General features: G+C 44.8%; 1 long non-coding RNA gene across 1 annotated transcript; it reads left to right on the forward strand.

The window, feature by feature from the left end:
• The first annotated feature begins 109,840 nt into the window (after window positions 1-109,840).
• Window positions 109,841-239,361, forward strand: LOC141120778 (uncharacterized). The gene is made up of 3 exons (XR_012239941.1): window positions 109,841-110,056; window positions 115,030-115,738; window positions 237,223-239,361. It is a non-coding gene; the product is annotated as an uncharacterized lncRNA (long non-coding RNA).
• The last annotated feature ends 32,686 nt before the right edge of the window (window positions 239,362-272,047 follow it).

The raw sequence follows: 272,047 nt of genomic DNA on the forward strand, positions 1-272,047 counted from the left end.
GGCAAGCACCAGCGGCCTAGTACACCCCGGTCGTAGTCAAACCAGCACTGCAGTAACACTTGGTGACGTGGCGAGTCCCATAAGTGCAGTTCAAGCTGGTGAGGTGGCAAGCACAAGTAGTGTCCCTCTGCCACCAAAAAGAAGACAAACACAGGCCCGTCGTGCCCATAGTGCCCTTCCTGCTGCATTCGTCAATCCTAATTGGGAACCCACCACTTCTGCAGCACCCGTACTTCCCCCATTCACATCCCCAACCAAATGCAGTCGGCTGCATGAGAGGCATTTTTATGTCCTCCCGAGTACCCCTACCCAACGAACCCCCCCAAAAAAGATGTTGTGTCTGCAGCAAGCGCGGATATAGGCGTGACACCCGCTATTATTGTCCCTCCTGTCCTGATAATCCTGGTCTTTGCATTGGTGAATGTTTTGAACGCTACCATACACTAGTTGAGTATTAGCGTAGGGTACAGCATTGCACAGACTAGGCACACTTTCACAGGGTCTCCCAAGATGCCATCGCATTTTGAGAGACCCGAACCTGGAACCGGTTACAGTTATAAAAGTTACAGTTACAAAAAAAAGTGTAAAAAAAAAAAACACAAAAAAATATATAAAATAAAAAAAAATAGTTGTCGTTTCATTGTTCTCTCTCTCTCTCTATTCTCTCCCTATCGTTCTGCTCTTTTTTACTGTATTCATTCTATTCTGCAATGTTTTATTGTTATTATGTTTTATCATGTTTGCTTTTCAGGTATGCAATTTTTTATACTGTACCGTTTACTGTGTTTTATTGTTAACCATTTTTTTGTCTTCAGGTACGCAATTCAGGACTTTGAGTGGTTATACCAGAATGATGCCTGCAGGTTTAGGTATCATCTTGGTATCATTCTTTTCAGCCAGCGGTCGGCTTTCATGTAAAAGCAATCCTAGCGGCTAATTAACCTCTAGACTGCTTTTACAAGCAGTGGGAGGGAATGACCCCCACCGTCTTCTGTGTTTTTCTCTGGCTCTCAGGTCTCAACGGGGAACCTGAGAATGCAGCCGGTGATTCAGCCAGCTGACCATAGAGCTGATCAGAGACCAGAGTGGCTCCAAACATCTCTATGGCCTAAGAAACCGGAAGCTACAAGCATTTCATGACTTAGATTTCACCGGATGTAAACAGCGCCATTGGGAAATTGGGAAAGCATTTTATCACACTGATCTTGGTGTGGTCAGATGCTTTGAGGGCAGAGGAGAGATCTAGGGTCTAATAGACCCCAATTTTTTTCAAAAAAGAGTACCTGTCACTACCTATTGCTATCATAGGGGATATTTGCTGAGAGGTGCTGAGAGGTATAGTGAGTATTTTGCAAACCTCACTTTTTGTCACAAAGTTTTGAAAATTGAAAAAAGAAAAAAAAAATGTTTTTTTCTTGTCTTTCTTCATTTTCAAAAACAAATGAGGGCTGCAAAATACTCACCATGCCTCTCAGCAAATAGCTTGGGGTGTCTACTTTCCAAAATGGGGTCATTTGGGGGGGGGGGGGGGGTTGTGCCACCTGGGCATTCCATGGCCTCCTAAACTGTGATAGGCAGTGCAGAGTGAAATCAAAAATTTACACCCTGAGAAATCCTGAAGGCGGTGCTTGGTTTTTGGGGCCCCGTACGCGGCTAGGCTCCCAAAAAGTCCCACACATGTGGTATCCACATACTCAGGAGAAGCAGTTAAATGTATTTTGAGGTGCAATTCCACATATGCCCATGGCCTGTGTGAACAATATATCATTTAGTGACAACTTTTTGTAATTTTTTTTTTTTTTTTGTCATTATTCAATCACTTGGGACAAAAAAAAATAATATTCAATGGGCTCAACATGCCTCTTAGCAATTTCCTTGGGGTGTCTACTTTCCAAAATGGGGTCATTTGGGGGGGGGGGTTGTACTGCCCTGCCATTTTAGCACCTCAAGAAATGACAGGCAGTCATAAACTAAAAGCTGTGTAAATTACAGAAAATGTACCCTAGTTTGTAGACGCTATAACTTTTGCGCAAACCAATAAATATACGCTTATTGACATTTTTTTTTACCAAAAACATGTGGCCGAATACATTTTGGCCTAAATGTATGACTAAAATTGAGGTTTTTTTTTGAAAAATATTTATTGATTTTTTCAAGATATATTCATAGAAGACATTGTACAGAACAATTGTAAGGCATGAATATACACAATAATTCTTTATATAGACTGCATGTTCTATTTAAACATAAACATATTTATAAGGAGCGCTGGGGAAAGGGAGGGGAGAGGGGAGGGGGAGGGGGGGTAAGCAATTCACATTTGCCAGCTTGTCACTAACATTGGGCAAGAAGTTGCCAAAAAGGTTCATCCTACATTTTCGTACCTTTAGGGAATGGAGGCGACTTATGAGCCTATCTAGCTAGATAACCTACAATATGGTCTAGGTAATACATTTTATTTGAGTGAATATAGTCCCAGAGTGTAATAGCTGAAGTTGATGGATGCCAAGGAGCTTACGGTGGTTTAAATGAAGAAGGATCAGAGGCCGGAGGAATTTTAAGTTTGCCGAGTGAGTTAGTGATGTCTCTCGTCAGGTACCATTCTGTATATCTAAATGGGTGCATTATGTCTTGGATGGTCTGTTGGGGAAATGTGGCTTCCAGAAATCTTCTCCAACGTTTAAAAAATCGTGAGGTAAAGCGGAGATTCGACTTGATGAGGTCCAATCTTTCTAGGTAGAATAATGAAGTCAAGGATTTTATAACCGCAGGCAGACTGGGCGGCGATGTCGTTATCCAGTGGGACATAATAGTCCTTCGGGCTACAAGAAGGCAGATATGGGCCCAGTGCGGTATGTTTGAAAAATCCAATGCGGACGAGGAGGATACTGGAGGGGTAATGCTAAACAGGCATAGTAGGCAGTCTCTATGTAATTTGATATTGCAGATTTTATTAATGTAGGCTATCACATCGTTCCAGTAACTGTTAACAGCAGAGCACTCCCAAAGCCTATGGAGCAGCGTAGGACGTGGCAGTAAGCACCATGGGCATAGAGCTTGAGACGGGTCCTTTTTGTTGAAACGGAATGGGAAGTATGCTCTGTGGATAATCTTGAATTGAGTTTCACGCCATGTTTCAGAGATCGTGAGCTTCCGGGTGAGTCTATATCCCTCAAGGATTTTGTCGGGTAGGTCCTCATCTCCTAGTATATGAGACCATTTTTGGAAAGGCGTGAGGCGGTACTTCCGTGCCTGGTGTTGAATGAGGTGAGAATAGATGTTGGAGATAGAGTAATCTTTGCTTTGCAGTAGGTTGTCAATAAAGGATGGTTTAAAAGGATCAGTCTCGGGACCATAGCAGGTTTTCAGATAATTCGTGAGTTGGTAATGGAAGAAGCTGTGAGTTGGTGGCAGGGAGAATTCCCGCATCAGATTTTGGTATGATTTGAGCTTGCTTGTATTGTTTTGGTATAGCGAGGTTATCTTCATGAGTCCTTTGGATTGCCATTGGGTATAAGCTTTATGTAGAGTAGAAGGTGAGAACATAGGGTTGCCTTGTATTTTGAGATGTTTCGAGATGTTAGAAGGCAGACCAATTAGTTTTCTGACCTCCCTCCAGGCGATGACAGTGTCCCTGAACAATATGCTGGTTTTGAGGTGGTGCGGCAGGTTATTAGGATTGGAGTGGAGGATGCCTGCAAGGTCGTATGGAGAAGCCATAGAGACCTCAAGGGCAAAGTTGGAGTATTTGGACCCTCCTGTTAACCAGTCTAGACCCTGTCTAAGTAAGCAAGCCAAATTATAAAAACGAATGTTGGGGAGCCCCGCCCCGCCCTCGCTCTTCGGGAGACATAGTTTTTGAAGCGCGATGCGTGGTTTTTTGCTAGACCATAGGAAAGCTGTCACGGCCTTCTGAAGTTTCTGCACGTCTGAATGCCTCAGTAGTAGAGGTATGGTTTGCATGGGATACAGCAAGCGTGCAAATGATACCATTTTGAAAAGATGAGCTCTCCCAAAAAGCGAGAGGGGAAGGGCAGCCCAAGCCTCCAATTCCCGAACAATTTTGGTCACCAGGGGAGGATAGTTGAGTATATATAGGGAAGATGGGTCTCGGCCTATATGTATTCCTAAGTATGTTATATGATGAGGTGCAATGGTCAGCGGGGACAAATGTATCCATTTAGTGGATAGTCGAGGGTGTAGTGTTAGGATTTCACTTTTATCAAAGTTTATACGAAAGCCTGAGCAAAGTCGGAAGGTCGTAAATATTTGTTTAAGTCTGTCAAAGTCTGAGACGGGGTCAGTAGAAAACAATAAAATATCGTCCGCGAATAGTGCAGAGCGAAGTATTTGGTTTCCCAAGGTGATGCCACTAACCCCTTCGGTTGAATTGAGGATTCTAGATAAGGGTTCAATCGCAATGTTGAATAGCAACGGGGATAGGGGACATCCCTGTCTCGTTCCTTGCGCTAAGGGGATGGTGTCTGAAATAAAGTTCGGGGTAACCAGGCGTGCCGTTGGTGAGGCGTACATTTGTGCGAGGAATCTTGTGATTTGACCTGAAAAACCAAATTTTTCCATTACCGTAAAAAGCCATGAAAGACCAATATTGTCAACGGCTTTTTCGGCGTCTAGGGACATGATTGCTACATCTTGATCGGGGTGTGTTTTAGCGTATTCTAGCGCCATTAAGACCTTATGTATATTTAGTGTGGCTGATCGTCCTGAGACAAAACCTGATTGGGCTGGGTGTAGGAGGGACGGAAGTAAGAGAGCTAAACGTGATGCTATAATTTTAGACAGGATTTTTACGTCTACATTTATTAATGAGATTGGACGATAGGAGCCTGGAAGTAAGGGATCCTTTCCTTTCTTGGAGATTAGTTTAATATGAGCTTGTGTCCCTGTGGGGAGGTAAGGACCTCCGTCCCACATGGCTGCATATACATGCTTCAGTGTGTTGGGGATGAAGTCAGCCGTTAATTTGAAGAATTCCGCAGTGTACCCGTCGGGACCCGGAGCCTTAGCAGAGGCCATAGATTTGATCGTGTGTTGTATGTCTTCTAATGTAATAGGTGCATTAAGTGCCTCCAAGTGTGACGTTTGAAGCCTGGGCAGGCGTATCTTGTCAAGCAGAGCTTCCACGGCAGGTTGATCCGTTGGGTCTGCACGGTACAGATCAGTATAATAATCTGTAAGTAGTTTGCTGACTTCGGTAGGTGAGGTAACTAACGAGCCGGAAGCATTTCTCAGGGTTGGGATATGTGTAGGACGTCTTGGTCCTGAACATAGTTTGGCTAGCATTCTGCCTGCCTTGTTGCCAAATTTGTGAAAGTGGAGGGTAGAGTACCAGGTTTTAGCAGCTTCGTGTTGTTCTGCCCAGAGATCAAAGGCACACTTGGCCCGCTTCCATTCCTGTATATTAGCTAAGGTGCGGTCTAATGTTAGCTTGTCATGAGCTAGGCGTAGGGATTCGCTTGCTTGCATATATTGTTGTCGAGTGTGTTTTTTAAATTGTACGGTGTACGAGATGATTTTGCCCCGTAGGAAAGCTTTACCTGCTTCCCAGAAGAGGTTTGGGTCAGATATATGTGCTCCATTTGTGGAAATATATTCTTCCCATGTTTGGTGCAAGACTTGTCGGAAGTCTTCATTATCCGCCAAATATGAAGGGAAACGCCAGATAGGGGAAGGAGTTGAGGGTGTGAGTTGTGTCATATGGACTGCGATGGGACTGTGGTCTGAGATTCTGGCGTCGTAAATGTCCGGGGTGTTTATTATAGATACTAGGGCCGGGGAGACAAAGAAGTAGTCTATACGAGAGAAGGTATTATGTGGGGGCGAGAAGAAAGTATATTCTCTGTCAGTTGGATGTGTCAGGCGCCAGATGTCTACAAACTGCATAGATTCAATAGAGTGTGCTAAGGGAGTCGCGTCTGGTGTATGGGAAGGACCGGGCCTTGTCTTTTGCTTAGGGAGATAAGTACGGTCTGCCAGTGTGGACATGGCAGAGTTAAAGTCCCCGCCCACTAAGTGCAATACCTCAGGGGCCGTGAGAATCCATTGAACCATGTCCTGAAAGAATGCAGTGTCTGGAGAGTTGGGAGCATAGATATTAGTGATAGCTACGGCTTTGTCACCTATGGTCATATGTAAGGTCAGTTTGCGACCTAAGGCGTCAGCCCTCACTTCTCTGACAGAGTGTCGTAGGTTTTTATGAATTAGAATAGCTACACCGGCCTTGCGACCCATTGCAGGGGACCCGTATACAGAACCTACCCACATTTTTTGAAGGCGTGTTAAATCGTCTGCGGAGAGATGTGTCTCCTGTAATAGGGCCACATCTGCCCGAAGACGTCGTAGATGTCTGATAATGGACATACGTTTATTTGGGGATCGGAGCCCCTTAACATTCCATGATATAAATTTCAGGTGACTCCCGTCGGCAGAAAAAGACATGGTTGGATATGATAGTTGCGATAAATGGGAGGCTGAACAGGGAGCCTCCTGACATGTACAGTGTCGACCATACGGGAATCACCCAAAAACTGTAGGTCACATAGGAGAAAAGGCACTAGTAAGGCAAACATGAATTGCAAATGTATTAAGCAATAGGTATTAAGCTGTAACAAAGCAGAATTACAGTTATGGCGTAACAAACTATAAACAGTGTACTTCACTTTTTTCCACATGGGATACAACTACCCATAATGCCTCTCAGCGACCCGCCAGATCCTCACATATGAGCATGATTTTAGCTAGGAGGAGTGGGATAAGGGAGGAAAAGATGAGGGAAAAAAAGGGGGGAGAGAGGGGGAAGGGAGGGAGGGGTATGATCAGGGTATGGGGTTAGGGGAAGTGCTGATTGTATCTGTGTCAAATAAAGGGCTCAGCTAGAATAATGAAATGCAAAAATATGGGAGTGGCTTAATCAAATGGTCTGCCCCATTAGGGGTCTATAGCCATGGAGATCACCTGAGTTATTATGTTAAACTTTTGGGTAAACAGAGTATGTGGGCAGTGGGTAGTGGTAAACCAGGCTTGGAGGCATAATAACAAGACCTTTAACTAACAAACACTAGCAACCGTGTAAGACATTACACCCAAAACAGGCTAACATAATAAGAAAAAAAAAAAAAAAAATAATAGGAAGAAAACAGGTTAGAGACAGTGGGGGGTAAAATTACCCATCCGAGGAAGTGTAGTTGGTTAGATAAAGTTCCTGGAGTCCTTCATCGATTTGCAGAGCGGTCGTCTTGGTTAGTAAAGCGGCTGCGCTTGTATGGAGGTTTTGTGGGGCTGCGTTGCTGTTTAGGTGGTACCTTCGCTGTCGATGGTGATGATAATGGTGAATTCTCTTCGATGTTGCTATGCTCCATTTCTGTGCCTCGGGTGGCGAGAAAGTGTTCCGCCTCCTCAGGGGTATTAAACGTGAGGTGTTCTCCTTCATGTGTTTGGATGCGGAGGACAGCCGGATAGGCTAAAGAGAACCGGATTTGGTTATGATGAAGGGTGGAGCAGATCGGTGAAAACGCTTTACGCTGCTTCATTACCTCTATGGAGTAATCTGCAAAGAGTAGGAGTTTTGCGCCATCAACCATTAAAGACCGTGATCGGCGAAACTTTTGCATTATGGCACTCTTGTCCGCGTAGTTGAGGTACTTTACAATAACGTGGCGGGGTTTGGTACGTGATTCTGAGAATTGACCTATGCGGTGCGCGCGTTCAATAGTGCAGGGAATGCGAAGGCCCAGTTGTTCTGGGATAATTTTTGCGCATAAATTGGTTAACTGTGGTGTGGAAACTGATTCAGGCAGACCAATGATGCGTAAATTGTTTCTTCTCGAACGATTTTCCAAATCATCGAGTTTGTCCCATATGTCCCTATTAGTAGCTGTGAGACGTGCTACTGCTGCAGATGAGGCTGTGAGTTCATCTTCCAGGGAGGAAATCCTATCCTCTACCTGATTGATTCTCTGTGCCTGTGCTTGTAGGTCAATATGTAATTGCTCTAACCCTCTATGGACTGCTGCATCCACTGTAGCTGTGAGAGTGGGGCCCAGCAGCGTGACTACAGCCTGTGCAATTCCAGCAGGGGAGGTAGGGTCTGTACCTTGTATGTCAGGAGCTGAGGGGAGCGGTGGTTGTGGCTGAGGCTGCGTGTGTGCCTGCTCCGTCATGCCAGGGGCGGCCGCCATCTTGGCTGTGTCCACCGCTGTATCTCCTCCGGTGGGGATCGTGGATGCGACCGCCCGAGCGTACGATCGCTCCACAAAGCGATCCATGGGAGCCCGCTGTGTGTCCGCACTGTGATGGGGGGTCTCCTCGGAGCAATAGCCGGCTTGAGAGGCAGATTAGTGAGGAGCGCTGCGGGAGCTGGAGCTCGCTACCTCCTCCTCATGTGGCGCCGGAACCGGAAGTTTAAAATTGAGTTTATTGGATTTTTTTTTATAACAAAAATTAGAAAATGTCATTTTTTTTTCAAAATTTTCTGTCCTTTTCCGTTTATAGCGCAAAAAATAAAAACCGCAGAGGTGATCAAATAACATCAAAAGAAAGCTCTATTTGTGGGAAGAAAAGGACGCAAATTTCGTTTGGGTACAGCATTGCATGACCGTGCAATTAGCAGTTAAAGCGATGCAGTGCAAAAATTTAAAAAGTGATCTGGTCAGGAAGGGGGTAAATCCTTCCGGGGCTGAAGTGGTTAACTGCAGACTTTCAGCTTTACTTTGAGGGTATTTACATCAAAATCAGGTGAATGGTGTAGGAATTACAACAGTTTGTATATGTGCCTCCCACTTTTTAAGGGACCAAAAGTAATGGGACAATTGGCTGCTCAGCTGTTCCATGGCCAGGTGTGTGTTATTCCCTCATTACCCCATTTACAAGGGGCAGATAAAAGGTCCAGAGTTAATTTCAAGTGTGCTGTTTGCATTTGGAATCTGTTGCTGTCAACTCTCAATATGAGATCCAAAGAGATGTCACTATCAGTGAAGCAAGCCATCATTAGGCTGAAAAAACAAAACAAACCCATCAGAGAGATAGCAAAAACATTAGGTGTGGCCAAATCAACTGTTTGGAACTTTCTTAAAAAGAAAGAACGCACCGGTGAGCTCAGCAACACCAAAAGACCCGGAAGACCACGGAAAACAACTGTGGTGGATGACCGAAGAATTCTTTCCCTGGTGAAGAAAACACCCTTCACAACAGTTGGCCAGATCAAGAACGCTCTCCAGGAGGTATGTGTATGTGTGTCAAAGTCAACAATCAAGAGAAGACTTCACCAGAGTAAATATAGAGGGCTCACCACAAGATGTAAACCATTGGTGAGCCTCAAAAACAGGAAGGCCAGATTAGAGTTTGCCAAACAACATCTAAAAAAGCCTTCACAGTTCTGGAACAACATCCTATGGACAGATGAGATCAAGATCAACTTGTACCAGAGTGATGGGAAGAGAAGAGTATAGGGAAGGAAAGGAACTGCTCATGATCCAAAGCATACCACCTCATCAGTGAAGCATGGTGGTGGTAGTGTCATGGCGTGGGCATGTATGTCTGCCAATGGAACTGGTTCTCTTGTATTTATTGATGATGTGATTTCTGACAAAAGCAGCAAGATGAATTCTGAAGTGTTTCAGGCAATATTATCTGCTCATTATCTGCGGCAAAATGGTTCAGAACTCATTGCACGGCGCTTCACAGTGCAGATGGACCCGAAGCATACTTCGAAAGCAACCAAAGAGTTTTTTAAGGAAAAAAAGGTGGAATGTTATGCAATTGCCAAGTCAATCACCTGACCTGAATCCGATTAAGCATGCATTTCACTTGCTGAAGACAAAACTGAAGGGAAAATGTCCCAAGAACAAGTAGGAACTGAAAACAGTTGCAGTAGAGGCCTGGCAGAGCATCACCAGGGATGAAACCCAGCGTCTGGTGATGTCTATGCGTTCCAGACTTCAGGCTGTAATTGACTGCAAAGGATTTGCAACCAAGTATTAAAAAGTGAAAGTTTGATGGATGATTGTTAATCTGTCCCATTACTTTTGGTCCCTTAAAAAGTGGGAGGCACATATACAAACTGTTGTAATTGCTACACCATTCACCTGATTTGGATGTAAATACCCTCAAATTAAAACTGAAAGTCTGCAGTTAAAGCACATCTTGTTCGTCTCATTTCAAATCCATTGTGGTGGTGTATAGAGCCAAAAAGATTAGAATTGTGTTGATGTCCCAATGTTTATGGACCTGACTGTATATACAGTATGGACCGTTCTCTTCAGGAGTCCTTGATGGGAGGGGTCCCTCCCCGAGCAAACAGGCTCCTGGAAAGAGTTAGAGGCTGGAACAAACCACACCCAATGTCCTTGTGATAGGAAAGTTCTTCTATCGGGCACAGGGTGGCAGGCTGGTCCATTCCTGCAAATCAGGGAGAAAAGAAAAAACACAGTCTGCAACTTCCCCGCAGTCTGTGTGGCTCGCTCCATGCATACTGTGGCTCCTCACAGTCCTCCTATGCATAAAACCGAGGATCACGCAACCTTCTCCAGCTCCCTCCTTCCTCCTCCCTGGAGACGAAGTAACTTTGCTTGGGCCGACCCACCCTGAACACAAGTACCCGTCGGTCTCGATAGATAGATCGCCCAAGCTTCCATACTTCCTGAATGTCTTTAAACCAGGCCCAGGCCTCAATGTCTCGCACCTGTAATGGCTTGGGGACGTGTAAGTATTCCCAGACTAGCTCGTCCTCCCACTTTTCCTAGGAGTTCTCCACAACGTCCATAATCTGGGGAGAGACATATGGGAAGTCCAAGCCCCACTCCAGAGCCACCATCCTTTGCACTTCTTGTTGGAACAGAGAGAATCATGGTAGTTCTTTAGGATTCCCTGTTTCCTGGAGAATGCAGGCATCTGGGTCCTCACGACCCACTGGCGGTAGGTGGGTGCTCTGGTCTGGGTAGTGGAAGGTCTGTGCAGATAAAGCTGCCTGCTGCTTGTCAGGGTTCCTACAGCTTGCTCGGGTCCCACTGCTGGCTTTGGTCCATTTCCTCCCTCAAGGACTTGGGACTCCACAGTCTCCCATTCCTCTTTGGAATTCTCACAAGTGGATCACCACTCCGCCAACCTTTCCAAGGACCCAAACTCGGCCTGCACTCTGGGGGAACCCCAATCGATAACCCGGTCCTCGCTTACCACATCCAGCTCACCTGGAGGTGCACCTTCCTTTGGTAATGGCTCCTTCCGGATAGGTAAAAGATATTAAGGATGGGGGCGCAAACTTTGCCTTGCGTCCCAATTAAAGTCCTAAGTTCACTTTTCCCCCCATTGCTTGCCTTCTGGATAGGTATAGCAAGGGACTTAGAGCTGGCCGGCTCCTCAGGAATGTCCTCTGGCTCCTGCATAACAGTATTTACAGTCGTCAGGCCCCTGGCCAGGCCACAGGTAAAGACAGTCTCTCTTCCACTGATGTCCTCGGTATTCACGGAGGAGTCGCCAGGCCGCAACTCAGCTCTGCCTTTTAGGGGTGATTCTGGGCTCTCCCTCCAGTTCCTCCGCGGCTGCAGACTACAAATTCTTGAAAGCAGGTCTATAGTGTAGTATTGTAGCTCTTGCTGGATGGGCCCAAGTCTGGTAAGTGGCTCCCCACCGGACCCAAGCAACGACCACCGCAGTCGGAACCTGGCATTCTGGGCAGAGCAGGCACAGTCACTCCGCTCCATCAATCACCCCGAGGGCAAGTCCTCCACAAGGCGGCAAACGGACACCGGTGTCTACCAGTGTCTTTTCCTGCACATCAGGCAACAACTGTAGGGTGGGTAGCAGCCGACTAACTTACACCTTTTTACTTCTCTGCCTCGTGTCTGTTGCTAGCTGGGAATGTGAGGACTCCTCAAGGGCGTGGCACCGCCCCCTCTCTTCCTGTCGGGCTGGTGCCAGTGGAACCAATAGACAGACTCACAGTCTCCTCCCTGGTTCACAAACAAAGCCAAGGATAAATCCAAGGAAATAACCAAGCTTACTTACCAGCCCACAGACAACCGAATCAACCTGTCTAACAGTATGCGTTAAAAACAGGGGTTTAGTCTGCACGCATTTGCAAATGCATACGTAGGCTACAGAGCCTCGCCAAGGCACCCTGGTACCTGTATTCCCTATCACTAATTAATGAGTGACCCCACAGTGGAGGCACGTGTATTCTGATGGATAGGTGGAGGGCAGAGGGTCTGAAGGGAAGCCCCACTCCTTCTTATAGGTGCAGAAGCACACTGAGCACCCAGAATATAGCTCAATGGCTGCGAAGGTGCCAGTGCGTTGCCTGACCAATACACAGTCATACAAAAAAGGGGACCACTCCCCCCCACCTTTAGCTGGCCATTACAGTAAGCAGTATTGGAGGGCATATAAGATAAAACAAAGCCAAGGATAAATCCAAAGAAAAAAACAAGCTTACTTACCGACCAGCCCACAAACGTCCAAATCAACCTGTATCTCATGTGCCCTCCAATGCTACTTAATGTAATGGCCAGCTATAGGTGGGGGCAGTGGTCCCCTTTTTTTGTAACACTGTATTGGTCAGACTCCTCCCTGGGCACGCTGCTGTAACCCCTTGTTGAACACACTGAAGTTTGCAGGCATGCTAGCTCTAGTAAGACTTGTCCCGGCATGCCGCTCGGCACCGACAGTGCCCAAGCGACTGAAAGCAGATGACAGCTGACATTCCCGATGGTTGCCAGTAGCAACAATAAAGTTCACAGCCAATGTCCTACTGAAGGGAACAAGCAAGTTTTGTGCAGTCCCACCCGCAGGCTTTCCCCCATTCCCCCGGGTGATAGTAGACATGTTCCGGCTTGCTTTACTGTCTGTAGTAGGAACTTGGAGTAACAGTTAAAGATGTCCAGCATTGGTAGAATGCTGGACATATTTGTAATCCACAGTGAGACATTGTCATGGTTATGCAGTAATGTGTGTCTGTCAGCTCACCTTTCCTTCTGTGTTCACCTTTAGAGGCCAGCCACCCTCACCTGACTGTTTAATGAATCTTCCCTCAGCATAGCTCCACCCCGGTCTCTAATTAGGAACACTATATTAGCTGTCCCTACCGTGCCATGCAGACGGCCATTTGTGGTCACACCCCAAGTGGCTCAAAGAGGTATTGAACCTATGACTGCCTGTTTAATGCTCCCGTTACTTTGCCTCTGAACCACACCTCAATTTCTTTCAGTCTGCTTTCCAGTTTTGCATAGTTCTGTAGGAAGTACTGAGGGCTTTTCTCTGGATCTTTCCTTGCAATCAGTACCTGTCACTCACTGGATCAGATGAGGCAGGTTACCTAATCAGCTGGGTATAAAACACTGCCTCACTCTGAGGGCTTTGTCAGTTCATTGTCTCTTGTCTCTATCATTGCCAAAGGTTCCTGTGTCTCTTGTTTTGCCTAAGTATTTCTGTGTTCAAGTTACAGTGTTCCAAGACTGACCCCGGCTTCTGACCCGGGCTTGTTTATCGTTTATTCTGAATTATGGAATCCCTGACCACGGCTTTACCTGGACAATCCTTTGGCAAATTCCTGTCAAGCCCCTGTGCCCAGATTCACAGCCCAGGTAGCTTATCTCTTTGTTACCGTGGGCTGCGTGTATTTGCAAGGGTGAGCGTACATCTCTGCGCCATGGACTCCAACCTAGGTAAGCCCTTACATAATGAACTGACCAACATGGAGTCCGCAGATATGTACAGGATGCTCACCTCCCCTGCTCTGCAAGTCACCAGCCTGGGCCAGACCATTGCTGAGTTGCATCAAGAAGTCCGCTTGTTTAAAGGAACAGTACGCCCAACCCTGGAACCTGCATGTCCGGAACCGTTTGTTGTGATGCCCGAGAAGTTTGATGGGAATCGTGCATCATTCTTGAACTTTAGGATGGATTGTGAGCTGTTTGCGCTTAAGCCTAGGACCTATGCCTCTGACTTTATAAAGGTTCACGCATCTATCAACCTGCTCACTGGGCTAATCAAGGTATGGGCTTTTCAGCTATTACAGGAGAGGAGTCCAGTCTTGGACAGCTGGGAAGCTTTCATGTTTGCTCTGGGCTCTTATATTACAGTTTCTAAGAAAACCAGTGTTCCCAAGTCTGCTCCTAGTTCACGTGGCCTACGGGTACCCAGGGACAGATATGACTCCAAGCCATCCCAGTCTGTGCCAAGTTATGAAGCCCTAACCCCTCAAAGCCTAGATGTTTCTGAGGTTTTACCCACTCCTACCCTGGATGATGTGAAACGGTCCAAGCTGTCTAAGGGAGAGAGAGAGCGGTGGATAGGCTGTGGACTCTGTTTCTATTGTGGAGTAAGAGGGCACTTTATCTCTCTCTGCCCAACTCGTCCACCTCGGCCAAAGTTTCAGCAAGCGGGTACTACTAGGATCCTTCCTGCCACCCCTGAATCTTTGCCTGCTATCCAGCTTAAAGTTCCTGTGCCCCAGTCTGATGTTCTGGTACCTGCTGCCCGGTCTGATGTCCCTGTGCCCATGTTCCAGCTAGAAGTTCCTGTGGCTGTGTCCCCGCTTGAAGTTCCGGTGCCAGTGTCCCTGCTACCTCCTGACTGTACGTAAGCCTCGAATGGCACCATAGTCCGTAAGCAGGACCTGGAGATTTTCGAAAGAGCCTTGCGAGCGCCGAAAGTCTCCCCAGCTAGAACTTCTAAAACAAAGAAAGCCCAAAGGAAATAGGCTGTTCCATGCTCTGAGGGCATTCCTAAGGGGAGGGAACTGTCACGGTTCCTACCGTGCCATGCAGATGGCCAGGCGTGGTCACTCCCTAAGTGGCTCAAAGAGGTATTGAACCTATAACTGCCTATTTAGTGCTCCTGTTACTTTGCCTCTGAGCCACACCTCACTTCCTTTCAGCCTGCTTTCCAGCTTTGCATAGTTCTGTAGGAAGTACTGATGGCTTTTCTCCGGATCTTTCCTTGCAATCAGTACCTGTCACTCACAGGATCAGCTGAGGCAGGTTACCTAATCAGCTGGGTATAAAACACTGCCTCACTCTGAGGGCTTTGTCAGTTCATTGTCTCTTGTCTCTATCATTGCCAAAGGTTCCTGTGTTACTGTGTCTCTTGTTTTTGCCTAAGTATTCCTGTGTTCAAGTTACAGTGTTCCAAGACCTACCCCGGCTTCTGACCCTGGCTTGTTTATCATTTATTCTGACTTCTGGAATCCCTGACTACGGCTTTACCTGGACAATCCTTTGGCAAATCCCTGTCAAGTCCTCCGTGCACAGATTCACAGCCCAGGTAGCTTATCTCTTTGTTACCGTGGGCTGTGTGTATTTGCAAGGGTGAGCATACATCTCTGTGCCATAGACTCCAACCTAGGTAAGCCCTTACACCAGCACCGGTTGGGGCAACTGGGTAAGCAGGAAAAATAAGTAGCGACAGTCCTTGCTGGTTGCTATGCACTTGTAAAAGCATTGAAGCAATAGGCAGAGCACACAAGTCCTTTCCCAAAGTTCACTCTTCAATGGTGGCAGAACAACGCAAAGTTCCCTGACTAGGGGCAACGGCTGGCAGGTTACCCATGAACAGGTAGTCCCTGAATGAGCCCCCAAATGTAGCGGTACCCCCGTAGGGGTTACTAAGTCATGTGGCCCACCTGTCACCCTGCCCAGCCTGGCATTCACTTCCAGACATTCCAAGGCAATGAATCAGTCCATCAGCTTTGTTTTTGTAATTTATTGAGGGATTAGAACTTACATGGGGTTAAGAAATTCATGGGATGCCCAGAGAAATGACTCTTGCATGGTTTGGGACAATTCAGATATTCTTCTCCTGCACAACACTTGCTGCAGACTATCTCTCCTTCTCTCTCCAGCACAACTCTTCAGGCGCAGCTAGCACATGGCTAGTAGGGTTGCCACCTGTCCGGGATTCACCCAGACAGTACGGGTTTTGAAACTTGTGTCCAGGGATCAGTTCGTCTGAGCCCCAGACACATTATTCAGACCGCGCTGAGGAGTGCTGTATTATGGGGGACTCTGCGATGGGGTTTTCCGTGCAGGTGTCTCCCTCCCCTGCCTGCGCTGTTCTTCGCTCTGCTCGACTCCCGGGCATTCTGTGAGTTTTGCGGTGCGGTGCTGTGTGACTCGTTGCAGGGAGGCTGTGTGCTGTGAGGGGGGAGAAGCATGCCAGTGCCTGCTTAGTGCAGAGTCTGCAGACACACAGCCCGGGCTCTTCCCCTCCAGAAGTATGTGACCCTCTGGAAGTATGTGCGGGCGGCACAGATACAGAGCCGGTGTACACTGTACAGACAGAGCCTTCCTGCAGCACGAGCTAAGGGGATACCGACCGCTGGGTGAGTGCAAAGCTGAGGGCCCTTCCTTTCCTCCTCATTACTTTACTTTCCAGCATTTCACAGTCCACAAGCTCTCCAGTGCGGGACTTGTCATGCTGGTCTTTTCTGGGACATGGCTGCTGATTGAAGATCAGTTCCCCCTGCAGTCCCAACCTGGCATAATCACTACATTGTCCTCTAGTCAGTAGTCTTTATCTGTTATTTTCTTCTCTATTTGTGGGATGCCTGTGGATTGCTTTGAATTTTTTTGGCCTTTTTTTGTAATTAAAAGGTCCTTGAAAGGGTTGTAAAGTGCCAATTTGAACAGTTTGCATGGGATGGGGTTCAGTAGAGCTGATTCAGGTTTTGGGTGGAGGTACACTGCCCTACTGACCCCATCCACTGCTCTACTGACCCCATCCACTGCTCTACTGACACCATTCACTGCCCTACTGATGCCATTCACTGCCCTACTGATGCCATCCACTGCTCTACTGACTCCGTCCACTGCTCTACTGACTCCGTCCACTGCTCTACTGACACCATCCACTGCTCTACTGACACCATCCCCTGCTCTACTGACACCACCCGCTGCTCTACTAACACTGTCCACTGCTCTACTGACACCGTCCACTACCTCACTAACACCGTCCACTGCCCTACTGACACCGTCCACTGCCCTACTGACCCCATCCACTGCTCTACTGACCCCATCCACTGCTCTACTGACACCATTCACTGCCCTACTGATGCCATTCACTGCCCTACTGATGCCATCCACTGCCCCACTGACACCGTCCACTGCTCTACTGACACCGTCCACTGCTCTACTGACACCACCCGCTGCTCTACTAACACCGTCCACTGCTCTACTGACACCGTCCACTACCTCACTAACACCATCCACTGCCCTACTGACACCGTCCACTGCCCTACTGACACCGTCCACTGCCCTACTGACACCGTCCACTGCCCTACTGACACCGTCCACTGCCCTACTGACACCGTCCACTGCTCTACTGACACCATCCACTGCCCTACTGACACCATCCACTGCTCTACTGACACCGTCCACTACTATACTGACACCCTTGAAAGGGTTGTAAAGTGTCAATTTGAACAGTTTGCATGGGATGGGGTTCAGTAGAGCTGATTCAGGTTTTGGGTGGAGATACACTGCCCTACTGACCCCATCCACTGCTCTACTGACACCATCCACTGCTCTACTGACACCATCCACTGCCCTACTGATGCCATCCACTGCCCTACTGACACCGTCCACTGCTCTACTGACACCGTCCACTGCTCTACTGACACTGTCCACTGCTCTACTGACACCGTCCACTGCTCTACTGACACCATCCCCTGCTCTACTGACACCACCCGCTGCTCTACTAACACCGTCCACTGCTTTACTGACACCGTCCACTACCTCACTAACACCGTCCACTGCCCTACTGACACCGTCCACTGCCCTACTGACACCATCCACTGCCCTACTGACACCGTCCACTGCTCTACTGACACCGTCCACTGCTCTACTGACACCGTCCACTGCTCTACTGACACCATCCATTGTTCTACTGACACCATCCACTGCCCTACTGACACCATCCACTGCCCTACTGACACCATCCACTGCCCTACTGACACCGTCCACTGCCCTACTGACACCGTCCACTGCTCTACTGACACCGTCCACTGCTCTACTGACACCATCCACTGCTCTACAGACACCGTCCACTGCTCTACAGACACCGTCCACTGCTCTACAGACACCGTCCACTGCTCTACTGACACCGTCCACTGCTCTACAAACACCGTCCACTGCCCTATTGACACCGTCCACTGCCCTATTGACACCGTCCACTGCCCTACTAACACCATCCACTACTATACTGACACCACCTGCTGCTCTACTGACACCATCCACTGCCTCACTGACACCATCCACTGCCTCACTGACACCATCCACTGCCTCACTGACACCATCCACTGCCTCACTGACACCGTCCACTGCCTTACTGACACCGTCCACTGCTCTACTGACACCGTCCACTGCTCTACTGACACCGTCCACTGCCCTACTGACACCCTCCACTGCCCTACTGACACCCTCCACTGCCCTACTGACACCGTCCACTGCCCTACTGACACCGTCCACTGATCTTCTGACACCGTCCACTGCCCTACTGGCTGACAGTGTCCACTTTTAAGGTAGGCTAGTTTCATATTTTAACTGACATTTCTTTTATTAATTGAATCATATTTTATGGGTACACAAATGCTTTTGTTTTATTTAACCATGCCCCCTTAAGTGTCCCCCACCGCCACACTGTTAATGCAATTTGGCCACAGCCACTGTTCACCATAGCATGCCTCATTACTACTTTCCTTGGGTAACCTAAAAGGTGTCCCAGGTATTTTACAATCCTATAGCGTGTACTACAAAAAAATTGCTGTGCGCCGTGAAAGTGTTCGGGTTTGGCTTGAAGAAAAGGTGGCAAGCCTAATGGAGTACCTTATTACAGGCAGGTACCGTGGGCCCCTATGGTGTAGCAAAAAAAGTTCCAGTGCTAGCTGCCCTCTTTGGTGGACTACTGATCCCAGTCAGCCCTTTGCAGACCCTGCCAGCCCTCCTGGCTGCAGCAGCCCAACTTCAATGCCAGTAACATCACAGTCTCTCTAGCTGGTTTTACATCCATCTCTGACTGCAAACTTCCAGTCCTCTCCTGCATTTCACTCCCAGCTCTACCAACTGTGCCTGACACTCACCAACACCTGGTGAATCCCTCCTGGAGACTTGCCCAGCAGTATTCCCTGCTGTCCTCTCCTGCTCCTGTTCAGGACACCCCTTGGGTTGTGTGGAGTTCCTGCACAGCTCCTAACTCCTGGCCCAAGGTCACCCCCCCCCCAGAGTAGGGGGCTTCCTCCCAGGCTCCAACAGCCTAATACTCCATCTCCAGTTCTTCCACCCGAACAACTCCTCCCCAGCTGGGCTGACCCCAGGTATTTGAGGAGGCCTGCCAATCCAGATTGGGGATTGGTCAGGGCTACTTAAAACACCCCAGACAGCTCCACCTTTCTTCCACTCCTTCCATTCCTTCCTTCTTGAAGCCTCTAGAAAGAGAAGGGAGTCACCAGCCTGCTCTAAGCCGGCCCCACAGATCAAAACAAACTGGCCTAGCTTTCAGCTAGGCCTGCCTAAATTTACCCGTACTGACAAAAAATCTCAACTCTAGCACAAGTAGAGGGTGCTACAAATATATTTAATTTGTTTTAACAAAAATGGTTTACATTATCATTTAATTTATTTCCATAAAAAGGCCCACCACAATCTTCAGCTCAAGGCCCATGATGCTTTTAATTGGGCCCTTACACTACCTCTCCCAGCCACCTGCTGCCATGTGGCCTCAGGTGGGATGACCTGAGGACCTGAAGTCAGAGAGTATGTGACCCTGGTTCTACAGAGAGCTGGCTGAAGGGGCTTGTCTATTGAAGATCTGGTCTGGTATCACTGGTGTAGAGTGTCGCTTGGAAGTTGGAAGGAGACAACCAGCTGTCCCTGGACATTTTGTGACTACAGAAAACCTAAAGGATCTATAGACTTAGTGCTCTTAACTCCTTCTGGTGTGATCTATAGTCAGCTAAGGGTTCAGTCAAGGGAACACTGGCTAGTGTTCTGAAGAGCTTTGTTCAGTTACTACTGCTACTAAGTAACTGAACAGTTCTGAAATTACTTTGTTGCTACTTCCAAGACTTGTCTTCCATCTGCTTTCAGCAAGGACTTGACCACTGGTTGGGTGCCCATGTGTCCCGGATTGCCCGGGACATTCCCGCAATTAGCAGGTCTGTTCCAGGCACCTTCATTCCGGGACAATACAGTGTCCCGGAATGAAATTGACAGAGCAAGCAAACCCTGCTATAGCGCTGGCGCTCACTCCAGCTCCGTCTGCCATCTGCCTCCAGCCGAGGGGAGCTGAGACCGCCCCTCCGCCCGAGCACAGCTGAGCCGAGGGGAACTGAGACTGCCCCTCTGCCTGAGCACAGCCAAGCCGAGGGGAGCTAAGACCACCCCCCCACCCGAGCACAGCCAAGCCCACCCGAGCCAAGGGGAACTGAAACCACCCCCAGTCCGAGCACAGCCGAACCCGCCCGAGCCCAGGGGAGCTGAGACCGCCCCCCACCCGAGCACAGCCGAGTCCGCCCGAGCCAAGGGGAGCTGAGACTGCCCCCCGCCCAAGCACAGCCGAGCGGAGCTGAAACCGCCCCCCCGCCTGAGCAAAGGGGACCTGAGATCGCCCACTAGCACAGCTGAGCCAAGACTATTTTTACTGCTGACAATTACCTTCTGTGCTACTTCTCAATCTGTTAGCTCTGTCTAGTACAAGTGGAGAGGGGGGTCTGTACTGAGGGAGGGGGATCTATACTGAGAGTAAGGGGGGTCTGTACTTAGCGAGGGGTGTCTATACTGAGGGGGGGTCTGTAATTATTGGGTGCATGCCCGTCGCGACAGGACAGGCAAAACAAGCAATTTCTTGGGGCCCCGAGCTGACCAGGGGCCCCAGCCGCGCCGCCGGCCGCTGCTTCCTATAAGCTGCAGCCTGTAGCGTGGCCGAGCTCCTCTTCCTTCCTCCTGCAGTCCACGCGGTACAGGACTCAGGAGATTCAGTTTCCTGTTCCCGGCCGGACTGACAGGAAGTGCACACACTGAGTGCTCACTTCCTTTCTATCCGGCCGGCCGGGAACAGAAAACTGAATCTCCTGCCGCGCGGTACGCGCTAGCCAGGGAGGGGAGTTAAAAAGAACACGAGGGGGAGTAGTAAGGAGGGGAGGCAGTCATCAAGACCCATTTAGTAATAAATATATGGTAGCTTGCTGACCATAATAAAAACAATTACCATAGCTTTCTTTCCATTTTCTTCTTTCTTTACCATCCCATTTCCATCTTATTGCTTCTTTATTTACATAGTCACATAGTTACAAAGTTAGTCAGGTTGAAAAAAAGACACAAGTCCATCCAGTTCAACCTTAAAAACAATAAATAAATAAAATAAAAAATATCGTACAATCCAATATACCCAATTTTATACCCTCAGTTGATCCAGAGGAAGGCAAAAAACCCCAGCAGAGCATGCTCCAATTTGCTGCAGCAGGGGAAAAAATTCCTTCCTGATCCCCCAAGATGCAATCGGATTTTCCCTGGATCAACTTTACCTATAAATGTTAGTACCCAGTTATATTATGTACATTTAGGAAAGTATCCAGGCCTTTCTTGAAGTAATCTACTGAGTTGGCCAGAACCACCTCTGGAGGGAGTCTATTCCACATTTTCACAGCTCTTACTGTGAAGAAACCTTTGCGTATTTGGAGATGAAATCTCTTTTCCTCTAGACGTAAAGTGTGCCCCCGTGTCCTCTGGGTTGACCGTAAAGAGAATAACTCAACACCAAGTTCACTATATGGACACCTTATATATTTGAACATGTTGATCATATCCCCCCTTATTCTCCTCTTTTCAAGAGTGAATAAATTCAGTTCCTCTAATCTTTCCTCATAGCTGAGCTCCTCCATGCCTCTTATCAGTTTGGTTGCCCTTCTCTGCACTTTCTCCAGTTCCCCGATATCCTTTTTGAGAACTGGTGCCCAAAACTGAACTGCATATTCCAGATGACGTCTTACTAATGATTTGAACAGGGGCAAAATTATATCTCTCTCTCTGGAGTCCATACCTCTCTTAATACAAGAAAGGACTTTGCTTGCTTTGGAAACCGCAGCTTGGCATTGCTTGCTATTATTGAGCTTATGATCTACCAAAACCCCCAGATCCTTCTCCACCACGGATTCCCCCAGTTGTACTCCCCCTAGCATGTATGATGCATACATATTCTTAGCCCCCAAGTGCATAACTTTACATTTCTCAACATTAAACCTCATCTGCCACATAGTCGCCCAATTAGACAGTGCATTGAGGTCGGCTTGTAAATTGGAGACATCCTGTAAGGACGTTATTCCACTGCATAGCTTGGTGTCATCTGCAAAGACAAAAATGTTACTTTTGATCCCAGACCCAATATCATTTATAAAGATATTAAAGATTAAAGGTTCCAACACTGAACCTTGGGGTACACCACTGATAATCCTAGACCATTCAGAGTAAGAATCATTGACCACTACACTCTGAATTCTGTCTTTTAGCCAGTTTTCTATCCATTACAAACTGATATTTCCAAGCCTGTAGACTTTACCTTACACATGAGCCGTGTGTGGGGAACTGTATTGAACGCTTTTGCAAAATCCAAGTATACCACGTCCACAGCCACCCCTCTGTCCAAGGTTTTACTTACCTTTTCATAAAAAGAAATCAGGTTTGTCTGAAAACTTCTGTCTTTCATGAATCCATGCTGTCTGTTGCTTAAAATGTTTTTTTCCAGCAAGAACTACAGTGGGGATCGAAAGTTTGGGCACCCCAGGTAAAAATGTGTATTAATGTGCATAACGAAGCCAAGGAGAGATGGAAAAATCTCCAAATGGCATCAAATTACAGATTAGACATTCTTATAATATGTCAAAAAAAAGTTAGATTTTATTTCCATCATTTACACTTTAAAAATTACAGAAAACAAAAAAATGTCGTCTGCAAAAGTTTGGGCACCCTGCAGAATTTATAGCATGCACTGCCCCCTTTGCAAAGCTGAGACCTGCCAGTGTCAGGGATTGTTCTCAATCATCGTCTGGGAAGACCAGGTGATGTCAATCTTAAAGGTTTTAAATGGCCAGACTCATCTGACCTTGCCCCAACAACCAGCACCATGGGTTCTTCTAAGCAGTTGTCTAGAAAACTGAAACTGAAAATAGTTGACGCTCACAAAGCTGGAGAAGGCTATAAGAAGATAGCAAAGCGTTTTCAGATGTCAATATCCTCTGTTCGGAATGTAATTAAGAAATGGCAGTCATTAGGAACAGTGGAAGTTAAAGCAAGATCTGGAAGACCAAGAAAAATTCTGACTTCTGGAATCCCTGACTACGGCTTTACCTGGACAATCCTTTGGCAAATCCCTGTCAAGCCCTCCGTGCACAGATTCACAGCCCAGGTAGCTTATCTCTTTGTTACCGTGGACTGTGTGTATTTGCAAGGGTGAGCATACATCTCTGTGCCATGGATTCCAACCTAGGTAAGCCCTTACACCAGCACCGGTTGGGGCAACTGGGTAAGCAGGAAAAATAAGTAGCGACAGTCCTTGCTGGTTGCTATGCACTTGTAAAAGCACTTGTAAAAGCATTGAAGCAATAGGCAGAGCACACAAGTCCTTTCCCAAAGTTCACTCTTCAATGGTGGCAGAACAACGCAAAGTTCCCTGACTCGGTCAACCTCGGTTACTAGGGGCAACGGCTGGCAGGTTACCCATGAACAGGTAGTCCCTGAATGAGCCCCCAAATGTAGCGGTACCCCCGTAGGGGTTACTAAGTCATGTGGCCCACCTGTCACCCTGCCCAGCCTGGCATTCACTTCCAGACATTCCAAGGCAATGAATCAGTCCATCAGCTTTGTTTTTGTAATTTATTGAGGGATTAGAACTTACATGGGGTTAAGAAATTAATGGGATGCCCAGAGAAATGACTCTTGCATGGTTTGGGACAATTCAGATATTCTTCTCCTGCACAACACTTGCTGCAGACTATCTCTCCTTCTCCCTCCAGCACAACTCTTCAGGCGCAGCTAGCACATGGCTAGTAGGGTTGCCACCTGTCCGGGATTCACCCGGACAGTACGGGTTTTGAAACTTGTGTCCAGGGATCAGTTCGTCTGAGCCCCGGACACATTATTCAGACCGCGCTGAGGAGTGCTGTATTATGGGGGACTCTGCGATGGGGTTTTCCGTGCAGGTGTCTCCCTCCCCTGCCTGCGCTGTTCATCGCTCTGCTCGACTCCCGGGCGTTCTGTGAGTTTTGCGGTGCGGTGCTGTGTGACTCATTGCAGGGAGGCTGTGTGCTGTGAGGGGGGAGAAGCATGCCAGTGCCTGCTTAGTGCAGAGTCTGCAGACACACAGCCCGGGCTCTTCCCCTCCAGAAGTATGTGACCCTCTGGAAGTATGTGCGGGCGGCACAGATACAGAGCCGGTGTACACTGTACAGACAGAGCCTTCCTGCAGCACGAGCTAAGGGGATACCGACCGCTGGGTGAGTGCAAAGCTGAGGGCCCTTCCTTTCCTCCTCATTACTTTACTTTCCAGCATTTCACAGTCCACAAGCTCTCCAGTGCGGGACTTGTCATGCTAGTCTTTTCTGGGACATGGCTGCTGATTGAAGATCAGTTCCCCCTGCAGTCCCAACCTGGCATAATCACTACATTGTCCTCTAGTCAGTAGTCTTTATCTGTTATTTTCTTCTCTATTTGTGGGATGCCTGTGGATTGCTTTGAATTTTTTTGGCTTTTTTTTGTAATTAAAAGGTCCCTGAAAGGGTTGTAATGTGCCAATTTGAACAGTTTGCATGGGATGGGGTTCAGTAGAGCTGATTCAGGTTTTGGGTGGAGGTACACTGCCCTACTGACCCCATCCACTGCTCTACTGACCCCATCCACTGCTCTACTGACACCATTCACTGCCCTACTGATGCCATTCACTGCCCTATTGATGCCATCCACTGCCCCACTGACACCGTCCACTGCTCTACTGACTCCGTCCACTGCTCTACTGACACCATCCACTGCTCTACTGACACCATCCCCTGCTCTACTGACACCACCCGCTGCTCTACTAACACCGTCCACTGCTCTACTGACACCGTCCACTACCTCACTAACACCGTCCACTGCCCTACTGACACCGTCCACTGCCCTACTGACCCCATCCACTGCTCTACTGACCCCATCCACTGCTCTACTGACCCCATCCACTGCTCTACTGACACCATTCACTGCCCTACTGATGCCATTCACTGCCCTACTGATGCCATCCACTGCCCCACTGACACCGTCCACTGCTCTACTGACACCGTCCACTGCTCTACTGACACCGTCCACTGCTCTACTGACACCATCCCCTGCTCTACTGACACCACCCGCTGCTCTACTAACACCGTCCACTGCTCTACTGACACCGTCCACTACCTCACTAACACCGTCCACTGCCCTACTGACACCGTCCACTGCCCTACTGACACCGTCCACTGCCCTACTGACACCGTCCACTGCTCTACTGACACCATCCACTGCCCTACTGACACCATCCACTGCCCTACTGACACCATCCACTGCCCTACTGACACCATCCACTGCTCTACTGACACCGTCCACTACTATACTGACACCCTTGAAAGGGTTGTAAAGTGCCAATTTGAACAGTTTGCATGGGATGGGGTTCAGTAGAGCTGATTCAGGTTTTGGGTGGAGGTACACTGCCCTACTGACCCCATCCACTGCTCTACTGACCCCATCCACTGCTCTACTGACACCATCCACTGCTCTACTGACACCATCCACTGCCCTACTGATGCCATCCACTGCCCTACTGACACCGTTCACTGCTCTACTGACACCGTCCACTGCTCTACTGACACCGTCCACTGCTTTACTGACACCGTCCACTGCTCTACTGACACCATCCACTGCTCTACTGACACCATCCCCTGCTCTACTGACACCACCCGCTGCTCTACTAACACCGTCCACTGCTTTACTGACACCGTCCACTACCTCACTAACACCGTCCACTGCCCTACTGACACCGTCCACTGCCCTACTGACACCGTCCACTGCTCTACTGACACCGTCCACTGCTCTACTGACACCGTCCACTGCTCTACTGACACCGTCCATTGTTCTACTGACACCATCCACTGCCCTACTGACACCATCCACTGCCCTACTGACACCATCCACTGCTCTACTGACACCGTCCACTGCTCTACTGACACCATCCACTGCTCTACTGACACCATCCACTGCTTTACAGACACTGTCCACTGCTCTACAGACACCGTCCACTGCTCTACTGACACCGTCCACTGCTCTACAGACACTGTCCACTGCCCTATTGACACCGTCCACTGCCCTATTGACACCGTCCACTGCCCTACTAACACCACCCACTACTATACTGACACCACCTGCTGCTCTACTGACACCGTCCACTGCCTCACTGACACCATCCACTGCCTCACTGACACCATCCACTGCCTCACTGACACCATCCACTGCCTCACTGACACCGTCCACTGCCTCACTGACACCATCCACTGCTCTACTGACACCGTCCACTGCTCTACTGACACCCTCCACTGCCCTACTGACACCCTCCACTGCCCTACTGACACCGTCCACTGCCCTACTGACACCGTCCACTGATCTTCTGACACCGTCCACTGCCCTACTGGCTGACAGTGTCCACTTTTAAGGTAGGCTAGTTTCATATTTTAACTGACATTTCTTTTATTAATTGAATCATATTTTATGGGTACACAAATGCTTTTGTTTTATTTAACCATGCCCCCTTAAGTGTCCCCCACCGCCACACTGTTAATGCAATTTGGCCACAGCCACTGTTCACCATAGCATGCCTCATTACTACTTTCCTTGGGTAACCTAAAAGGTGTCCCAGGTATTTTACAATCCTATAGCGTGTACTACAAAAAAATTGCTGTGCGCCGTGAAAGTGTTCGGGTTTGGCTTAAAGAAAAGGTGGCAAGCCTAATGGAGTACCTTATTACAGGCAGGTACCGTGGGCCCCTATGGTGTAGCAAAAAAAGTTCCAGTGCTAGCTGCCCTCTTTGGTGGACTACTGATCCTAGTCAGCCCTTTGCAGACCCTGCCAGCACTCCTGGCTGCAGCAGCCCAACTTCAATGCCAGTAACATCACAGTCTCTCTAGCTGGTTTTACATCCATCTCTGACTGCAAACTTCCAGTCCTCTCCTGCATTTCACTCCCAGCTCTACCAACTGTGCCTGACACTCACCAACACCTGGTGAATCCCTCCTGGAGACTTGCCCAGCAGTATTCCCTGCTGTCCTCTCCTGCTCCTGTTCAGGACACCCCTTGGGTTGTGTGGAGTTCCTGCACAGCTCCGAGCTCCTGGCCCAAGGTCACCCCCCCCCCCAGAGTAGGGGGCTTCCTCCCAGGCTCCAACAGCCTAATACTCCATCTCCAGTTCTTCCACCCGAACAACTCCTCCCCAGCTGGGCTGACCCCAGGTATTTGAGGAGGCCTGCCAATCCAGATTGGGGATTGGTCAGGGCTACTTAAAACACCCCAGACAGCTCCACCTTTCTTCCACTCCTTCCATTCCTTCCTTCTTGAAGCCTCTAGAAAGAGAAGGGAGTCACCAGCCTGCTCTAAGCCGGCCCCACAGATCAAAACAAACTGGCCTAGCTTTCAGCTAGGCCTGCCTAAATTTACCCGTACTGACAAAAAATCTCAACTCTAACACAAGTAGAGGGTGCTACAAATATATTTAATTTGTTTTAACAAAAATGGTTTACATTATCATTTAATTTATTTCCATAAAAAGGCCCACCACAATCCTCAGCTCAAGGCCCATGATGCTTTTAATTGGGCCCTTACACTACCTCTCCCAGCCACCTGCTGCCATGTGGCCTCAGGTGGGATGACCTGAGGACCTGAAGTCAGAGAGTATGTGACCCTGGTTCTACAGAGAGCTGGCTGAAGGGGCTTGTCTATTGAAGATCTGGTCTGGTATCACTGGTGTAGAGTGTCGCTTGGAAGTTGGAAGGAGACAACCAGCTGTCCCTGGACATTTTGTGACTACAGAAAACCTAAAGGATCTATAGACTTAGTGCTCTTAACTCCTTCTGGTGTGATCTATAGTCAGCTAAGGGTTCAGTCAAGGGAACACTGGCTAGTGTTCTGAAGAGCTTTGTTCAGTTACTACTGCTACTAAGTAACTGAACAGTTCTGAAATTACTTTGTTGCTACTTCCAAGACTTGTCTTCCATCTGCTTTCAGCAAGGACTTGACCACTGGTTGGGTGCCCATGTGTCCCGGATTGCCCGGGACATTCCCGCAATTAGCAGGTCTGTTCCAGGCACCTTCATTCCGGGACAATACAGTGTCCCGGAATGAAATTGACAGAGCGAGCAAACCCTGCTATAGCGCTGGCGCTCACTCCAGCTCCGTCTGCCATCTGCCTCCAGCCGAGGGGAGCTGAGACCGCCCCTCCGCCCGAGCACAGCTGAGCCGAGGGGAGCTGAGACTGCCCCTCTGCCTGAGCACAGCCAAGCCGAGGGGAGCTAAGACCACCCCCCCACCCGAGCACAGCCAAGCCCGCCCGAGCCAAGGGGAGCTGAAACCACCCCCAGTCCGAGCACAGCCGAACCCGCCTGAGCCCAGGGGAGCTGAGACCGCCCCCCACCCGAGCACAGCCGAGCCCGCCCGAGCCAAGGGGAGCTGAGACTGCCCCCCGCCCAAGCACAGCCGAGCGGAGCTGAGACCGCTCCCCCCAGCCTGAGCAAAGGGGACCTGAGATCGCCCACTAGCACAGCTGAGCCAAGACTATTTTTACTGCTGACAATTACCTTCTGTGCTACTTCTCAATCTGTTAGCTCTGTCTAGTACAAGTGGAGAGGGGGGTCTGTACTGAGGGAGGGGGATCTATACTGAGAGTAAGGGGGGTCTGTACTTAGCGAGGGGTGTCTATACTGAGGGGGGGTCTGTAATTATTGGGTGCATGCCCGTCGCGACAGGACAGGCAAAACAAGCAATTTCTTGGGGCCCCGAGCTGGCCAGGGGCCCCAGCCACGCCGCCGGCCGCTGCTTCCTATAAGCTGCAGCCTGTAGCGTGGCCGAGCTCCTCTTCCTTCCTCCTGCAGTCCACGCGGTACAGGACTCAGGAGATTCAGTTTCCTGTTCCCGGCCGGACTGACAGGAAGTGCACACACTGAGTGCTCACTTCCTTTCTATCCGGCCGGCCGGGAACAGAAAACTGAATCTCCTGCCGCGCGGTACGCGCTAGCCAGGGAGGGGAGTTAAAAAGAACACGAGGGGGAGTAGTAAGGGGGGGAGGCAGTCATCAAGACCCATTTAGTAATAAATATATGGTAGCTTGCTGACCATAATAAAAACAATTACCATAGCTTTCTTTCCATTTTCTTCTTTCTTTACCATCCTATTTCCATCTTATTGCTTCTTTATTTACATAGTCACATAGTTACAAAGTTAGTCAGGTTGAAAAAAAGACACAAGTCCATCCAGTTCAACCTTAAAAACAATAAATAAATAAAATAAAAAATATCGTACAATCCAATATACCCAATTTTATACCCTCAATTGATCCAGAGGAAGGCAAAAAACCCCAGCAGAGCATGCTCCAATTTGCTGCAGCAGGGGAAAAAATTCCTTCCTGATCCCCCAAGATGCAATCAGATTTTCCCTGGATCAACTTTACCTATAAATGTTAGTACCCAGTTATATTATGTACATTTAGGAAAGTATCCAGGCCTTTCTTGAAGTAATCTACTGAGTTGGCCAGAACCACCTCTGGAGGGAGTCTATTCCACATTTTCACAGCTCTTACTGTGAAGAAACCTTTGCGTATTTGGAGATGAAATCTCTTTTCCTCTAGACGTAAAGTGTGCCCCCGTGTCCTCTGGGTTGACCGTAAAGAGAATAACTCAACACCAAGTTCACTATATGGACACCTTATATATTTGAACATGTTGATCATATCCCCCCTTATTCTCCTCTTTTCAAGAGTGAATAAATTCAGTTCCTCTAATCTTTCCTCATAGCTGAGCTCCTCCATGCCTCTTATCAGTTTGGTTGCCCTTCTCTGCACTTTCTCCAGTTCCCCGATATCCTTTTTGAGAACTGGTGCCCAAAACTGAACTGCATATTCCAGATGACGTCTTACTAATGATTTGAACAGGGGCAAAATTATATCTCTCTCTCTGGAGTCCATACCTCTCTTAATACAAGAAAGGACTTTGCTTGCTTTGGAAACCGCAGCTTGGCATTGCTTGCTATTATTGAGCTTATGATCTACCAAAACCCCCAGATCCTTCTCCACCACGGATTCCCCCAGTTGTACTCCCCCTAGCATGTATGATGCATACATATTCTTAGCCCCCAAGTGCATAACTTTACATTTCTCAACATTAAACCTCATCTGCCACATAGTCGCCCAATTAGACAGTGCATTGAGGTCGGCTTGTAAATTGGAGACATCCTGTAAGGACGTTATTCCACTGCATAGCTTGGTGTCATCTGCAAAGACAAAAATGTTACTTTTGATCCCAGACCCAATATCATTTATAAAGATATTAAAGATTAAAGGTTCCAACACTGAACCTTGGGGTACACCACTGATAATCCTAGACCATTCAGAGTAAGAATCATTGACCACTACACTCTGAATTCTGTCTTTTAGCCAGTTTTCTATCCATTACAAACTGATATTTCCAAGCCTGTAGACTTTACCTTACACATGAGCCGTGTGTGGGGAACTGTATTGAACGCTTTTGCAAAATCCAAGTATACCACGTCCACAGCCACCCCTCTGTCCAAGGTTTTACTTACCTTTTCATAAAAAGAAATCAGGTTTGTCTGAAAACTTCTGTCTTTCATGAATCCATGCTGTCTGTTGCTTAAAATGTTTTTTTCCAGCAAGAACTACAGTGGGGATCGAAAGTTTGGGCACCCCAGGTAAAAATGTGTATTAATGTGCATAACGAAGCCAAGGAGAGATGGAAAAATCTCCAAATGGCATCAAATTACAGATTAGACATTCTTATAATATGTCAAAAAAAAGTTAGATTTTATTTCCATCATTTACACTTTCAAAATTACAGAAAACAAAAAAATGTCGTCTGCAAAAGTTTGGGCACCCTGCAGAATTTATAGCATGCACTGCCCCCTTTGCAAAGCTGAGACCTGCCAGTGTCATGGATTGTTCTCAATCATCGTCTGGGAAGACCAGGTGATGTCAATCTCCAAGGTTTTAAATGGCCAGACTCATCTGACCTTGCCCCAACAACCAGCACCATGGGTTCTTCTAAGCAGTTGTCTAGAAAACTGAAACTGAAAATAGTTGACGCTCACAAAGCTGGAGAAGGCTATAAGAAGATAGCAAAGCGTTTTCAGATGTCAATATCCTCTGTTCGGAATGTAATTAAGAAATGGCAGTCATTAGGAACAGTGGAAGTTAAAGCAAGATCTGGAAGACCAAGAAAAATATCAGACAGAACAGCTCGCAAGATTGTGAGAAAAGCAATTCAAAACCCACGTTTGACTGCACGATCCCTCCAGAAAGATCTGGCAGACACTGGAGTTGTGGTACACTATTCCACTATAAAGAGATACTTGTACAAATATGGTCTTCATGGAAGAGTCATCAGAAGAAAACCTCTTCTACGTCCTCACCACAAAAATCAGCGTTTAAACTTTGCAAATTATAGACAAGCCTGAGGCATTTTGGAAACAAGTTCTGTGGACCGATGAGGTTAAAATAGAACTTTTTGGCCAGAATTTAATGAAAAGAACCTCTGTCCAACTGTTAAGCATGGGGGTGGATCAATCATGCTTTGGGGTTGTATTGCAGCCAGTGGCACAGGGAACATTTGACGAGTAGAAGGAAAAATGGATTCAATAAAATTTCAGCAAATTTTGGATGGTAACTTGATGCCATCTGTGAAAAAGCTGAAGTTAAAGAGAGGATGGCTTCTACAAATGGATAATGATCCTAAACACACCTCAAAATCTACGGGGGATTACATCAAGAGGCGTAAACTGAAGGTTTTGCCATGGCCTTCACAATCTCCTGACCTCAACATTATTGAAAATCTATGGATAGACCTTAAAAGAGCAGTGCGTGACAGACAGCCCAGAGATCTCAAAGAACTGGAAGACTTTTGTAAGGAAGAATGGGCAAAGATACCTCAAGCAAGAATTGAAAGACTCTTGGCTGGCTACAAAAAGCGTTTACAAGCTGTGATACTTGCCAAAGGGGGCAGTACATGATATTAACTCTGCAGGGTGCCCAAACTTTTGCAGATGCCATTTTTTTGTTTTCTGTAATTTTGAAAGTGTAAATGATGGAAATAAAATCTAACTTTTTTGACATATTATAAGAATGTCTAATCTGTAATTTGATGCCATTTGGAGATTTTTCCATCTTTCCTTGGCTTCGTTATGCACATTAATACACATTTTTACCTGGGGTGCCCAAACTTTCGATCCACACTGTATATATATAATATTGGGGGTAAGTACTATTCTAGCAAAAAAAATTATGATTTTTTACATGTATGAGAGAAATGTCAGAATTGGTCATAACTGGGACTCAGAATCTGGGGCAGCTGTGCATGGTAGCCAGTCAGCTTCTAACTTCAGCTTGTTCCATTAAGCTTTGGCAATAAAACCTGGAAGCTGATTGGTTTCTATGCAGAGCTGCACCAGACTTTGCACTCTCCAGTTTTAGCAAATTTCCCCAATTGTCTTTTTACACTTCAATAGACTGGAAAAACATACTCTGTACTGCCATTAGTTAAAGTAAAATTGTGTTGGAATCCACCTGTAGCACCCTCCTAGATGCCCGAGGGCTTTCACACTGGAGCATTGCGCTAGCTAGCAGGACGGTAAAAAAGTTCTGCTAGCCGCATCTTTGGAGCGGAGAAGGAGTGGTGTGTTTACTGCTCCTTCACTGCTGCTGCCCATTGAAATCAATGGGACAGCGTGGCTATACCACCAGCAATGCACTGGGGGAGCCTCCATGTCCATTTTGCTTGGGGCCCCCAAATTCCTTCAAATGGCCCTGTTTGGGGGGGTCTATACATATTGGGGGAGTCTGTACTGATTGAGGGGGATCTGTACTGAGGGGGGCTGTACTGGGGGGGTCTATACATATTGGGGGGAGTCTTTACTGAGGGAGGAAGATCTATACTGAGGGAGGGGGGTCTGTACTGAGGGAGGGGGGTCTGTACTGAGGGAAGGGAGTCTATACTTATTGAAGGGGGGTCTTTACTTGGCAGGGGTGACACCATGTTTTTCCGCACCAGTGGAGTGACACCAACCCTAGCGAAGTCACTGCCACCCACCTCCTCTATCTTCTCTGGGCCCACTCCAGCATGCTCTAAAACAGATCCCCGGGCCGCACTGCCACGGTGGCAAGTGACACGCTGCATCTAGTGGCAGGTGACGTGGCAAGTGACACACTGCATCTGGTGGCAGGCGACGGTGGCATGCTGCATCTGGTGGCAAGTGACAAGCTCAGGGTTCCCAATGATTCTGCATTACAGTGAGTTGAACTACTTCATTATATATAACAATGTAGTAATAGAAATAACATGATTTGATCATCCTGACACCATATCAAGCATGGTGTTGGGATGATATAAGTGCTAAAACCAGCCATTCACCTGACAAATCACTCGCCCCTGAAATCTCCGTCAACTCCGAGACTACATTCAATATCCCCCCACCCCGGTCCTCGGCAAAATTGTCCCTGAATGGCAGTTTGGAAATGTGGTCATCCTATTGACCAGAGCTTAACAGGGAGATCAGTTAGATGTCCTTAGTTGTGAATAGCTTTATTTCTGGAGTATCCCACTAAATCCCCTCCCCTATCCAAGTTCTCCAAAGATAAAACAACAAAAACAACAACCCCTAGACTGATCATTAAAGACAACGAGTGAAAGTGTGTGCATCTGGCTGCGTGTATATACCCTGTGCTTGGCTGTGGGGCAAAAGTGGGAAATACCTGGGCAACATAACAGTGACTTCTACAGGGGTAGCGTTACATCAGTCATTTTCTAGCAAATATGCTGACTTTAATGCCTCGTACACACGGTCGGACTTTCCGGCGTAAAATGTGCGATCGGAGCTTGTTGTTGGAAATTCCGACCGTAGGCTGTAGGCTCCATCGGACAGTTTCCATCGGAATTTCCGTCGCACAAAATTTGAGATCTGGTTCTCAAATTTTCCGACAACAAAATCCGTTTGCGTAAATTTCGATCGTGTGTACACAATTCCGAGACACAAAGTGCCACGCATGCTCAGAATAAATTACGAGACGGAAGAGCTCGGTCTGGTAAAACTAGCATTCGTAATGGACATAGCACATTCGTCACGCTGCAAATTTTAAAATCTTTTAATGCAACGCATTCTCTTCTTCTTTAGAATGCTAGAAGAATGAAGTTGTTTTGCTGCTCATATTCACACAGAGTTCTCACAAACTTCTTTCTTTATAATTTCTCGTGATCTCATAAATAATATTAATTTTTTTTTTCGTCAGATCTCCATAATACTTTTTTTATTCTATTTTTATTTGTTTTTTTTTATCAAGATCTGCATTTTTTTATTTTTCTAGTGATCTCCATAATATTATTTCTCATTTTGTGTGTGTTACCACAACACCATTATTATCTTGTACTTTTTTACCTCAAGGAGGTTGGTTGGTGTCCCTTGTTAATTTGACATTGTATTTTTGAAATGTACCTGCCTACTCGCAAACAAACTGTCCTTTTTGAAGTAAAACACATAGACAAGTATTTTTGAAAAAAAATATCCATTTATTCTGGGTCATAACAAAATAAAGAGGAAGGCAACGCTGGAGAAACTGCTGAAATTTGCGAAGCCTTTGTACCCCAGGGCAGACATCAATAATTTTACAGTCAAAATTGGTGGCCTGAGGAGTCCATATAATAGTGAGCACAATCTGGTCCAGGACTACAAGAGATCAGGAACAGCAGCAGAAAACATATCTGTCCCCAGGCTGTGGTCTTACCACAGCCTGCATCTTTTGTCAGACCAGACTGAACCCAGGCCGTCACTCTCTGGTCTTCCTTACACACTTCCTTCCAGGTTGTGGCTCTGGTGTTGGAGGTGTGGCAGGAGGTGGAGGAGGAGGAGGAGGATCTGGAGGAGGAGGACCTGGAGGAGGAGGACCATGGTTCAACTCACAAATGTTGCTTTGGCTTGTGAGTTTGCCCCTCAACCCCTTACTTAGGGCTTGCAAGATCACTTCCTCACATAAGAGGCATTGGCCCTCCTTCATTTCCAGCATTTTGCAGGCATAGTCCTCTTGATTACTGGGGGGGGGGGGTTCTGAGGACCGCAGTAGCCTTCAGAAATAGGCCAATTGCTGCCTCCTTCAGGTTACTCCTCTTCCTGGCACTTTTTTGTGGAAGGCCAAGGGGAGGGACCTGGGATTCTCACATATAATTTTCAGCTCATGACTGTTGCAAATTGAATGTTAATAAATAGGAAAGACTATCATTCTGACCCCAGCATTTTTCATTCTTGTCCCAATCATTTGTGGCCACTACTGTCTATTAATATGTAAAACACTTTGGGAAATCAGAAATTAGTTATCAAAACTAACATATATTTAACATCATTAATTTGACAACCAGAAATATTTTGAAGAATGTTTTACCTGACTCAAGCTGGGCTCCTCCACATGTGGCTGCCCGGAAGGCCCAGGTTGGTCGTCGGAAGCCTCAACTGGGGGGAAGGAAGCCTTCAAGGAAGACTGGAGAGTGCTGGCCTGGGTTTAGTCTGGCCTGCCAGAAAATGCAGTCTGTCATAGTACCACAGCCTGGGTACATAAATGTCATCTGCTGCAGCTCCTGATCTCAGGGAATCCTGGACCTTCTTGCGCTCCCTATTATAAGTGCTCCTCATACCACCAATTAGGGCCTTCAAATAGGGGATGTCTGCCGTGGGGATCACCAGCTTCACAAATTCCAGCAATTGATCCAGCGCTGCCTTCCTCTTTAGTTTATTGTTATAAAAGGGGTGGTTTACCTGCCACAGACATGGCAGCTCCCTGTACATATCAATGAATATGGGGATAAAGTCCTCATTGTTGAATAGATCCATTTTCTCTGCAAGACACAACACAAAACAAACCCTAATGTCAGGCGAAAATCTCCTAATCTTGACTCAATATAGGCCTCAATCTAGAAGCAGTATAGGCCGCTGATGCACCAACTTAAAATTGTACCTTCATTATAAAGATCGTCGCTTCCATTACTTCGTCCCCCGCTCACAGATCGTATGTACGACGCACGCGTGTTCCGCTTTATATACACTGCACATGCGTGAAACTCCGCCCGCCCCTGACGTTCTTTCTAGTGTATTCTCCGCCCCTTGTCTTTTGACGCAGTGGGAGAGAACATGTGCATGCAGAGGAAAGCAGCAAAGACAAAAGGCCGGAGCCCCAAACCTCACGATCCCGGAACAGATTGAAGGCCTCAATTATGTTCTTTGCAGAGATGGTGGACATCTTGAAGAGGGCCGGCTATGATGGGAAGCATAGACCTTACCCAAACCCAAATGTGAGAAAGGCCAAGATCATGCCTAAAGTTGTGAAGAGTCTGCACAGGAATTTTGGGGTACAGCGATCCGAGGAGAAATTGAGGAAACGCTGGTCAGACCTCAAATTGTGGGAGCAGGATCAGTACAGAAGAATCAAGAGAGTGCTGCAAAAAAGTAAGTATTTTGTCTTGTGTTCCTATTCTTCTTCTTAATGTTCGTGCTGCTCCATGTGCTTTTCTCCACTGTTGTACATTTTAAAAGGGCAACTTTCATGTTCATGGGCACAGTAATCGTTCGTAGGAAACTTCGTTTGTTCGTCCACTTATAAGATGTTTTATGCAGATACAGGTTAACTACATTTGTTCATGCCTATTTGTCTTAAAATAAGTTTGTTGTCTAGATGGGTTTGTAACTAGAATGAAATGGAAACTTGATTCAGTGTAAGGAGAGGACACTCAGCAGCTGTTTACACATCTTGACGCAGGAGCACTAGTGTGGGTCACCAGAATCAAACTTTTTAGGATGTCCCACACAGGTGCTCCAGTGGGTAATATAGGGGTGTCCCCATGTGTGAAAATTGAACAAAAAAGGTAAGTATTGCAGCTTTGAAAATGAAATAAAAATGTCTTCAGCTTGGAACTCTGCCAAAACAGACAATTGTACGACACTTCCAAGCAATGTTTCATATTCCTATTTCTGCCCTCCAATATCTGTGTGCTAAGTATACCTTTTATTCACATAGGGGAGAAAAGACTTGGGACATCTGAGGACACCCCCAAAAGAAGGGAAAGTCACCAAAACACAAGCAGAGGATGAGGAGGAAGAGGTTTTGGTAGTGGGTGAAATTGTCACCACAACAGATGAGTGTCTTAGACCACAGCTTCAGGTAAGAGATCTGTTCCTGCATATTTATAATAGATGGTGTGTTTTTTTTTTTTTTTAAGGTGAAGTGGAGGTTGTGGAAGAAGAATCTAATTTTACCAGTGAAAGTGCCCAGATCCTGAGCAGGGAGAGAATGGGGTGCAATCACGATTTTGAAAATCTAAAGCAAAACATCAATGATGTTCAAAAAAAAAATTAAGAACATCATTGATGTTTTAGGCAGAATATAAAACATACAAAAATTTTACCCTTTTTTTTGTGTATTTTGGGTTTAAAAAAAAACGGTTTAAAGTATTTTAAAAGCCAAATTTTGAAGATGCACACAGTGTGTCAACACGTGCTATCTGCCATCAGGGGATATCAATGTAAGCGTTTTGTGGGTGCAACCCCTTCCTCGCTACTAAAGTAGCTAAGAGGAAGGGGTTGCACCCCCAAAACACGTCCATTGATCCCCCATGATGGGAGCTAGCACATGTTTACATTAGGCATGGGATCAGGAGGGAAATCCCCATTTTGAATCCCAATTTGTGTGCATCTTCAAAATTTGTCTTTTAAAGGGGTGACATCACCCCATCTGATGAAGGCAATATCAACACATTTTGGACATACTAATGTCTGATATTGCCTTCACTTTGTAAAAGTTGAACTTTGAAAGTTCATGAGTTCTGTATGTTATGTTTTGAAACATGCCTGTTTAACCAAAAAAGGCTATTTCTAGTGACAAAAAATAATGTTATACACCAAAGATGTTTGTTTGTTCAAAATCACTTTTCTAAACGCACATGTGAATGTGCTTTGAGTAAAAAGTTTTCTACTCAACAATGTGTGGCAGTGACAATGGGGGTTATTTACTAAAGGCAAATCCACTTTGCACTACAAGTACAGTTTCAGTGCAGTTTTAAGTATTTTAAGTATTTTTAAGTTTTAAGTATTTTTGTCAGTAATGCGTTACATACATTAACAACAAAAACAAGGTGTGTGTTGCAGACCCACAACATTATAAGAGTTTGCTGAAGAAGAGATTGTCACCTCATGTATCAAATAAACTACACTTGCACTATTGAAGAAAATGTCCAAACAGAAAAGCCCACTGGAGAACCTAGGCGACAGCTAAAAGATACCCAGGCAGTAAATCAAAGGAAATCTTATTTCAGTTTAAGTTAAAAAATTGTTGATAAAATGTTTCTTAAACAGTTTCTGGCATATCAATGGACCCCTACCTGCAAAGTACTCGGCATACTTCTGTCTTACTTTGCGGGTGCTTTGGGGGGGCAAGCCAGGACGGTCAGCTTCAAGTGCCGTCAGGATTTCTTGTTGAAGTCTGGCCTCAGGTCCAACTGGGGCCACATAGTTCATTTAATTTCTCCTTAAATATTTGTGTACAATGCAGCATGCAAGGATTATATGGTTAAGTTTATATTCCGCCATGTTGATTGGCGCAAGGAATAGACAGAACCGGCTGGCCATTATCCCGAAAACGTTCTCCACCACTCTTCTGGCTCTGGCCAGACGGTAGTTATAAACTCTCTGCCTCGGGGTGAGGGTCCTCATGGCTTCAAAACGGTCGGCTGGTCAGAACAAACTAATGCCGTGTACACACGACCGGACTTTCCGGCAGAATAAACTCTGACAGTTTTTTCAATGGAGTTCCACTGCAATGGACTTGCTTACACACGATCACACCAAAATCCGATCGTTTAGAACACGATGACGTACGACGGGACTAGAAAAAGGAAGTTCAATAGCCAGTAGCCAATAGCTGCCCTTGCGTTGTTTTTGGTCCGTCGGAGCAGCATACAGACGAGCGGTTTTCCCGATAGGAACTGATTCCGTCGGAAAGATTTGAAACATGTTCTATTTCTAGGTCCGTCAGAATTTTCAAAAGAACAAGTCTGATGAAGCCCACACACGATCGGAATGTCCGATTGAATGATTCCGTCGGACCTTTTCTGCCGGAAAGTCCGATCGTGTGTACGCGGCACAACAGAAAGCACTGAAAAACAGAAAGGCTGGTTGAAAATCAGGTACGAGCAGACAAGAACGCACTGAAAGTCAAATACGTAATATAAATACGAACCCACAAGCACAAACTGAAGAGCAGTAACGATCGTAAAAGCAGGAGGCTGAAAAGCGCGAATTGTCTGTCACCAAACTTCTGCTAACATGAGATTAGCAGAAGGAGCCCAAAGGGTGGCGCCCTTGGTATTGAACTTCTTCTTTCTAGTGCCATCGTACGTGTTGTACGTCACCGCGTTCTTGACGTTCGGAAATTCTGACAACTTTGTGTGACCGCGTGTATGCAAGACAAGTTTGAGCCAACATTCGTCAGAAAAAATCCATGGATTTTGTTGTCGGAATGTCCGTTCAATGTCTGATCACGTGTACGGGGCATTACATGTCTGTGAAAAATATACAAATTGTCAGCAAGTTGTTTAAACAGGGAGACTTTTTGGCAGCATTAAAGCTGAATTCCAGGAATTCAACTACTTTGCAAAAAGTGCAGGCACACTAGGTGTGTCCAATTAGGTGCATGTCACCTCTGGAATTTATCTCTATTGCTTATATGTGACCGGTTTATTGTACTCCAGGACACAATCCGGCTGTGAGAGGAGAGACGCACACACCGCAGCTATGCCTGCCCCTCCCCTCTGCTTCTCCAAGATCAGTCCTCTCAAAGATCTATCCTATAACTTCAACTCTATTTTTAATTTTAATTTCAATTAATTTCATGTGTTCACACAACCTTTTTAATAGGTTTGTGTAATTTTTCTTATACAATATTTTTATATATTAATATTTTTTATATATTAAAATTTTTACAATTTTTTTTTTTTTTTTTTTACAATTTTTCAATTTTTTACATTTTTACAATTTTTTACAATTTTTTCCCCCTTGCTTCATTATTATATATGTAATAAAGTATGATGTATTTTGATTTTTTTATGGTACAGATTTTAAACTTTGTGGTGGTAACATGGCAACCCTGTGACACTTAGTTTAGTTTTTTTATCCAAATAACACTCTCACTAGGTTACGTCCACCCAACAGTATATAAAAACAAGGTTTGCAAAACTACTCATGCCCAGGTTGTCATGACATTGCGCACGCACGCACGCACACACACACACAGTACGGCTCACGTGGGAACACACCAATCAATACAGGGCCGTGAGTCAACGGCACACAAACATATAGATCACGGTTACCCAGGTTGCCATAACACCATATATATACAAAGTAATGCTCACAAGGCAAAACGTCAATTTAAACATGGCTGAGAGTCATGTGTCCCTGGGTTGCCAGGATACAGTATACCATAAATAACCAGAGGGTGCAGCAAGATGGCGCCGCTCCTGATGACGTTGATGTGACAAAACCCGTAGAGCGGAGCTACAGCATCATTGTATCACTTACGGTTTTTGCACCTCAGACTTCTAGCTGCTTATCTGCTTATGTGAATCTATCTAAATGTAAGTGCAATACCTCTACTTTTATAATAAACTATGCCAGACGGAGTTATGCTATGAAGCTTGTCTTTGATGTTCCCACATACATGTGAGATTGTAAGGAGAGGCAGTGTCTTTGTGGACCTGGATACATAGAGGCAGGTCTATCTGTGGACCTCAATATCTAGATATAGCCAGGAAGGGCTGTGAATGCTGGTTACCCCTATAAGGGGAGAGATCTCTGGTGAGTGGAGCAAAGAGAGGGGGGAGCACGTGTGGAGACACCAGGCACACCTCATGACCTTTTGGCCACATCAGATCAAGTCTTTTTTTGTTCAACACTATTATACCAAGGACTGGTTTATGTTCGCACATATGTTTTGTAGCACTATTTACAGCACTTGTCACTTTTTGACTTACTATATGCTGCATTGATCACTTTGTTTTGATATTTTAAATGCTATTTGCACAAACTTATAAGTTAATTAGAATCTTTCATTCTAAATGCTATTTGCACAAACTTATGAATGAATTAAGTATTTTGTTTAAGACACTGTTTATTCACTATATTTTTTCCAGCTATTGTCAATATTAGTGTATCAAGTCTTTCACCTTCTTGCACATTATTCTTCATGACGTACATATTGACACGAACAGCGCCACATCCCCTTCTAAACACCATACCCATTCCTGACCCTACCTTGGTAGCAGTCAAAGTGGAGGCAGCAGCTACCCTGTTTCCCTGAAAATAAGACCTAGCGTGATTGTCAGTGATAGCTGCAATATTAGCTCCACCCCCCAAATAAGCCCTAGTTAAAGTCCTTGTAGGTCTTATTTTCAGGGTAGGCCTTTTTTTCGGGGAAACAGGGAAGGCCTTTTTTGGGGGGTAGGGCTTATATTGCAGCCATCACCGACAATCACACTAGGTCTTATTTTCGGGGAAACAGGGTACTCATACACACCAATTTCTGTCCATAGCACAGATTTTTCTACCTAATACTATGGTATAGGAGGTGGTCATAGGCTGTGCGGACATGGTATAGGAGGTGGTCATAGGCTGTGCGGACATGGTATAGGAGGTGGTCATAGGCTGTGCAGATATGGTATAGGAGGTGGTCATAGGCTGTGCGGACATGGTACAGTGTCAGAGTCTGTGGCCACATGTCTTCTTTATGTAGCACCCTGGGGTTTAGTCAGGGAGCTCCTCACGAATGTACTCGCTAAGAGTAGTCATCTTGGTCGATTGGTAGAGATCTATTGATTTCTCCCTAAGTTTGGCCTTATTGTACCTTTCTCTTCTACCGCAAGGTGGCCGGGAACATGGCGGTACTAGATGTGAGAAGGGCAACTCAAGGTCAGGTTATGGGTATATGGGGTATCTCAGTCAATGGGCAGGGGTTTTATTGAATCCCTTTGGCCTGCTGGGAGAACCTATATATTCGGGTGAGATCAGGTGATCTGTGTTCTGTGCCACCTGGACAGCTGTCTGGGTGGACGTGTGTCGTACGCTCCGGGCTGCTAGGCTGGAGAGTGGGCCTATCCTGAGGGCACTTGGCTGCCAGGCTGTGTGAGGGCCTATCCAGAAATGAGAGAGCAGCGCAGGGTTGGGACTGTGTCTTGCGGCCGGAGAACCTGTCAGTGGTCGGAGGTAGAAGGGCAGCTGTCGCCACAAAGGGACCAACCACTTTTACCAGGGACCACAGTGAGTAATTGGAGAAAGCACCGGAACCATATTCTCACAGAATGGGCACAGTGGAGGCTTGGAAAACTTCAGGGTGTGATCAAGTCAGGGACCCAACCAGTGGAGGAGACGCTTGCAGGGCAGCCTTGTGAGTTAAGCCAGGTACCTCGCCAATCAGCAGGGTGAAACTTGAGAAGTATCTGGAGTGCCAAGCTAGGGACCCAGCAGGGAAGCGCGGGTGACGCTTGAGGGAGATACGACCAAAAACCTTGGAGGAGCTCAAGGGATTCAAAGTCAGTGAATCAGAGGGTCTAGTGAGAGACCAGGAGCTCAGTGTTGAAGAACTACAAGAGGCAGTTATAGTGAAGCTGAAAGAACTGTTACATTTGAGTTAGGAACTGTTAAAGGACTGTTGCCATAGGAGACAGCATTTCTGCATGTGTAAAAGTGGCGCCTTGCTGGGGCCTTTTTCTGCACGGCTGTCCTCCTATTGAAGTCTCTGAGTCTGCCAACTGAATCTATAACTACTTAAGGGTGTCCTGGCTCTAACCCTATTTTCCCCAAAAATACAAAAAGGACTGTCAAAAGAAATAAAATCTCTTTTACATCCAAGAAGTGTCTGGCGCCCAATGACTTTCACCATCTTTGCACCCACTATGCCTCACAACCCACTACATATTGAAGGATGTCCGCTATCTTTGGCCTTGGAGGTTCTCATTAGACTGGACAAGGCCGGAGACCTTGCTACATTTAGGAAACCTAATTTCTGAACATTTTGGTTTCTTTGTATGTATGGATTGCATGGGTTGTTACCGACGTGGTAAAATTTTCATGTCAATGGCACCTTTAGAAATATATTTACCTAGAAAAATGGTGACATGTTCAATACTTATTTTACCCGCTGTATACAGTGCCTTGAAAAAGTATTTATACCCCTTGAAATTTTCCACATTTTGTCATGTTACAACCAAAAACGTAAATGTATTTTATTGGGATTTTATGTGGTAGATCAACACAAAGTGAGACATAATTGTGAAGTGGAAGGGAAATGATAAATGTTTTTCAAACTTCTTTACAAATATATATGTGAAAAGTGTGGGGGGCATTTGTATTCAGCCCCCTTGAGTTAAAATTTTGTAGAACCAACTTTTGCTGCAATTACAGCGGCAAGTCCTTTTGGGCATGTCTCTACCAGCTCTGCATCTAGAGAGTGATATTTTTGCCCATTCTTCTTTGCAAAATAGCTCAAGCTCTGTCAGATTGGATGGAGAGTGTCTGTGAACAGCAATTTTCAGATCTTGCTACAAATTTTCAATCGGATTTAGGTCTAGACTTTGACTGGGCCATACTAACACATGAATATGCTTTGATCTAAACCATTTCATTGTAGCTCTGGCTGTATGTTTAGGGTCATTGTCCTGCTGGAAGGTGAACCTCTGCCCCAGTAGCAAGTCTTTTGCAGACTCTTATGCCGCGTACACACAGGCGGACTTTTCGATTGGACTGGTCCTACAGACTTTCCGGCGGACTTTCGACGGACTTTTGATGGACTTCCGATGGACTTTTTAATGAGTGGACTTGCCTACACATGATCACACCAAAGTCCGATGGATTTGTACGTGATGACTTTCACTGGACTAAAATAAGGAAGTTGATAGCCAGTAGCCAATAGCTGCCCTAGCATCGGTTTTTGTCGGACTAGCATACAGACGAGCGGATTTCTGGGTCCGGCGGAGTTACGACGTAAAGATTTGAAGCATGTTCCAAATCTAAAGTCCGTCAGATTTTTGACTGGAAAAGTCCGCTGAAGGTCCGATGAAGCCCACACACGATCAGATTTTCCGCCGAACTCGGTCCGTCGGACCAGTCCGGTCGAAAAGTCCGCTCGTGTGTACGATGCATAACAGGTTTTCCTCTAAGATTTCCCTGTATTTGGCTCCATCCAACTTCCCATCAACTCTGACCAGCTTCCCTGTCCCTGGTGAAGAAAAGAATCCCCACAACATGATGCTACAACAACCATGTTTCACGGTGGGGATGGTGTGTTCGAGGTAATGTGCATGGTTAGTTTCTGCCACACATAGCGTTTTGATTTTAGGCCAAAAACTTCTATTCTGGTCTCATCTGACCAGAGCACCTTCTTCTGCATGTTTGCTGTGTCCCCTACATGGCTTCTCACAGACTACAAACAGGACTTCTTATGGCTTTCTTTCAACAATGGCTTTCTTCTTGCCACTCTTCCATAAAGGCCATATTTGTGGAGTGCACAACTAATAGTTGTCCTGTGGCCAGATTCTACCACCTGAGCTGTGGATCTCTGCAGGTCCTCCAGAATTACCATGGGCCTCTTGGGTGCTTCTCAGTAATGCTCTCCTTGCCCAGCCTGTCAGTTTAGGAGGATGGCCATGTCTTTGTAGGTTTGCGGCTATGCCATACTCTTTCCATTTTCGGATGATGGATTGAACAGTGCTCCGGGAGATGTTCAAACCTTGGGATACTTTTTTATAACCTAACCCTGCTTTTAACTTCTAACCCTGCTTTAAACTTCTCCACAACTTTATCCCTGACCTGTCTGGTGTTCTCCTTGGCCTTCATGATGCTGTTTGTTCACTAAGGTTCTCTAAATAACCTCTGAGGGCTTTACAGAACAGCTATATTCATACTGAGATTAAATTACACACAGGTGGACTCTATTTACTAATTTGGTGACTTCTTAATTGATTCCACTAGATTTTAGTTAGGGGTATCAGAGTAAAGGGGCTTAAAGTGGTGTTCCACCCACTTTTACAACTCTTCAGCATCCCTCACTAAACTGTGCACTGTAAACGAATTGGATATTTTAAATTTTTTTTCTCAGCACCTACTGTATTTCTGCTGTATTCATTTTTCACTTCCTGCTCCCTGGCCGTGGCCCATCGCATCATTTCCTGTTTGCAATGCCTTCTGGGAAGGGGCGGCAACTTCCTCTGACACTGCAGTTGCTATGGAAACCTGACCTGAAACCTATTACATTGCTTGTGCTGTACTGAGCATGTGCGAGATCTGCAAGAATGAGATCCAGGAAGAATTACAGTCTGGCTTCAGATGCCCACACTTAAGATGGCCACAGCCTGCTGTAAGTTTATAAAATAACAAACTACTGCTATAAACTAACAAAACAGACCTTAGTTTACAGACTAACTTTACTAGAATACATTAAGCGTGTGTATTATAGGGGTATTTTTATTTAAAAAGTATAATTTCGGCCAGAACACCACTTTAATAGAAATGCACGCCACACTTTTCCGATATTTATTTGTAAAAAATTTTGAAAACCATTTATTATTTTCCTTCCACTTCACAATTATGTGCCACTTTGTGTTGGTCTATCACATACAATCCCAAAAATATACATTTAGGTTTTTGGTTGTAACATGACAGAATGTGGAAAATCTCAAGGTGTGTGAATACTTTTTCAAGGCACTGTATATATATCTATATCTATATATATATCTATATATATTTATATATCTATCTATATATATATCTATATATAGATATATATTTATAGTAAACTGTAAACACCTGTAGTTCCCGATACATTTCAAACTTGTAAAAGCTCTCTGGTCACACAGAGGTCAAGATTTGGCAGCAGCAAGGCTCCGTAGCTGGGAAGACAGGAGCGAAAACTCACAAGTCATTTGAGGTTAACAGCTGCGACTGCTTGGCCTCACATAACCACTTGTTCAATAGTCTGAGCTACCGAATGTCCCTGAGCGTCGGATGCTGGATCCCATTTAATTTCATGTGTTGCACGAACACTATTTGAACTGCTGGCCCATCTGCTCCATCCTTTCTGTTTCAGGTCTGCCCATCAAGACAGGTTTGGATGAGACCACCATGGTGGTAGTAGCAGGCGACCATCCTTGGGTCACAACAGTCAGTTTCTCAAAGTCACATGTAGTGTGGAGCATCTTGGCCAGGCTTCTCTGTGATTTGGATGTTCGGTTGCAGCCTGTGTACGGGAGATAACATCATGTTGCTGTGACCTTGCACTGCCCTGTATGTGATCTCATAGCGCGCCTGCCCGCTCACATTAGTATAAAAGTTAGCTTCCTGAGCTTCCTCCCACGTTTCTGCTAACAGATTGGCCACAGGCGAGCATATTTTCTGTTTCTCAGTTTGGCTATAGGTGCCAGTGCTTTAAAGAAGAATTCCAAGTATGGATATTTTTACATAGTTACATTGGTCCCACTTGGGATAGCAGTGGGATCCCTGTAGAAGCTGGAAATTATTGTAGTAGGCTCCTCTACTAGCTTTTGGGTTCCATGCCAAGAGGCATTGTGAACATAGGAATTTGGCTGCTGGACACAGCCACCATTCAGAAAATGCTTTGTATGATTTTGTATTTCATTGAAAAGCAACAAGGCAATTGTTTTTTGATACTCATTGTTTAAGCTTTATATTCCCACTATTCCAGCTAGTTACATGTCTATGTGGCAAGGGATGGCATCACTCGGCCTACACAGCACTCTTTGAAGCACTCAGAGGTTTGTTAGAAAATCTTAGTGAATAAAAAGCATCATGAAGGCTATAAGAAAAAAGGACACTCTTGAGTACGGACAGGGAGGCTGCACACCCCGAATGTAGAATTAAAAAACAGAAAATCCCCCTAATGGGGCTTTAATGCAGCCAGTGGTATCTTGAAACACAGAATACAAAAAGGTGTTGTGATGGCCATTTTAATTTGGTTAATACAGCAAGTACAAAGGGTTTGGGACATGAACTTAAATCCAAAGATGAAAAATAGGAAACAATGCCAATAACAGAGGGCAGTGTACAATACAATTACATCACAGGCAACAGTAATACAATAGCACAAAGATGTTGGTTGTGTGAGATCCTGACGTGTTTCGACCCCAATGGGTCTTCTTCAGAGGATAGGTATGTATAAAAACTGTAAAAATGTAGACATGTGTCAAGCAATTTCAAGCCAAAACAAAAAGAAAGAGTATATAAACAATTCCATATGGTGTATCTTTACCAGTCACGATGTACTCGATGGTTACAAGTGGCCATAATGTGAAAGAATATCCCTCTTGGTGTATCCCCGATATCCTAGCGGGTGGGCCAGTCACAAGGGGAGCGAGTGCCACCCACACATCTTACAAGGAATCACACACTGTGTATCCCCAAAGGGGTGGAGGGAGAGAAGGGGGTACACACTGCACCTGCGATAAAATTACAATATATATATATTTATTAAGTGGCGGGTTCCAAAATAGGATTTGTACGGCAAAAGAGTCAAAAGAAAAATGTGTCTATTTGCTATTACAATTTCGAGGGTTCTAGCTGGATGACGGGCGTGGTGGGATGACGAAGCCATGCAAGAGGGAAGACAACAAGGATAGCAGGTGTGAGGGAAAAAAGTGAGGGAAGAAGAGTGAAGGAAAAGAAAGGAAGGAAAAGATAAGTGATGAGCAGGGATGGGATGGAGGCGAAGGGAAGGAAGGGGAAGGAACGGCGGGGAAGGTATGGTATGGTAAGGAGAACACATATATAATGCATGGGTCGGCTCCCAAATCACGTCCGTATATGTAAGGAACCTGAGAACACAGAGAGAAAGTGTAGCGACCAGTGAGTGTGGGAGAGGCCCATCAAGGGGCCAGAAAAAGTGAAAAGTGAAAAAACCAAGAATAATCGTGAACCAAACAAAACAAAACAAAGAAAAAGCCCCCAAACAAGTGTGAGTATGTGAGTGACATGTGAGAAGAACAGAGTGAATGAGGGGGGCATGGGATTTAGTGTGAAATTGATGAGGTTACCGATAAGATAATCGAAAATAGTCCATGATATCACGGAATGTGGAACGGGTAGATCAGAATTTCAGACAAGATGAAAAAAAGATATCACATTAGTGGTGTGAACCGAGCATGGTGAACGCAGTAAGGAGGTGTATGGATCAGTAGAGAATATGTACTTACCACCAAATGGGATGATAAGGCAGCACAGAAGCGTCCAGTGGAAACAAATAATCCAACTGGACCTTCCCTATTGCCAACCTAATTTATAGAAGAACTTATTTGCCAAAGTATCCCGCAGGTGCAGGTGTCCCTCCCCCTCCATCCATTCCCCCATGAGGAAAGAGCGACGCAATGGCGGCGCCCTTGGTGTGACTCCCTCGGCGTTCCGGAAGAGGAATTCTCCCGGATCCACCGTCACCCCCGCCGCAACTGCGTAGGCGTCGTGACGTCACGCGCACGCCCGTGGTAACGCACGTGCGCGGGAGGCCAGGACGTCCGGAGGGGATCCGGAATGGCGCTGGCAGGGATAGAAATAGCGTCCACCTAATGGGCGCTTGGAGAGACGCAGGACCCTTTGCGCCTCCCCACCCTGCCAGGAAGGCATGTGTGCCACATCTCCACCCCCCAAGAGACCCGGCCCCCCGGGCCACTAAATGGTGGCTATAACACGGAGAAGGGGGGAAGAGGGAAGGTCATAAAAGGAGTTATAGGGCCATAAATGGATTGTTCTATCGTGTGTTGGCAATGACATACCTATAGTTAACACTGCCCCTCATAATCATGGAAAAAATTGAATGCAATAGGTAAATTTAGCCACCAAAACAATACAAAACAAAACAATTTCCAAAAGAAAAAACGGTGAACTGGTTGGTGTGTCAAACAACATCCCTGCAAAAGCGAAATGATTTATTAGTAATGTGGAATCCCATGGGTAGTATCCTAGGTTGCTGGGAAATGTAAAATTATATTTACTGTAGTTAAAATATCCAGCTGGGTACGTTGGATAACAAGAGATTATTGGATAATGTGTCTGTACCTTGGGGAGACATTTCAATCAGCATATACAATCTCATGGGAAAAAATACCAAAAATGAAGTAGCAAACATCTTTCATAAGAATGGGTCTCAGGGTATTGCTGCCAAGGCAGGTCCTCACAGGAGGAGGTAATACCTGCCAGAGAAGACCCTCACAGGGCCATTGGGCACAAACAACAGTTCACAGTTTATGTCTGGACTCGAGTGTCAAAACGGCGGGGGAGGGGTGTTTAACCACCCAAAATTTGACAATAAGAAAAAAGGACACTCTTGAGTACGGACAGGGAGGCTGCACACCCCGAATGTAGAATTAAAAAACAGAAAATCCCCCTAATGGGGCTTTAATGCAGCCAGTGGTATCTTGAAACACAGAATACAAAAAGGTGTTGTGATGGCCATTTTAATTTGGTTAATACAGCAAGTACTGACAACAAAGGGTTTGGGACATGAACTTAAATCCAAAGATGAAAAATAGGAAACAATGCCAATAACAGAGGGCAGTGTACAATACAATTACATCACAGGCAACAGTAATACAATAGCACAAAGATGTTGGTTGTGTGAGATCCTGACGCGTTTCGACCCCAATGGGTCTTCTTCAGAGGATAGGTATGTATAAAAACTGTAAAAATGTAGACATGTGTCAAGCAATTTCAAGCCAAAACAAAAAGAAAGAGTATATAAACAATTCCATATGGTGTATCTTTACCAGTCACGATGTACTCGATGTTTACAAGTGGCCATAATGTGAAAGAATATCCCTCTTGGTGTATCCCCGATATCCTAGCGGGTGGGCCAGTCACAAGGGGAGCGAGTGCCACCCACACGTCTTACAAGGAATCACACACTGTGTATCCCCAAAGGGGTGGAGGGAGAGAAGGGGGTACACACTGCACCTGCGATAAAATTACAATATATATATATTTATTAAGTGGCGGGTTCCAAAATAGGATTTGTACGGCAAAAGAGTCAAAAGAAAAATGTGTCTATTTGCTATTACAATTTCGAGGGTTCTAGCTGGATGACGGGCGTGGTGGGATGACGAAGCCATGCAAGAGGGAAGACAACAAGGATAGCAGGTGTGAGGGAAAAAAGTGAGGGAAGAAGAGTGAAGGAAAAGAAAGGAAGGAAAAGATAAGTGATGAGCAGGGATGGGATGGAGGGGAAGGGAAGGAAGGGGAAGGAACGGCGGGGAAGGTATGGTATGGTAAGGAGAACACATATATAATGCATGGGTCGGCTCCCAAATCACGTCCGTATATGTAAGGAACCTGAGAACACAGAGAGAAAGTGTAGCGACCAGTGAGTGTGGGAGAGGCCCATCAAGGGGCCAGAAAAAGTGAAAAGTGAAAAAACCAAGAATAATCGTGAACCAAACAAAACAAAACAAAGAAAAAGCCCCCAAACAAGTGTGAGTATGTGAGTGACATGTGAGAAGAACAGAGTGAATGAGGGGGGCATGGGATTTAGTGTGAAATTGATGAGGTTACCGATAAGATAATCGAAAATAGTCCATGATATCACGGAATGTGGAACGGGTAGATCAGAATTTCAGACAAGATGAAAAAAAGATATCACATTAGTGGTGTGAACCGAGCATGGTGAACGCAGTAAGGAGGTGTATGGATCAGTAGAGAATATGTACTTACCACCAAATGGGATGATAAGGCAGCACAGAAGCGTCCAGTGGAAACAAATAATCCAACTTGACCTTCCCTATTGCCAACCTAATTTATAGAAGAACTTATTTGCCAAAGTATCCCGCAGGTGCAGGTGTCCCTCCCCCTCCATCCATTCCCCCATGAGGAAAGAGCGACGCAATGGCGGCGCCCTTGGTGTGACTCCCTCGGCGTTCCGGAAGAGGAATTCTCCCGGATCCACCGTCACCCCCGCCGCAACTGCGTAGGCGTCGTGACGTCACGCGCACGCCCGTAACGCGCGTGCGCGGGAGGCCAGGACGTCCGGAGGGGATCCGGAATGGCGCTGGCAGGGATAGAAATAGCGTCCACCTAATGGGCGCTTGGAGAGACGCAGGACCCTTTGCGCCTCCCCACCCTGCCAGGAAGGCATGTGTGTCACATCTCCACCCCCCAAGAGACCCGGCCCCCCGGGCCACTAAATGGTGGCTATAACACGGAGAAGGGGGGAAGAGGGAAGGTCATAAAAGGAGTTATAGGGCCATAAATGGATTGTTCTATCGTGTGTTGGCAATGACATACCTATAGTTAACACTGCCCCTCATAATCATGGAAAAAATTGAATGCAATAGGTAAATTTAGCCACCAAAACAATACAAAACAAAACAATTTCCAAAAGAAAAAACGGTGAACTGGTTGGTGTGTCAAACAACATCCCTGCAAAAGCGAAATGATTTATTAGTAATGTGGAATCCCATGGGTAGTATCCTAGGTTGCTGGGAAATGTAAAATTATATTTACTGTAGTTAAAATATCCAGCTGGGTACGTTGGATAACAAGAGATTATTGGATAATGTGTCTGTACCTTGGGGAGACATTTCAATCAGCATATACAATCTCATGGGAAAAAATACCAAAAATGAAGTAGCAAACATCTTTCATAAGAATGGGTCTCAGGGTATTGCTGCCAAGGCAGGTCCTCACAGGAGGAGGTAATACCTGCCAGAGAAGACCCTCACAGGGCCATTGGGCACAAACAACAGTTCACAGTTTATGTCTGGACTCGAGTGTCAAAACGGCGGGGGAGGGGTGTTTAACCACCCAAAATTTGACAATAAGAAAAAAGGACACTCTTGAGTACGGACAGGGAGGCTGCACACCCCGAATGTAGAATTAAAAAACAGAAAATCCCCCTAATGGGGCTTTAATGCAGCCAGTGGTATCTTGAAACACAGAATACAAAAAGGTGTTGTGATGGCCATTTTAATTTGGTTAATACAGCAAGTACTGACAACAAAGGGTTTGGGACATGAACTTAAATCCAAAGATGAAAAATAGGAAACAATGCCAATAACAGAGGGCAGTGTACAATACAATTACATCACAGGCAACAGTAATACAATAGCACAAAGATGTTGGTTGTGTGAGATCCTGACGCGTTTCGACCCCAATGGGTCTTCTTCAGAGGATAGGTATGTATAAAAACTGTAAAAATGTAGACATGTGTCAAGCAATTTCAAGCCAAAACAAAAAGAAAGAGTATATAAACAATTCCATATGGTGTATCTTTACCAGTCACGATGTACTCAATGGTTACAAGTGGCCATAATGTGAAAGAATATCCCTCTTGGTGTATCCCCGATATCCTAGTGGGTGGGCCAGTCACAAGGGGAGCGAGTGCCACCCACACGTCTTACAAGGAATCACACACTGTGTATCCCCAAAGGGGTGGAGGGAGAGAAGGGGGTACACACTGCACCTGCGATAAAATTACAATATATATATATTTATTAAGTGGCGGGTTCCAAAATAGGATTTGTACGGCAAAAGAGTCAAAAGAAAAATGTGTCTATTTGCTATTACAATTTCGAGGGTTCTAGCTGGATGACGGGCGTGGTGGGATGACGAAGCCATGCAAGAGGGAAGACAACAAGGATAGCAGGTGTGAGGGAAAAAAGTGAGGGAAGAAGAGTGAAGGAAAAGAAAGGAAGGAAAAGATAAGTGATGAGCAGGGATGGGATGGAGGGGAAGGGAAGGAAGGGGAAGGAACGGCGGGGAAGGTATGGTATGGTAAGGAGAACACATATATAATGCATGGGTCGGCTCCCAAATCACGTCCGTATATGTAAGGAACCTGAGAACACAGAGAGAAAGTGTAGCGACCAGTGAGTGTGGGAGAGGCCCATCAAGGGGCCAGAAAAAGTGAAAGGTGAAAAAACCAAGAATAATCGTAAACCAAACAAAACAAAACAAAGAAAAAGCCCCCAAACAAGTGTGAGTATGTGAGTGACATGTGAGAAGAACAGAGTGAATGAGGGGGGCATGGGATTTAGTGTGAAATTGATGAGGTTACCGATAAGATAATCGAAAATAGTCCATGATATCACGGAATGTGGAACGGGTAGATCAGAATTTCAGACAAGATGAAAAAAAGATATCACATTAGTGGTGTGAACCGAGCATGGTGAACGCAGTAAGGAGGTGTATGGATCAGTAGAGAATATGTACTTACCACCAAATGGGATGATAAGGCAGCACAGAAGCGTCCAGTGGAAACAAATAATCCAACTGGACCTTCCCTATTGCCAACCTAATTTATAGAAGAACTTATTTGCCAAAGTATCCCGCAGGTGCAGGTGTCCCTCCCCCTCCATCCATTCCCCCATGAGGAAAGAGCGACGCAATGGCGGCGCCCTTGGTGTGACTCCCTCGGCGTTCCGGAAGAGGAATTCTCCCAGATCCACCGTCACCCCCGCCGCAACTGCGTAGGCGTCGTGACGTCACGCGCACGCCCAAGGTACAGACACATTATCCAATAATCTCTTGTTATCCAACGTACCCAGCTGGATATTTTAACTACAGTAAATATAATTTTACATTTCCCAGCAACCTAGGATACTACCCATGGGATTCCACATTACTAATAAATCATTTCGCTTTTGCAGGGATGTTGTTTGACACACCAACCAGTTCACCGTTTTTTCTTTTGGAAATTGTTTTGTTTTGTATTGTTTTGGTGGCTAAATTTACCTATTGCATTCAATTTTTTCCATGATTATGAGGGGCAGTGTTAACTATAGGTATGTCATTGCCAACACATGATAGAACAATCCATTTATGGCCCTATAACTCCTTTTATGACCTTCCCTCTTCCCCCCTTCTCCGTGTTATAGCCACCATTTAGTGGCCCGGGGGGCCGGGTCTCTTGGGGGGTGGAGATGTGACACACATGCCTTCCTGGCAGGGTGGGGAGGCGCAAAGGGTCCTGCGTCTCTCCAAGCGCCCATTAGGTGGACGCTATTTCTATCCCTGCCAGCGCCATTCCGGATCCCCTCCGGACGTCCTGGCCTCCGTGCGCGTGACGTCACGACGCCTACGCAGTTGCGGCGGGGGTGACGGTGGATCCGGGAGAATTCCTCTTCCGGAACGCCGAGGGAGTCACACCAAGGGCGCCGCCATTGCGTCGCTCTTTCCTCATGGGGGAATGGATGGAGGGGGAGGGACACCTGCACCTGCGGGATACTTTGGCAAATAAGTTCTTCTATAAATTAGGTTGGCAATAGGGAAGGTCCAGTTGGATTATTTGTTTCCACTGGACGCTTCTGTGCTGCCTTATCATCCCATTTGGTGGTAAGTACATATTCTCTACTGATCCATACACCTCCTTACTGCGTTCACCATGCTCGGTTCACACCACTAATGTGATATCTTTTTTTCATCTTGTCTGAAATTCTGATCTACTCGTTCCACATTCCGTGATATCATGGACTATTTTCGATTATCTTATCGGTAACCTCATCAATTTCACACTAAATCCCATGCCCCCCTCATTCACTCTGTTCTTCTCACATGTCACTCACATACTCACACTTGTTTGGGGGCTTTTTCTTTGTTTTGTTTTGTTTGGTTTACGATTATTCTTGGTTTTTTCACTTTTCACTTTTTCTGGCCCCTTGATGGGCCTCTCCCACACTCACTGGTCGCTACACTTTCTCTCTGTGTTCTCAGGTTCCTTACATATACAGACGTGATTTGGGAGCCGACCCATGCATTATATATGTGTTCTCCTTACCATACCATACCTTCCCCGCCGTTCCTTCCCCTTCCTTCCCTTCCCCTCCATCCCATCCCTGCTCATCACTTATCTTTTCCTTCCTTTCTTTTCCTTCACTCTTCTTCCCTCACTTTTTTCCCTCACACCTGCTATCCTTGTTGTCTTCCCTCTTGCATGGCTTCGTCATCCCACCACGCCCGTCATCCAGCTAGAACCCTCGAAATTGTAATAGCAAATAGACACATTTTTCTTTTGACTCTTTTGCCGTACAAATCCTATTTTGGAACCCGCCACTTAATAAATATATATATATTGTAATTTTATCGCAGGTGCAGTGTGTACCCCCTTCTCTCCCTCCACCCCTTTGGGGATACACAGTGTGTGATTCCTTGTAAGACGTGTGGGTGGCACTCGCTCCCCTTGTGACTGGCCCACCCGCTAGGATATCGGGGATACACCAAGAGGGATATTCTTTCACATTATGGCCACTTGTAACCATCGAGTACATTGTGACTGGTAAAGATACACCATATGGAATTGTTTATATACTCTTTCTTTTTGTTTTGGCTTGAAATTGCTTGACACATGTCTACATTTTTACAGTTTTTATACATACCTATCCTCTGAAGAAGACCCATTGGGGTCGAAACGCGTCAGGATCTCACACAACCAACATCTTTGTGCTATTGTATTACTGTTGCCTGTGATGTAATTGTATTGTACACTGCCCTCTGTTATTGGCATTGTTTCCTATTTTTCATCTTTGGATTTAAGTTCATGTCCCAAACCATTTGTTGTCAGTACTTGCTGTATTAACCGAATTAAAATGGCCATCACAACACCTTTTTGTATTCTGTGTTTCAAGATACCACTGGCTGCATTAAAGCCCCATTAGGGGGATTTTCTGTTTTTTAATTCTACATTCGGGGTGTGCAGCCTCCCTGTCCGTACTCAAGAGTGTCCTTTTTTCTTATTGTCAAATTTTGGGTGGTTAAACACCCCCCCCCCGCCGTTTTGACACTCGAGTCCAGACATAAACTGTGAACTGTTGTTTGTGCCCAATGGCCCTGTGAGGGTCTTCTCTGGCAGGTATTACCTCCTCCTGTGAGGACCTGCCTTGGCAGCAATACCCTGAGACCCATTCTTATGAAAGATGTTTGCTACTTCATTTTTGGTATTTTTTCCCATGAGATTGTATATGCTGATTGAAATGTCTCCCCAAGGTACAGACACATTATCCAATAATCTCTTGTTATCCAACGTACCCAGCTGGATATTTTAACTACAGTAAATATAATTTTACATTTCCCAGCAACCTAGGATACTACCCATGGGATTCCACATTACTAATAAATCATTTCGCTTTTGCAGGGATGTTGTTTGACACACCAACCAGTTCACCGTTTTTTCTTTTGGAAATTGTTTTGTTTTGTATTGTTTTGGTGGCTAAATTTACCTATTGCATTCAATTTTTTCCATGATTATGAGGGGCAGTGTTAACTATAGGTATGTCATTGCCAACACACGATAGAACAATCCATTTATGGCCCTATAACTCCTTTTATGACCTTCCCTCTTCCCCCCTTCTCCGTGTTATAGCCACCATTTAGTGGCCCGGGGGGCCGGGTCTCTTGGGGGGTGGAGATGTGACACACATGCCTTCCTGGCAGGGTGGGGAGGCGCAAAGGGTCCTGCGTCTCTCCAAGCGCCCATTAGGTGGACGCTATTTCTATCCCTGCCAGCGGCATTCCGGATCCCCTCCGGACGTCCTGGCCTCCCGCGCACGCGCGTCACCATGGGCGTGCGCGTGACGTCATGACGCCTACGCAGTTGCGGCGGGGGTGACGGTGGATCCGGGAGAATTCCTCTTCCGGAACGCCGAGGGAGTCACACCAAGGGCGCCGCCATTGCGTCGCTCTTTCCTCATGGGGGAATGGATGGAGGGGGAGGGACACCTGCACCTGCGGGATACTTTGGCAAATAAGTTCTTCTATAAATTAGGTTGGCAATAGGGAAGGTCCAGTTGGATTATTTGTTTCCACTGGACGCTTCTGTGCTGCCTTATCATCCCATTTGGTGGTAAGTACATATTCTCTACTGATCCATACACCTCCTTACTGCGTTCACCATGCTCGGTTCACACCACTAATGTGATATCTTTTTTTCATCTTGTCTGAAATTCTGATCTACCCGTTCCACATTCCGTGATATCATGGACTATTTTCGATTATCTTATCGGTAACCTCATCAATTTCACACTAAATCCCATGCCCCCCTCATTCACTCTGTTCTTCTCACATGTCACTCACATACTCCCACTTGTTTGGGGGCTTTTTCTTTGTTTTGTTTTGTTTGGTTTACGATTATTCTTGGTTTTTTCACTTTTCACTTTTTCTGGCCCCTTGATGGGCCTCTCCCACACTCACTGGTCGCTACACTTTCTCTCTGTGTTCTCAGGTTCCTTACATATACGGACGTGATTTGGGAGCCGACCCATGCATTATATATGTGTTCTCCTTACCATACCATACCTTCCCCGCCGTTCCTTCCCCTACCTTCCCTTCCCCTCCATCCCATCCCTGCTCATCACTTATCTTTTCCTTCCTTTCTTTTCCTTCACTCTTCTTCCCTCACTTTTTTCCCTCACACCTGCTATCCTTGTTGTCTTCCCTCTTGCATGGCTTCGTCATCCCACCACGCCCGTCATCCAGCTAGAACCCTCGAAATTGTAATAGCAAATAGACACATTTTTCTTTTGACTCTTGCCGTACAAATCCTATTTTGGAACCCGCCACTTAATAAATATATATATATTGTAATTTTATCGCAGGTGCAGTGTGTACCCCCTTCTCTCCCTCCACCCCTTTGGGGATACACAGTGTGTGATTCCTTGTAAGACGTGTGGGTGGCACTCGCTCCCCTTGTGACTGGCCCACCCGCTAGGATATCGGGGATACACCAAGAGGGATATTCTTTCACATTATGGCCACTTGTAACCATCGAGTACATCGTGACTGGTAAAGATACACCATATGGAATTGTTTATATACTCTTTCTTTTTGTTTTGGCTTGAAATTGCTTGACACATGTTTACATTTTTACAGTTTTTATACATACCTATCCTCTGAAGAAGACCCATTGGGGTCGAAACGCATCAGGATCTCACACAACCAACATCTTTGTGCTATTGTATTACTGTTGCCTGTGATGTAATTGTATTGTACACTGCCCTCTGTTATTGGCATTGTTTCCTATTTTTCATCTTTGGATTTAAGTTCATGTCCCAAAACCCTTTGTTGTCAGTACTTGCTGTATTAACCAAATTAAAATGGCCATCACAACACCTTTTTGTATTCTGTGTTTCAAGATACCACTGGCTGCATTAAAGCCCCATTAGGGGGATTTTCTGTTTTTTAAAGCATCATGAAGGCTAAGGATCAGGTCAGGGATAAAGTTGTGGAGAACTTTAAAGCAGGGTTAGGGTATAAAAAAATATTCCAAGCTTTGGACATCTCACTGAGCACTGTTCAATCCATAATCCGAAAATGGAAAGACTATGGCACAACTGAAAACCTACCAAGACATGGCCGTCCACCTAAACTGACAAGCCAGGCAAGGAGAGCAGTAATCAGAGAAACAGCCAAGAGGCCCATGGTAACTCTGGAGGAGCTGCAGAGATCCACAGCTCAGGTGGGAGAATCTGTCCATATGACAACTATTAGTCGTGCACTCCACAAATCTGGCCTTTATGGAAGAGTGGCAAGAAAGCCATTGTTGAAATAAGGCCATAAAAAGACCTGTTTGCGGTTTGTGAGAAGCCATGTGTGGGACACAGCAAACATGTGGAAGAAGGTGCTCTGGTCAGATGAGACCAAAAATTTAACTTTTTGGCCTAAAAGCAAAACGCTATGTGTGGCGAAAAAACTAACACTGCACATCACCCTAAACATACCATCCCCAACGTGAAACATGGTGGTGACAGCATCATGTTGTGGGGATGCTTTTCTTCAGCAGGGACAGGAAAGCTGGTCAGACTTGATGGGAAGATGGATGGAGCCAAATAGAGTGCAATCTTAGAAGAAAACCTGTTAGAGTCTGCAAAAGACTTGAGACTGGGGCGGAGGTTCACCTTCCAGCAGGACAACGACCCTAAACATACAGCCAGAGCTACAATGGAATGCTTTAGATCAAAGCATATTAGAATGTTAGTGTTATGCCCCGTACACACGTTCGGATTTTCCGACAACAAATGTTCGATGTGAGCCTGTTGTCGGAAATTCGAACCTTGTGTAGGCTCCATCGGACATTTGCTGTCGGAATTTCCGACAACAAAAATTTGAGAGCTGGATCTCAAGTTCTCCGACAACAAAATCCGTTCTCGTAAATTCCGAGCGTGTGTAGACGATTCCGACGCACAAAATTCCACGCATGCTCTGAATCAAGTACACGACGGAAGTGCTCGGTCTGGTAAAACTAGCGTTCGTAATGGAGATAGCACATTCGTCACGCTGCAAATTTTTTAATCTTTTAATGCAGCACATTCTCTTCTTTTTTATAATGCTAGAATAATGAAGTTGTTTTGCTGCTCATATTCACACACAGTTCTGACAAACTGATTTCTTTATTATTTCTTGTGATCTCCTGAATAATCTTTATTTTATTTTACGCCAGATCTCCAGATCAATGTTTAGAATATTTTTTTATAGTGATCAACTTTTTTTTTTTTTTCAAGATCTCCTGATTTGTTTTTTTTTTAATTTGTTTTTCTAGTGATCTAGTTTTTTAACCTCAAGGAGGTTGGTTGGTGTTGTGTCCCTTGTTAATTTGACATTGTATTTTTGAAATGTACCTGCCTACTCACAAACAAACTGTCCTTTTTTGAAGTAAAACACATAGCCAAGTATTTGTCAAAACAAAATAGAAATTTATTATGGGTCATAACAAAATAAAGAGAAAGGCAATGCTGGATAAACTGTTGAAATTGGCGAAGCCTTTGTACCCCAGGGCACACATCAATTATTTGACAGGCAAAATTGGTAGTCTGAGGAGTCCATTTAATAGGGAGCACAATCCGGTCCAGGACTCCGAGGGATCAGGAACAGCAGCAGATGACATATATGTCCCGAGGCTGTGGCCATACAACAGCTTGTGTCTTTTGTCAGACCAGACTGAACCCAGGCCATCACACTCTTTTCTTCCTTCCACGCTTGCTTCCAGGCTGTGGCTGTGCTGTTGGAGTTGTGGCAGGAGGTGGAGGAGGAGTATGGTCCAACTCAAATACATGACTTTTTTTGGAGTTCGCCCCTCACCCCCTCTTTTAGGACCTGAAATATGAGCTGCTCACTGATGAGGCATTGGCCCATCTCCATTTGCTGCATCTTACTGGCAGTCATACAGGAAAAGGCCTCTTGAACATAGGGGGTTGTTGTGAGGACCGCAGTAGCCTGCCGAATCAAACCAAGCGCTGACTCCTCCACATTCCTCCCCTTCCTGGGCCTTTTTGTTGGAAGGCGGAGGGGAGGAACCTACGATTCGGTCAGGCTACTGGGCCTGGTTACCTCCTGGCTGCCACTTTCCACAGCCTCCTCCTGGCTGAGACTTTCCTGTGTATGAAAATGGGACATAGCTTTAGTTTATTGTTCATCAATCACACACAATTTTGTTGAACAATGCTATACCTGACTCAAGCTGGACTCCTCCACATCTTCTTCCTGGGTGGAAGGCGACGAACTTGAACGGTAGACCAGCCACGTTGTCTTCCGCAGGTGGCAAGCCCAAGCCACCATTTTGGAGCCGTCCGTAAAACTCCGTCTGGGCGATGATTCCACCATCCGACATCCGGCCATTTTTCCCCACGTCCACATACAGGAAATCGTATGTCGCCGACACCACCGCCAACATCACATTACTATTAAACCCCTTGTAGTTGTAATAGTATGACCCCTAGTTGGGGGATGGGACGATGTGGACGTGTTTCCCATCGATTGCCCCTCTGCAGTTGGGAAAGTCCCACTGCTGGGCAAAGTGGGATGCCACAGTCTGCCATTCCTGTGGGGTTTGAAGGAAACTGTGGAGTCAAACAAGAAAAAAAAAATTAGTACTTTTGCACATATCATTGCAAGCAGATTAGACACAAACATTCTTAGCCAACATAAGTATAACATTTATTTTAAGGTGTATTTATAGACAAAAGTATAAGGTCCACTTATCAGATTCCTCACCCCCTCTGATGGCCCATTGTAAAAATGTTGGGGGGGGGGTATGTTTTTGCACAGGTAACTGTCTCCACTTCATTGAGAGCTGAATGCATAAATAATGTGTGTTACTTTGGCCAGCCCCTCCTTACTTACACTATTGGCAGCCCACTGGACAGGTAAGAAGTTTCATAATACAAAAATATAAATGCACACTGTACACATTGAAGCACATTTTTACATTCTGCAATTACCTATCAGGATAATAGAAGAACAAAACTTTAAACATGACCATTTGAAAGTATTCAGGCAGGCCCTTGCACTGAATTCATCCATAAATATGAACACAAAAGGGGTAGGTATAGTGTGTATGGGTTTGGCAAAGTCAGTAGATAGAGGATTGGTATCAGTTGACTTAGCGGTTGGGGGGAGGGAGGGTTCCAAATGAGTTTGGACCCCCCAAAATAAAAGCCTCTTGCACTCTGCCTGAATTTAAGGACACAAATAACATTTGGACACATTTTAGGTGATGTTTAGGGTAAAGCACTACTATGGAGCTGACAAAATACATTGTTAAGTGACTAGGCTAGGTGTGTATGGGCCCAGGATAGCATTCTGGGGAGGTTAGTGAAGGCAAATATGCATTAAGGACAAAAAAGGAACTTTAAAAACTACCAGCATGCATGAGGACGAAGAGGACATTCACAGCATATTACAATCATGGTAATTAGGGAATGATGAAAGAAATACAATATATTAGCAAACATTAAATACATAGAATGTGATGTTAAAGGAGAAAACTTACCTTAATATAGTCCTCAGAAATGAGTGGACAAGAATGCACTGAAAAACAGAAGCGAACTATAATAGAATGCACTGAAAAATAGAACCGAACTGAAAAGCACGAGGCTGAAAAGTGTGAATCGTCTCTCACCAAACTTCTACTAACACGAGATAAACACGAGATTAGCAGAAGGAGCCGAAAGGATGGCGCACTGGCTATTGAACTTTATAGTGCCGGCGTACGTGTTGTACGCCACCGCATTTTTTGCGATCGAAATTTCCGACAACATTTGTGCGACCGTGTGTATGCAAGACAAGTTTGAGCCAACGTCCATCGAAAATAAATCCACGGTTTTGTTGTCTGAATGTCCGATCTTGTGTACGCGTCATAAGAGTGTTATGCCGCGTACAGACGATCAGAATTTCCAACAACAAATGTTCCATGTGAGCTTGTTGTCGGAAATTCCGACCCTGTGTAGGCTCCATTGGACATTTGCTGATGGAATTTCCGACAACAACTGTTTGAGAGCTGGTTCTCAAATTTTCCGACAAAAAAACTTATTGTCGGAAATTCCGATCGTGTGTACACAATTCGGATGCACAAAAGTTCACGCTTGCTCGGAATCAAGCAGAAGAGCCGCACTGGCTATTGAACTTCATTTTTCTCGGCTTGTCGTACGTGTTGTACGTCACCGCGTTCTTGGCGATCGGAATTTCCGACAACATTTGTGCGACCGTGTGTATGCGAGACAAGTTTGAGCCAACATCCGTCGGAAACAAAATCCACGGTTTGGTTGTCGGAATGTCCGATCGTCTGTACGCGGCATTAGAATGGCCAACTCAAAGTCCAGACCCACTGTAAATCCAATTGAGAATCTGGCAAGAGTTGAAAGTTGCTGTTCACAGACGCTCTCCATTCAATCTGACAGAGCTTGAGCTATTTTGCAAAGAAGAATGGGCAAAAATGCCACTCTAGATGTGCAAAACTAGTAGACATCTTCTGCCGCAGTATATCTGCGTGAGGCGGTCGGGAAGCGGTTAACTGGCCTTTGCAGCAAGGAGCACATGGAAGGGCAACGCATGCAAAACAAAACCAAACCAAAGAAAATTTCCAGCTCAACTTACCAACCAGCCTGCAACCAATCAAATTATCCTGTCTAACTATTTGTTTAGTTTAGTTTGCACACATTTAGTTTAGTTTGCACACATACATGCGTAAGCTGCAGAGCCACTTCATGGCACCCTAGTATTATCTGCACTTCTAACATTATACATTTTTGAGAGCCTCCATAGTAGAAGCACATGCATCATATAGATAGAGGGCAAGTAACCCTGGAGGGAGCCCACCCTTCCTTAAAGGCACAGGGGAGCACTGGACACCCAGCAGCAGCAGCAACAAAGGCGTCAACTGTGTCCCCTCACCAGTATTCCAACAGTACAAACAAATGGCCATGGTATGTGAACATAAACAAAGGAGCATATTTATTAAAAACATTCTTGAAAGCATCTTGCTATTTATGCGAGTTAATATTTTGCAGAAGCATAAAAAAGGGGCACTCTACCAAAACTGTCAGACAATTTTCCTAACCACAAGAGTCATTGAAGTGGTGGCTGGTGATCCGGGAGAGATGGAAACTGAGGGTGAGTTTTAAGTTTGGACTGAACCCATGTTTGGTCTGAATTTTGTATGAAACATTTAGCATTTAGCACTACCACTGCTAAATGAGACAGCTTTCAGCTTGGCCTGGTTGCTAGGGAGCCACCGGCGTCCTAACAACCAGTGATGTATCCTTGCCTGGCCCATTCAACTGTTAACTAGGAATTCCGGCAGACATGTGAATGTAAACAAAGGGGCAGGGATGGTGGCTGATATGAAAGACTAAAACAAGAAATAAGTCATTAGGTCCCCCCCCCAAAAAAAGTAATATCAGACTCTCAAGGTCTTTTATGGATTTTGAAGGGCATCCTACACACAAAAAAAAAAAAGTAAAACAGCTTGGGTTCCCCCAGAATTCTATACCAGTTCCTTATCCGAACAAGAGGGACCCAAGGTTGAATGATATCAAGGTCTTTACCCCAGAACCTGTTTCACAACACCTAACCATCCACACAATCTAGCCCTTCTATCCCTCAATGCAGTCTCTCACCCCCCACCCCACCCCCCCACCCCCCGTATTCCTCATCCTATCACCTTATAACTCCAAGATTTCCTCTCTTGTACAATACTTAGTATACACCCAAATGGAATGGTCCAGTTAGAGAGATGCCTTTGGACATTTGCATCAGTGATTTTATGTGACTCCACACACCTATCAAATTTATCCGATCATCCATGGATTAGGCTTCAGAAGTCTTGGACTATCATACCTAACCCCTTCACATCTACCTTTACTTTAAATAATCATAATTTGTGTATTACTATTATATGTAGTGCTACCCACGAAGAGACTGCTAGTAATAGCTGGTTTTTCCCCAGTAGTACGGAGGCTGCCCACCACCACAAGCACCAGTCCATACACTTCAACTCCAATAACTCAGTCTAGGTGTTGTCTTTTTGAAATGTATTGCTTGAAGAACTTTAAACAGGAGAGGGATAAGGACATGAGATACTCCAAAATGCTGCACAGTAAACAGAAGAACACTTTTCTCTTGGCACACACACCAGGATCCTGCTGGGGATAGAGGAATGACCAGTACTCTGAGACCCTATTAGAGCCGTCTAAGTCTAAGCTACCTCTGGCACTAATATCTGAAATGCACACAGACACGAGGAATCAACTCCAGGTCATAACTCACAAGTTCCCAGGCCAGCTGTACATCTTCCAACTTCCTCTTTCCCAGTGAAGAAGTCCGGACCCAATCCCTACAATGAAGTCCCACAGCCAGCTCCTTAGGAAGTATACTCCAGGCCCTCAGCCCTGACGTCACTAAGGCCTCACACAGTGTACACGGTCCACAGGCTACCTCAGAGGGTTCAGCCTCTATCAGTAGATAGTAAATCCCCACAGCAGCAGCTCACCAGTCCAAGTGATATTGCAGCTCACCAGTCAAACACAGCGATTAGTCCACTTTCTGCTCAGCACCTAGGTGACTCTGGCTGTTGGCACATATGGACTAAGCACTCTGGATCCTGCTCAGGCTGTCGTTGTGCAGCAATGATGGTGCAAACTGGACTGCAATGTGCACTCTCCGGGCTCCCTTGTGGCAAAAGGAAGCTGTGTCCTCTACAGCCTGAGAAAATGCAGCTCTTTCCCTTCCTCCTGGCAATCTCCCTCTGGGAAATGCAGTTCAAAAGCTCTCTCCTCTGGACCACAGTTCCCACAGTGCAGTACTGTCTGGCCTATTTATTTCTTCCTTCTCAGCAGCTTCCTCCTCTCAGTGACATCTGTTAACCAGTTCAGCACTGCAGGGCAGCAGCTACAGAGAGCATTCCATTCTTAGCCAAACACCTGGCTATATCATTTTCAACATAAGTGTACTACTGGAAGTTTAACACAGCAGTTCAGCTAAGGCAGAAACAAGAAGGAATCTACAAACTACATTGCTCAACTGCATGTGAATCCATATTTTCCCCATTCAGCTCTTTCTTTCCGAGCACAGCACAGGCCCATAACATTAAAAAACACTAAAGGCTCAATCATAGCTCCAAACTGTCCCTAATTTCAAGGGACTGTCCCTGATTTGGAACAATGTCCCTCTGTCCCTCTTTCCCCCTCATTTGTCCCTCATTTTCGTCTGATCTATATAGTTGGATATAAAATGCAATTTTTGTCTTTCAAAAAGTGTTTCCCAGTGCTAAACCTTTCATCCAATTTCTAAATTGCTGCATTTGTAAATTTTAAAAGCCAATATAAATGAACAGTAGTGGTAAAAAAAATCCACCTTGTGGATTTAATTAACCTTTTTTTTTGGTTAATTCTTCTTTAAGGGGGTGTGGCAGGGGGCATGTCCTATGCCTACATACATTTGCTAGTAGGTGTCCCTCATTTCCATCTCAAGATGTTGGGAGGTATGGCTCAATGTTTATTTTTTTGAAATAATAAACATGTCATACTTACCTGCTCTGTGCAATGGCTTTTCCTCCTCTTCGTGGGGACCCCGCTATTGCTCCTGACCCCTCCCCTGCTGAGTGCCCCCCCAGAGCAAGCAGCTTGCTCTGGGGGCACTCTTGGCTGCTCACTCCCGAACCACCTCTCTGTGTCCATATAACACACAGAGCACAACTCGGCCCTGCCCCCGCTCCTTCCGCACTGTCTGTGAATGACAGCAGTGGGAGCCAATAGCTCCTGCTACTGTGTCTCAGCCAATGAGGAGGGAGAGACCCGTGAGAGCTGCTGCTCTTGTGCACTTAGCTGGATTGGGATCGGGCTCAGGTAAACATTAGCAGGAGGACTGTGGGGGGAGCAGCACACTGAAGGTTTTTTTATCTTCATGCATAGAATGCATGACTGTAAAAAAAACCTTCAGCCTTTAGAGCCACTTTAATTTTTTAAGCACTTTAATTTTTTTCTTAAACAGAAGGAATGTATGTGCACTTTCAATGGGCAAATTGCTACACATATTTTTTTAATATACCCCAAATTTGTAAAGGAAGCCTTAACCGCTTGCCGACCAGTGCACTACGATATCCGTCACAATGGCAGGGCTGCGCAAATGGGTGTACCTGTACGTCCCCTTTAAGGCGCGGCATTGTGGGAGCGTGCACGTTGCTGGCGGGGCACGCGCCCGGCGCATGCTCCGTGACCGTGCCCGTGGGTCCCGCGGACTCGATGTCCACCGGCGTCCCGCGATCGTGTCACGGAGCGGCAGAACGGGGAGATGCCTATGTAAACAAGGCATTTCCCTGTTCAGCCTAGCAACATGACAGGGATCTACTGCTCCCTGTCATCGGGAGCATTGATCGCTGTCATGTCAGTGGTAGCCCACCCCTTACAGTTAGAAGACCTCCCTAGGACACACTTAACCCCTTGATCGCCCCCTAGTGTTTAACCCCTTCCCTGCCAGTGTCATTTACACAGTAATTTGTGCATTGTTATGGCACTGATCGCTGTATAAATGACAATGGTCCCAAAATAGTGTCAAAAGTGTCCGATGTGTCCCCCATAATGTTGCAGTCATGATAAAAATCGCAGATCGCCACCATTACTAATAAAAAAAAAACAATAAAAATGCCATAAATCTATCCCCTATTTTGTAGACGCTATAACTTTTGCGCAAACCAATCAATATACACCTATTGCGATTTTTTTTTTAGAAAAAATATGTAGAAGAATACATATCGGTCGGCCTAAACTGAGAAAGAAATTTGGGGTTTTTTTGTATATTTTTTGGAGATATTTATTATAGCAAAAAATAAAAAAGCTTTTTTTTTTTTTTTTTTTTTTTTTAAATTGTCGCTCTTTTTTTTTATAGCGCAAAAAATAAAAAGGGGATCAAATACCACCAAAAGAAAGCTCTATTTGTGGGGGGAAAAAAAAGACGTCGATTTTGTTTGGGTGCAACGTCGCACGACCGCGCAATTGTCAGTTAAAAGCGACGCAGTGCCGAATCGCAAAAAGTGCTCTGGTCAGGAAGGGGGTAAATCCTTTCCGGGGCTGAAGTGGTTAAGAATGCTGGATATGTATAAAGATTAAAAATGACTTTTACTATGACATGAACGTGTTAAAATCAGATTTTAGTGGTTGAATTCAGATCTACTGAAACTAAAAAAAAAAAAAAAAACAAAGTCTTGCAATGTATGACTAATTTTAGTTGTTTAAAAATTTGAATATTATTTTCATTTGAGACAAAAAGTAAGAATTATGCAAATGTATTAAAAAAAAAATGACATCTCGTTCCGCATTTACTGCCATTAACATCCCCCCTACTCGCGCAGAACAATACGTAGTTAAACTTTTCATCCTCCAATCTTAAAAGCAGCATAACCTCACATTTATAGTTTTTTTTTTATATAAAAAGTGTTCTTCTTTTTTTTTTCTTCTTTTTTCATCCTCTATGCTTTAATGCCGCACTTTCCCACAAATGCGGCGCTTAAAGTGGCTTGGAACAGAGGCGTCAAAACAATGAATTGAGGAATAAGGTGACAGTCCCCACTTTTCATGTCAAACCACTAAAATGAACTCAAAATACGCATTAGGCCGTCGCCCCCGTTAAAAGCCGACCGGCTCGCCGTTTTTGTTTTCACCCAAACAAAAGGATAATATCCATATAAAATTATTAAGTCCCCGCCGGCTCAGGAGGGGAAAGGAAGAAAAATTGTCACCTTGGCACTAATGCCTCCGCCGCAAATATTTTTAATTGGTTTTAATTTCTCTCCCCCTGCAATGGGTGTCAATTTGCCTTTCCATTAGCCGGGACTAATGAATGTAATAAAAACATAGTTTTGCTTAAACAATATTAGCTTCTTGTCAGGTCTAATCCTTGTCCTTTGTCTGCCATGGCAGATTGTGATTTGAGGCTGCAGCTGTAGGCTTCCTCCAGGACAAACATTTCAATCAGTCCTTTAAATGCGGATGACAACTTAATGGACAGAACTGACAACGGTTTTAATGCGAAACCACCTTTTCAATACCAATAACACAAAAAAAAAAAAAAAAAGGATATATAAAAGCCAAGGAGTAACTAATGCATCGTCTGCGTGTTGCTGCTAATTGCATCCCGCAAATTGTGTTCTTTATGGAAAAAGGAGAGAGAGAAAATAAAATCATTGTAATTAAAATATGTTTAAAAAAAAATGGTGGCCATTTGTGTAATTTGGGAATCCATTAGCTTACAAATGGGTGCGTAAGAAGCCGAAATTAAAAGCATTAGCCAATGATAAATGCTGAACTTGTCCTTCAGAGAATAAAGGCCAGGGGTAGTATATAAGGAGCGGTCAAGTTGACAGTCTTGTCTTTCATCACGTCTGCTGTGAAAGAGATCAGTTTGATTGCAGAAACAAATCAAATCTTTCTGGGGAAATTTAAAGGGTCCATGCACAGCACCACTTCCTCATTTGCTATGCGTGATTATATTTAGCTACTTCAATACCAGGCACTTACACCCCCTTCCTGCCCAGGCCAATTTTCAGCTTTCAGCACTGTCGCTGTTTAAATGACAATTGCGCGGTCATGCTACACTGTACCCAAACAGAATTTTTATCATTTTTGTTCCCACGAATAGAGCTTTCTTTTGGTGGTATTTAATCCCCTCTGCGATTTTTATTTTTTGCTAAACAAATAAAAAAAGACCTAAAATTTTGGAAAAAAAACAAGTTTTTCTTTTGTTTCTGTTATAAAATGTTGTAAATAAGTAAGTTTTCTCCTTCACTGATGGGCACTGATAAGACGGCACTGACGGGCACTGATAAGGCGGCACTGAGGAGGTGACACCAATGAGGTGGCACTGATGGGCACTGATGGGCATTGACAATGGGCACTGATAGGTGGCACTGATGGGTGGCACTGATATGCAGCACTGATGGGCATTGATAGGCAGCACTCATGGGTGGCACTGGTGGGCATTGATGGGCACTGATAGGCGACACTGATGGGCACTGAAAGGCTGCACTGATGGGTACTTATGGGTGGCACTGATAGGCGGCACTGCTAAACACTGATGGGCACTGATATGCGGCACTGATAGATGCCATTGATAGGCATCACTGATGGCACTGGCAAGCATTGGGGATGGGCACTGATTGGCAGCTGCCTGGGCACTGACTGGCATTTACCTGGTGGTCTAGGGTGGCACACCTGGTGGTCCAGTGTGGTGGCAATCCCTGGTGGTCCTGGATGGGCATCCGAGGGGGGCTGCGCTGATAAACTATCAGCACAGACCCCCCTGTCAGTAGAGCAGCCGATCGGCTCTCCTCTACTCACGTCTGTCAGAGGCAAGTGAGGAAAAGCCGATCAACAGCTCTTTTTGTTTACATCGTGATCAACTGTGATTGGACACGGCTGATCACGTGGTAAAGAGCCTCCGTCGGAGGCTCTTTACCAAGATTGGTGTAGCGGTGTGTCAAAGTGACACACCACACCACCGATTGCCACGATGCGCACCCCCATGGGCGCGTGAGAGCGGTCGTTCTGGAGGGCCATCATATGAAGTCCACCCAGAACGAGAGCCGCACCGCCCCACCGTCATTTGCCGGTGGGCGGGCGGCAAGTGGTTAAAGTAAGTTAAGTAAAGTGCTGCCTTTTTTTGTTTTTTGTTTTCCCTGACCTGCAAAGTAAAGGCATAATGTGCTGGTATGCATTGCATACTAGCACATTACAGTATGTGAAAGTTATAAAAAGAAATAATTGCGCTAGGTGCATAAACAATATGTGAATATTAAGTGAAATTATTATAATAATATAATTAACCGTGAAGAATGTCCTGCAGCTGAACACTATAGCCCCGATATTAGGGCACAAGGAATAGAGATAAAAGGGAAAAGTGCAATGCTGGACAAATACCACAAAATGTGAATGCGATATGTACCACAAAATGTGACTGTGATATATCAATAAATCTATAGCGAACAATAGTGATTGGCAACCAAAAATATTGATATTGACATCAAATAAATTAATGATTAATAAATAAATTAAATACTAATACAAATATCACAAAAACATGAATAAAAATAAATGTCGTGAAAAATAGTTCATATGATAAAAATGAAAGTGAAAATAAAGTCCAAAAAAAAGGTTGAGATGTTCAATGCGGGACTCTGGGTCAGTGTTCCACCATTAGTGCTGCCCACCACCTAGTGATATAGAAATGGAGGCTTACCAGAAAGCCTGCGACCACCCTTATTCGGGGGGGTCAAAACAGGCCAAGTAAAGATCTCAGAACCACAGGGCACACTGCTGGAATCTCACCATCTTCCTTGCTGAACAGCCAATCAGCGAAAACGGGGGACACCTTGGATGATGTGTTTTCGGGAGACAATCTCCACAGAGCAATCGCTATGTACTCCTCCATGTGTTTCTTTAGGGGTTCCTACCATCCCTGTTCGGAGTTCCCAGGTCTGCACACATACTGTGCCCATCATAAGGGGTTTCTACCATCCTTGTACAGAATTCCCAGGCCTGCACACATACTATGCCCATCATAAGGGGTTCCTACCATCCTTGTACTGAATTCCCAGTTCTGCACACATACTGTGTCCATAATAAGAGGTTCCTACCATCCCTGTGCTGAGTTCCCAGGTCTGCACACATACTGTGCCCATCATAAGGGGTTCCTACCATCCCTGTTCTGAGTTCCCAGATCTGCACACATACTGTGCCCATCATAAGGGGTTTCTAACATCCTTGTACTGAATTTACAGGCCTGCACACAACTATGTTGGTGTCCCTTGTTAATTTTACATTGTATTTTTGAAAATGTAACTGTCTACTCCTAAACTGTCATTTGAAGTAAAACACATAGCCAAGTATTATTCTACACAATTTTTTTTATTGTGCATTAAAAAAAGAAAACAAATAAAATTAGACATGCTATCTGCCAATAGAACTTAAAAAAAAAGTGCATTCTATGCATCCAAAAATATAGAAAATATAACAAATTAAATCATTATTATTCAACCAAAAAATAAAATAAAAGCCTCATGCATGTGTCCTGCTTCTTAATATAGGGGCCAACAATGCCAAAAGTTGGTGAAAGCAGGGGTCCGTCATCCGGAGATAATTTCGAAAATCATCTGGATTATTCTCCAGGAGCTCCCGCAGCAAAGGCATATGACATAATTGGTCACGATTAATAAAGCAACCACTTTTTGGTCCAAGAAATCCTCCTCCTGTTCCTGGACTGGACTTGGGTCAAATCAATAACTCCAAGGCCAATAATAAACAACATGTTATTCTCCTCCGATTCTGCAACATATCTGGTTGACGAATGGCCATTCAGAAACGAACTGAAAAGCGCAAAATGAAAAGTGCGAAATGAAACGTGTGAAATGAAAAGTGCGAAATGAAAAGCGTGAATCAACACTCACTAAACTTCTACTAACATGAAATTAGCAGGAGCACAAAGGATGGTGCCTGACAATTGAACTTCCTCTTTATCGGCTCGTAGTACATCTAGTACGTCAGTACATTCGTGTTTGCTGGACGACAATTGTGTATCGTTTGTATGCAAGACAAAATCCATGCACACGTCCTTTGGACAAAAGTCTGACGCTTTGCGGAAAATCCGATCGTGTGTACGAGGCTTTAGTTTGTAACAGGAGGGTCTGGAACACCCAAAACTCCCTAGTGGATAGTTTTAGAATGGGAACTATGTTATGGAGATCTCACTGTCAGAAAATCCAACACAATTAAGAAACCAAGCGCTGACTCAACCCACCAGGCTCCATCTGCAATTAAAATAACACTAGGTGTAAAGCAGAGTAAAAAACATAAAACAGCTTGAAAACCTGTAATCCTTCTTCTGGGAAGTGTTCCCAGACACTCATCAGCAAATATAGACCTCTAAACTATAGGAGGTCTAATGGGCTTATTTTATCTGGTTTCACAATCCCATCTTTATTTCATCTTCCAGTCTGATTTATCTTTCTTCTCCTCTCAGTAAAATATCTTCAATTTCACATATTGTTACATTCTTTCCATCATACTTTATAAACAACAAAGACTATGATAATGTAGTATTAATATGTTCCGAGTCATAGTCTACATTAAACATACTGATACTTGGAGGAGAGAGAGCTCCCTGTCATGGCATCTCCTCCTGTCGAGGCCATGTGGCCTTTTATGGTTCAAGGGGAGTCTAGTCTTCAAACCCTTTCCTGGGCAGCCTGGCTGCATTCTCAGATTAAGGGTCCGGTATGGATTTTTAGGAGGACCCCTATGCATTTTTTTTGTATTTTTTTGTATTTTATTTTTTTGTGGGGGATCTCCACTAAAATCCATCCCAGACTCAAAGGGGAGATTTACCAAAACTGGTGCACAGAATCTAGTGCAGCTGTGCATGGTAACCACTCAGATACTTCCTGGTTTTCCTGAAACAGCTATTCAGCACAACATTACATCAGAACCTTTCCCAGCTACCCGGATCGTGCAAGGAGCCTGTGGGACGCAGTAGAACTGCCCGGACTACATACTTATGATGAGCTTGACTCCCACTTAAATCTTTAAGTGTTTTTAATCTTGTGCAATAAATGATACTGTTTTAATACTACACTTTTATCCCCCCTTGCTTCTTTTATATGTTTTTCAGAGTTGTTGGACACACTCTGAGGATGGCTGCTTCTTAAATCACCCCCTTACCGTGGTTCAACTTTGTTTTTACCTAAAGACTGACTAATCAAATGTACATTATCACAAACTAAGGGCATTGCCTCCTGGAGTGCCAGATACCCAATTTACCTTAAAATTAAATTCTCCTGCTCCTGACAATCGCAGCGATGCCACATACAGTATCTCACAAAATTGTGCACACCGCTCTCATTTTTGTAAATATTTTTATTTTGTAAACTATTATATTATATCTTTTCACGTGACAACACTGAAGAAATGACACTTTGCTACAATGTAAAGTAGTGGGTGTACAGCTTGTATAACAGTGTACATTTGCTGTCCCCTCAAAATAACTCTGAAAATAACTGGTCACTGGAAGTTCAACATGCCACCTCATGACAGAGAACTCTCTGAGGATCTGAAAAAAAGAATTGTTGCTCTACATAAAGATAGCCTAGGCTACAAGAAGATTGCCAAGACCCTGAAACTGAGCTGCAGCACGGTGGCCAAGACCATACAGCGGTTTAACAGGACAGGTTCCGTCATATCCAGAGGTTGTCTTTGGGGAATAGATGTATGAGTGCTGCCAGCATTGCTGCAGAGTTTGAAGGGGTGAGGGGTCAGCCTGTCAGTGCTCAGACCATACGCTGCACACTGCATCAAATTGGTCTGTATGGCTGTCGTCCCAGAAGGAAGCCTCTTCTAAAGATGATGCACAAGAATGCCCACAAACAGTTTGCTGAAGACAACCAGACTAAGGACATGGATTACTAGAAACATGTCCTGTGGTCTGATGAGACCAAGATAAAATTATTTGGTTCACATGGTGTCAAGTGTGTGTTGCTGCAACCAGGTGAGGAGTACAAAGACAAGTGTGTCTTGCCTACAGTCAAGCATGGTGGTGTGAGTGTCATGGCCTGGGGCTGCATGAGTGCTACAGAGCACTGGGGAGCTGCAGTTCATTGAGGAAACCATGAATGCCAACATGTACTGTGACATACTTAAGCAGAGCATGATCCCCATCCTTTGGAGACTGGGCCGCAGGGCAGTATTCCAACACACCTCCAAGATGACCATTGCCTTGCTAAAGAAGCTGAGGGTAAAGGTGATGGACTGGCCAAGCATGTCTCCAGACCTAAACCCTAAATCTAAACCCATCTGTGGGGCATCCTCAAATGGAAGGTGGAGGAGCTCTAGGTCTCTAACATCCACCAGCTCCATGATGTCGTCATGAAAGAGTGGAAGAGGACTCCAGTGGCAACCTGTGAAGCTCTGGTGAACTCCATGCCCAAGAGGGTTAAGGCAGTGCTGGAAAATAATGGTGGCCACACAAAATATTGACACTTTGGGCCCAATTTGGACATTTTCACTTAGGGGTGTACTCACTTTTGTTGCCAACGGTTTAGACATTAATGGCTGTGTGTTGAGTTATTTTGAGGGGACAGCAAATTTACACTGTTATACAAGCTGTACACTCAATACTTTACATTGCAGCAAAGTGTTATTTCTTCAGTGTTGTCACATGAAAAGATAGAATAAAATATTTACAAAAATGTGAGAGGTGTACTCACTTTTGGGAGATACTGTATGTGTATGTTAGTTGTTGTTTGTACCCGTAGAACATTCCAAAAACAACAGTGTACATCTTGATTTTTGTTTATTCTATTTAAAACACACTAATACTGATACTATTTTTTTTTTTTAAAGAGAAAAAAATACTGACCCTGACCTTGACCTTTGCCCCCGACCTTGACCCAAACACTAACCCTGGCACTGACCTAGATCAAACCTTGATCTAGGCATTTATTTATTTATTTATTTATTTATTTATTTATTAAAAATGTTTATTTATTTTATAAGAAAAGACAACAGTACAATGATTGAGCGAAGGTTTCGGATTGAGGCATAACGCTTTCGCCATACAAAATAAACAAATGCATATGAAAACATTTTATAAAACATACCCTAGGCTGAAATTTGTCACACAACAGAATAATTACTATCCTAGGATAAATACAAAGAAACAGGATGTATCAATAGGACCTGTGGAGTGTAAGCGGATAAGTTGGCAACCGGATAAATGAGACAAACTGTTAATAAACACAATACTAAGGCTTGGAATGTCTAAGGGGGGGGGGGGGGGTAGAAATGGGGGCCTGAGACTCAGGGGATTCTCGTATTTTAAGTTTGCCCAGTGAGTTAGCCATATCAGCTCGTAGATACCAGTCAGTGTGGCGGAAAGGCTTTATATGAGTGGAAATCTCCTCAATAGAAAAGGAGCGTTCCATGTAGAGGCGCCACCTGGTGATGAAGCAGCTCATGGGTTTGTAGTTTTGGGTGATAGTGTCCAGCTTCTCCATAAAAAACAAAGTCCGAAGCGCTTGCTTCACTGCCAACAGTTGTGGCGGGGAAGGGTTGATCCATGCTTGCATTATGGTCCTACGTGCTACCAGGAGGCGTATATGGGCCCATCGAGGGAGATTTTTAAGAGAGTGGAGGTTGGTGGAGAAATCATGGAGGTGTCACATACAAAGACACAGAGCACGGGGTCTTTAGGTACAATGATTTGATTTTGATTTTGGTTTTGCCGATATATTTTAAAACCTGGTTCCAGAAGGAGGAGGTTGCTGGGCAGTCCCAAAGCTGATGGAATATAGTTGGTCTGTAGATAGCACACCATGGGCAGGAGGAATGAGAAGAGTCTGTTGGATTGTGACGTAAAGGATAGTAAGCTCAGTGAGCAATCTTGAATTGAGTCTCTCTCCATGACTCACAAATTACCAGTGAGCGGACTTTCTGGTATCCTGCTAGAATCATTTCCAGGGCATCTTCCTTAGCTAGGACTGATATTCAGGGTTTAAATGGAGCAAGGAGGTATTTAGAGGTTTGATGAGAAGGTAAGAATATATCTCTGAGTAGTTGGTACTATATATCTCTGAGTGCTTGGCTCATCATAGCATCAAAGGAAAAACCTTGGAGGGGGTTTTGGCACGGTCTGATACAGGTTTTGAGATAACTGGTAAGTTGGTAGTAGTGGAGTGCCTGGGATGGTGGAAGAGAGTACTGCGTAGCTAAATTCGTGAAGGACCTGAAGTTACCTTGAGCAACGCACATGACCTCCGAGGTTGCAGAAGGGCCGTAGACAGCCCACTGGGCAAATGCTTTATGTTCTAATGGGGGAACATTGAATTGCTATATATGGGCAGGTATCGAGAAATGGTGGAAGGCAAACCGAGGAGTCTCCGTACTTCTCTCCAAGCAGTAGTGGTATCTCTAATTATCAGATTGGATCTTAAAAAAGCAGGTAGGGAGCGTAACTTGGAGTGAAGAATGGCTTGTAGATTGAACGGAGACACGAGGGCGCCCTCCAGCATGTAATTTGTGTAATAAGATTTCTTTGATAACCAGTCGATACCCTGCCTTAACAAACAAGAGAGATTATAAAGTCTAAGGTTGGGCAAACCCGTCCTACCTTCGCTCTTTGGGAGACATAGTTTTTTTAAGTGCAATTCTGGGTTTTTTACCACACCACAGGAAAGTAAGCAAGGACGAATTAATTTTTTGGACACCCGAGTGCTTCAATAAGAGAGGAAGAGTCTGCAAAGGGTAGAGTAATCTGGCGAATGAAACCATTTTGAAGAGGTGACATCTCCCAAAGAGCGAAAGGGGAAGGGATGCCCATGCTTCCAACTACCGTACAATCTTTGCTATGAATGGGGGGTAATTAAGGTTATATAAGGAAGAAGGTTCCCTACCAATGCGAATACCAAGATAGGTGATGTAGTGTTTAGCTACAATGAATGGGGAAGAGTCAATCCATCCTGAGGACATGGATGGGTCGAGGGCTAGAATCTCACTCTTATCGAAATTAATCCATAAGCCCGAGCAGGCACAGAAGGTCGCAAACAGTTCCTGAAGCATGGAAATGTCAGAGGAGGGGTTGGTGGAAAAAAGGATAATATCATCAGTGAATAGGGCAGAGCGAAAGGTTTGATTGCCACTCGTGATATTGCTAGTCCCCAATGGTGAATTCAAGATTCCAGACAGCGGTTTTATGGCGATATTAAAGAGAAGAGGGGAAAGTGGATATCCATGCCTGATGCTCTTAGAGAGAGATGTCTGAAGACATAAAGTCCGGAATAACAATGCAGGCTATTGGAGAGGTGTACAGTTTTTGGATAAAGTTGAGAATTGGGCCTGACATGCCGAAGGCTTTCATGACCATGAATAACCAGGAAAAGTTAATGTTATCGAAAAGACTTTTCTGCATCGAGTGAAATAATCGCTATATCCTGGTCAGAGTGGGTCCTAGCATGCTCAAGAGCTAGCAAAACCTTGTGGATATTCAGAGTAGCTGGGCACCTGGTACAAATCCTCAAAAACATATTTGGGGGGCACACCCTACAATGCGTTTAAATTCAAGATGGTGCTGCTATAAGACCTAGAAACCATACAAAATATTTTACAGTGCACACATTCAAGATTGACATTTCTTGCAAGGCTAGTTAAAAACACCTGAACATATAAAAAAAATATGGGGGTTTGGTCACACTATATGGTCATATAGTGCTAAGCTCACTTACTGCGACAAAGTACCCCGAATTAGTGGGTCCTACTCTAGTAATAGAATGGAAGATCCTTTTTCTCAACCATGGGAGCTGAACTCTTCTATGTGGGAAAACTGAAGGGGATAGATCCTTTGCACTGGTGGCCACTAAACCTGAACCAGTGCAGACAAAGCAATAAAGCATACAAGTAAAACATAAGAAACAAGGAGGCTAAGCCTCCCACAAAACATCTGTAACTTCTCTTGTTTCCCCATGGAGCACACTACCATGGTGCTCCCACCAATAGGTGCTACCTCTATGAGAGAGGCAAGTGAAAACCCCAAGGAGTATAAGGAGTAAGAGCAGATGAGAGGGGGGGGGGGATAGGGGGAGGGAAGGAGAGGCAAAGAAGGGGGAGAGAGGGAGCAGTGGGGAGTGGAGAATGGGAAGGGGATGGTAGGACACGGGGGGAGAAAGGCTGGGACAGATGGGGGAGGACAGGAGGGAAACCCAGAAGAAAGAATTATCCATGCGGCCCTATGTTCAGCTAGGGGAGGATAAAACTAGATGAGCTGATGTTAGGGAGGATCATGTGTTAGAGCCCTGTTGCCCACACTATGAGGGGCCTAGGTGAGTGAGGGGGGTGGCCTACCCTCAGCACCCAGGGAGCATCAAACTACAAGGTCAGGAGATCAAATCAAACATCTGTATGGAGGTGACAGTGCAGCAGTTCACGGAGTGTTCTTCCGGAAAGCCAAAGCAGACGCACTTGCAGGGGGGCTTCTGAGGGCTTTGTGAGTTCCGAGAGGACAGCGTAGACCTCCTAGGAGAAGAGGAGTCATGCAGTCGAGTTGAGATAGTGTTCCACCTCTGAAGGAGATGTAAAGGATATGCGGTCTCCCGTTGCTGGTTGAATGTGCAAAAAAGAAGGGTAAATTTAAATGTAAATTTAACATGGCTGTTGACAAGGGAGGAGCAGACAAATGAGAATGCCTTGCATTGGTGCATCACCTCAATGGAGTAGTCCACAAAGAGCAGTAGCTGATGATCATCGAGGGATAGGTTGCAAAGTCGTCAGAATTTTTGAAGGATGGTGTGTTTTGTCTGCATAGTAGTGGACGATAGGGATGAGCCGAACACCCCCCGGTTCGGTTCGCACCAGAACCTGCGAACGGACCTAAAATTTGCACGAACGTTAGAACCCCATTGACGTCTATGGGACTCGAACGTTCGAAATCAAAAGTGCTCATTTTAAAGGCTAATTTGCATGGTATTGTCCTAAAAAGGGTTTGGGGACCCGGGTCCTGCCCCAGGGGACATGTATCAATGCAAAAAAAACTTTTAAAAACAGCCGTTTTTTTCGGGAGCAGTGATTTTAATGATGCTTAAAGTTGAAAAAAAAAGGGAAATATTCCTTTAAATATCATATCTGGGGGGTGTCTATGGTATGCCTGTAAAGTGGCGCGTGTTTCCCGTGCTTAGAACAGTCCCTGCACAAAATGTCATTTTTAAAGGAAAAAAAGTCATTTAAAACTGCTTGCGGCTTTAATGTAATGTCGGGTCCTGGCAATATGGATGAAAATCAGTGAGACAAACGGCATGGGTACCCCCCAGTCCATTACCAGACCCTTTGGGTCTTGTATGGATATTAAGGGGAACCCCGCACCCAAATTAAAATAAGGAAAGGTGTGGGGCCACCAGGCCCTATATACTCTGAACAGCAGTATACAGGCGGAGCAAACAAGACAGGGACTGTAGGTTTGTTGTTAAGTAGAATCTGTTTATAATTTTGAACGGGTACATTTTTAACGTGTTTAGCTCCAGCCAAAAAATCTTTTTTAAGCTTTTTGGAAAACATAGGGAAGGGTTATCACCCATGTGACATTTGTTTTGCTGTCTGTCCTCCTCTTCAGAAGATTTCACCTCACTTTTTGTCCCAATGACAAATGTTTTTTGAAAATTTGGGTTTTTTTTGTGGAACAAGGATTGGAAAGCATCAGTGGAAAGGAGAAATGTTTTCCCCATAATAACTCTTAAGCCCCATACACACTATCAGATTTTCTGCTGACTTTTGTCTTCAGATTTACCAAAACCATGTAGTGGAAGGGCCTGCCTGATTGCATACATATTGAAACTCCTAAGGTTTGACCTCATATTATATGGTTTTGGTAAATCTGAAGGAAAAAATCAGCAGAAAATCTGATAGTGTTTATGGGGCTTAACAGGAGAGAATTTCCCTTCCTAGGAGTAGATTTCATCTCACTTCCTGTTGTCTCCTTCCGTTTGCAAGTAGGAGTCGTTTGTAAGTTAGATGTTTGAAAGTAGGGGCCTGCCCTATATACTCAGCAGAAATTTGGACCTTAGGTGTTGTTGTGGCCACAACACTGTAAGCCCTCACAGGGCCCTGCTGTGAAATATTAGATCAAGAATTGTAATTACATGCCCCTGTTGAACAGGGGCAGAAAAATTGGGCCTTTGGTGGTGGTGGTGGTGCTGGTGCCACAACACTGTAAGTCCTCACTCGCTCTTGGTGGGTGCAGAAATGGGCCTGCTGTGAAATATTAGATCAAGAATTGTAATTACATGCCCCTGTTGAACAGGGGCTGAAAAATTAGGCCTTAGGCACTGGTGCTGGTGCCACAACACTGCAACCCCTCACAGATACTCTAGTTGGAATGCAGAAACGAGCCCTGCTGCAAAGTATTGCACCAAAAATTGTAATTACACGCCCCTGTTGAACAGGGGCTGAAAAATTGGGCCTTAGGCACTGGTGGTGGCGCCCAGAACCAAAAATGTTCTTACAAGCTATCAGCGTGATCATTGAGGAGGAAGAGGATTATTACTCAGGGATAGTCACTCAGCATCAGCATAGGCAGTCTTTGAAGGGATCTGAGATTTTAAAAAAAATTATTCGGTTACATCAGCATCAGGTGCTTGGTAGCTGGTGGTGATCCAAGACTGATTCATTTTTATGAAGGTCAGTCGATCGACCGAGTCGGTGGACAGACGCACCCTGTGATCGGTTACAAAGCCTCCAGCAGCACTGAATGTGCGTTCCGAAAGAACGCTGGATGCAGGACAGGCCAGTAGCTCAATTGCATACTGTGCAAGCTCTGGCCAGTGATCCATCCTCAAGACCCAGTAACCCAGAGGATTTTCGGTGGGAAAGGTGTCCAAGTCAGATCTTGCCCCTAGGTATTCCTGCACCATGTAAAACAGACGCTGGCGATGGTTGCTGGAACCGATCATACTTTGGGGCTGCGGACCAAAAAATTGTCTGAACGCATCGGTCAGACTGCCACCTTCTTTGAGTGACCGAAGCCTCAGCAACACGTTGTCCAGAAACAGGAGTTTGTAACCTCCCAGTCTCTGGGAACGCGTTGCACAGACCTTTCTGCAAGGCCTCCCGAAGATGTTTCATCCTCTGCTCCCTCTGCGATGGCAAGATAAGGTCCGCAATCTTACCCTTGTAACGTGGATCAAGGAGGGTTGCCAGCCAGTATTGGTCCTTCTCCTTGATACCACGAATACGAGGATCCTTACGCAGGCTTTGCAGGATCAGGGAGGCCATGCAGCGTAGGTTTGCTGAGGCATTTGGTCCGGAGTCCTCTGGGTCACTAAGGACGACATGGTCCGCAGCCACCTCCTCCCAGCCACGTACAAGTCCATGTGTTTCTTGGGACTGCTCCCTTAAAGACTGCTGCTGATGCTGAGTGCCAGGCTCCACCTCCATACTGACACAATCTTTCTCCTCCTCCTCCTCATCCTCTTCCTGTGTGATCGGCGGGCACCCAGGAACACTGTCTGGATAAAGGGGGCCTTGAGAGCTAAGGAAGTCCTCCTCTTCCTGCCTCTGTTCTGCCTCAAGTGCCCTGTTCATTATTCCACGCAGTGTGTGCTCCAACAGGTGGACAAGGGGGACAGTGTCACTGATGCATGCACTGTCACTGCTCACCATCCTCGTGGCCTCCTCAAATGGTGACAGGACAGTGCATGCATCCCTAATCATGGCCCACTGGCGTGGGGAAAATAAACCAAGCTCCCCTGACCCTGTCCTGGTGCCATAGTCGCACAGGTACTCATTGATGGCCCTCTGCTGCGTGTGCAGCCGCTGCAGCATGGCCAACGTTGAGTTACACCTGGTGGGCATGTCACAGATTAGGCGGTTCTTGGGCGGGTTAAACTCCTTTTGGAGGTCCGCCAGCCGAGCACTGGCATTATATGACCGGCGGAAATGCACACAGACTTTCCTGGCCTGCCTCAGGACATCCTGTAAGCCCGGGTACCTGCCCAAGAACCGCTGCACCACCAAGTTAAGGACGTGAGCCAAACAGGGCACATGGGTCATTTGTCGCTGTTGGAGGGCAGAGAGGAGGTTTGTGCCATTGTCGCAAACCACCATTCCTGCCTTAAGTTGACATGGCGTCAACCACCTCTGAACCTGCCCCTGCAGAGCTGACAGAACCTCTGCCCCAGTGTGGCTCCTGTCCCCCAAGCACACCAGCTCAAGTACCGCATGGCATCTTTTGGCCTGCGTACTTGCGTAGCCCCTTGAATGGCTACAGAGCACCGCTGGTTCCGAGGACAAAGCACAGGAAGAGGCCATGGAGGAAGAAGAAGAGGAGGGGGTGGAGGAAAGAGGTGTGTCACAATCATTAGTAGTGGCATTTTGGAGGCGTGGTAGCGGAACAACCTCCAACACTACTGCACCTTGTCCTGCATCCTTCCCAGCTGCCAGCAGAGTCACCCAATGCGCCGTGAAACTTAGGTAACGTCCCTGTCCATGCCTGCTGGACCATGAGTCAGTGGTAATATGCACCTTACCGCTGACCGCCCTGTCCAGCGAGGCCAAGACATTGCCTTCCACATGCCGGTAGAGAGCCAGAATCGCCTTCCGTGAGAAAAAGTGGCGTTTGGGTACCTGCCACTGAGGAACCGCACATTCCACAAACTCACGGAAGGGGGCAGAGTCTACCAACTGAAAAGGCAGCAGTTGAAGTGCTAGCAATTTTGCCAAGCTAGCATTCAACCGCTGGGCATGTGGATGGCTGGGAGCAAACTTCTTTCGGCGGTGCAGCAGCTGGGGCAGGGAAATTTGCCTGGTACAATCTGACGTCGGTGTACCGAAAGCAGATTGCCCACAAGTACTTGGCTGTGACACACCTAATTCTACACCTTCATTCCTCTCAGTGCAGGTCTCAGAGAGGACTGAAGGTATAGAGGGGTTGGAGATCTCAGCTGATGAGGAGCAAGGAGAGGTCCTCTTTGTTCTTTGGTGTGGGTCTTTTAGATACGCTTGCCAACGAACTGCATGGCAGGTCAACATATGTCTGGTCAAGCATGTGGTACCCAAGCGGGAGATGTTTTGGCCACGCGAGATACGCTTGAGACATATGTTGCAAATAGCAGCGGTGCGATCTGATGCACTCATCTCAAAAAAGGCCCACACCAAAGAACTTTTTGAATAACGCGCAGAGACTGCAGCGCCCTGCACATGTGGAGCGTTGGGGTGTGATGCAGTCAGTGTGCTGCCCTTAGGCTGGCCCCTGGAGGGCATCCTGCCTTGTTGGTGATGTGCCGCCTCCTCCTCCTCCTCCTCTCTCCTATTAGGCACCCATGTTGAGTCAGTGACCTCATCATCCCCTCCCTCCTCATCACTGGAGCAAACCTGGCAGTATGTTGCAGCAGGAGGAGCATGACTGCCAGATTGCTGTCCTTCTTGGGCACCCCCTCTGTCCGTGCTCATGTTACTGCCTTCATCGAGCTCAGTATCATCATCAGAGCCTTCCAAACGCTGGGCATCCTCCTCGAGCATGTACCCAACACTGTGGTCAAACAGTTCGAGGGACTCCTCAGGAGGACATGGTAGGGCTAGGGAAGGAGTCACTGATGACATTGAGCCGAGGGAAGAGGCCGCTGCTTTGCCAGACAAAGTACCCTGAGCATGGGTGAGAGAGGATGAGGAGGATGAGGACGGCTTGGTCATCCACTTGACCAAGTCTTCCGCATGTTGCAGCTCAACACGGCCAGCTGCCGAAAAAAAAGCCAAGCGTGTCCCACGGCCACGTGCTGATGAGAATGCACCATCTCCACGACCATCACTAGACACAGAGCCTGCTTGCCCTCTTTTATTGGCTTGTGACTGTCTGCCTCTCCTTCTTGGCCTTCCAGACATACTAATGGCCTGTAGCTGCACTAAGCTGGGATATATATATATATATATATATATATGTACTGATACTGCAGCTAGCAAAATCAACTGCCTGCCTGTAGTATGAGAACACCACCAACCTTCTACAGGTAGCTTTAGCTGAACACTGTGCAGAGCTCGCAAAAAAATAACTTGTAGCTTTTTTAGCTGCCTGCGGTAGTGATAGGATCAGAAAAACACCACCAACCTTCTACAGGTAGCTTTAGCTGAACACTGTGCAGAGCTCGCAAAAAACTCACTTGTAGCTTTTTTAGCTGCCTGCGGTAGTGATAGGATCAGGAAAACACCACCAACCTTCTACAGGTAGCTTTAGCTGAACACTGTGCAGAGCTCGCAAAAAAATAACTTGTAGGTTTAGCTGAACACTGTGAGGAGGACACACCACACTAACTTGTAGTTTTAGCTGAACACTGTGAGCAGGACGCACTACACTAACTTGTAGCTTTAGATGAACATTGTGCAGAGCTCGCAAAAAAATAACTTGTAGGTTTAGCTGAACACTGAGGAGGACGCACCACACTAACTTGTAGTTTTAGCTGAACACTGTGAGCAGGACGCACTACACTAACTTGTAGCTTTAGATGAACACTGTGCAGAGGTCTCACTACACTAACTTGTAGTTTTAGCTGAACACTGTGAGCAGGACGCACTACACTAACTTGTAGCTTTAGATGAACACTGTGCAGAGGTCTCACTACACTAACTTGTAGTTTTAGCTGAACACTGTGAGCAGGACGCACTACACTAACTTGTAGTTTTAGATGAACACTGTGAGCAGGACGCACTACACTAACTTGTAGCTTTAGATGAACACTGTGCAGAGCTCACAAAAAAATAACTTGTAGGTTTAGCTGAACATTGTGAGGAGGACGCACCACACTAACTTGTAGTTTTAGCTGAACACTGTGAGCAGGACGCACTGCACTAACTTGTAGCTTTAGATGAACACTGTGCAGAGGTCTCACTACACTAACTTGTAGTTTTAGCTGAACACTGTGAGCAGGACACACTACACTAACTTGTAGTTTTAGATGAACACTGTGCAGAGGTCTCACTACACTAACTTGTAGTTTTAGCTGAACACTGTGAGCAGGACGTACTACACTAACTTGTAGTTTTAGATGAACACTGTGCAGAGGTCTCACTACACTAACTTGTAGTTTTAGCTGAACACTGTGAGCAGGACGCACTACACTAACTTGAAGTTTTAGCTGAACACTGTGAGCAGGACGCACTACACTAACTTGTAGCTTTAGATGAACACTGTGCAGAGCTCACAAAAAAATAACTTGTAGGTTTAGCTGAACACTGTGAGGAGGACGCACCACACTAACTTTTAGTTTTAGCTGAACACTGTGAGCAGGACGCACTGCACTAACTTGTAGCTTTAGATGAACACTGTCTAGAGGTCTCACTACACTAACTCATAGTTTTAGCTGAACACTGTGAGCAGGACGCACTACACTAACTTGTAGCTTTAGATGAACACTGTGCAGAGGTCTCACTACACTAACTTGTAGTTTTAGCTGAACACTGTGAGCAGGACGCACTACACTAACTTGTAGTTTTAGCTGAACACTGTGAGCAGGACGCACTACACTAACTTGTAGCTTTAGATGAACACTGTGCAGAGCTCGCAAAAAAATAACTTGTAGGTTTAGCTGAACACTGTGAGGAGGAAGCACCACACTAACTTGTAGTTTTAGCTGAACACTGTGAGCAGGACGCACTACACTAACTTGTAGCTTTAGATTAACACTGTGCAGAGGTCTAACTACACTAACTTGTAGTTTTAGCTGAACACTGTGAGCAGGACGCACTACACTAACTTGTAGCTTTAGATGAACACTGTGCAGAGGTCTCACTACACTAACTTGTAGTTTTAGCTGAACGCTGTGAGCAGGACACACTACACTAACTTGTAGCTTTAGATGAACACTGTGCAGAGCTTGCAAAAAAATAACTTGTAGGTTTAGCTGAACACTGTGAGGAGGACACACCACACTAACTTGTAGTTTTAGCTGAACACTGTGAGCAGGACGCACTACACTAACTTGTAACTTTAGATGAACACTGTGCAGAGGTCTAACTACACTAACTTGTAGTTTTAGCTGAACACTGTGAGCAGGACGCACTACACTAACTTGTAGCTTTAGATGAACACTGTGCAGAGGTCTCACTACACTAACTTGTAGTTTTAGCTGAACACTGTGAGCAGGACGCACTACACTAACTTGTAGCTTTAGCTGAACACTGTGCAGAGGTCTCACTACACTAACTTGTAGCTTTAACTGAACACTGTGAGGAGGACGCACTACACTAACTGTAAATAGTCTAGCTGCCTGACTGTGGTACTAATAGGATCAAAAGAACACCAGCAATTTTCTTCAGGTAGCTGTAAATACTGTAACAAGACAAGTCTGCCTGTCAGTAGGAAGATAACAGGAACGGATCTAGCTAAACTGAATACAGTGTGTATATATATATATATATATATATATATATATATATATATATGCAACACCTGGGATGCATGTATATACACAATACACTGTAAGTGCAGCTAACTCACTGATTGTCCTGCCTAATCTAGCTAACTCAAATGAAATGACACTGTCTCTCTGTCTATCTATGTATCTCAATGCCGGAACACACACTACACAGGGCCGCTGTGCAGGCGGCCTTATATAGTGTGGGGCGTGTTCTAAACCCCCTGAGCCATAATTGGCCAAAGCCAGCTCTCTCTACCGACAGTGCTGTGATTGGCCAAGCATGCGGGTCATAGTGCATGCTTGGCCAATCATTAGCCAGCAATGCACTGCAATGCCGCAGTGAATTATGGGCCGTGACGCGCCACACGAATTTGGTGCAAACGGCCCATAACGTTCGGAATTCAGCGAACGACCGAACAGCCAATGTTCGAGTCGAACATGGGTTCGACTCGAACACGAAGCTCATCCCTAGCGGACAATGACTGGTCTGGCTAATGCGGTGAGCGCATTCTACCAAGCATGGTGTGCATAGCCCCAGCAGCTCTGGGATGGTAGTGGAGCAGATATTAGCGAGAGCGTGGCTGGTGCATAAGATTCCCGGAGCCTGATAATGCTCAGGTTATTGCGCCTCGATCAGTTTTCAAGGTCCTCAACCTTATTTTGCAGCTCCTTGCATGTTGTAGAGAGTCTGGCCACCATGGCTGATAGTGCAGCAGCATCATCCTCAATGGTGGAGATGCGCTCTTCTGCATTTGTGATTCTTAGGGTGTGGGTTTGCAGATCCGTGTGCAGCTGCTCCAGCCCTTAAAGAACTGACTGATCTACAGCCGCAGTGAGCAGAGGGATGAGGAGAGCAACCACCGCCTGAGCGATACCAGATGGGGAGGCAGGGTCCACCGGAGCTGCGGGATGGGGAGGCTGGGGCTGCAGGCAGGATGCAGGAGGCGAGGGCTCTGTGAGAGGATGTGGGTGCCAAGCTGGCTGCATCGAGGGCCGTGTCTCCGGCGGCCAGGCGGTGAGTCAGGGATGAGCGGTGCGAGGATCGCTCCACAAAGCGATCCATGGATGTCTCCTGGGGAAGAGGGGAGGCAAAAGGGGGAGTACCTCTGGGTTAGCTGGCTTGGAAGCAGCTTTACAGAGGGGCTCCATGCGGCGCCGGGACCGGAAATTTATTTTCTAATGTTATAATTTTTTAACATTATTATTTTTACGTAGTATCTCTCTTCTCCATTCACAGAGATAGAAAACACAGGGGCGGGCTTCACAGTTACTGATCACTGTGATAGCTGATCACTGTGATAGCCAATCAGAGGCTATCACAGTGATCAGGTGACCTGGAATCGTGAGGTCTGGGTCCGGATCATTAGTACAGGGCCCGGGGGCTTCTACTGAGACCCTGATCTCTGTGCTCGGTGCGCTCCCAGCACAAAGAGAGATATAATATGCGGCCCCATGGAAAAAAAAAACAGTCTAGTGGGGCTGCATAACCGGCGTTAGGGGTTAAAGGAATTGGGCCCTTTCAATGTGTCAGTTTATGCATCTGAATGTCATTTTGTTTTGTTTTTTTATTTATTGTTTGCATTGGTATTTAGTTTCAAGGGAAGCAACCAAAACCCCTTGCCTGTTCGCATAAAAAATGCACTTTTTGCACTCATTGGTATAGATGCAGAGATGTTCTCTATCTTTTCTATCTTTCCCTTCCCGATTGTTGTTGGAAATGTCACGTTAATGTTAGTAACATAAATCACTTTGGTGGAGATGCCCCTCTATCAAACACTTCTGGTCTAATATTTTACTAATCTTTTCTAGAATAACACGTACCACATACTACTACCACATACGTACTGAATATTCCTTTGATCACCCTGCGCTCTATTATCTCTGTTATTATTATGTCTGTTAACACCTTCCCGCCCAGCGTATAGTAAAATGACGGCCGGACTGGAGCACTGTTGTTTTGAGACAACGTCATGTGATGTCATCCCAGAACACGCCTCTCACATGTAGGCCGTGCAGTGGCACGACATGACACATCCACCGGACAGCCGATGTCTGATCAGTGATCCGGTCCGCTGCCAGTGTCATGTGATCGCTGTGACCAATCACAGCAGATCAAATAGCAGTTGTAAACGATGGATGGCTTCCTTTCATGCCAGCCATTGTATACTATTGTGTTGCTAGCTGTGATTGGTCACAGTGATCATATGGTACAGACAGGATCAATCACAGCCTATCTGTACCATGTGATTAGTTTTCGCCAATCACAGTTAATCACTGTAAATACTGAATAAACCATTTTAATTCAGTAAAAATGGTTGCCTATAACAAAGAAATTCACTGGCATAAACAATTATAATGTGTAAAAAAAAAAAAGAAATCTTGATCACTTCCCAGAGTAGTACAGTGTTACAGTGTTAACACTGTATTGCTCTGGTCACAGAATGTTTGAAAAAAAAAACAAATTGTAAAAAAAAAGAAAAAAAATTAAAAAGAAAAAAAACTGAGAAAATTGAAATAAGTTATTCATTTATTTTATTTTTAGTTTAACACATACTGTCATCGGTCAGTGCCCCTGATCACCTCCACACCCGTTTTATGATAACGATGTACTGCACTGGTGACAGTATTTTAAAAAAAAATTATTTTTTTTTTTAATTTCTTAATTTTCCAAAAAATTGTGGCAAAAAATTAAAACTTCAAAAAACTCGCCATGCCTCTTACTAAAATACCTTGGACTGTTTATTTTCCAAAAAGGGGTCATTTGGGGAATATCTGTACTGTTCTGGGGTTTTTGATCCTCAAGAAATCAATATTGATTGATTTTCAGATATGTATACCATAATTTGTGGACTCTCTAACTTTCCTACAGACAAAATAATATACACTGATTTGGGTTATTTTCAGCAAAGAAATGTAGCAGAATACATTTTACCTAACTAATTTTGATCTAGATTTATGAAGAACGATAATTTATTTGCAAAACTTTATAACAGAAAGGAAGAAAATGCATTTTGTTTTAAATGTTCAGTTTTATTTTGTTTATTTAGCAAATAATAAAAAAAAAACAGTGGGGATTAAATACCAGCAAAAGAAATCTCTATTTGTGTGAAAAAAAATGATAAAATGGTCTTAGTGTTGCATGACCACACAATTGTCATTCAAAGTGTAACAGTGCTGAATGCTTAACGTTGGATAGGGCAGGAAGGGGGTAGAAGCACCCAGTATCAAAGTGGTTAAAGAGGATGTTCTGAACACAGAACTAGATTTTATTATGTACCTCGAGAGCCTGTTTGCAGAAAACATGATAGAATGGACCAATGCTAGACTTGGATGGGATTTTGACACTCTCAAGAGCTCCAGGATATGTTGTCCAATTAAAACCTTCTTGTAAAGATGCTTGGCCATGTCAAAGGAGTAGGGGGACTTTCCCCCTTCCTCCTTGTTCCCTCTATGCTCTCTCCTTCCCCTCCCTCGTTCAGCCTTTCCCAGCCTGTTTCTGTTTCCCCTCTTTCTTTTTTCTATCCTTTTTCTTTTTTCCACTTGAACTTTTACTTTATATCTCCATCCCATCTTTTATACTTACCAATGCTGTTATGACTACACTGCTCACAAACCATTAAATTACATTCCGATAGGTACTAAATACCTGATTTTGCTGTTGCACCAACCATTTCTAATTTCTAGGTTTTTAGCTAGTGTATCATATTCTTAATGTTTTTTTTTTTTTTTTCACTGAATTTTTCCCAGGTTTAAAACTAGTGTTCTCAGTATTTAACATAAGAGCTGGAATGCGTGTTGTCTTTATTGAACCTTATAATTTTAAAAGATTTAATAAATCAGGTTGAATTAAATGTTCCAAATCCAACATAAAAGTACTTATGGAAAATCAGTCCTAATTCTAGAACTTAAAAACATTAGCTACTATACTGTTGAAAATCGAATAAAATCACCATTGAGTGTTTCTGTGAGGTTAGGAGCCTTTTAAGGCAGATATACAACCATCAATTTAACAGTTTCAAATAAAGGTGCCGGGAATGTAACTGTCACATTGATAGCTGATACATGGCTACATTGGTAGTTCACATGGCAGTTGATGATCAAACAGAGGCCAAGATGGCAGCTTCCTTGGCTGAAAACAATAGGAGGGGTTAGTTCCGCTTTAAATTAGGAGAAGCTGGAACACCCAAAACTCTCAGTTTGGAATTATGGCAAGGGGATCTTGATTGAACATTGGGAATCTCCCAGGCGGACAGGAACAGAGTCATGACTTTTAGCAGGGAGATCTTGTTTTTGAACATTGAGCAAGGACACTTCAAGGAACAGGACACACCCCTTTCTGCACTCCTCCTCCAATCACATCCAATGACAAAAATGTTGCTGCAGCCATCCAGGCTGGGGATGCAACTATTAAACTTCGAAATAAAACTGGGGACACATGCTTTTAACCTGGGATATAATTGAGGACAGTTGTTCCCCTGGGACAGTCCCTGAAAATCAGGGGATGTCTGGTAACCCTACTACAGAAGACAAGTGTCAACCTCATAGCTGCTCTGTGCTTCAGCGCCACTCTTCTTGATTTACATAAATTTCTTTTTTTTACTTGTTAAATCCCTGCACAATGCCAACTCATGGTAAACTTCCTGGACAAGTTACATAGTTACACAGTAGGTGAGGTTGAAAAAAGACACAAGTCCATCAAGTCCAAACTATGTGTGTGATTATGTGTCAGCATTACATTGTATATCCCTGTATGTTGCGGTCGTTCAGGTGCTTAATAATTTTTTTAAACTATCAATGTTCCCCGCTGAGACCACCGCCTGTGGAAGGGAATTCCACATCCTTGCCGCTCTTACAGTAAAGAACCCTCTACGTAGTTTAAGGTTAAACCTCTTTTCTTCTAATTTTAATGAGTGGCCACGAGTCTTATTAAACTCCCTTCCACGGAAAAGTTTTATCCCTATTGTGGGGTCACCAGTACGGTATTTATAAATTGAAATCATATCCCCTCTCAAGCGTCTCTTCTCCAGAGAGAATAAGTTCAGTGCTCGCAACCTTTCCTCATAACTAATATCCTCCAGACCCTTTATTAGCTTTGTTGCCCTTCTTTGTACTCGCTCCATTTCCAGTACATCCTTCCTGAGGACTAGTGCCCAGAACTGGACAGCATACTCCAGGTGCGGCCGGACCAGAGTCTTGTAGAGTGGGAGAATTATCTTTTTATCTCTGGAGTTGATCCCCTTTTTAATGCATGCCAATATTCTGTTTGCTTTGTTAGCAGCAGCTTGGCATTGCATGCCATTACTGAGCCTATCATCTACTAGGACCCCCAGGTCCTTTTCCATCCTATATTCCCCCAGATGTTCTCCCCCCAGTGTATAGATTGCATTCATATTTTTGCCACCCAAATGCATTATTTTACATTTTTCTACATTGAACCTCATTTGCCATGTAGTTGCCCACCCCATTAATTTGTTCAGATCTTTTTGCAAGGTTTCCACATCCTGTGGAGAAGTTATTGACCTGCTTAGCTTAGTATCGTCCGCAAATACAGAGATTGAACTGTTTATCCCATCCTCCAGGTCGTTTATGAACAAATTAAACAGGATTGGTCCCAGCACAGAATCCTGGGGAACCCCACTCCTCACCCCTGACCATTCTGAGTACTCCCCATTTATCACCACCCTCTGAACTCGCCCTTGTAGCCAGTTTTCAATCCATGTACTCACCCTATGGTCCATGCCAACAGACCTTATTTTGTACAGTAAACGTTTATGGGGAACTGTGTCAAAGTGCCCACCAATTCAACAGAAATAAATCTGCAATAAATTTACAAAATAGGGATTCAAAATTCACTACAGCCAACGGACTTGCAGTAAAATAACAGTGTTAGACTTATTATTGTTTTGGAAGATTTATGCTTCAGACAAATCCCATTGAAGCTGACGGAGGAAACGTTCACAAAGGACAAAGAGAGTGCAAATGGTCCAGCATGCCGGAGCTCAATAGAAAGAGAAAATTGCTGGCCTAATGTAAAATGTCTTCACTGGAATACTCTGGAAGCCTCAGAGATGCAAATTATTGTCATCTTGTCTGCGGGAAATTGTTACAGGAAAGTGGGAGATCTACACTTATCTATTTTATTCAGAGAATGTGGTAACAGAGGTGGGAGAAGGGAAAGAAAACTGTACCTGCCAATAGGGTGAACCTGTCACAAGATTGGGCAATTCACACTGAGCATACAAAGAAACAAAATGCTTAAAGCTGACCTCCAGCCTTGTCTTCAGTCTTGCACAGTTGTGCTGGCTCCTCTCCTATACTGAAATAGCTTCTCACAATGTGCTTTAGAAGCCGCAACAAGACAGATAAAGCCTGCCTCATTTACTGGCTGGAGGACGTCCAGCATTATCTAGCACTTTCCTCCTCAACCTGACAATTCCTGGCCCGCTCCTTTCATTCATTTCGTGCTTTGAATCATAGAGGCTTGGTAGCACATGAGGGCATTAACGAGGGTGTTGCTCACTTAACACAAGCAATTTCTCGATAAATGCAAAGAGTTGCCTGACTGGACAAGGTTGAGATTATGACATCACTGCCACATCCTGTTGCACAGGTGGAGCCCAGAGCCTTCCGGGAGCGCTGGGCTCCACCAGCGCAACCGGATAACGCACAATTACACAAGCATTCCAGCCAGCGACACCAGGCACCAGGCAGCCCCCGGGACAGCGCAGATGACCCCAATATCTATACTGTTAAATATCGCTTGTTTGTGAGTGTTTACATTAGTCTATTAGATTGTAAGCTCTTCTGAGCAGGGCCCTCTTAATCCTCTTGTATTTTATTGCATTGTATTGTATTTATAACTGTAATGTCTCCTTTTCATATTGTAAAGTGAAGCGTAAACTGTTGGCGCTATCTAAATCCTGTATAATAATAATAATAATAATAATAATTTTAACTAATTTAATGTCTGAATTGCTACACTTAGAAGGCACTGCTTTGTTCCTGTTTTTCTGTTCCAGCGTTTCTTCTACAGTGCCTTGTAAAAGTATTCACCCCCTTGGATTTTTACCTATTTTGTTACATTACAGCCTTTAGTTGTATCTGTAAGCTGGCAGCCTTCTTGGGATAAGAACATCTAATAGTCTTACATGGACATTCCGTCATGGACTTGATTAATTGCCCTATTTAATGATCCCACTCCCATGTTTATCTTTGTATAGCCTTGCCCAGAGTGCACCAAATTAACCCATTGGTTGTATCCAATCTGACAGAGCTTGAGCTATTTTGCAAAGAAGAATGGGCAAAAATGTCCCTCTCTAGATGTGCAAAGCTGGTAGAGACATCCCCGAAAAGACTTGCAGCTGTAATTGTAGTGAAAGGAGGTTCTACAAAGTATTGACTCAGGGGGGCTGAATACAAATGCACCCCACACTTTTCACATATTTATTTGTAAACAAATTTGAAAAAAACTTTCATCATTTTCATTCCACAATTATGTGCCATTTTGTGTTGGTCTATTACATAAAATCCCAATAAAATACATTTACGTTTTCGCTTGTAACATGAACAAAGGTGGAAAATTTCAAGGGGTATGAATACTTTTTCAAGGCACTGTACATGATAGATGAAGTGCCCCTGCTGGAAAAACAAATGGCAGGAGGAAAAAAATAACAGATGATTCATAATTAGTAATAAATATTAATTGGTAGTATTTGTTAATTAATTAGACTATCCCATACTTCTCCTTTAATGCAGCTCTGTAATCATAGAATTCATTGTATTTTCAATGCAAGAAGTGAACCGAAATTTGAACCTGATATCAGGTTGCTGTCCCAGTAAAGCAGGGCTTGAGCGTTAGAGGAAGATGTAACAAAAGGAGCCAATCAGTTTGTAGGCAGGTTGTAATATGTTGGCCTTAGTGAGTTAGCCGTTGCCCCAGGCCAGGAGAAAGGGTTATAGGGATATAAAGTCTTGGGGGGGGGGGTTTGGGTTAAAAATAACAAGCATGTTATACTAACCTGCTCTGTGCAGTGGTTTTGCACAGAGCAGCCCCTATCTTACTTTTCTTAGGTCTCCTGTCGGCACTTCTGACCCCTCCCTCCTGTCGAGTGCCCCCACAGCAAGCAACTTGCTATGGGGGCACCCAAGCCGAGCCGCTGCTCTGTGTGTCCCTTCAGACACGGAGCTTCAGATCGGCCCCACCCCCTCTCTCTCTTCATTGGCTCACTGACTTTGATTGACAGCAGCGGGAGCCAATGGCACTCGCTGTGTGTCTCAGCCAATCAGGAGGGAGAGTCCCGGACAGCCGAGTCTCTCGTGCAACATGGCTGGATCTAGATGGGGCTCAGGTAAGTATTAGGGGGGCTGACAATGCATTATGATAAGAAATCAGGGTCTGTGAAGCACAAAGGGGTATGAAGCACTCACTGCAGACCGGACTATAGCCTCCTCCTTGGCATGGACGTTTCAAGTTCACAGGCCGGGAGGAAGAGCCAGGGAGAAGGAGGAGGGACACCGCTCTACAGCATCTGCCCGGGGCTGAGGTCTGTAATAGCAGGAGTCTTGTAGAGGAGGGGTACATGGTGATTGGGAAGGTGGGGGCATGGGCAGGTAACAATTATGCTGCCAGGAGTGATTTTTTAGAGGGGGTGGGGTTTAGAGGAGTTCAATCACCCAGCACAATTCCTCTCCCCTCCCAAAGCACCCCCTAGCATATATCCTCTAACCCCCATCCCCCTCAAATCAAAGATCAAGTTCTGGCTCCATCCACCATCCCAGCTCCATCCATTCCCCCAATACCATCCCGGCTCCATCCATTCCCTCGATCCCATCCTGGCTCCATTAATTCCTCCTCTGATCCCATCCTGACTCCATCTATTCCCCTGATCCCACCCTGGCTCCATCGATTCCCGTGATCCCATCCTGGCTCCATCCATTCCTCAGTTCCCATCCCAGCTCCATCCATTACCCCGATTTCATCCCAACTCCATCCATTCCCCCAATCCCATCCCAGCTCCATCCATTCCTCTGATCTCATTTTAGCTCCATTCATTTCCCCGATCCCAACCTGGCTCCATCCACCACCCTGATCCCATTCTGGCTCCATCCTTTCCCTCTATGCCATCCTGGCTCCATCCACCACCCTGATTCCATACCGGCTCCATCCACTGCCTCAATCCCATCCCTGCTCCACCTATTCCCCCAATCCTATCCTGGCTCCATCCACCACCACCCCCAATTCCATCCCGACTCTATCCTTTCCCCCCGTTCCCATCCCAGCTCCAACCATTCCCCGATCCGATTCCAGCTCCATCCACCACCCAATCCCATTGAAGCTCTATCCATTCCCCGATCCCACCCTGGCCCCATCCACCACCCTAATCCCATCCCAACTTCATTCATTCCTCCGATCCTATCCCAGGTCCATCCATTCTCTCTATCCCATTCCGGCTCCATCCATTCCCCTGATCCCATCCCAGCGCTAGTCATTCCCCCGATGCCATCCTGGCTCCATCCACCACCCCAATCCCATACCGGCTCCATCCACCACCCCGATCCCATCCCAACTCAATCCATTCCCCGATCCCATCCCGGCTCCATCCATCCCCCAATCCCATCCCGGCTTCATCCACTGTCGCAGGTTAAGGGGGGCACTATCATGTGAAAAGTGTGGTGACCCTGATGTTAGGGGGGCTCTCTGGGGACCCTGATGTAAGGGGGGCTCTCGGGAAACCCGGATGTAAGGAGAAGACTCTATGGGGACTCTGATGTAAGGGGGCTCTCTGGGGACCATGATGTAAGGGGGAGGCTCTCTGGGAACCCTGATGTAAGGTGGGCTCTCTGTGGACCCTGATGTAAGGGGGGGCTCTCTGGGGACCCTGATGTAAGTGGGGGCCTCTATGGGGACCCTGTTGCAAGGCTCAGGCTCTCTGGGGACTCTGATGTAAGGCTGGCTCTCTGGGGACTCTGATCTAAGGGGGGGTGGCTCTCTGGGGACCCTGATGTGGGGGGGCTCTCTGGGACCCTGATGTAAGGAGGGGCTCTCTGGGGACCCTGATGTAAGTGGGGGGGCTCTCTGAGGACTCTGATGTAAAGAGGAGGGTTTATGGGGACCCTGATGTAAGGAGGGGCTCTCTGGGGACCCTGATGTAAGGGGGGCTCTCTGGGGATTCTGATGTAAGTCATTCATTCAAATCATGTCATTCTAAAGGCATCTGTAATGTTGGATCTTTTTCCCTAAATAAAGAGTTTTTTTTTAAAAAAGCAGCTTATACTTTAACGTATTTTTTTTGCGCAATTGCATATTGTTTATATTACGTTTTTGTGCGTGTTTGCAAAATTAAAGTGGGCCGGTCTGGATGAAGTCCAGGCCAAATTTTTGTCCCGGTCCAGCCCCGTATTAAGGTGAAAAACATTCCGTGGTGCAGCAGCCCCCCACAGCCTCCTTTTACATACCCGAACCCTACCTTTCCAGCGATGAGCACGAGCCCAGCAGCTCCAGCCGTTGGCTCCCACTGCTGTCAATCAAATCTAGCGACACGGGAGCCAGGGGGCGGGGCTGAGTCCTGCTGTCTGTGTCAATGGACGCAGCAGCAGGGCTCAGGAGTGCGCTCGCACGGGTACCCCTATGGAATGGAGGTCTTTGTGGGGGCACTTGATGTGGAGGAGGAGCCAGGAGCGCCACTGGGGGACCCCAGAAAAGGAGGATTGGGGCCACTCTGTGTAAAACCCTTGCACATAGGAGGTAAGTATGACATGTTTGTTTTTTTTATTTTAAAAAAAATGAACCTTTACAATTACTTTAATTTACATTATCTATTCTATTTCTTTATATGGATGATGTCATTGTAATTATTTTAATAAAAAACAAAACTTCTAAGTACCTTTTCCCTAATCGATATAAAGCTGTCAGATGACCCAGATCTCTCCCAGCCTGTCTGCAGGGAAACATAAGCAAGAGGAGCTTCTAGTCCTCTGCTGCTGGTCACATTTTCAATATAAAAATAAAAAAAGCCTTTGGAATACCAAGTAAAAAAAAAAAAATAATATTAAACTGTTTTAAATCATCATACAAATATATATTTGAAATCAAATTGTTATTATTTTGTGAAAATAATATGGTGTGGGTGGATTTCTGCCACTCCTGAAGGATTTCTGTCTTAGAATAAGAGGGAGGTGAAGGCTCCATTAACCTACATGTAATATCCCGTCCCCATTGTGTTTAGCTGGTTAGTGGGCATAGAGGAGGAGGGAGGGAGTGGGCTGTCATTTACCACTGGGTATACACCCACATGTGTGACTCTATAGTCACATAGGCTGCTTAGATGTGATAGGGAGGAAATGCTCAGCAAAGAAACCTAGTTAAAACTGAGCATGTGTAGAGTTGCCACCACAGGTGCAAAATCCTTAGCTGAATTGGGGACATGGACAGAAGGTGGAGATAGGCAGCAGTAGGATCAACCAGGATTTTTGCAGAATACAGAAAACGAATCTCCTAGTGACTGAGTTAGTATGAACAGCATGGAATACACCATTTATTGATAGTTTTTTTTTATGATGTGGGTTTAATGACACATTAAGCTGGCCATACATTATACCATTGTCTTATTCAATTTCCCTTAGATTTCCCTTCACCTATATCGTGCAAAGGCCTGTCTGATTGCATACAAATTGAAAGTGTTTAGTGGTGACCTCATATTTTTAGGGTTTTGATAAATCTAAAGGAAAATTGTACAGATGTGCCCCACAGCGGTGGGAGTTTTTGTTTTGCCGCTCTTTTGCACCATTGACATTGGTTTACTCTGCCCACATGACTCATTATAGACTTCCTTATATTGCCTTCCTCCATCTTTCTCATCAGAGTAGATGCTGGTTGGAGGTGTGGAGTGCCCACACGTAGTTCTGTTGACATTTTTTATGCTGGTGAGTTACTCCTTTGAACTCTTTTGCCCCATTATAATTACTTGCTGTCCCTTTTGATATTTTGGTTTTACAAGGGGGTTCTTATGCATATTATAGATTCCTTTGATTTGATAATGGATCTTCATTTATAAATCTTCATTGCACTCCCTTGGAAATCTCAAAGGTGTACTAAAACTATCTTCTCTTGTGGCTACATTGTTGCTGCTCCATCTGATCAAGAAGGTATGGTCTATCTTGATACAGACATACTTTGTTATCCTATCAAAAAGTGTTTGGTGTTTGGATATCATTCATCCTTGTCAATTTCCTGATTGGTAACTGTTTTTACACCCTGGCTGATATCCCTTGTGCTTGGGACACATGGGCTGTTACTGTTTTCCTCTTCCCATCATCTATTCCCCTGCCTCTTCACCATCCTTGTTGACTTCCAGCATTGCCAACCTATTACATTGAATATATGCTATGTGCTATGTAAGTATGTCCAACTGATTCAAGATGTACATGTGTATATGCCTTTCTGAATATGCTTGTATTTGTATTTCTAGTATATTCATGACATATGCTTATTTCATAGAATTCTCCGATGTGTTACCCAAGGGCAACCCACGAGGAAGACCACACTGGTCGAAACATGTCAGATCCACTTGGAAAATGCATGTTTCATCATACCTACCTGGGTCTTTTGCATCATTTGTATTTGTTCTTTACATGCTATTTGCTATGCAATTTTAATGTTGTGTTATCTCCCCCATACTATTGGAGAGGTGATATTTTAGCATTTTTCATAATAAATGTTCGTTTTTATGATATCTATGTGTATTTGATCTATTACTCTTGGGTATCACAAAGCCCCGATGTTCCTCACCATTCCCCATTTCCCTTGTGGACAAAATGTTTTGTACAATTTGGGGCTGATACCCACTTTTGATAACTCTTGGCTGCATGAGGCATACTTGTATATGGTGAAAATTTACTTTGCAAAGAAGACCTAATCACATGCAAGGTAAATTAAAAAAACAGCAATTTTGCTTTCCGCTTTATTGAATGATAAAGGTCAGCAATGCTTCCCCTAAGTTAGAGGGAAACAGCTTGCAAAATGCACAGCCTATTTGCCTTTGTAATTCCAGTGTCTTTGCATGTCAGACACTAATAGGGGGTCATGATGTCACTCTCTGGATCATGTGACTGTATTCAGGCCTAGAAATTGGCTGCTAGTACTGTCACATGGAAGAAGGTCACATGCACTTTCATACCCAGAAGCACCAGGTATTGTTGTTGACTGGGATGTAGACAGGAATGGCAAGGGAATACTGGTAATGTAAGTATAACGTGTGTAAGGAAGGGAGGATGTGCCTTTGCAAAGTCCTTTAACGGGCAAGGCGACAGCATTGCTTTTAAATTGTGCTGTGACTTTGAAATTGTCTACAATTTCGAAATTTTAACTAATTTCTGTGAACCCTGTCTGCCTTTTGAATCTGACTATTGGTATAGGAGAATGATGCACGTCCTCGCTGATCAATAGAAAGGCATTAGGGATAGTAATAGGTGGGAATAAACTCTTCAAACCATTATAGCTAGTTTAGATTTATTAATTTAATTAGATTAATTATTTAGATTAATTAATAGCATAAGCTTGGTTTGGGGGCTTCCTAGTTACTCTAAAAGTTATGTAAACAGCTTGTAACCATTTCTACAGACCTGCTTCTACTGGCTACCGCTCATTTAGCAATGTTAAATTACCCCAGGGTCACCTTTATTCTCCAATCTCCAGTCATAATAAAATAAAAATTTCCTCTTCCCACTTTACACTCCTTTAGGTAAAGCGAAGTTCCACCCAAAAGTGAAACTTCCACTTTAAAAACTCCTAACCCCCTGATGTGTCACATTTGGAATGTCATTTTTTTTGGGGGGGGTACCTAATTTTGACAGGTACCCAGCTTCCACTTTCGCTCAGGCCCGCCTAGGCGACTCAAGCAGAAGTTCTCCTCTCCCCCTGCCTCCCTGCAATCTTCTGGGACATGTCACAGGTCCCAGAAGATTGCCATTGAGAAAGTGCAAGTTGTCACAGCCGGGTGTCCGTGACCCCACACTTGTGATGCCGGCGCCGGATTGAACCAAGGGAGAGAACCGGGGGTTTGGGCGGCTGCATCGCTGGATCGTGGGACAGGTGAGCGTGTGTTTAATAAAAGTCAGCAGCTACACTTTTTGAAGCTGCTGACTTTTAATAAACACAAAACTGAGTGGAACTCTGCTTTAAAGTGGAATTCCATTCAAATGCTAACAAAGCCTAAACCTACTCCCATCCCCATTCTAAGCCTATTCTTATGACCCTGTAAAGGAAAGAAGTCACCCAGCTTTAGTGAAGAGGAGAGATTGCCAACAATGGCTGCACTGCCTGGGCGATGACTTTACTCATAGAATTGCTATGGGTTATCCATTGTTGGCTGTCTCTCCTGTATACTGAAGCTGGCGCTGGGACTGGATCATATGACCAGACCAGAGTGGCCTCAGAATAAGTAAGTATAGGTAACCAGTACCAGTACCACATCCCAAGGTTATTCAAAGAAAAACAAGAGTAACAACTATGTTGTAAAGGTTTATTATTGTATAAATCATTAAAAACAATGATATAAAATAAAAACATGTATTACAGTTGGTAGAATGTCTTCTAAAGAATATCCATGTCTTTATGGACCTTGCTTTGTACACTGGTGCTCAGTCAAGTTGGAACAGGAAGGGGCCATCCCCAAACTGTTCCCACAAAGTTGGGAGCATGAAATTTTCCAAAATGTCTTGGTATGCTAATGCCTTAAGAGTTCCCTTCACTGGAACTAAGGGGCCAAACCCAACCCCTGAAAAACAACCCCACATCATAATCCCCCCTCCACCAAATGATTTGGACCAGTGCACAAAGCAAGGTCCATAAAGTCCTGATCTCAACCCGATAGAACACCTTTGGGATGTATTAGAGCGGAGACTGCGTGCCAGGCCTTCTCGTCCAACATCCTTGCCTGACCTCACAAATGTTCTTCTGGAAGAATGGTCAAACATTCCCATAGACACACTCCTAAACCTTGTGGACAGCCTTCCCAGAAGAGTTGAAGCTGTTATAGCTGCAAAGGGTGGGCCAACGCAATATTTAACTCTACGGACTAAGACTGGGATGCCATTAAAGTTCATGTGCTTGTGTGGCAAGTGTCCCAATACTTTTGACAATATAGGCCAAGTTTGCAAGATAACTGAAATATATCACAGGTGATATCATTTGCTGCTCAGTAAATGCAGTATTCTAGTCTTCATCTCCCCAAGGTAATACATAAAAGCTCGCCTGTTAGTGGGCCCTGAGGACAGGGTTGATGACCACTGCATTAAGGCGAAAAACCTTCCGTAGTGCAGCAGCCCCCCAAAGCCCCCTTTTACTTACCTGAACCCGTTTGTTCCAGCGACGGGGATGAGCACAGCAGCTCTAGCCGCTGTCACGGGTCCTCATTGGATAGATTGATAGCAGCAGGAGCTATCCAGTGACAAATCCAGTGACACGGGAGTCGGGGGTGGGGCCGGGTCCTGCTGTCTGTGACAATGGACGCAGCAGCAGGACTCGGGAGCATGCCCACACAAGTGCCCCTATACTCTGCTTGCTCAGGAGGATGAGAAAGGCTAATATGAGTGACCGCAGGTTCCTTGGAGTGCATGGCAGGGGCGTTGCTAGGTGGCAAAAAACAGGGGCTTCAACGCGAAGTCCGGGCCCAGCACCCAATACCTACCTGACGCACGCTGACCTACTTGACACTGACCTACACTGACCTACCTGACATACACTGACCTACCTGACACACACTGACCTACCTAACCTACACTGACCTACCTGACACACACTGACCTACACTGACCTACCTGACATACACTGACCTACACTGACCTACCTGACACACACTGACCTACCTGACCTGCCTGACCTACGCTGACCTACCTGACACACACTGACCTACCTGACATACACTGACCTACCTGACACACACTGACATACACTGACCTACCTGATCAGACTTCAGGTATCCTCCTGCAGCTCAGCGGGATCCATCACACAGTAGAGTAGACTCCAGGCAGCCAGAGCCATGATGAGGAGAGGAGAGTGCCCGTGGCCGCATTGTAATTCCCATCTTCTAGAGCCTGCAGCACCTGTGATGGACGTCACACGTCCCGTGGCCCCCGCATTGGACCAGTGGGACGTCCATTAGCGCGGCAGGCTCCAGAAGGCAGGACCTGCTATTACACTCGGCCACACTCGGGTCAGATCGGTCCCTGCTCAGCGGCAGCGCTCGGGGCTAATAATAGAACCGTGCACACCCAAGGCTGGGGGCTTTTTGGGGACCCACTCGAGGCTTCAGCCACCATCAGCCCCCCCAACCTCAAAAGTTAATTCTGTTTCTATTTTAGGTATCTTTGCTTCCTTGTGATGTAGGCACTGCATATGGGCTATCATCATGTGACAGAGAACTCAGGTATGTAAACTTAAGTCTTGGAGTTTTTCTGTTAATGTATTTATAGAAGAATGGAATTTTTTTTCCTGGAGTTAGGCTTTAAAAAAAAAAGAAAGTTCTTTTCTTTTTTTTTTTTGCTTGTCAAAACCCTGTGAACAAAACAAGAAAACTGTAAAAGCACAGCACACAAAAAAGTGCATGAGGGTACCATACTTGGATCAACCTCTGGAGAATAAGGGCATCAATTCCTGAACTCCTGGGGTGACAGGGGCAAGGTGCGCTGGTCTACTTAGGCCAAAGCTAGGGTGGCTCTACTCTCTAGGGACCCACTGGTCCCAAGTACTTGGTGGGGGCTCTCCCGAAGATAGACTATTCTAGTTGCAGAGAGCTAAAAGACCGGAAGGATCCTCTGCCTGACATCTGGGCTGACAAAAAACCTGCAGCCTTTGTCTCTGTGCTATAATAAACAAGTAATCTGGCAGTGTAAGTGATTGTGATAAATAAGTGCAAATAAAAAGTGCCATGTGCGTTGCACAAAATGGGTCTTCTGGCCTTTAAAAATAAAAGGTAAGTTTATACATCTTGATGATAGAATAAGGATGGTAACTTTAATCCTTCCCTTTTGGTAACAACCCAAAGCATGAGATGCTACTATTTTTCCAGGCTGATGGATATCCACTAAATATCAAATAGTGGTTTTTGAATCCCCAGTGGTGCGCAAAAACGAAAAGTGTACTTAAGGGTGTGTCTCTTGTCCACTCCCTGAAGGAGTAGGACCTTACCCTAAACCCCCAGGGTGCAAGGTTTCTTACAAGGACGAGGTTCGGACATGGTGGTCCACCTAGCCAAAAGGCCTGATGGACCCCCTCTTTATGGTCAGCCGAAGCCGACCAATGAGTATTGCACGAGAGAACCCCCTGATTCAGTGGAAGATGAAACCGAATGGCCACACATCCCTCTAGAGTTCAGGGTAGGGCTGAGGACCCGTACCCTCCATCCAGTGAAAGAAACACAAACAAAAGTTCAAAATGACAAAAAGAAAAGTGAGAATAAAAATAAATTAAATAAATAGTGCCTGTGCATAGACATAGGCTAGGTCCTGAGGCCCGGTAGGTAAAAAACGACCCTGGACTTAGCCAAAAGGCCTAGCCCAAAGAGGCCTGGTTCAGAAAAAGCTTTAGTGCCATGACCACGTGCCTTTTCACATATTGTGGGGCTCCCACTCCCACATGCTACTAAGAGCACCCTTGGGGCGACCAACTCGCAGGGGGCACAGCATTGCAAATTCTCGACCTTCCCAGCCCGTTGCCAGACAAGATAGACCCATTAAAATCAGACAGCCCTCCAGTCTTCCCGGGGGAATTACTCCCGTGCCCCACATCCCGTGGGCACCCTGGTTTCTGTTCCAGCCGGTACTAGCCTTCAGAAACCCTATCATACCAGCAGGAATACTGTACAGCCAGCCATTCCTACCAAAAAGGCCAGAGTGACGGCGTAGCACCACTACTGGACACTAATAAGAACAGATATTAATCTTAGCCAAAAGGCAGAGAAGCGATCAAATAGGTGGTATTGAAGATTAGAGTGTACTAGGCTGTCTTTTGCATGTGTTAATCTTAAATCCTGTAGTTATGCTGTATGCGATGAACATTTTTTGGGAGATTTGGGAGATTTGGCCATTGTCTTGGAGACCGAACCATAAATGGATACGTGTTGTGTGTGCCTATACAAGAGTAGTTTACATATGTTACTCCTTCTAGGAGGATCTTTAAGTAGGAAGAACTGAATTAAAGATTGTTTAACATGTCGGCAAGCGTAGTTTAACCCGCTTTGTCTTGCTGTGCAAACTGAAATGGTGCGTCCCACAATTTGTCGATGTTAGTCATTGAAAATTCTGCAATATTTTAACTCCTATTCTCATATACTGAAGAATAATAATGCATTTATGATACCCTCAGCTTCATCACCCTGTAAGTGAAGTGATTTGGAAGTAGAGTGATCTATCAAGGGTTACAAAAGCAGTGGTGGGAGGGAGTGAGGGCAGAGGAGAGCTATACAGTGCATCACCTCATTAGCTTGCTGGCACCACACTGTCTGGACACTGATGCTCCACTAGTTTGTATGTAAGGAGCCTGAGAAGATACTTGCACAAACTTCCAAGTTCTCCCACAGGACAGGCAAAGAGGAAACATCCTGGATTTTTTCTCTAAAATTCTTCCATGCTACCAAGGTACGTTTGACATTTTTGCTAATAATTACCACCTGTGTTTTCTTTTTTTTGTTTATTTTTTTGTTTTTTTTGCTAATGCATATATTTATTATTATTCTATCACCTATTGTATATTTGGCATATGTACATTAACTTTTTTATCGTGAATTTGTTGTAATTATGTAATTCGGGTTTGTTGTAATTCTGGTATGTCACACTATATTATGCATTGCTATAAATCTAAAATGTATCCAAACTTATAATTATTTGTTAAACATAGTTTTAATACACCAACTTGCTATATGTTAAAATTTTATCATTAGGTTTTCTGTGATACTTATAAAATACTTATATGATATTGTATTCTTCAAAATTTGTCCTCAACTTTAAATATTTGTTTGCAGACTCATGACTTTACATTGGTCGCACATAGGCCAACGTTTCATACCATGCAGCATATATTTGAAATCTTAAAGCGAACACAATTGTGATCAATTTGTGTGACTGCTAAGATTTTTGGTTTACTGTCTACACTCATTTATCATTTATAAACAGTATAGTCCCAAATATCGTTTCAACTATAATCCTACTGCACTCTAAATTATTGATTTGGTAACCTTCCTCGAAAAAAGCCACCTTCAAGGAATGATTTTTCAACAAATTTTAAAATCACTTCAACCAGTATCTCTCATACTTCTGTGATTGCTTTTTGTGCTTAGAATGTTACAACTGAAATTTGTGTTTGTGGAGTTTTTCCTGGATTATAAGTATGCATTTATTCGTAGTGGCTAGGTTTATGAGTGTCTAGTTCAGCTCAAACATTAATTTAGCTTTTACGAGTCCCAATTGTTAAAGCATGATTTTTTTAATGTATTCTTTAAAGATATGATGCAAGAAAGAAAACTACTACCCACATGCATTATACAAACAAGGACATTTCTGTGGACATTTTATGTAAAAGATCAAAAAATAAAATATTGATTTTTTTAAAAATATTTTTTATATTTATTATTTATTATTATAATTCATTATATTAGCTAAATTGGGTATAATACATTAACACGGAGAAAACAAAAGCTGCTTCTCATGGTGACCAATGAGATTTTTTCTTGAACATAGAATGAAAGATGAATCCTGATTGGTCATTACGGATGACAGCTTTAAATAAACTTTGAGCAGTTAGTTTGAGTTTTATTACAGCTATATTCCAGGTTAAACAATATTCATAAATTTAATGTAACACTTTATTTAACTTAACATTTATTGCCAAGGTAGGCATACAGATAGGTGTTGTTTTTCCACAAGAGGTTTTTATTCTTGCTTTATTGGCATTGCGCGGAAAGCAAAAAAATGTATTTTTAGTGATCGTTCTTTTCTCAGATTTTTGGAGAATATGAAAAATAGCACAATTTTTGTCAACCAACTTTAGCAAATGTACCCAGTATTATTGTGATTCTATGTATGTTACTTATATTAATAGTCCCTCTTCTATACTAGTTACCGCTGTTATAATGGATTAATTAAGGATTAATATTCTTCATATTTTAGAGCAATTGACAAAATTTTGTCACAAGTGTCATACAAAAAAAAATAATGCTGCTTGAAAATTCAAGGTTTTTTTTACTTTAAATTATACTTATTTATTAACAGAGTTGATTTGGGCCTTGCCTCATAAGGGTTAGTGAAATGCAATTTGTCTCCTTTGTTTGTCTGAATATTAGGTACTCAAAATTTAATAATAAACAATAATTTTTAAGTGAACAGTTTGGCATGTGAGTCCATGCTAAACTGTTTTTTTTTTTTTTTCGTTTTGGATAGAGCGGAAAGGGATTAGAATCCCTGTCTGGTTTTTACTAATATCCGGGGCTCTGTTACTTACTTACTGTCCTAGCGTCAACAATTTCACCAGACAGGAAGTGAGGGGAAACCAGCAACACATGTTTCCAAAGATGGTACTAAAGCTGGTTATTACAATATTATTATTACAAAATTATCATTATTATTACAATATTATTATTACAAGATTATCATTATTATTACAATATTAATATTACAATATTATCATTATTATTATAATAGTATTATTATGATATTATCATTATTATTGCAATAGTATTATTACAATATTATCATTATTATTACAACATTATTATACTATCTTCTTTACCAAACTTTATTTACCAAAACTATGTAATGTGAGGGCCTACTTAAACATTCCAGGCAGTTTAAATCCAATCAGGCAGGCTATTACACCACAGAGTTCTTGAAACATCTAAATGTACGCAATGTACATAGTGAGCTTTATGTGTGTATTTTTTGCAGAACTACAACTTCAAAATATCTTTTTTTGGAACTTTAATAACGATAGTGTAGAAATGTGACTGTTTTTTAGAAGAAGAAGAAATACCAAAGCCATGGCTGACTCCTAACCTGAGTGGCAGGATTACAAAAAAAAAAAATACAATAACAAGTGATGAATTATATGGAAAAAAAAAAAAGTTAAGAGCAAAGAAAAATGAAAGTGAAATTTTGCAAGTTGTTTAGGATTAGTTACTGCTTTTTGTGGACCATTGGCCCTAGTTATGACTTATTGCTCAACCTCTTACCATTTGAATTTGTAGAAATACAATTAAAGGAACAAGCAAATGTGTTAAATGAATGCTTATTAATGAATAGTTAATTGATTCATGCTAAATAAAAAAAATCCTAATTCTTTACATTAGTGGATTTATGATTTTAATTTAGTGATCTTTATTATCACATACCTTTTCTTTTACTTATGTGCAGCTTTTTTTTTTTTTTTTTAAAGATAAAATAGATACAATGTTGATAGCATATGTTCTCTCTATTCAACTAAAAAAGTAACATTTTTTTAAAGCCTTAATTAAATTAGTGATAAACATTCAGGGAAAACAAGGAACTTAAACTTGAGTCCACCCAAAATTGATATTTTAGTTATCTTTAGATACTGGGGAGCTTTATTACCCACAAGCTTCTAATATTTTTCAGATATTATAGTAGTAAGATATGCTCGGTGAAGTTCCTAACCCTATCCCACTATTGCAGTAGTTGAAGCAGGCGGAGAGGTCTTACTGCCATGTTTTAATGCAGAATAAATTGATAATACAGTAAGATGGGTGGGATGCCATGTTAATTACCATTGTGTTTAATGAATCTTAGTACTCAGCTGCAAACATCTCTCCAACAAAGCGATAAAATAGTTGGTGGTTCAATTAATTGCTATCTCTCCAAAGTGATCAGTTGTGGATCCAACAATAAAAGTCAATTTTTTTTATTGTATTTTTTTTTTTTACCACAGACTAAGGCTGGTCATATGTTTATACAATTTTCTTGTACAATTTAGCTTTAGATTTACCAAAACCATATAATATAAGGTCAAACCTAAACACTATCAAATCGTACGCAATCTGGCAGGCCCTTGCACTACATAGTTAAAGGTAAAGCTAAAGGAAATTGAATAAGAAAATTGTATAATGTATTGCCAGCCTAAGAGATACATTGTGCATACAAAGTGCAAAATGTTTTAAAGGGACATGCTAGCAACGTCATAAATAAGACATGTTTTAATATATTCCGAATTAGCCTTAAATTCAATTTGTTATTTTTTGTTTTTCTTACCAGTTTTGACTTTTTTGGAGTTATTTTCCTATCTTTTTTTTTTATATGTATAAACTTGTCTCCGTTGTGACAAACATATTAGATTATCAAGATTTTTTGTTTACAAACTATTTTTATTGGGTACAAAAAAATGGTACAAAAAGCTTTTGTCATATGCCATAAAAAGTACAATAAAGGTAATTTATACATAAAGATTAACAAAATATATTGTGTGATTATTGATAGAAATAAATTTTAAGAAAATATACATATCTTATATTGTTCTTCGATCGCCAGTATTTGGTAAAGTTATTCAGGGTTAAAAAAGAGATTTGCATGGTTCAGCCATTAGTGTCCCATTTAGATTATCAAGACTTTTGAGGGGCTACACTACGTTACTGTAGTCATACTAATTGCATGATGTTAGTCATTAATATAAGCAACGTTTGTCTTGTTGCAGCATTTTCTAACTCAGTAGTAGCCATACATATTAGATTCCATTGTCAGGCCCGGTAGCTCTGTAACCACTTTGATTGAGAACATGACCTTCATTAAGATGCAGGTGAAAGTGAGTGAATATTTAAATTAACAAATATATAGAATAACGTTCTGACCTGGAGTTTTGAAAAGACTACATAGGCTTTAGGCCACGATGGAAGTACTACACTAGGGGGTTCCCTCCATCGTTATCACAATTTTCTTCTCCAAAAAAATATTAGGTTCTTTTTTTCTCTTGTGGATACTATACATGTATTTATGTTTTACGAGACTCTGGAAACTGGGTGACCACAAGGATTTGGGGTGATGGTCAAAGGACAGTAAATATAGCGCATAAGTGAAATCTACCACGTTAACATTCTGGTATGTCCTCTGCTAACATAACAGATAGAAAGATATCTCTGTGTACAATAGTGTTGATGTTTTCTATGCCAGGCAAGCATGTTCTGCTTACTGTAGTACTCTACGGTCTTTCAGGTCACTTGATGTTTATCTCAGTAGTGCTGACCTGGCATTCTGAGATAATGAAGACTCCAGCGAGAGATACCAGCCAGTAGAAATCTACTACTTGGCATCAATCTCACCAGCACAGTCCTGTGAAAAGACTGAATTGTGTGTAGACACGCGAACATTGGTCGATTGCCTCATGAGCGTCACTCATAAAATCACCTCCCAGGATAAGCTGAAATCCTCTCCCAGACTACAATCTGAAGATTGTAGAGACCTGAAGGTTCTCCAGAAAACACTGTCTACAAGGCTGTCTGGCTTTTTTTTGTAAAAGATTATTTATGTTCGGTGGTGAGTGTTCAAATCTATTGTAGTATCAGGCTTTGAAAATTAAGTTTACTTCTTTGATTTAAACAGTTTTATGGTCATTGTAGTTTAGTGAAAACCAAAGCTCTTGTAGGGTCTTTTCTTTGAAGTTGTACATCTATATAAATTACGGTAATCATAATAGCCATAAACCACATGTATTTTGGGGGGAATTTGCATTTAACGTATTTAAATATTGAGCTTGTAAATTACTGTAGGATTTCTTTTTTTATTTAGCGATTTGTCTAGGAGGTTTTTTTTTATTATTACGAGGCAATATTATATGTTCTATTGGATTTATATTATTCGTTTTTATTAAATCTCGCATATTTTTCATAATGTAATATCACATTTAAAAGACACGATCGCTCTTAATGTTTCTACTTAGTTTTAGTATGTGGGACACTTTTGGTGTAGGCAGTTGAAAGCAATTGTGACAACGTGTTGCTATTGCCAGATTTACAGTATTTGTAACTCTCCATGTTCAGACTTTTATAGTTATGCTTTTTGGCAATGTTTCGTTTTACTGGTGGACTTCGATTTTTTATTTTTATTATTATAAAAAAAAAACGCTAAATAAAAACGTAGTTTTAGTATGTTGGACACTTTGGTGTAGGCAGTTGAAAGCAATTGTGACAACATGTTGCTATTGCCAGATTTACAGTATTTGTAACTCTCCATGTTCAGACTTTTATAGTTATGCTTTTTCTGCGATGTTTCCTTTTACTGGTGGACTTCGATTTTCTTTTTATTATTATTATTAATGAATTCTAAATATAAATGTTTACTTTTTTTGTTGCCGTAAAACATAAATATCTCACAATTTATTTAAGTAAATGGTAAGTTTAAATTAAAAATGTGATTAATCTTTCCTCGTCCGGGACATAAATATAACTTTTTAAAAAAAGTTTTCTTAAAAATTTCTGCCACTTATTGAAAGGTTGAGTCAATGAACATTCGCTACCATGACTTTATGATTTTTTTTTTTTAAATGTGTTTATTTCCTTTCCCATTTTTTTGCATTTAATTGCCTTAATATACAGGGTTTATATAGCGCCAACACTTTGTGCAGCCCTTAATGAAATTACATAATTAAATTACTATAAAAAGGTAAAATTGGTTGTTGATGATTATCCCTTAGACTGCTTATATTCTTAATGTTTTGTAACACTTTAAAAAAAGTTGGTACAACCAAAAATAATAAAAATAGCACAAATCAATATTTTCTTTTGAAACTTTTAGAAACAATATAGAAACTTGACTTCGGGAGCTTACAATAGAAAATTTCAAACCAATGCTGGCCTTGTGCAGATGGATAGAAGGGAGAAATGTGGCAGATTGGACAGACCAGTTCCTGACAGTAGACTAGTCAGTCAAGGTCGGGCAAATGTCTGTCCACCTATTATTCTTGGTAAAACCTTTGCCTATATGTAATCATCCCTGGATCTGTGTGATCTCTAAGATGCGCAAAGTTTTTTTGTTACCCGCATGTTGAAATATTAGAACACTTTGCCAAAATATTGTAGTTACAAACTTGAACCGCAGCAAAAATTTGGTGCTGTAACTCAAAACTTGAGTTGAAACGTTATCGCTAAATTGTGAATTGGAAGGAGCAAAATTACATTTCCTGCTAGAAGTTAATATTTTTGCACTTTGTAGCTCTGTACTTGTTTGAAGCATGCCTTTGAAATCTTGGCAAAGTTGATAGCACTCGGTACGCCATTATTTAAAAACAAATGCTAAATAAAAACATGAATTTCATTAACAGTTTGTTATGGGAACCACTCATCTGATGTCCAGGAATAATTCTGTTTCTATGCAAACATATAATTTTTTTTTGGTAATGCTTTTGATAGATTTTATTGAAAACGTGTTTAGCGCTTCATATGTTATTAAAAACCTTTTATGTACCAGTTGTATCCTAAACAGCTAGAAATCTTAACTATAAGGGTCAGATCTATGAAAAGAGGTTTTATGTGCTTGGGTTCAGCCTCATTCATCTGCATGGGCCCTTGTTTTGCAGCAGCTTCAACATTTCCTCGCAGAGAGTACAGAGGGCGATGTAAGCTAATGTGGATCTTGGGGGACAGTTCTCACTTGCTGGCCGCCAAATGTGTGGACAATCTTTGCAGGGTCGAGCCAGCTGCAAGTTTTTCCTAGAATGATTTGCGGCTTGAAAAGAGCAAATGTTTAATAGCAATCTCTACCGTTGGTAGTATTACAAATTAGGCGAGTGTTGTTGGGATTGGAAAACAGGGAAATCCACAATTTTGGCAAACGGACGTAAAAGGGGCTAGACTGGATAACTGTGGATGAAGGAATATGGGAAGCCAATGGGGCTTTATAAATGCAGCAAATGTTTCAGAGGGCATCAGTCCATGAATTGGGGCAAATTATAGGGGATGAAAAAATAACATGCTATATATAAGTTGTAAATTAAATATCTATGCCATTTGTATTTACTAATTTATTTATTTATTTTTGTCTGTAGTTCCAGTGGCTTGGCTGGGAATTTTAACCAAAGTAACTTTGGTATGCCCACGCATTACTGTGCTTAGTCTATGTCGCATTTTTGTATTTTTAACTTCCCTCCCTTTCCCTGGAGCTGCTTCTCTTCTGGGAGAAATTTAGATGAGCTGACATGCCAACATGCCTTGATACATGTATTCTAATTGAACCTTAAAGTACTTACACAGATTATACTCGTTAAGATGCATCTTGCACTAAACTGACTGTTAATAGTCCACTGCTAGGCATTTATTTTTTTTAAATCTGTTACGCTTTGCAAACATTTTTTACATTTGTTATGTTTTTTGGCAAACAGCTTCAGTAAATGATCTGTTAGACAATATGCCTAAAATTCTTGGCTTTGCTGAGCTATATAAATCTTGCATAATAAATGCTGTATAATAATAATATTATTATTAATAATTATATTAATAATGATAATACTAATACTAATAATTCTAATAATAATAATTTATTATTGTTATTATTATCATTATAAAATCTGACTAAGGCTAGGTTTACACATGTCCGGCTGCAGTATGCAGTCCGGAGCCCGGTTTGTTTCTGTTCACCGGTTCAGGCGCAATTCAGGCGAAAGTTTTTGCCTGAATTCGCACCTGAACCGGAACCAAAAATGCACAGGACACTTTTAAAAACCGCAGCCGCCCCGGACATGTGTGAACCGATTCCATTGAGAGCCGGCCACATTCACATGTTATGCAAATTATATCGGATTAAAAACGCATCCAATTCGCATATATGTTAACCCAGCCTAAATGTTTTCTAGACTTCCACATAATAGATAAACAAAATGTCTTATGGACAAAGGTTTCACTCTCTTAATAGGTAATGCATATTCAAAATATGTACACGCAAACTGACACTTCGTACTTTGGTCTGGTCTGTACCCATTCGCATCAGCAACATAATGCATTTGATTATGTAGCGTGCAGATTAAAGTAAAAAACTATGAAGAATCACTCAATGGTAACAATAATTTATAGCTTGGGTCAAGGAGATTCTACAATCTGCTGTCGAGGTCTGCCAAAAGAGGACCCATTTCTTTAAAAATTGTTCTCTTTTGCTTAGAGGAATGGGGAGTTTCATCTAAAAAATGAACAGGTCAAAACAGAATCGGGATACAAGTTGGTGAATCTTTAGATTCCTGGCAAAGATAAAGTTAACAGACAAGTGTTGACTCTGGATTGTGGTAAATAACTATTACGTGCTCTACTTACACCCCATTCTAATCTGTATCTATTCTTTACAGAACCCCTAAGTACAAGTGTACCTAATCTTTGGGTGGGTATCTTTATGTGAAGGGCTGAGATCATATGTTTATAATTACATCGTGGATCATGGTAAGCATTGACTGGAAATCTGACGGCATATAGAGCACTCAATTGGTAATCTGTAAATGGCTTTAGAGACCATACAAACATAACTGTAGGTTATATATACTGCCCGTTCAACATTTTTAAAGTGTCCCACAAAGTAGCTGAGTATAGAAAGTGGAAACATAATTAGCTATACCCGATATTATTTTAACCGCAGATTTTTCTCAATTATTTCATGTTCTACTTAAGGTTGGGTAACTTCTCTTCAAGGCTTAGCACATGAAAATTGACTCTCAGGGGAACGGGAAGGAATTTTTCCCCCTGCTGTAGAGAATGCATTAAGATAAAGAAAAACTTCAGCCTGTAGAACCATATTAAGTTCATATCAAATGGACTTGATAGATCTCGGTAGATCCTCCCCGACCCTATCAGACATTCCTTGACCAAGTTCAGGAAAATGATGGAATAGATTAGATTGTTCTGGGGATTGCTATTGCTTTTCTAGCCCAGATAGGGCACTGCCCATCCATTCCTCTTCCACCCCAATATAAACATGCATGTTTGTGACACAATCTTTCAGAAGAGAAATCTTCAACAGCAAGACTGTGCATGAAAATCCAACTATTATCTGAGGTCTGATGGCACTTTCACTGTATGTGTTTGGTACACTGGTGCCTCCAAACCAAGACATCCACTGCAACAATTTTATAAACATCTGCTCTAGACGTATCACTGGAATCATGACAATTTTCAACGTAAAACAGACTTTGCTGTTGGAAGTGGTCATGGGCATGTTTTGTATTGGTGTAATGCTACTTCTTGAAGCAAATGAGGGAACTTATAAATCAAGCTTTAAACCTTTAGTAAATCAAGCTTTGAACCTTTAGTAAATCTTCCTCATAAGTCATGTTTCCGCTCTTCTGTCTACTATACATCTAAAGAATCCACAATTGTTAGGATACTGAGGTATAAAGGTGTTGTTTAATGTGTGTGAGATGTGTCAACCTCTCCTCCTTCTACTTTTTTCCGATTCACTCACTCTCTTTCCCTCTCTCTCTCTCTGTCTCTCCCTTTCCTCTATATCTCCAACTGTATAAAACCCATACTGCTCAGTTGACTTCCTGGCTTCGTTGAGAGAGGACATTTTAACTGGAAGCTCTTCAATGCCTGAATCAAGGAATCCACAATGGATTAATCAATGGATATACAATTGTTCTAAAGGTTGGATTACAAATTTCGCTTTAAGTATTTTCAAGTGTGATTTTTTATTTTTTACTTTTTTCCTCTGGAGCATCCATGATATGGGGAGCCTTCTTCACAAGCACAGATAAATTAAAGTTCTGTTGCTCTTTCTGTTCAAGAGGAGGATGATTCAAAGCCAGACAGAAACACCACTATGGAATCCCAAGAAAATTATGGGCTCACACATTTTGCCAGAAACGGAATAAAGCATATCATAACAACACCGTGTAAAAACAACATAAAATTGGAATATTGTGATACAGAAGACAAATTGGAAATCTCATTTAAGATTTTTTTGCATACATATTTTTTTGGATCGTGGCATTACCATATCCCAGCTTATGGAAGTTTATCAAAATTATCGCAGGGTTACGCTTTCTAGTGGAAATGTATTATTTTCTTTATAATCGTACGTCCCTGAAAAAAATATAAATACAGTTTTGAGATACACATTGGTTGACTTTTTATGAAAATTCAGTATATGTATCAGATCAAGGAAAATTTATGACACATGGAAATAAAACATTATTACTTCTGGATTGGAATAGTCTGTGGACCGAGAAACAGTAAGTTAAATTTGGTAAGTTTAAATTTAGGACAACAGAATTAAATAAACAAACAAATGCAGCATAAGAGCATTCAAAACGTGCTTGATATTTTACTATTCAATGCTAACTCTCCCAAATATTTTATTTTCAAGTCTTTCCGTGGAAAATTACCCAATTCCTTTTTTAAGCCCTTAACTAAAATTACTTCTGAATGAAATTCAAAACTTTGCTGAACGTAGCTAATAAACTTGATTTAAAAATATATATATATATATATATATATATATATATATATATATATATATATATATTCTCCTACAATTGGTCCTGTGTATCCTATATATATATGTAATGTCCATATTAGTTTTGGGTTAGCACAACGTAAGGTGGGTATACGCTAGTAGAATTTAGTTCAAAATTCTTAATCTTAAGGAATTTCGTTAGATTTTTGAATCATTGATTGGGTCAAATTGACATTCCTTTACGATGAGAAAATTCAAAAGAGGCGGATTGGAAATTTTTTCTCGAACAAACAAATTTCTAACAGTGTATTTGATTTTCATTTGCTTAAGTCCATTTGTTCCAAAATCAAAAGTTAAAAGCAAATGAAATTTGTAACTACTTTGGAACGACATTGGAGATTTTTTGCACAAACTTTTATACAAATTTTCGTACGGATTTTTGTTTCGAAAATCGAATAGTGTATAGTCAGCTTCACTATGTGGTATTTAAAATTGGGATTCTGAAATCAATCAGTAAAAACCCATTTGCTTTTCTTTTGGCCTTAAACTACTGATATACATAAAATAGCGGCCTGAAAAAATATTCAATATTGAGTAAATTATCTGATAAACATTGTAGATGTTTCCCATTATTTAAAAACTGTCCTATTGGCTGGACATAGACATCTCAACCGGTTCGACAAGCGTTCAATGCCCAAAATAACTGGACTGATCAAGGGAACCAGACTCCTACATTTTGTTAGTTTCATGGTTTCAGTAGAAGGTGTTGGTGGTAGGTTGCAATGGTCTGTTTGGTTATTTTAGTGGCTGAAAAATGGTTGAAATTCCCTGAAAATCGCTATGTCTATGACCGGTGTCAGACTTGCCATACACTGTGCATTTGTTGCAAATAAATAGCCAACTTGAGCATTTCATGGTTAGTATTTTGGGCACAACAAAATCAACCCCAAGTAGAGGATCAATGCAAAATAGTTTACAGTTCTTGCACATACTGCACCTATTGGTGTAATGATCCAATATACAAATGGCTTTCATGGAACCTAACACTCTTTTTTTATTTTATGACAGACATACCTTATAGTAGTCTACAAGTTCTTTTTCATGGCCAACTTTACAGTTTTGGAACTCAATTTTTTTTTCTCTAAGCTATTTAGACATGACTGCTATCTATGTTATGGAAACCTTGAATATATGTGGACAGTAGGGTCAAATAATTTCGACAACTGTGGCAGTGAATGTTATTAATTATCTACAGCGAGAAAGAAATTTAGCCTTAATGTTCATGCTAAACAATCCAAAACTATTCATAAAAGAACTAACTGGCTATTGGAAAACATCCATGTAATACGCTGTGTATAAAATTTAGGCTAGGAGCAAACTTTGGTTGCATTACTGTGATTTCCTTAGTAATTGCACATCCCTTAAAAGGGGACATTGGCTGACAATATTTAACTCAGCCTCTAAGGGCGTAGTCCCAATATGGTGTCTAAAAATATATAAACACATACAAAGGCTTAATTTTATTATTGTCAAAAATAATATTGACTGTGTATTTGTAAATAAAGTGAGTATGCCCACATCAATTGCAATCCTGTAGTAGATATGATCATAGTAATCTAAACAATATTATAAATGATTTCTTTAGCGCGCTCAACTACCATATGAAGAATATAATATACTGTATGCCTAGATATCAACATTCTTTAACTTTGTCAAAGATATTCCAGATGTCACAGAAACCTGATGCTCTTCTACCATACACTGGCTTCTCATAGCTCTTTGGGGCTTCAATTTTGAGATCTTTCTACTGAAGCCCCAAACTAATCTTCCTCAGCCCCTGTGGCATGTTAAGACCATAAAATGTGACTTTTAATGGGAGGAACCAAACTCTGCATACTGTAGCAAGTCAAACAATGGATGCTTCAAGCATACCTCCATGGATTCCAAAAGATATAAGGAAGCAACTTACCTTACTGTAATCTGACCAAACCTGAAATACCAGTGTTGGGTGAACTTACCAGTGAAACTTTTCAATCTGTTAGAGGCAAAAAACAAACTATATTAAACTGGTACATATGGTGGCAGTGTTATGTGCAATAGTAATGAGAGATTTAATTTGAACAGAGAAACTGACAGACCATTCTTCTTACCAAAACCCTCTATTGTAAGTCAGCAGAGGCTTGGGTGAATTAGAGGAGCAATGGCTTGGATGATAACAGAAAAGTAGAGGAGCACAACTAAGAATTTTAATTTTTTCCTACAATTTTAGAGGCTTTCAGCAAAATTTTGCCATTTTGGCAAAATACATTCAATAGTAAAGGTTAAATTAGGGTGGTTTGGGGTGGTGGTTTTTAAGGATGTGATGGGCTTTAAATGTCTCCTAAGGATTACAGAAGCTCCTTTCGACTATCCTGATACTGTTGTTATGCTAAAAGCAACCCCCTGTTCGTTTTATTATTTTTCATTATTTTTCCACAGAAGAAAAAAAACTGTTGAAACATTTTAAGCGACAGTACACAAATAACAATAAAACACAAAAAAAAAAAAAGAAAAGAAACTAAATAAACCAAACTACCCTAAAGTACACATATTAAAAAGACTCAAAATAGAGAATAAACAAAGATTTTTTATTTTCACGCAAATTGTGCCCAAATAGCCCTGTAAGTGAACTTGAAAGCTTCTGCGCCAGCAAAGTTTCGACAATAGAAACATTGATCACTTTGCATTGAAATCAATGTCGCCAAAATCACTACACTCATCCCTATGGATGAGTGTTTGCAAAAATCCAATAACAACATACCGTGTACATTAAAAAGAGATTGATTAGGAAATGTCTGATCTATCTTAAGTCGGTCATACATGGATCGAAACTGAGCCAGTTCAGCATGGACTAGCTGAGATTTGATTAATCTATTGGCAGGCTGATTGTACCCAAGTTGATCCATCGATTTGACTTGGGTACAGCCAGCCTGTCAGATTTTCTACACGTGATTACTGCCGGTGACAGCCGATAGCAGTAATCATTGTGTTCTGCCAGCCAGGAAGACTCCCCGCACCCCTCCCCCCTTGCCAATAGAAGACAGTAGTTCTGCAGGAGGTATTCACAGTCAGTATTGATGAGGATATTGAGTTATTTGCTTTCCTTCCACCAATGGTGGAAGGAAAGAAATTCAAAATTTCTATGGGCTGTTTAAGAAGATATAGGAATGCCTACACCGATAATGTTAACACTTTAAACCCCTTGTTCTCAACTTTCGGCCCAAGGGCCACTTTGGTGTATGATGTGTGGCCCTTTGGTGGTGTCAGGGGCCACATTTGAGGCCTCCTTTATTTGTGGCAGATTTAACCAGGGCTGTCAGTGGTTCCTGGTTTCCCCAAACCAACAGCTAGACATTCCGAATGGACTTCATGTTATTATTAAAATGAAATCAACATACATTGCAGCAAAATGGCCTTAACCAAGCTTACCCATAGACACTAGGCAATGCTCTCCAATTGGTTTTTCATTCAGATGAATACTACATGAACAATATTTATTTTCTCAAAAAAAAAAAAAAAAGGTTTCAGGAATTTGCAGTTGTGTCGTTTATATTGAAATGATGATTCCAGGATACAGGAAATCCACAAGAAGATTGTGTGCAATGGTTTAGTTTATGTTTACATGGAAAAAAAGAGAAAAGAAAAGGACAGGCAAACAATTCCAGGCCAACTTTTCACCGATTTTTTTTTTTTGGTGCAAAATTCTAATAGTCGTAGATGCTTAACCAAAACCGGGGTGTTCTCTTCACAAAAGTTTCTAGCACCTAGAAATACTGGAAATCCAACATTTTTGTCCGTCATTGTAACAGGGGGAGAGGAAAGATTTTTGCATGGGGAAAGCTGTTTTGGTGACTCTTGTCTAAAGCTGGCCATACAGGGAATGAATATCGCCTGGTTTCGGATAAGCTGGTTGAAATTTACTCTGTAGGTGACCCTGCCAGCACCCTCCTACCCAAAACTCTGGTCCCCATTGTCCCCATATCCATGGCAGAGCTATTGTCCTTTCTTCTAAATATAAGTGTAAAGCTGGCCATACATTCCCGATGAAATGGACAACATTTGAGCTTTGGTTGCCTTGTTGGTACACTCTCAGCCCTACATGAGCTTTACAAGCACACATCCATTTTGAAAAGTAATGCTCTTTCATCTACATTTTCCAGAAGGCTTTATATTTAGAGTCCTATAGGATGCTTTTCCATCTTTTATTCAAGCGCTGATAAAAGGGGATAATTTGGCCTCTGAAGCACTTACTTCCTGTTCTTTCAATTTTATCAACAATGCATGTTGTTGGACCCTTAAGATGACTGACTGGTGCTTTTTTGCCTATTTTACTTGGATATCTCAATGGAGGCCAATGCCTGTTTTGGGGGGGCACTTACCACATTTTGGTAGAGCTGCTGAGGTTCAGTCATCAAGTTCAAACAATGATCCCTGACAGACAGATAAAAAAATTGAGACTAGCATCTTTTCTTGGATTGGCACCCTCCCACCCAACATCTGCCGATCTGGAATTTGAAGGAGCCAAGCAGAAACTTGTTGGCCGATCAGATGCAGCCACTGTTTGAATATTCTGACAGCCGCAGGAGCTAGCTGTGAGAATACAATGGCTAGCAGAAGAGATAACTCCATCCACTGTTTAGCATAGATAGAGGAATTAACAGATTTCTCTCGATCAGCCCAAAAGGAGAAATCCAGCTTAAAGAGATACTAAATCACACCATTTTTTTTTTAACCCTGCAAGGTAAAAGCATAATGTACTAGTATGCATCGCATACTAGAATATTATGAAATACTTACCATAGAATGAAGTCCTCCTGCGCCACGCTGTCACCGCTGACGCTGACAGATGCTTCCATCTTCACCCGGTCTTCCTACCGGTGGTATAGATGCAATGAAAAATCTGGACTGCCGCACTCCGGATTGGAATAATAAAAGTAAAATCTTCTTTATTGAAAAAATGACATGGTATAAAATGCGTACATTGCTCTGTTGAAGTGATACAGCATAACCGCTGACGCGTTTCACGCTCCCATAGAGCGCTTACTCAGGCTTCCTCCGGCCGTCTGATTGGCCACGCTGTGATGACATCACCGGCTGCATGAAGAGTGAATATCGCCTAAACCGTGCAGGTTTAGGAGATATTTACTGTACCCACAGGTAGGCCTTATTATAGGCTTACCTGTAGGCAAAGTTGTATCCTGGCCTAGGCCGACAAGGCCCAGGCCTAGGGCGGCACTTTGCAGGGAGGCAGCACAGAAAGAGTCCCCGCCGGCTTGTGCTACACTGTTAGTGTAGTACCAGTCTTATGGGGCAGACTGGGCTGAGAGGCAAATTAGTCTAGCGCCCCCAAAAAGTGGCTGCACTGCTTACCGGTATGCGGGCGGCTGGAATTCCGCAACTGTGGGGGGGTGGGGGTGCAGCTTCTAATTTTGACTGTCCTCCCACCCTGGACCACAAACCTTCCTCACTGTGCTATATGTTTTCTGCTGCACCATTGGCATGGTTATCTTCTTAATCCTCTCCATAAAATTATCAGAAATTTGTGCTTAAAGTAGAACTATAGGCAACACTTTTTTTTTTCATTTTGGAAAGAGTAAGGGAGGGTTATAACCCCTGTCAGTTTATTTTTTACCATCCCTGTCCCATTGCAGAGATTTCACTTCACTTCCTGCCCCATAGCCAAACAGGAAGTGAGAGGAAATCTATGCAAATTAAGGGAATCCATTGCCCCCCCAGGTCCTCAGAATTAGTGTCCCTACTTGAAAATTTCAGGGTGGGTCTTAAACAACAAGGGGTGTGGCCTTGACAGGAAGGAGTGGGTCATATTTAAATTAGGGGGTGAACGAGTTTAGTCAGGACTAGGGCAGCTCAAAACCTAAATACACTACTGCCTGTAGGTACAACTTTAAACAAAGGGTTTACTTCCACTTTAACTTACTAACCCCTGCTTACCATGGTTTCTGACAACTTGTCTAGCTACATTAACGAATGGCCAAGAATCACCCCCCAGGAACATATTCCCCCCTAATATCACTTTACTGAGCATATTTTCTGGCACTTAAGCAAAAGGGTTAGTCTAGAAAATATTCACCTGTATAGCAGCAGAAAAATGTGCAAAATTATGTGTATATCTTGGTGCATGTGAAAACCTTAGTGGATCACGTACAAAGCAATTTCTTTTGTCCGTATTCTCAGTGTTATTTCTCTTTCTCTGTAATGTTTACTTTGCTCTGCTTTGTTGAAATAGACACTTCATGGTCTGTCAATGACTCAAAATTATTTTACTTACATAAACCAATGGTAGGTTGCATTTTGCAGCTTTGGTATAGAAAAATAACTGACAGCTCGGAGCAACCTTGTGCTTCCCCATATCCTGTCCACAGGGCTCCTCCTGGATTTTGGCCCCCCACCTTGGGTTTCCATATAGCTGTAATGAGAGGAGTGTGAGCAAGCTAGTCCCCCCCGACCTATCTACAATACACAATAATGCCTTTTGAGCCCTATGATGCCTTTTGAGCCCTCTGCAACTGGGCACCAGCTTACCTGACAGCAGCTCAAGGAATTCCATTCAGCAGCCCAGTATCTTGCCCAGGTCCCTGGTCTGTGATGGCGTCAGGCAGAGAATGAATGGCTGCAAACAGTGGGCTAGTCTGATGTAGCGACAGCCATAAACAGCTGCAGTGACAAACTGGGGAACAGGATGAATCCAATGGGCAGCAAGGAGAAAGGGAATGACTGCTTACTACCGTCCTTTTTTTTTTTTTTTTTTTTTTTTTTTTTTTTATAAAAGACTTATTTTTTATTGAATGCAATAAGTTTACATAACTGACCCTGTTCTAAGATGGTCCAATCCATTCCCGTCATCACTTTCTGTTACTGTCAGACCATACAGAGATGACTGCATTTATAGATAATAAGGGTAATTTTTGCAATAAAAAATAATCAGTGCATGTTGATATTACATGACACAATAAATATAATTTAAACAATTATATAATATAAAATATATAATATATTAATATATGTAAAATATATTTATAGAATTAAATAAAATGAAAAAAAAAATAATATAAAAAAATATACATATAAGCATATACCGTATATAGATATCATATATATGGAAATAAATGCCACTGAAAACTTTGTATTGTTGCGATGGCTGTGATTTTAAACCACATGTGATATTTGCAAAATTCAAACTGACTAGGTCTTCATTTATCCACGTCAAAGAATAGCTTTTAGTAGTAAGTCCCATTCGGCTTTCCCCAGTCTGTAATGCTGAAGGCATTTCAAGCCTTTAACCCTTTCTCTGCCAGAGACATATTAGCTTCTTTTTTTTTGTACACATATTAAAGCGGAGGTCCGCCCACCGCTGAAAAAAATTAAAAGCCAGGAGCTGCACATACTGTAGCTGCTGACTTTTAATAATCGGACACTTACCTGTCCTAGTGTCCAGTGATGTCGGCACCGCAGATGATGTTTCCATCAGCTGTCGGGTGCATGCCACCTCCATTGCGAGTGAGGGAACCCGGCAGTGTTATGGCTTCACGCCAGGAATGCTACTGTGCATGCGCGAGGCTCCGCTCCTCTATCCTACTGGTCCGCGACCAGGGTAGGAGGAGGGAGGAAGAGGGAGCCCTGGCGGTGATGTCAATACCCGCGGCTGAGGCTCCCGGAAGTGGGAACAGGATACCTTTGAAAGACAGGTATGCTGCCCCCTCTCCCCCGATAGGTGCCAAATGTGGCACCTGAGGGGGGAAGGAGTACACGAACGGAAGTTCCACTTTTGGGTGGAAAGCCTTTTTCTGACATTTGTTGTTAAAATCCATATTTTTTGCTAGAAAATTACTTAGAACCCCTAAACATTATATACTGTATTTATTGGCGTATAACACGCACTTTTTTCCCCTTAAAATCAGGGGAAAATTGTGGGTGCGTGTTATACGCCGATCCCCGCCGATCTCTGCTCCGCTGAGGGGAGAGGAGCGAGCACCACCGATATCACATAGCCGAGTATACTCGGCTAGTCTCAGCTCCACTCACAGTCACGCCCAGTCCCACCATTGGACCTGTATTATGTCCATCATAGGGGCGGGACTGGGCGGGACTGCGAGAGGAGCCGAGCATATCCGAGTACACTCGGCTTTGTGTATGTCGGCGGTGTTCCGTGTAGAGCTCATAATCAGCTGTTGATGTTCAGAGACTTTCGGCGTCTCCTATGTCTTCCGGGCAGGGCAGACGCTATCCGATGGGGGACATTATTGGACAGGACACCAGCGCTCGCTCCTCTCCCCTCAGCGGAGCGGAGATCAGCGGCAATTTTAAATAATTAGCCTGCCTGGGCAAGTCTGCAATGACACAAGGCTGCAATGGCAATGACACAAGGCTGCAATGGTAATGACACAAGGCTGCAATGGCAATGACACAAGGCTGCAATGGTAATGACACAAGGCTGCAATGGCAATGACACAAGGCTGCAATGGTAATGACACAAGGCTGCAATGGCAATGACACAAGGCTGCAATGGTAATGACACAAGGCTGCAATGGCAATGACACAAGGCTGCAATGGTAATGACACAAGGCTGCAATGGTAATGACACAAAGCTGCAATGGCAATGACACAAGGCTGCAATGGTAATGACACAAGGCTGCAATGACACTGGACAAGGCTGCAGATGGACACTGATAAGGTTGCAATGATGGGCATTTAAAAGTTTTTTTCCTTAAACTTCCCTCCTAAAAGTTTTTTTCCTTAAAATTCCCTCCTAAACTTGGAGTGCGTGTTATACGCCGATAAATACGGTATTTTTTTTAGCAGAGACCCTAGAAAATAAAATGGCAACCGTTGTAATATTTTATGTCACATTTGCGCAGCGGTCTTTCAAACGCAATTTCTTTGGAAAAAAAGACACTCATCAATTAAAAAGAAAACAGTAAAGTTAATCCCCAATTTTTTTGCTTAATGTGAAAGATGATGTTACGCCGAGTAAATAGATGCCTAACGTGTCATGCTTTGAAATTGCGCACACTCGTGGAATGGCGACAAACTACGGTACTTAAAAGTCTCCATAGACAACACTTTAAAAATTTAAAAATTTCTACAGGTTAACTGTTTAGGCCTCATGTACACTGCTGCTGCTAAACGGACATTTAGGAGCAGTTGGGCATTTTTTTCAACTGCCCCTGAACTCTCCTCTATGTTATCTAATTGGTACATGTACACAGGGTTGTTTATAGTCGTTTCTAGGCAGTTGAGTTTAGAGGCCTTTTTTGGAAGGCAAAAAAATGAGTTCAGACGCTGAGTTTAGAGGCATTTCAAGCGCCAAACGCTTCTAAACGCGGTAACTCACGTTTAGCTATATTTTGTTTACAGGCACTTTTCGTTTTTGGCTTACTAAGGATTTTTTCAAATCAGCGCCATTGGCAGCTGAGTAAACTGGAAGCGATGTCATGACATCGCTTCCGGGTTACTAGATCGGGGAACCGATCGAAGCCGATTCCAGCTTCATTCGAGCCTTTGGCCAGCCGGCGAACATGTTGGCTGCTTGCTCTGGGCCTCCTGGTGGGACATCCCCTCCCGCTCCTTAGTATCTTTTAGCTTTTAGCTGCATTGATTGTTGTCCCAAGAAAGCCAACCGTTAGCTCGGTACCGGTACCTGCAGCTGCATCCCCTTCAAGCCGAGGCCGCATATTTGCGCACGGTCGGAGTGAAGGGGTTAAAATTCACATTTTAGGCCTGAAGATTGGTTAAATCCCCAGATTTTCTAAAAGCAGAGACCATGTACAATAATATGGTTGCAACAACAATTTTTTATGCCACGAGATAATATCGCAACTGTTGATCAAACCCACATTTTCAATAAAAAATAAATTCAAATTAATTTTAGTGCACACTGGTCATTAAGGGGGTAAAACCTTCCGGGGCTGAAGTGGTTAATACGAACCTCCATTAAAGTCAATAAGAGGTGAATCTCACAGCGAATAATATTGCTCCAGAACCTCTTGGACATCTAGCAGCTAATGGCACTTTCCCGGCCAGCAACTGAATGAAAACAGAAGGGCAAGGGTATTCTTGGGGAAATTATTGACTAAATATGGTGATGACCATAATAATAATAAATGAAGAAACTCTGGCAGCAGCCAAAGGTTTGCTTCGGTGGGCACTCTATTTAGTAATCCTTTCCAGGGTTACCAAACCACCAAACCACCTATAAATTTATTGGCAGTGTGTAAAAATCAGCTGATTTTAAAACTGTCCCTAAATGTCCGTTACGAGTGTAGCTCTATCCCCACTCCTACACAGCCAGGCAATAAACATTTTTCATACTTTCTCCAGACACAAGGAACAGACTTTGAGCTTGGTTGATAGCAACAAAACCAGGGACAACTTCCTCCCTATGTACACCCTCCAGAACTGTCCTTCTCCCAGAACACAGACAGTCTCTCATAAAAAAAGATGCAAAACCCCATTAAAGCGGTAGTAAACCACTGTTTATTTATTTTTAAACATGTTATAATGTGCTAGTATTCACCTTAAAATGAAGCCCTCCAGCGGCGAGCTGTCACCCACTGAAGGCGGTCAGGTCACCCGCACTTACCCCATCTAGGTCGGGCAGCGGTCCTCCGGGCGGCTTCCCCTGCTTCCCCATGCGTCTCCTCAATGCGCTGTGCATCTCCTCCCTCCTCTTCCTAGGCAGCCAATCGGATCTCCTCTCCAGTCGGCCAATCGGGTGACGGGTCTCAAGACCCGCTTCCTGATTGGCCGGGAGAATCAGTGTGACAATAGCGAATATGCATTCACTATTGTCACACAAGCGGGTGTGCTTGAGGCGCGGTGCTCTGAGCCCACCCTTTTTTTGAAGCCTATTAGAGCCTCTGGCTATGTGTCCGCATGTAGATTAGGGGGCCAGGAGCATGGATAGGGAAGGCGGCGCCCGTGCACCCCGTACGGACGGGCCGCCACTGCCACCGACAGTCTCCTCAGCACTCCTTCTTCCACCTGACTCCCCCAATGGCCTAACTCATCCATATTTAAGGGCTGGCTCATCCACCCTGCCAGGCCCACTGCCTGGAGATTGACTCTTTCTGCAGCAGCTGAAAGCCAACGGGAGGGAGAGAAGAAGAAGCCAGCTTGCAGCTGCTGCAGAGAGAGCCATACAGGTGATGTAGTTCCAGTAATTGCCCCCCTGTTGCACTGATCACCCTCCCTGCCCACATACGATTCACCCTGCTGTCTAGGCCCCCATACAGGGCCCCATACAGGAGGACTGGTGGTACCCCCTTATCCATGGCCCTAGTTATACATCAACTATGATATCCAACCCCAGTGCAAAGCTAGCTCAGTGGGCACTTTTTACAATTTGTCGCTTTAACTGACAATTGCGATCAATACACTGATTACTGTGTAAATGATACTGGTAGGGAAGGGGATAACACTGGGGGGTGATTGGGGGGTTAATTGTGTGTTCCTTCAGCGTGTTCTAACTGTATGGGGATAGGACTGAGTAGGAGAGGAGACATTTTGCTGTTCCTACACAGTAAGAACAAATGACATGTCTCCTCTCCTCTGACACAAATTTACACAAACAAATCCACGTGCTGGCGCTCGTGCACGCGATCAGGACCGGCGGCCATGCGTATCAGGCCCCTCCGGCGGCGCGTGTGTGCCCCCTGGCGGCTCTTAAAGGAACCCCGTACCTTTCGCGTAGGGGAGCCATTGTGCCCCGTATATGTACACGAGTCGGTCAGGAACCGTTTAATACAACTCATGCAGACATTTTATATTATGGCCGGTTTGCTTACACATTTGTTGAGGATCACCAGGTCCTGCTGCCTCTTGATCAATACAGCTTAATATAAGAAGCCCCCACCCACTGTATAAAGCTCCTTTTAGAATTCTGCCGATCACAGGATAGTGTTGAAACTGCCCTCTTTACACTGCTTGGGGTCACCACATACCCTGGAATCTCACCTGTAGGTAACCATGCCAAAGCCACTCTCATGCCCAGCATGCAGTGACATAGCTCCCAACTGTCCCCGATTTCGAGGGACTGTCCTTCATTCAGATCAAAGTCAATTTGGTCTGATCTATATAGCTGTATACAAAATGCACTACTTATCTATCAAAAAGTGTTTCCCAGCGCTAAACCTTTCATCCAATTTCTAAATTCCTCCATTTGTAAATTCCAAAAGCCAAATAAAGGAGTGTTAGTGGTAAAAAAGCACTTGTGAGTTTAACCAATCAAATTTTTTCCACAATTGTCCTTTAAGAGGGTGTGGCAGGGGCTGTGGCTGTGCCTACATACTTTTTCTAATAGGTGCCCCTCATTCCCATCTCAGAAAGTTGGGAGGTATGCAGTAACAAGTCATGCTGTGCCAGCTGGGGTGCGGGTGGGAAGCATACGGTACACTGTGCAGGGAACTGGCAGCTTAACTGTTTCCTCAAATGATGGTGGGGCGGTGCATGTCTCGTTCTGGGACGCCGTCATATGATGGCGTCCCAGAACGGCCGCTCTCGTGCGTCCGCGGCTCTTTAAACATGTGATCGGCTGTGTCCAATCACAGACAGTCACATGTAAACAAGGAAGTGCCGGTAATCGGCGCCCCTCGCCTCACAATGACAGAGTCAGGAGAGCCGATCAATGGCATCTCCACGCAGGGGGACATGTAGGAATGTAATCAAGGCACTGATCATCAGTGCCCTGATTACAGTATAGCAATACAGTGTAACCATACAGTGCCCACCAGTGCCCACCAATGCCAGCAATCAATGCCCACCAGTGGCAGCAATCAGTGCCCACAAGTGCAACTAATCAGTGCCCATTAGTGATGCCAGTAAGTGCTGGCAATTAGTGCCGCCTATCAGTGCTGCCCATCACTGCTCTCAATGCCCATCAGTTTCGCCCATCAGTGTCACCCATCAATGCCCATCAGTGCCCATCAGTACCGCCTATTCATGCCGCCTATCTGTGCCGCCTATCCGTGCCCACCAGTGCCCCCTATCAGTGCCCACCAGTGCCGCCTATTAGTGCCCATCAGTGCCACCTAACCGTGCCCATCAGTGCCGCCTATCAGTGCTCATCAGTGCCACATATCAGTGCCACCTATCAGTGCCCATAAGTGCAGCATATTCGTGCCTCCTCATCAGTGCCACCTTATCAGTGCCCATAAGTGCCGCCTCATCAGTGCCCATAAGTGCCACCTCATCAATGCCCACCAGTACAGCCTATCAGTGCCCATCAGTGCCGCCTCATCAGCGCACATCAGTGAAGGTGAAAAATTACTTAGTTACAAAATTTACTGACAGAAAAAAAGTAAAAAACTTTTTTTTTTCAAAATTTTTGGTATTTTTTTTTGTAAAAAATAAAAAACCCAGCAGTGATTAAATACCACCAAAAGAAAGCTCTATTTGTGTGAAGAAAATTATAAAAAATGTGTTTGGGCACAGTGTAACATGACCGCGCAATTGTCATTCAAAGTGCGACAGCGCTGAAAGCTGAAAAATGGCCTGGGCAGGAAGGGGGTGTAAGTGCCCTGTAGGCAAGTGGTTAAAGACACCTCGGGAGTACCCAGTGGTGTCGGGAGGGGGGCTGGGGGGGCTGGAGCCCCAAACGGGTCACCGAAAACCCCCAGGTCTCAGGCATGCACAACTGTATTAGTAGCCCGAGCGCCGCCGAGTGGGTACTGATCCAATCCCAAGCGCCGCCGAGTGCCACCGAGTCACATAGTAGGTCCCGCCTTCTGGAGCCTGCAGCACCTATGATGGACATCCCACTGGACCAATGGCAGGACCGCAGGATGTGTGACGTTCATCATAGGCGCTGCAGGCTTCAGAAGGCGGGAATTACAATGCGGCCGCCGCGCGACATCACTGTGAGATCCTGGGTCAGCGCTCAGGCGGGCAGCTCTCCTCTCCTCCTCTGGCTGCCTGCTGTGACGATGGGCACACCGCACACAATGGATGAAGTCTGTCTCCTGGTCAGGTAGATCAGTGCGTGTCACTACCGTCAGTGTATGTATGTCAGGTAGGTCAGTGTATGCCAGGTAGGTCAGTGTGTGTCAGGTAGGTAGGACAGTGTATGTATGTCAGGTAGGTCAGTGTGTGTCAGGTAGGTAGGTCAGTGTATGTATGTCAGGTAGTTTAATGTATGTCAGGTAGGTAGGTCAGTGCGTGTCAGGTAGGTAGGTCAGTGTATGTATGTCAGGCAGGTCAGTGTATGTATGTCAGGTAGGTAGGTCAGTGTGTCAGGCAGGTGAGTTTAGTGGTCAGCATTGATGGGCACTTGTAAGCCAGGCAGCAAACAGCAAGTGAGCTTACCCCCGCCACACAACCACACAACCCCACCACCCAGCCAAAAAACCCAGCGCCACTACTGGACCGCCCTCATCCCCCCACCCGCGCTGGCCTTGGATTTCGGGCTGAAGCCCCTGGTCTTTTTGCTACCTAGCAACTCCCCTGAAAGTACCCCTCCCCTCAAAATTTGCACTCACTAGATCCACAAAGAACATAGGCCTTTGATCTTATCCATATCCTCCACAGGTCACGCTATATTACGGTCTTCCACCAATCTCAATATCTCATAAGGAAGAGAAACAGACCTCATAGTATAATACTGTTAAAATGTTTATTCCCATAATCCCCCCTAAAAACTCACTTACCAAAGATCAATAAAAATACAGCGTCATCACATAATAATCACTGATCCTTAAATTACCTGTACACTGTGATTCCCGAGTAGAGCTCAGACCTGCTGGCAGTGTCTGAAGCTGCGTGGTCATGCCCCGACGCGTTTTGTCATTACGTCTTCGTCAGCGGGCGTCATACTGTCAGTAAGGTTTCTCTTTAAAAGGGCTAATAAATACAAATAAATAATAAAAAAAAAATCTTAGGCAAAGTAAATATTAAATATTACACGCGCCAAGGTGCTTGGTGCAATCCTAGACTCTGACCTCTCCTACAGCCCCCACATCCAATCACTGGCTACCTCTTTCCGCCTCAACCTCCGCAACATTTTCAGAATTCGCCCCTTCGTGACTAACGACACCAGTGGTGACTGGTGCTCAATATTTTGGGGGGTGGCAAACAAACCTGCCCCCCTCACTCGCACTACCGCAACCGTCACTGCAACCCCCAGCCACCCCCCCAGTGTGGAAGACAAACAGGAAGGGGGTGATCAGTGGCCTTACCTTAGGCTGCTCCTCGCTCCAGCTTGTTGTGGGAAGTGCCGTATTGTTGCTTCTCCTCCCGGACGAACAGGAAGTGGGTCCTGAGACCGGATTGGCTGGGAGTCCTAAGACTCCCTGGCCAATCCGGTCTCAGGACCTGCTTCCAGATTGGCTGGAAGGAGAAGCAGGAAGACATTAGTGAATATTATTTCGCTAATGTCACACAACTGGGTTGGCTCAGGGTGCAGTGCTCTGTGCCCCGAGCCCATCCTTTTTTGAAGCCAATAAGAGCCTCAGGCTCTAATCACGTGCTTCAAAAAAAAAAATTGGAATCCATGCGTCTGGAGCCCTGTATGAAGATTAGGGGTCAGGCACATGGATAAGGGGGACGGCGCCCCTGTGACTCTAATGGAGCTGCCACCACTGAACAACACTACAACACAACTTATTCACTCATTGGTTGTTTCCCTACCTTGACCACTGCAAGTCCCCCCCTCACTGGCCTACCTTTACACAGGCTATCCCCTCTTCAGTCTATTATGAATGCTGTGCTGCTAGACTAATACACCTTATTAACCGATCGGTGACTGCTGCCCCTGTCTGCCAATCCATTCACTGGCTTCCTCTACCCCACCGTATAAAATTCAAAATACGAACCACAACATACAAGGCCATCCACAACATTGCCCCCAGCTACATCACCAACCTCCCATGCTCACCTCCAGGACTTCTCTAGAGCCTCTCCCATCCTCTGGAACTTTCTGACCTAGTATGTCTGGTTATCTCCTACCCTGTTCACCTAGAGTATGCTGTCCAGTTCTGGGGACCAGTCCTCAGGAAGGATGTACTGGAAATTGAGCGATTACAAAGAAGGGCAACTAAGCTAATAAAGGGTCTGGAAGATATTAGTTATGAGGAAAGGTTGCGAGCACTGAACTTATTCTCTCTGGAGAAGAGACGCTTGAGAGGGGATATGATTTCAATTTACAAATACTATACTGGTGACCCCACAATAGGGATAAAACTTTTTCACGGAAGGGAGTTTAACAAGACTCGTGGCTATTCATTAAAATTAGAAGAAAAGAGGTTTAACCTTAAACTATGTAGAGGGTTATTTACTGTTATGCCACGTACACACGACCGGACTTTCCGCCAGAATAGACTTCGACGGTCTTTCCGACGGAGTTCCGACAGAGTTCCGCTGAAACGGAATTGCCTACGATCACACCAAAGTCTGATCGTTTAGAACGTGATAACGTACGACGGGACTAGAAAAAGGAAGTTCAATAGCCAATAGCTGCCCTTGCGTCGTTTTTGGTCCGTCGGAATAGTATACAGACGAGCGGTTTTCCTGACAGGAATTGATTCCGTCGGAAAGATTTGAAACATGTTCTATTTCTAGGTCCGTCAGAATTTTAGAAAGAAAAAGTCCGATGAAGCCCACACACGATCGGAATGTCCGACGGAATGATTCCGTCTGAGCTTTTCTGCTGGAAAGTCCGGTCGTGTGTACGCGGCATAAGAGTGGCAAGGATGTGGAACTCCCTTCCACAGGCGGTGGTCTCAGTGGGGAGCATCGATAGTTTCAAAAAACTATTAGATAAGCACCTGAACGACTGCAACATACAGGGATATACAATGTAATACTGACATATAATCACACACATAGGTTGGACTTGATGGACTTGTGTCTTTTTTAAACATCACCTACTATGTAACTATGTAACTATCTTTAGGTGATCCCTGAAAACAAATTTATTCAAGGAAGCCTATCCCACCTCCACCTAAGAACTGTACCGGAGTCCCCTCCATCAGATCATCCCCGCAGCTATTACCTTTTGTACCACCTCCCCCTCCCTTTAGATAGTAAGCTCCATTAGCATGGCCCTCCTATTCCTTCTGTATTGAACTGTATTGTAATGATACTTTCCCCCCTCTTCATTGTAAAGTACTGCGTAAACTGTTGGCACTATATAAATCCTGTATAATAATAAAAATATGAATCTTTATGTTCTCCAGCAGGTGGCACTTTAGACCCCTTTTCACATATTATCGTCTTACTCCTTACAACCTCATGCACACGGGCAGAAAAAATGTTGCTGCTAGGGGCATCTGGCATTTTTATTTTTATGCCTCTGAAAGCAGCTTTAGGTTAGCTAATGTGCACATGTACCTTGTGTTGTTTACAGGCGTATTCGAGAACAGCATTCAGGGGCATAAAAAAATGCCCCAAACCTGCATTTAGATGGGAGTTTTCCAGCATAATATATATTCATATATGTGTAAACACATCTAAACGTGCCTAAACACGTACGTAAACTTATTCTAGTGGTGATCATAGGTGTGTGCAGCCTATTGCATTAGGGTGTGCACCCCAAAGCTCAAACACATAATACCGATCACTCACGATGAAAGGTAAGGGGCCGGTAAGTTACATATTTACCGGCCCCTTCCTTTACTCATCCTAAAACATCCCCACAGCAACAGCCGGAGGGAGAGGAGAGTTGGGAAGCCGGCAGCACTGTGAGGGGAAGGATGGGGTGAGCCAGGGCAGTGGGGGGATCTGTGCTGCACAGTGTGATTAGGGTGTGCCTGGGCACACCTGGCACACCCTGTGCGCACGCCTATGGTGGTGATAATAAATGAATATTCTAGCCAACAGAAACAGTCCACACTCATTTGCATCTAAACGCAATACGCATGTAAATGCTCACACATACGCGCACTTATGCGCATTAAAACGCTGCATTAAAGGCATTTTTTCTGACAGCATATTTGGAGGATTTCTTATACGTTGGTGTGCATGAGGCCTACAAGCAATGATATTCAAGTTCATGGCCATTTAGAGTTCTACCCAAACATTACATGTTGGCAGTTCGTCAAACGGGTAAACTAAATGGCCAGTTTGCCCGCTTGGCAAACCTCCAGCTGCTGCAACTGGAGTTCATTCATTTAGTGATAGTATCACTAGTGCCACTAAATGAATGACTTCTTGCTCCTTGGTTGCAAGGTGGCCACCTGTGTCGTGTGTGGGATACAATGTTTTTATGTCTACTACACTCTTGATAAATTCCAGCGAGCGGCTTTACTTTTGTTAAAGCCCAACTCCAGCCATTAAAACACTTGTTTGAGTTTTATAAAGTTTGAAATCACAGGTTGATCAGAACAGCCAGAATATGAGACAAAATCTTTGATCGTAATTCATTTTAAAAAATAAGGCAGGAACAAAATTCATGGTCCTCTGAAAGATGTGCTTCAAACACTCACTTTCTTTTTTTTTTTTTTTTTTTTTTTTAATTTTTTATTTATAACAGGCAACAAAAGGGGGCCCACATGGACCAGTGTCATACAATATACAGTATATCTTCACCGCATGTCAATACATAACAAACCTATGTGTGACATCAAGCATTGCTATTGACAGGTAAATGTGAAAAAATGTGAAACACACATAACATGTAAATGTGTATGTTGTTATCAGGAGGCCTTTTACCATGGTAAAAAAAAAGACATATATGTTTCCTGAGTTGTGGTGAATTAAATAAGTATGGTCCCATGGGCTCCCTCCCTTCTTTTTCCTTATTTCAAAAAGAGATAAAAGAGTCCTATAGTCAGAAGGAGAGAGAAAATGAGAGGAGGGAAAATGAGGGGGAAGGGAAAGGGGGGGGGGGGGATGCTCCCCGCGATCATGGGACAAATTGAGTCGCCGCCGAGAAGCAACTGCAATGCCAAATATCCTGTGTCCATAGTTTAAAAATTGATATTGGCTTGTGTGTATTCAAGAAAACGGTGCAGCCTCTCGTAGAGTCTGACCCTCGTTAGAATAAATGAACAAGTTCCAACCCTGCCATGTTTTGGAAAATTTTTCCTGTCTGTTTTGTGCGGTATGGATGAGGTCTTCCATACGTTTAACTTCTTCTACTTTTTTGATCCATAAGTCTATGGTTGGTGGGGTAGTGGACTTCCACCGTAGTGGAATGCAGGCTTTAGCTGCGTCCAGAAGATGTCGGAGTACAGATTTTTTGTATGTCTTTGTGGGGATGTTAGCTGCATGTAGGAGAAAAAAATGTTGGGTCAATCTTAATTTCGTAATCTGTAAATTTCTGTATCGTTTTCCTTATTGTTTGCCAAAAGTACGTCAGTCTAGGGCATGACCAGAAAACATGCAGTAGTGTCCCTTTTTCTGTTTGGCATCGCCAACAGAGGTCAGGTGTCGTTGGGAAAAGTTTGTGTAACTGTACTGGGGTTCTGTACCAGTGTGATAGAATTTTGTAATTCGTCTCCTGGATTTTGGCACATATAGAAGATTTGTGTGTGAATCTAAGAATTTGTTGTTTTTTGGTTATGCTAAAGCTGCAATCTAGTTTTTTTTTCCCATTTGGTTAGGCCTGGTGGAACGAAATCTGATGTAGGAGTGTTCAACATGTTATAGGTTAGAGACAGTGTGTGCGATAGTGCCCCCTGGGTTGAGCATATGTCTTCAAGTGTGGTGAGTATCTGTATATTCGTGGGGGGTTGTAAAGTTTTAAGGAAGTGACTCCGCTGAAACGCCCTCAGGAAGTCCAGTCTATACGGGCCTGCAGGGTCAGGAAGTTCTGCAGTTGTTTTCCAACGTCCTACGGTGCTAAAATGGGAGGCTTGGTAAATACCCGACCTAATCAGATTCCCAAAGACCCCATCTTGTAAGCCTGGTGCAAACTGTGGGTTTCCTAATATTGGGTATAGAGGGGAATTTGAAGAAGACATGTAAGGAGTCGAGCACAGGTTTGTACAGGGCCAGATTAAGAGCATCATGGGCCTGGTGCTGAGGATTTCGGTGGGCCTTTTTATGGAAACAAAATGAAAATGCAAACAATTTTTCGCTAAAACGAATTAAATATACTCTCACCAGTAATACCAGCTGTGCAGCCTCTGAGCAGCAGCAACACCACCAATACCACCTGCTATGCGGTCTCTCACCAGCAGCAACATAGGGAGACCACATTTCCAAACTGTCATTCAGAGACAACCCAATCTTCCGAAAAAAAGATGAGGGTGGGGGATGTAGTCTCGGGGTTGGCAGGGAAATCGGTGGTGGAGGTGATTTGTCAGGCAAATGGCTGGTGTTAGTACTTAAAATCAATCATCCTGACACCATGCTTGATATGGTGTCAGGATGATCAAATTCCATTATTTCAGTTACTACATTGTAATATATAGTGAAATAGTTCAACTCACCATCGTGCAGAATCAGTGGGACCTGAGCTTGTCACTTGCCACCAGATGCAGCTTGTCACTTGCCACCCATAGCCTGCCACCAAATGTAGCGTATCACTTTCCACAGTTGCCTGCCGCTAGATGCAGCATGTCACTTGCCACCAGCAGCCTGCCACCAGATACAGTGTGCCACTTGCAACCAGATACAGTGTGCCACTTGCTACCCACAGCCTGCCAAAAGGTACAATGTGCCAATTGCCACCAGCAGCCTGCCACCAGATACAGTGTGCCACTTGCCAACAGCAGCCTTTCACCAGATACAGTGTGCCACTTGCTACCGACAGCCTGTCACCAGATACAGTGTGCCACTTGCCACCAGCAGCCTGCCACTAGATACAGTGTGCCACTTGCCACCAGATACATTGTGCCACTTGCTACCAGATACAGTGTGCCACTTGCCACCAGCAGCCTGCCACCAGATACAGTGTGTCACTTGCCACCAGCAGCCTGTCACCAGATACATTGTGCCACTTGCCACCAGATACAGTGTGCCACTTGCCACCAGCAGCCTGCCACCAGATACATTGTGCCACTTGCCACCAGATACAGTGTGCCACTTGCCACCAGCTCCCTGCCACCAGATACAGTGTGCCACTTGCCACCAGCAGCCTTCCATCAGATACAGTGTGCCACTTGCCAACCACAGCCTACCACCAGATACAGTGTGTCACTTACCACCAGCAGCCTTCCACCAGATAGTGTGCCACTTGCCACCAGCAGCCTGCCATCAGATACAGTGTGCCACTTGCCACCAGCAGCCTACCACCAGATACATTGTGCCACTTGCCAACCACAGCCTACCACCAGATACAGTGTGCCACTTGCCACCGGCAGCCTGCCACCAGATACAGTGTGCCACTTGCCACCGGCAGCCTGCCACCAGATACAGTGTGCCACTTGCCACCAGCAGCCTGCCACCAGATACAGTGTGCCACTTGCCAACCACAGCCTACCACCAGATACAGTGTGTCACTTGCCACCAGCAGCCTGTCACCAGATACATTGTGCCACTTGCCACCAGATACAGTGTGCCACTTGCCACCAGCAGCCTGCCACCAGATACATTGTGCCACTTGCCACCAGATACAGTGTGCCACTTGCCACCAGCTCCCTGCCACCAGATACAGTGTGCCACTTGCCACCAGCAGCCTTCCATCAGATACAGTGTGCCACTTGCCAACCACAGCCTACCACCAGATACAGTGTGTCACTTACCACCAGCAGCCTTCCACTAGATAGTGTGCCACTTGCCACCGGCAGCCTGCCACCAGATACAGTGTGCCACTTGCCACCGGCAGCCTGCCACCAGATACAGTGTGCCACTTGCCACCAGCAGCCTGCCACCAGATACAGTGTGCCACTTGCCAACCACAGCCTACCACCAGATACAGTGTGCCACTTGCCACCAGCAGCCTGCCACCAGATACAGTGTGCCACTTGCCACTAGCAGCCTGCCACCAGATACAGTGTGCCACATGTCACCTGCAGCCTGTCACCAGATACAGTGTGCCACTTGCCACTAGCAGCCTGTCACCAGATACAGTGTGCCACTTGCCACTAGCAGCCTGCCACCAGATACAGTGTGCCACTTCCCACTGACAGCCTGTCACCAGATACAGCGTGTCACTTGCCACCAGCAGCCTGCCACCAGATACAGTGTGCCACTTGCCACCAGCAGCCTGCCACCAGATACAGTGTGCTACTTGCCACCAGCAGCCTGCCACCAGATACAGTGTGCCACTTGCCACTAGCAGCCTGCCACCAGATACAGTGTGCCACTTGCCACTAGCAGCCTGCCACCAGATACAGTGTGCCACATGTCACCTGCAGCCTGTCACCAGATACAGTGTGCCACTTGCCGCCTGTCACCAGATACAGTGTGCCACTTGCCACTAGCAGCCTGCCACCAGATACAGTGTGCCACTTGCCACTGACAGCCTGTCACCAGATACAGCGTGTCACTTGCCACCAGCAGCCTGCCACCAGATACAGTGTGCTACTTGCCACCAGCAGCCTGCCACCAGATACAGTGTGCCACTTGCCACCAGCAGCCTGCCACCAGATACAGTGTGCTACTTGCCACCAGCAGCCTGCCACCAGATACAGTGTGCCACTTGCCACTAGCAGCCTGCCACCAGATACAGTGTGCCACTTGTCACCTGCAGCCTATCACCAGATACAGTGTGCCACTTGCCACTAACAGCCTGCCACCAGATACAGTGTGCCACTTGCCACTAGCAGCCTGCCACCAGATACAGTGTGCCACATGTCACCTGCAGCCTGTCACCAGATACAGTGTGCCACTTGCCGCCTGTCACCAGATACAGTGTGCCACTTGCCACTAGCAGCCTGCCACCAGATACAGTGTGCCACTTGCCACTGACAGCCTGTCACCAGATACAGCGTGTCACTTGCCACCAGCAGCCTGCCACCAGATACAGTGTGCCACTTGCCACCAGCAGCCTGCCACCAGATACAGTGTGCCACTTGCCACCAGCAGCCTGTCACCAGATACATTGTGCCACTTGCCACCAGATACAGTGTGCCACTTGCCACCAGCAGCCTGCCACCAGATACATTGTGCCACTTGCCACCAGATACAGTGTGCCACTTGCCACCAGCTCCCTGCCACCAGATACAGTGTGCCACTTGCCACCAGCAGCCTTCCATCAGATACAGTGTGCCACTTGCCAACCACAGCCTACCACCAGATACAGTGTGTCACTTACCACCAGCAGCCTTCCACCAGATAGTGTGCCACTTGCCACCAGCAGCCTGCCATCAGATACAGTGTGCCACTTGCCACCAGCAGCCTACCACCAGATACATTGTGCCACTTGCCAACCACAGCCTACCACCAGATACAGTGTGCCACTTGCCACCGGCAGCCTGCCACCAGATACAGTGTGCCACTTGCCACCGGCAGCCTGCCACCAGATACAGTGTGCCACTTGCCACCAGCAGCCTGCCACCAGATACAGTGTGCCACTTGCCAACCACAGCCTACCACCAGATACAGTGTGTCACTTACCACCAGCAGCCTTCCACCAGATAGTGTGCCACTTGCCACCAGCAGCTTGCCACCAGATACAGTGTGCCACTTGCCACCAGCAGCCTGCCACCAGATACAGTGTGCCACTTGCCAACCACAGCCTACCACCAGATACAGTGTGCCACTTGCCACCGGCAGCCTGCCACCAGATACAGTGTGCCACTTGCCACCAGCAGCCTGCCACCAGATACAGTGTGCCACTTGCCAACCACAGCCTACCACCAGATACAGTGTGTCACTTGCCACCAGCAGCCTGTCACCAGATACATTGTGCCACTTGCCACCAGATACAGTGTGCCACTTGCCACCAGCAGCCTGCCACCAGATACATTGTGCCACTTGCCACCAGATACAGTGTGCCACTTGCCACCAGCTCCCTGCCACCAGATACAGTGTGCCACTTGCCACCAGCAGCCTTCCATCAGATACAGTGTGCCACTTGCCAACCACAGCCTACCACCAGATACAGTGTGTCACTTACCACCAGCAGCCTTCCACCAGATAGTGTGCCACTTGCCACCAGCAGCCTGCCATCAGATACATTGTGTCACTTGCCAACCACAGCCTGCCACCAGATACAGTGTGCCACTTGCCACTAGCAGCCTGCCACCAGATACAGTGTGCTACTTGTCACCTGCAGCCTATCACCAGATACAGTGTGCCACTTGCCACTAGCAGCCTGCCACCAGATACAGTGTGCCACTTGCCACTAGCAGCCTGCCACCAGATACAGTGTGCCACATGTCACCTGCAGCCTGTCACCAGATACAGTGTGCCACTTGCCGCCTGTCACCAGATACAGTGTGCCACTTGCCACTAGCAGCCTGCCACCAGATACAGTGTGCCACTTGCCACTGACAGCCTGTCACCAGATACAGCGTGTCACTTGCCACCAGCAGCCTGCCACCAGATACAGTGTGCCACTTGCCACCAGCAGCCTGCCACCAGATACAGTGTGCCACTTGTCACCTGCAGCCTGTCACCAGATACAGTGTGCCACTTGCCACTAGCAGCCTGCCACCAGATACAGTGTGCCACTTGCCACTGACAGCCTGTCACCAGATACAGCGTGTCACTTGCCACCAGCAGCCTGCCACTCCCTCCAGGACTCTTCCAGGATGGGTAGAAGGGACAGGGCCTGCATAGTCAAACAAATCCCTGAAGCCCCCACCCCTCCTGATCTAGGATGGTATGGCTGTGTGTAAAATGAATGCCAGCAGTATTGATCAGACCAAGTTCTATAGAGGGTTGTGTGTACAGCCTTTGGGCTCACACTGGTTTGATGCAGTTTGGGCGCACTGCTTGTGTATCTGCAGTTTTAGCTTGCAGTCCTATTGATTTTGGTGCGCTTTCAGAACAAACATGCAACCTAATAGAAATCAATAGGACTGTGGGTAAAACGCAGGAAAACTGCGGATACACCAGCAATGGCCAAAACACAGCAAATGAGTGTGAACATACCTAAAAGCACAAGGAGCCAAGTCTACATATTGACTGCAGTTATAAGAGCCATTGCTGAAGATAAAGGTAAAAGAGGGGGAGAGAAGGGAGATAAGAGTCCATTCACTGAGCTCACACTTGGATGGGAAGCTCATCACTCAGATATCTGTTCAGTTCACCTTCTATCTGCCGGCTGCAGTTGCTCTGTTCATAATTTCCCAGCCCACACGGCTCCTTCACTGCACACAGAGAGAGAGGAGAGAGGGGAGGGGGAAGGCAGAGCCATTTGTGTAGGGGGGGAACTGTGCACTGTAACGCTGTACTAAACACAGTGAGCCAACACAGATGCAGCCAGACACCCCTCCATTTACACACAGCTTCTCCTGTCCCATAGACGTTTATGGGCAGGAGAAAGTCGGGCTTATATTACTAGCTGTGAGGGCCGATTTTAAGGCAGGGGCCTGGAGCTGCAGCTCCATCAGCCCCTATGTTAATCCGGCCCTGCTCCATCAGCCCCTATGTTAATCCGGCCCTGGGTTTGTATGGTGTTTCCTATTAATGGGTGCCGCTTAGTCTCTATCGGAACCGCCGAGTGACACCAAGGAGCCCTCCGGAGAGGAACTGTACTTTGGTCTTGTTCCAGGTTGGTCCAAAGCTTGGTTTCATGGTGACAGCACCAGTCTATTAATCTCCCCAGATGTACCGCCTGGTAATAGGCACGGACATCTGGTAGTGCTAGGCCGCCGGACAGTTTGGGAAGCAAACACTAACTTTCTGATAATGACCTGGAACAAAGGGGCCAAGCCCAACCCCTGAACACAACCCCACACCATAATCCCCCTCCACCAAATGATTTGGACCAGTGTACAAAGCAAGGTCCATAAAGACATGGATGAGTGAGTTTGGGGTGGAGGTACCTGACTTGTCTGCACAGAGTCTTGACCTCAACCTGATAGAACACCTTTGGGATGAAGTAGTGTGCAGACTGCGAGCCAGGAGTTTTCATCCAACATCAGTGCCTGACCTCACAAATGGGCTTCTGGAAGAATAGTCAAACATTCCAAAAGACACACTCCTAAACCTTGTGGACAGCCTTACCAGAAGAGTTGAAGCTGTTATAGCTGCAAAGGGTGGGCCAACTCAATATTGAATCCTACAGACTAAGACTGAGAGTTCATTAAAGTTCATGTGTAAAGGCAGGCGTCCCAAAACTTTTGACAATATAGTGTATGAATATTTCTATTACTCGTCCGATTCAACAACCATTTAACCACATTCAATTCAGGATTAATATCCAGTCTAGTATGCATTACCATTTTATCATAAGCCCTGATAAATTTTTGGTGTGCCACTTTAATCTTGGTTACTTTCAGTCATAAACCAGGGGAAGAGTGGAGATCCTTTGGCATGGAGAAGCTGCCTACCCATAATCCAGATAAATGCCATTAGAATGCCTACAAATAAAGGTCAACCATAAGAGCCCAGCACTTCCATTCCATTTTCTCCAATGCCGCGTACACACGAGCGGACATTACGGCGGACTTTGCCCGGCGGACTGGATTTCGTCGGACAATTCGATGTGTGTGGGCTCCAGCGGACTTTGTTTTCTCAAAAGTTGGACGGACTTAGATTTGAAACTTGTTTAAAATTTATCCGTTGAAATCGAGTCCGGTCGAAAAGTCCGCCGTCTGTATGCTAGTTCGACGGACAAAAAGCCATGCTAGGGCAGCTATTGGCTACTGGCTATGAACTTCCTTGTTTTAGTCCGGTCGTACGTCATCACGTACGAATTCGACGGACTTTGGTGGATTGTGTGTAGGCAAGTCCGTTCATTCAGAAAGTCCGTCGGAAAGTACATCGAAAAGTCCGCCGGGCAAAGTCCGCCGTAATGTCCGCTCGTGTGTACGCGGCACTAGGTTTTCTAGGCTGACTTTTTTCACCATTGGAAAGCTTTCCATTCTCCTCCTGTCCCAAAAGTCATTGGCATGGTTGGGCTAACCCAGAGGGAAACAGGGCAGTAGCAGAGAGAGGGGGAACAAAAACATCACAACCACCCCCCAACTCTAGCATCAGTGCTACCTCTGAACAAACTTCTTGTTGCCCTGAAAAATTCAGCCAAAGTCAGTGAACTGACAGCAGTAGCCCTATTCAGCCCTAGTAATGTGTAATCAATCTCACACCTTGTGACTGCAACCAATCAAGGAGGTATCACAGTGAATGTCCCTTACATTGCTGTTCTGTGATAAGTTTGCCCCCCTAAAGATGGCTGAAAAGATTATTGGTGTCAGTGGTTTCTTATCTGAGAGTCAGAAATAGCTCCATACCCAAAGAACCCCTAGCAACTTCTGGAGGAACCCTGATTGAGAAAGGCTGGGTTGCACTTTACAATTCATTGAACAGCTGTCATTTTTCCCACCTGTGGAGCACAGGGTCTGCCCAACCACAGTACCAATTAAGAAAAAGCATCCATAGATGCCTAGGACTTTGATGAGAATTCATACAAAGTAGGGAGAGAGCAAAAACATTTGAAGAGTTCATTCAAGTTACCCTCCAGAGCAGCTTTTTTTCCCCAACCATTCCATCCCAAAGGAATCTTTGAAATAATGTTCAAGTCTCAGGGAACCTCTGGTAAAACCAATTAATTGGTGGTCAGTTGGAAGAATGCTCCTTACACGTTGGTGGTCAATGGGTAGAATGTTACTTACATAAGAACCTTGAATGGACTCAAAATAGAGCATTCCTGTGTAAGGCTCGGTTCACACTGGTGTGACATATGCTCCGATTTTGGGAGAACATGTCGCATGACGTGTATAAATCAATGGTTCCCTATGATAGCCATCTTAACTGGTCCAGCACAAGTCGGTCTGACTTTAAAAAAGGTTCCTGTACTACATTGGTCTGTTCTAAGTCGCATCATCATCTTAACTGATCTGACTTTGGCATGCGACTTGTGCTCTAAGGATCTTGAAGGGGACCCCATGCCATAATTAAAAACAAAAACGGTGTGGGGTTCCCCCCCACTTCTATACCAAGCCTTTTGGGTCTGATATGGATCTTAAGGGAGATCTCACGCCAACATTTTTTTTTTAAAACTGCGTGGGGTCCCCCCAAGACCATATGGATTAACAGGGGAACCCCATGCCAAACAAAAAAAACAGCGTGGGTTCCCCCCAAAATCCATACCAGACCCTTATCCGAGCATGCAGCTTGGCAGGTCAAGAAAGGGGGAAGGGATGAGGGAGCGCCCCCGCTCCTGGACCATACCAGGCCACATGCCCACAATGGGGGGGGGGCAGGTGCTTTGAGCGAGCCCCCTCCGCCCCAAAGCACCTTGTCCCCATGTTTATGGGGACAAGGGCCTCTTCCTGACAACTGTGGGCAGTGGTTGTTTGAGTCTGTGGGCAGGGGGCTTATCAGAATGTGAATGAGCATGAGGTACATTGTACCCCTACCCATTCACACAAAAAAACTGTAAAAAATAAATAAAACCAGTACACAAGTTTTTAACAAAGTCCTTTATTAAAGTAGCTCCAATGTGTTTTCTCTCTCCGCTTTTTTCTCCCTCCGGTGATGTCTTCTTCCTCCAGTTCTTCCTGCTGCGCTGATGTCAGGGGATGTCAGGAGAGGTGCCCCCCCCCCATCATGCTCCGGTCGGCTCCGCCGCTTACCGGAGCCGTCGGTAGCGGTGGAGCTGATAGGGTCCTCTCCCATCTGAGACATGGAGCCGAGTGAGGGAAAGATGGCCCCCGCGCCGTGTCCCGCCGAGCTTGCGCGCAGAAGCAAACTCATACGTCAGTCGCACCCGCATATGAAAACTGTGTTCAAACCACACATGTGAGGTATCGCCGCCATCGTTAGAGTGAGAGCAATAATTCTAGCAAAATACCGCCTCTGTAACTCAAAACTGGTAACCTGTAGACATTTTTAAACGTCGCATCTGCAGAATTTTAAGGGTCAAAGTTTGTCGTCATTCCACGAGCGGGCGCAATTTTGAAGCATGACATGTTGGGTGTCAATTTACTCGGCGTAACATTATCTTTCACAATATAAAAAAAATGTGCTAACTTTACTGTTGTTTTATTTTGGAATTCAAAAAAGTGTATTTTTTCCAAAAAAATTGGCGCACAAATACGGTGTGACATAAAGTATTGCAACAACCGCCATTTTATTTTCTATGGTGTCTGAAAAAAAAAAAAAAATATATATATATATATATATATATATATATATATATATATATATATATATATAATATTTGGGGGTTCTAAGTAATTTTCTAGCAAAAAAAAAAAAAAATGGTTTTAACTTGTAAACACCAAGTTTGAAAAATAGGCTTGGTCCTTAAGTGGTGTTAATCAGACGCGCATTTTGATGCACGTTTTGTCATGTAGCAAATGCGCTACAAATGCACCAAAATGTGCACTGAAAAAGCATGCAATGAATAGTGAGTGATTTTGTTGCTGACCCCCTACAGGCAGGGCCGGATTAACATAGGGGCTATTGGAGCTGCAGCTCCAGGCCCCTTACCTCAAGACCCATTTGCCCAAAAAAAAAAAAAAAAAAATGTCAACACCAAATTTGGGGGGTTAGGTAGCTGAAGACCTACCCCACCACTGATCAAAATGTGGGGCTCCTATCATCTATGGTTCCGGAGCTAGAGGGCTTCTTACGCAGCCTGTCAGATGCTACGTACGGAGTGGTCAGTTTAAATACAAGCTGACACACTCTGTTTGCAGCAGACTGAGAGGATGAGCTCACAGTGCCTCTCATTTCTTGTCAGAGCACTGAGCTCAGTGAACAGCTTGGCACCTGCAGAGTATGACAGGCAGCACCTCCTGTCAAACTCGCCTATTGATTTCAATGGGGCCACTCTGCAACTGCAAGCCAAACTCGCTCGCAGTAGCAGCATAGTCCAACAATGTAAAACTACCATTCAGCAATGTAAAAAAAAAGAAAAGAAACAAGGAGGTGGCAGTAGCACCTCATGAACGCCTGTCAGCTGCTGCTATACCACTCGTTGAAAAGCAATCCACCACAGATCACTTTTCAGGCAGTAAACATTACCGCAAATGTGAAAGAAACTTGAAACACATCATCCATTTTACATTCACCACCATCTCTCCATGACCACCTCACACCCCCCTGCTGACAGACCTCTCTCCCCAGCCTGTCCCCACACACACTCTCACCTGCAGATTGTGGATGGGGGAATCACTCCCGCAGTTGTGTTCTGCCAGTGGGGAGCCTTCCCTACCCACACAATACAATGATCAGTGTTGCTAACTATAGCTGGCAGCACTGATTGTTTTGGGAAAAACCTGACAGGCTGGTTGTACTCAAGTCAATTAATAGACTGACTTGTGTACAACCAGCTAGCCCATACATAGATCGACTATGGCTGGTCTCTGCCTAATTGGCTTAATTTCAATCCATGTATGGCCCGCTTAACCACTATGCAGTTCCTAAACATCCTTCCATGAACCTTTACATTTTTCCTGCCCAGATTCCTTCATCCTCCTCTCCTGTACATAGTGCCCACTGTCATACCCTCCACACTCCTCTCCTGTACATACTGCTCACTGTCATACCCTCCACACTTCTCTCCTGTACATACTGCTCACTGTCATACCCTCCACACTTCTCTCCTGTACATAGTGCTCACTGTCATACCCTCCACACTCATCTCCTATACATAGTGCCCGCTGTCATACCCTCCACACTTCTCTCCTGTACATAGTGCTCACTGTCATACCCTCCACACTCCTCTCCTATATATAGTGCCTGCTGTCAAACCCTCCACACTCCTCTCCTGTACACACTGCTCACTGTCATACCCTCCACACTCCTCTCTTGTACATACTGCCCACTGTCATACCATCCACACTCCTCTCCTGTACATACTGCTCACTGTCATACCCTCCACACTCCTCTCCTGTACATACTGCCCACTGTCATACCATCCACACTCCTCTCCTGTACATACTGCTCACTGTCATACCCTCCACACTCCTCTCCTGTACATACTGCTCACTGTCATACCCTCCACACTCCTCTCCTGTACATACTGCTCACTGTCATACCCTCCACACTTCTCTCCTGTACATACTGCTCACTGTCATACCCTCCACACTTCTCTCCTGTACATACTGCTCACTGTCATACCCTCCACACTTCTCTCCTGTACATACTGCTCACTGTCATACCCTCCACACTCCTTTCCTGTACATACTGCCAACTGTCTTTCTCTCCACACTCCTCTGCTCTTTAGGTTTAGGTTATGCCATAATGTACTAGCATGCACAGCATATTAGCACATTAGGGAACACTTACCTGTCAGACTGAGCCCTCCAGCGCTGCGATCAATCTGGCGGGTCCCGAGCACTTCCATCTTCACCCGGTCTTTCCTCCTGGGTTCTGTGCCTTCAGTCACTTGCCTTGGCCAGCCTGCGTTGCTGTCATTTCCACGCATGCTCATGCGCATCCTCTCTCTCTCTCTCTCATCCCCGTCTTTCTCTCATCATCCTCCCTCCCTTATTTATTTTTAGAAAAAGCCCCACCAAAATCCTCAGCATCAGGCCCATGATGTTCTTAATCCGGCCCTGCCTACAGGGCTTCCTCCTTGTTACGCCCCTAGATAAAGTGGTTGTAAAGGCAGAAGGTTTTTTACCTTAAAGTAGTTGTAAACCACGGCTTGTAAAAATAAAAACAATTATGAAAAACTTACCTTAGAACGAAGCCCTCCCACAGCGCGCTGTCACCAATGAGAGAGCTGACCTCTTGCCCCCCCCTTTCTTCTGGGTTTGCGCTCTTTGGCTGTGTGATTGGCCAGAGCCGCGATGACGTCACTCCTGCACCGGAGCCTTTGGTTGCGGCACGAAGCTCTGAAGTTCCGGCAAAGTATGCCAGACCTTCAGAGTGCATGCGCTGGTGATGCTGCATGTTTAGGAGATATTCATTTCACCTACAGGCTTACCTGTATGTAAAAATCACAAAGTGGGCTTTATTACCAATTTAACCACTTCAATACAGGGCACTTATATCCCCTTCATGCCCAGACCAATTTTCAGCTTTCAGTGCTCTCACACTTTGAATGCCAATTACTCAGTCATGCAACACTGTACCCAAACAAAATTGTTATCATTTTTTTCATACAAATAGAGTTTTCTTTTGGTTGTATTTAATCACCACTGGGTTTTTATTTTTTCCGACATAAGTGAGAAAAGTGCGAAAATTGTGAAAAAAACCCACATTTTTTAAATTTCTATGATAAAATTTAGCAAATAAGTTATTTTTGTTTATTAATTTTGGCCAAAATTTATACTGCTACATATCTTTGGTAAAAATAACCCAAATTAGTGTGTATTATTTGGTCTGTGTGAAAGTTATAGAGTCTATGGTGCAATCATTGAAAATTGATCACACCTAATGTACTGACAGCCTATCTCATTTCTTGAGGCTCTGAAATATCAGGACAGTACAAATACCACCTAAATTACCTATTTTTGAAAAGTAGACAGTCCAAGGTATTTAGTAAGAGGCATTGTGAGTTTTGAAGTTGTAATTTTTTCCCACAATTCTTGGGAAAATGAAGACAATTTTTTTTATTTTTTTCACAAAATTGTCATAATACCAAGTTTTTTCTCACACGCAGCATATGCATACTTCCAATTACACCCCAAAATACATTCTTCTACTCCTCCTGAGTATGACAATACCACATGTGTGTGACTTTTACATAGCCTGGCCACACAGAGAGGTCCAACATGCAGGGAGCACAATCAGGGGTTCTAGGAGCATAAATTACACCTCTAATTTCCTAACGACCTATTACATTTGTGAAGGCCCTGGAGCACCAGGACAATGGAATTACCCACAAAATGACCCCATTTTGGAAAGCAAACACCCCAACGTCTATTCTATGAGGCATTATGAGTACTTTGAACGGTTCATTTTTTTCCACAAGTCTTCGGAATATGTGGAAAGAAAATGAAAACGTATTTTTTTTTCAAAAGATTGTCAATTTATAAGATATTTCTAACTCATAGCATGTATATAGCAAAATTACACCCCAAAATACATTCTGCTACTCCTCCTGAGTATGGCGATACCACATGTGTGAGACTTTTACACAGCATGGCCACACAGATAGATCCAACATGCAGGGAGCGCCATCAGGCGTTCTGGGCGCATAAATTACACCTCTAATTTCCTGACGACCTATTACAATTTTGAAGGCCCTGGCACACCAGGACAATGGAATTACCCACAAAATGACCCCATGAGTCTTTTGAATGGTTCATTTTTTTCCACAAGTCTTCGGAAAGCGTTAAAAAAAATGTAATTGTAAGATATTTCTAACACATAACATGTATATAGCAAAAAAATACACCCCAAAATGTATTCTGCTGCTCCTCCTGAGTATGGCAATACCACATGTGTGAGACTTTTACACAGCCTGGCCACATAGAGAGGACCAACATTAAAGTAGTACCTTCAGACGTTCTAGAAGCATAAATTACATATCTCATTTCATTCCTACCTATCACACTTTTGAAGGTCCTGGAGCACCAGGACAGTGGAATTACTCACAAAATGACTCAGGTACTCAGATGGGCTGTGGCAGGTACTCAGGTACTTAGATGAACTGTGACAGGTACTCAGGTACTCGGGTAGTCAGATGGACTGTGACAGGTACTCAGGTACTCAGATGGGCTGTGACAGATACTCAGATACTCAGATGGGCTGTGACAGGTACTCAGATGGACTGTGACAGGTACTCGGGTACTCAGATGAACTGTAACAGGTACTCGGGTACTCAAATTGATTGTGACAGGTTCTCGGGTACTCAGATGAACTGTGACAGGTACTCAGATGGGCTGTGACAGGTACTTGAATACTCAGATGGGCTGTGACAGGTACTCAGGTGGGTTGTGACAGGTACTCAGATACTTTGATGACTGGTGACAGGTATTTTAATGGCTGGTGACAGGTCCTCTTTATTGGGGGGGGATTTGTGTGTGCTGATGTGCACTGTAAGCGGTAACAAGCTGTTACCGCAATCTCCTTCTCACACACGATTGGTGTGTGAGGAGGAGAACCTGGTAACATCTCGTTACTGCGGTTTGTTGACATTCTGTGACCGGCTATGATTGGACACAGACGGTCACGTGGTAAAGAGCCAGTTTCATTGGCTCTTTACTGTGATTGTGGTTGAGCTGTGTCAGGGTGACAAGCCTCGCCCCCAAACGGAGCTCTGCGCGCCACCTAGGGGCGCGCATGAGCGCCGTGCACGTGGACAGTGCATGTGGCCAGCTGTGATTGAACACAGCCGGTCACATGGTAAAGAGCCATTTTTTTTATTGGCTCTTTACACGGATCTGGGATGGGCTGTGTCTGAGGGACATGCCTCATCCCCGATCGCTCCCCCCCAGGGGGCCCGCAGGAGCAGCAAAAGCCGAGGACGTCATATGACAATGGCCCGGTATTGAAGTGATTAATGCATTCTTACATTAAGGTAAAAAACCTTCTGTATTCAGCTCTCCCCCCTCCGCCCAAAAAAAATAGTTACCCGAGCTTGATCTCAATGCAGCACTGTGCCTGAGAGCAGTGGCTCTTCTGTCTTCCTTCCTCCTCACCAGAAATGCAGGCAGTAGCGGGAGCCATTGGCTCCTGCTGTTGTCAATCACAACCTATGGAGAGAGAGAGAGTGGGGAAGGCGGGGCTGAGCTGTGCTGCATGTGTCAATGGACACACAAAGCACAGCTCAGGATTGAGCCCACACAAGTGCCACCATAGCAAGCAGCTTTCTATATGTAGGCAGGTGCAGTCTGCTTTCTCCACTGGAGGTGGCGCTCAACCGCAGCAGCAATACAGAGGGAGAGGAAGTCATGGGAACCAGGATTCCTCTATGGCAGTGATGGCGAACCTTGGCACCCCAGATGTTTTGGAACTACATTTCCCATGATGCTCAACTACACTGCAGAGTGCAAGAGCATCATGGGAAATGTAGTTCCAAAACATCTGGGGTGCCAAGGTTCGCCATCACTGCTCTATGGTTTCCAGAGCTACTAGTGCAATGATCTAATTGAGTTCTGGTCACCCATGTGACTCTGACGACCATCTTGGATGTGGCAGAGTCTATTTAAGACCCTGGCCTCTGGGTTTGGCTTGTTTTTTGCGAGTGGGTAAAATAGGGAAAGGTACCCCACCTGTCAGGAACAGTACTAGTGACAGGGAAAGGAGGGAAAGCGTAGGGTTGCATCTCTCTGTATACCTTCCTGATTGGGCAGACCGCATTCTGTCCTCTCTCAACAGATGCTGTTGGTTGGACTGGAACATGCTTCTTCACGTTATTGGAAACTGTGAGTGTGCCCAGCTGGGTAGCTGTCCCCACCGGGTTTGTTGTGAACTGGTGCTGCATTACTTCAATACAAGTTTTTATATTGCACCTGACTGTGTGAATTATTTCCACTGTACCCCACTGACATATGGGGCACTCGGAAGGGGGGAGGAGTCATAAATGCTGGCTGAGGACCCAAGAAGAGAAGGCTACAAAACCATTGCACAAAGCAGGTAAGTATGCCATGTTTGTTATTTAAAAATAACACTGTACCTTTACAATCACTTTAATATTGATTGGAGACTCACACTCTCTGTGCCGAAATAGCAAACCTTACCTTGTACAAAGTGCTTCCAGGTTGGGCTGATTGCTAAGGTCCTTGCTGTTGGATGATAAGACCATACCTCCCAACATTTTGAGATGGGAATGAGGGACACCTACTACAAACGTATGTAGGCATAGCACACACCCCCTGCCACACCCCCTTAAAGGAGAATTAACCCAAAAAAAAGGTTAATTAAATCCACAAGGGCTTTTTTTTACCACTACTATTCCTTTATATTGGCTTTTAAAATTTACAAATGCAGCAATTTAGAATTTGGATTTGATTTAGCACTGGGAAACGCTAGATAAAAAGTGCATTTTATATGCAACTATATAGATCAGACCAAAATGAGGGACAAATGAGGGGGGAAGAGGGACAGAGGGGCATTGCTCCAAATCAGGGACAGTCCCTCGAAATCAGGGACAGTTGGGAGCTATGCAAGACCCAAGATAGATTGTCTTCTAGGCTATCTTTAGAAGATCCTCCTTAATCAAATGGATGTCTACCTGTAGTTTGGTCTATAACAGGGGTCTTCAAACTACGGCCCTCCAATTGTTCAGGAACTACAATTCCCATCATGCCTAGTCATGTCTGTGAATGTCAGAGTTTTACAATGCCTCATGGGATGTGTAATTCTGCAACAGCTGGAGGGCCATAGTTTTAAGATCCCTGGTTTATAAGGTCTACACTGCATCTCTAAAGATAGACAAACTGCCCAACAGGCACTGCTCAGTTGGCAGGGATCCACTTGGCATGCTTTCCTCCGGTTGGTTTTAGACGGCAAGGTTCTAGAGACAATCAGTTAGACCTTGAAGCACTGCATGCCGGAGATTAGGTGAATGTATGAGAAGACCTTCTTTGACCGCATAGTTATACAACAACCTGCCTTGCTAACATGGTTTGATCTAGCACTAAAACAAGGCAATTTTTATAGTTTAATTGCACCTAAGGAAAGACTTGTGCTTAATGCACTGAATAAACCTCATAGGCACTCTACGGGGAAGCCTCTTTCACTCTTGTTCTATTAAAAAAGCTGCTGCAAGATGGCCAAATGACAATCTGTTAAGTAATTCATCCTTCTGTTCCCTTTTAAATCCCGTTACCTTAAAGCGTGTTCTGTGCGCCTCTCGAAGGGTTAACTTTAAGTGCTCTGTAACGCAGCGTGGCACGTTGAATTATTCATGCCTAGAATGATCCTAAAACCCTCAACTGGGAATCCATTTAGGTCACTTCATTCTGAAGCTTGGCTGCACCTGACTGCTTTTATTGAAGTGCTGAACATACTGTCTGGTAAAAGAGTAAAACGACAAAGATCATTAGATGAAAAAACTTTCAACTTTGAAGTTTTTAAAGTCAAATGTCGGCATTTACCTCGCAGTAGGGGGCCTTCTTCTCAGACTCTAAGCTGGTTCATTCCATGACTTGTGGGGGAAACTAACTTAGGATCGTGCTTATAACAGAAAAAAAGAAATGTCTTAATGAGTAAAAGAACAATCACTCTTCTCTTTTGGCAGCTGAACATGGAGGTTGATTTACCAAAGGCAAATAGGCTGTTCACTTTGCAAGGAAAGTTGCACTTTGCGAGAGACTTTGCCCCAGAGCTTAGTGAATGAAGTGAAGCTCTGCTGACTTTCATCATGCAATCATTTGCAAACAAAAAAGCTGTTGATTTAGTGTATTTGCTTGTGATTGGGTATTCTTTGCAAACTGAAAATTCACCACCTATACTAAGCTCTGGGGAAAACAAAGTGCAACCTCCCTTGCATAGTGAACAACAGCCTATTTGCAATGTCTGCCGGTCACCCGCGATCGCTCCACAGAGAGCCAGGAATGGAATTGTCAATGTAGACAGACAGCTCCCCGTTCTGTCAGGGGAGGAGAGAGAGATCTGCTGTTCCTAGTGATCAGGAACAGCGATCTTTCTCCTCCTCCAGTCAGTCCAGTCCAGTTAGAAACACCTCCCAGGGAACACATTTAACTTCCCTTGCAAAGTGAACAGCCTATTTGCCTTTAGTAAATTATATGTGGTAACAATAAAAGCATACATAATATGCATTTAACCTTTTGCCTACCAGCCGCCGTAGGTGTACATCAGTCACTTTAAGAGCTGTGGGAGCCGATGCGCTTACCGGGCGGGCGCGATGTCCGCCGGGCCACCCACGATCGCTCCACAGAGAGCCAGAACGGAGATCTGTCAATGTAGACAGACAGATCCCCGTTCTGTCAGGGGAGGAGAGAGAGATCTGCTGTTCCTAATGATCAGGAACAGCGATCTCTCTCCTCCTCCAGTCAGTCCCATCCCCCCCATAGTTAGAAGCACATCACAGGGAACACATTTAACCCCTTGATCGCCCCCTAGTGTTAACCCCTTCCCTGCCTGTGTCATTTATACAGTAATCAGTGCATTTTTATAGCACTGATTGCTGTATAAATGTCAATGGTTCCATAAAAGTGTCCCGCTAAAAATCGCTGCTCACCGCCATTACTAGTAAAAAAACGTAATAATAAAAATGCCATAAATCTATCCCCTATTTCGTAGATGCTATAACTTTTGCGGAAACAAATCAATATACGGTAAGCTTATTGTGTTTTTTTTTTTTACCAAAAATATGTAGAAGAATACATATTGGCCTAAACTGATGAAATTTGTTTTTTTTTTTTTGTTTTTTTTGGGATATTTATTATAGCAAAAAGTAAAAAATATTGTTTTCTTTTTTCAAAATTGTCTGTCTTTTTTTGTTTATAGCGCAAAAAAATATAAACCGCAGAGGTGATCAAATACCACCAAAAGAAAGCTCTATTTGTGGGGAAAAAAAAGGACATAGATTTTGTTTGTGTCAATCAGCGGGTCAGGGTCAGGTCACAGGAAGATGGAGATCCTGTGTTTCTGCTAAGTAGGAACACGGATCTCTGTCCTCCCCCATTCAAAGCACCCCACCCCCCCAACCCCTCCCACAGTCAGTAAGCACTTCCAGGGAACACATTTAACCCTTTGATCGCCCCCTGATGTTAACCCCTTCCCTGCCAGTGTCATTAGTACAGTGACAGTGACATTTTTTTTTTTAGCACTGATCACTATATTGGTGTCACTGGTCATAAAAAAGTGTCACTTAGTGTCAGATTTGTCTGCTGCAATGTCGCAGTCCCACTAAAAAACACTGATCGCCGCCATTACTAGTAAAAAAATAAATAAAATAAATAATTCCATAAAAATATCCCGTAGTTTGTAGAAGCTATAACTTTTGAGCAAACCAATCCATATACGCTTATTGAGATTTTTTTTTTTTACCAAAAATGTAGCAGAATACATATTGGCCTAAACTGATGAAGAAATGTAATTTTTTTTATTTTTCTTTTGGATATTTATTATAGCAAAAAGTAAAAAATATTGTGTTTTTTTTTTTTTTCAAAATTGTCGGTCTTTATAGTGCAAAAAATATAAACCGCAAAGGTGATCAAATACCACCAAAAAGAAAGCTCTATTTGTGGGGAAAAAAGGGACATAAATTTTATTTGTGTACAGCGTCGCACGGCCGCATTTGTCAGTTAAAGTGACGCAGTGCCGTATTGCAAAAAATGGCCTGGTCATTAAGTGAGTAAACCCTTCCGGGGCTGAAGTGGTTAAAGCCCATCTCTGGGCTTGGGTTATTCAAGTTTTGTTTGCCCCCCACCCCTCTCAGAGCACCCCTGACACCCCCGACTACTGAGAGATGTAATTATTAGTTGGCAGTAACCTCATTGGCAGCACACTGAAATGAATGTGATGTCTAATGAGGAATCTGTCAATGAGCAGTCAAAGGGTGTTAAAGCTGAAATTTGGGTTTAAACTATATTATCTCAACACAAGTCATGTGCATTGTTATGTAGCACCCTTTAGTGTGCTATCAGGTTAAGTGCAGGTACATTTATTTCTATGGAAAGCACCCGGTACACATTGCTCCGAGGCAGCCTGCGAGATCCTAAGCTGCTGTGAAAGCCTGGGTACCTGCCGGGTCCGCATCCGATGTGCATGAAAAGATGAAGGTGGAGGCACTCCAAGGATAAAACAGCTTCTTTACTGAATTATGCCATCAAAATGCAAAGTATCAAAAAGACAAACACACAGACCATGGACAGCCAGTAAACACGTTTCGCATGTCAGTGCTTATTCATTAAAGGTTGTTTCCCTTTTTCCCATCCTGTATTTTTCTTATGGGATGCCCTTGCTCCTGGGCACCGGAGCCGTTTTTGAGATTTTTTTTCCAGCCAATGGGGACATGGCTGTTTTTATGGGGGGGAGGGGTGAGTGTAGCACCCTCTAGTGTGCTATGGGAGCGCGCCGCTCCGAAGTAATCACCTCTCCTAAGAACAGCTGTCTCCGCAATCAGGCAGGGTGCTGGCTCTGTTTGCAACAGAGATAATGGAAGAAATAGAACGCTGGATAATGGAAGAAATAGAACGCTGGATAATGGAAGAAATAGAACGCTGGATAATGGAAGAAATAGAACGCTGGATAATGGAAGAAATAGAACGCACTCCAAAAAAGTTCACCTTTATTAAAAATCGGATATCAAAGCATCACAGGGCAATACAGACTAACTGCACAGCCACTGACGCGTTTCACACCAGATATGGTGCTTAGCCATAGCCCTCTGGTGTGCTATCAGGTTAAAGAGGACCTTCAGTAATTTTTTCAACTTTCCATCTATTAAATTTTCTGCCCTTGTTGTTTTAACGGATAGAAAAACATTTTTTTTTCTGCCAGTAAATACCTTATACAGCTCACTTCCTGTTTCCTGTCTGGTAAAAAGCCTAGGCTTATGACATCATGCACAGCTCTCTCTCTCACTCTTGTGAGAATTTGCCAGCAAGGGAAGGGGGATGAGTTATATGAGGGCCAATGAAAGCTGCAGAGCTGGAGGTGTGCCTCTGTGTGCCTGTGTAAATCCAGGAAGTGAACAGGCAGCAGCTTCAGATGCCCACAGTTAAAATGGCTGCAGCCAGACTCAATGGAAGGAGATTTCTGCAGCATATTTGGCAAGTATGGAATCACAGTATATATAAAATAATATGCAAAGTGGTTGAAGGGAAGCTTAATAATGGCAAAGATGTTTTTATTACAAATTATGGGATCAGACTGCAGTTCCTCTTTAGGTGTAGGTACACATACCTCCCAACCTTTTGAGATGGGAATGAGGGACACCTATCAGCAAAAGTATGCAGGCATGGGACACACCCCTTGCCATGCCCCCTTAAAGGAGAATTGTAAAAAAAAAAAAAAGATTGGTTAAACCCACAAGTGCTTTTTTTTACCACTACTGTTCCTTTATATTGGCTTTTGGAATTTACAAATGCAGCAATTTAGAAATCAGATGAAAGGTTTAGCACTGGAAAACACTTTTTGATGGATAAAAAGTGCATTTTATATACAACTATATGGATCAGACCAAAATGGGGGACAAATGAGTAGCATTGAGGGACAGAGGGACATTGCTCCAAATCAAGGACAGTCCCTCGAAATCAGGGACAGTTGGGAGCTATGGGTACATTTATTTGTATGACTCATAGTAGAATGAGTCTGAATCTGGGTCAAGGTTATTTGCAGTTCAGGCTGGATGGCTCACAGAGGCAGGTCTCTGGTGTCTCCCCCTGGTTCTGGAAGTTTGGAGAAAGTTTCAGAAATTAGTAGGCAGAGGTCAGGAGGGTTGATCGGCATACTTATGGATCTAGTAATGCCAGCAGGGGAGTCGGGTGAAAGATGGAGTCCTGAGGAGACTGTTGGTGGCCTTGGAGGGGGGCCCCTGTGTCTGGGGGGGCTTTGCCTCAGGCTGGATCTCAGGCTGGCTTGGGAGGATCCTGACAACAGTGCGGTTTGAAAGACATCTTACCTAAGGAGCTGTAGGGATCAACGAGGACAGTGTGAGTACATCAACACACCCAGGAATTCACAAGGGGAAAGACTGCCACATGTAGCAAGCCTTTCTGGAGGACAGCGTTGTGCTTAACCCTTTCTGTTCCTTGCCTTTTGGAGCAACCACGTGGGCTGGTGGAGAAGCAGCTAGGTGGGCTGGTAGTTCCTGCAGGCAATAGAGCTGAGATCAGTGTCTTCAGTGGAGTGGTGGATACTCCTGTATGCTGCTTTTGCATTTTCGTCTTCAGAAACTCTTATGCTGCGTACACACGATCGGATTTTGCGATGGGAAATGTTCTTGTTGTCGGAAATTCCGACAGCGTGTAGGCTCCATCGGACATTTTTCGTCGGAATTTCTGACAAACAAAATTTGAGATCTGGATCTCAAATTTTCCGACAACAAAATCCGTTGTCAGAAATTCCGATCATGTGTACACAATTCCAACGCACAAAGTTCCACGCATGCTCGGAATCAAGCAGAAAAGCCGCACTGGCTATTAAACTTCATTTTTATCGGCTCGTCGTACGTGTTGTACATCACCGCGTTCTTGACATTCGTAATTTCCGACAAGATTTGTGTGACCGTGTGTATGCAAGACAAGTTTAAGCCAACATCCATCAGAAAAAAAAACATGGATTTTGTTGTCAGAATGTCCGATCGTGTGTACAGGGCATAAGTGATCAGGAAGGAGGACAGTTCAAGATCTTGTACAGTACAACAAAAGCAAATACTCTTGTGCACAGGTGTGTTAGCTAGATGATCCAAAAAATTTAGAATGGACAATGAATTTTGGCCAGGATGGGGATATCCTAGTAGTCAAACAAAAAGAAAAAAAGAGAGGGCACACCAGCCTAGTGCATTATCCTTCAATACGTTTAATTAAAAAACATGATTAAATACTACTCACAAGGGTAGGAAGAAAGTCACGCTTATAGTAATCTTATGGCAGTTAGTCCACTGATAGCAGTTTCCAGGTCCTAGAGAGAGAACGTACGATCGGCTGTTGGCTGACGCGTTTCGAAGGTGTCCCTTCTTCTTCAGAGCTTCATCCGTCGGAAAAAAAAACATGGATTTTGTTGCCAGAATGTGCGATCGTGTGTACGCGGCATAAGTGTTTAGGAAGGAGGACAGTTCAAGATCTTGTACATAGGGAGGAAGTTGTCTCTGGTTATTGTTTCAGTCAAGCTGGGCATCCCATAATTCCTTTTCCCTATCCAAGTTATTACCCCTAATAAAACAATGAGAACCAAGCTCAAAGACTGTTCTTTGTGGCTGGATAAGAGTGGAAAAATGCTTGTTGCCTGGCTGCGTAGGAGTGGGGAAACCAATTATCTGCAGCCCCTACGAGGGTAGTACTACACATACTACACATACTTGAATCTTGGTTACCATTGTGTACTTATTCCATCAGTGCAGTAATCCAGCAAGATAGAAATTCTGCACTTTGCCTCTGTGCAGGTATATTCTGTAAAAAAGACCAGTCACTGCTGCTCTCCTTTTTTGCAGGATGACGGGTCTTGTCTCCGCCCCCTCCTGTAGTTTTCTGCAGGCAACCTGCAGTAGGTGGCACCTCCCACAGCTCTGCTCTCTGCACAGGCTATGTACAGCACAGCGATGATGTCACCGGCCGCTATATTTACAGCTCCCAAATACATTCAGTAAATAGCTTTTGTATGTATTAAGGAATATATTTAGAAGAAAGTTTTGGTGCCTTGAGTTCAGCCCCCTCCCTAGCCCCTAAATACACTTAATTAACTCCTTTCCCCTTGGGTGCTTATTTACCTACTCTGACAGCGGTGACCTCCCAGTTGTCTACATTCTCGTCTGTAAAAATCCAGCATTGGACTGTCCATGCCTGCAAACGTGTCACATGGCCTGCATACTTAACAACTGTCAAGGATTTGCCTGGACAGTCCTGCTTTTCATTCAGTCATCCCGTGACTGCTGTGTCCTGGGATCATAGTGTGAGGGTCTGCTTTGCAGTAACTGAGAGACAGATACCCATGGGCTGTCTGTGGGCACCAGAGAGGCTGATTTATTGGAATAGATTTTCTGCAAAGAGGACCATAACTAGCCAGGTGAACCTAAGGCTACAGCGTGAAAACTGAGTGCGTGGATAGCTGTGTGCTACTGCTTCCTTTTAGTTTCTTGTTTTCTGACAGTATTTGAGATGCAAACACTATTGGCATTGAGAACCATTCAAACGTCAGTAGATCCATACAGCCCCTTACCCAATTAATCTTAAAATTGTTCTAAAAAAAGTTTTAAGTATTAAATGAAATGCGCTTGTACTATAGCATTTGGTACCCCTGACGAAGCCACAAATAGTGGCGAAACATGTAGGGTTGGTTTGGGGGAGCACTATATGATTTGTATTGGTGGGAATGGGGCAATAACAGATGGTATTGGAAATTATCAACAGTAACAGGTCAAAAGAGAAAAATATAAAAGTAATATAAAGTAGACTGGAATGATATATTAGTATAATAAGAGGGATATAACAGAACATATAGGTTAAAGTGGAGTTCCACCCAAAAGTGGAACTTCCACTCATCAGATTCCGGTGACACAGTTGGCACCTTTCAGGGGGGAGGGGGGTACAGATACCTGTATATTACAGGTATCTGTACCCACTTCCGGCATAGATAGCCGCAGAATCTGCGGTTATTTACGCCACTTCCTGCTCCCTCTCCGCTGCCTGCTGGGAAACACACGGGTCCCAGAGACAGCAGGGACCATCCGTATTGCGCTGCGCGACTCGCACATGCGCAGTAGGGAACCGGGAAGTGAAGCCGCACGGCTTCACTTCCTGATTCCCTTACCGAAGATGGAGGCGGCAGCACCCGAGGACGGAGAGACGGTTCGGCCTCGGGTGCCGACATCGCGGGCGCCCTGGACAGGTAAGTGTCCTTGTTTTAAAAGTCAGCAGCTGCAGTATTTGTAGCTGCTGACTTTTAAAAAAAAATTTTCGGCGGAGCTCTGCTTTAAGAGATAAGAAGTTAATTTTGGCACTACTGGTAGTATATTTATATCACAACTATAACCCATTATAATAACATGGGGCATTAATAGTTGGGCAAATAAAAAGACATAAGGACCAATAATGCATATACAGGGAATGTTATTCATTATTATTTCTTTTTTTATTATTATTTATTTTCAATCAAACTTATATTTTAGGATCCTGTGGGTAAGGTGCTGTATGCATCTATTGATGTTTGAATGGCTCTACACTATATTGTCAAAAATATTGGGACACCTGCCTTTACCTGCACATGAATTTTAATGGCATCCCAGTCTTAGTGTGTAGGGTTCAATATTGAGTTGGCCCACCCTTTGCAGCTATAACAGCTTCAACTCTTCTGGGAAGGATGTCCACAAGGTTTAGGAGTGTGTCTATGGGAATGTTTGACCATTCTTCCAGAAGCGCATTTGTGAGGTCCGGCACTGATGTTGGACGAGAAGGCCCGGTTCGCAGTCTCAGCTCTAATTCATCCCAAAGGTGTTCTGTTGGGTTGAGGTCAGGACTCTGGGCAGGCCAGTCAATTTAGTCCACCCCAAACTCGCTCATCCATGTCTTTATGGACCTTGCTTTCTGCACTGATGTGCAGCCATATTGGATCAGGAAGGGTCCATCCCCAAACTGTTCCCACAAATTTGGGAGCATGAAATTGTCCAAAATGTCTTGGTATGCTGACGTCTTAAGAGTTCCCTTCACTGGAACTAAGGGGTCAAGTACAACACCTGAAAAACAACCCCACACCATAATCCCCACTCCATCAAATGATTTGGAAGAATGGTCAAACATTCCCATAGACACACTCCTAAACCTTGTGGACAGCCTTCCCAGAAGAGTTGAAGCTGTTATAGCTGCAAAGGGTGGGCCAACTCAATATTGAACCCCATGGACTAAGACTGGGATGCCATTAAAGTTCATGTGCGTGTAAGTGTCCCAATACTTTTGACAATATAGCGTACACCGTCATACATACCTTGATCAGAGTGGGCCCTGAAGTCAATGACAGCAGCTGGGCATTATATCACTTTTCCTCTTCAGACCTCCAATCACATGTCTGTCAGAGGGAAATTTTCCAGCATCGACATTGCAGCTCTGAGATGTCATGTAACTGAATGCCGGGAGCCATAAAAGTGGCGATGCCAGAAGAACACAAAATTGTGAAATGTGTCGTGCTCATTTGTTAAATGAACTGCAATGATCGGGATTAAAGTAGATGCTAGACTGTTATCTTATTTAACATTCTATATGGATGAGTCCATATCATTTTCACAGAGCAGCAATCATCTTGTTCAGCTCATGAAGTTCTCCCATAATTAACATTTTCCTTTACAATCCTCCTTTTTTTAACCATATCTATGGAAAAAAAAGCAGGCTGCATTCAAATACTGTATGTTCTTTAGGACTACACCCACCTCTCACCATGGCCAGGGTGGTGAACAGTTTTTCCAACCATGAATGGACCGGTTAGTTGTTCTTGCCTCTGAGGCCAAAAGTTCTAATTCCAACTCTACTGCAACTGTGGGCTACATGTGGCCCCTTGGTATTTTTTGTATGACCAGCAGTTGCTGTTTTTCTCACTGGTATTACTATCTTTAAAGTGGAATTCCACCCACTTTTACTACTCTTCAGCATCCCTCACTAAACTGTGCACTGTAAATGAATTGGATATTTTAAAAAAACTTTTCTCAGCACCTACTGTATATCTGCTGTATTCATTTTTCACTTCCTCCTCCCTGGCCGTGGCCCATCGCATCATTTCCTGTTTGCAATGCCTTCTGGGAAGGCGCGGCAACTTCCTCTGACACTGCCGTTGCTGTGGAAACCTGACCTGAAACCTATTACACTGCTTGTGCTGCACTGAGCATGTGCGAGATCTGCAAGGATGAGATCCAGGAAGAAATACAGTCTGGCTTCAGATGCCCACACTTAAGATGGCCACGGCCTGCTGGAAGTTTATAAAATAACAAACTACTGCTATAAACTAACAAAACAGACCTTAGTTTACAGACTAACTTTACTAGAATACATTAGGCTTGTGTATTATAGGTGTATTTTTATTTAAAAAGTATCATTTCGGCCCGGAACACCACTTTAAGAATTGATAATGATGTAAAGGATCTGGCTCTAGTGTAGGCAGCTGGCCTACTGTCAGTTTAGTTAGCTTTGGCTCCCCAGGTAGGGGGAAGAGGTTCATTTTTTTCCACCTTCCCTGTGTCTGTGTTCGCAGGCTTTTTGCTGGGGTCCAGCCTCCCCCCTGTGATATATATGTAGCACCCTCTAGTGTACAGTCAATTTAGACAAATTTACGCTGACTCACAGTAATTATGTGCGTCTGGGAATTGCTGTGCATTCAGCTTGAGGTCAGGCTGGAAAGCTACACAGCTATGCAGATTAGGCATCTAATCCCCCCGTTCATGCAAACATCTAGAAGTGGGCGGAGGCATAGAGGCAGGGATCTGAATATTTATGGGAGTCCCCAGGCAGGAGGCCTGGCAGGGTGGTCAGACAGGCCCATAAGTATTGAAGAGCCTGGCCAGGTGGGTTGTTGTTGTCGGGTGGAAGATAAAGTGCTGAGGCTGGGAGTCTTGAGGCCTGGGAGGGGATCCCGTGGCTGGCGGGGGGGGGGGGCTCTGCCACTAAACTGGAGCTGAGGAAGAAGAGAACCTGAAGTGAGGGATCTCCACTACCCTTCAGCCTCATCCGGGAGACACCCTGGCTACTGGCTAACATGGGAAGACCTGGACAGCAGTCTTATCCAAGGCAGAAGGATCCAAGGGACAGTGTGAGCACCTCTCCACCCCCAGGGCCTATAAGGGAGAAGGCTGTCAGATGCAATGTCCAAAGATTTAAATGCCTCACCACTTGATCTAAAACTAATTAAAAAAAATGCCTTTAAATTAGACATGGGCGGTTCGTTTCGTTCAGAATAAATATTCTGCCAAATTTTTCGTTATTCGGAATTTCAGATTTATCCCAATACCCGAATTACTGTATAAACAAAGTTTACCGAATGCTCCAAATAATGAAGCTCATCCGAATTTCCAAAATTCGAATTCAACCGAATTTAACGAAACTCAATAATTAGATTAATGAGTCTAAACTAAACGAAACAAGACAATTTTTTTTATCATGCACATGTCTTTAAATGCAGTTTAACCTCTTCAGCTCCGGAAGGTTTACCCACCTTCTTGACCAGGCCATTTTTTGCGATACAGCACTGCGTTACTTTAACTGACAATTGCGCGATCGTGCGACGTTATACCCAAATAAAATTGATGTCCTTTTTTTCCCACAAGTAGAGCTTTCTTTTGGTGGTTTTTGATCACCTCTGCAGTTTTTATTCTTTGCGCTATAAACATAAAAAGATTGACAATTTTTTAAATAAAACAACATTTTTTACTTTCTGCTATAAAACATATCCAATAAAAAAATGTAAAAAATCTAATTTCTTCATCATTTAAGGCCAATATGTATTCTGCTACGTTTTTGGTAAAAAAATCCCAATAAGCGTATATGTATTGGTTTGCGCAAAAGTTATAGCGTCTACAAACTATGGGATATTTTATTTTTATTTTTTTACTAGTAATGGCGGCGATCAGTGATTTTTAGCTGGACTGCGACATTGCGGCAGACAAATCTGACACTAAATGACTCTTTTTGGGGACCAGTGACACCGATACAGGGAAGGGGTTAACATCAGGGGGCGATCAAAGGGTTAAATGTGTTCCCTGGGAGTGCTTACTAACTGTGGGAGGGGGTGGGGGGTGCTTTGAATGGGGGAGGACAGAGATCCGAGTTCCTACTTAGCAGAAACACAAGATCTCCATCTTCCTGTAACCTGACCTGCTGATTGGCTCCTGCTGTGTCCAATCACAGCGGGAGCAGGTCGCCAGCGGCGTGCCTATGCATGCCCTAGACCTGGCAATCAAAATCACGTACAGGTACGTGATTTCACGCTGACGGGCCGCCCTGCTGCAGTAAATGTACGTGGGGAACCGGAAGCGGTTAATCTAAGCCTGATTCCTATAACTAAGCTATACCTGGTATCTGAATCCCTTTCAATGAGATGACTCTTTCCCATGTCAACCACTACCAGTGTTGGTTCTCCAGAATTGAAATTACTCTAACCATGTTTTTGGGTTGTGAAAGATAAAAGTTTGGTTTTATTTAACGGCTGGAAAATGATTGTCTGTAATGGTAACAATGGACATCTACTTTGCGATTGCAATAGATTTTCAGTCGGTTACTGGTCAGCCCTCAAGTTGGTAGGAGACCAGAAAAGTCTTCTGCTTGTTCCAACTGTCAGAGTAGATTAGTTGCCTTGTTCACCACAGCCTGGTTATCGCAGAGCAGCAGAGCTGTATCCCCCACAGTTACCGTCTCTCTCCTTTACCACTCTGTCTTTATGAGCTAATATCAGAGTCAGGGACCCCGAACTTCATGTGTATACACGGGGCTACTTGGCGGTGCCGCTGGAAGCGGGTACAAGGATCTGAGCTGTCAGGGAAAGGTCATGTCTGGTCCTCCTTAGATCGTTGAACTATTGGCTACAATATTATTATAATTCAAAAGAAATACACCAGTGTTTCCACATTATACAACGCTGTGAAAAGGGAGCACATTAAAGGAAATGGAAAGATGGAGGTAGCTGGTAAAGTAACTAGTATTAACCCAGACAGCAAGAAAATCTTGCAACAAATTTGTGGCAGTGTTGAATTGTAAGTCTTTTAACTTGCTGCATATTTTCACTGGCAAGTTGTATGCTTTCAGAGCACAGGCGTGCGCACAGGGTATGCCGGATGTGCCTGGGCACACCCTAATAACTCAGTGCGGCACAGATTCCCCCTGCCTGACACAAAAAGCTGTCCTACTGAAACCATCCACTGCCCTACTGACAAAGTCCACTGCCCTTCTGACACCATCCACTGCTCTACGGACTGACACCATCCAGAGTCCTACTGACACCAACCTCTGTCCTACTGACACCTTCTACGGCTCTACTGACACCGTCCAGGTTTTAATACATTTTAAAATGTTTGTTTACATTTATTTATAAGAGAGTGCATGTCTTCGTGTGTATGTATATATACTGTATATATATATATATATATATATATATATTTTCCTTCTTCATCAGGAACCTGTCGCTACTGCTAGTACTGTCCCTAACAGACAGGGTACCTTTCTCTACACTACTCACTCACATAAAGCACCCCAAACCTGGGAGCCAGGACCATAAAAAGGCACGGCCTGACCCAAGATGGCCACCAGAGTCACATGGAGTGACAGCATCCAACCGGATTGCTTCCCCAATGACCCAGAAAAACATAGAGGAACCATGCTCTTTATGACTTCCTCTCCAACTGCAGGGCCGCTGCGATCAAGCGAAACCTTCAGTGGAAGAAGTAAACTGCACCTGCCTACAAGCAGTTGACCTTCTTCTGACTTGCAGTTGAAATCCTTCTGACCTGCAGTTCACCTCCTTCTACCCTCCTGTTGAACGCCTTCTTACCTGCATTTAACCTCATTCCAAACTGCTTCCAGTTTCTTCTAGATGCTGTTTGCACCTCTGTTGACTTGTATGGAGAGAATAGTAGTTCTGATGCAAACAGCACCTCTATTTTGCCATATTGCAGGGAAGAGACTACTGAAATGTTTTTGTTTTAAAAATTCAAATTACAGCCTCTGCGATTGAAACAGAAAATTAATTTTAATGTTATATTTTTTCATGTTATATATGTAGCACCCTCTACTTTAGGTAGGTAGGTGCTAAGAGTAGGTTTTTGTGTAAGCTGCCAGCGCAGGTAAATTTAGGCAGGCCTATGCTGTGAGCTAGGCCTGTTTGTTTTGATCTGGGGGCAGGGGAGTGGTTTAGTATAGCAGTAGGTGACTGACATGTAGTTCAGTTCTTGGGGCCTCCTCTGTTTCCAGGGAGAAGGTTCTGGAAAAGGGGCAGGGCAGAGATCTGGAGTGACATGGGGTGCATGCGAGGAGCTCTGACCAATCCCCAACTGGGATTGGAAGGGGGGCAGGCCTCCTTCTTCCTCCTGTAGGAACATATACCCATGATCAGCCTGCTGGGGGAAGAGTTGTCAGCTGGGTGAACTGGATTATGAAGTGTTAGACTGTCGTGTCTGAGGGAACCCCCATCTGGGGGGGTTGTACCTCAGGCGGGGAGCTCGGGAGCTGGGAGGGAGCCTCTCCTTACACGGTCATGGAAAGGTGTCCTGGAACAGGAGCTGGAGGAGACAGTTGGTCCGCTCGTCCAGAGTAAAGTCATTCAGGAAGGATCCAGGGCAGGTGTCAGTGAGTGGAAAGCACAGTGGAAAGCTCTGGAAGAGGCATGGCAGGGGAGCTGGATGTAGAGCCAGAGGGAGAGACTGTGGGAGTTTTGTGTCAAGTCACTGTACCCAGGAGGGCGGGTGGGATTTGCAAGTCGTACTTGCTGGGATCAGTAGCCCATCTACATTTATTCTTCTCAAGTGAATCGGTTGCTACCACATAGGGGTACTGCAGGCCCCAGCCTACAAAGGGCCATCAAGTAAAGACACTGAGACTTATTCAGAGTGAGGCCTAGTTATGTTCTAATGGCGTGACAGGAGTACTAAAGTTGGACAGGGAAGTAGTGTGCTGGAGGAAGAAGTGTGCTGAGGTAAAAGTCTGTCAAGTCTAAGGTCAGCCATCTTGTTCTGCTGAGAAGTTTGACGCAGTTACTTTTATTTTACAAGGTACAATTTATCCTATGGGCATCCCATGTCCTTTTCCCCCAACCAAGTTCAATCCCCTAATAAAAACAACAAAAACAAGCAAGAGACTGTTCATTGACTGAGAAGTGTGTCTAATGAATTTCTGGCAGCAGGGTGAAATGTGTGGATGCTGTAACACATAGCAACCCCGCGGGGCCATCGCTACATATATATATACATTTTTAAAGCATAAGTAGAGTTACCCTTAAATACTTAGAGAAAACCATTAATGATATCACCAGCCTACAGTTCTAGCAACAATATGTACCACAATGTCAGTATGTAGTATGAGTCCTGAAGGTGATATTTTTCTTCCTGAATTACATATGTCCCAGTTTTTACATTTCTATCTATTATTCATATAGACTTTTAACTACATTTGTTAATGCATTCCATCTAATCTGTGTTCTGAAAGTCTCAAACTCCACTCTCTGCATTATGAAGAACTGTGGGATGTGAGGAGGGAGGCAGCAGCAAAGTTTATAGCTCTCAAAAGTACCCAATTCGGCAATATTTTCCCCCTTTTACCCCTAATTTAAAGCCCACCATTCAAGTTGTTCTGCTCCCTAGCCCACTATATAAACCCTTATACACTATACACTTGGCTCCTTAGTTCCAGTGAAGGGAACTCTTAAGGTGTCAGCATACCGAGACATTTTGGACAATTTCATGCTCCCAACTTTGTGGGAACAGTTTGGGGATGGCCCCTTCCTGTTCCAACATGACTGAGCACCAGTGCACAAAGCAAGGTCCATAAAGACATGGAAGAGCAAGTTTGGGGTGGAGGAACTTGACTGGCCTGCCCAGAGCCCTGACCTCAACCCGTTAGAACACCTTTGGGAAGAATTTGAGCGGAGACTGGGAGCCAGGCCTTCTTGTCCAACACCAGTGCCTGACTTCACAAATGTGCTTCTGGAAGAATGGTCAAACATTCCGATAGACACTCTCCTAAACCTTGTGGACAGCCTTCCCAGAAGTGTTGAAGCTGTTTTAGTTGAAAAGGGTGGGCCAACTCAATATTGAACCCTAAGGCCTAAGACTGGCATGCTATTAAAGTTCATGTGCGTGTAAAGTCAGGCGTCCCAATACTTTTGGTATTATAGTGTAGTTTTTGTTTTCCAATCGGCTTTCCATTTTCACTGGTCCAGGCACACTTGGAATGGTTTACTAAAACGTGTAAAATCTGGTGCAGCTCTGCATAGAAACCAATCAGCTTCCAGTTTTTTTGTTTGTCAAAGCTTGATTGAACAAGCTGAAGTTAGAAGCTGATTGGCTACCATGCACAGCTGCTCCAGATTTTGCACTCTCAAGTTTTAGTAAATCAAGCCCTATATGTCAAATGACACATTGTCGTGCTGCAAATGTAGCTTGGCATGTCACGTTTGGCAGGCAGTACTGCTTGCCAAAGGGCCCATTTAAGTCAATGGAACTATAACTGCAGGCCAGCTACTTGACAAGTGACTGCAGTGCAGTATTGCAATGCCAAATCGGCAAATAAAAAAAAAAAAAAAAAACAGGAATCCACCACGGAACACTTTTCAGAGGGGATGATAAACTTTGCTGCCAGTATGAGTGAGGCCTTCAAAATGATGTGCCAAGTAGCTACTAGACATGTGCAATTAGTTTCGTATGAATCGAAAATTCTTACGAATTTCTGTAAATTCGTACATTCGGGAGGATCCGAAATACGAATTGCTATGCTTCCGAATTTTGTACTAAATTTCGTTTACGAATTTTGGATCCAAATTCCTAACGAGGATTCATAATTATTACGAAAAGTTAACAAACCTAAAAGTTAAAAACTGAGGAAGTCAGCACAGCACAGGGATGAGGGATGGTGGGAGCCCCTCATAATGATAAATTCATCATAACGAACATTCGCAATTGTTACAAAAGGTTAACGAACCTAACGAAAATTCGTATTTCGTACACGAATTCCGAAATACGAATTAATTCCAATACTAAACGGAACGAAACGAAACTAATTTATTGACGGTGCACATGTCTAGTAGCTACCATAACCCAAAAAGACAATATTTAGGTGCCGCTCAGGTAAAGTCCATCTAAACCGCTGTGAGCGCAGGCAGGCAGGCACAGGGAGCTCATCCTAGCTTCAAGCTACAATAATGTCGACAGAAAAGATCCATAACCCACACATCATGAAGCAGAACCATGTGCATTGAGTGAGATGAATGGCAGCCTAAGCCCGGACTCCAGCTAGGCCACGTCCCCAATGTGTTTCGTCCCCAACATGTTTTGCTTCATTGCTTGGGGCTTAATCATGGGGAATCACCATAATTCTGGTTCACGATGTGTGGCTTATGGATCTTTTCCGTTGACATTGAAGCAGCTACAGTCCCGACTGGAATTGCTTATGGCTACACCTTTAAAGTGGATCACTCCTAACATAGGAGGTTGGCCACTCTGCACGGGCACAATTCAGTGTCTGCTGCAGTGATTTCAAGCATCCAGGGGGAATCGGCCAAGTATGGTATACTGAATGCATAGTTATATTGCTCCAAGCTGGACCTATATAACTATGTATAAAATATATAAAATATCCATACCTGGAATTCTTCTTTAACCACTTCAGCCCTGGAAGGATTTACCCCCTTAATGACCAGGCCATTTTTTGCGATACGGCACTGCGTTATTTTAACTGACAATTGCGCCATTGTGCGACACTGTACCCAAACAAAATTGATGTCCTTTTATTCCCCACAAATCGAGCTTTCTTTTGGCAGCATTTGATCACCTCTGAGGTTTTTATTTTTTGCTCTATAAACAAAAAAAGACCAACAATTTTGAAAAAAAAAAAAACTATACTTTTTACTTTGCTATAATACATATCCAAAAAAAAATAAATATAAAAAAACTAATTTATTCATCAGTTTAGGCCAATATGTATTCTTCCACATATTTTTGGTAAAAAAAAATCCAAATAAGCGTATATATTGATGGGTTTGCGCAAAAGTTATAGTGTCTACTTTGGATAAATTTGTATTCATTACATTCAATAACAGCCAAATTTGAAAGAAAATTTCAATACCTATAATTTAATAGTTAGGTATTATTAGTTAGTTATTCTTTCAAATTTTCAGATTTTCTCTCTTATTTTCGGATTGTTGAATTTACGAATTTTCGAATTTACGAATTATCCGAAATAATGAATGCCGTATCTAAACGAATGGAATGGAATGCATTAATAAAAATAAATAACAATAATAAAAACCTTTTATTATTATTATTATTATTATTTATTAATTCGGTATTCCGTTCCATTTGTTTAGATGCGGCATTCGTTATTTCGGATAATTCATAACTTTGGATAAATTCCTATTCGTTACGTTCACTAACAGCTAAATTTGAAAGGAAATTCCAATACCTACAATTTAATAGTTAGTTATTATTGGTTAGTTAGTTATTCTTTCAAATTTTCATATTTTCTTTCTTAGTTTCAGATTTACGAATTTGCGAATTTTCTAATTTCCGAAATTACGAACTATCCGAAATAACGAATGCCGTATCTAAACGAATGTACTGTAATGTAATGAATTAATAATAATAAATAACAATAATAATAATAAAAACTTTTTATCATTATTATTATTATTTATTATTAATTCGGTATTCCGTTCCATTTGTTTAGATGTGGCATTCGTTATTTCGGATAATTCGTAACTTCAGATAAATTCGTATTCGTTACGTTCACTAACAGCCAAATTTGAAAGGAAATTCCAATGCCTATAATTTAATAGTCAGTTATTATTAGTTAGTTAGTTATTACTTCAAATTTTCAGACTCTCTTTCTTAGTTTCGGATTTTTCGAATTTACGAATTTTCGAATTTATGAATTGCGATCATAACGCATGACCCGAAAATGAGAAATAATGAAACGAAAACAAAAACGAACAAATTTTTCGGCAGTGCACATGTCTATGAAACGGCATGATTTGTTTTTTAATATGGCCCATTTAGAATATTATGTTAGGCTGAAGTGCACAAAAAAAAAAAAGAAAAGTAATTTATTTTTAGTTTATAGATTTGCATTTTTTTTTTAATAAAAAAAATGGCTCTTCAAAGATTAAATGCAAAAAATGTGTCTGAATATACAGTACAGGGCTGCACAAACAAGTTCTGCCGTGCCGCTGGTGTTAAATAGGCCCTTAAAAATGAATTGGGTGAACTTTGATAAAAAACAGATGGAACATATGGGCCATGCATAGACCTGTAGCATCCTTCTCTATATGTTATATACAGTTGGATATTATCTTCCTAGCCCTTGCTATGACCTTTTTTCCTTTTGCCATATCACACAGTCCTTTGACATGGTGGAAATGTCAATACGACTGAGTCAGAACCCGGACCAGTCACCCATGAAGATGACCCCCATCGTGGCAGGTTGCTGTCCCCCTCCCCCCCCGGCATTGCCGTAATTCGGTAAGGTCAATGTCTCTGAAGTGTGAATGGCTTTGTCAGCTCTCTCATGGGTGACGTGCTCGGTGGGGCCGTGTTTAATAGCAGCAGTTACAAGATCTCCTGCAAAGGTTTAAGATGTTTAAGATACAAGTGGATGGAGCGAGAAGGCCACCAATACATAGGTCAGATATGATGAACCGCATTGAAAAGTTCATTCCGTGGAATTAATTTACTAAAACCGGAGAGTGCAAAAATCTGGTGCAGCTGTGCACGGTAGCCCCTCCATGTGTATGTGGAAAATTGTGGCGCCTTCCAAGTTAGGAGAAGAAAGTGGACCTTTTAGTGACTTTATATGTCTGCATGAATTAATTCCTGACCCATCAAAATACCCAGCAATGGTATCACTATTTTACAAAATTTCCACCTTCCATCATTAAATAGCTATCCTTGAGCTCAAGTCCAGTGACAACCTAGGCGGAGATTATGTCATTATCTCTGTCCAGGAAGTGCAGAATGATTCCTGAGCAAAGATGGCTCTATTCGTCCCCCTCCTGAGATGTCATACTCAGGACCGTAAGATAATAATCTTTTAACTATCTAAGTATAGGTGTCAAATAACCGTACAGATTTAGAAATGAGTATGCAAATTTTTTTTTTTTTTATACAAGAGCATCAAGTTGAAATGCAAATGACAATAAACTATGGGTAGGATTATATAATTGAATACCTCACCTTGCTGTGGTTTGTAAAGTCCTTGGTTCAAATGTTTAACCACTTGCCTACCGGGCACTTTTACCCCCCTTCCTGCCCAGGCCAATTTTCAGCTTTCAGCGCTGTCACACTTTGAATGACAATTGCAAGGTCATGTAACACTGTACCCAAATGTTTTACCCATCATTTTTATAATTTTTTTCACACAAATAGAACTTTCTTTTGGTTGTATTTAATCACCACTGGGTTTTTTAATTTTTTTTTGCTAAACAAACGAAAAAACTAAAAAAGTTCATAGTTTGTTTTAAAATTTTGCAAACATGATGGGCACTGATAGGCTGCACTGATGGGCATTGACGGGCACTGATGAGGCGGCACTGATTGATGGCCCTGAAGGGCACTGATAGTTGGCACTGATGGACACTGATAGATGCCACTGATGGGCAATGATTGGCGTCACTGAAGGGCACTGATAGGCAGCACTGATGGACACTGATAGGTGGCACTCATAGGCAACACTGATGGGCAATGATAGGCATTGGTAGGCGGCACTGATGGGCATTGATAGGCACCACTGATAGCTGACACTGATGAGGAAGCACTGATGGGCACTGATTGGCAGCACTGATGGGCACTGATTGGCAGCACTGGTGGGCACTGATAGGCGGAACAGGTGGGCACTGATGAGGAGGCACTGATGAATTTGCACTGATAGGTTGCACTTATGGACATTGATAGATGGCACTGATAGGCATCACTGAAGGGCACTGATAGGCAGCACTGATGGACACTGATAAGCATTGGTAGGTGGCACTGATGGGCATTGATAGGCACCACTGATACCTGACACTGATGAGAGGGCACTGATGGGCACTGATTGGCAGCACTGATGGGCACTGATTGGCAGCACTGATGGCACAGGTGGGCACTGATGAGGAGGCGCTGATGAATCTGCACTGATAGGTTGCACTTATGGACATTGATAGATGCCACTGATAGGCAGCACTGAAGGGCACTGATAGGCAGCACTGATGGACACTGATAGGCATTGGTAGGTGGCACTGATGGGCATTGATAGGCAGCACTGATAGGTGACACTGATGAGGAGGCACTGATTGGCAGCACTGATGGGCACTGATTGGCAGCACTAATGGGCACTGATAGGCAGCACTGGCAGGCACTGTTGGGACTGCACTGATAATCAGGACACTGATTATCAGTGTAGATGTCCCTTTAACACAAGCCAGTTATCGGCTCTCTTCCCCTCTCCTCATGCTGTCAGTGTGGGGAAAGGAAAGCCGATAACCAGCTTCTGTTTACATCCTAATCAGCTGTCATTGGACACAGCTGATAACGTGGTAAAGGGCCACTGTGGTTGGCCATTTACCCCGATCTGTGATCAGTTGAGTCCGCATATAGTGTTGCATCCCGAGCAATTGCCAGTAATTACCAGTTAAAGTAGAACATTACTGAATAGCAAAAATGCCCTGGTCATGAGGGGGGGGGGGTAAAACCTTCCGGAGCTCAAGTAGTTAAGAATACCTGGGGTTTAACAGAGACCACCCACAACAAGCAAATATGTGTTTGTGAAAGTAGAAATTGCCTTTAAATACTGTACCTCTCATTATTCTCTTTCCAGAGAAGTTCTCCAGAGCAGTATTGCAGGGAGTACATCACAGATTAACATTTGGGTGATTTCATTTTCTCATCTCTACAAGCCTTTAAAGGATTTTCAACTTCATTAATTTAAAAAAATAAAATAAAATCTGGAGATGCTCACTTTATTGTTTCATTGTCAAATGCTGCATTTGTCTGTAGCCAGCACCCCCGTGCCATAATATTAATATTATTTCAGCATATGTGGGTAAGTCTGGGTCATCAGATCTCTTGCCCGGGACCCTCCCTCTCTCCCCATCTGAAAACATTTCCATGTAATTATCGTTTGTCATTTTGGTATATTATCTCAGCATCTGACTTCCCTCGTTCATTTGTTGTTGCTTGAAGGAAAGAGCAAGCTTCTTCTCCCCCCCCCCCCCTCCCCCTCCTCCTCCTCCTCCTCCGCCGCGTCCTATCTTCCCCCTCTACCGCCCTCTCCTCCTCTCCAGTCCCTTAACAATTGGAGAGATCTCAGCAGTTTGCGCAGACCAGTCCCAAGCCGCAGTACATTCACGGTTCATGAGCCCTTCAACGCTAAGTCGAGCTGACAGCAAAACCTTTGCTTGGAACTAACGGGAATATAGTATCAGAAGAAGCTGACCGAACCATGAACCGTACCCAAACACAGACCAAATTATCATCAACTAAAATAGCAGGCAATTCAGATCACTTATGTGTGAGGTACCAAATGCAACTTGCATGTCAGGTCACGTTAGATGAAGGACGAATACTAAATTAGAGCCTGTTTCCAGGCTGGAAATTTTCGCTGCCATCACCACCATCTTCAGAAAAGTTCTGTAGCTCTCCGACAAGTTCAGCAGCGGCGGTGATGTCAATGCGTCATCCATTGAAGAAGGTTATATTTTGGGGGCTTGGAATGATTACGTAAGGGACTGGATGTGTTTTTAATGAGTGATAAGAGGAGACAGCCGAAACGAAAAGTATTATTAACTGGAACGTACAATAGAAAGATGTTCATGGTACTGTGAGCTGACATGGTCCATATGCCCTCTGGGGCACAATGTCCACATTGCGTGCTCTAACTAGCTAGTGCAAATGTCTTAAAGTAGAGCTAGACCCAATCATTAGGCTTTGATATAAACTTTAATATGTGAACGTAATTTTTAAAAGCTGCCTTTAAATCTAAAGCTTTGATTGAAGAATACAGGCGGTTCCCGCGTTACAAACAAGATAGGGTCTGTAGGTTTGTTCTTAAGTTGAATCTGTTTGTAAGTCGGAACAGGTACATTTTTTTAAGTGTAGCTCCAGCCCAAAAAAAAATATTTTAAAGCTTTTTGGATAGCATCTTTGTAGCAAGTAACATTTGTTTTGCTGTCTGAGCCCCTGTTCAGAAGATTTCACCTCACTTTCTGTCCCAATGACAATTGGATTTTGAAAATTTTGGGTTGTTGTGGAAACAAGCCTTGGTGATAAAGCATCAGTGGAGGTATTACTTTTCCAATAATAACTCTTATGCCCCGTACACACGATCGGATTTTTCCGACAACAAATGTTGCATGTGAGCTTGTTGGCTGAAAGTCCAACCGTGTGTATGCTCCATCAAACATTTGTTGTCGGATTTTCCGCCAACAAACGTTGGCTAGCAGGTTCTCAAATTTTCCGCTAACAAAACTTTGTTGTCGGAATTTCCGATCGTGTGGACACAAGTCCGACACACAAAAGTTCACGCATGCTCGGAATCAAGCAGAAGGAGCCGCACTGGCTATTGAACTTCCTTTTTCTTGGCTTATGGTACGTGTTGTACGTCACCACGTTCCCATGGTCGTAATTGTTGGCCAACATTTGTGTGACCGTGTGTATGCAAGACAAGTTCGAGCCAACATCCTTCGAACAAAAATCCACAGTTTTGTTGTCGGAAAGTCCGATCGTGTGTACGGGGCATTACAGGAGTGAATTTCCCTTCCTAGGGGTAGATTTCCTCTCACTTCCTGTTGTCTCCCTCCGTTTGTAAGTAGGAGTAATTTGTAAGTCGGATGTTTTTTAACTAGGGGACCGCCTGTACACAAAGACTCACCCAAGCTCCACCGCTATGTTGAAGAGTATATGAGCAGAGTGTCGGCGCTTTGGCTGGGACGTTCACTTCAGATCCATAAGAAGCATAAGCAATTCCATAGTTTCTTAATGAAAAAAGCTTATTTGTGCGCTACAGCAATAGCAAAATCCAACAGATGCGAACGTGTTTCGGCCAGAGCCTTCCTCATAGCATGGTTGAAGAATACCAGGTGATCCTGCTCAAAAGCATTTTCCTCAGGCTCTTTGTGTTATATAGTGACAACTGTCTCCCAATTCTGGTCCTGTTTTGTCACCTAGTCACACATACCCCTGATGGAGCCTATGAGTGGCAATGCTTTTGGTGCCCCCCTGCGTCTGGTGCCCCCCTGCGTCAAGATCTTAAGCCAGTACTCGCGCCAAGGCCTACAACTAAATTTTCAGCAATGGCAGGTCAGAGACCCTACTGACCATCCTTCAAGTTCACTACTTTTCTTGTTCAATATTTTTATTGAATAAGTAAGGCTGCTTTCACACAGGAGTTTTTCAAGCGCTTTTGCGTTTAAACAAAAAAAGCATCTGAAAAGCTCAAGAAAAATGCTTCCCTTTAAGAGTTAGGAATGTGTTCATACTGGGGTGGTGCACTTCCATTGCAGTGTAAAAAATCCTGCTTGCAGCATTTTTGGAGCATTTTTGGGGAGTTTAAAAAACCTGCACCAAAAACACTCCTCCCCATTGAAATGAATGGGAACTGCATCAAAAACGCCTCAAGAATACCCCCACTAAGCATTTTTGGTGCAGTTCTTGAGTCACACGTACTTTAAAAACTGCACCGCAAAAGCTTGAAAAGTCCATCAAAAGTGCTCCATTAACGCATAGGCATTTTACTGGCAGTTGCTCTCAGCCCCACTGAGATGGGGTTAATGACTTGCACCACACCCAGGTTGTTGCAATTCAACTGAAGTTTCAAATTCCTAAGTGATTCACCCCAACTTTCCATCGCCAGCACTATCGGAAAAAGCTCCAGGAGAACCAGGTTACGAAGGAACCCCATGTCTGACCAGGAACTTGGCCAAGGTTCCGCGCTCCAGTGGCCCTTCAGCAGCCGTAAAACAGCTCCAAATCAAAATTACTCATCGGTCCGGACATCCAAACGAATCTACAATTATAGCTTTCCAAAATTGTGAGCCACAACCGGAAATCTTCCTGATGTTCCCTAGTGAGACTAATAAAATGGGTAGTGGACCGAATCCCTGCCGTCGCCGCGACAGCCTTCGGCAAAACACCCTACCCATAGGAATAATGCGACATGCAAAGTTAAACTTGCTCAGCAGTGATTGTAGCCTCCGAAGCTGGACCTTGTGCAGCCCCACTATCCCCCGAATCTCCGTCTTGAGTGCCAACAATTTATCCTCTCGCAAGCGACACTCCATGGCATCCAAGTCCAGTACTATGCCCAGAAAACTGAGCATGGCCGTTGGACCCTCCGTCTTGTCCTCCGCCAAAGGAATACCAAAACTCCCCGCAATGTGCCGCAACGTTGATAAAAGGATCGCACACACATTAGAAGCTGGCGGCCCCACTAAAAGAAAATCATTACCCCCGACAGATCTCGAACCACCCATTCAACAGAATAACTGAATGGAACAGCCCATGGGCAAACAGCGATCGACATAAAATTCATCCTGCCAACAGCACCCCAACAATCGAAAACTGTCAGGATGAACTGGGAGCAAACGAAAAGCTGACTCAATGTCAGAGTTTGCCATTAGAGCCTATTTGCCAAAGCGAACCCAGCTCACCACTGCGTCAAAAGAAGTATACGACACCGTACACGCTTCCGGATCGATTGCATCGTTAACAGAACCTCCATTCAGGAAGGATAGGTGATGGATCAGTTGGAACTTATTTGGTTCCTTCTTAGGCACCACTCCAAGTGGCGAGACCACTAGGTCCAGCAGCAGCTTTACTGCAAAAGGCCCATCCATGCGACCCAGCGCCACCTCCTTGGCCAATTTTTCAGATGCCACTCCCGGATGCTGCAACGCCGAACGCAAATTCTGCGCCATAGGTGGCACAGCCGCCAAGGAACATGAGATGCGAAAACCTTCCAAGAATCCCTCCCTCAACAGGCTGCAGAATCCTGATCAGGATATCTACTTAAAAAAGGATGCATCCTTTCCCCCCTCACCGGTGTCATTCCCCTTGTTTGCAAAATCTCCGGCATGGCCCTTGCTTTTTTTAAAGCAGCGGGACAAATGACAGATGAGAACCTCCGCAACCCGAGCACTTTAAAACGGCACGATCCCCCAAACTTACATGATCCCTCATATTGCTAGCATATGCCCCATTTTTTATTGGCCGGTTGTCCAGTGGATCCTGCACCTCCGGCCCCCCTTGAAAAAACTGATTCGGGGCCCGTGTCAAGGACATGAGCCCCATCCAGAGACTAATGTCCTTGTGGTCCCAGCAAAGGGACGGCCGGATAGCCCGACGCTCCGGAAACTGCTCCTCATAACGAAGCCAAGAAAATCCACCATAGACTCTGTGAGCTTCACCAATGGCATCCATGTAGCAAAAGAGTGCAGAACAATGTTCTGGATTCTTATCCCTGATGACGCTCGCCGTAATGGCAAACGCTTGTAACCGCTTCTCCTCGTCCTCTTTTTTAGTGTCGTTAGGCTTGAGCCTGTCCAAGTTAAACTTCTCTAATGGCAGTAAAAAAAAAATCTCCACATACTCACCCTTGCAAATCTCGGACTTCCTGTTTCAAATGCTCCCCCCTCCTCAGAGCATGACAGCTCTCCCTCGGACCGCTCTCCTGGAAGCTGCTGCTTCTCTGCTCTTAGCACTCCAGGCGTGGAGGGCCTGGATGCCAAGGACCCGTGCCGGTGTTGGCCCCTCCTCGCAGCACCAGATCTGACCCCCGCACGGCTTCTGAGTTGTTCCGCCCTGTCACCTGTAATGGACCAATCAGCGGTAGGGGCATTCCCCTCCCTCCCTCCAGCCACACATGCACAAGGGGCATGTATTCATGTGGCTGTGGGACAGGGAATGCCTTAGCCGCAGATGATTTTCCCATTACAGGTGACAGCTTCCTGGTGGGCTCAGCCACGGGGGTTTGGAAGAGCATCCAAACACATCCAAGCTCATCCCTACCTATAGTGGAGGTTTCTTTCACTTCCTGTCCCATAGTTATGGGACAGGAAGTGAAGGAAATGTGAAATGGGAGAGGAAATCCCTCCAATGTGAGAGAATTCCTCAAAGTCACTAATATCCCTATTGAAAGATTTTTCTTCTATTCCTGTTCTGATGACAGACCAAAATGTGGGATTTTCTTTCACTTTCAGTAATAATGGTAAACAGGCTTAACAGAGAAGGTAAATCTCCCTAACGGGGGCACAGACAACGGTAGAAAAGTGAATCAATGAGATGCAGATGGCAAAAAAAACCTATAACCTTTCCCTTACTCTACCCTAAATGGGAAAAAAAAGTTTTGCCTGTAGTTTTTCTTCAGTTCTCATCATCGTATCTTAATTATCATCAAAAGCCATTATTTGTCACTACTCTGTAAATTAAGTCATTTCAGAGAACCAAACCTATGTAAATGTGTTTTTACGTTATACAGTGTATTAATTGTGACTATTAAATGACTGACTTCTCTCGGAAGACGTCTTGTGAGACGAAAGGCATTAGGGTGGAGCTAAGTGATATCATCATCACCCCAGCTCAGGCGAGCAGCGTGTTTTTGTTTTGAGCTGTCCATTACTTTTCCAGATTGTGGGTATATCTTGACTTTTATTAACCCCTTCATGTCGACCTAACACAAATAGGTGGCCCCACTTGCCTAGGCTTTTCTCTGTGGGGTCTCATGTTTGCGTATCTCCCCCTTTGTGCTGGGGAGAGGGTGGGGTCTCACGGAGAGTCCTGGGCCCCGTTCTAACGATCGGGACCCAGAGCTCCTGATTCCGGGGCACCTGATCGCTGTGATAGCTTCTGATTGACTATCACAGTGATCAGTCACTGAGTAGCCCACCCCTGCCCCCTGTATTTTCTCTTTGTGAATAAAGGAGAGAGATACATCATATCTCCCTCTCTCCTTGCAGAGTAAAAAAAAAAAGTGCGTGTGTTGAAAAAAAAAATTTTTTTAATTTTTTAAATGTAAATGTATGTATGTATGTAAATGTAAATGTATTTTTTGTTAAAAATACCTAGATCAAGGTTTTATCTACTGTAGGTCAGTGCCAGGGTTAGTGTTTGGGTCAAGGTCAGGGTCAAAGGTTATTGTCAGGGTCAGCGGTCAGGGTCAGTATTATTTTAACTTTTTTAATTATTTCAAATTCAGTTAGCGTCAGTGTGAGTGTGTTTTAGGTAGGATTTAAAAAAAAATATGCACTATTTCTTTTGGGCTGTACTATGGGTAACAACAATTAACATACACATATGTGGTATCACTGCACTCATCAGGAGAAGGAAAATTTAATGGAAGGTTATGGTAGTAGCAAGAAATATACAGCTAAATGTAAAAAAAAAAAAAAAAAAATACTTTTTTTTTCTTACTATTTTTTGGCCAATTTACTTTTGATATTAAAAAAATAAATAAATTAAGAGCTATTCATTACCATTTATCACCAAATGAAAGCCCAATTCGTCCTGAAAAAAATGTGGTATAATCCACCTGGATGCAAAAATGAATTGTGACGATATGTACAGTTGTGCTAACACATGTCAAATTGCAAAATTGTGCTTAGGCATTAAGATTTGTTTTACCCTCAGGCATGAAGGGGTTAAACATTGGAGTAAGAAAATAATACACTACGGGGTTTCCTCGGTTCTCCTCTGCATCCGAGACAATATACATGATTATTGCTGTATATTGACAAGAGAGACATCCATCCTGTCCAGGACCAGCATAAGGAGGTTTGGTATGGTGTGTGGTCATTACCATTACTAGGGAGAGAGCCAGCCATCCTGCTTGGGATCAGATAAAGCTTTAAAGAACCTCCTTTGTAATGAGGTCTCATTTTCTGGTCAGGAGACACGTTGGGTGTAGTAAAAAGGATTTCAAGATTTTATTAATTAAAGTGGACTTTTTTTTGCATGAATATTTTGGGACTTCTTGATTATTGGTCATACTGATAGATAAGGTTTATTAACAGCGCAACGCTTTTTCTGTATACACTAAACACATGAACTTTAATGGCATCCCGGTCTTAGTCCTTAGGGTTCAATATTGAGTTGGCCCACCCTTTGCAGCTATAACAGCTTCAACTCTTCTGGGAAGGCTGTCCACAAGGTTTAGGAGTGTGTCTATGGGAATGTTTGACCATTCTTCCAGAAGCGCCTTTGTGAGGTCAGGAACTGATGTTGGACGACAAGGCCTGGCTCGCAGTCTCTGCTCTAATTCATCCCAAAGGTGTTCTATTGGGTTAAAGTACAGGACTCTGTGTAGGCCAGGTAGGTTGCTCCACCCCAAACACGCTCATCCACGTCTTTATGGACCTTGCTTTGTGCACTGGTGCGCAGTCATGTTGGAACAGGAAGGGGCCATCCCCAAACTGTTCCCATAAAGTTGTCCAAAATGCATAATATTGTCCAGAATGTCTTGGTATGCTTTCAGGGAATCCCCTTCACTGAAACTAAGGGGCCAAGCCCAACCCCTGAAAAACAACCCCACACCATAATCCCCCCTCCACCAACTGATTTGGAATAATGCACAAAGCAAGGTCCATAAAGACATGGATGAGCGAGTTTGGGGTGGAGGAACTTGACTGGCCTGCTCTCCTGATCTCAACCCCATAGAACACCTTTGTGGTTCTTGGGTGTGTAAAGGCAGGTGTCCCAAAATTTTTGACAATATAGTGTATATGTTATGATATAGGGTATTCAGATATCTGTGACTGCTGTTGTTTTTTTTTAATCTTGGTCTAATTACATTTTTTTATTTTTATTTTGTTGGCACTAAATGCAGTTTATTGGTATATTGAATATTAAATGAATATTGTAGGCTTAAAAAACAAATGGGAGTATTTCTTGAACCTGTCGGAAGCACCCCTTGGGGTGTACATAGTACTGGTTGAACACATGTGCACTAGAGGACATAGAGGGCCCGGGGCCATAACAGTTTCTAAACTGGGTAGGATTTCATACAGCGCCTAGCACAGAACAAGGGAAGTGCTATGATGCAGGCTCTGGTGTGACAACGAAGGGTTACTCATTTGACCGCTGATGTGATAGACATGGGCTAATGAAGGGTGAAGGATCCACATTTGCCCGGATTTAACTTACTATGAGCAAATTAGTGTTTTTATAATTCCAGCTGGCTTTCTCTGTTGCACAGAGACTTCTGTCTGTCTACCCTGGGGTGAGGGAGACTTATGCCAATCAGATCATGCCGGGACTCTGGCTCCAGGCATGCAGTGGTCAGACTTCTCTGTGACTTCTTGTTGCTTTTTCTTTTTTTTTAATCGGAACTGATGTTGTCATTGATTTAACTAATTCTACCATAGCTGTGCTGATTTTCTTAAAGGGGACCTTCTGTACCTGCCTGCTCAGAGCTAAAATCCATACTGTCCCTGTATGATATAATAAAAAAATGCAGAAAGATTGGTGTAGACTTGGAGCCCCATGGGATGCAGGACCCGACCTTCTGATGATGCATCACTGCACATGCCCATGATCTCTAGAATGCTGTAGAGTAGACTGTACTGAAGCCTCCTGCGATGCATAACCTGGCCCCCTGATAATGGGTCGCTGTGCCTGTGTGTAAGCTGTAGATTGTTGTAGACTGGGGGTCAGCAACCAGTAGATCGCGGACAGGTGACTGGTAGATCGCGGTCTGGGTTTGTTGACCCGCCATTCCAGAGCATCAAACAGAATGCAATGCAGAGGGACTACTTTAAAATTGGAGCTATAGTAGGGAGCAAGAGCTGCATAAGTCGATGCCCCCTCTGTAGTGCCGGCTCCTGTCCCATGTGCAGCGATACCAACTGGACTCCACCTCTTATCCTGGCTAGCGGTCTCCAGAGTGGTGCCAGCAGCAGGAAAGAAGAGATCTTCAGGTCAGTGTGAAGCAATAAACTGGGTATAATAGTATAGGGCTGCTTTCACACTGATGTGCTGCGGTTTACCCACACCGCGGGTGCAGTGCAGTGTACCAGCAGTTTTCCTGCGTTTAGCCATATACTTCTGTAGCACCCTGATGTTTAGGCAGGGTTGCTCTTAAATTTATTTGCCAAGTGATAGTTGCCTTGGCCAATTGCTAGGGGGTCAACTAACTTTGCCCTAATTCTGGAATTGCTGCACTTCTCTCTTCTGTCGCTAGGTGGCCGGGTATCTGGTGGCATTAGATAAGACAAAGGCATTGTAAGGACAGATTAGGAGTATATGGGGCCATCCAATAGGCAGGGATCTTCTTGGGTCCCTTGGCCTGCTGGGAGAACCTATTTATTTTGGTGAAGTCAGGTGATCGGGGTTCTGTGCCACCTGGACAGCTGTCTGGGTGGTCGTGTGTTGTGCTGCCCCGGGCTGCTAGGCCAGAACCCTAAGGCCTATCCTGGGGATATCTGGCTGCTGGGCTGTCTGAGGGCCTATCCAGCAGCAAGGGTTGGGATGGCGGCTTGCAGTCCAACCAGAAGTGACAGTTCTGCCGGCCAGAGGACCTGTCGTGGTTGGAGGTAGAGGGGAAGCTGTCGCCACTAAGTAGTAGCTGAAGCAAGTACCAGAGCAATAGTCTCACCAACCGGGGATGGTGAAGAATTGGGAAAACTTCAGCAGGTGTCAAGCCAGGGACCCAGCCAGCGGAGGTGAAGCTTACAGAGCAATATTGTGTGCCAAGCCAGGGACTGAGCAGGCCAGTGGGGTGACGCTTGAGGAGTATTTGTGAGTGCCAAGCTAGGGACCCAGCAGGGGCGCGGGGTGACGCTTGATGAAGATACTGTGTGCGAAGAGTGAAGGAGCTCAGGGGATCCAGTGGCAGTGAATCAGAAAGTCTAGTGAGGGAGACTGGGAGCTCAGTTGAGTGAAGATCTACAGGAGGAGATTGTAGAGGAAGTAAAGTAGTTCACAGCTTGTGTTAGAAACTGTTATAAGACTGTTGCCATAGGAGACGATCCTACTTGTGCAGATGTGGTGTCTTGCTGGATGCCTTTCCCTGCATGGCTGTCTACCTGTAGAAGTCTCAGAGTCTGCTAAATTAACATTGCAACTACTAAAGAGTGTCCTGGCCCTAACCCTCTCTCCCCCAGTTCTGTTTAATAGACAATAAATCGCTTTGCATTCACGAAGTGTCTGGCGCCCATGAATCTACCTTACATTACACCCACCATGCCTTGTAACCCACTCTACACAGAAGGATGTCAGCTGTCCCTGACTCTGGGGGTCACCATTAGGCTGGGAGAGGCTCTACACTTCAAATGGTGTGGTGCACTTTCTAAATGCAGGAGTTTTTGTGAGCTTTCAGAAAGTGCACCACACTTGCAGGATATAATAGAAGTCTATGGCAAAGCACAGCTAACCCAGGAAAGTCGCAGATGCACTGCGCTGCACCCGCGGTGCAGGTAAACCACAGCACATAAGTGTGAAAGCAGCCCTATAGGGTTCTCAGAACAGTAAGGGTTCATTTACATTTACAGTTTAGTTAAGACATGTTTTTATCACCCCCAAACCACATCGCTGCAGTAGCCAGGGGTGTACGCATGCCGCAGCAGGAGTTATGAAACCCTGTCATGATTGGTGGGTGTAGCACCTGCCAAGCATGGCCCATTCAAGTGAATGAGGTCGCTCTCCAAGTGCCCTGAAACTTTGTGCAGTACAGCAAACAAGGGGTTAAAGCAGGCAGTGTTGCTTTCTCACCACCTGCTTTAACCCCTTGGACCCAGCAGAAGCATCCAGTTGCAGGATGCTTGCAGAGTGGCACCATTTACTTGAATGGGTAGCAATTGGCAGGCGGTAGCACCCACCAAAAACAACAGGGGGCTTAATTCCTGCTACGGCATGTGTACATCGGAGGTGGTAAAACCGTGATTCAACCACGGGGTTTTACCGCCCCCAGCACTGAGGGTGCCGCTACCGAATGCAACTACTTACGTGACATGACGGCTGTGATTGGACACAGCCGTCAAGTGATCAGGAGGGCCAGTCACAGAGCCCTCCTGCCGATCAGAGATGCGCCGTGTCCGGGTGACGCAAGCGCATCAGGATCGCCCCACTGTGCGGGCACGCGCGGGTGCAATCCCCCATACTTCTGAAGGACGTTCCTGAAAGTCCACTCAGAAGGAGGAAGCGCCCACCCGACCGTATATGTGCAGTGGCCGGGTGGGAGGTGGTTAAAAATGAGCACACTCGTGGGATGGCGCCAAACATCAGTACTTAAAAATCTCTATAGGGGGCACTTTACATTTTTTTATAGATTACATGTTTAGAGTTACAGACAGGGGCGGACTGACCATTGAGCCACTTGGGCACTGCCCAAGGGCCCTGGGCCACTAGGGGGCCTCATCAGGGATGCCAGCCTCAGTAAAACCAGGGACAGTATGTATAAATCTGTGTTTTTTTTACATTTGTCTGTGTATACTGTGTGTACATGTATGTGTATACTGTGTGATTGTATACTGTGTGTGTGTGTATACTGTGTGGCCCCATAATCTCTGATTGCCTGGGGGCCCCATAATCTCCTATTGCCCGGGGGCCCCATGAGTTATCAGTCCGCCCCTGGTTACAGAGGAGGTCTAGTGCTAGAATTATTGCTCTCACTCTAACGATCATGGAGTATGTAACCTATGTGTATCTGGCTCTGATACCAGCCAGTGTCTCACCAGCCACTGACCTTGCCACAAGTCCCTGTTGCCTAACCCTGCTATAGAGGAACACTGATTGAGAAAAGCTGCTGTTGGCTTTTCTAAAGCCTTATATGATGCCTGACCTCGGCCCCAGATGACACACCTCCGGGCATGCAGGTGAGATATAGATTGCTGTAGGTCAGGGTTTCTCAACCAGGGTTCCATGGGACCCTATGGTTCCTCCAGAGGTTGCCAGGGGTTCCTTGAGTAATGAGCAATTTCTGCCACTCATATAAGTTCTCACTAATACCATTGATCTTTTTCACTATCTGTAAGGGGGTAATTCTTCCCAATGACCACAAGTGTGAGGAACATTCTTCCCACTGACCATCGCACTAATGTATCTAGTTGTAGATACAGATATTTTTAGCAGGGGTTCCCTGGGGCAAAAAGTTATTTCAAGGGTTCCTCTCTGTTGAGAAAGGTTGAGAAAGACTGCTGTAGACTGTCCTGAAGCCTGATGCATATCTCCCAACTTTGGAACTTCAGAATGAGGGACTAACTTGAGGGGGGAAGTGACGTAGTGCGCCTTGGCAAAATGTGGGTGTGGCAAAGCTCTTAACAGTGGGAGGGGCTTAAGGAGTGTGGTAAAACAAAACTTGGGCTTCCTTGTACCTATAAAATATATTTTGCTTTGTCTGTGCCTGCCTTAAAGAAGAACTTCAATAAAATAGTTGCATGCAGTAAATCAGTTGTGAAAGTCCAATACCCTAATGCCCCGTACACACGGTCGGACATTGATCGGACATTCCAACAACAAAATCCTAGGATTTTTTCAAACGGATGTTGGCTCAAACTTGTCTTGCATACACACGGTCACACAAAGTTGTCGGAAAATCTGATCGCTCTGAACGCGGTGACGTAAAACACGTACGTCGGGACTATAAACGGGGCAGTAGCCAATAGCTTTCATCTCTTTATTTATTCTGAGCATGCGTGGCACTTTGTGCGTCGGATTTGTGTACACACGATCGGAGTTTCCGACAACGGATTTTGTTGTCTGAAAATTTTATAGCAAGCTCTCAAACTTTGTGTGTCGGAAAATCCGATGGAAAATGTGTGATGGAGCCCACACATGGTCGGAATTTCCGACAACAAGGTCCTATCACACATTTTCCGTGTGTACAGGGCATAAGAATTTACCATTAAATACCGAATAAGGTATTTGTTTCTACTTAGTGTTAATTACCACATTATTTAACGCGGCAATGTACCCCATTGGCTGGGATTTGTCAAAAAACAGCCTGGGGGGGGGGGCCCAGGTTGTTTTTTGACAATGCTGGTTGCTAGGGAGCAGGCCGGGAAACCGGCTGCCACATCCTTAACAATGGGTGACTTATCAGCTGTCAGCAGGTCCCCGCTGACAGTTAAATGTAAAAAAAAGCAGACAATTGAAAAAAATTTTAATAAAAAATTGCGTTGGGTCTGGTATGGATTTTAAGGCAAACCCCACGACAAAGGTAAAAAAAAATCAGCGTGTGGTCCCGTCCAAAATCCAGAACCAGACTCTTATCCGGGCACGCTGCCTGGCAGGTCGGGAAAAGGGGGGGGTGAGCTAGCTCCCCCCTCTCACAGCAAAGAGCGCCGCTGTGATTGGCCAAAGCATGCAGGTCAGGTGCACCAAATAGTCCAAAAAACATAAAATCAACACAATTCTTCATGATAGGTGACTCTAATAAATATTCATTCCATGCCTTCACACAACTGTTATGTGCTCCCAGAACTCTCACCTTGAAACAGTTAAAGTGGAAGTCCAGTCAAAAATGAATATTTTTCTATTAATTATATGTAAAATATCTTTATCTTATTTTCATTTTCTGTATAGCTGTGATGGCACTGTGTGCATGGTGTGGCACTGTGATGGCACTGTGTGCATGGTGAGGCACTGTGATGGCACTGTGTGCATAGTGTGGCACTGTGATGGGCACTGGGTGCATGGTGTGGCACTGTGATGGCACTGGGTGCATGGTGTGGCACTGTGATGGGCATTGTGTGCATGGTGAGGCACTGTGTGCATGGTGTGCAACTGTGTGCACAGTGTGGCACTGTGATGGCACTGTGTGCATGGTGTGGCACTGTGATGGGCACTGTGTGCATGGCGAGGCACTGTGATAGCACTGTGGGCATGGTGTGGCACTGTGATGGGCACTGTGTGCATGGTGTGGCACTGTGATGGGCACTGTGTGCATGGTGAGGCACTGTGATGGCACTGTTTGCATGGTGTGGCACTGTGATGGCACTGTGTGCATTGTGAGGCACTGTGATGGTACTGTGTGCATGGTGTGGCACTGTGTGCATGGTGTGGCACTGTGATGGGCACTGTGTGCATGGTGAGGCACTGTGGTGGCACTGTGTGCATGGTGTGGCACGGTGATGGGCACTGTGTGCATGGTGAGGCACTGTGATGGCACTGTGTGCATGGTGTGGCACTGTGATGCCACTGTGTGCATGGTGAGGCACTGAGATGCCACTATGTGCATGGTGTGGCACTGTGATGGCACTGTGTGCATGGTGTGGCACTGTGAGGGGCACTGTGTGCATGGTGAGGCACTGTGATGCCACTGTGTGCATGGTGTGGCACTGTGATGCCACTGTGTGCATGGTGAGGCACTGTGTGCATGGTGTGGCACTGTGATGGGCACTGTGTGCATGGTGAGGCACTGTGATGGCACTGTGTGCATGGTGTGGCACTGTGATGGCACTGTGTGCATGGTGTGGCACTGTGATGGCACTGTGTGCATGGTGTGGCACTGTGATGGGCACTGTGTGCATGGTGAGGCACTGTGATGGCACTGTGTGCATGGTGTGGCACTGTGTGCATGGTGTGGCATGGTGTGGCACTGTGTGCATGGTGTGGCACTGTGATGGGCACTGTGTGCATGGTGTGGCACTGTGATGGGCACTATGTGCATGGTGTGGCACTGTGATGGGCACTGTGTGCATGGTGAGGCACTGTGATGGGCACTGTGTGCATGGTGTGGCGCTGTGATGGGCACTGTGTGCACGGTGTGGCACACGCCCAGCTGAGGGAGCTACATGTGAGTAATAAGTAATGAGTTTATGGCTTCGTTTCCACTGGTGTGACTTGTCATGCGACTTTGGTGTGGTTGCCTGTACTATGCTGTTGTAGACTGTAAACTGAGACCCCAGAGCATTTCCAGCTACACTGACAGTTCCCCCCCCGGGTCCTGTGTGGATGGTGGGTTTTTATTTATTATTATTATTAATGATTTATATAGAGCCAACAGTTTACGCATCGCTTTACAATGTAGAGGGGGGACAGCACAATTACAGTACAGTTCAGTACAAAAGGGACAGGAGGGTCCTGCTCATAGAGCTTACATTCTAAAGGGAGGGGGTGGTGGTACAAAAGGTAATAGATGCGGGTAATGATTTGATGGGGGTGGCTCGGGGACAGTTGTTAGGTAGGCGTGGGATAGGCTTCCCTGAATTGTGAGTTTTCAGGGATCTCCTAGGTTTTATTTCTTCATTTTCTCATGAATTAGGATGTACAATGAGAGAACACTGGGCGGGAACCTATGATCAGCTCCTCCCATCCTGTATACACTCACTGGCTACACAGGAACAGTGTCCCTCCCAGGAAGTGAGGTCATTAGCTTTCAGAAACCACACCTACTGGCTGATTTTAGGCTCAGAAGGAAGTAGAATTGAAGTCATGTGACAGCACTGGATTCTGCAAAATAAAGGTAGAAAAACTGGGATTTTTTCACTTTGAGACATAAGGCGGAACGTGGCTCACAATAATGATTGCAGGGTGAGAATTTAAGTGTTAGGATGGACTTCCACTTTAATATCCAGCCTCAAAGATATGAGAATATCCAGCCTTCAGTCTCTAGGTTACAATGTATCACCACAGGTTCCTCTTACTGGTATGTTAACAGCATCCTGAGACCCATAGAGTAATACCGATATCCGGGCTCCAAAACGCCAGACTTCAAACTTCTACCATATCACTATAGGCTTCAGTTATAATAGGAATCAAAAAGACAAAATGCCCTCCATAGTGTAGTAAATTCGAATAAAGAGATCATTTATTGTAGACAAATGGATTCTTACATTAAGCAAGCATTAAAAGTGCATTAGGATAAAAATCACGGCGTTTGAACGCCTTCTCACGTCCCTTCCGGTCCGCAACTATATCTGGCCACGCCATACGCATTACGTCACGACACGTGACTTCATCAGGGGCATGCTTTGGCCAATAATCAGTCATCAATGCACTGCGAAATTTGCGCCGAACGCCCCATAATGGCGAATGGGCGAACACCCGATGTTCGAGTCGACCCTTATCCTAGATCAGGGCCCTATTTTCATGTAAATGGGGGACCCCCACAAAAAAAAAAATAGCATTGCGTTTCCCCAAAAAAGTATATCATATCCTTATCCTTGATAAGAGTGTAAAGTGGATGTCAATGGGACCCCACTTAAATTAAAAAAAATCACTTTTGATTTTGGTAGGCATTTTAAAGGATAAATCAATACATAAAGAAAAAACAAAAGGGAAAAAAAAGTGTTAGGCCCCCAAAGTCCATAACAGACCCATTTTCAAGCAAGCAGGAAATGAGTGATGAGCATGCACCTTTTCCCCTCCTGAACCATACCAGGCCACATGTCCTCAACATGGAGGGGGGTGCTCTGGGATGGGGGGCCCCCCCACCCCAGAGCACCTTGTCCCCATCAACCCTGGCCGGTGGTTGTCGGGGTCTGCGGGTGGGGGGCTTATTGGAATCTGGAAGCCCCCTTTAACAAGGCCCCCAGATCCCGCCCCCCCATGTGAAGGGGTATGGGGTAGTACCTCACATACACAGTACCCCTACCCATTCATCAAAAAAGTGTACAAAACAATAAAAACACAAACACAGCTTTTTGACAAGTCCTTTGTTAAAAAACTGCGTGCATATATTTTTTTTTTGTACATTTTTTTGGTGAATGGCTATGTACCCCTAGCCGTTCACATGGGGGGGCCGGGATCTGGGTTCCAGATTTCCATAAGCCCCCCACCCGCAGACCCCGACAACCACCAGCCAGGGTTGTCAGGAAGAGGCCCTTGTCCCCATCAACATGGGGACAAGGCGCTCTGGGGTGGGGGGCAGAGCCCTCCCTGCCCCAGAGCACCCCCTCCCCCATGTTGAAGGCATGTAACCTGGTATGGTTCAGGAGGGGAGTGTTCACTCACTCGTCTCCCCCCCTTACTTGACCTGCCAGGCTGCATGCCCAGGTAAGGGTGTGGTATGGATTTGGGGGGGGGGGGGGGGGACATCGTTTTTTATTTTTTATGTTGATGTGGGGTTTCCCTTAAAATCTATACCAGACCTGAAGGGTCATTCTTTTTAATTGTTGACTTTTTTGTACAATCAGCTGTTAGCGGGAAGCCCTCTGACAGCTGATGGGTCATCAGTTGTTAAGGACACAGCGGTTGGCTTCCCGTTTCGCTGCTTGATAAACAGATATTTGTCAAAAAGCAGCGTGGGGGTCACCCGATTATTATGGGATGCCCTTGCTACTTGCCTTCTCAGCAAAACTCTTCGGAGATACAACCAGGGCTTTTTTTCAGTGGAAACGCGGGGGATGCTGAATGTGGCAAGGGATGCTGGAGGGTCTATTAATGCTGGCTTCCGAGAGATCTATAGTTGCTGGAGGGGATCTATTATTGCTGGGGGTGGGTCTTATGTTGCTGGAGGATCAATCATTGTTAGGAGGGATCTACTGTCGAGGGAGGGGTCTATTGTTGCTGGCTGCTGTAGGATCTAATCTTAATGGGGGTCTATTGTTGCTGGGATAGATCTATTGTTGCTAGCTACAGGGGATCTATGTTAATGCGTTTCTTATTATCATTAACAAATTCCATAATCAGTACTTAGCACCACAAAATGATACATGGTTCCGTATTCTCTAAAAAGGGCAGTACTGGGAGATGGGTTGGGGGTGAAATCAAGGGACAGTGCTTGGAGATGGGTAGAGGACAGAGACAAGGTATGACTTGGAGGGGGGGGGGGGGTCCTGCTCATTTCTTGAGGTCCCTAAAATGCCAGAACAGTACAAATACCTCCCAAATGACCCCTTTTTTTGGAAAGTAGACAGTCTGAGGGATCTAGTAAGAGGTATGGTGAGCTTGTTGAAGTTGTTAATTCTTATCACAATTTTTTTGGGTGTTCCTGGGCAGGATGCATTTGCACGTAGACTGCCTACATGTTATGCTGAACCATAAATGAAAGAACTGAAATGCAATGCATGAAAGGGGTGGGCCAGGGACAGTCAGGCTGGGAAAGAAAGGGCTCAGAGACAGAAAATGAGGCAGGCTCTATCTGACTTGCTGCATCTTCTAATGCACATTGCGAGAAGACCACAGTGTGCAGTGAAATCAGAGTCCAGGAGAGGAGCCTGTACAACTGTGCAAGACTGAAGGGAAGGCTGGAGGTCACCTTTAAGGCCGAGGCTCCCCGACTCAAGAGCTCTTTGGTTATTGGAAGGTTGGCCATTGCCATAATTGGAAGTGACGTGTTGTCACCTAACACCTCCATCTTTAATGGGGACAAGGCATCACCCAGGCTTTCTTTCTGGCTTCATGTAATCAGTGCAGTGAACATAATTACAAATAACAAAGCAATTAAAAGGAAAGTCTGAAGGAGCAGAGGAAGAAAAAAACATAAAAGGGAATGTAGCCCGGTGGTGTTCCCACTGCCAGGCAGCGATTTTAGAGGCTGATCCTCTCCGAGACTGTGAGCAAATCTCTGACCCATGACTTAATTCTTAAATCCTCTCCATTGCTTGTCTCTCATTAATCCACATGACCGAGCACTACTATCTAATGATCGTGCCCTACTTCCAGCAGGCTGGGCCCCTCCGCAGGCGGATACTCCTGCCAATGTTAAGGTAGACTGCATAGAAGGATGACATGCCCAGCATGGGCATGGATTCTTCTGCAATGATCCAAAACTGGATTTACTGCAACTTCTGTTATGTCCTGACAACTGCAAATCGAGATTTATGTAGTTACTTAGTCAGGCTGAAAAAAAACAAAAAAAACAAATTAATCTAGTTCAACCAATAGAAAGTCAGCATTCGATCAACACAGTGTAAGTAAAGAGAACCTGTCATATCAGGATTTTTGCAAGAATCTGTATATACATTCTTCCATTACAGTAATTATATTCACTTGCTTATTTAAGATGGATATTTGCCCCATGTTTGTCTCGAATTAGAAAAAATCTGTAGTTGAAAGTCAAAACTTAGGGGTCTACATAGAACTTAGAGGTCCACATAGTCAGAACATGGAGGTTGCCAAAGAACTTGGAGGCTTGATATGGGCAGAACTTAGAGGTCCCCTTTGAACATAAATGTCCCCATAGTCAGATCTTAGGTTCCCCTAGAATTTGGGATTTCCATAGTCAGAACTTAGAGGTCCCAAATAGAACTTCGAGGTCTTTATCGCGAAAACCTAGAGGTTCCCATAGTCAGAACTTGGAGGTCTCCATAGAATTTAGAGGTTCCCATAGTCAGGCTTTGAGGTCCCCATAAAACATAGAAGTTCCCATGGCTTAGAGGTCCCATTAGTCAGAACTTAGAGGTCCCTACAGACTTTAGAGGTTCACATGGAACTTAGAGTTCTCCATAATCACAATTTAGAGGTTGCCATAAAACCTAGAGGTCCCCATAGAATTTAGAGGTTCCAATAGTCAGAATTTGGAGATCCCCGTAGAAATTAAAAGTTCCAATGGCTTAGGGGTCTCAATAGTCAGAACTTAGAGGTTCTCATAGACGTTAGATGTTCTCTATAATCAGAATTTAGAGGTTGCTATAGAACCTAGAAGTCCCCATAGAATTTAGAAGTTTCCATGGAACTTAGAGGTTCCTATAGTCTGAACATACAGTCAAGGTTCCCGTAGACCTTAGAGATCACCACAGAACTTAGAGGCTCTCATAGTCATAACTCATAGAACCTAAAGTTCCCCATAGTCAGAACTCCGAGGTTCCCATAGTACTTAGAGATCCCCATAGTCAGAACTTAGAAGTTCCCATAGAACTGAGAAGTCCCCATAGTCAGAGCTTAGAGACCCCCATAGTCAGAACCTAGAGGTTCCCATAGAACCTAGAGTACCCTATAGTCAGAACTTAGCGGTCCTTAAAGAACGTAGCGGCTCCCATAGAATTTAGAGGTCCCCAATCTCAGAACTTAGAGGTTCCTATAGAATTCAGAGGTCCCTATATTCAGAACATAGAGATTCCCATAGAACTTAGATGTCCCCATAGAACTTAAAGGCTCCCATGGAACTTAGAGGTCCCTAAAATCAGAGCTTACAGGTTCCCATAGAACTTAGAGCCCCCACTAGAACTCTGAAGTTCCATTGGAACTTAGAGGTCCCCATAGTCAGGACTTAGAGGCCCCCATAGAACTTAAAGTTCATTGTAGAACTTAGAGGTCCCCATAGAACTTAGGGTTCCCATAGTCAGAAATTAGGAGGTCCCCATAGTCAGAAGTTAGAGGTCCCCATAAAATTTAGAGGTCCCCATAGCTATTTCAAAATGCTTTGCATGTTCTTTAATTGCACGTTTTGCTGTGTTTTCTGCGTGTTCTTGCACACATAAAGTTGCCCATCTTCCTTGGCACACTGGGGGGGGGGTACAATTAGGGCAGCCCATTCACTTCAGAGGCTTGACAAACACACCAAAGTATCTCGTGTACCTTTGTGGGGGGTAAATGTTACACATTTTGGCACGGCTCATCTGCTGGCCGCATTCGAGATGCCATTTACAATAAATGGCGCGGCAAACGAGACGCACATCTTTGCATGTTTCATGAATGTGTGCAAAAATGTGATTAGATAGATAGATACGTTGTAGATAGATAGATAGATAGATCGATAGATAGATAGATAGATAGATAGATAGATAGATAGATAGATAGATAGATAGATAGATAGATAGATAGCATGTTTTGCTGTTTCTGCATGTTCTTGCACACATAAAGTTGCCCGTCTTCCTTGGCACACTGGGGGGGGGGGGTACAATTAGGGCAGCCCATTCATTTCAGAAGCTTGACAAACACACCAAAGTATCTTGTGTACCTTTGTGGGGGGTAAACATTACACATTTAGGCACGGCTCATCTGCTGGCCGCATTCAAGGTGCCATTTACAATAAATGGCGCGGCAAACAAGATGCACATCTTTGCATGTTTCATGAATGTGTGCAAAAATGTGCACTTTTGCGCGTGTTCATGAAACGCTAAGGTGTGAATCTTATGTACTTTTTTGGCCATTTTTAATCTTTTTTTGATGCGCTTGTTTTAACGCGTGCAAAAACGCTTGTCTGCTTGCCGTGTTTGGGGGCCATTAACAATGAATAGCATGGGAAGCATGACGCGCGTTTTCCGAGCGTTCCCTGAATGTGTGCGAAAATGCGCTCTTTCCCGCACTGTGAAGGAACACTTGGGAGTCATTTTTTTCTTATTTGTCTGTTGTGAACACTTGAAAAATTGTGCAATTTTGCATGCATTCCCCCACTGCAATCATGTGAATGAGCCCCTATGATTAGTAGATTTCTTCTTTGCTAGTAATGGTTTTGGCCCCACCGGCTCCGGCCAGCTTGGCCCAGTCCCTCCACTTTAAGTTCAGCGGCCGGTGTCTGCAGGGAAGACACAGAAAAAGCCGGCTTCATTCTTGCCCAGGTACCGTCAGCCGCACACAGCCGCCCGTTGTTCCCTCCCCACCACTTCCACACTTCACCTTTTGCAAAAAGCGCCCCGAGCCGTGCTGCGGGCGAGCGCTGCCCGTGAAGCTGAGGGGGGCTGTTGACGCGGGCGGAGGGGCGCGCAGGCGCGGGCTGGAACAGCAGGGTTCAGCTCACGGTCAGTGAGCACAGCCGGGTCAGCCTGTGACTTTGAGTCACAGAATGTGCCACTCTGCATTAGCAGTGCGTCGCTTCAGAGCGTTGCATTGCCAGAGAGGATGTAGTGCAGCGAAGACATCAGCGCACTTACACAGACACAGCTCGCCTCCCTGGGCACACATTCCTTTTAAGGTAGCTCATGAAAAATACATCGCTGCCACCGATTAACCCTTGCCGCGCCTGCGCTGACTGCACCTGCCCTGCCACATACACCGCCAGGCAACACCGGGAGATCTCCCCCAATTCCAGGGGGTGCAGGGACCAACATAGAGGATTCTGGGAATTAATCAAAGTTTATTGTCATAGGGCCCCTCCATTCATCTACTGCCCAAGTACAAACACTTATGATAGATAGATAGATAGATAGATAGATAGATAGATAGATAGATAGATAGATAGATAGATAGATAGATAGATAGATAGATAAAGAGATCGATAGATATAATAGATAGAAAGACAGATACAGTAGATATGTTGTAGATAGATAAATAGAGATGTGAAACAGATATGATAGATAAGATAGATAGATAGATAGATAGAGAGAGAGAGAGAGAGAGAGAGAGAGATAGATAGATAGATAGATAGATAGATAGATAGATAGATAGATAGATAGATAGATAGATAGATAGATAGATAGATAGATAGATAAAGAGGTAGATAGAGGGACAGATACAGTAGCTATGTTGTAGATAGATAGATATAGATAACAGATATGATAGATAAGATGGATAGATAAGACAGATAGATACTGTAGATAGACAGACAAATAGAGAAAGAGATAGATATAATAGATAGAGAGATACCTGCCTTAAATTTACATGCACATGAACTTTAATGACATCCCAGTCTTAGTCCGTAGGGTTTTATATTGAGTTGGCCCACCCTTTGCAGCTATAACAGCTTCAACTCTTCTGGGAAGGCCGTCCACAAGGTTTAGGAGTGTGTCTATGGGAATGGTTGACCATTCTTCCAGAAGTGCACTTGTGAGGTCAGGCACTGATGTTGGACGAGAAGGCCTGGCTCACAGTCTCCGCTCTAATTCATCCCAAAGGTGTTCTATCGGGTTGAGGTCAGTCAAGTTTCTCCACCCCAAACATGCTCATCCATGTCTTTATGGACCTTGCTTTGTGCACTGGTCCAAATCATTTGGTGGAGGGGGGATTATGGTGTGGGGTTGTTTTTCAGGGGTTGGGCTTGGCCCCTTAGTTCCAGTGAAGGGAACTCTTAAGGCGTCAGCATACTAAGACATTTTCAACAAATTCATGCTTCCAACTTAGTGGAAACAGTTTGGGGATGGCCCCTTCCTGTTCTAACATGATTGTGCACCAGTGCACAAGCTGGTTCAAAAGCTGGTATTGACCCCTGCAGCAAAAATTACTTCTTATAGACATTGGATATACCTGCTCAATCAGTCACTGACATGGACTCAGATTTTTGATCACTTCTTTATGCTGTTCCTTCGGTTGCAAGGCGTTTGTGGGTCTCCTTACATAAACAGAATTCCCCCACCACATTCAATGGGAATCAAATTAGGGCTTTGACAAGTGCAGTCCATAGCCATATATTTCTTCTTTTTGAGCCACTCCTTGGTGGATTTGCTAGTATGCTTCAGATCTTTATCCTGTTGAAATACAAATTTACTGTTCAGCTTTTTAGACAGATGTGTTCACATTCTCATGAAGTACACTTTGATATGATGTAAAATGTATAGTTTATTTGAGGACTGTGGGCTGCCTAGACCTTGAAGCAGCAAAGAAATTCCAAACCATAACATTTACACCACCATGCGTCACAGTTAATATGCATTTCTTCTCCTTAAATACTGTCTTCATTTAGAGGCAAACGTGTCTAATCTTACTATGACCAAACAACTCTATCTTTCATTGATCAGTCTTCAGCACATTGTTTCAGAAGGCGTAGTCTTTGCCTGTATGTTCAATGGAAAACGGAGTCTCGCTCTAATGTTCTTTTTCCTACATACCGTTTATACAGGTTGACCTGGTACAATCTCTACACTTTGACCTTAGCTGTTGCAAAAGTTAACTGAACACCGCACAATGAAACTTTGGGGCTACTGGAGACATCTTTTAGCTCCAGCTCTTGGGTTGAATTAGCTGGGCCAGCCAGTTCTGGAAAAATTAGCAGTTGTTTAAAATCTACACCATTTGTAGATCATTTTCCTTACAATTTAAAGGCTCATTTCAAACCATTTGGCAATCATTCAGAATCCCTTTCTAGACTCATCGGTGTCCACTGCTTTCTATTCTATTGATCTAGGCATGATTGGTGACACACCAAAAATGACAACAGTAAGGAGAACACCAGAACCTAGTTGTTTGAGGTTTAAATAAGAAACAGGTTCCACCTGCAAACTTCCTATATAGTTCTAATCATTGAGCACCTAATATTTCTTTTTCCATATGATATATCTGCATTTTTTCTAATTTAGAAATCAGTTTTATGCATCATGTGTTTATCTTTAAAAACTATTTGAATCAAGAGCTAATGTTTGCCTGGTCTCATATGTTGAAAAAGTCAACAATTTCCATGAAGTGGCCTTACTTTTTCCAATGACTCTGTGTACTTTCCTTGTTACAATTAATTTATTTTTAGAAGACACTAGCTTTCGTTGATACGTTCTTCCCCTGTGCTTCCTTTCCATAGCTTTCCCAACTTCCAACTTATAGGTGGGCTATCTTGCATCCCAAAATCAATATTTTCCTCCTGGTATGAGCTACATATACCTGTGTAGGATTCTTTAGAGGACCAGGATTACAGGCCTCTTTCTACCACTCCCTGTTACTTAGTATTTGGGGTAAAGTGTTTTCTAGTGGGTCTCTGGAAGGAAATCTACGCTCAGAAGATCAGTCTAAGGAGAACAATGTGAAGTGAAAAGTATGAGTCACTGAAGGGCACCAAAAAGGACTTTCGTTCACTTACCTCATGGTCACCCTGCCAAGTCAGGTGACTGCCCTATATGACTTTCCCCTTCTATTATGTCAACATACTTCCTCAAGCTCCATATTATGATTTATACACAGTTCCCTAGTATAGATTAAGTGGAAGAAGAGCAGTCTTCACTTGAACCGTTCTGCATTTTAAGTTTCCTTATTGTTGCAATGTCCCTCCACAGAATAAGGCAAGGAATCTGAGACTGCACCAATACCTCAGACATACCAGATGGAGGTCATGGTCTGAGGTCATGGCTCAGTCTTAGGTACCTTGCCTTGTTTGTGTGAAGGGGGTTATAATAAGGGGACTCCCAGACATCCACTCCCACAAGGGAATGCCTATGGAGTATGTGGGTGAGATCAGGCCTTCGATCTCCTTAACACTAGTCTACTCCCGGTGACCGGAGGAGACAGACAGCTAGGGAGGGAGTCAAGGCACGGACCCCTTTGCTACCAGAGAACCTGTCATCTAACCAGGTACCATGCCAAATGGCTGCTTGCTTTAGCTGTTCTTCCCTTCAGCTACTCATGACAATTACCCCCTCTTCCTTGCCTTGCGAGTTAACATTTTGTAGCTCTGTTATACATACCCCATAGTGCTTTTATAGACCCAGGTTCTTTAGGAATATGCCAAGACCCAAAATGCACCCCTTGAATAACTTCAGACCAGGCTCAAAGTAGTTGAAACAACTTTACTGGAAACTCAGTATGCAAAAGGGTAAAACATTTTCCTAATTAACTCTAATTACGGCTGCCCCAGCGTACCTGCAAAGGTCCTGATGAGTCTTTCCTGAGGTGCACCACAGGTCCCTCAAGCATATCCAATTGTTCCTGTTCCGTCTGCTTTTGGGGACCCGAATTTCTCCCCTTTTATAATACACAAAAAAAGAGTCCAGAGCCCACAAGCCCACAACCTGTCTACAAGTACGTAGATTCGTACGTCCTATTACTCCTTAAAAAAAATTACTTTGTGTTACTAGAGTTAGATATGGGTGCCCCAAAACTGTAACTGTAAGCTGGGCCTTTATAGTAAAGAAATCTGAGTCTGGTAAATTAGTTAGCAGCATGGTGGACACTCGTCTTAGTGACTTAAAGCAGACATGGGCCATTAGCTTGAACGCAAGGCACATACCTTCTCTTTACATGGCCTTTACATGCAGCTGGGTCCCACCTGCATACAGGGTCTTCAGGAAAATCTACTTTACACTCTGTGCAAACCCACTCCTTGGTCACGGGCACACATGCAGGTCCTAAACCCTTTTGCCACATCTCCCTGGTCGCAGTTCATAACATCCCCTTAATTCCCAGATAACTTCCTACATAGGCCTATTGTATGTTTTTTGTGGTCCAGATAGAGGCTCCAGAAGTCCAGAAGTCCATTCGAACACCCAGAGCCCGTGGAACCCATGGGTTTTCTCTCACCGCCAGGCATGAGATTCCCTTTGCTCTATCGCCACCCACTCCTGAGCCAGCCAGGCTTGCTCTAATGAATACTGTACAGAACGCCAAGGTTGGGTCCTGGACGGGTGCTCTATAGCACCGATATTTGGGTTATGGTCCCTTTAAGGGAAGTGTGGAAGTATTCAGGGGGTCATCCAGGATGAGTGAGGAATTCCCGGGAATAGCCATAATCAGGAGAGGACTGACTCGCAGTTCTCTCTGTGTTAAAAGAGACATATTTGTTACCCAGAATTTCGGAGGCCCTGAAGTGATATTCGGGTGGGAAAGGGCCTCCACCCCTGACTACAGGGATTCCAGGACACACAGGGTTAAGAGCCTCCAGGAAGCAGCTCTTAAAGACAGGAAATAGTGTTAGGTGTGTTGGTGAGAAGGAGTTGTGTAGAGACACCAGTTTCATAGTTGCAAACATTGCAAAAAAAAAATTCGGGACACTTTTTTGCATGTAGGCGGAGCCTTGCTATAATTAGGGGGCGTGGCATTCTTTTGCAAGTGGGGCATACCGTAACACAAAAATGCGGTGCGAGGAGCGCGCCGCAGCAAAAAATGGGCGTGGTTTGAGCTGAAAAGTGGGCGTGGCTCGGAAGGGGTGTGGTATGAGATGAATGAGGGATGGAGGGAGAAAGAAAGAAAGAGGGAAGGAGAGAAAGAGAGAAAGAAAGAGGGAGAGAATCTGAGTCTGGTAAATTAGTTAGCAGCATGGTGGACACTCGTCTTAGTGACTTAAAGCAGACATGGGCCATTAGCTTGAACGCAAGGCACATACCTTCTCTTTACATGGCCTTTACATGCAGCTGGGTCCCACCTGCATACAGGGTCTTCAGGAAAATCTACTTTACACTCTGTGCAAACCCACTCCTTGGTCACGGGCACACATGCAGGTCCTAAACCCTTTTGCCACATCTCCCTGGTCGCAGTTCATAACATCCCCTTAATTCCCAGATAACTTCCTACATAGGCCTATTGTATGTTTTTTGTGGTCCAGATAGAGGCTCCAGAAGTCCAGAAGTCCATTCGAACACCCAGAGCCCGTGGAACCCATGGGTTTTCTCTCACCGCCAGGCATGAGATTCCCTTTGCTCTATCGCCACCCACTCCTGAGCCAGCCAGGCTTGCTCTAATGAATACTGTACAGAACGCCAAGGTTGGGTCCTGGACGGGTGCTCTATAGCACCGATATTTGGGTTATGGTCCCTTTAAGGGAAGTGTGGAAGTATTCAGGGGGTCATCCAGGATGAGTGAGGAATTCCCGGGAATAGCCATAATCAGGAGAGGACTGACTCGCAGTTCTCTCTGTGTTAAAAGAGACATATTTGTTACCCAGAATTTCGGAGGCCCTGAAGTGATATTCGGGTGGGAAAGGGCCTCCACCCCTGACTACAGGGATTCCAGGACACACAGGGTTAAGAGCCTCCAGGAAGCAGCTCTTAAAGACAGGAAATAGTGTTAGGTGTGTTGGTGAGAAGGAGTTGTGTAGAGACACCAGTTTCATAGTTGCAAACATTGCAAAAAAAAAATTCGGGACACTTTTTTGCATGTAGGCGGAGCCTTGCTATAATTAGGGGGCGTGGCATTCTTTTGCAAGTGGGGCATACCGTAACACAAAAATGCGGTGCGAGGAGCGCGCCGCAGCAAAAAATGGGCGTGGTTTGAGCTGAAAAGTGGGCGTGGCTCGGAAGGGGTGTGGTATGAGATGAATGAGGGATGGAGGGAGAAAGAAAGAAAGAGGGAAGGAGAGAAAGAGAGAAAGAAAGAGGGAGAGAAAGGAAAAGAGAGAAAGAAAGAGGGATGGAGTGACAGCAGCCCCAGATCCTACACAACAGTAGAAATATGTGCATTTCAGAAAGTTTAACAATCAGCAGATAAAGGTACTCCAAACACCTGGTGTTGGCGCTTCAATCATCCCGGCACCATGGTTGTTGTGATGTCAGGATGATTGAAGTGCATTATTTCTATTACTACATTGTAATATAGAATGAAATTATTTAACTCACCATAATGCAGAATCAGTAGAAGCCCTGAGCGTGTCACCTGCCACGTCGCCTGCCACCAGATCCCCAGCAGAGTCCCCCCTTACATCAAGCATTTCCAGCTGACTCCTCCCTTACATCAGGCATTGCCAGCAGAGTCCTCCCTTACATCAGACATTGTCAGCGGAGTCCCCCCTTACATCAGGCATTGCCAGCGGAGTCCTCCCTTACATCAGGCATTGCCAGCGGAGTCCCCCCTTACATCAGACATTGCCAGCGAAGTCCCCCTTTACATCAGACATTGCCAGCGGAGTTCCCCCCTTACATCAGACATTGCCAACGAAGTCCCCCCTTACATCAGACATTGCCAGCGGAGTCCCCCCTTACATCAGACATTGCCAGCGAAGTCCCCCTTTACATCAGACATTGCCAGCGGAGTTCCCCCCTTACATCAGACATTGCCAACGAAGTCCCCCCTTACATCAGACATTGCCAGCGGAGTCCCCCCTTACATCAGACATTGCAAGCAGAGTCCTCCCTTACATCAGACATTGCCAGCGGAGTCCCCCCTTACATCAGACATTGCCAGCGGAGTCCCCCCTTACATCAGACATTGCCAGTGGAGTCCCCCCTTACATCAAACATTGCCAGCGGAGTCCCCCCTTGCAGTCCTGTCCTTACACCAGGCATCCCCCAATGGAGCCCCCCCTTTCCTTACATCAGGCATTCCCAGCAGTGGAGACTCTCTCCACCGCCATTACTAAACAGAATGGGACAAAATACTTAGCCAGGTGGCTACCAATAGCAATTGAGCTCCCCCGCCCCTTCCCACATCAAGTCACAGACAGACGGCAGCGAGGTGGGCGGTGCCACAGCTCAAATTCTATTGGCAGCCACCCGGCCATTACTAAACAGTAATTGCTTGTTTTGGTCTTCGGGAAAATGGTGGCCGGTGGAAACATTGTCTCCGTCGGCCACGGACCTCTAGCGGCGGCGGAAGAAAAAAATCTGTAAAATAAGAATTTCCGGGGACATTTCCCGGGAATGGCTAAATCTGGGAAAAGGGTCTAAATCCCGGGAATGTCCCAGGAAATTCGGGACAGTTGGTAAGTATGCTGTTTTAGAGAGCTGTGATTGTGCTGGTGGCTGCCAATCTAGCCAACAAGGACTGCTATAACCTTCGGGTGAACATTACATCATTACATGTACACAAGAGCCGGAGGAGGGACATTTTCCCACAATAATCTGAGGTCTGTTCTAAGCTTTTTTTATTGTATGTAGATGGACAGAGGAGGGGGACAGGGACAGTGATCAGTAAAAAGTTAAAAAGCGCCCCCCAGCACATATCCAACCCCCCACCTCTCTAATAGCACAAGTGGAGAGGGGGGTCTGTACTTAGCGGGGGGGAGTCCTTACTGAAGGAGAGGGATCTATACTGAGGGAGGGGAGGTCTGTACTTAGTGCGGGGGGGTCTGTACTGAGGGGGGTCTGTACTTAGTGGGGGGTGTCTGTACTGAGAGAGGGGGTCTATCCTTGGTGGAGGGGGGTGACACCATGTTTTACCGCACTGGTGGGATGACACCAACCCTAGCGAAGCCACTGCCACTCACCTCCTCTATCTTCTCAAGGCCCGCTCCAGCATGGAAGAGGTGCCTGTGCTAGAACCAATCCCCCTGCAGTGCAGCCAGAGGGAGAGAGAAGAGTAGAAGCTGGCAGTAATGCAAGGGGAGACAGAAGAGGATTGTGTCTACAAAAAGACAGTACAGCTCAGCAGGTGCCCGGGCCCCACTCTAAACTAATGAAGCCCCGGCCCAGTACAGGAGGACTGGTTGTACTGCCTTATCTGCGGCCTTGCTGGAGGCACTCAGTGGGGGGGGGGGGAAGTGCCAGGAAAGCCGACAGGGGACCCAAGAAAATAAGGATTGTGCAAAACCATTACACAGAGCTGGTAATTATACCACGTTTGTTCTTTTTAAAAATGAGAACCCTTTAGCATCACTTGAAGGTTTCATGTGGGTGGTCTGGTCTTTTCCTGAATCTAAAATCCTAATGGTAGGCTGCCATCTGACAAAATTGACCCTGTTATGAATTGACCAGTCCATCTTGGCTGGTCCCAAGTCCTTGTAATGTCTAGATTCAGGAAGATGGGGTTGACATAGGGTTGCCACCCTTCTGGGATTCATCCGGACAGTTCAGATTTTGATTCATGTGTCCAGAATGCAGACTCCCTGAAACCGGACACATTCAGACTGGACTGTGGCCCCCCTGTGATAGACCCACCTGGAACATAGAGGCTTTTGGAGGGGACTGAATGCTAGCCTCTTGCCTACCAACTATGGGCCCTGGCATTTGAGGGAGCTACAAGCATTTAGGAAGATGTTCTGTTCTGACATTATTAAAAAAGCCATGATGGTCTCTGCCAGTTTGGGGCTCATAGCAGATGATGATGTCATCATCAAGCCACCTGTCTGGAGGCCCCTGCCATAATGTGTTTATTGTAAGTAGGTTTGCTATTGTCTGAAGGAGTTCTGTGTTTACACTTATGATAATGTGTATTGTGTCTTCTGAGCTAGAAGACGGCAAGTCTGACCTGAAAGGTCAGAGCTCTGAGTCACCTAGGCTGGTTAAATGTCAAGTTAATTAGCTCATGTTAATTTATGTTTCTGGTTATAGTTTGTATTGTTAGAGCAATATGATCAGGAGGGGGAACCTCCTTTTCAAATGTGTATAAAAGCCTGTATTCTTGTTCAAATAAACAGTTCCAGATTTGCATCCAAATGAGTCATGCCTAGTTCTTGGTTGTAATATGCAGCTATAATATCTAATATCTACAGTATATTCAGACTGGAGGAAGCGGTATATCAATATCAGCCCTCAAATTTTCCACTTGCATTTTGCAAGTGGAAAATGAGGGCTGCCGAGGAGCTGGGCTGCCTGGGAGTGGGGGGGGGGGGTCGAGCATCACCGGCGGAGTTAATCTGGAGCCGTTCTTCTGATAGAAGAGTGCATGGAGTTAGAGGAGAGCCACGGGATCACTGAGCGATAAAACACGCCGTATCAGCTGACATTGAAACTGTCTCCGCTCTGCTCATTCTCACACAGCCCCGCCTCCTCCTAACCCAGTGCCTGGGATAGACAGAATGTGGGTCCAATGTGGGGATGCAATGTGGGGCACAGTGAGGCTGCAATGTGGGGCACGGTAAGGCTGCAATGTGGGGCACAGTGAGGCTGCAATTTGGGGCACAGTGAGGCTGCAATTTGGGTAACAGTGAGGCTGCAATGTGGGGCACAGTGAGGCTGCAATGTGGGGCACAGTGAGGCTGCAATTTGGGTCACAGTGAGGCTGCTATTTGGGGCACAGTGAGGCTGCAATGAGATCACAGTGAGGCGGCCATTTGGGGCACCGTGAGGCTGCAATGTGGGGCACCGTGAGGCTGCAATGTGGGGCACAATGAGGCTGCAATGTGGGGCACGGTAAGGCTGCAATGTGGGGCACGGTGAGCCTGCAATGTGGGGTGAGGTGAGGCTGCTATTTGGGGCACAGTGAGGCTGCAATTTGGGTAACAGTGAGGCTGCAATGTGGGGCACAGTAAGGCTGCAATGTGGGGCACAGTGAGGCTGCAATCTGGGGCACAGAGAGGCTGCTATTTGGGGCACAGTGAGGCTGCAGTTTGGGGCACAGTGAGGCTGCAGTTTGGGGCACAGTAAGGCTGCTAAGTGGGGCACTGTGAGGCTGCAATTTGGGGCACAGTGAGGCTGCAATTTGGGTAACAGTGAGGCTGCAATGTGGGGCACAGTGAGGCTGCAATGTGGGGCACAGTGAGGCTGCAATTTGGGGCACAGTGAGGCTGCTATTTGGGGCACCGTGAGGCTGCAATGAGATCACAGTGAGGCGGTAATTTGGGGCACCGTGAGGCTGCAATTTGGGGCACCGTGAGGCTGCAATGTGGGGCACAGTGAGGCTGCAATGGGGGCACAGTGAGGTTGCAATGTGGGGCACAGTGAGGCTGCAATGTGGGGCACGGTGAGGCTGCAATGTGGGGCACGGTGAGGCTGCATTGTGGGGCGTGGTGAGGCTGCTATTTGGGGCACAGTGAGGCTGCAATGTGGGGCACAGTGAGGCTGCAATGCGGGGCACAGTGAGGCTGCAATCTGGGGCACAGTGAGGCTGCTATTTGGGGCACAGTGAGGCTGCAGTTTGGGGCACAGTGAGGCTGCTATTTGGGGCACAGTGTGGCTGCAATGTGGGGCACAGTGAGGCTGCAATGTGGGGCACAGGGAGGCTGCTATTTGGGGCACAGTGAGGCTGCTATTTGGGGCACAGTGAGGCTGCAGTTTGGGGCACAGTGAGGCTGCAGTTTGGGGCACAGTGAGGCTGTAATGTGAGGCACAGTGAGGCTGTAATGTGGGGCACAGTGAGACTGCAATGTGGGGCACGGTGAGGCTGCGCACGGTGAGGCTGCAATGTGGGGCACAATGAGGCTGCAATGGGGGCACGGTGAGGCTGCAATGGTGGGCACTGTGGGGCTGCAATGCTGGGCACGGTGAGGCTGCAATGGTGGGCACGGTGATGCTGCAATGGTGGGCACGGTGAGGCTGCAATGATGGGCACAGGTCACGCTGCAATGATGAGCACAGGTCACGCTGCAATGATGGGCACAGGTCACGCTGCAATGATGGGTACAGGTGAGCCTGCATTGATGGGTACTGGTGAGGCTGTGCTGAGGGGAACTGATAAAGTTGTTGTTAATATCTATTTTTGTAACTTAATTCTGCATAAAACATTTAAGTGTCATTTCATGAGATAATTTATGATGGCGTGATTAGGGGCGGGGCAGGGTAAGTGTTGGGTGGGGCAATTGGTGGCGAATAACCCTTGAGACCTGGCTAGTAGCTCAGGACTTGAAATTTTGAGCCCTTGATATATGACGGTAGCACTCAATCGGAGTGTGAGACGTTCTGTTACACCCCCAACTTAGGCATGCCTGGGCACACCCTAATCACCCAATGTGGCGCAGATTTCCTCTGCTGCCTGGGTTGCACACACCTATGCTCCCCATCTAACCAAGTACCACAACCACCAAGTGCATAGGCCCCCTTCCTCCCTTCTCTCTCCTGCCTCTGAGCGAGTGAGTGCACTATGATAAGGGGGACTCAGATGTAAGGGGTGCTCTTCAGACTCTGATGTAAGGGGGGCTTTGGGAATCATGATTTAAGGGGGAATGCTAAGCGTTCTGAAGTGGGAGCTTTGGTGAAACCCCCTTACATCAGAGTTCCATTTTACACCAGAGTCCACAGCGCTCCCCCTTAAAAAAAAAATACCATGTGCCGCTAAAGTGTTCGGGTTTGGCTTGAAAAAAAGATGGCAACCCTAGGTTGACACAAGATAGAAATATCAGTTCCCTCTCTTCCCAAGACCCACATAGCAGAGCTGTCAGCAAGATAATCTTTATTTCAATATCACCACCAGAAACACTCACACAGTCTCTCTCAGTCTGCAGTAAAGACGCTTAATAGACTGGCACACAATTCATCTTATTACAGGCACACTATTCCAAAGCGCTGTTATAGGCAACAATTTTCGGCATTAATGATAGGATAATCTCTGCTCCAACACAGTGGTAGCCTCACTATAGTCACAGTAATTGCTGATCATACAAAAAATAATAAACGATTAGATTTTTTTCTTTAGCCGTGTATTGCTCAAAAATGATTGTTCAACACAACAAACGGAAAATCAATGTGGTAAAATTTGATTGGACTTCTTCCATCAAGACTGAATAGTAGTGATGGTTTATTAAACAGACCAACAATTTAATATCATTTTCTAAAGGATGAGATAGTTTTATTAAAACAGTCATTGTATTGTAGGGCCCCTGCCATAAGCTGGAGTGGCCCTAGCTCAAAGTTAGTAGCCAGCCTGAGCTCCGATCGCTTATATTGTCTGGGTTCATTGAGTTCTTCCTAAGAACGGCTATAGATGGTTCGAATCTCGGCCGAGATTTGAACCATGTATGGGTGGGCTGAATTTTCCAAGTTGATCGATCAATCCACTTGAGTACAACCAGCCTGTCGGATTTACGTGCGATTATCGCTAGCAATAATCACTGTCTTCTGGCTAGCAATAATCACTGGCAGTTCTAGTGGATGTTGTAGATGAAATAATTTGTCTGACATGTGTAGGCAGGTGCAGTCTTAATTCTTCACTGTCGGTGGCGCTTGACTGCAGTGGCAATGAAGGTGGGGGAGTTAGACGGGAGGTTCCTCTGTGGTTTCCTCAGTCACGTAGAGGCGGCTATCCCACTGTATGTGATATTGGCAGCTATCTTGGTTCAGCCAGAGTTTATTTAAGACCCTGGCTCCTGAGCTTGGCGCGCTTTTGGCGAGTGGACAAGATAGAGACAGAAACCCTTGTCTCTCAGGGACAGTGGAAGTGATAGGGAAAGGTTCAGATTGAGTAGGACGAGAGCAGGGCCTACGTCTACCTCTTCAGAAGCCCCCCCTTTGGGTTTGACCTGCCAGGCCGCACTTAACGCCTTGTGGCAGGCACTATCGGCATCCAGAAGTCTTGTGTCCGCTGCTCAGTTGTAAGTGGCCCCGGTGGGGTGAGGTTCCTGCCGGGCCTGTTAGTATTGTTGACTTGGCTGTTTCAATGCAACGTTCTTTGCAAAACAGGTGTTTACTACCTGCCACACCACGCTGTACCTACCCAACACACATTTCACCCTCCTCCACAGGGGTTGCAAACCCCCCCAAGGTCTGACTCTTGTACCTCCTTCCATTATGATCACCTCTTCTGACAGCACTTACTGTGGACCAGCTACGGTTCCAGTGCTCAAAACAAAACACCCCTGGCACAGCCCGTCAACTGATGCCAAAGCAAATGGGATAGCAGGGCTTCTTCGTTTCTCCTTCTGTACCCCTTTCTGGGGGGGGGATCCTAAAATCCCGGTTGAGATGCGGGGATGATTGGGTGTCAGGTTAGCAATCTGGCTACGGAAACAGCAAAAACTTGATGCCAACTGAGCAGAGCAGCACAGGAAAAGTTATTATGGTTTGGTGCACTTTGCACATCATTGCTATGTATCTGATCTTACTGTCATCAACTCTAACCCGCGTAGAACGCCTGGAGTCCCAGCTTTCACCACAAGAGGGTATCAGCTGATCGGTAATAATATATGACTGCACAGGCTGCTAAGCATTTACCAGAAAGGACAGCAACAGCTCCCAGCTTTCCGCTTCTACAACACCGATGTACTGGAAACGAAGATAAAAGAATCGTACTTATTGCAGAAATATTATTATGTCTTAAGTAGTGATTTATAGCTTTATGTTGCACCATGTCAGTTCTTTGATGGTCCAATGGTCACATCAATTTTTTCCATTTAAAAAGTGTTTACAGCAATTTTATTGCAGGTATTTCTGTCGTTGATTGGGAATGGAGAATAGCTGCTGGCCATGGTGCTCTCTACCATTGCCTGATCATCTTCACATGTTCTGGAGCACGGAGCACACAACGTAGGATACCAGCAGGATGTGGTGGCTGAGGCCTGTAATGAGTGTTCAGCAGCACACAGCTCGGAGATTGGGTGAGGGGGTTCAGAACAACCTCAATATCCCAATGTCTCATGTTGTGTTGGTTAAGAAGAGCTGATAGTGAGACAATCCTAGACCAAGTAACAATGACACACCTGTAACTGTTGGAATGGGGAAATCATTGGACTTTACTGCTACAAAAAGGGGACACGCATACACCGATATAAAAAAAAAACCACAAGCAGATTTTATTACAAATTGCTTAATAAAATCACAAAAGGGTTGATTTACTAAAACTGGAGAGTGCAGCTCTGCATACAGTGCCTTGAAAAAGTATTCATACCCCTTGACATTTTCCACATTTTGTAATGGTACAACCAAAAACATAAATGTATTTTATTGGGATTTTATGCGATAGACCAAAGTGGCACATAATTGTGAAGTGACAGCAAAATGATAAATGGTTTTGAATTTTTTATTACAAATAAATATCTGAAAAGTGTGGCAGGCATTTGTATTTAACCCCCTTTACTCTGATATCCCTAACTAAAATCTAATGGAACCAATTGCCTTCAAAAGTCATGTAATTAGTAAATAGAGTCCACCTGTGTGTAATTTAATCTCAGTATAAATACAGCTGTTCTGTGAAGCTCTCTGAGGTTTGTTAGAGAATCTTAGTGAACAAACAGCATCATGAAGGCCAAGAAATACACCAGATAGGTCAGGGATAACGTTGTGGAGAAGTATAAAGCAGGGTTGGGTTATAAAAAAATATCCCAAGCCTATGAACATCTCACAGAGCACTGTTCAATCCATCATCCGAAAATGGAAAGAGTATGGCACAACTGCAAACCTACCAAGACATGGCCGTCCACCTAAACTGACAGGCCGGGCAAGGAGAGCATTAATCAGAGAAACAACCAAGAGGCCCATGGTAACTCTGGAGGAGCTGCAGAGATCCACAGCTCAGGTGGGAGAATCTGTCCACAGGACAACTATCAGTCGTGCTCTCCACAAATCTGACCTTTAGAGTGGCAAGAAGAAAGTCATTGTTGAAAGAAAGCCATAAAAAGTCCAGTTTGCAGTTTGTGAGAAGCCATGTGGGGGACACAGCAAACATGTGGAAGAAGGTGCTCTGGTCAGATGAGACCAAAATTGAACTTTTTAGCCTGAAAAAAAAAACGCTATGTGTGGCAGAAAACTAACACTGCACATCACCCTGAACACACCATCCCCACTGTGAAACATGGTGGTGGCAGCATCATGTTGTGGGGATGCTTTTCTTCAGCAGGGACAGGGAAGCTGGTCAGAGTTGATGGGAAGATGGATGGAGCCAAATACAGGACAATCTTAGAAGAGAACCTGTTAGAGTCTGCAAAAGACTTGAGACTGGGGCGGAGGTTCACCTTCAAGCAACACAACGACCCTAAACATACAGCCAGAGCTACAATGGAATGGTTTAGATCAAAGCATATTCATGTGTTAGAATGGCCCAGTCAAAGTCCAGACCTAAATCCAATTGAGAATCTGTGGCAAGACCTGAAAATTGCTGTTCACAGACGCTCTCCATCCAATCTGACAGAACTTAAGCTATTTTGCAAAGAAGAATGGGCAAAAATGTCACTCTCTAGATGTGCAAAGCTGGTAGAGACATCCCCAAAAAGACTTGCAGCTGTAATTGCAGTGAAAAGGGGTTCTACAAAGTATTGACTCAGGGGGGCGCCATACAAATGTACCCCACACTTTTCACATATTTATTTGTAAAAAAAAATTGAAATCCATTTATAATTTTCCTTCCTCTTAACAATTATGTGCCACTTTGTGTTGGTCTATCACATTAAATCCCAATAAAATACATTTACGTTTTTGGTTGTAACATGACAAAATGTGGAAAATGTCCAGGGGTATGAATACTTTTTCAAGGCACTGTAGAAACCAATCGACTTTTCCATCCGTTTTCGGATCGGATCGGGTGACGACGGACACTACGGTCCGTCATCATCCGATCCCCCCATAGGGGAGAGCGGCGCTCTGACAGGTCTGTCGCTGCACAGCGTGCAGCGATGCACCTGTCATCTTCCTGCTCAGCGGGGATCAGCAGAGCGATCCCCGCTGAGCCAGCGGATGTTCACGGGGCAGATCATCACTGATCCGCCCCGTGAGAAAGAGGCCTATTAGACATGTGCGGTTTGTTTCATTCCGAAATTAAATTTGGACAAATTTTTTCTTATTCGGAAATTTGGATCTCTCAGTAAAGAGGACCCATCCCTGCCCATGCTATCACAAGGGATGTTGTTAATCCCTTGTGATAGCAGTAAGGTTGATTTAAAAAGTAAAGAAATAAAGGTACAAAATATATATATATAATTTTTAAAGCACCCCCCGTCCCCACATGCTCACACGCAAAGGCGAATGCCAGATCTCTCAGTAAAGAGGACCTGTCACTGCCCATGCTATAAGGGATGTTGTTAATCCCCTGTGACAACAATAAAGTTGATTTAAAAAAAATAAAGTGACAGTGTAAAAATATATTTTTTTAAATAAAATTCTAAAACATTAAAGCACCCTTGTCCTCCTGTGCTCGCGCGCAAAGACGACCGTATAAGTAGCTTGTGTATTGATATGTAATCGATATTTTGCACCACTCATGTAAGGTATCACCGCAAACAGCAGAGGGGGAGAAATCATTTTAGCTCTGAGACCTCCTGTCTAACTCTAAACTGGTAACCTGTAAAGGCTTTTAACTGCTTAAGGACTGCCCCATGTACAGAGATACTGCAGCAGGGCGGCCCTTGAGCGCAAAAATTACGTACTTGTACGTAATTCTTTCTTTGGGGTCTGGGGCACACGCGCGCCGCCGGAGACCCACTCCTGCTGTGATTGGACACAGGGACACACGGACGTGATGTCCACCGGGACCCCGGCAATCGTTCGTGGGAAGGCAGAACAGCAGTCTGCCATGAAGAAAGACAGGGATCTTGTGTTTCTGCTAAGCAGGAACACTGATCTGTCTTTCTTCAGTTAAGTACCTCCCCCCACAGTTAGAAAACACTCCCAGGGAGCACAAGTAACCCTTTGCTCACCCCTGATGTTAACCCCTTCCCTGCCATTGTCATTAGTACAGTGACATTTCATTTTTGCAGTACAGTGCATTTTGCATTTTTTTTTGTAGCACTGATCACTGTATTGGTGTCACTGGTCTCCAAAAAGTGTCACTTAGTGTCAAATTTGTCTGCCGCAATGTCGCAGTGCCGCTTAAAATCGCAGTTTGCCGCCATTACTAGTAAAAACAATAAAGAAAATAAAAATTCCATTAACCTCCCTGGCGGTATGATTATGTCAGATTCTTGACGGGCGCCTGAATTACAGCGGTAGGGGGTGTTTTTGAAGCCCCTGATTAGAGGCTAGGCTCTAATAGGCGTCAAATTGTTTTGCACAGAAATTTGGCGTTTTATATTGTAGGCCTGTAATTCTTAGCAATAACACACTTAAATCTGTCCAAGCAAGAGTCTAGTAGACATCCCGGGTATGATAAAGTTTGAAACACAAAATCATAAATTATAATATAATAAATAACTATAAATAATTATAAAAAAAATAATAATATAATAATAATAAAATAAATTTCCCCACGATTCACTATCGCTGAATTCTGCAAGTGTTCTAATTTACTATCGCTGTTTTCTAGCTGGTCTAAAACCGCTTTTGATGTAAAGGGAAACGTTTTGGTTGCTATGGACAATCTCAAGTTTCCAGGCAGAAAGAACAGTATATATAATATAAAACTGCGTGCAGGGCATGGGCCAAAGCACTGGGGACAAAAGAGAGGTGAAATGATTTCATACGGTACTGTAATCTGTAAGATTACAGTGTACTGTATGTGTTATGAATTTTCTATTTTTTTAATTTGCCGCCGGGCTCTGCCCCCGTGCATCGCGACACTCGCCGGGAACGGAGCCTGTCACACAGAGGCATTGGGCGGAGGACGGAGCCCGCAGACACAGCGGGGGGACATCGCAGGATCCTGGGGACAAGGATCCTGCAATGCAATCCCGAGTGTGGCTTGGGGTTACTGCTAATAGTACTGAAATTTAACAACGAATCACACTCTGGAAAACCGCCAGGGAGGTTAATCTATCCCATAGTTTGTAGACGCTATAACTTGCAAACCAATCCAATATACACTTATTGGGTTTTTTTTTACCAAAAATATGTAGCAGAATACATATTGGCCAAAATTGATTGAAGCACCATGGGATTTAGTCATGGATGCTCCTCACAAATTTACTTGCCAGGAGTAGTTACCCTGGTCAATTGTTAGAGATCCATTGATTTCTCCCTAAGCTTGGCCTTGTTGCACTGTTGTTCTCTTCTACCACCAGGTGGCAGGGCACTTGGTGGTACTAGATATGAGGACAACCAAAGGTCACGTTATGGGTATATGGGGTATCTCAGCCAATGGGCAGGGGTTTTCTTGAATCCCATGGCCTGCTGGGAGAAGCTTTACATTCGGGGGGAGTCAGGTGATCTATGTTCTGTGCCACCTGGGCGGCTGTCTGGATGGACGTGTGTCGCATGCCCCAGGCTGCTAGGCAGGAGTTTGGGCCTATCCCAGGGGCATCTGGCTGCTAGGCTGTCTGGGGGCCTATCCAGAAGCAAGAGCGCAGTGCAGGGTTAGGACTGAAGGTTCTGCTGGACGGAGAACTTGTCAGTGGTTGGAGGTAGATGGGAAGCTGTCGCCACAAAGGAACCAATCACCTTTACCAGGGACCACAGTGAGTAACTGGAGCAGCATTCTCACCGAATGGGCACGGTGGAGAATCGGGAAACTTCAGGCTGTGATCAAGCCAGGGGCCCAACCAGACGTGTGCAGAGCAGCCTTGTGTGTCAAGCCAGGGACCGAGCCGGTCAGCAGGGGTGAAGCTTGAGAAGTATCTGGAGTGCAAAGCTAGGGACCCAGCAGGGAAGCGTGGGTGACGCTTGAGGGAGATACCACCGCCAACCTTGGGGGAGCTCAAAGGATTCAGAGTCAGTGAATCAGTGGATCTAGTGAGAAACCAGGAGCTCAGTGTTGGAGAACTACAAGAGGCAGTTGTAGTGAAGATGAAGGAACTGTTATGTTTGAGTTAGGAACTGTTAAAGACTGTTGCCATAGGAGACAGCAATCCTGCATGTGCAGATGTGGCGCCTTGCTGGGGCCTTTCCCTGTACGGCTGTCCTCCTATTGAAGTCTCGGAATTAAGGGTGTCCTGGCCCTAACCCTCTTTCCTCCAAAAATACAAAAAGAACTGTTAAGAGAAATAAAACGTCTTTTACACCCAATAACTTTGTTGAACTTGCACCCACTGTGCCTCACAACCCACCACATACAGATGGATGTCAGCTATCTTTGAGCTGGAAAGTTCTCATTAGACTGGACAAGGCCCAAGACCTTGCTACACGATGAAGAAATTTTATTTATTTATTTATTTTATTGGATGTGTTTTACAAAATTTTGTTTTTTTTTTTGTTTATAGCGCAAAAAATAAAAACCGCATAGGTGAAAATAAAAAGGAAAAAAACACAAAGCTTTATCTGTGGGGAAGAAAGTACATCGATTTTATTTGGAGAAAAGCATTGCACGACCGCGCAATTGTCAGTTAAAGAAACGCAGTGCCGTATCTCCTGGTCAGGAAGAGGGTAAAACCTTCTGGAGCTGAAGTGGTTAAAGTGTCTCCTATGGAGATTTTTAGGTACCATAGTTTGGCGCCATTTTAAAGCATGATATGTTAGGTATCTATTTACTAGCTGTAACATCATCTTTTATATTTTACCAAAAAATTGAGTATTATATTGTGTTTTTGTACATTCAAATTCATAAAAGTGTAATTTTTTGGGGGTTCTAAGTCATTTTCTAGCAAAAAACTGATGTTATTTACATGTAGGAGAGGAATGTCAGAATTGGCCCGGATTGGAAGTGGTTAAAGCGGAGCTTGGAAAAAAAAAATAAACATCAGCAGCTACAAATACTGTAGCTGCTGAATTTTACTATATGGACACTTACCTGTCCAGGGAACTCGCGATGTCGGCACTGCAGCTGATCTTCGGATCGACTGTCGGGTGCAGCCGCCGCCATTCCAGGTAAGAGAACCCGGCTTCACGCCTGGTTCCCTACTGCACATGCGTGAAGCGTGCTGCGCTTTCTAATTGGCCCGGTGAAGGAGGAGGGGGCCGAACTTCCGGGAGATGGAGCCGCAACCCAGTCTCCTGTAAGTGGGGAAGGGGACCTGTCAGAAACAGGTCCCCATTCCTTCCTCCCCCCTGAAAGGTGCCAAATGTGACACCGGAGGTGGGGGGGGGGGGCAATTAAGCTGAAGTTCCACTTTTGGCTGGAACTCTGCTTTCAGGTAGGTAGCTATTCCTGAGATTGTAGAGAAACCGGAACTCTTTCCTGTAAATGAATCCATACGTGAAAAGGTTTTGCTAGAGGGTATACAGCCAGCAAAGCCACCACATGCAGAAGATTCACCCCAGGCAACCTAGTCAATATACATTTTCATTTATCAGCGGAGTGTTCATGTAGCATGTTCTCAGCTTCCCCTTTCTCTGTCTCTTGCTCTCCTAATCTCAGGCTTTCTTGGAAGAATTTGACCTGGATACAATGCCAAAACTTCTTTGTCCTGGTTTCTGGCTTGAACCATTTGTAAACTGGGAATGATTGACCTGCAGTGCTGCACATAGATGACAATGAAGGGGCGTCCGGGACATTGTTCTGGTCATGCTCTCCCTAGCTGTGGAACACCGTGTCCTCCACCGCTAACAGAGGACATCAAACACGGCTAAAGGGCATGTGACCTGGATAAGCCTGGATATTCCTCTAATGGAGCACTCCGGAAATTCTTTTACAGTGTCTTGAATTTCTGACGTGGGTCAGTTTGATTTGGAGGAACCATCAGCCCATGAAAAGAGAAATTACATAGGTGGCATGGCCTAGTTGCTGCAATAAAGCAGATGTTTGCTCAAATGTACCTAAAGCAACATTTTTTTTTTTTTTGGTTCTGTACAGAAGGAAACTTTAAAATTCCTGGCAGATTGTGTGCCATAGGGGGGGGGATATTTCCCCTTACCTCTTGTTCAAGTGGCAACTGTAAAGCTTTACATTTTTTTTACCACTTTCTGACCATGGTCACTAAGACTAAAGCCTCGTACACACGGTACGATTGTTGGCAGGGGGTTGTCTGTTGACAGACTGTTGTCATAAAATCGTTAGTACGCTCCTTTTGACAATTGTTGTCCAACTTTCGGCCAACAAATGTTGGATGACAGGCTAGTAAATTTTCGGCGGACAAAGGTTTGACATCAGATTTTCGTATGCTCAGTACACAAATCTGTCACACAAAAGTACAAACACTTTTAGCAGAAGGGGCCCAAAGGGTAGCACCCAAGAGCTGAAATTCCTCGTAGTACGGCACTACGTTCGTGTTTGTGGCACGACAATTGTGTAACGTTAGTATGCAAGACAAGATCCTGGCGCACGCCCTTTTAACAAAAATCAGACGCTCAGTTGGCAGACAATCGTACCGTGTGTACGAGGCTTTAGTGAGTGTGTAGGCAGGTGCAGTCTATCTTCTTCACTGTTGGTGGTGCTTGTCTGCATCGGCAACACAGGTGGAGGAGAAAGTCGACAGAAACCTAGTTCATCTATGGGGTTTCCTCGGTCACTGAATGCCAGCACCCCATGTTACTATGGTGGCCATCTTGGGTCAGGCAGAGTGTATTTAAGGCCCTGGCTCCCGGGTTTGGTTTTGCGATTGGCTAGAGTAGAGACAGGTCACCACTCTGTCAGGGACAGTGTTTAGTATCAGGGAAAGGTTCCAGAGGAGTAGGGAAAGTGTAGGGACACACCATCCTTCCTGGAAGCCTTCACCTTTGGGTACAGTCCGGCGAGGCTGCATTCTGCTCCTTGAGATGGATGCCGTCGGCACCTTTGGGCCACCACTCTACTGCCGCTTTGAAGTTACAACTTGTGTGTACTCCCAGTCGAGTTTCCTTCCCACCAGGCCTGTTTGTTGTTTGCTGAACTTCTGGAATATATTCCTGTTATTGTACCTGAACTCCGCGTGTTTTCTGCCGCTGCATCACACTTCACCTACCCACAGGTGAGTCTGCGCTGGTAGCACAAGAGACCTGATTTTTTTTTTTCTGCTCCAATTCAGTAACATTTAAAGGTCTTGTCTCCTCATTAGCCAATGACTGGGCAGTGAAATGAGAAGCAGCACACTAATGATCACATCTCTCAGTCTGTAAGTAGGCTTCCCAGTTCTGACTCACATGGCTGACCATGCAGCTGGGGCCTTACCTACAATGAGGGCTTCCAGGCATAGGCGTGCACAAAGGGTGTGCCCGGGCACACCCTAATCACCCCGTGTGGCACATATTCAACTTGTTTAGACACTGATATTTCACCAAATAAAAAAACATTTCTACTTTTTTTCTTTTTTCTCCTAAAAAAAATTGTAAAAAAATTATTAAAAATTGTAATAAAAAATAAAATAATAAAACTACTGACACCAATCTCTGACCTTATGACACCGTCCAATGCTCTACTGACACCGGCAGTATATATACACATGCACACACATGCATATGTGTTTGAACTTTGGGCTGCACACCCTAATGCTATAGGCTGTGCACACTTATGCTTCCAAGGTCTTCCTATAGTATTCACTTCCCAAGCCTACACAGACATCTTGTGCATGAATGGTGGTCTGAAACCATCTTCCTGCATCCCCCTGATTATAGTTCAAATGAACCCCTTTCTCCCAGAGCATTTCATACATAGGCCTATGATTTAATGTGGTCCAGATTGGGGCTCTGGGAGATCAACCGATCATCCAGGGCCTGTGTCGCTCCTGGGAGTCTGTATGAAAGCTAGTATGCTTTGGTGGCCCCTGCGGCCAGAGTAGGGTTGCCACCTCACCGTATTGTGCCGTATTGAAGGTACCCAAAGAAAGCAGTATGGGGGAGGTCATGCTTAGCTCTAAGTTCGTCAAAGGGTAGTAGTACCCTAGTCACCGGGTTCACTAGGTGTCCATAGTGAAAAAGATTTTTCTGCAACCGAGGTGACATTATCTGGTAGGTTAGACTATCGGGTAACTTAGGGATTTAGAGAAAGGCTGTAACTAAGGAGGCCTCAGATTGAAGTGGGATGCTATGATTCAATTGCTTCCATATAGAAACCAGCAGGTTCATAGTATGTAATAGGGAAGTTGAAGGGACATCAGCATTAGTGTTCCACAATAAGTTGTTCTGGTGGATGAGGGCTATCCATAATTTGTCTATTTGGGTCCAGCGGTTATAGGCCGATAGGGTAACCCAGGATGCAATTGCTCTCAACTGGGCAGCATAATAGTAACAGAGGAGGTTTGGGAAAGCCAAACCCCCCTCGTTCCGAGAGGCATAAAGTATCGAGCGAGCTACGCGGTGCTGCTTTATAGTTCCATGTAAAATTTAAGAGATCTGTCTGGAGTTTTCTAAGTTGGATCAATGGGATGGGCACTGGGAGGGTCATAAAGCAATACAGTATTTTAGGCAGTATAGTCATTTTGATCGAGGCAATGCGTCCAAACCAAGATATTGGATAGTGTCTCCATTTAGACAGGAGAGACTGAATTTGTGCAAATAGGGTTCTAAAGTTTGCATCATATAAAGATTCATATCGAGGAGTGAGGTATACTCCCAGATACTTAATCGCGTAGGTTTTCCATGCATAGGGAACATTTTCAGAGAGGTGATGGACTTCCAGTGGAGGGATATTGATTGGCAGGGCTTCCAATTTGGCAGTGTTTACTTTATATCCTAACAGGGACCCAAATTCCTCCAGGAGCCTATGAAGGTTAGGAAGGGTCATACGTGGTCTCGTCAGCGTCAGGAGTATGTCATCTGCAAATAATGAAGCTTTAAACGCGCGTGCCCTAACCATACTGCCACTATTGTTGGGGTCCTGTCTGATCTGGGCTGCCATAGGTTCGATGCACAGGTCAAAAAGCAATGGAGAGAGCAGGCCTCCCTGTCTAGTCCCGTTCGAAGTGGGAAAGGGAGGAGATGCCGCAAAAGGCATTTTGATAGAGGCAAATGGGGTTACATAGAGATGCCTAATCGCCCGGAGGAACGGCCCCTGAAGCCCAGATATTCAAGGGTTGAGAACTAGAATGGCCAGCTGAGCCTATCAAAGGCTTTCTCAGCATCTAAACTTAGCAGGATCGCTTCAGTATTTTGTCTGTTGATGATGTCTATTAAGTTGATGACTCTCCTAGTGTTGTCTCCTGCCTGACGTCTTGGGACAAAGCCCACCTGATCTTTGTGGATCAAGGAGGGAAGGACTAAGTTTAAATGAAGGGAGAGAGATTTTGTGAAAATGTTGAAGTCTGAATTCAACAGAGCTATGGGTCTATAGTTCCCACACAATGTGTGGTCTTTATCAGGTTTGGGTATTAACGTCAAGTGGGAGGCCTGCATGTCCCTCGGAATGTCGTCTCTGCTCAGAAATCCATTAAACAAGCGGGTCATATGTGGGAGTAGGCTAGGTAGGAAGGTCTTGTAATATTCGTAAGGAAGACCATCAGGGCCTTACTGTTTGGCAAGAGTTTCAAAGTCTCAGAAATCTCCTCTTCGGTTATCGGAGAGTTGAGAGACTGTAAAGCTTCCGCAGGGAGGGTGATCACTCCACTTTTCGAGGGGTAGGCATGGTCTGTGAAGCTGCCTGGGGTTGGGATGTGCGTTACGGAGGGGTTATTGTAAAGGTCCGAGAAAGAGTCGCGGAGTAATTGAGCTATACGGTCAGGGTGGTAGTGGAGGGTCCCATTGGGGTCTCGCAGGGCCTGAGGGCCCGATGCATGGGTTTGCTCCCAGAAGGGTGTGGGCTTTATTGCCCTTATAATAAACCAGGCGCAGTTTTTGAAGAGCTTTTTCAACTCTACCTATGTCTATGCTCTTAAGGACCGCCCGTAGGCATATCATTTCTCTATGGAGACGGATGGAGGATGAGGATGTAAGTCTGGATTCTAAGTCTTGAAGTCTCTGTACTGTCTGTCGTCTCATTTGTTTAATATTCTTTTTCCAGGCAGTCGAGATAGCTATACAGTGTTCCCATATTACCGTCTTGTGTGCCTCCCAGAGAATTCCTGTGAAGATCTCTGGGGCGCTGTTCTCGACAAAGTACCATTTTAGAGCAAATTCTATGTCCATCCTGGCTGCATTGTCTTTCAGGAGAAAATCATTAAGCCGACAGTGGCATCGTTTAACCTTAGAGCTGTCTAGTTTAAGCTTCAGAAGTATCGGGGCATGGTCCAACCACCACATAGGTAAGATGTCTATTTTAGTAAGCTCCCGCAGGGAGGGAGCATTTATAAAGAAATAGTCGCATGCGTGCGAAATGGGTGGGAATAGTGGGAGTATTGACGCTCTGTTGGGTGGGCTACGCGCCATGCATCAAACAGGGCAAATTTGCAAGTTACCTGACGAAACTGTTGGGATTGTCTGGACAGGCCGGGAGGGGTGATTTTCTTTTTTAAGTCCCCTCCCACAACTAAGGAGTGGTTAGTGCGAAATAGGCGATTGTACACCTCGGTTACAAAAGACATCTGGTTCGCGTTCGGGGCGTAGATGTTACAAAAAGTCACATCAGATTGTTGCCATTTGCCTCTGAGGATCAGAAATCGACACTGCGGGTCAGAATAGGAAGATATGGGTGTGAATGGGAAGCCCCTTTTGATCAGAATAGCTACCCCTGCTTTCTTTTTAGTGCCGGATGCTAATAACCCTGTGGGGAAGAATCTAGAAGCAAACGCCAAGGAGCCTCTTTTGTCAAAGTGTGTTTCTTGAACGAATATTACCTCTGCCCCTGAGCCTCTGAAACTCCTCAGTGCCAACTGTCGCCTAAAATTAGAGTTAAGGCCATTAGCATTATGTGTGTAAATCTGTATCATGAAAGGGCCGAGGTGTGAGCGGATAATATTGTGTAGGCATATGTTGAGGTGTAACATTCTTATCTAACCCAGGAGCCCAAAGAGGTAAGTTTTGGTATCGCAGGTAGAGTTCATCGCATGCGTGTTGAATCATGGACCCAGGAGTGACAAGCCGTAGGAAGGAGGAAAGAAAGAAGAGAGACAAGGAGAGAAAAAAACGCATATCTTAGAACAAATAATTGAGGGCCAACAATGGACCAACAGTTCCGTATTACCACCATCGTCCAAGAAGTGCGACTGGGGGTAAAAAACATCAAATAAGGAACTTCAAATCACAAAACAAGCTAAGGGGGGTTAGTGTCGGATACCAAGTGCCAACTGCTATTTAAACTCTTAGACCTGCTGAAGGAATAAAAATTGGTTAAATACTAAAAGGCTGGGGGACAATACTAGTCAACTACAAAACAGGAAAATATGAGTGGTGCCATGGTAAGGGGGCTGGCCACGTCCAGGGGATTAATCACCCGGGTTGCTCAGCCCGAGCCGTGGCAGGGCCCCCAAAAGAACAGTCAATCCAGGGGGGGGGGGGCATTTCACCCCCCACGGGATAAGAACTACAACCTAGGGAGGAAAACAGGTCAACCAATAGGAACAGGAATTTCTACTTTAGTTCAATGGTAAAAGACAGTGTTCTCCTGTAGTCAGGTCTGCCGACTGTAAAAACAAAAAAGAGTGAGAAGGGCAGTATCCGCCATGAAGGTTCCTCAGGCTGGTCGTTGCTTGGTAAACTTGCGGAGAGAATCTGGGGGCCGCACCCTCTTCTTTACAGGGACCCTCTGCCAACCCGTGGTCGGGGGAGGGGGAGGGAGAGGTGGGGGGATGATATCCAAACCTGGGAGGTCTGGAATGGGGATGTTCAAAGTCTTACAGAAGAAGCAGATATCCTCAGGGACCCGAAGGGTTGCTGTCTTCCCATTATGCGTGGCCGTCAGGCTAAAGGGAAATCCCCAGCGATAGGTAATGTTGTTGTCCTGCAGAGAGTGAAGGAGCGGTTGAAGCAGTCTGCGCTTCTTGGGGTAATCCAGGATAGATGGGAAAAAATGCAGCGCTAAGAAGTAATAGGAAGTTAGGGTGTAGTGAAACAATTAAGTAAGAGATGCTGTACTGAACAGTAAAGCATATGTGCAAAAACCATAAGTGAAATGAAATGAACAAACACAGTATAAAGTGTCCACATATGGTAAATGGATGATTCCAAACTCAAATTATTAAGAGGAACTGGTATGGACCAAAAAATGATGTGAAACTAGAAAATAAAGTCAATGGTGCACGGTGTGGATCTGTGACTGAGTCAACAACGGGGTACAGAACTTCCGTAGCTGTAAACCAACATCTCGATATGGGGCATCAGAATGAAAACATCAGGAAGTAAGATAAGACGGGTACTCTTACCAGATGACATGGACTCCACTGTCATATGACATGGAGTCAATGGTGCATGGAGCCAAACCTAGGCTGGAAAACGATATCCGGAACGGTGGAACCTCTGTCTCCCTTCTTGACTTCTCTGGTGGGGTGAAGAAACATCAGGAAGGGCCGCCAACTGGATATCAGCCAATATACCTCAAGGATGTGTTCCAAGGAGAAGCCGGGGACAGATTTGATCCAGACCCCGTGATGGAAGTAGGGCTACTGGAAGGCAGTTTCTTGCATCGGGATAATATGCAAATAAAAAATAAAAAGCTTCTGCATAGTGCAGGTAAACCAGGGATTTTTATTTCTAAAAATACCATACAAAAAATGGATAAAAGTGATCACAATTAAAATAAAATCTAAGCAGCGCAAGGAAGGGGAGATCGCCCGCAATCCAGGATAGAACAGGAAATAGTTGAACTGGCGTGCCATCGACTAGAATCAGTTTAAATACTCGTGCTTTGCCCATAATGTCCTCCTTTAAAGTGAACGAGTGCACTCTGCAGATGACATCGGTTTGGATGCTTGATGTTTGGCTTTCAAGGCTCTGTGGACCCTATCTATTTCGATATGTGTGGATGCAGGGACTCCTAGCAAGTTGTTGAAAATAGTTTGGAGGACCATTCTCAGATCCTCCGGTCCATTGGATTCCGAGAGGCCCCGAACCCTGACATTGTTGCGGCGGTTGCGAATGTCGAGGTCCTCAAGATGGCGTTGTATGTCATGAAGCATAAAGCGATCATCTGTCTGTTGAGACACAACAAGGTACACGGCAAGCTTAGTAGTTTGGCGATCTTCTTCCAGGTCCTCCCACCGGAGTAGTCAGATGGTGAAAGTCCACTTGCAGTGTTTTAATCTTACTGAGGCAGGCCTCTTTAACCTCAGAAATAAGGAGCTTGAAGTCTTCCTTGGTAGGTAAACAGTGGAGTTGCTCCCGCCAGGAGACCAATTCGTCAACGGTGAGGATGGATGGTATTCAGGGCAGCAGCTTTTGGTGGGCCTTAGCCTGTAAGGGGGGGGGCCCATGGTTCAAACCACTCTCTCTGCTCTTGGGTAGGCTGTGTGGGAATGCCAGGGGAAGGTGAGGGTGGCGGATGATCTGCTATGAGGCCTGTGATGCTGAGGTCACGGGACCGGAGTGGCCTCTGTGGCTTCCGAGAGCCTGGTACAGAGGATGGGGATTGGAGGGGGGGAGAGGCAGGCCGCAGCCGCGGCAAGGACTGTGAGCGGCCTGAATGGGAAGGAGGGGGAGTCCCCAGTGCCAGAACGCCGGCTGAGTGCCCCGCAGGGAGAGGGAGTCCGGGGCTGAGGCCTTTGTAGGAGAGGGAGTTAGAGAGGGACTTACCCGTGGGGTTAACGGAGCCGCTCCGAGAGTGTCCCAGCAAGATGGCGGCAGTTTGTGTTCGGGTTTAAAGAGATAAGGTGGCAACCCTGGGCCAGAGCCTGGCCCGAGAGTGGATGCAACAGGTGAGGTGACACAGTTTGGTCATGTGTCAGCATTGTGTGTACTGTTTCTCTGCAGGACAGTTGTTCTGTTTCAAATACCACTTTACACCTTGATATACCCAGTCTGTCCAGATAGTGTGGTCACCTGCTAACTTGGCACCATCCTCAGGCAGCTTAACTCTTCATTAAGACACAGAAGTTGAATCTTATGCCGCGTACACACGATCGGAATTTCGGCCCGCATCGGACCGATGAGTTTTTCAGCGGAAAATGCGACCATGTGTATGCTCCATCGGTCTTTTGCTGGCCGAATTCCAGCCAGCAAAAGATTGAGAGCAGGTTCTCAATTTGTCGGTCGGGATAAGTTCCTATCCGAAAATGCGATCGTCTGTGGCAATTCCGACGCGCAAAATTCCTATGCATGCTCAGAAACAATTCGACGCATGCTCGGAAGCATTGAACTTAATTTTCTCAGCTCGTCATTGTGTTGTACGTCACCGCGTTCTTGACGGTCCTAAGTTCAGCAAACTTTTGTGTGACCGTGTGTATGCAAGGCAAACTTGAGCGGAATCCCATCGGAAAAGCCGTCATATCTTTTTCCGAAGTCCGATCGTGTGTACGTGGCATAAGGCAATTTTGCCTTTAGACAATTGCAGTACAGAGGATGTTTTTTTCAGTCTTCAAGCATGAGAAGACAACAACTTTCCTAAGCTCTGTCTCTACAAAGTACTTACACTGACTGAGGGAACAGGGATGGTCTAGCTAGGTCTGAACTAATTAAACAGCCAGGAAGGGCAGAGGGGAAATCAAAATCACATAAGTAAACAAGTAGTAGTGGCTCAAAACCACCACTAATGTCAGCATCATGATATTGTAGCATGGGCACCCCAAAGTGGTTGGCCAGGGTAGGTGGAGTGGTTTTACTATGACCATTTTCCCAGGATTAGTTCAATATACACCATATCACCAAAAGTATTGGGACACCTGCCTTTACACGCACATGAACTTTAATGGCATCCCAGTATTAGTTCGTAGGGTTCAATATTGAGTTGGCCCACCTTATAATATATATAACAGATCTCAACCCAATAGAACACCTTTGGGATAAATTAGAGTGGAGACTGTGAGCCAGGCCTTCTCGTCCAACATCAGTGCTTGACCTCTGGAAGAATGGTCAAACATTCCCATAGACACACTCCTAAACCTTGTGGACAGCCTTCCCAGAAGAGTTGAAGCTGTTATAGCTGCAAAGGGTGGGCCAACTCAATATTGAACCCTACAGACTAAGACTGGGATGCCATTAAAGGTCATGTGCGTGTAAAGGCAGGTGTCCCAATACTTTTGGTAATATAGTGTAGATCAACACTCACAGAGATTGTAACAGGTGACCCAAAAGAAAAATAAACTGACTGTCCTTTTTCCAATAAACTTTTACCCAAGAGATTGTAATATACAAACCTCTAAAGTTTAGAGTGTAAAATAAAGGTAATTTGTCATGTACGGGTGCAACAGATTCAGCATACATACAGTGGAGACGGAAAGTATTCAGACCCCCTTAAATTTTTCACTCTTTGTTATATTGCAGCCATTTGCTAAAATCATTTAAGTTCATTTTTTTTCCTCATTAATGTACACACAGCACCCCATATTGACAGAAAAACACAGAATTGTTGACATTTTTGCAGATTTATTAAAAAAGAAAAAATGAAATATCACATGGTCCTAAGTATTCAGACCCTTTGCTGTGACACTCATATATTTAACTCAGGTGCTGTCCATTTCTTCTGATCAGGGGCGTCGCTAGGGGGTGGCTTTTGGGCCCCCGATAGCCCCGAATCTGAGGCCAATAGCCCCGAGTCTCTGCAGGGGTCCCCAAGGGGAGGAAAGGCTCTCTGGGGACCCTTATGTAAGTGGGGGGCTCTCTGGGGACCCTGATGTAAGGGAGAGGCTCTCTGGGGACCCTACTTGTAAGGCCTAGGCTCTCTAGGGACCCAGATTTAAGGGGGAGGCTGTCTGGGGACCCTAATCTAAGGGGGCCTCTCTGGGAAACCTGATGTAAGTGGGAGGGCCCTCTGGGTACCCTGATGGAAGGGGGAGGCTCTCTGAGGACTCAGATGTAAGGAGGAGGCTCTCTGGAGACCCTGATGTAAGGTGATATAAGGGGGGGCTCTCTGGGGACCCTGATGTAAGTGGGGGGCTCTCTGGGGATATATATACACCCACACGTATATTACTGTATATACATGTGTATGCCCGCCCAAGCGTATGACTTTCTTTACTAACCTGCTATGGGCTCTAGCCCCAGATCTTTTATAGACCTAGCAACGCCCCTGCTTCTGATCATCCTTGAGATGGTTCTACACCTTCATTTGAGTCCAGCTGTGTTTGATTATAATGATTGGACTTGATTAGGAAAGCCACACACCTGTCTATATAAGACCTTACAGCTCACAGTGCATGTCAGAGCAAATGAGAATCATGAGGTCAAAAGGAACTGCCTGAAGAGCTCAGAGACAGACACTGATAGGCGGCACTGATAGGCAGCACTGATAGGTGGCACTGATATGCGGCACTGATGGGCGTTGATAGGCAGCACTGATGGGCACTGATAGGTGACACTGATGGGCACTGAAAGGCAGCACTGATAGGTGGCACTGATGGGCGTTGATAGGCGGCACTGATGGGCACTGATAAGTGACACTGATGGGCACTGAAAGGCTGCACTGATGGGTACTTATGGGTGGCACTAATAGATCTCACTGATAGGCATCACTGGTGGCACTGGCACTGGCAGGGATTTTTCATTGGCACTGATTGGCATTTCCCTGGTGGTCTAGGGTGGCATACCTGGTGGTCCAGTGTGGTGGCAATCTCTGGTGGTCCTGGCGGCATCCTTGTGGTCCTGGGTGGGCACCTGAGGGGTGGCTGCGCTGATAAACAATCAGCACAGACCCCACCCTGTCAGGAGAGCAGCCAATCGGCGAGTGAAGAAAAGCCGATCACCGGCTCTTCCTGTTTACATCGTGATCAGCCGTGATTGGACACGGCTGATTACGTGGTAAAGAGTCTCCGTCAGAGACTCTTTACCTGGATCGGAGTTGCGGTGTGTCAGACTGACACACCGCAACAACGATCGCCGCGATGATCAAATGACGTCCGGTCAGGATATCACAACCACTTTGCCGATGTCATTTTGCTATATGGCAGGCGGCAAGTGGTTAAAGCTATGTAATCTGCTTTAAGGGACCAAGATATGATTTTTTTTTTTTCAGGTTAACAAACGCTTTAAGTCCTTGATATTAATACATTTTTTTTTTTGATGGATCATCCTTTGTACATATGGAATCCCTACAGGGAATGCCATTGTTACCCCCGGCTATAAAGAATGACAGATCATCCTATACTGTACAATGTGATAAGGCTGCTGGTTCTTTCCCAAGCTGGCACGGTGCAGGTTAAGAGCCAATGTTCTCATTTGCTTGTTCTATTTTGATGCCTCATTAACATTATGCAGACGCAGGGACAGGCACTGGGGGCATTGTAATGAGGTCACTGCTGGCACACATCTGCTTAACAGACAGGGAGAGAAAACAGGTTTTTCAGGCACAGCAGAGGGTGAGAAGTAATGCAAATTATGCTCTACAGGGACTGCTGCTTATGCGCTGTGACCTGATGAACTCAATCTGCCTGGAAGGGTTAATGCCAACTTTAAAATATCAAAAGCCAGTCCCTAACCACTTCAATATCGGGCACTTTCACCCCTTTCCTGCCCAGGCCAATTTTCAGCCTTCGGCACTGTCGCACTTTGAATGACAATTGAACGGTCAAGCAACGCTGTTACCAAACAACAGTTTTGTCATTTTTTTTAGACAGATAGAGATTTCTTTTGGTGGTATTTAATCACCACTGGGTTTTTTATTTTTTGTTAAACAAACGAAAAAAAACGAAAATTTAGAAAAGAAAAAAAGATTTTCTTAGTTTCTGTTATAAAATGTTCAAAATAAGTAATATTTCTCCTTCACTGATGTGCACTGATGGGCAGCACTGATGGGGGGCACTGATGGGTATCACTGTAGGGCACTGACAGGCATACTGATGGGGACAATCTCCCCTGTGAGGAAAGCTGCTTATCAGCTCTCCTCTCCTTACGCGCTGTCAGTGTGAGGAGAGGAAAGCCGATAACCAGCATTTCCTATTTACACTGTGATCAGCTGTGATTGGACACAGCTGATCAGGTGGTAAAGAGCCTACGTCATAGGCTCTTTACCGAGATCGGTGTTGCAGTATGTGCGATGGACACACTGCACTATGGATTGCCGCGCTGCGAGCCCCCGGGGGCGTGCACCAGCGGCCCGTTCTGAAGGACATTATATGACGTCCAGTCAGAACAATAAAGCCCCGGGTGGGAAGATGTTAAAGAGGATGTTCAGTCTTAAAAAAAAATGCAAAGTCAGCTTCTACAAACATTGTAGCTGTTGACTTTTTAAAAAGGACAAATAAGGGAAAGGCTGGAGCCATGAAAATCGGCTAAAATATATTTACTTTATTAATGCAGGTGAAAAAAAGCCATAAAAAGCCAACGTGTTTCGGCTGTCAGGGTTTAATCTTGGCACACGATTAAGCCCTGACGGCTGAAACTCGTTGGCTTTTTATGGCTGTTTATTACCTGACTTAAAACAGTATATACTGTATGTTTTAGACAATTTCCATAGCACCAGCCTTTCCCTTTTCATGTTGACTAAGTATAGAGGTTTACAGAAACCTCATAGACTGGGTGTCGTGTTCCTGAGGCAGGTGATGAATCATATGCAGGTAGTAGCTTGGATGCACCTGTTCCAGTTCTGTTTAAAAAAAGGACACTCACCTGTCCAGGGATTCAACATTGTCCTTACCATGCATATAGTGCAGCAGCTCCTGCATGCGCAGTAGGAAGCCCTTTGTGAAGCCACAAGTAGTCACAGCTTGCGAAGGGCTTCCTACTGCGCATGCGTGATCTGCTGCACTATATGAGTGGTCCCGCAGCCTTCTGGGACCTATGATGTGTCCAAGAAGGTTTCAGGCAGGGAGGGTCATTGGAGAACTTTTGCTCTGATTGCCTAGGTGGTTGGAGCAGATGTGGGAGCGGGTACCTGCTTAAACTAGGTACCGTACCCAAACAACAAAGGGAGAGGAGGCAGCAAGGTGATGTTAAAGGGGACATTCCAGTCTGCTTGAAAGGGGACCTAACATCAAACATCCCGTCCTGCACCGTCGACCACAATCAGTATAGAAGGGTGCACAGCCAATGGTGGCTCCGTGTAAATTAAAATGAAAATAATAGCCAGCATTTCTTAAAGAGGAATGTCCATTTAGTTTTTGGTTTTGAAGTCAGCAGCTACAAATACTGCAGCTGCTGACTTTTAAAAATCAGGTACTTACCAGAGCCTGGGGTCACCTTCCTTCACCCGGTTCTTCTGTGGGTCCCCGACACCTCCATCTTGCATGCGGGAGTCAGCTGTGGCTTCCTGAAGGACCATATCAGGCTGCACACTGTGCATGTGCAAGCTTGTGCGATGCTTTGTCGGTGGTCCTGCAGCCTCCTGAGACATGAGGCATAGCTCCCAACTGTCCCTGATTTGGAGGGACTGTCTCTGATTTGGAGCAATGTCCCTCTGTCCCTCATTCCTCCTCATTTGTCCCTCATTTTGATCTGATCCATATAGATGTATGTAGCTCTGGTATATTTTTCAATCTACCGCTTATAGGTAAATTTAGTGGGTCATCTGTTCTGTACATAGTTCAGATTTAGTTTATTGTCAGATTTAGCCTCTGTTCCAGTTTGGCTGAGTTGCATGTAGTTTCACACTGTGTCTGTGGGTGTCGTTGTCACCATGAGTCGGTGTTGGAAAGGCAACATGCTGAAGTGTATGAGTGCTCTTCTGTCCCGGAGATAACTCGGCGGAGGTGGTCCTCCGAGTTGCATTCTGGGAGAGGGTATTTATGGGACAGACGCGATGTTCTGGAGAGTTCTTTCGCCTCGTGGCCCTCCTGGCCTAGAGGTATGCGTCAGTGAGTTCTACCTCGTAGCCCTCTAGCCTGGAGGGTTGCGTTGCTGCAGCCGGGTGGGTAGACCCAGAGGCCTGTCTGGGGTCTGCTATCGCTGGGATGGTCCTGTGCTGTCTGTCCTGCGGGAAGAAGCCGGACAATCGGGAAGATCCAGGGGAGGACCCATCTTGGAAGGGACCATGCAAGGCTGGTCTTAAAGCGGGGGTCCACCTATCTATAGTTTTTTTTTTTTTTGGAGTTCATTCACAAACTTTTCTTCTCATGATTATCTACTCACATGTTCTGTGTAATAAGTCCGCCTGTGTCCGATTTCGTTGTAAAGAATAACTTATAAAATTCACTGAAGGCGGTTTCCATCTTCATTGTGGGCATTTGAAGCCCACAAGCATGTATTTCCTGGATGCGGTGAATGCTGTGCTCCCAGCATTCACCGAGATGTTGTGATGACACTGTTGCACAATGCATGCTGGGAAGCCTGAGACTAGCTCCCAGGGGACTGTGGGAGGTCTGGGAGAGGCTAGAAACACGCCTACTCCCATGGGAGGAAAACCAGGAAGTGCTAAGAAGATTAGAAAAAAAAGGTAATTACGGCAATTTAAATTTTTTTACACAGCATGTCAGCATCTAGGCAAGGAAGAGAATGCATAGAGATAATGTTCAAAATTTGGGTGGAACCCCGCTTTAAGAAGGGCCTGGTGACTCGATTGGAGGATGTATCCTGAACTACCCTCTACCGCACAAGTACTGCCGGGTCGGCTTAAAGGTTCTGGTACTGTATTTGCTGTTTCATCAAAAACCACTACATCCTATGGCAGAGGATCGTACGGGTTCTATTTCACTCAAATCTGTGGCAGAGACTATTTGTTCGTGCTGCGCACCGGCTGCTGGGTTGGTGAGAGAGACCTATACGGGCAGGCAAAGATTTAATCCTGAGAGGAAAGTATATTCATCCTTAAGATTCCGATTACTCAGTGCTATACCAAGAAAAGGTATTTGAACTTCCCTGCAACTATTCTTCTACCTCTACCTCTTTCCTGCTACTTCTTCCAGTTATGTCCCATTAAAGCACTGGAAAAAAATACTCAAGTGACTGGTGCCTACATTGTTAGATGATAAGCTCAACGAGACCCTAGACCAGGTACTGGTGAAATTACAGGTAGAAAAGGTGACGGTAACAGCCCGCTTTAAATCAGCAGCTCCACCGTGAGTTAGTGCTACATGTATATAAAATGCACTTTTTATCTATCAATAAGTGTTTCCCAGCGCTAAACCTTTCATCTGATTTCTAAATTGCTGCATTGTAAGTTCCAAAAGCCAATATCAAGGAATAGTAGTGGTAAAAAACAATCTTGTTTTTTTTGTACAATTCTCCTTTAAGGGGGTGTGGCAGGGGGTGTGTCCTATGCCTGCATACTTCTGCTGATAGGTGTCCCTCATTCCCATCTGAAAAAGTTGGGAGGTATGATGAGGAAGAAGAACAGGGATTTCAAATCCCCACACTGCTCATAACCCAGGAAGGTAAGTGTAGTGGAGACCGGTGAGGGGTGTGGAGGGTGTGCAGTTCTAGTTCATCTTTTCATTTTAAAGGAATTATTTATATTGCAAACTTACATTGGTCCAACTTACATTGGTGCCACATAAGCGACCCCCTCTGGTCAGTGTGCAGGGGGGCGACAGATCGCATACAATCTGGGTGATCGCGGCTCTCACTGTAGTAGCATTGACTACTACAATGATTTACAACTTCCCCAGTGGCCCATCAAATATAAAATATACACTATATTATTATCAAAAGTATTGAGATGCCTGCCTTTACACATACTGTACACATTAACTTTAAAGGCATCCCATGTTTTAGTAGGTTGAATTCAATATTGAGTTGGCCCACCCTTTGCAGCTATAACAGCTTCAACTCTTCTGGGAAGGCTGTCCACAAGGTTTAGGAGTGTGTCTATGGGAATGTTTGACCATTCTTCCAGAGGCGCATTTGTGAGATTAGGGACTCGCAGTCTCCGCTCTTATTCATGTGTTCTATCTGGTTGAGGTCAGTCCCTCCACCCCAAACTCACGCATTAATGTTTTTATAGACCTTGCTTTGTGCACTGGTCCAAATCATTCGCTGGGGGGGGGTTATGATGTGGGGTTGTTTTTCAAGGGTTGGGCTTGGCCCCTTAGTTCCAGTGAAGAGAACTCTTAAGGCGTTAGTATACCAAGACATTTTGGACAATCTCATGCTCCTAACTTTGTGGGAACAGTTTGGGGATGGCCCCTTCCTGTTCCAACATGACTGAGCACCAGTGCACAAAGCAAGGTCCACAAAGACATGGATGAGTGAGTTTGGGGTGGAGGAACTTGACTGACCTGCACAGAGTCCTGACCTAAACCCCATAGAACACCTTTAGGATAAATGAGATGGAGAGTGTGAGCCAGACCTTCTTATCCAACATCAGTGGCCTGACCTCACAAAGGCATTTCTGGATGAATGGTCAAACATTCCCATAGACGCACTCCTAAACCTTGTGGACAACCTTCCCAGAAGAGTTGAAGTTATTAAAGCTGCAAAGGGTGGGCCAACTCAATATTTAACCCTACGGACTAAGACTGGGATGCCATTAAGGTTCTTATGTGTGTGTGTAGGGGCAGGCGTCCCAATACTTTAGGTAATATAGTGTATGTACTTGTATTGTGCCAGGCTCAACCAATGTACGAATGCAATACAAATTATTGCTGGATTCCAGGTTTCATGCTACTATTTGAGCTCAGGTCTGCATTTCAGAGGATGGGGTTATTATTCTAAGACGGATACATTGTACAGTGCTTCCGAAGTTCATGTTATCCTTTTCACATCTCATGCATTTTCACCTAGTGATCCCCCTTCTGATCCAGAGCTGGAGATGTGAAGAGAGCCATCATTTATTCACTGTACATTTCACAGTCTTTCTGCTGCGTTTTGACACTATTAGACTAGAAGCCTTTAATTGTGTGTGTCCTGCCTGGCTCTCTTCTCACCCCGGCTCTCTCTGTCTTGTAGCATTAGATATGACTGAACAATTTAGTGAGTTCATATCCTCAGAACGAGGGATCTGGGAAAAGGGAAAACAGGGTCACAGGACACCAGGGATGCCCTAGTTCCTCTGCATTGACATCATCACTTAAAGGGGAACTACAGCCATTCTAACTTTTCTTTAGACAATTGAATAAAAGCGATCAGCTTAATTGTATGTACACTCAAAATTTATCTTTTAGAATGTTTGGCGTCATGCCTCATTGTATGTGTTTTTCATAAGTGAATTGCTGTTTGTGAATGCATTGCAAAGTTTCTTAAATTGAGAACCTTCCAGTAACAGCACTTCCTGTTAGGGGTTGACAGCGCTGACATCGCTTGCAATTAGCAGCAGAGTTGTCAGCTTGCTGTGTGTGCTTCTTGATTTCACGTTGGGCTGCCTATCTAAAAGACTTGATTGGCAGCCCAATGTCCAACTTGAATCCCTGCCATGACTTCCAATGGTAATCACAGAATCCCTTCTAGGACCTCCAATGGTACTTGCAGAACACCTGCCAGGACTTCCAATGATACGTGCAGAATATCTGGCAGGACTTCCAATGGTTATCGCAGAACCCCTGCCAGGACTTCCAATGGTATTTGCAGAACCCATGCCAAGACTTCCAATGGTATTCTCAGAATCCCTGCCAGGACTTCCAATAGTACATAAAGAATCCCTGCCAGGACTTCCAGTGGTACTCGCTGAATCCCTGCCAAGACTTCCAATGGTACTCGCATAATCCCTGCCAGGACCTCCAATGGCACGTGCAGAGTCCCTGAAAGGACTTCCAATGGTACGTGCAAAATCCCTGCCAGGACTTCCAATGGTACATGCAGAATCCCTGAGAGGACTTCCAATAGTAATCACGGAACCCCTGCCAGGACTTTCAATGGTAATCGCAGAATTCCTGCCAGGACTTCCAGTGGTACGTGCAGAATCCCTGCCAGGACTTCCAATGGTACGTGCATAATCCCTGCCAAGACTTCCAATGGTACTCGCATAATCCCTGCCAGAACCTCCAATGGTAATCACGGAACCCCTGGCAGGACTTTCAATGGTAATCGCAGAATTCCTGCCAGGACTTCCATTGGTACGTGCAGAATCCCTGCCAGGACTTCCAATGGTACGTGCAGAATCCCTGCCAAGACTTCCAATGGTACTCGCATAATCCCTGCCAGGACCTCCAACGGCACGTGCAGAATCCCTGAAAGGACTTCCAATGGTATGTGCAAAATCCCTGCCAGGACCTCCAATGGTACATGCAGAATCCCTGAGAGGACTTCCAATGGTAATCACGGAACCCCTGCCAGGACTTTCAATGGTAATCGCAGAATTTCTGCCAGTACTTCCATTGGTACGTGCACAATCCCTGCCAGGACTTCCAATGGTACATGCAGAATCCCTGAGAGGACTTTCAATGGTACGTGCAAAATCCCTGAGAGGACTTTCAATGGTACGTGCAAAATCCCTGCCAGGACTTCCAATGGTACGTGCAGAATCCCTGCCTGGACTTCCAATGGTACATGCAGAATCCCTGCCAGGACTTCCAATGGTACATGCAGAATCCCTGCCAGGACTTCCAATGGTACATGCAGAATCCCTGCGAGGACTTCCAATGGTGATTGCTGAATCACTGCCCAGACTTCCAATGTTACTCCCAGAATCCCTGTCAGGACTTCCAATGCCAGCACTGCCAGGACTTCCAATGGTGCTCGCTGAGTCCCCTACTACCCTTGTACAAAGAGCTACAATTTACCTGTGATTGCCTGACCACTGCCAATCCAGATTGAACTGACACTCTCTTGATTGTCTTTGAACCCTGCCTGGACTGGACTTTACTACTCTCTCATTTGCCACCTGCCAAGAACCTCACCTGCACCCGATTATTCTCTTGTTTTCCACCTGCTTTGCCCCCTGCCTGGACCTGACTATTCTCCTGCCTGCTATCTAGTGTACTATCTCCACACCATAGCCTTTCTATTCCCACTATCCTCTTGGTCGGCACTCCAAGGGCAAAGTCCTAATGGCCATTTTCAGAGATGTAAGCTGGGTCTCCAGCCCATCCCCAATTTCAGAAGGTCTGGTGAAGGCCAATTTAGATATGGTAGTAGCTTGTCATGGTAGTAGCTTGTCAGCCTGCAACAGGAAATGCCAGTGTTATTGGCAAGATCTCCAGGTAGGAAACCTTGCACCAGATAAAAAAAAATGATTTGCTTAAACAAGAACTCCAGGCATGGTATATTTTTGATATAGTTACATTGGTCTAGCTTGAACCAATGTAACTATGTACAGTAAAACCTTGGATTGCGAGCAAAAATCGTTCCGGAAACATGCATGTACTCCAAAGCACTTATATATCAAAGCAAATTTCACCATAAGAAATAATGGAAACTCAGATGATTCATTCCACAACCATTTATTCATAAGTCCTTCAGTTTATAGGCTATATAAAAGAGATTATAGCAATGTGATAGGTTGTGTAACCATAACATGTCCATCCACAAATGGAAGCTTCCACAAGGGGATTAGAAGCAAAATCCAGCAGGAGTTACAGAGTATAAAAGAGTCGCCTCTAAATGTAGCAATATGGTTATATTTAATGAAGGTACAACATTTAGGAACTCGCATGGTTGATGATTAAAAGAGGCACATCTAAGTATGCAGGTATCCGGGGTAAAGTTGTCCACATAGACCATCCTCCTCATCGCCGGCTCTCACTGCTGTCAGTCTGCAATCGTGACCGGGAAGACTACCCTGCAGTAGAGCGCAGCGTGGAAGGGATGACGTCGACAGCGGTGAGTAGGGCGGTCTATGTGGACAGCTTTACCACGGATGCCTGCATACTTAGATGTGCCTCTTTTAATCATCAACTGTGTGAGTTGCTAAATGTTGTACCTTCATTAAATGTAACCATATTGCTACACTTAGAGGCACCTCTCTTCTTTTTTTATACTCAGTTGTGACATGACGCTACTTGTATATCAAGACATCGCTTGTATATCAAGTCAAAGTTTATTAAACAATGTTGCTTGTCTTGCAAAACACTCTCAAACCAAGTTACTCTCAAACCAAGGTTTTACTGTATATAGTAACTATGTAAGTGGCCAGATCATCAGGTATAACCAGAGGGGGAAAAAGCCTAAAAAAGAAGACTAATGCAACCACCACATTTAATGATTGTTAAGCTGCAATATATTACATTTTTGGTTTAATACCACTTTAATTATGACTTTTATTTATCTTATAATAATAATCCATGTGAAACGATATGAACTACGAGAAGGAGGGGATATATTTCTCATATGATGCATTTGGCTGTGTGTGTGTTTTGTGTAGGCCTGACTAGTTGGAGGTTATACTGCAGACTGTTCCCATCATAGAAATAAAAGACCCAAGTGGTAACCATCAAAAATTCATAATGTTTTTAAAACAGTAAATTGTTATTTCTACTTCTAAACGGATAAAGAGAGAAAATATCTTAAAAAAACACTATACATTTCTATTAGCATCATAGCTTTATTTTCTCTTGTCAGGCTGAGTTTTGTGATTACATTTATTTAATCTAATTTAATATTTTTATTTTTAACAGATTCATAACATGGAGGATCCTTGAAAGAGAGATTTTTTTTTTTTTTACTGTTGGAAATCCAAAGATTCTATGGACGCTTAAAGAGCAGACAACCTAACTGAACCTTTTGAATCCAAAAAAGGGTCTAAATTCACATCATCATGGATTTCCTTCTAAAATAAGATCACTTCCTAAGTCTTTTTCCTGGATTCTACAAATGGATGCTCGGTGATGAACAAAAGTTGGACTAATACAATATTGGAATACAAGGTAGACCTTACAAATGAGATGATGGTTTAACTTCAAGATTTAATGGTGGCTTCACTTCAAGATTTCAAGTTTACATTCCATTCCCTTTTGGCATATTGGCTATTCTTTATAAATGATGCATTGGATAATATAACTTGTTGGATGATATCCAAGGATGATATAAAATATCATCTAAATTTTATAGATGGCAAAGCAAGATGGATTATAAATTATGGATGATATATTGTACTGGATAAACTCCAAGAATGACACAGTCATCTGACGAAGGTCCTGTATGGAAATCCACGTTGGGTAAAGTGGATGTACAGTCGCTTATGAATCATACCTTCCATTGGATCGAGTTCACAGATTAAATCTGGGCTAATCTTTATCAATAAGGCAATATGTCTCAACACAGTGTATGAAGCCTTTAAAAAGGGGATCATGCTAAAAAATGGGCATGGATGACAATTGTTCCATTTATTTTTCGACAATACAATTACACAGTGGATAAATGCTCATGGACTGTAGAGGATGTTTTTGGCTAATGCTTGTGAATGATATGTCGTAATGCTTGCCATTAAGGGTTGACAATTATATTTTCTGAAAACTTTGGATGATATACCAGATTGGATTATTATGGTGGATTATAAATCATACTGGATTACAATTCATTTTTATTTGATATTTTGGAAATTATATACCAAGACTTGGTCTTGTCTCCTGGAAAACGCTATCTTGGAACAGTCTATGTTGCAATTATAGAAACAATATTTATTGAACATTTATGGGGTCGTATAACAGCTGTAAAACATGTGGAAGAATTATAAAATATAGAACCCCTGTGTAGCAACCCTTCCTCAACCCATTATAGGTACCAGTGGTGGTGAGGCTACAAAGTACACTTTTCACTCCAGTGTTGACCATAAACAACAAAGAATTTGGAGTGTCTGGTTTTGGAGATTGGCTAGTTTGCGTATTTTCTAGTGTTAACATGTGGTCACATCCCTTTAGCACCTGATAGATTATATACATGTACAAGTTATTGGGATTTGAGCACAGGTATATCTTGTTTCTCTTGCATTGCAGGTCAGTGACCAAGAAGCCACGCTACTACATTATATGGATACTAACAATCATAAACAATGAGTGTATGCATATATTTTTATCAAACAAAAGGTAAATAAACAAATTAAAGTCCCGGTGCAAATACAAATTAATGTGAAAAAATTGGATCCTCTTCATGCATATTCAAAAAGATCCATGCATACAGTGGACATCCGTCACCATTAGAAAATCCAAGCCCTGTCACCACCGTATTAATATGGGGAAAATGCAGGCTTGCCAGCTTCACGGGACCTTTTAATTAAAGAAAGGTCAACAGAGCATGTGGCCAAACAACCCAGCCAGGGTCTTCCCAAAAGCGTTCCTAAAGGATTCCCTTGGAGGCAGACATTTGGACAGTGATAATAATCTCAGCATCCTCCCCATAGAATCATCCTCAAAACATGGAAGAGAATGCTCCACATAGTGTAAAACAGGTCTACCGGTGCTGAGACGAACCTTACCAGCTCGGGCTCATTATACATGATAAGACTGTCCAAACATCTACCTCTGAGGGAATCCTTCAGGAACATAAATAACCATATAAAATTACTGCACTAATGTCATATTGCAAAAACAGCTGCTAGTACTACAACCTGACAGGATATTGTGTATCTATTGAAATATAAAAAAGTGCTGCACTAAATGTGATACAGACTTATACCAAATAAAGGTGTGTATATATCTATCTATCTATATAGATAGATAGATATAGATATATACACAATTGTGCTCATAAGTTTACATATCCTGGCAGACATTATGATTTGTTGGCCATTTTTCAGGGAATATGAATGATAACACAAAAAATTTCTTTCACTCATGGTTAGTGTTTGGCTGAAGCCATGTATTATCAATCAACTGTGTTTACTCTTTTTAAATTATAAAGACAACAGAAACTACCCAAATGTCCCTGATTAAACGCTTACATACCCCAGTTCTTAATATCGTGTATTGCCCCCTAACATCAATGACAGCTTGAAGTCATTTGTGGTATTTGTGGATGAGGCTCTTTATCTTCTCAGATGGTAAAGGTGCCCATTCCTCTTGGCAAAAAGCCTCCAGTTCCTGTAAATTTTCGGGCTGTCTTGCATGTCTGGCGACTCGACCATGCAGCCCATCTTACTTCAAGTGCCTCCTTATTGTGCATCTTGAAACAGCCACACCACATGTTTTCAGAGAGTCCTGTATTTCACCTGAAGTTATTTGTGGGTTTTTCTTTGCATCCTGAACAATTTTCCTGGCAGTTGTGGCTGAAATTTTAGTTGGTCTACCTGACCGTGGTTTGGTTTCAACAGAACCCCTAATTTTCCACTTCTTGATTAGAGTTTGAACACTGCTGATTGGCAGTCTCAGTTCCTTGGATATCTTGTTATATCCCTTTCCTGTTTTATACAGTTCAACTACCCTTTCCCGTAGATCCTTTGACAATTCTTTTGCTTTCCCCATGACTCAGAATCCAGAAACGTCAGTGCAGCACTGGATGACCCAAGGGTCTGTCAGGAGTCCAGAAACTCATTGACCTTTTTTTACACACACACTAATTACAAGCAAACAGATTACAGGTGAGGATGGTTACCTTTTAATAGCCATTCAAACCCCTTTGTGTCAACTGGTGTGCATGTTATCAGGCCAAAATCACCAGGGTATGTAAACTTTTGATCAGGGTCATTTGGGTAGTTTCTGTTGTCATTATGATTTAAAAAGAGTAAACACAGTTGACTGATAATAAATGGCTTCAGCCAAACACTAACCATGAATTATAATAATAATAATTAATGAAAGAAACGTTTTTGTGTTATCATTCATATTCTCTGAAAAATGGCCAAGAAATCATAAATTCTGCCAGGGTGGGGGGCGTGGCCAGGCAGCGCATGTAGCAGGACACACTTCTCCTCAGCTCCGCCGAAAATCCTGGTAATCATCCTCCAGATCACTCATCCAACCCGCTGATACCTCCGATCGGAACCGCACGCTATCCGGGCCACAGCAGACCTAACCACCCGACCGATCTGCAGCAGAAAAACATGCCAAAACGGGACAAGAATGGTGGCGGCCTGCCTGCAGTACAGGCCCAAGATGGCGCTTTGCCACAGCGATCTCAAAAGGAAAAATATAAGGAAGCAGCCCAGAAACTCCTGTTTGGTAATAAGTCATCAAAAAAAATACCATCACCCACATCTGACCTCAGTGAGGAAGAAGCAAACCAGTTGGAGATGGATAATACTATGCCGCTGGAGGATGGCGCTGGATCCCCATCTGACTGGGCCACAGTGAGTACAGTTTCACATCCCTATCAAGGCACTCAGACACCAAATATCCCCCTGGATGGCCCTGAACCCACTCTCAGAGATATCCTCTCTGCAGTGACTATATGCAACAGATCCATCTCAACCCTGACTGATGAAGTGAAAGGTGTTAAAGCTGAAATATCCTATGTGAGACAGGACATGCAAAAGCTGAGAGAGCGTACAGCTGCAGTGGAGAGTAGAGTCAGTGTTATTGAAGATGACTTAGTGCCCATGCAGAGAGATTTAAAGTATAACTGCCATCTTGCTGATCAGCATGCTGCGCGTTTAGATGATTTGGAAAATCGCATGCGCCGCAACAATGTCCGCGCCTTAGGATTCCCAGAAAGGATAGAGGGTAAAGACCCTGTCGCTTTTATCGAACAATGGCTCCTCACTACATTTGGAAAAGAAGCATTCTCTCCGCTATTTGCGGTGGAGAGAGCGCATAGAGTGCCATCTCGTCCACTACCCCCTGGCAATCACCCGCGTGCTTTGCTGTTTAAGCTTTTAAACTACAAGGACAGAGATGTCATTCTTGCTAAAGCCAGAACCATGGGCAGTGGGTTATCCATTGAAAACTCCAAAATCTCCCTGTTTCCGGACTTTTCAGCTGAACTCCAGAAGCAGCGAGCAAAGTTTATGGATGTCAAAAGAAGATTAAGGGATCTCAACTTGCCATATGCGATGCTATATCCTGCCCGCCTTAGGGTAGTCGCTCTTGGAGAAACCCGCTTCTTTGAACGCCCGGACATGGCGGCCCAATGGTTGGATCGTGAGGATAGGGCCCTTAAAGCTGCTAGACCGCAAAGAGATGTCCCTGCTTAAGAGATAAGCACTGGATATGCAATGACCTGGCAAGACCAGGTCTATTTTTGTCGGGATAAATCCCTGGGCCATGAAGAGGTTTTAAGATTTAAAATAATTGTTGTCTATGGAGGACAGTTTTTACTCTCACATCCGATGTTCAGGCGGCCGAGGAGAACTGTTTGTTTGTATCACCCTCCTCCCCACAGGATTTTCTTTTCCCCCTTTTTTTTTCTATTTTTTATCCTTTTGATCCCTTTTCTGTCCGCGTTTTAGCCTGCAAATAATGAAGCAATACATGCCTACCGTAGCTGTGAAACCCCTATGGAAACTAGCCTACTGGTTGTCTAGGAGTTTTCAAGGCTTTTACCCCCCCCACACCTGTTGTGTGGGAAAAGTTAACGCTGCAGCCAAGTGGCTGTGTAAACTGTTGACCTTTAGATTCTTGCCATGCAGAGTAACATGCATTAACCCAATAATTTACTGTCTTCTGTACCTATGTACTAACCTAATAATGTATTTCTCCCTGCCTTGCAACATGATTCCATGTCTACAAATGCCTACATGTTCTCTGGAAGGAGAAAACAAACATAATTTGGAGAAAAGGGGCCTATCCCCCCTTCCAGATGGCATGTCACGGTATGACCCGAGAGTCTTGTCGAGAATTATGCCGGCCTGGTCAATGATCCTGAAACAAAATGGGGATGACTAAATTGTCCATTGTGACTTGGAATGTCAGAGGACTGGGAAATCCAGTTAAAAGGGGGGCGGTCCTTAGACATCTCAAGTCGCTGAATGCGGGGGTGGTCTGTCTGCAGGAGACCCATTTCTCTGCAGACCCTCCTCCAAGCCTCTGTCCACGACTGTATACTAACCAGTTTCATGCAACCCACTCCACTTACTCAAGGGGAGCAAGTATACTGTTCAGAAAAGATATTCAGTTCAACTGCATTAGAAAACGCATTGACCCGGCTGGCAGATATGTCTTTCTTTTATGCTCAATTACAGGCCTCAAATGTATCCTTGCTAGTATCTATATACCCCCACCGTATAACTCAGAGGTTATCCGACACCTAACAGGTTTTATGGCCCAATACCCAGAAGTACCCTTACTGGCAATGGGGGACTACAATAATCTCTTAAATCCTCTCAAAGATAAATTTCCTGTACCTACTGCTGGCACGTCTCAGATGAAAAGTGGTACCCCCTTTGCCAGATTACTAGAAGAAACAGGGCTGATAGATGTCTGGAGATCCAAACACCCAAATGATAAAAAATACTCCTGCCACTCAGCTTCACATGACGGGTTATCCAGAATAGATTTGGGCCTTGGGAATGACAAGATGCTACATTTAATAGTGGAATCTGACTATGCAGACAGGCACATATCTGATCACTCGGCACTTTGTGTAACCATTTCATTACCAAGTAGGTACAAACGGCCAATGTGGAAACTTAATCCCTTCTGGCTCTCGTTGTTTGCCGAGCCAGATCCTATAGCCAGAGCACTCACACTGTTTCTGAGAGATAATATTGGCACGGCTGGGCTGGGGCTGGTTTGGGATACAGCGAAAGCCTTTTTGAGAGGACAACTTATCAAAACAATATCACAGATTAAAACTGACACCAAGGCTTGGGAACTATTGATAAGAAATAAAGTCACCGAGACTGAAAACGATTATATTAACAATCCCACAGGAGACAACAAGAGGGCATGGTTGAGTGCACAGACAATGTCTGGACAACTGGCGTTGCAGCTGGCGGAGAACAAACGTTTTTTTCTCCAACAGTCACATTTTGAGGAGGGGGAGACGACTGGTCATATGCTTGCAGTACTGGCGCGGTCTCAACAGTCGACCTCTCTCATCTCCGCCATATGCGACGCACAGGGTGCTCTGAAATGCTCTACTCCTGATATCCTGAAGGTCTTTGGTGACTTCTATGCTGATCTCTATACGTCTAAAGTTACGCCCACTGATAGTGCAATAACACGCTTCTTAGATAGTTGTGAACTCCCCAGTCTCTCACTAGAGGATAGGGTCATGCTCAATGCCCCTTTAACTGCAGAAGAACTGGATATTGCCCTATCTCAAACTAAAAACAATAAAGCACCAGGTATAGATGGCCTCCCTGCAGAGATATACAAACGCTATGCAGACCCCATGCTCCCCACACTGCTGAAAGTATACAATGAGGCATTTAAGGAGGGTTCATTGCCAAGCTCAATGAATGAGGCAATCATTATTGTTATATTAAAACCGGGTAAAGATGTGAATTCCCCAGGATCTTATAGACCCATCTCACTACTCACATCTGATATCAAGTTGCTGGCCCGGATGTTAGCAAACAGATTGGCCAAGGTAATTCATAAAATAGTGCATAGAGACCAATCCGGGTTTATCCCCACGAGATCCACGGCCCAAAATATAAGAAGACTATTCCTGAACTTACAGCTCCCAGTGGACAACACAGGCAATAGAGCAATTTTTTCGCTGGACGCAGCTAAGGCTTTCGACAGTGTCGAGTGGCCTTATCTGTGGAAAACATTACAAAATATGGGATTGGGAGATACCTTTATTCGATGGATACAGCTTTTGTATGCTGCGCCCACGGCCAGAATACGGATTAATGGGGAACTTTCAGAACCCTTTCCTTTGTTTAGAGGCACCAGACAGGGGTGCCCACTGTCGCCCCTGCTGTTTGCCTTGGCCCTGGAACCTCTGGGAGCAAAAATCAGAAGAGACTCTAGAATAGCGGGATTCCAAAGAGGTATGAACAAAGATGTAGTGTCCATGTACGCAGATGATACCCTGCTCTACCTAGGTGACACAAAAGACTCATTAGAAACGGTTATGTCCCTCATCAAGGACTTCGGGGAGCTATCGGGCTTCTCCATTAACTGGGACAAGTCAGTGCTGATGCCGCTTGACCCCCTGAACACTCCATTACCACTAGGTGCAGAGATGATACAACAAGTAGGCTCATTCCGCTACCTAGGGATCCAGGTAACCCCTAACCCAGCCACTTATGTTGAACAGAACCTAACACCCTTATTAACCAAATTCCGCGAAAAAAGCAGGGCCTGGTGTAGACTGCCCCTGTCTGTTGTTGGTAGAATTAACCTTATTAAAATGGTCTGGGCACCACAACTGCTTTATATTTTTAACAATTCCCCAGTTTGGATACCAAAAAAATGGTTCGATAGATTAGAGACCCAATTCAGAGAGCTCATATGGAGAAAAAAAATAGCGAGGATAAAATTATCAACGTTACAATACGGCAAAGAGGAGGGAGGACTTGCAGTCCCCCATCCTAGGATGTATTATCTCGCCTCCCAACTACAACAACTAGGAGGATGGGGCCTGCTGGACCCGAAAGACCCGATCCGTAAACTTGTAATGCTGGAAGACAATAATTATTCAGCACTGACAACTTTGGAGGCGGGATTCTTACACTTAGACCCGGAAGCTCCTACAGTTAAATTACTAAACTCACTTTGGGCCTATGTCAAAAAACTATTGGGCATCACGGGCTTTCTGTCCAGCACGCCTCTCTGGCGAAATAGACAACTAAAAGAAATACAAAAACTAAAAGACTTCAAGGGCTGGGAGGATGCAGGCATCAAATATATCTCACAGTTATACCAGGGCAATACTCTCAAATCATTCCAACAGATCCACACAGAGTTTGGAATCCCACATAATAATTTTTATAAATACCTCCAATTGCGTCATGCCTTACAAACCCAGAATAGAAATGCTAGAATCCAACCGACAGAACATCCGATTATACAAGATGTATTTATGGATGAAGTTAAAAAGGGCATGATATCTAGATGTTATAATACACTTATAGCACGAATACAAGACCCCTCTAGACTACCAGCCAGACAGCAGTGGGAGGAAGATATAGGAGCAATAGATGGAGACACCTGGGAGATATGCCTTATGAATGCCCCCTTGGTGTCACTTTCTGCATCACAGAAACTTTCACATCTTTACATTCTACATAGGGCGTACAGAACCCCTCTTCAACTCTATAAGTGGGGAATTAGAGACTCACCCCTGTGCCCAAAATGTGAACGGGATCATGGAAATCTACTCCACATGATCTGGAAATGCCCCAAGCTATTCAGATATTGGAAGGAAGTGCTAGACACGATTTCAGAAGTATATATGGTACCTCTTGAGAGAACTCCGGTGGTTTGTGTACTGGGGGGAATAGATGAAGAATTTGCACCTCCACCTACACGTATAGCGCTTCTTCGCTTACTATACATAGCAAAGAAATTAATTGCCCAGTGGTGGATTACCCCGCGAGTTCCCACCAGGGGGCAATGGATAGACAGCGTGAATAGGATCCTAATAAGAGAAAAAATAACCTACCAACGTAGAAAGGCTCCACAAAAATTCCTCTCCATATGGCAGGCGTGGTTAGACGTCCCTGGTTTGGCCCCGCATCAACTAGTTAGGGATAGGTTACTCTTGGGTTGATGTAGACTTGACTACTGTATAGTAACTATGCGCATGCAAGGAAACGTAAAAATTATAAAATAATAAAAAAAAAAAAAAAAGACAGCCCCTGGGGAATATGAAACAATATGTATGATGAGGTACTGCATGGCAAGGCTTTACTCTGTTTTGTTTCTATCCCTTTTTTTTTTTCTGTTTTTCCCTTCTATTATATTCCCTTACCTTTTAAAAATGAATATAATGTTGTACTAAACATAACGAATCAAGTTAAGGTTGTCGGAATTATAATACAGTAAGAGTTGATTCTGATATTGTTGCTGAATGAACAATAGGTTCACTATTTTTATACTCTAATATGATTGGAAATCATTAGAGCGTTCAGCATATAAGGGTACTATTATTATAGCTGATATTTGCTTAAATCTGTACCTTGTATGGAGTCATACTCCCTGCAAAATATACTATATGTTAGACCTAGTATAATTAAAAGACATGGGTAAGACAGGTGATGCTCCTGGTAACATATCATTGGAACAGTCTACAATAATCTAAGGTAGTTGATAACTGCTCCTGTGACATGCTTTATGAGAATCCCGAAATTTGTACATGTTATATACGAGTATCTGTATGCTACCTGTATTTGTTTCTTTATGCAAAATAAAAACCTTTCTGACTAAAAAAAAAATAAATTCTGCCAGGGTATGTAAATTTATGAGCACAACTGTATACACAAAATAGTGATCAAAATAATACTATATAGAAAATAATAAAGTGCAAATAAATAAACGTGTGCAAATAAGCAAAAAGTGCAAAAATCCACATAAATGAAGCTGTAGATAAAAATCAGCAACTATGTAACAAGAGAGTCCAGATATAGAAGATTAAGAAATATCCATTCCAATAGTAATTATAAGGGATAACCAAAAATCCACTGAAGGAGTCACCATGATACGTGCATCTACCACCCAGGGAAGAGATTAAACACTTTTTGGCAAACTAGTGTACAGTATTACCCTGTAAAGTGTCAGTCCAGAAATGTTGCCATCATTACACAGTAAAGAGTCAGTCTGGAAATGTTGCCATCATGGCAACATTTCCGGACTGACGCTTTACTGGGTAATATTGTACCCTAGTTTGCCAATTATTAATTGATTATTTCCTTTATATAGGCTCAATGACTGGGCTTGGACTCACACCCCAGATGGACGTCTTTATGGACGAAACGCGTTGGTTCTGTTTCAGTCTTTTCCACGTCATTGCGCTTTGAAATTCCCGTGATCACACTTTTGGGGTTGTTCTAATGATATGCCTGATACTTCAGAATTGATGAAAGTGTTCTACTTTTAAATAAACTTCATAAGAGATGGTTTTACACTATGTGGAGGTTTTCTGTTTTTTATGGATGTTGGATTTCATGATCGAGTAAGAGGGCCGGTCGTTTGAAAAGATAAGGTGTCAGATCCTCAGAGATTATCCATTTGACCATCATCCTGGAAATATTCTACCTCTATGCTTGTTTGATTCATTGCTGCTGGCATTTGAGTCCACATATTGCAGTAAGAGCGTTTACTCTCTCCCCTGGGTGGTGGATGCACGTGTCATGGTGACTCCTTCAGTGGATTTTTGGTCATCCCTTATAACTATCGGAATGGATCTTTCTTAAACTTCTATACCTGGACTCTCTTGTTATATAGTTGCTGCTTTTTATCTACAGCTTCATATGTGTGGACTTTTGCACTTTTTCACTATTTGCACATAATGTAACTTTCTTCACTGCATCTTCAGCGGCGATATCACCATAAAGAAGTATATAAGTACCATGTTTCAAGAAAGAAGCAGCAGGTACCAGTGGGGCACACATCATTAGAGGTACGTGATTGGTACCTAGCTAATGTTCCCCCAAAGTGTTTTCCCGCACCTTATGCCGCGTACACACAGTCGGACTTTATGGCAGACTTTGCCCGGCGGACTTTTCAACGGACTTTACCACGGACTTTCTGAATGAACGGCCTTGCCTACACACAATCCACCAAAGTCCGTCGAATTCGTACGCGATGACGTACGACCGGACTAAAACAAGGAAGTTCATAGCCAGTAGCCAATAGCTGCCCTAGTGTGGCTTTTTGTCCGTCAAACTAGCATACAGACGAGTGGACTTTTCGACCGGACTCGAGTCCGTCGGATAGATTTGAAACATGTTTCAAATCTAAGTCCGTTCAACTTTTGAGAAAACAAAGTCCGCTGGAGCCCACACACATCGAATTGTCCGACCAAATCCCGTCCGCCGGGCAAAGTCTGCCGTAAAGTCCGCTTGTGTGTACGCGGCATTAGCTTTTAAAAAAAAGCAGCAATAAATCCCCAAACGAACCTCACGTAACCATACTTTCCATGTTCCTATAAACTAATCAACAAAAGCTTAGTTCGTCATTTTCCTACAGCTGCTCGCTCTGTTATCGCTAGATCTTGGCACAAACAGGTGATTGCCTCTTTAGGTAATTGGGCTTGTGAAATGGACAAGACTGAACACCTAGAACATATGATAGCCTGGGATAGTGAGAAGACCGAGTCCCATACCATTATGTGGACCGTGTGGTTACACTCCTGGTTTTCCTCCGATGTTGACGTTTTCATAGCAGATAAAATTGACAATGCTTCCCCTGGGACCTCCCATTAGTAGGAAGCGTCCGCCTTCCCTCACCTACATTTCCCTTCATCCTTCCCTCACCCCTTCCCCTGTTTCTTTTTCCTTTTTTTTCTCTTCTTCCTTCCTAATTGTCTTCTTCTATTTTGTTTTCTGATATTTGTTATTTCCCCCTGGGCTTCTTTTATCTTTGACATTTAGCATTATATTGCTATGGTTTTATTAATTGTAGCACCACCATATTTTCATGCTAAACTTATCGTGATATCCAACACTACCTGACTAGTGGTCTCTTGAGTTAACTTTCTATACATATTTTCTGTTCATTTTACCGTGCCTTAAAGACCTTTTATTTTATCATAACCCTGTGATGTTTGACCCTTTATTGTAATGGTATCCACCGGAAATAGGCCAACATCCTCATGTTTATGATAATAATAGTACTCAAGCGCTGGTGTGGTGAAAAACTAAAGATATATATAAAAAAGATAAAAGCTGCAACCAAAAGGTGAACTCTCACTGGTGTAGTAATAAAATAGTAAAAAATGGTGCGCTAATATCACTAAACTCTGAATACAAAGATAAATAAGTGCTGTGTGCTATATTGATCCCTGTGGGCATCCTTGCGGTTATATAAAGTGCAAAAATTACCAGATAACAAATCTAACAGTTATTTGTTACCAAATGTAAACAAGTGTACTAAAGTGCTGGGTGTGCACAATAAACTGATTCATATTAAAACACAATTGAAATGACAAAATAAATATATACGTGCTTAGACAACCACATTGATATTATTCCTGCTGGTAATGATAAACATTGAGTGTGTGCAATGAAAATATTAACCAAATAACCATGAAAAAATGCCAAATTGAAAAGTCACTTCCAATATAGTTATTGCTGGTAATATAAAGCTAAGGCTAGATGTTAAAGTATAATAAAGTTATAGTAAGAGATATAAATGTAAATCATAGATCTTCCAGACAATAGCTACCACATTTGGCCAGCTTGCAGTTCCAATACTAAGCCCAAACAGCTGATTAGATCACCCTTCTCTGTACTGTTCTCCGCGGCCTCCAAAACAAACATGTAACAGAAGAAAAAACAATAGTGTAGCACTGCAAAGAAATAGGGTATCCACAAACTGACGCCGATGCACTCACATGCGCCCAATAAGTGTAAGCGTGCATAGCAGTCAGGCTCACTCCTCCTCACAGGCTTTTCATGTAGCCGCACACTCGTGGCTGACGTCACTGGCTCCTCCTCCCGATGCGTTGCGTCACATGACATTCTCAAGGGAAATCGTGTTTATGCTTTGTACTGTTTATAACTTAATAAAACAGATTCAACATAAAAAAAAGGCAGCATAATGCTATATAGAAAGGCCAGAAGACCGCTTTACTATTCCAGGACGTCTATATCCACTTCAGGACCAACGACGTACTCGTGCGTCGCTGGACTTCAGGTGGTTATAGCTGCAGGCATCATCCTGGTAATGTTCTTTTAGAGCCGCCGCTCGGCTCTGTTGTAAAAGCAATCCTAGTGGCTAACTAGCCACTGTATTGCTTTTAAAAGCAGCTGGAGGGCGTATCCCCCTCCTCCCGCCGCCTTCCCCTGCTTTCTCAGGCTCACCTATCCCACCGGGATATCAGAGCATCCAGCCAGTGCGTCTGCCTAATGGTCAGAAAGCCAAACAAAGATTGGCTTTGATGGGCTCTCGGCTATGGTAACCCAGGAGCGATGACCTGACATTACTTCCGGTTTACCTGGATGTCAACTGCGCCATTTTTAAAAAATCAAAAGCATTCAAAAACACAGATCTTGATGTTTTGAATGCTTTTAAGGGCAGGGGAGTGATATGGGGTCTTAAAAACTCCAGATCTTTCCATAAAGAGAACCTGTCACATGCCTATTGCTGTCACAAAAATGTTTACATTCCTGTGACAGCAATAAAAGTGATATAAAAATAAAGCAACAATGTAAAAATAAAAAAATTGATTAAATTAAAGAAAAAAAAAATGAAATATTCACCATCCTCCTGTGCTCATGCTCAAAGCGAATAGGCGCTTCGGTCCCGTGCGCAAGCAAACCGTGATCGTCCCACACATGTGAGGTATTGCCATGAAACAAATCATGGGCAGTAATTCTAGCACTAGGCCTCTTCTGTAAATCTAAAGTGGTAACCTGTAAAGGCTTTCAAAGCGTCACCTATGGATAGTAAAGTTCTCTTTGTCACCGTTGCTGCTGTCAATCAAATCCAATGATGTGAGTGCTGGGGGGCGGGGCCGAGTCCGGCATTCGTGTCTATGGACACAAATGCTGGACTCGGGAGCGCGCCCGCAAGGTAAACCCCCGGGAGAGCGCTTCTCCTAGGGGGTTATCTGAGGAGCTGTGAGAGCCTCGCCAGAAGATGATGTCGGGTCTACTCTATGCAAAACGAGCTGCACAGTGGAAGCAAGTATGATATGTTTGTTATTTAAAAAAAAAAAAAAACCAACCCCTATAATCACTTTAAGTCCCATTCATTAAAAAAAAATCATGATTATGTGGTATTTACCAGAAAAAAAAACAAAGTGTGCTGGTATATATCACTTTAAAAACTCTGGTAGCTGGTTGTTAAGGGGTGGGTCGGAAAGCCCGGCGCCGCATCCTTAACAACATACTCATCAGCTGAATGAAAAAAAAAAGCAGACAATTAAAAATGATGAAAAAAAATGCCAGAACCTTATCTGAACATGCAGCCCACCAGGTCAGGAAGGGGGGCCGAGCAGTGCATGCTGGGTCGGTGATGTTACAAGGGGGCAGGGCCGCCAGGTGACATAGCCAAGTGGCCCTGCCCCTTACCTATATAAGAAATGTCAAACGACAGAGCCTGCGGTAGGCGGCCAGCCTCCATCGACGGCGGGAGCATTTTAGTTTTTTTTTTCTTTTTCGAGTGCGGCGGGTGGTGTGATTGATGATGGATTTACATCAGGGAGTGCTGTTTTTTGTGTTCTATTTTTTAATAAAGGAATTGTCAAAAACTGTGTGTGTGCTTTTATTACTTTTTGACACTTTTATGGTGGGGGGGCTGGGTCCTGGGGGCCCCCTTCTTAAAGGGGGCTTCCAAATTCCGATGAGGCCTTTGTCCCAAACAACATGGGCACAAGATGCTATGGGAGGGGGGAACCCTGCCTCAAAGCACCCACCCCCCCATGTTGAGGGCATGTGGCCTGGTATGGTTCAGGAGGGGGGGGCACTCACACATCCTCCTTCTTTCCTGACCTGCCGGGCTGCATGCTCAGATAAGGGTCTCGTATGAATCTTGAGGGGGACACCACACCGTTTTTTAATTTTTTTTATTTTGCCATGGTTCGACCCGAAGGGCCTGGTATGAACTGGGAGGGGGACCCAACGCCGTCTTTTTATTCCATCATTTTTAATTGTCTGCTTTTTTTTTTTTTACATTCAGCTGTCAGCGGGTAACCCTCTGACAGCTGATGAGTCATCTATTGTTAAGGACGCGGCTGCCAGCTTCCCGGCCCACTCCTTAGCAACCAGCTCAATGCAGTCAATTGTCGCATGAAATAATGCGGTACATACCGCTAAATCAAACAAATACCGCAATCGGTATTTAACGCAAATTTCTTAATGATATTGAACACTTGCACAATTGTTACCACATGAGGTATTTTAATGCATTTTATTAGCCATTATTTAACTCTTAGTGACTTGACCCCTATGTACTTATGTTGGATGAAATTTTTTTAATTTGTTTTAGGCCAGCCACAATGCCTACAAAAGGGAATTTGTACAAAACTCTCAAGTTGTAACACTCACCCCTCTGAGGTTCTGAAGTTTTACCAAAACAATAAACCTCAGTTATAGATTTCACATGCAACACCTCTAACCGGTGAAATCAAATATGCTGACAGACCTGTAGGCAGGGGTCCTACTGAATGTTTAGTTAGTTTGGCTGCCCAGGTATGGGGAAGGCCTTAAAGTTTTACTGCTATCCTTGTGTGTGTTCGCTGGATTTTTCTTGGGTCCAGCCTCTCATAAAAAATAGAGATAAAAAAAAGGGAAGTGATCTGGATCTCGAGGGCTTGGGACCTATGCAAAGATGGAACACTTGCAAGGGCTTTCTGGGGCCTGTGGTCCAGCTTAGGGTATCCCATTGGATCGGCGTCCTAAGGACATGGACTTCTCCCTTCCAGTCTTTCCAAGAATGGATTATTCCCAATGATACTTAACCTGTTCAGATAACCTGGGGCAGCCACAACTAAGAGTAGTTAGGTTGAGAACGTTATTGCATGTTATACATGTTCTACTGAACTTTCAGTAAAATTGTTTTAATTGCTCCAAGTCTGGTCTGAAGTTATTTAAGGGGTGTATGTTGGTTCTGTATTTAGTTAGCCAGCTCTGCTGCCCAGGCCAGGGTGAAGGGATTAATGTTTTTGCCGCCTTCCCTGAGCAGGTTTGTGGGCTTGTGGGGCCCGGCATATTTTTCCCGTGAATTATAAAAGGGGAGAGGTCTGGGTGCCCGAACGCAGACGGGACAGGAACAATTGAAGGCGGTTGCTGGGACCTATGGTCCACCTCAGGAACGTTGACTCATCAGGACCCCATGACAGTGAACATCACCATTCTGGATTCTCCAGTTATGGTCTTTACTCATAAAGATTTTACCTGTGCAGGTACGCTGGGGCAGCCACAATTAGAGTTAGTTAGGAAAAGGATGTTTTACCCTTTTGCATACTGAGTTTCCAGTAAAGTTATTTATTTATTTTAGCCTGGTCTGAATTTATTCAAGGTGTGCATATCGGGTCTTTGCATTTTCCTAAAGAACCTGGGTCTGCAAAAACACTATGGGGTATGAGTAACACCACTACAAAAGGTTAACTTGCAGGAAGAGGAGGTATTTCCATGGATAACTGCAAGGAAGGACAACTACAGCAACCAGTCATTTGGAGTGGTATCTGGTTAGGTGACAGATCATCCAGCAGCGAGGGGAGCGGTTCTCTGACACCCTCCATAGCTGTCCATCTCCTCTGGTTACCAGGAGCAGACTAGCTTTAGCATGGAGTCTGCTGTGTGCTCGGCAGGGCTCCATTCTGCTACCAGGAGTGAGATGGAAGAGGTACACTGGACTGGTGGAGAGGGCAATGGCGCTGCATGTCCCTTGGTGCCTTGGTGTTTGATTCTTCACATGACCGCAGTCTCCGCCTGGTCCTGAGCATTGGTGAGCATACCTTTGGGCGAGATGTTACCCCACGTGCACGGGCCCACCCAATGACCCATACCAAAGACCTTTTGTATCTGAATGATCGAACTAGCTATTGTGTACGAGGGAGCTGCAGAAGATGGAATCACCATCCTGTTACTACACGAGGGAGTTTAACCTGTGCCGTGAAATAATTACTTTTTATTTGTTTTAGAAATCCCCTTTAAAATGCATCATGTTTCTCACAGTCTTAAAGCCTCAGGAGCCTTTCCCTGAATAAAGAAAATCCCTGGTCTATACATTAAGGTAAGACATCGTTCGCTGACTGTCATCCAGAAAATTTCATGTGAAAGCTCATCAAAAGGCACCTAAAAATAGCCGTGTTTCCTGTAAGATTTTATGGTCCAATGGAAGAGACTATCAGGAAGAAAGAAAACCTAGCTGCTTCTGTTAGATGATCTGAATATACTGTTTTAATGGGATGCCATCTTTATAATGCAAATACAATGCAACCTATGCATAGCACAAAGGTCTCTTTACCATGATGAATGTCTGCACTTACTTATGTATTGTTTATGTCATCTGATTGATACAACCACATTATTAATAATCTTCAAAGCGGAGTTCCACTCTTTTTTCTTTTTCTTAAAAGTCAACAGCTACAAAAAGTGTAGCTGCTGACCTTTAATAAACACACACTCACCTGTCCCGCGGTCCAGCGATGCGTCCGCACGAAGCCTCGGTTCTCTCCCCCGCCTCTCCCCGGCGCCTGCATCACTAGTGTGGGCACCCAGCTGTGAAAGCTTGGGGCTTCACAGCCAGGTGCGCACTGCGCATGTGTGAGTCGCGCTGCGTGTCCTGAATGGCCGAGCAAACTTCTGGGACCTGTGCTGTGTCCCAGAAGATTGCAGGGAGGGAGGGGGAGAGGAGGACTTGCCCAGGTGGTGCGAGCAGAAGTGGGAGCTGGGTACCTGTCAAAACTAGGTACCCACCCCCCCCCCCCCAAAAAAAATGACATGCCAAATGTGGCATGACAGGGGGTTAGGAGTCCTTAAAGCGGAAGTTCCACTTTTGGGTGGAACTCCACTTTAATACATCAATTAATGTATTTTTTAAGTGCAAAAAGTGTAATTATTTGAAATTTGACCCGATATCAGCCAGTAGTGTCCCTCAGGGGAAGTTGATGTGCTAGTTCCTGATCTAGGGGTGCCACGTAAGAAACTTCACTCCTGGGGCCAAACTTCACTATGGGACCATCCCAACACTGGCCTACTGGTTACAGCTTACAATCGTAACAGCAAGCCCTCAGTTCACTAACTACACATAGCTAACAGGGTCCCATCTCCTCTGGTTGCCAATCAGGTCCTTCCAGGGTTCTGCCAACTACCTCAAGGCCACCATGGATGCATGCTGCACCACCCTTCTCTACCAATCATGAGCCAACCCACCAGGGCACCAAAATAGTCTTTCAGCTAATCTGGCCTGGCCCACTCAAGCGTAGAGGGCGTTCCAGGGCTACCAAGAGGGGATTTTCATGGTCTCTGCTGGTGAAGCCCTAGGCTTCCCAAGAGGTTCTAAATCAGGAACACCTGTTCTCTCTGTCTGCTCTCTTTTACTCCATGGAAAACTAACTCATCCCCACTCTCCTATTTATATAGTGCTTACCTAAACATGGAGACCCCCTGTTAGACTAACGCTCAACCCAGAAAGGGGAGCTAGAGCAGGTCCTAAAGCCTCTTGCAGTCACTGTACAGCAGGGCTGGAGTGTGAGAGGAGAAAGTAATACAGGCAGCCTATCAGTTCATGTGCTGACAAGAAGCATGCTGATAGGAGGAAAAAGCAGAGTGAAAGAGAGATGAGCTCATCACTGTGCTGCTGATTCTTCTACTGTCCTGTCAGGCTTGGGTTGGGGGAGGGGGTCCAGGACAACCTGGGCATAGAGGAAGTGCATTTAACAATGCTGGCCATTAAGTTACATAGTTACATAGTTACATAGTAGGTGAGGTTGAAAAAAGACACAAGTCCATCAAGTCCAACCTATGTGTGTGATTATGTGTCAGTATTGCATTGTATATCCCTGTATGTTGTGGTCATTCAGGTGCTTATCTAATAGTTTCTTGAAGCTATCAATGCTCCCCGCTGAGACCACCGCCTGTGGAAGGGAATTCCACATCCTTGCCGCTCTTACAGTAAAGAACCCTCTACGTAGTTTAAGATTAAACCTCTTTTCTTCTAATTTTAATGAGTGGCCACGAGTCTTGGTAAACTCTCTTCTGCGAAAAAGTTTTATCCCTATTGAGGGGTCACCAGTCCGGTATTTGTAAATTGAAATCATATCCCCTCTCAAGCGTCTCCTCTCCAGAGAGAATAAGTTCAGTGCTCGCAACCTTTCCTCATAACTAAGATCCTCCAGACCCTTTATTAGCTTTGTTGCCCTTCTTTGAACTCGCTCCATTTCCAGTACATCCTTCCTGAGGACTGGTGCCCAGAACTGGACCGCATACTCTAGGTGCGGCCGGACCAGAGTCTTGTAGAGCGGGAGAATTATCGTTTTATCTCTGGAGTTGATCCCCCTTTTAATGCATGCCAATATTCTGTTTGCTTTGTTAGCAGCAGCTTGGCATTGCCTGCCATTGCTGAGCCTATCATCCACTAGGACCCCCAGGTCCTTTTCCATCCTAGATTCCCCCAGAGGTTCTCCCCCCAGCGTATAGAATGCATTCATATTTTTGCCACCCAAATGCATTATTTTACATTTTTCTACATTGAACCTCATTTGCCATGTAGTCGCCCACCCCATTAATTTGTTCAGGTCTTTTTGCAAGGTTTCCACGTCCTGCGGAGAAGTTATTGCCCTGCTTAGCTTAGTATCGTCTGCAAATACAGAGATTGAACTGTTTATCCCATCCTCCAGATCGTTTATGAACAAATTAAATAGGATTGGTCCCAGCACAGAACCCTGGGGCACCCCACTACCCACCCCTGACCATTCTGAGTACTCTGAGGACATCTAGTGGGACGAAAATTACTTATGGGGAAATCTTTGAATTAAATGTGATTATTGCAGCAAAAGCTGTTTTGGCTGTTTATCCTTTGGTGGGCTATCTTTAGCTGGAGTTCTGCTTTAGCAACTTATGGCTGGGCAGAAGGACAGAATAAAGGAACACCATTCAGTAAAATGACAAGCAAGTCACAAAACAGAATACAGCCTCATGTGCTCAGGGGTGGTGCTTAAAGTGTAACTCCACTTTTGTTGAGAAAAAAACATTCTCCTCTGGGTGATCTCTGTACATTGCAATGATTATAACAAACGTTATTGCAGATTCCTACCTTGTGTTGTTCTGAAGAAATCCCTGTGTGTTTGTCTGTGCCTCGTTCTGGGTGGGTCTAATGGGAGTGGTTTCATAATGAACTGTCAGCTGTGCACCTACAGGGCACTAATGAGGAAATTTGCTGGGCCTGCATCCCTTTAGATGTGCTCTTATTGGAAGTATCTCACCAAAAATTACATTTTTGTTGCAGGGGATGCCTGAAATCTGACTTGTGTCTTAGGCAGACTTCTGGGAAAATTGGTGAGCCAATCACACAAGCAGGAAATGATGTTTCTGGGGAGTGGTCAGTACTCACTCTATGTACAGAACAACTCCATGTAGCCATATTGCAATGTATTCTCAGAACATTACAGCGGCTGCAAATTGAAAAGGAAAGGGAATTTTTAATAACATTCAATCACAATATGATTAGTGTCGCAATTATATGCGCTATATTATTTTTTCTTTATTTGCTATTTTTTTTCCCCACGAAAGTGGAGTTACCCTTTGAGTATGAACTTTCACTATTCCAGATCCACTTCCACTCTACAGTGTCCACCACGCCTTGCTGCCGTCCTCAAACTGGGGGTAGTCCAAACTCATTATGCACAAAACTACAAAGAGAGGGCACACCAGACTAGTGCAGTATCTTTAACCACTTCCTACCCTGCCCATAGTCAAATGACGTCCGCAGGAGGGATCTCCCATCCTGGGCGGGCGTCATATGACGTCCTGGGCTTCCCGGCCGTCTAGGGGGCGTGTGTGCGCCCGTCGCGTCACTCGGGAGTCAACGCGTGTGCCCGGCGGACGCAATGTCTGCCGGGCACCCGCGTTTGCCGGTAAGAGAGCCGGGACGTGGATCTGTGTGTTTATCTGTGTGTCAGGAGAGAGGAGACCGATCGTGTGTTCCCAGTACAGAGTTCTCCTCCCCTTGTAAGTTCCCTCCCCCTACAGTTAGAATCACTTCCTAGGTAACACATTTAACCCCTTGATCGCCCCCTAGTGTTAACCTCTTCCCCGCCAGTGACATTTATACAGTAATCAGTGCAATTTTATAGTACTGATCGCTGTATAAATGTGAATGGTACCAAAATAGTGTCAAAAGTGTCCGATGTGTCAAAGTGCGAGGGCGCTGAAAACTGAAAATTGGCCTGGGCAGGAAGGGTGTGAAAATGCCCGGTATTGAAGTGGTTAAACACCCTTTTATTAAAAAGATTAAATAGATGATTATACTACCGTAACAAACCAATAAAAAGACAGGCTGATTATAAATATACAAATATATATCCTGGGAAGTTGCCACACGGGTCTGCAGATGCTGATTGCGGATACGTTTTGAGGGGGATCCCCTCTTCATCAGAGGTGACAAAGAGGGGACCCCCCTCGAAACTCATCAGAGCCAGCCCTGATGAAGAGAGCACCCCCACTCGAATCGCATCAGCATTTGCAGACAGTGGCATCGCTGGGCAGGGGCGAGGTGGTGCAGGCCACATCCGAGTGACACCCGTCAGAGGGGGGACACCTGTGGGCAGTGGCACCACTAACACTGCACCGTCCACACCCCTACACTGATCTCTCTTGTCTCGTCGGCTGTCCCCCTCAGCGAAGCGGACCGAAGCCGCCTCCCCCTCCTCTCTGTTTACATCTACACAGGAGGAGGGAGTCTGAGGCACCCACCGCTGTGCCTATCCCCCGCTATTCTGAGGTTTGTACAGTGTATTGTAATGCAGATGGACATGTGCTGGTGGGAAGGCAGTGCACCTATCCAATCTAGTGTAGTATCTTGAAACACTGTTTACTAAAAAAGAGGAAATTGGTGATTGTACTCACAAACCAATATAAAGGAAAAGCTAATCACAAATATTCAAATTTAAGACCACCAGAGCTGCTATGCATACTCCTTACATCCCGGAAAGTTGTCACACAGGTCTGCAGTAGGGTTGCCACCCGGACAGTTCGGGTTTGGAATCATGTGTCCGGGTGTCAGACTGCCTGAAACCCGGACACATTATTCAGACTGGACTATGGCTTCCCAGCAAGGTTGCTGGCTACAGTTGTTGACTGCCAAGGGGTGAGTGAGCTCACCATCCATCCCTGTCTGTGACTGAAGTCTCCCGATTATCTCTCCTGCCTTTGAGTGAGTACACTAAGGTAAATCAGGGTTCTCAGAGTACCCCTTACATCAGAGTTCCCCTTTACACCAAAGGCCACAGTGTTCCCCCTTACACCAGAGTCCTCTCCGTACATTAGAGTTCTCAGTGTTCCCCCTTAAATTAGGGTTGCTTGAGCATCCCTTATGTTAGAGTCCCCAGAGCTCTCCCTTACATCAGAGTCTGCAGAGTCCCCCCTTACAGTGAATAGGAACTCTCCGAGTTCAGATGTAAAAGGGGAACTCTATGGACTCTGATGTAAAGGGGGACTCTTGTTATTACCCTGTTTCCCCAAAAATAAGCCCTACCCTGAAAACAAGACCTACAAGGATTTTAACTAGAGCTTATTTGGAGGGTAGGGCTTATATTGCAGCCATCACCGACAATCAAGCTAGGTCTTATTTTCGGGGAAACAGGGTAACTTCATATGATTAGAAATGTTATTTAATAGCAAAATATATGTATAGTTTATACAACAAAAAAAATTGCTGTGTGTCGCTAAAGTGTTCGGGTTTGACTTGAATAAAAGGTGGCAACCCTAGTCTGCAGACAGTGGCGTCACTAGGGTTGGTGTCATCAGGTGCAGAAAAAATTGGTGCAGACCCCCCCTCAGTACAGACCCCCCCCCAGTACAGACCCTCCATAGCACCCTTTGTACAAGCTGACAAGTGACCCTAGCTACACCAGAGTTCACTACTTCCTACTAACACACCTCTCCTGCTTTTTCCAATGATGGCCGACTGGTACCTGCACCAGCTGTCATAATACTGTTGCTGGGGAACTCTAGGCTAGGTACCACTGAACAAAGTAGTAATCAGGTCCAATAGTAAGAATTGCCATGTGCACAGGTACATGTTCCTTCACCACTTCCCAGCCTAAAAGTCATATTACCTTCTCTATAATATGACCTAATCAGAAGCCAGAGGCAGGTGGGCAGTACTGAGTGGTATAATTTTGCAATTGTAGCACACCCCTTTAGGAGTTGGGATCCCCCACCCTGTACAGCCAGACACATTGAATTTTCACAGGCACTCCAGAGACAGAGAACAGTCCTTGACTTTGTTTTTGTTATTTATTGAGGGTTAATAACTTGGATATGAATGGGAGGTTATGGGATGCTCATTTCACTTCAACAACAAGACTTCAGCAACAACTTTAGTGACATCTTCCTATATACAGTCTCCTTGACACCCCTCCTGCACTTCACTCGCTTGTAGTCTCCAGCTGGATCACTGTTAGTAGATCTGACAAGTTTCAGTCAGATTTAAGCAGTGGCCCTTTGCAGGCAGGAACTCGAAGCCCCTTGTTGTGTAGCAGAATTTGTATGTGCCTGATCCCAGCACCACCTCTTCAGGCACTGCCAACCCACCTAGCTGCAGCTGCCCCTTTCACTAGCCCTCCAGGCTAACTTCTCCCCACAATCCTCCAAACTGACCCTCACCAGCCCACCCAGGTAATCTCCCAGTGAAGAGTTGAAGACTTAAGCACACCACTGTCTTCAGGGAGATCTGGCTACACATGGCAGTCTCCCCCCCTTGAAAGTCCCCAGTATTGCTGACCTACTTGTAAGTCTCCAGTAGTGCTGGCCATGACAGCCTCCTCAATACTATATCTCCATCTTCCTTTCCGACCACCCTGCTGGCATGGATCATGTCTATTTATGAGGTAAGCCTAGCCCCCCTACCAGCCCACTACTGGGGATTGGCCAAGGCCCTCATAAATATTCCAGGCAGCTCCTCCTAACCTCCTGCCCACTAGCGCTAGACGTTTCTACCACCTTCCAGACAGAGGGGGAGGCACTAGAGGAGCTATCAGGATGAGTCATCCAGCCCTGACTCACTGATCCCTGACCCAGGTTCAACAGCTCAGGCTTTGCCCCGAGCTAACTTAGTCAAACCCACTGCGTCAAACAATGTCAAACCCACTGCAAAAAAGTTGGAGCATTTAGCTGACCTGAGGACTTAATTATAATACTCTCCTCCTACTGATAAAAAGTAAGGGCCTGTGTTGACAGGGCTTTTGTTCACTTCAAATGAGTTTTGCATTCCAATACAACTCTTTGGTAATCCAAAACCCGCTTAAACCAGGTAAATTGCAGGTCAGAAGAAGCTCAGCTGCAAATCAAACACCCCTGTCAATAAATTCTAAAGGATCTCACATGCATCTCAACCTGATGTCAAACTAATGCCTTCAAAAGCCCAAAGTCCATTGATGTTTGGTGGGTCAGGTGGTCCCTAGGTTAGGTGCCCCATCGAATTAATGGCAAACTACTGTAAGTACACACAGAGAAATCTCTTCTTAAACAGTAGTCACCAGAACAGGTGTCTCCAATGGAGGATTTACCCTCACCTTCTGATCTGATGTCTCAGTGATAATGGTGACCAGGACAAGTAGAGGGGGTAAACCTCACCAGCAGGGACACAGACTCCAATAAAAACCAGAGAGAAGTTCTTCTACTTCTCTTATCCATCCACAACTAAAAAAAGTTTAAGGTTATGAAACGCACACCACATTACATTGCACTGGAGACCAATATATGTAAGTGGATAGATGCCATTTACCAGGGCCGCCGATAGGGAGGTATCACCAGGCCTGCTGTAGGGGGCTTGGGTACACAGGGGGGCCCAGACAACAGGGGGGTTGTTGCAGCGGGAAGGGATGGACAATTACAGAACAATGCACTGTGTCTGTGTCTCTCCCTCCAGCAGCTAAAAGCTGGTTTCTTCTCCTCTTCCTCCCACTGGTTTTCAGTTGATGGAGGGAGAGACACAATGCATTGTTCCTGTAATTGTCCTCCTTGTCCAGCAACAATCCCCCTAATCATTTTAAAAATTTTAGTTTTTGTAATATGGGGGGGGGGGGGGGCTGCCAGGTAGACTGTATGGGGCCCTGTGATTTCTAATGGCAGCCCTGACATTAACCCGCACCCCACAGCAGCAGTCAGGACCAATGAGGCGATCTCAATAGATTTTGCTTTGAGTAATCGGTTCAGCCAGGGATGTCCCTTGTTCCCTCCAATTTACAGTGCCTTGAAAAAGTATTCATACCCCTTGAATTTTCCACATTTTGTCATGTTACAACCAAAACCCCTTTCACACTGAGGCAGTTTTCAGACGTTTTAGCACTAAAAATAGCGCCTGGAAACTGCCTCCCATTGATTTGAATGAGTGCTTTCACACTGAGGCGGTGCGCTTCCAGGACGGTAGAAAAAGTCTTGCAAGCAGCATCTTTGGGGCCTGTTTGGAGCGATTTAAATAGCGATTCAAAAACGTCCCTGCCCATCAAAATGGAGGAGAAGAAGAAAGAAGAAAGAAGAAAGAAGAAAGAAGAAAGAAGAAAGAAGAAAGAAGAAAGAAGAAAGAAGAAGAGAATTGTCAAAAACTGTCTCTTATCATTTTTAACATTTTTGACAGTTTTTTAGTGAAATGGTAGGGGTACCCCCTTACCATTTCACACAGGGGGGGCTGGGATCTGGGGGTCCCCTTGTTAAAGGGGGCTTCCAGATTCCGATAAGCCCCCCGCCCGCAGACCCCCACAACCAACGGCCAGGGTTGTGGGGATGAGGCCCTTGTCCTCATCAACATGGGGACAAGGTGTTTTGGGGGTTACCCCAAAGCACCCTCCCAATGTTGAGGGCATGTGGCCTGGTACGGTTCGGGGGGGGGGGCGCTCGTCTCCCCCTCTTTTCCGGCGGCCTGCCAGGTTGCGTGCTCAGATAAGGGTCTGGTATGGATTTTTGGGGGGACCCCACGCCGTTTTTTTTTTTTTTTATTTTGGTGCGGGGTTCCCCTTAAAATCCATACCAGACCTGAAGGGTCTGGTATGGAATTTAGGGGGACCCCCACGTCATTTTTTTTTTAAATTTTGGCCGGGGTTCCCCTTAATATCCATACCAGACCTGAAGGGCACCTTTATGTGTATTGTCGGACCGGCAATGCAATAGCCGCGAGTAGTTTTAAATGACTTTTTTCCTTTGAAATGTAATTTTGCTGTCAGACTGTTCTAAACATGGGAAACATGCGCCCCTTTACAGGCATACTATAGACACCCCCCAGCTATGAAATTTAAAGGGATATTACACTTTTATTGTTTGACTTTAGGCATTATTAAAATCACTGCTCCTGAAAAAACGGCCGTTTTTAAAACTTTTTTTTGCATTGATCCATGTCCCCTGGGGCAGGACCCGGGTCCCCAAACACTTTTTATGACAATAACTTGCATATAAGCCTTTAAAATTAGCACTTTTGATTATTCATGTTTGTGTCCCATAGACTTTAACGGTGTTCGCGTGTTCGAACAAACTTTTTTCCTTTTTGCATGTTCTGGTGCGAACCGAACAGGGGGGTGTTCGGCTCATCCCTATTAGCCACAGCTGGAGCCTCGATAAGCCTCATGGAGACGTCAGCTGTGTGTCTCTGGGTGGGAGTGGTCCAGGGCTGTCAAACTGGGGAGCCGCCCACACGCTGTCTGGCCAATCAGAACGTGTTTCAAAGGCACGGCCTCGCCTTCTTTATCAGTTTTTAGTGTTGTTTTATACTTATATACTGAATAAATTCCTAAGCTGTTTAAAGGATTGGCGCTTCTCTCCTCCTTTTGCCTTCCTCTTGTTTACAGTGATCAGGTTCCCCAGCCCGTGCCTGGAGCAGCCTCGCTCCCTTTACAGCCTCCATTTAGAGACTTTTTAGAGACAAATTTGTTAGGGGTTCACCCCCAGAACTTTCAATCCACTCACTATTCACATGGTTGCACCTTCATGTATCAGCATGCAGCATGCCTTTTCAATTAAATTTTAAACTTTAATCTTTTTCATCAGATGGTTTAGCGCTGAACATTATACCAATGTTGTGTATGTGTTTCCTCCTAATTTCTTCTAAGATTGCCCTGTATTTGGCTCCATCCATCTTCCCATCAACTCTGACCAGCTTCCCTGTCCCTGCTGATGTTTCACGGTGGGGATGAGGTTTCACAATGTTTCACGGTGGAGATGGTGTGTTCAGGGTGATGTGCAATGTTTGTTTTCCGCCGCACATTGCGTTTTGCTTTTAGGCCAAAAAGTTCTCATCTGACCAGAGCATCTTTTTCCACATGTTTAGTGTGTCCCCCACGTGGCTTCTCGCAAACAGGACTTCTTATGGCTTTCTTTCAACAATGGCTTTCTTCTTGACACTCTTCCATAAAGGCCAGATTTGTGGAGTGCACAACTAATAGTTGTCCTGTGGACAGATTCTCCCACCTGAGCTGTGGATCTCTGCAGCTCCTCCAGAGTTACCATGGGCCTCTTGGCTGCTTCTCTGATTAATGCTCTCCTTGCTTGGCCTGTCAGTTTAGGTGGACGGCCATGTCTTGGTAGGTTTGCAGTTGTGCCATACTCTTTTCATTTTCGGATGATGGATTGAACAGTGCAGTGTGAGATGTTCGAAGCTTAGGATATTTTTTTATAACCTAACCCTGCTTTAAACTTCACTACAACTTTATACCTGATGTGTCTGGTGTGTTCCTTGGCCTTCGTGATGCTGTTTGTTCACTAAGGTTCCCTAGCCAAATCTCTGAGGGCTTCACAGAACAGCTGTATTTATACTGAGATTAAATTACACACAGGGGGACTCTATTTACTAATTAGGTGACTTCTGAAGGCAATTGGTTCCACTAGATTTTAGTTAGGGGTGTCAGAGTAAAGGGGGCTGAATACAAATGCACGCCACACTTTTTACATATTTATTTGTAAAACATTTGAAAACCATTTATCATTTTCCTTCCATAGTTACATAGTTACATAGTAGGTGAGGTTGAAAAAAGACACAAGTCCATCAAGTCCAACCTATGTGTGTGATTATGTGTCAGTATTACATTACATATCCCTGTATATTGCGGTCATTCAGGTGATTATCTAATAGTTTCTTGAAGCTATCAATGCTCCCCGCTCTCCACTTCAATTAAGTGGCACTTTGTGTTGGTCTATCACAATAAAAAACATTAAAATTTTTGGCTGTAACATGACAAAATGTGGATAATTTCAAGGGGTATAAATACATTTTCAAGACACTGTGTGTTTTGGAATTGGAGCTTATATTGTGTCGTATTAGATCTAACCCCGATATCAAAGGTCTCCAGAGCCTGAGTGCTTATCATAAGGTTGCCGCTTACACTGATGACCTGCTTTTCTTTATGACAAATCCAGGATTAACTATTCTGAAGGAATTGCATACAACTACAGGCATTTCCAACTACAAAAAACTGTAATGTGCAACAGTCTGAGGCTCTGGACATCAATCTGGCCCATGACACTATGTGGAGGATTTGGGACAGTTCAACTTTTCTTGGGCTCCTAACAAGATCAAATATCTAGGCATTTATCTTGCTCCATCCCTTTTGGATATTTTCGGTGAAGACTTCCCTCGGTGTCTATCAGTCCTAAGGGTAGACCTAAAATTCTGGCATTATCAATCACTTATCTAGTTCAGGAGGAATGGTATTTTGAAAATGGCTGCCCTCCCAAAGCTGTTGTACCTCCTTCAGACTTTGCCAGTCCCCATACCAAGATCCTTTTCTAAGACTATGAAGGCAAGATTTCTTAAAGCTACAAATACTGCAGCTGCTGACTTTTAATACATGGCAACTTACCTGTCCCAGGGTCCAGCGATGTCGGCAGGCGACGCCGAGAACCCGCTCGGTTCTCGGCAGCTGCCGCCGCCATCCTAGGTGTGGGAATCAGGAAGTGAAGCATTGCGGCTTCACTTCCCGGTTCCCTACTGCGCATGCGCGAGTCGCGCTGCGCATCCCAAGTGGTCCCCGCTCTCTCCTGGGAGCTGTGTGTTCCCAGGAGACAGCGCGGTGGGGACGGGAAGAGGCGTAGACTCCCATGGGAGTCTATGCTGGAAGTGGGTGCAAATACCTGTCTTAGACAGGTATCTGCACCCCCCTCCCCCCTGAAAGGTGCCAAATGTGACACCGGAGGGGGGGAGGGTTCCGAAAAGCAGAAGTTCCATTTTTGTGTGGAACTCCGCTTTAACTTCCTTTGGTGCTACAAAACAAAGTGAATATTTTACTACTTTTTGGCCCTGTCAAAGTGTAGCACCCTCTAGTGTGCTAGATAGGATGTACATAGTTAGTTGTTATTGTAGGAAAATTTGGCTTGGCTGAGAGCCAGGCCTGGGTTGAATCTGGGTCAAGGCTGAGTGACTCAGGGAGGCTGAATGACTCAGCAAGCAGCATCTCTGGTGACTCCCCCTGCTTTCTGGAACCTTGTAGAAGCTTCCAGATCCAGTAGGGTGGAGTCTAGGTGGAGCTGCTTGGAGAATTGATAAGGGCCCCAGCAAATCCCAGGCAAAGTGATCTAGCAGGGCTAGGACCTCATAAAAACTCATTAGTCATGCCAGCAGGGGCAGTCAGGTGGAAGATGGAGATGGAGTGCTGAGGAGGCTGTCGGAGGCCCTCGCAGGGCGCCCGCCGCACCCTAGTCTAGGGGGGGTGACCTCGGGCCTGGGACTCGTTTGCTGGAGGGACCCTCTACAACACACGGAGGAATCCTTCCTGGAAGTCACAGGACCACAGCAAGGACAGCGGAAGAGAGTCAGCATGTCCAGGAGATCTCCTGAGGAGTCTTTGCTCAGATTTTCCATTTCAAGTAGATGTCAAGAAGCAGGCTATAAACTCCTGACCCTTGGTACAGGGCGCCCACTTTCCTGCATAATATCTTTCCCTCGTATTAATTTTTATGTTGGAGATGTCAGTGGGAGGGTGGTTCTCTGCTACATATTTTTTGGACATGCCCCCTAATATGACCCTTCTAGCAAGAAATTCAGCGCTTGGTATTTAAACCTATCAATCAAACCTATCAATATTTGATTGGACGACGACTGGAGGCACGTTTGTTACATCTAACCCCAAAATGCCATCAGGGTATGTATTCTGCAAAAATGGGGAAGTACTGACCTTCCAGCAGTTTGGCAATGGATATCAGCGGTGAACGAGCTGAATGATATGGAGCGACTGACCACTGTTTGCAGCATTAAGAGGACCGTTTCCATAAAGGCTGGTATTATTGTCATGATTTCCAGTGAATACCACCCCTACCTACATCTCAGTCCAGATCACGCTGACCTCTTGACAATAGGCATTCTTTGTCTAATATCCTTGAAGACCAGGCGCTTTCTGGCTTTTTTTGATTACAAGTAAGAATCTGTATTTTTTGCTAGAAAATTACTTAGAATCCTTAAACATTATATATTTTTTTTTAGCAAAGACCCTAGAGCATAAAATGGCAATTGTTGCATTTCCACTTTGTAGAACTTAGGGAACGTGTGCACCGATGTCCAAGTGGCCGCCTTGCAAACCTGCACCACTGATGCCTGATGAAGGAAGGCCCAAGAAGCACTAAGTGCCCGAGTAGAGTGCGCCGTAACAGGGAAAGGAGAAACCTGACCCTTGAAAACAAGAAGTAGACAGCCCTTTTCTTGGCCTGTCCATAATCATAAACAGTGAGTCCGACCTCCAAAAAGACTCCATGGCTGCCAGATACACCCAAATCGCTCAAACCATCCAAGGCATGCAATGCAAATTCCTTGGAATGAGTGGGCCTGGGACACAGGGAAGGCAAAACGATGTCTTCATTCAAATGGAAGTCAGAGACCACCTTAGGTAGGAAGGTTGAGCGTGGAGGAAGAACCACCTTATCTTTGTGGATCACCAGGTAGAGGGTATGACAAGATAACGCAGCCAGTTCCAACACCTTGTGAGCAGAGGTGATGGCCACCAAAAAAGCTACCTTCTGAGACAGCGTAAGCAGGGGAATCTCCAGAATATTTTCAAAGGGAGGCTTTTGGAGAACTCTGAGCACCAAGTTCAAATCCTGCAGCACTAGAAGAGACCGCACCAGGTGTCAAACCCCTTGAATAAAAGTACACACCAGGGAATGTGTGGCTAGGGGTCACTGAAAGAAGACCGCCAAGGCCGACACCTGGCCCTTGATGGTTCTCAAGGCCAAAATCTGCTCAACACTTCTTGGAGGAAGGTCAAAATCCGAGCCACCAAGACAGAGACAGACAGAACGAGGGTGAACACTGATCGCCTCACACCACAAAATTTACAATTCACACGCTTTCCCAAAGGCCACCTCCACCCGGGAAACAAAAGACTCCAGGACCGCTGTCAGTGCATCAATGGAGGGCTGGGACCTCAAGGGACCTGCTGTCTCCAAGAGGGGGTCAGGTGTGGAAACACGCTCCTGAGACTCCATAAGGAAAAGGGGGAACCCACCAGCAAAAAGCATAAAGCGCCACTAAGGGACTCACCCACCTAAGGCACCGCACCTGATCACCACAGGGGCACCCAAAAACAGAGCACCACACAACCTGCAGCAGAGAGAAGGGACCCCACTAAAACTCCCCACTCCAACAGAGTAAGAGTAGCACCAGTCTGCACCAGAGATAGCCTGTATCCTCGTGCGACGTCCAGGGGAAAAGGAAACCCAGGAGTCAGCACCAGGGGAAAAGAAGGAGCCACCACAGCCATATTCGCTGCCCAGAGGCTTCACTGTCACGGCTGCCACTCCTAATGCATGCCGGACCAACCAAAAATATCCGCCAGACTACACAAACATGGCCTCCTGCCATAGAGAATCATACAGGCCCCAAAGTAATGGCGCAAAAGGACCACCACATGTGGCATTCACGAGGCTTCCAGGGACCCAGGAGAGACCCTTGAAGCCTAGGCCACATCTGAAAAGGAGGGAGGATCCAAGCACAGGACCACCATAACAGCTAGCGCCCACCCCAGCCGGGAAGACCTTTCCGCCAGCGGCATACCCACCCGCCACCCCTCCCCCACAGGTACATAGCAGTACACCAGCCCCTTACACCTGCCAGCCCAGCATGCTACCCCAGATAGGGAACAAGATGGTCCACTTAGGGACCACCGACATAAAGGGGGGACTGGGGGGGAAGGAGGGAAACCCGCAGGTCCGACCGTCCCAGGAGGGGGTGCCCATGTCCGCCCTAAATCACATCCAGGGGGAGAGGGTGGACGTGTACTCATCATACCAGGAACCAGACGGGCATCACTCCAGACAGAACCTCCTCACCACCAAAATGGGGGGGCTGTTGGACAGGAGGAATGCTGCGACTCGGGCCAAGACCTGGTCGTATGAGACCTTGTGAGGCGTTTAACTCGCAGGCCAGCCCCCGTCTGGTGGGGCTTTGTCTTGGCCGACCCAGTGCGGAGCTCTGGTCTGCGCGCTCACGCTGGCCAGATTGGTGGGACCACTGGATCTAGATATCCAGCCAGTCGCCCAGTCTGGCAACGGATTGAAGATTTCACAGGAAAAAGACCAGGAGAAAAAAAGCCATTTAAAAAGGAAAAAATTGCCAGGTCCAAGATTCCGGCAGGGAACTAGGTCCTTACTCTTGACTAGGCAGAAGGAAACTGAAGGCCTATACAGAGGCGGGATATACTGTATACCAGCTAGGACTGCCCATAGGCGTAGCCAAGTCTTTTTTCTGCCTAGTGTCCTACTCCTGTAGGGGGCGATATAACCCTATGGTTCTGAATATGGAGCGCTGTGTCCTTCAACGAAAGAGAAATAATGTTTCATGAGAAATCAAAGTTACCCTGTCACCCCAGGGTCCAAAGTAACTGAGCAGGCTGTAAAAAAGATATTGTATACTTATCTTTATGGTGGATTGTATTCCAACTCTGCTGATCAACTGTAGTGACATACAAGCCAGCCTGAGGAATCTGAGGATGTACAGTTAGCTAGCCATGAATCTGTAGCTTAACCACTTGACCTCCGGAAGGTTTCACCCCCTTCCTGACCAGACTGGCAATTGTGCAGTCATGCAACACTGTACCCAATCAAAATTTATCATCATTTTTTTCACACAAATAGAGCTTTCTTTTGGTGGTATTAAATCACCATTGGGTTATTTTTTTGCTATATGAACAAAAAAAATACCAAAAATTAAAAAACAAATAAACAATATTATTTACTTTCTGTTATAAAACATATCCAATAAAATCAAATTGCTTCATAAATTTAGGTATTAATTAATGTATTCTGCTACATGTCTTTGATAGAAAAAAATCCCAATAAGTGTATATTAATTGGTTTGTGTGAAATAAACGTCTACAAACTATGGTATATATACTGCATATATTTTAAATTGATCAATCCTGATGTACTGACGGCCTATCTCATTTCTTGAGGCCCTTAAACTGCCAGGACAATACAAATACCCCCCCAAATGACCCCTTTTTGGAAAGTAGAAAGTCTGAGATGTTTAATGGTGAGTTTTTTATAAAATTGTAATTTTTGTCACAATATTTTGGAAAATGAAGAAATTAAATAAAATGTGTTTTTTTTTTTCACAATTTTTCATACTGTCACCAGTGAAGTATAGCGTCATCATATGACTGGTGTGGCAGTGATCAAGGACACTAGCTGGTGACAGTATGTTAAAAAAAAAATAATAATTTTGTACAATTTTTCTCTTTTTTTAACATTTGTTTCTTTTTTTACTATTTTTTTTACATACTTTCATCAGATTAGTTCAGTGTCTACTCTGGGGGGAGGTTATCAGGGATTTTTTTTTTTTTTTTTTACACTTTGCTGTGACATTGATTATCACTGTAACAGCAATGTTTTAAACTGTCATGAAGGGGTTTCATTCATAACGGCTGTAATTAATAGTGATCTGTGATTGGCTACAGCTAATCACTAGGTACAGGGTGCTCTGACTGGCCCAGGTAGCATGTGATAGCTGTGGGCCAATCACAGCATCACAATGCTAAGAACAGATGTCATGAATGAAACCCATTCATAACAGTTGTTTGTACACTGGGATCATGTGATCGAATAGCGGTGGACACAGCGGTCCCAGAAGTGGTGCGCCAGTGCGCATGTGCCACGTGACGTACATGAGGACGGGCCTTTTGCTCTCTTTGCTGTATACAGGTGCCTCACAGTCCCACAATACTGAAACCTGCTTAGGATGTGACATTTTGACGGAGACACCCTATTGCAATGTCCTGTTCCTCCAGTCCAGCAAGAGTCCACCACCCGTTTCCCAGTGACAGAGCAGGAACCAACGTGGACCCCATGCGTGCTTCTGTTCCTAGGTTCTTTAGGGTCTCTGCCACGCAATTCCAGTCCCAGTTGCTGGGAGACTGGCCGCTTCCTTCACTATGCATGGGACCCCTCACCCCTGCCGGTACCGTTCACCCATTGTCTGGCTGTCATACCATTCTTTCTGTGCGTTTGTTGCCCCTAGCAACGGAACGTCACCAGTTCAGCATTACAAGCCCTGTTCTTCTATTCGCCATTATCACCATGCACCCCTTTAAGTAACTTCAGACCAGTCATGGACAAAGTTTCAAAAGCTTTTTTTGAATAATAAGGCAAAATAATAATCATCAAGATAACAGTTCAACAATAAGTGCAGTCTTTCCCTAACATCTTTAATCCCTAACTACAGGCTTGTGGCTGCCCCAGCATACCTGCACAGGAAAGAGTCCATGCTGTTGTCTTTAGGAGGACTGCAAGTCCCAGCAATCCCCCTACATGTGGATGGCTCCAGGACACAGGATTGTAGCAGCTTTGCTGGAATGAGGACAGAAGCTCTCTCCCAT

Source organism: Aquarana catesbeiana, linkage group LG01 (genome assembly GCF_042186555.1).
Source record: "Aquarana catesbeiana isolate 2022-GZ linkage group LG01, ASM4218655v1, whole genome shotgun sequence".
NCBI lineage: Eukaryota > Metazoa > Chordata > Amphibia > Anura > Ranidae > Aquarana > Aquarana catesbeiana.